Source organism: Musa acuminata, chromosome BXJ1-6 (genome assembly GCF_036884655.1).
Source record: "Musa acuminata AAA Group cultivar baxijiao chromosome BXJ1-6, Cavendish_Baxijiao_AAA, whole genome shotgun sequence".
NCBI lineage: Eukaryota > Viridiplantae > Streptophyta > Magnoliopsida > Zingiberales > Musaceae > Musa > Musa acuminata.
Genome location: NC_088332.1, coordinates 41,249,911 through 41,531,184, shown reverse-complemented (window position 1 = coordinate 41,531,184; position 281,274 = coordinate 41,249,911). Strand labels below are relative to the sequence as shown.

Sequence of the window (281,274 nt, the reverse complement as noted above, 5' to 3'; positions counted from 1 at the left end):
GAGATCGGGGTCGGAGGTGGAGGAGGTTTTGGGGCTGCTAGGGTTTGGACTTGGGAGGGTCGAATTGGACGGCGGGGAAGTATGCTGACCGTGCTGCGGGTTCACCTGCCGTCGGAGATCCCTGTGGTTGGCTGCGAGATTACGCCTTATGTTCTCTTGCGCCGGCCGGACGGCTCCATCTCGACTGACGATGTCCCTGAATCTGCCCCGCTCAATGGCTACTGCATGAGATATAAGTGGTGTGTTGTCGCTTTTTGTCCTTTTTTATAACTATTGCTTTGATCGCTGCTCATTTATAAGTTAGCGTTCGTTCTCCAACGTTTGATTAGTTTTCCAAGACTTGCTATCCTTTCCTATGTTCTTAGTGGCATTTCATTTCCATGTATTTCCTATATGGGTATGTTTCCGGTAATTAGCATCTGGGTGATGATTCGAGTTGGTCTTAGATATATAGCCAATGCTGCTTAATTGTGGTTTTTGTTTATAACTAGTCGTGTTTGATATTCTTTCCCCAGTGGCAGGTATACTACTAGATAAAGCTTTTCTTACGTTGATACCTCGTACTAGTGGTTGCATCTAGTACCTCAGCTAAAAGTTCACCTGATATTAGTTAAGTCAATTATTTTGCAATGAATCATCTAATTCATTTATATTAGAGCCACAAAGTTGTAGCTGGATTCTCCAGTTTCTTTCTTATTATTTTTGCATATGGGAAAGGGGTTTTGTGAGGCACCAAGATCTGTTGAACTTTGTCAAATTATCTTTTTTAACGTGTGCTCATTCCACGATTGCTAGTTGTCACGTTTTCCAATAAAAAAATTTGCTACTTGTTTTCTGGAAGCTGATATTTTGAGGCAGTTTCAGGGAACTCATACTTGATGGCTGTTTATCTGCTTATTTCAATGATATTGTCTGTTTGGTTTAGTAAATGTGGGTCTTTTCACAATATGAAACATATATATGTAAAGTTGTTCTTTCAATTGCTATTTCTAAATTGCAGAATGCTTCTCTCCATTTTCATCTCAGAAAAATACACTGTCAATTAAAGTGCTAATTTTGTTGTTGTTGACACATGTCTCAGTGCATCAGTCTGTTTGAATTGCAGTTTAGTATGATCTTTGTGTATCGGGCTAGTTGGAGATAAACCTGCTATAAACATCCCCAAATATGTTGCCTCTCTGTTCAACGTCCTTCTCTGTAAACTGTAGCACTTGAACAATTATTTCTTACAAACGAAAAAGTTCCATAACATATCCTCAAAATTTTTTATTAAATAGCTTTCTTTATTTTTGCTGGAACACCAGAAGAAAATTTAATGAAGTTCTAGACTTTGTTTATTGTCCATTTTTTAGTATTGGCATATCAGACTTGTAATAATGGTCATTTGAAGAACTTCAACAGTTGTGCTGGGAGACTTCTTGATAAAAACAAATTGACACGACATCATCTCAACTTTATGATCTTTAGATTTTTCTTTCTATATTTTGGTTACAAAGAAAGCATAATCTTGTCATTGCTGAATGGGTAGGTTGATTTCTTTGGGCATCCTTCGATTGTTCCTACCTTTGTTGGTTGATCGTGTAAGTGTGACCTTTCCTGGAGCACCAGAACTGTACTAGGGATTTCTTTTGGTAGGATCCAACAACAAGTTGTTATGTCCCAGTTATTTGGGAGCTGCTACATACCCATCATTGAGCTCTATCTAGGGTTATACCACTTAGCAAACTCAGAGATCTCAGAGCTTCTATTATTGTTTCTAATCAAGCTTCCTTAGGTCTCCTTTTTGCCACTCTTTGCACCACTAATCCTAATTGATTCGTCTCCATGTATAATTGGTGTATCTATACTTCTCCTTGGGGAATATTTATACAATGTCAATTGGTCTTTCCTCATTTTGTCCTTGGTTGTAGCTATACTCAATTGTTTACAATGTGACGATTGCATATTCTATTTTTTTGGAGTAACTCCTAATATCCATCTCAATTCTGCAGTACATGAGGATTCCTAATAGTTCAGTGGTCTAATCCATAAAACAGATGTTAATTTTATATTCAAAAATATTATCCTTCAATCCGAGAGGCCCATGATGATATCACAAAGCTTGTGGTGTTGCTCTCTAATTTAACCATTCCATTTTAATTTTATGAATAATGTCTCCGGCAATCTAGTTTTTGCTGAATTATAGATCTGTGATACCTAAAACTTCTATTTCTAGAATATTTTATCCATTTTAATTTGCACACTCAAATCTTCTCTTAGCATTAATATACCGACATTTCTGTGCGCATCCAAATTTCTAATTCAATCAGTCAAACCATCATGATGTTGTCCATTTCTCTATATATGAAATGGGAAACTAAGTACATATGGAGTGTAGAGTAAAACACAGGCATTTGATCTGCATAAAATATGCTAAGAAAACAGAAGCTTTTGTCTTTCTACTTCTCATTCTGCTTCATGATGTTTGCTAGCAGTTGTCGTTCTTCTGCAATTTAGGTGAACTGGAACATGGATAATTTTTATACTTAGAATTATAATGAAGACTCATAAGACAGCTTACTTGAAGTATAATTTATACATAGCGATATGGCATAACCAGGTAAAGAATACATTCCTTACTCTTCACATACACAGAACAACCACCACCATGAGGCAATTGCTTCGCCAGCAAAGGACATTTTTCTTGGTATATCATCATGTTCCATGTCGTTGTTGGCACCTAAAACGATGCCTTGCTTTTGTAAAGTAACCATTTGATGTTTGTTATTTAGGTGTTATTATTAACATTACCTTTAATTGATCTTATGCAATGTGAGAATTTTATGTTATGAATAATAAATTTAAATTTCTTTTATGCAGGTACCGAAATCAAGGTGATCAAAGAGTTGCTGTATGCAGTGTACACCCAACTGAGCAAGCAACCTTACAGTGCCTTGTTTGTCTTAAGGAGAAAGTGCCTATTGCCAAGAGTTACCATTGTACTCCTAGGTGCTTCTCTGATGCTTGGCAGCACCATCGCTCATTGCATGACCGAGCAAAGAAAACAGTAAATGAAAATGGAACTGATGAGGAAGAGGTCTTTGGACGCTTTAATAGTAGTGGATCTGGAAGTTTTAGCACAGGGCTGTCTGGTGTTGCACCTAATTTAGTACAGAGTCCAGGCCTTAATAATGGTCCAATTCCTATATATCCTACAACTGTTGCTGAAAAAAATGGGGAAACCTGGTCTGAAGTAGCCTTTTCTAGGACATATACTCCAACAGCTGATGATATTAATCATGTTCTTAAGTTTGAATGTGTAGCAATAGATGTGGAGACAAGAATACCTGTTGGAAATGTCAATACTGTTTTGACATCACGAGTAATTCCAGCCCCCTCTCCAACTCCTCGCCGCATGGTTCCAGTGAGTGGGGACCTCTTGGGGCAGTTAGATCTAGATGGCCGAACATCTTCTGGGACCTTCTCAGTTCTTTCATACAACATTCTCTCTGATGCATATGCTACAAGCGAGGCTTATAGCTATTGCCCAACCTGGGCCCTTTCGTGGCCCTACCGCAGGCAAAACTTGCTGCGGGAAATTATTGGCTACCATGCTGATATACTTTGTCTTCAAGAGGTACATATTCCATAGTTCCTTTTTTTTCCTTTTGTTGTTGTAAAATACTAAATATTCTCTTGAGCCAAAATTTTAGCTTTTCTCACTCTTTCTGGTCTCACTACAATATTATTGTCTGGTTCTCCTAGATTCTTTCTGTTAAATATTTCATAACAAACAATGTGCCTTTATGGCAGTATTCACATGACATATGCAATGTTCTTTTACATAATCATTTTCCTTGGTTCATACATCTCGTGCAATCTAGTTGGTAAAAGAAAAATGCTTCCTGCTTCTCATTCTATATTTATCACTGGGCTTGTAGTAAATTGCTTTTGCTGTTAACTGTATCTGAGTAGTTATTGCTCATTTGTGTTTTTCAGCATCACATATTAATGCTTTAATGTGGCAGTGGAGGTCATCTCTTTTTTTTCCAATAAAAGATAAATTATATTAGCTCATAAAACTGCACTGCTTATCAGAGTGCAAAAGATTTCTCAACTAAGGCAGATGTTGCCTCTAAACATCTCTTGTTGGGATATGGCTGTGTTATTTTTCTATAAAAATATTGTTTACTTAATTTTGTAACATCACCATATTTTACTATAAGAAATTCTAAATTTGCATCTCTTTCAGGTCCAACATGATCATTTTGAGGAATTCTTTGCTCCAGAATTTGATAAACATGGATATCAAGCATTTTACAAGAAAAAAACTTCAGAGGTTTAATTTCATATTTGCCTCAATTATTTTCAAGAGCCATCACTTTGCTTTCTACACTTGGTGATATTATTGTTGGTTCAGGTTTATGGTGGCAATCCAAATACTGTCGATGGTTGTGCTACGTTCTTCCGCAGAGACAGGTTTTCACATGTTAAAAAATATGAGGTAGCTGCACCGTGCACTTTCTTTCTGCAAGGTGATTGGTAGCATCTGATGCAATGTAGATTGACTTAATATCTGTATGCAGGTTGAATTTAATAAGGCTGCACAGTCTTTGACAGATGTTGCAATGGCAGCTGGTCAGAAGAAAGTTGCTTTGAGTCGTTTGATAAAGGTTGCCAGACAGCCCTGTATCTATAGTTTTCTGCCGTTTTCTGATCGTTGCTGGATTTGTCTCATTCTTATTGATGTTGAATCTATCTATAGGATAATGTAGCCCTCATTGTGGTCTTGGAAGCGAAATTTAGTAATTATGGCACTGATAATCCCGGAAAGAGGCAGCTAATCTGTGTGGTGAGCTGGTTTTGATCTTGCCATTTCTTTTAAAGTTACATACTGCATACAGTAGTTTCCATCTTTTGGTGTATGAATATGCTTCTTGATGTGCTGAAGATGTCCAGCATTTATGGCAAAAAACTGAAGCATATGTTGGTCAAGGTTTTAGGGAAAGGCATGCTCTTTTGCTTCATTGTATACATTTCTTTAATCAAAATTTCTTATGGATCTGCTTATCTTTCCACAGCTGAACATTTTTCATGAAATACAAATACAAGTTGTTTGGATCATAGGGGAAAAAATATGCCATTTTGTTTTTGCCTTCCCTTGAAAATATGAGATTGAAAACAATGGAATGAAGGATTTGATTAATATTTTCTGGATAAAGTTCCTCAAATCTTGAAAGATTAGTTTTTTTTTTTTAAACTGGAGAGCAATTGTCCAGCTGTCTGTCTCTCCCCTTCTTTTTCTTTCTCTCTCTTTGCATATTTGCATGTATATTGTGTGTCTTCCCAAGCAAACTTAAGAGGTATTCCCAAGGAAAGTCATCCTATAAGGAATTTTCCACAGCAAAAATTCAAGATGTGCCTTAAGCTTTAGTTTGGAGGATTTGACACAATGTGAATTGTCCTTTACTATTATGTTTGTAATATTTTCCTTTATGGAGGCATTAGTTTGGAATGATATTTTACTCCAGTGTTTTAATGTTTTTTATTAACTTATTTTGTTATGACATTGAATAATTTTATGGAAGAAGTTGGGGTCAGTTAGATTATTGGCACTTAAAAGCAAGATTAAGGAAACATAATTGTCCCACAAATCCAAGACCTCTTATTGATTTTATTTTGTTGGAAAGAAACAGAGATTAGTAAAGGAGCCTGGTGTTGCATTTTTATTCAGTGGATGAACCATTTAAATTGCTACTATAATTGGAGCTTTCCTGTTGTCTTAAATGGGTTTGTTTTGTTTTGTTTCTTTAACTTGCTTTTGTTTTCCAAAATTGTTAGGAAAGTCTGCAATCTGTTGAAGTTGTTGCCTAAACTCTTCTGCAATTTTTTCTTCATAAAGCTTCAAGGAATAATACTATGTACAGCTTTGAAACTGTACACAGCTTTTTCTTCATAATTTTTTCTATTTATGTGAGATTTTATAACCTTTGAATCATTTGTTTTTGGTCATCCATGCAGGCAAACACCCATGTAAGCGTTCATCATGAGCACAAGGATGTTAAGCTTTGGCAGGTTTTCATTCTATCCTGCTATATTTTTTGGAACTGTTCCTACATATGTTTTTCTTCTACTTCATCATTATGTTGTTGTCAATGCAATCCTCTCAGGTTCATACTCTTTTAAAAGGACTGGAGAAAATTGCTGTTAGTGCTGATATTCCAATGTTGGTCTGTGGAGATTTTGACTCTGTGCCAGGAAGGTCTGCACTTATTCTTGGTCAGTTTTACCATTTTCTTAAACAAAGGGAATCATAGTATCTAAATGAGTGTTGCATATGTAGCGCTCCTCATGCACTTCTTGCAAATGGCAAAGTTGATCCTTTGCATCCAGATCTGGCCGTAGATCCTGTGGGAATTCTGCGCCCTACGAACAAGATAACTCACCAGCTTCCATTGGTAATTCTTCTATTTTCTTCTTTTGATGTTTACTTTTAAGCTTTTCTTGGTGTTAACATGTATGCCCATTCAACAGGTAAGTGTGTACTCGTCATTTGCTAGAATGGCAGGAGTAAGTCCTGGATTAGAGCAACAGAGGAGGAGAATGGATGCATCGACACATGAACCTTTGTTCACAAATTGCACCAGGGATTTTATTGGCACTGTTGATTACATATTCTATACAGGCATACATCTTTTCCATTGATTGCAATTTGTCCAATAAATAGTTTCTTTATTTCCTTTCTCTTTGTTCAAATGTTTTCCAGAATAACTTATGCAAATGTCTTAGAGCCATGTCTCATGTTTGCAGCTGACTCTCTGTCAGTGGAATCTCTGTTGGAGCTCCTAGATGAGGAAAACCTACGCAAGAACACTGCAATTCCTTCTCCTGAATGGTCATCTGATCATATAGCACTCCTGGCACAATTTCGGTGCAAGCCTAGAATTAGACGCTGAAACAAAGTGGTAAGTAGAGAATCCCTTGTTTTTGTAGTCCATTTTTCTCTGTAATTATGACCCATGCGAGTGTTTTAGTTAGCTTATATGCTCTGCATTGTGCTGATAAGGTTTAACCTTTATTTTCGGTCTGAACAAGGACCGGTGCCGAACCGTAGAGCTTGGTACTGGTGTGTATCATTTTTAATTATATTGATACTGATCAATACATGTTGGCATACTGTCCAATATACCAATATGATGATGCCAGTTTATTGAGGTGTTGGAATCAGTATTGGACCGAGACCTTAAAACCTTCATGCTGGCATTAAATGTTATATTAATTACTTTGAATTGCAGCAAAATCCTATGAATATCATGTGGTATGAAATTTCAGATGGCATGAGGATATCTTTGGGAATGTTCAGATAACCAATGGTCTTTCCCAACAGAATTAGTTGTAGATATAGACCATCTTATTTTTAGAGATTTATTTCTTAATATTCTAATTGTAATCTCAGTAAAATGGTAAATATATTGTGACTGAAGGAAAAGAAGAGTTGATTGTTTGATATCTTTTTGTTGTCTTTTAAGGGGCTGTTTGACTGTCTGGCAATACCTTAGCAAAGCAGAAGTTCACCAAATCGTAGTTTGATAGCTTAGATTTTGACCATGGTGTAGTGGACCAAATCATATTTGACTCGATCCAATCTGGTAATTATCTGATCTTTGTGGTAAATGTATAATCTTCACTACACTAATAGTGATCAGATTACAAACTAATTCAGATCGATATCCACAAATTACAAACTTGAAGGGAAGGAGAAACCTTAGTCACTACCCTTCATATAAATTCTCGTGCAGCTACCTAGGCAGTTCTCCCTCTCGACCAATGTTGTCATCCGTTCTACCATCACTGCCTCTCCCCTAGGAGAGTACCTGCTTTTCAACCACATTTCTCTCTCCTTTTATCCCCCTTCGATGGATTGCAGCTACCATCACTGGCTGTCCTCCCCCACCCTCCATGTGTCTCTCTCCCGCCACCACCACCTGCACCTCCTCCAGCCACTCACCTCCCATATATCTTTCCCTATATCTCCTTTCTAGCCCTATTCTTTTCCCTCTTTCTCTTCCCTTATTGATTCAGCATCACCATCAGTGCCATACACTAACTTTCCCTCCTAGTCCCTATGGCTCTTCTTTTCCACTCTCTCTGTGCATTCCCATAGCTGATGCTGCTGTCAAAGCTGATTGTGCTAGATATTCCCTACTCTCTGATTCTTTTTTTATATATGTAGAGATTGGGCCAGAGATCCATAAATGATTTAAAATGGATACAAATCAACTGTAAGTCAATCTATCAAATCTTTGGATCAGATCAGATAGCGCTTGAGGGTTATTTCAGATATGGATTGATCTCAATCTAACATACGTTCTCTCTGTTTACCTTCCCAATTGCACTGGCAAGTTGCATTATTTTGGGGAGTCACATTTGTCACAAATTGGCAAAGTATAGCATGGTATTACCATATTTCATTAATATATGACAAGTATGGTTATTTAGCATGTGGCTAATGTACAGTATGTGATATTTGTAACATAAAGTTTTTGGGAGTATGGTAAAAATTATCTAAAAAAGATTCTAACAATTCTCACATGGAGTTGTGGACATTATTGTGTGATAAAAAATTTCATGATGAGTTTGGAACAAATAACATCTACAGGTGCTAAAATATCATTATCTGCATTTTTTTTATCCACATGGGTGTTGTTTGGATTCATGTGTTTGTATTGCTGTGTAATATTTTGTACACAGTTTTACATGTGAACCACCACTGGCATTTGTTTATATGTGCAATGTGCAATGTGCAATGTGCATGCTTAATAGCATCATGCATTGACAAGTTTGTATGTAATACATGTTCATGTATACATGTGTAATCATGTAATGTACTATGTTGGCAAAAAAATTTGTATGTAATTCTAGATTCATTTAGTAAATTATTTTTGAAAAGTTTTCAATTGTTTTATATTTACAAAAAAATTACGATGTACAATATGAGTAGTTTGGTGAATGGTGCATTCCACTAAATTAGCTCATTATGATTTTACAGATTTGTGTCTGTGCATATCACTGCAAAAGGAAGATTCACATGCATGAAACAACATGCACATGTATGGTTGGACATTTGTGTATGTTATGGTCTTACACACCTACATTGTCTGGCTTGGTATATACTGAACAAAACATATGGTGACTGCTTTAAGAAGTCATATGAAGATGGCACAAACATATTGCTTTAATAGATTAAAAAAATGTGTTAGAAGTATACTCATCAATGTGGAAGTACAGTAGTTGGCAACAGATTATACTCAAAATGATCATTTTAAATAGGTCAAAAATGAAGGTTGCATCATACTTGTCTTTCATCGGATACCTTTTGTTACTGTTGAGATAATTGTCATCATTCTTATCGAGAAATTTTGGTGTACCTGTTGTATTTGGCTTGTGTTAGATATGCTTATTCTCTCTCTCATATGCCAACAGTGTTATGCTAGTTTTTAGAATTAACTCCACTGTTCTTCAGTTAAGCATCCCACTTCATGCAATTAACTGTTCTATTTTCAGAGGTTTTGTAATCTCACATTTGGTTATAGTTGTGGCTATCCATTTATGTTCTGACCATTTGTTTTTTTTTGTTTTTTGAAAAATGTTGTTGGTGCTGGCTTTTAAACAAGTTAAATATTTGTGATTATGCACCTTTTTATTTTACTTGACTGCCCTCTCCTGTTGCTCTGCAGGTACCTCAGCCTGATTTGTTCGTGTTGTATCAAACAACTGAGTTGGTTAACCGTGAAGACCGCCTGGTTAGTCTCTTGGAGGGGGTAGATATTGTTTCTACTGCCCTTTTCACTATGTACCTCTCATGGGCTCATCAGTTATATGTATCATTGTACTGTCTCATAGCTAAGTTATGCGAAATGCGTGCCGTGCCGTGCCGTTTTGCCCTTTTTGTTTTATCTACTAGAGGCTATGTGATTCAGCCATGTTTTGATATAAATCTGGCAGAAGATTTCCCCTTAGAAGTCAAGAATGTAGGCCATGACCCCACAAACTGGGGAAACACATTCCAGCTGAATTCGTTTTTCTTGCTGTAGAGATGCCATTAGGGTTCCAAACAAGTGTATCATCTTTTTTCTAGTTAAGGCAGATTGAGATCCAAATGGAGCCATTTTTAGTTTTGGAACTGAAATCGGAATGATCAAACTCCCAAGAGGTAGCTACTTAAAATGAGCTGTTTCTGATCTCCCCAAGGTTGAAAAGTAACTCTCAGTCTTGTTGATCTCGTTGCTGTCCTTTGTTATTTCGATGAATCCTGGCATTTTATGTTGATTAGAGTGTCTAAAGCACTGCTTTTGAAAGCAAATCACAAACAAAATGTTTTCTTTAATCGTGACATCTCTCTTTCATCAATTGGCATGATTTCCACCAAGATTTATGTAGCCTTTGATTCAAATAATATTTTACTAACATAAAATCTACAAACTATCATAAAATTTAAGAAAAAAACTGACTTTTATGAAATTGGACGATCAAATCGAATGTGACGAGCGAGAGAGTGAATTTTTTGTTAGACGTATTTTCACAACCAAGGAAAAAGAAGGGCACTCTTTTGAGTAAAGACCAAAAGAAAAAATCTAACATAAAATAATTTTTTTTTGTTTGAAAATGGATTCTAATTTTTAAGAAATAAACAATATTTCAAGATCAATTATTCAAGATATAATATTTTCCCACTTAAATGGCTGACCGAGCTCACATTGCGTGATTATTTTTGGTTCTCGGCAATTAATCGGTCAATTTATATAAGGAGCGCCCTAAAAAAAGAGGGAAAAGCTAAGGCGGTCGGAGACATTTCGCTCACGCGTTCTTGAATAAGATTAGGGTTTCTGCTTCTTCCGACGTTCTCGTTTCTTTCTTCCCAACGACGACGTCTCCTCCATCCGTCCCGGGGTTTGAAGTGGTGCTCGTCAGGTATCCTTCTCTTCTAATTCCTTTGTCCTTCCTTTGATCAATGCTTGTTCTTCCTTGGGTGCGAAGATTTGATCTTGATGCTCGTTTTGTGTCGCAAGGGTGCAATCTTCTGGGGTGGGTAGCTGCGTCGATCTGTTTCGTTCTTGAAGACCTAAGTTGAAAAAGGATCCGGATTTGCTTCCCGAATTATGCGATCTTCGTGGGCCGATGCAGTCGCGAACGCCGAGACCTCGGCAGCCGCGGCCAGCGCCTCTCCGAATAACGTTGCCCCCGTCGCCGTAGGCCCCTCCCGCGGTGGTCGCGCTGCCTACGTCCCTCCTCATCTTCGCAACCGTCCGCCGTCCGTTGAGTCTCCGGCGTTGCCCCTTGCCGACGGCCCATCGGGCGCTAGGCAACCACCTGCATCTGGTGCCCTGCCTGCCGGTGGAAACCGATGGGGCGGTGGCCCCATCCGTGATGTTGCTCGCCCTGGCTTTGGTGGCGGCAGAGGTGGAGGCGGTGGTTGGCACTCCCGGAGGGAGCAGGAGGCCAACCCTTTTGCGAACGATGATGAGACCACCGAGGAGGTATTCGATAGCCAGGAGAATTCTGGTATCAACTTTGACGCCTACGAGGACATCCCTGTAGAGACGAGCGGTGACAATGTGCCTCCACCAGTGAATACATTTGCTGAGATTGATCTGGGCGATGCGCTGAATGAGAACATCAGACGGTGCAAGTATGTGAAGCCTACCCCTGTCCAGCGCTACGCAATCCCGATTTCACTCATGGGTCGGGACCTGATGGCCTGTGCTCAGACAGGTTCGGGAAAGACGGCAGCTTTTTGCTTTCCGATCATAAGTGGGATCATGAGAGGACCGCCTGCACAGAGGCAAAGAGGATCGAGGACTGCTTATCCACATGCACTAATTTTATCACCGACCCGTGAACTGTCCATTCAAGTATGATTCCTCCAATCCCTTTTACAGGGAAATGTTTTTTTGGTTGTTTAGTCAGTTATTCTTTCTATTTGCGTCTATGTCACCTTTTATTCTGTTGGTTTTTGTTTTTCCTACCTTAGATACACGAGGAGGCTAGGAAGTTTGCCTATCAGACTGGTGTCAGGGTCGTCGTTGCCTATGGTGGGGCTCCAATCAATCAGCAGGTTCTTATTACATGCTTTTCTTGTTGGCACTTGCTTTGTGGTTCTCTCAGTAGAATCTAAATTGTGGGAGGATGCTGTTCTAATATCTGATCATTGTCATCCACAGATTTATTAACTGTCGATTACAAATGGTTCATAGTCTTTGTCTATCTGTAATTTTGTACTTGATTTACATTTATTTCTAAACTTGAATTAATTGCTGGAGGAATTGAAAAAGAAACTAAAATATATTATTAGATTTGGATAACGTACTGGTTCTTTTGGGGTAATCCATCAGGTCGACAAATTTCTGCTCTTGAGGATTAGCATTAATCGTGATCTGGAAAAGCTTTCTTATTCGAGAAAAGTTAGCAAAAAAGAGAAAGGAAAATGTAGGTTAAAAAGATAGAGATTGTTATTATGTTGTGCAGTTTGTTCTGATTGTTCTCTTCTTTTGTGTTGATCTGGATGTGGATTTCTAATAGAGTAGAAACCTTTGTTGTGAAAGAGGTCGGAGTATGAACAAATAAAGTGAATTCTTTCCTATCTAGGATAAAAATGCTTGTGCATTATGAACTTTTTGGATTTAAAACCCACGTCCCTATTTATCTTCCAAAGCTGCTAAATGTATGCTAATACGCCTTGAAGTTTTAACAAACAATTATAAGTTCTGACCTATCTTGGAGGCTCCTTATTTATTTGCTGAAATATATCTTCTAAAGGCACCACAAAATGACTGAAGGTTATATCCAAACATTGCAATTATTTACAATTTTACCTAAAAAAAATATTAACTGTGAGATAAATAGCTTAAATCTGATGAAACCACTGTGGTATAGCTCTATCATTGAGTGGGTCACATGGATGATTGGTGGCCACAACAAATATATGACAATGAACGTATGCTGTCTCTTGCCTTTTTTTTTCTGCATCTTTGTTAATTTCTGGTGCTGCATTGACTTGCTGTTTTTGGAAAGATGTAATTGATGCTTCTTTGAGACTAGCTGTTGTTACCTTTTCATCTGAATCTTCACCTGCTTGTTGCATGGTTATACTCATGTTTCTGTTTATAGGTGTACCCTCAAGTGACATGTAAATATTTTCCAGATACAGTTCCTTGAACAATACACTGCAAGATTCTTAGTAGCAGCATGCTTGTACTATAAATGAGAAAACTGTTTTGAGGTTGATATTTATTTCTGAAATGGATCAATTTGGTTGTCTTTAACAAAGTTCTGGTAGGCATGATGTCATTCAAATTGTTCCTGGGAAGTGTTTGGTAGGTGTAATCGGTGGAATCAAACCATCTGTTCATGGTGGAACATATCTATATTCATGAGAAGGGGCCCCTTTGTAATTGTTTAACATTTTTGTTGGCCAGACGAGGTCTTTGGTAGGACTATAGGACCCTTAGCAATCTGGATATTGACCTATGGGTGAAACAAAGGTGTGTGGAGAATGACACACCTTCAGAAACAAGACATCATATTTTAAAGTGAAAATCATAGAATAACAAAGAAGGAATGATGGTAAATATGTGACTTTAGAAGATGGTTTTATTTTGTTTTGGACAGTATTATATGTGAAAATGTTGAACAATGAGTAAACAGGAGGAATAGTAACTTGAACGAAAAGTAAATGAAAACTCAAGGATGAATATGAGAAACTGAATACTTGCTTATTATAAGAAGTTGACAAGTACAAGATGAGGGGAACAGAAGAGAAATAAATATGCTGGGAAGAAAAGAGGAAACGAGAGAAAGAACAACCAGAAGAGTGAGGATAAGGAAGAGAGGTAAGAATATGATGGCTGATCCTGTTGATACGATATATTATTGTATTTGCTATTGTAATTGTTGCTTTTTTATTTTTGGATTAATTATCTGATTGAACAAGAAAATATAATTTCCAGTATATTATTGTTAACTGAAGAGTAGTATATTTATGTCATGCAAAAGTTGGCTCTAAGTGCATCTTTTTGTCCATGATTGTAAATTAATGTTGTGGCATTATTGGATGACAACTTCTAAATGGAGCTCCTTTTCCAACTATTTTGTATCTCTAAATTTGACTATCCTTTTCCAATATGATTAGATATTGTAGAGTAACAAGGAAGTAAGATACTGGAATTTTTGTGAGTCTTTTCCCCTCATTTTCTAGAGTTATACTTCTTTTACTGATTATATATATCTGCAGTTGCGAGACTTGGAAAGGGGTGTTGACATTCTTGTGGCAACTCCTGGTCGTCTAGTGGATCTGCTTGAGCGAGCTAGAGTTTCATTGCAACATATTGGATATTTGGCTCTAGATGAGGCTGACAGAATGCTCGATATGGGCTTTGAGCCACAAATTCGAAGAATTGTCGAACAAATGGACATGCCGCCATGTGGTCAAAGGCAGACTATGCTGTTCAGTGCCACATTTCCAAAAGAAATACAGGTTTGTCTACCAGTTTGTTAAAAGAATTTTGTCTGGGCACTTGATCATAATATGTAGCGTTGCTGTTGTAGAATATGTGGCAATCTTCTTCATGTCACTGTGACTTACATAGCATTGTTGTTATAGAATTAGAATATATGGTAATCTTCTACATGTTACTGTGACTGCTTCTAGTAATGATGTGTGATCTTTTTATAGTTTGGGGACTGCTATCTTTTTTTTCAGCATTGTTAAGTATTGGTTCTTGATTCAGATTCTTAGGGGACATGACAGAAACGTGGAGCATTTGCATGGTCGTATAGGATATCTTTACCTGAGAAGTGCTATATATTCTTTTCAGATATCCATTATTGAAATTCTATGCCTTGTATGACTTGTGCAATTAACCTAGAAATTTTTTTTATTATGATTAGGATTTTAGATCTACTTATACAGCATCTAAAGTTATTTTATATCAATTACTATTGTCGGATGCTGTTATAAATGCATTGCTGGTGGTCTTCATTGTCATTGAGATAAGCTAGAGGGAAGTCTCTTTTTTCTTTTCAAATGGTAAGTGTGGTGGTCCATTGTCATTGAGATAAGCTGGAGAGAAGTTTGTTCTTTCCCAAATGGTAAATGGTGTGAGTATGAGATTTGATCTTGGACTTTCCTATCAGTCAGTCAGAGTCTTACCCAGATAGGCTAGCTGTCATTCTCGCTGGAGAAATAAATTGTTTGAATAATAAGGACAAGGAATAATAGGAATTGTTAATGGTTTGATAACTAGGGACAATGCTGAGGGAGAAGTGAATATGCTACTGGCTTAAATGAGAACTGTCAAATTTCTTAATATTAATACCTTTGACTAGGATGTATGTCAGACGGGTAAAGTATATGTAAGCAGTTTCTTGATGGATGAGAGTGGAGGGTAAAGAAGATTCAATATTTGCTGCATTACAGAACTCTCATTTTGAGGTTGAAATGGTTGGAAAGTTGAGCACATTTTTTTGGTGCTTATTTTTGATAATATATGTTTATGGGCCATTGGTTTGTTACCTGACTATTTGCAGCCTTTGATTCTGCTTCTTTAGCAATTATTAAGCCTCAGAAAATGTTTACGCTGACAAGTTCCAATATTTCTCATTGGCCTACATTGTTATATTGTTTTCCCCTTTTCTTTCTTTAATAAATAATTGATCTCTAAGATATGTCAACGTGACAAAGTTAATTCATGCAGAGATTGGCTTCTGATTTCCTTTACAATTACATCTTTCTTGCTGTTGGAAGAGTTGGTTCTAGTACTGATTTGATTGTTCAAAGAGTGGAGTTTGTACTTGACTCGGACAAAAGAAGCCACCTTATGGACCTACTCCATGCCCAAAGAGACAGTGGTGCCCATGGAAAAGTAAGACCAACCTATTTACTGCATCCTTATGTTGGTCTTAAATTTTGTTTGGCTCTGTCCACTCAAAAGTGTTCAGATACTCTAATTTTCTTGTGTTTTTTTCTTGGTAATATTATCTTGTATTAATTGTACTTTTTCTCATTATGACTGATTTTTTGTTACTTTAATTGCTGCAGCAAGCTCTAACTTTGGTCTTTGTTGAGACAAAAAGAGGAGCTGATTCATTGGAACACTGGCTTTGTACTAATGGGTTTCCTGCAACCACTATTCATGGGGACAGGACTCAGCAGGTAATTAAATCTAGTAATGGCTGAATTATCAACGTGACCTGCCTTGTTAGCTTAACAGTACTTCTAGAAGCTTATTTCTTGTACATCTTGGATTCCGTAATATTTATTGCTCGTCTTACTTGGACCTTTTTGTTCTGGACGATACTGCCATGCTGAATGTTATAGAAGGTGATCATTTTTTTCTCTCTTTCTCTGCAGTAAATTCAACAGTATGAAAAAGTGTGATTTTTATTTAATCTTTTTGAAAAAAAATCTATTGGATCTTGATAGTTCCATTTGAAGGTTTCACTCCAATGGCAATGTTAGATTTCGTCTATCTGTCTCCTAATCATTTGGAAACTAAACTGTGGGTTCATTATTTTTTAGTTCTTTTCTCTTCTCACTCATATTTATTATATCATGTAATCATGGTCACATGTAATAAACTGAAATGCAGTGTTTCAGGAAACCATGGTGGAGCTTGTTGTAACATAATTGAAACTCTGCATCTGCCACAAGGTGTTCTTTCTTCTTCTTTCATGTGAGACATTAAGAGTTTAGAAGCTGATACGCGAGTCTAGCACTAGCTGACACATTTTCGATCAATTATGTAAAAGCAACTTGAGGAAATAAATAGAAGACTATAAGTGAAACAAGTGGAGTTCACGTATGTTTAAAATAACACAAATGGTCATTGGTGAGAGTGGAAATCTGTAGAAGGTTAGATTAGAAATGAAATAGTACTAGAGAACAAATTTTCAATCAATTATGTAAAACCAACTTGTGGAAGTCAACAGAAGATTAGAAGTGAATTAAGCGAAGTTTCCTTATGTGCAAAATAACACAATTGGTTGTTGGTGAGAGTGGTTAGCTGGTGTATGCTCATACATATAAATGTATGTTGAGTTCTCTCTATTAACTTAAAAAGATTTCTTGTTAATCAGGGAGCACTTCAATCAGGGAGGCTATTAACTTAAATGTGTATAAATATACACTTACCCAAGTTGCAGCACTTTGATTTTTCTTCAAAGGAGCCCAAAGAGATGGCAATAAGACAGCAAAGATACATTGCAGAATGTTTGTCCAACAGAATAACTTCTGTTATCCAAGCACCTATCTCCCACTGAGAGAAAAAGAAAACTGAAAATGTAAAGAGGCTTGCATTAAATTTCAGTATGAGAGAGCATAGCAGGATTGAAAGAATAGGTGGTGAATGAAATCTGTGGATGCAAACTGAACAATTTAAACTAGGACAAAAATAAATCTGCATTATAAGAAAAAAAATCTTCCACTTGCTGTTGATGCGTTTAATCAAATTCAAGATGCAAGGTACAGACAAGGTCGAATAAAGATTGTAGTTGATGAGATTGAAGAATGCTATATAGCCCAGGTGGTGACTTGTGACACTGATTTTAAGGTTGCTGAACATTTAGACACGGTCAATATTTTTTCAAACATTGAATAGCCATGGCTTATTTCTAATGATAAGGACATTAACAACATCCAACTAATGAAGAAGACCTTGGTGAAAGTACAATATATTATCTATTTTATCTGTAATCCTAGGTGTATGCCTTGATGAAGTGATTTAGAAATTCATATTATTTGACATCACTCAATTAGCTAGTAACTTCATCTCCTTGAGGTCCAATTAATGGCGATGTGACTCAATGTTGTATTTACATTTGAGTAACTAGTTTAGCTATCATTTTGCAAGCTCATTCTAATAGATCATGAAAAAGCATGTTTTGTTATCGAGATTCTGGAATGCAGTGATGGAGACTATAATTTTTGTTGAGTCATTTTACTTAGTCCTAGGTTAGGTTTACACGGAAAAGAGATTGCAAATGGACTACACTTATATTTGATGAGAAGATCATGAAGAAGCATATTTTGTCCTCTAAATTTTGTGATGTAGTGTTTGATATCATTGTAACCGTTGAACGTCTGTCTTAGTCGTGCGCAAGGTTTACATGGAAATCAAATCCTGGATGGGCTACATTAACCGCCATGAATGCATACTGTTAGGGAGGTGATTATGAAGATTCTTCTTGATCGTGAGAGATCTAAGCCCTTATTTTGTATCATTGATCGAAGATGAGATAGATGTTTAGGTAAAAGAGAATTTTTAATTTTCTTAATTTTATACCTCATAAATTATGATATGCATATTTTAATAAAGATCAAAATGTTGGATTGTTGTAATCCACACTAGTACCGATATAATCTATTCACTGAAGTTGACCTGTTATTTACCCTTTTTATAATCATCATTGGGTTGGAACTAGATATCACTAATACGACCTATGCTATTATAAAGGATTTCGTTAGGTAGTCTTTTGACATGTGAAATTAATATAATTCCTTATGATCTTTAAGGGATGCTTGTCTTGAGAGTGGCTCAGTCATCTAGCATACTGAGGTATGATGCCAATATAATGTGTCATGGTAACACAATTCTCAAATAAAATTCATGTATGTTGCAATCAATTAAACATTATTAAATTTTAATTGTTTGATTGTAATTTTGTAGATTAGTGTTGCCTTCAATGTGGAGGATCCACACATTACTACAGAAAATATGGTGTGAATCCTATCACAAATTGCACCAACGGTTGAAAGTGTAATTAGTCTACCTTGTCCTTGATACACAAAAATTCACAGTCAGCTTTCATATAGATGCTTGGAGAAATTGGTTTACATTCGCAAAATACCAGGACCCTTCACCTGTCGATGATACATTAGATTCACCACATCTAGGTTCATTTTGGATCAGATTGTAAACAATGACCAATAGGGTGAAGCTCCTCAGCATTAGGACTAACTTCTTTTCAAGGTTAACTTTTGTTCCCTTGTCAAACTCAAAAGACTGGAAGAAGCTAATAGATGAGATGGTGATGTCTTAGATACACCCGGCTCATTTTTGTATCAGAGTCTGACTTCTTGACCCTGTAGCCCAATTTTGGTTAGAATTAACTGGAGTTGGCCAACTATGGCCAATAATAGCTAATTTGACATATTCAACAGAAAAAAGTAGGGAGGAGTGGGCGAAGAAATAGAGGGAAGTAATCAAATTTGGAGAGTTTGAAGAAACTAGCTGTTGAATATGGTGATGGTCTTAGATGCACCCAACTCATATTGGTTCATCAAAGGCTGGTTTATTAAGGCTGATTTCTTGACCTCAACCAAAATTTGCCAACTTTGGTTAACTCCAGCTAGCTTTACATATTAAAGAATCAAAAGAGTGGGTGGGAGAAGAAAAATAGGGAAGCTAAAATGGAGGAAAGGAGATGGAGCTGCTGACTCAAACTTGAGATAGATGCACAACTGCTATAATATTTGATATTTGATGCAATTATTGCATTTGTCGTCTATACCATTATTGAAATGTTCATCATCCATCACCAAGAAACCCAGAGGAAAGAGCATTAGAAGATGAAAGGGGAAGTCAAGAGTAATTCTTAATCTCTTATGTAAATAGAAATGCCAACCCGAAGATGTCAGGAGACTCATAATTAATTTCAAGTCTCATTAACATTCCGAATGAAGTTTGGTTTTTTTTTTTTACGACAGCTCATTCGATTGTTTTTTTCTTTCAAAGGCATCGCCCTCTTTGCATTGCCCATGAATCACGAGCTCCATCTCTCTCCGCATTGTCCAATCACCATTGCTAGACTATTATTGCAGTGTCCACTCCTTGGCTGCCTCATTACCAAGATGACTTCTTTCTTCTTCTTCTTCTTCTTCTTCTTCTTCTTCTAATTACCATGATACATGCCAATGTACCATGTATCAGAATGCTGGCATTGGACTGGATGCTTACAGGTTCGGTCATCGGTACAAGCCTGATATCTGAAATTGCATTCGTTGAATTAACCTAATAGAGAAGTATTAAGGATACAAGTTTCATCATTATCTTCAAGATCAACAGAAAATTGTTTTTTTTTTTGTGTGATTTGATTAATATTTTAATAAAAAGAATCATAATCGCTTTTAATGAATTTTTCTCTATTATTTGGTAATTTTAATTTAAATTATTTTCTCATCTATTCTCAACTTAACCAATGTGATTTTACTGGTTCATCTGTGCTGATTTTTGTCTGTCTTTAGTCGATCTTGATACTGATCTTATGAACTATGGTTATGATGGACCATAATATTAGTTCTCATGGTATTGTGTGTATTTTGGACTTTGAAATTCTATACGAATCTCTGACAATGGAGTAATAATGCAAAAAAATATATATATCAAACTGAAGATCCTCACTGTACTCATGTATATTTGTTTGAGGTCACTAGATTTGCAATTCCTGATAAATCTGCCAGTGCAGTGAGTGATGCAGATAAATCCAAATCAAATTTCTTCCTTTGTGAAATTAATGCTGAAATTAACTGAGGGCCATGCAAGTTGAAGATTTGCATCTTTTTAATGTTATATGAAAACATATGTATCTTCTATGTCACTGTAACTCTTTCAGTTTTAATTTAGCTAATTTTGCTGGTGGGTTGATGGATGATATGACCTTCAAGTTTGAAAATACAGACTACTGTCCATAAAATCATCAAGTTAAAAATATCTAAAACTTGAGAACTATCAAATTGTCAGGAGCCTTCTCACGTCAGATGACTGAGTTCTCTGTGTTGAGTTTTATTTGATGTTTTTTTCCAGATCTTTAGAATGCTGTCCCCTTGAGAATACTTGCTTAAAAGAAGTTCTCTATTGACATATCATCTATTCATTTTCAGGAAAGAGAACAGGCTCTGAGATCTTTTAAGAGCGGTGCAACTCCAATTCTTGTTGCAACAGATGTTGCAGCCCGTGGGTTGGACATTCCCCACGTGGCACATGTTATCAATTTTGACCTCCCCAATGACATTGATGATTATGTGCACCGTATTGGAAGGACTGGCAGAGCTGGAAAGACTGGTCTGGCCACTGCCTTCTTCAATGAGAGTAACTCATCCTTGGCGAGGTCATTATCTGAGCTCATGCAAGAAGCAAACCAGGAGGTGCCACAGTGGCTCTCCCGCTTTGCTGCAACCCGTTCTTATGGTGGTGGTGGTGGTGGTAGAAACCGGAGATCTGGTGGAGCCCGCTTTGGTGGTCGTGACTTCAGGAGAGAACCCTCTAGCAAGGGCGGGGGAGGAGATTATTATGGTGGAGGCAGCAGTGGATATGGAGGAGGATCATATGGGGCGTCTTCAGGTTACGGGGGTGGATATGGCAGTTCAGGGGTGACAAGTGCTTGGGATTAGTATGGTCCATGTTCACCCTTTTTCCATGAATACAATTTTAATAGGTTTCCATACTTGTAGGATTAATTTAGTAACTATTCCATTGGTGTTTTCTGCTCATTCAATATTCTCTCTTCTACTAATTGGTTCCCCGCTGCAGGAAGGGATGTGTGGTTGCCGTTTGGATGTTGAGTTCTAATTTTGGGTCTCTTTTTTTTATTTTCTTTTTTTCTTTTTTCCATCCTCGTTGAATCAGTGGGAAGGTGTATCATGTTTGGGGCTGCTATTTTCATCTAAAAAAAACATGGTGTTTTTGGCTGTTTAAGCAGTGGGGAATCAAACAAGAGCAAAGAGTTTGGCTTTTCTACAGTCATTATTACCTGTCAGAGTTCTCGTTGTAAATTATCTGAACATCGAATAAGCGTGGAGGGAGAAGAGAGATCTCGGAGGCTGTCATGTGCGCATCATGATGCCTGTATTATTATTATTATTATTATGATTTGAAGAACCTGTGTATGTCGTACTCTCCAAGAATTTAGGGTTTCGAGATTAATTATTTGGTAGCGTTGTCTGCATCTTAATTGGTGGTAATCAGTTGATGTAAAATAACTGTATGAGATGATGAATTGCTTCACAGCAGAATCGGTAGCAGATTCCAAAATAGTTGGAACATGATGGGTTCTTTGTTAATGTGGGCAGCACCACCCCCACCGACTTTTTGTTTACTGATGTTTGCTTGAGCTGCACCGGATTCTCATATGAACATCCCCACTTGGATCAATTGGATGGATTAAAGATTGGCAGTCTTCTCTCCTACCGTGTGATACAAATCCAAGAACTTGCACCGGATGCTTCCTCCCTCTGATTCCTCATCCTTCTTCCTCCCAACCTTTTTATGTTTAGGTGTACCGACATATGATATGTTAGAATGGATCTTGGATCTGGTTTGGTTTGGTTACCGAGGTAGTGGAATTCGGATCATTGACAATGGTGGTGACTTTGGCATCACACTCGAAGAACAACGGTGAACATCTTTTTTAACTAACTAATTCCATAGAGGTAGAGGAATTCGGATCATTGACAATGGTGACGACTTTGGCATCACACTCAAGAACAACGGTGAACATCTTTTTTAACTAACTGATTCCAACGGCGATGAAATGTTCATACAAAAAAAATTTGTCATCTTTTATACATCAATTTTACCATACGTCGTATCCTTAATGTATTTACTATAACAAAATATATCGCCTTGTACGAGTAGTATTTTTTAAACTTCTTTCGAACAATATCATGTTTGCTACATCCGACAACATTAGTTTGAGCTTTGACCTATAATACACTTTCACTATACAAAATTAAGAATCTTATATAAAGAATATCCGCCGCTTTTGACTGTTTCAACGAGTCAATCAACCATAAAAAAACATTTCTCTACTAATTTCTTAGCATTCATTTTTTAATCAAAAATTCTAAGAATAACCTATACAATGGATTGAGTGACTTTGGGTTCCTTATAATTCTTAAACAGTCTCCTATATTCAAAGTGTCAGCAAACTTGAACTAAACAAACCCTAATTGGTGAACAGTATGTGAATGGGAGAAGTGACTGAATATTTACGGACACACAATCTTCAGAGAGTGTGGCTTTAGTTAATCTTCTTCACTATTGGTCATATCGTAAAGCAATCCTTGTGGGTCTGCTTACAGAGATAGAGCAGAATTGCGGAGGAGTGTCTGGATCCGATCATATGTTTTTTGAAGTCATTAAGTTCATTGAGGGAAAACTTTAAACACCATGGAGCTTGCGAGTTTATATATAATGCAAGCATGATCAATTTAAAGAACATTAAGTAAAAGAGTTTCAACTATGAATGATCAGAGAAAAACCAACTGAAGCACCTACAAACATTATATTTCTAGCAAGTGGCAAAACTGTAAGTTGCAGATTCACTAGCAATGCCAAGATCAGCAATTAGACGCAGCGAAAAAAAGTATACCATGCCTCAAATTTAAACAGATAGGATGAACAGTTTGGTTTAGGACATGCAATTGGACTCAACAGCTCACCCTCAGCTGGCTATCGCAATCCTTCACTTTCTTTACCACACTGAACTGATGATCATATGTATTTTTACATGTCAAAATAGAAGAAGCAACATAGAAGCGATGATAAATGCAAATGAGATAACTTGCAGATTTGAAGCCTCACTGAGAGCGCCTACTGGTCCAAAGGCTGAACCGATTGTGGTGCTGCCGGTTGTGCTGGTGCTCGACCCTGAGCTGCAATTGAAATCAAATAGTCATAAGACACCAGAAGGGTATCGAGTCTTTAAACAGCACAGACTAAAAAATTCTCTGCCATCACTCACCTTCCAGAAAAGATGCATGAACCATGGCCTGTGAAGTGTACCGAATTAGGTAGAAGAAATGCCAACATTAGGGTTTCCGACAGAAAAAAAAAACAACGTTAAACTGATACCGTAACAATGAAAGATACCACTACATCCAGTCAAATATTTACATGTATATGTGGACCAATAAAAGGCACTGTGTTTACATCATGATAATATATAGTAACAGCAGCTACAAAATTTACGTGTAATAGTAGGAAACTTATAACAGGTGTCAATCACTAAAACTAACTGTCGGCAGTATGAGCTCTTGTTTTACCTCCTTTTGCTATTGGGTTAACGGAATCCAGCCACCAAAATACAAGGGAGTAAGAAATGAGATAATAAAATTGAGAACACGAAACATACTATATTGGCACAACCTGAGTTCCCAAATTCAATTTTATCTGGAAAGAGAAAATAAATCAAGCACTGTTCAAAAGCAGCTAGAAAATTTTGGCAATTTTCCAATTACTCACCAGAAAGGGAAAAATTAGTTACAATATTCATCATAAGGCACTATTAATTTCCTAAAGATTGTCTTACCATATGAAATAGATCAAGGCAAAAACAGCATATAATTACTCAAAAAACGAAAATGCATCTATGTGAAGTACATCATTACCTTTATGACAGCCAACATGTAATTTGACATTTTCAATATTGACTAGTTTTCTTAACTTCTTTTCCCCAAATTTCGCAATAGAACACAATGGCATAACACTAGTAATGATAATGCAAATAATGATGATGGGTTATGATCAGGAATAGTCCAAAATAATTGACTAAGCATCTCATTGTAAGACCCAAGTAACATATAAGGCGAGTTGAAAAAAACAAATGTCAAATGGTAGGATAATTAAATTTCTAGAATAATGATGTAATGCAGAGTTAATAAAAAAAGCACAGTTTTCTGCATCCTAGAAGATATTCATGTTGATTAAAAGAATAACCCTCCAATTTTTTGGGAGATAGAAAACAAGCACAAATATGTCTTTCACAGGACAATAGAATGATTTATTGAGAATTCTGTTTTCCAAGACACCAAATTGGGATTACCACAAAACAAAAAGTTAGTGGACTTAGCCATCAGTTCATTCTGAATGACGAAAGAAAAATAAGTGCTGGAAACATATAGCCAACGACAAATGTCTTTGTTGGTGAAAGTAAGATCAGTGTAATTTCAGGGTTCCGAAGTTATTCTTATGAATTCTACTGTAAAACTTGTGAATTATTTATGCCATATAGAACTAAGTTCAAGATCACAAATGGAGCCACCACCATCAACATATTTAATCAATGGCAGAAGACAACCATCTAAATATAAAAAAATAAATGGTCGAAGAGGCATACCAGAAGGGTGGAAATGGAAGACGACAAAAAGCATGTTGAACATCAATGCATGATAAATTAACAGTGTAAGAATGAGATTTATGGTACTTAGTTACCAAGACAGAAGATGGTAGCAAAGAACAGTGGTGGGGACAGAGGTCCATCCGTGTGTATGTAGGTAATAACAAGATATTGATGGTAATTCGATAGAAGACAGGCTAGTGATAAATGACATAAGGAGCATTGTGAAGAAGAGAAAAAGATGAGAGTGGAAACATAATAAAAGCAAAAGTTAAAAGTAGGATGTGTTCAGGTGTTTTAATAGGGACCAGGGATTAGAGACCGCTTTTATCGATTTTCTAATAAAAAAGTAGTGAGGAAATGTATTACAAACACAAAAGAGAAGGCACAAGGGAGCAGCCATGTGGTATCCAATCTTAAAAAACAGTTATATCCATTTTGAGTGAAAGCAGCTTACTGGGATCAGTAGTGGTAATCATGGCTGTATTACCAAAGTTGCAGGTACCACCAGTTGCTTGAGTTCGGTGATAGTAATCATTGAATGCATAGGAGGTGAGGGCTACAAGATTGTCAGCTTCATAGCATGCTTGTCCTGGCTGGATAGCAGTGCAGTTAGCTGAACCAGGTCCGCAAGCCCAATCTAAACCTTTCTTCAGTGCATTGGAGTCCACACTAGAATTTGCCACACAGAAAACTCCGACCAAACCTGTTGAATCAGCATTCGACTCAGCAATACGTCCAAAAGTCAAAGAATACAGTGCAGTCCCATTTGGAACATATATCCCCCAGTTTTTCTCAGAAACAGGTCCAGGTCGAAGATCCTCATTGAACAACTCAAGGACATATGTGCTAACTGATATCGTCGGTTGACTTGGTGTACCAGAACCATTCAGCACATGATGTATAAGATTGCTGTTGTAGGTCAATGCATTGTCAATACTAGCATCTGATTCATTGGCTCCACCTAGTGATGGCCAACCAGACTCTGTCACAATCACAGGAATGCCAGAAAAATTGAGTGATCGCATCGAGTAATAAGCAGCATCGATCATTGCATCAAACATGCTTGTGTAGTGGAAATTTGTATTGGGGTCCACAATCTGATTGTTTGGTTTTAGAGGTTGGAACAGGGCATACTCCAGGGGAAAAATACCTTGTCCCTTGGTGTAAACATAATAGGGCTGTGCATTTAGCATGAAAGATGATCCTGTGTTCTTCAAGAACTGAAGATACTGATTCATTATGGAGTTCCATGATGAGTTGAAGGATGCTGTTGATGGAGGAAAATGTTTGGGGATCATGTCCATGGACTGTGGACTTGAAACTTTAACCTGAAAGTTAAGATTTGCGGCTAGAAGAGCAGAATGAAGGAATTGCATAGCTGGAATGAGAACAAGGGCTGCATTTGGGATGGTTGTCAACACCTCATTGCCAACAGCAATATAAGTGATATTAGTTGCAGGAACAAAAGCAGCAATATTTTTGTTGATCCACGCAGCTGCTTCGGATTGAGACTCTCCTATCCGTAGTAGCTGATCATTGGGAACCCCCACTAGAACCTCTATCCCGGTGTTTGCCAGGGCATTCAGCATTTGGTGGTCAGCATCAAATAAACGTACATGTTTGATCCGCTGAGTTTTCAGAATTGACACAATTTCTGCTGCTGATGGCAAGCTGGACATCTGAGTACCAATATTAATCCCAATAAATGCACCTAAAAAGTTTGCACCATCATCAATTCAAAGTATATTCAGAGAGAAAAAGAAAACGCAGCAAACTATGAAAAGATAAGAGTAAAAAGCTAGCTTGTACTAGTTTAAAAACAATGGAGTGGTTCCAGAAGGTTGAAGATTCTAAAGAAAACTTGAATACTACCTAAACAAACTGAATAGACAGAGGAGGCATTCCATGACTTTGTTTTTTGTTCACACTTCCCAATGTACAAAGGATTTTTATGACTTCCGCCAAAATAAAATCAGAATAATAACAGAGAAAAGCCAAAGGCTAAGCTTTTTCCTTTTTTTCTTTCTAAAAAATGATTTACCTAAGTTTTAGGGGAGAATAATCAATAAAAACTAAGGTAAGTTTTAGGGAAATAATCAAGAGATCCTCTAGTCGAACAGTTTAATTGGGCTTGTCCGATCATCACAACTCAAACTCCATAAGAAAAAAAAATCCAGAAAATAAGAAATGAATAACAGGAAATTCTCACCAGAGTAACACTTATAATCTACTAACAAAAGGGGAAATGGCAAGAACACATTATTCCATATGGATCAAGCTTCAACAAAATCAAGAGAAACGAAAAACTACTCCTGGTTCTTGAAATGATCTTGGTCTAATACTAGTGTAGATGGAATAGGATCTAATATGAAGGATTTAAAAGTACATAAGACAAATTTTCCTATCCCAAATTGAAAACTAAAATTAATGGCAATAAACATACCTGAAGCACTTGAGAAGATAAAGATAAGTAAAAATATAATTTTCTCCCATTTTCTCGGCAGCATCTGGCTTAACAACTTCACAGTAAATACTTCAAAGATGCTTGCAACCTCAACTACCAAATTTAAGAATTCAGGAAAGTTCAATAAATGAAATAACAAGTAACTGCGAAATAATTTAAGATAAAAAAAGCATACCAAAATATTGTGATAGATAAGCCACAAGTTCTCTTTCTTAAATTGTAACAGCTCAGAAAAAACTCGGAATATAAGATTGTGTCAATAACTCACGTATGACAACCAAGGGAGAAATAATTTAAAAGTTTGTGGGGAGATTTTAGCAACAAAGTAGAAATTGAAAAAAGGACATATTAGTGACTAGCAAAAGCTGCAACCAAGTGAGCAGTAGTATCTATGACCAGGTGATCATAATAATCAGTTTAACTAAAGACAAATTCAAGGTTGATAACTGAAAAAAAAGATATAAGCCATAAATTATACAGGCCACATAGCCATGAATTTCCATTAATAAGGGGAGCCAAATTTAACAAAATCTGTATTTTTTAAGTTTGGAGACTGTATACAAGATATAGTGTCGTAAAACAAATATCTAATTCGATATAGTGCAAGGTCAATCTCTCTCAGTCAAGTAATGATTTAAGAGGGAAAAAAACTTCTGGATGTGATCATGAAGATGAAGCAAATTGAAAGATTCGCTACTGTATCTCTGTTTCTTGCATACAGTAAAAAATATGAGAGAAATCCTAGTTAAAACAAGGTGTCAATTGTTGCTTCTTTGCTGAAATCTGAAACCAATAGGAAAGGTGAGAAAAAGGTTCCTGAGATAAGATTATCGATTATCTATTGTCCTTGTCAAGTGGAAAAGAAATAAAGGGCTATAAGCTAAATAGAACAATTAAAAAGGTGTTAGACGTAGCAACCATTTTGAAGCTAGTGGATAGAGGATAAAATAGAAAAAGAGGCTAAGAGAAAGGATAAAAGAAAATAGAGTTGAGAGGAGGGATTTATCTCTGCAAATATGTATTTAGCCTCTCTTCATCTTCTCTCAACATTTTCCAATGTCCAAGTAAGTGATTGTCTTGCCTAATCTAGAAATAAAGTCTTTAATCTCAATTCCATGTGGTTGTCATGAAGTTAAAAATCAACAGATGCAGAACTTTTCCCTATCTGGTTATGGTAATCCAAATATTAGATGAGCCACCACAACCTTTAGTTTTGCCTTGGCAGCAAACATGTGCTAGTAAAGTAACACACTGAAAACTGGCTAACACAACACATAATTGGAAAAGAACATGCTTATAACAGACATCAATATCTATGATCGACAAATCATCAGTCATAGAATAGTTGAATTTGAACGGAAATAATTTATTGTGTGGGAAAGCCAAACTGAAACATCATCTGAAGGTTCTGAACCGTAAGAGATGAAAAACTAGTGGTTGAGCAGAATCAACCTATATGATGTTTTATGCAGGGTATCAAATATTAGAATAAACTATATTTAAAACCTCTTGGCTAGCACAAGGGAAGTAAATGTGTCTTATAAGCTCTGTATGCCTCAAGTTTGCCAAGAGTCCCAAAGTTCTTATGAGAATAGCATGGAAGAATGTAGTGAAGCTACCACTACAATTGCAACCACGTTAAACTTAGATGATGGTGCAATATATTTCATAATCAGATCATGCATAACAATACAAAGTTCAACTACAAGGGAACTGGTAAACTTGGAATTTGTTAGAAATGAGCTAGCTTTCTGATGAGATAATGTTCTCACACAGCATAAGAGCTAAAACCCATTAACAAGAGAGATGCTCTCCCAATTTTAGGGAATAAACGATTGGACAACCATAATTGGAACTTTTTTTATTATTCTTCTATCACGTCTTTCTCCATTGCTCATCTCTTCATCTAATAAAAATGTAAATTGATTAAGTTACAAGATGGACAAGGAAATGTTAAATTAAAGTAGATAATTAAAAAATAAACTAAAGTTTACAAAAACAGGATAAGATTCGGAATCAGCCATGGAATTTGTACTCGAAATCATACATCTGGCTGGACTGGGGAGATGCAGATATTTTAGATATGACCAAGATCACCCAGACAGCCATAAATATGGAGTAGGATCAGTTCAGGACCAGCTGGGACTGTGTAGAACTCCAGTGGAACCAATCAGAACCAGTTAGTGCTAAAACTGGTTGCATCCATCCTAAATCAATTAAAACCAATCAAATTGACTGCAGATGAGCTAGGTGCCACCAAAATTGAAGAATGATCATGCTGAGAGAGCATCTAGTTATGCATGGTTAGCTAGAAGGAAGAAGGAATTTTGTCAATATTTTCGTCGATTCTTGCACATTTTATGGTTCAAAAGCTAGCTTTGAATATAGTCCGATAGAGGTAGTTGTCCAAAAATATATGCTTAACGTAAAGAAGCAAAAGAAATGGTTACACTAGGAGATATTACCAAATGACTAGAGATAATAAAGTGAGTTGGGACATCATGGGTTGTAGTTGTTGTATTAAAGATAATAAAGTATAAGGAGCACATAGAAAAATAATTCAATTTGGATGTTTTTACCAAAGTCCTTCAGGTCCATTTCATTCACACTGGGGTAGGAAAAGAAAATATATTAACTTTTACTTGGACAATTACTTAGATCCAGTTCTCAGATATGACCAGAACCCAACAGCACATGAATCTAGTAAGGCTCTAACATGAGAACCATGGAAATATCAGTTTGGGCTGGTAGATCACAAATCCATTGATTTCAACCATATACAACTATTATTGGACAACATCAATGACCTGGTTGTTATGTTGTCCTTGCCTTTGTAGTAAAGCATATGATTAGATGTTTGTATTTTGATGAAAAAGGAAATTGGGGATGTTGGATCCATCCCTCGTGAGTTAGCACTCCAGCCAATATCTGGAAGGGAAGTTTTTATAAACTTTGTGTACCAACACCTAGCAAACTTCAAGCTTGTTGTTTCCAGAAACTCCCTCTTTCAAGACAAGCATGTTTCCATTAGACTTGAGGAAAACCATTATTGTCACAACAGAGCTTTTTTATGTGATTGTCATTTGCTTAAAAGGGTTAAGAAAGGCACCCGGAACAAAAATAACATATACTAAGTAATCATAGAAGTAGCTTATAAGCCTTCTGTGTTTCAACAAGATACTTCTAAGGTTGGATTAGTTAGCCAGTCAAGCTTACAAGAGAAGAAATTATTGCAATAAATATATTTTGCTTAGTAAATAAATAAAGAATTTAAGCAAAGAATTCCAAGTTTCTCTTTTGTTTCTTGAAGTTAACTATATTTTGAGCTAAAAGTTTTCTGGCTTTTTATCATTTAGCTAAAGATTTCCTCCCTTATATATAAACCATGTGTATCTTGATGATTCATTTGCTTTTATGCCCTTATAAATAACATGGTTTTTCATAGTACCGAAAGAAAAAGATAGTGCAGCAGGAATTCAAAGGCCCAAGTGATCACAATAAAAATCAACAAGAAAGGTTGACTCTTTTGAGTATGTAGCTACAAGAAAGCATAATCTCAGAAAGTACATGCTCTCGTTATCCTGCCAGGGACAAAAACAAGTAGTGAGGCAATCATATGCTCTCAGACAAGATAGGAGACTTGTGTTCAGAGTCGAAGAAAATTTTCTATTTCAATGGTTCTTGAATGTTAACAGTTTCCAAGACAAACTCCGCATTACATTGTCATAATCCGGACCAATGTTTCTTAATGCACTACAAGAACACACATACCTAATCGAGTCACAGATATCTCAGAAACACAAATCGTTTGCTAACTACAACATTGGTTTATAATTTCCCGTTGCTTGTATATACAAATATGAGTCAATAAAACCAATCATATAATTCTGAATTGCAAGTAGTAAATTTACAATTTTTCCCCCAACTGCTCAATTATAAGAACGACAAACTTAAAAGCACCAGAAGACAAACACAACTAGCACCTCCCAGTTCACCAACTGACAGCGTTATCCTCATGAGAATAGGATGATCTTCCTGACCGATGAATCTTAAGAATTGATCCAGCAGCTACTTCAGTTCAAGTGGCACAAACATGGAAACCAATCAGTCCACCCAAGAATTCTCTTCTATTGGGTGACTCGAGGAAATAAGCTAGATAAATTATGGAGCACAACAACATTCGATCGACAGCCAGCTTTAAGTTGATCTCCAAATTCCAACAGACCACAAGCCAGAGCAAAAATCTAAAGTCACCACAACAAAGATCCCATTTTTCCAGACCTCAAGAGGCAGTAAAACCCAGCAGGTGTTTCAGAAGCCCAGAGAAATCTCGAAAGCATATAACCAAAAGAAAACTGCAAGGAAGAAAGAAAAACAAGAAACAGAGTCAGAGAAAAGTAGCACCTCTTCCGACCACTCCACCCACAGTCGAAGACCAATCCTATCGACAAGAAAAGCAAGGACAAGAAAAAAAATATGGTTTTTAGTCCTCATTACCAAGATGAAGAGAAGAAACAGTATTTTAGAGACAGAGTGGAAACAGGAAGACAAAAAGGCAATGAGTGTGCTACAGCCCAGCAGCGAGCGGAGAGAGAGAGAGAGAGGGAGAGAGAGAGAAGCAGAATCCAAAGAGGGTTTTGGTTTTCATTTGCTCGAGCAAAATTACATATATATCCAAGCAGACAAAAACCTGACAAACTCAGCGCCCCACTGACAGAATCTATTTGTACGGCACCCCCTCTGTTACATCTTCACAAAACTTGAACAACCTGATTCAATCCTTCTCTCTTTGAAGGATTAAGCGACTTATCCGCAACACATTATTTTCCTTCTCAACTAGTTTTACCCCCTAAGTTGGATGAGAACGGAATTGGCTGTAATCGTTTTGCTTATCAAAGATCAGTTTTTTTCTTATTGCAAGAGAAAAAATATGCTTCGACTGTCATAACAACTGAATGTGATAAGATATTCCTTATTTTTTACCACAACGATCCAATATTAAGAATAAGTGATGGAGATCAATTTTGATCCTAAAATCTTAGGATGGTATGTTCTGAATCCTCGTTCACGAGATGCTTCTCCTTCTGACATTATGTGGCACATGCAAAAACAAACAAACAAAAAACAATGTTACTATTACAATAATGTGAGAGAAAACATCATTCAAAAACATTGCTTTGAGCTAATGTGTGAGCAATTATGAGAGAGAGAGAGAGAGAGAGCAATAGTGTTACATAATAATAAGAGAGAGAGAATGCATCATTCAAGAAGATTGCCTTCAACTATGTATTCACGGGTAAGCTGGAGCGAGAGATACAGCACAATAAGGAGAGAGAATAATCTTTCAGGACTATGTATTCACTTGTAAGCTGCGGTAAAAAAAGGAGGAGCTAATTATATGATTAGTTAATTTTAATATCTCGATCTTTATAATTATAAAAATAAAATATTTAATCTTATTATTTCAATAAAAATATTTTTTTTAATTTTTAATCTTATAAAATCATCTTTTTAGTCATGAGAATATTAATGTTTCACTTTCATAGTAAAAATATGTGATTTATATTCTTGTTATTACTTAACATGCAAAGTATATTTACGATTGTTATATCCGTCGCTTATTTTTTAAAGTTAATTAACTTTCTTTATAAGTCAAAAGAAAATTTCTATAATGAAGAAACTTTTTCAAACAATATTTTAGCAACTGACTGGAATCCATATTATATTTTTTTTCAAAAATAGAAAATCGAAGTAGTGATTATATTTGATAAAAAAATGCAATGGGGTCGATGCGCCGAAGAACTGAAAATGATAGTCTGAGAATAGACCGTAAATAATCCCAATAAGAGTGTACATTGATGAGTCGGTATCAAGACGACAAACAGAAACGAAGAAGAAAATGACATTTGAGAGCTAATGAAAGGTGAAGAGACGATTCTAAAGAAGTTTCCTAAGTGAATATTTGACTTCTACCATTCACATCAAAACAAGAAGCTCACTGTCTAAATGTCATGACTGATCTCTTTAATGAGTGCATCTGATGATTGCATGAACTGTGGGCTCGACAAGGTCGCAACGCAGCAATAGAAGCTGGTCCCAGGTCAGGAAAGTCGAGTGAAAAATACATTGGATTGGACCCAGCCTTTGTTCTGCTGCTGATCTCAATTATGTGGAGAGTGTCCTGATGATGTGACCTTGAAGTTCTGAAAGGATTCCAGCAACTGATTGCCTTCCTGTTTTACCTGTGAAGAGCCAAAGATATCAAATTAGAAAGATTTAGAACTGGTACTTACTAATATGTAGTTTCATATAATCATTGAAACCGATGTCGGATCGAGGTTCAAAATATTGTCCAAGTGTTCAAGTAAAATTGTCAAAACTGTTGCAGTTCATCAAGCTTTACCATCGATGTTTTAGGCACTCCAAAGTACCATAACAAAGTAAACAACTAGTCTAGCAAAAAAATCGATATGATAGGATCTTCAAAACCTTGTCTACAAGTACAAAAGATATGAGAGCTGTTGCAGTCCATCAAGATTTGCTACGGTAACAGTACATACCAGATGTTTTAATCACTCCAAAATGACAGCATTGCAAATAACTAGTCTTCCAAAAATTATTGAGAAATCGGTATCAGGTTGATATTTAAAATCCTGTTGAATATTTCAAGACAATGGTTGTCGCAGTTCATCAAACTTTGCCATGATATAATCACATTCAAGATGTCCTAGGCACCCCAAAATGTCAAACTAACATCTTAAGAACCCGACATCGAACCAACATTTAAATACTCGTTCAAGAGTTCAAGAGTTCAAGAAATATGATAGCTGCTGTAATTCATCAAACTTTTCCATGGTATCAGCACATGCAAGATGTTTTAGGCACCCCAAAATGTCATAACAATGAAAATAACTAGTCTTCCAAAAATTGTAAGAAACCAATGCCATGCTGATATTTAAAACCTCATCCAAGAATTCAAGAACTATGATATCTGTTGCAGCTCATCAAACTCTGCCATGGTATCAGTACATACCAAATGTTTTAGGCACTCCAAATTGCCATGATGATGTAAAATAACTGGTCTTCCAAGAAAATCTCGAAAAATTAGTATCAAACTGATATTTAGAACCTTGTCCAAAGCTCAAGAAAAATGATAGCTGTTGCAGTTCATCGAGCTTTGCCATGGCATCATCACACACCCGATGTTTTAGGCACACAAAAATACCATAACAATGCAAATAATCACTCTTCCAAAAAATCCCAAGAACACCCAAATTGAATAAGGCACAAATACTGCAACACCACAAATAGCTGGAACATCACGGCTTGTTGTGTTGTTGTTGTACAAAGACTTACATGTTCACGCCCATATCTAGGCAGGATTCACCCAAGTGAGTATGATCGCTGCAGCCCCCTGGGCTTTTCACATCCTCATGGTTGGTCATCTGAAAAAACTTGAGTAACTTGATCTCTTGATCCAGTCTGGCCCCTGTCACCATAATGCAACTAAGCTCAGGTATCCATGCTGAACAGAGAAAGTCACAAGCAAACATGATCAGGTGAAGTACTGGTGGGTCGTGCTTACTGAATGAAATAAAAGCAACTAACAGAATAGAAACTAACGGAGAGGAGAGGACGGAGAGGAGATGAAACATAGTAACCACAGCCTATATAAAGGATAAGCCATCATGTAAGTCAAAGTTCTGTATCAGGATGTAACCATGTCTCCACTGCTAGTGGAGCTCCATCACATTATTTTTCTCTGTTAATTTCCTTGATCCCCTTTCTCCAACTTCACTGCTACAATTCTAGTTTTATACCCTTAAAGAATGGATCTGAACTTGGATAATAATAGGAAAAGGTTTGAGGGTCGCTTACAGAGTATAGTTGTTGTTGGGTCAGGTTAAGGAGGAACATGGACAGAATTGATGTTGGATTATGCTGCAGTTGATGGTAATGAGAGCTGGTGCAGGCCTCGCTTGATGGTTCACATGGCCTGGGAGAGGTTGGTGAAGATTGAGGTCAGCATATCATTAGAAGCAGTAATCATGTCCCTGTAAAACAAAATAATATCAGAGAAAAGTTGTTATCATCTGCTGGACAAAACTTACTCTTTATGATAAATAAAACATATTCCAAACCAATGGAGTTCTGTTGTACTCTTACCCACAATACAACAGATAAGATGCCTGATCCCTAGGAAAAAAAAGCCATTGATGTATATATAACATTTATTCTTATCAAAGAGGACATGACCTAGAAATGGAACCATAAAGAAACTCTTCAAACACAAATATAAAATTATATCTGAAAGCTCCCTGAATATGCCTAAGAGAGAAAGACAAGAGAAAGACAAAAGGAAACAAGTACCTTAAACTAGTTTTTATAATATGCATCAAGAAGGCAAGGTTACAAAAAATCAGAAATTTTAAGAAATACCCATGAACAACTTTAAATGAAGAAAGAAAATATTAAAAATATTTGACATTCAAATGAACAAGTCTGATCTTCGAAACAGTGTAAAACAAGAGTACGAAATTTGTCACTCGTACAAATACACACAAAATTTTGTTACAAGTCAAAGCCTAATCTCTGGAAGAGATATGCACTTATAAAAACATATAAACAGGACATACATGTATTTTGTGTGATTATATACCCACAAAAACATATATGCAAACATGGATTTCAACAAAAGGAAATCACAAGAGTTAAGAGCAACAAAGAAATTATTAATAACAATAAGAAAAAGCCCTTTGCTTCTGTGCAATAAACTGCATCAGTATACACTAGACAGCATGTTCTTTCTTTGATCAATTCCTGTACTGAAATAATGGCAAGCCAAACTCTGTCAAAAGGATCACTGGAAATGGAATGACTTTGAAAAGATATAGAAAAATATATTTATAGTTCTTCATGAGCATAAATTAAAACAAGGTATAATTTGGTGGAGAGATCCTGAGATCAAGGATTCATGTTGCTCTAGTACTTTGCTATCTATCCTCTCTCCCAAAGACATTGCTAGAAACATATCTAAATCAAGCAAAATGCTGAGGCAACCAAATGAAGAATTATGGACAAGGACATTCTATTTGAAGGCTAATTAGAACCTAATCCATAAGCCACTTGGCACACTAGATCATCCACAAGGAAAAAAAAAATGGACAGCAATGATTAAAAAAAGATATTGACAGTGGAAGCAGAATCTTACAAACAAACTTCTTCCTAATATTGTCCTGACGGCCCTTAATACCAGGACATCATATCATTCCTTCATATTTAAACCATATCCACAATCTATACAGTCTTCCTTCATTCCCCTCAATTCCATATCATATAAATTGTAATAAGATTCTATGGCCCTTCATCACAATTGTTCATTCTACTGAATGTGACAAAACAAAACTTTTCCAAACTGATAAAGTTGTAGTATTAGCAACCATGATTTAAAATCAATAACAAGTGCAATACAGAATACAAATGCATGCCACCTTAGGACTAATACAAACAAGGAGATACATAAGAATGCACAATAACAGGACACAAGCAATCACTAGGAAGCAACAAAAAACATCTAATAGTCTTCTGGTTCATCTTCATCATCTGCACCCTCTGCTCCGACCTCCTCGTAGTCCTTTTCAAGAGCAGCCAAGTCCTCCCGAGCCTCTGAGAACTCACCTTCTTCCATCCCCTCACCAACATACCAATGGACGAATGCACGCTTTGCATACATCAGATCGAATTTATGGTCGATTCGTGAGAACACCTCAGCAACAGCAGTATTGTTGCTGATCATGCATACAGCACGCTGCACCTTGGCCAAATCACCACCAGGGACCACTGTAGGTGGCTGATAGTTGATTCCGCACTTGAAACCAGTAGGGCACCTTCAGAAAGTACCAATGTAGTCAATACCGACAGATAGCTTTATTAAACCCTGCAAATTGTACTAGTTACCTGATAAGAAAGAAATTCCTACAGTAGAAGCTTACCAGTCAACAAATTGCACAGTTCTCTTTGTTTTGATGGTTGCAACAGCAGCATTCACATCCTTGGGAACAACATCCCCACGGTACATCAAACAACAAGCCATATATTTCCCATGCCTCGGGTCACATTTTGCCATCATGCTTGATGGCTCAAAAACGGCATTTGTAATTTCAGGTACAGAGAGCTGCTCATGGTATGCTTTCTCAGCAGAAATAACAGGTGCATAAGAGGAGAGCATAAAATGAATTCTAGGATAAGGTACTAGATTGGTCTGGAACTCAGTAACATCTACGTTGATAGCTCCATCAAATCTCAGAGAAGTGGTTAAAGAGGATATGATTTGAGATATCAACCGGTTCAAGTTGGTATAGGTTGGCCTTTCAATATCTAAAGATCTCCTGCAGATATCATAAATGGCTTCATTGTCTAAAAGAACTGCAACATCTGTGTGTTCCAACAACGAATGGGTGGAAAGCACACTGTTATATGGCTCCACAACTGCTGTAGAGACCTACAATAAGAAATATCATCAGGTAAGTCCAATTTATGAGACAAACAGAAGGACAAGGTGCATGCAGTTGCTGCCTTGCAGACCCCACCTATCAAACAACAAACACCCACATATAATTTGATGTAAGCCCCTTGAAGATAAGGTGCATTATTGCAGATGGGCACATGCCAATGGGGACCATTTGTTCACAGGTATCATATTGTTCTTATTCAATGGTCAATTTATTCCATTGTCGTCATAAGAATTTTGATTTTAACAGAACTTATAGAGCCTAAGCTGTGGTAAAAGCTCTATTTAGTGTGCTTCTAATAACCAGTTAAACTTATAGCATCATCTTTTCAGACTGCTATAAGTTGTGATTTATAACCTCAGATTTATACATCTTAAAATGCATCATTTCGATTATAGTAAAATTTGGCAAATTTTTCCAAAACATATCTTCCATATTGCAGATATGACTAAGTACTAAGTGTGTCCAATATTGTGCTTTTTAGAATAGGTCGACCACATGAAAAGAAACATGCACATACATGCCTTAACAGCCAAAACTTGAAGCATCTCAAAGATCCACGACAGATAAAAAGCATCAAATCGAACATACAAGTTCCATCAAGTAGTTCAGCATGAAATGAAAGCGAGCTGCACTTTGCACAACATATTGGTACCTGAGGTGAAGGATATATGGTGAACCCTAGCTTTGACTTCTTTCCATAATCCACAGACAACCGTTCTAGCAGCAAGGAACCCAAACCAGATCCAGTTCCACCACCAACAGCACTGAAAACCAAAAACCCTTGCAAGCCAGTGCAGTTGTCTGCCAGTTTCCTAACCCGATCAAGGCAGAGATCAACAATTTCCTTCCCGACTGCCGTTCATGAACACAGATCAAAGATTAGTGTGCAAACTTGGTACCAGAACCAGAACAAGACAATCTACCATGAGAAAAGAAAAGTGCTGCTACCTGTATAGTGTCCCCGAGCAAAGTTATTCGCGGCATCCTCCTTCCCAGAGATGAGCTGCTCTGGGTGGAAGAGCTGGCGATAAGTCCCAGTTCTCACTTCATCAATGACGGTGGGCTCCAGATCCACAAAGATAGCTCTTGGGACATGCTTGCCGGCACTGGTCTCACTGAAGAAGGTATTGAAAGCATCTTGTGCAACTCCTACCGAAGTATCACTACGAGAAGTAGAAGTACATATCAGCAGACCCAAACAGATCATGGATCATAACAAGGATCTACGGTTTTGATAGATTGATGAGGCAAAAAATCAATTCCCATTGATTCAATTATGGAAATATATATGTACTCGAAAAAAGGACATCGATTAACTCATTAGATCTTGAAGAATACAAGTACTAGTTCACCAAATATCATGAAAGCTACGCATTGGAAAAGAAGGTAGACCATCGATGAGAACAAGTAACAGCAGTTATTGGAGATTCATATGGAGAAATAAATGCCCTCCGCTACAATTATAGAAAGAGTACTATAAGCGGCCACAACTTTACTCCTCAGCACTACAATATTTAGTCTCATCAGGTGTCATAAAAGCTGCAGACTACCTCGAAACTCATGATCTCTGAACTGCGCACTTACTATGTCCAGATCTAAACTCTGAAAAAAAGAGATTATTGACCATTGCTCTCGATATCATCTTCTCTTAAAAAAAGATGCATCGATCCAGTTCTGGTATCAGAGTTCCTTTTTTTTCTTATGAAAGAAAATAACATTAATTGCAAAACATAAAAAGGAACGATCTTTGGCTTAGAGTTCATTCTTCCTGTTCTCCTGTTGACATGAAAGAATCTCCAAACAGCCAACACGATCCAAACGACTAGTGACCTTATACTAGAGAGCGGCTTGAGGTCATCTACGAAGTAGAGAAACAAAAATCGATTCGTCCCCAAACAAATGGTAGCGAGCCGAAACAAATATTACTATCAAAAGGGGAAATTTTTAGGAGAGCAAAGGTGAAGTAAACAAGTACCCAGCAAACGATGAAACAAAAAAGGTAGAACTTTTCGATGTTATCAACGAAAATAAGAAACAAAAATTAGCAACAAAAGAGGAACTCTAGAAGAGGGTCGAAGAGGGAGAATCGATGTGAAACCGAAGCGAGGGACAGACCTAGGCATGATGCCATCGGGCTGGATGCCGTGCTCGAGGCAGTAGAGCTCCCAGCAGGCGTTGCCCACCTGGATGCCGGCCTGCCCGATGTGGATGCTTATGATCTCCCTCATCTTCCCCTCTCTATCCCCTCCTCCTTTTGAGATCTCCCTCTCTTTCAATTCGCTGGCTTACGACGGCCGAGCTTTCCTTGCAGCGGCGGAGGAGGAGACCTCGGATTAAAAGGAAAGGAATCGATCAGGTCGGCGAGCCCCTTCAAGACCACGACTTCCGTGACGACGTACGTCGCTACAGCAGCTCACGCATCACTCTCGCCTGCTTCGTGTACGTCGCCACTTGAGCCGTGCCTTTAAAGGTTGTGACGCGAGGCAAGCGGGCCCCGCCGTTTGGACGTCTGTCCTACTGGAATCACTTCAGGGCACGTTTTTTCTTTCTAGTCCCTGTAAGTTTTGAATTTTATATTAAAGTACCATTGTTCACTCTTTCGGAAAAATTACATATACATTCTAATAAATAAATGATTTGCTCATATATCCACTTAAATTACATATTAAAGTACCAGTGATTAATTTGTGAATAATAAAAATATATATTCTATATTAAAATATTTATGGGCAAATATGCTATTTTTAGATATTTCTTATTGTTTTAAGTACAGTACAAACAGATCCAGAATTGTTTCTTCCACGTAATTCCAGATGATTAGAGGGGGCAGAACGCAAGAAGCGACTGTTTGCTACGCTGGCTTCGTAACCCATGTGGAGGTGGGACCCAATCTGAGCTGTGATGTTGCTCTCCAGCCTTTTAAAGATCCCCGCCCCACTCCTCCATCATTGCAGATCCACCGTACGGTAGCAAGTGACGTCTACCTGTCGTGATCGCTGCGCCCGGTAGTTCCCCCCCGGTCGCCCACAATCCATCTGAGCCGTCCATCTCCGAATATTATAAACTAATTATTATAAATCTCATCCTCTTAAATAATTATCCAAATATATGAGAAATCCAAACCGAACCCAATTAATTGTCACGTATCCAACCAAGCACTCGACTTAGAACCCGGTTCAAGTGCATCATACAGACCTAAATGTCAGCTTTTGCTTTTGCTCGACCATCATATGGTCAACCACAGTACAGTAAATAAACTCGTTAAAGAACTAACAATTTCTTCTTCGACGTTTTACTTTCTTGCGTAAGCCACCAAAACTCCCTGTGCTCGATTTTTGCTTTTAGATACTGTTCATCCTACTGTCCTGTCCTTCATAATAAGATTGATGAAAGCATTTTACACGTCATTATCCAGAATTTCTGGTGCAATATCTTGTCAAGAATGATGGCAACAACAACTGCAGGTTCCCAACAATTTCTTGACGTGACCGAATCCTATCTATTGACAATGAATAATTATAGATGCTATAATTGCTTGACTGATATTTTGATGCATATGGCTTCCAGTAACAAAATCTTCTTTAGTGTTTCTTTAATGTCGATCATACTTCCCGAGAGTCATGTAGTTCATCGTACTCTCGTCATCTTACTTTCTCTATAGATAATATCAGCAAATCATGGCTCAGTGTGGCTGCACTGTTAGCAAAAGTGCAGTGTCGCAGTATATGTTTCATGTCTGATACCTTTTAATCATGAGTTCCCAGTTGTTGCTTAGACTTCACTTCTCATCCTAAATATCTTGCTGAAACATCTTCGGAGATCATGTTCTTCATAATCTCGAGGAATATTCATTTGTTTATGCGATTGGTGGGATCATCTCATGATCGAGAGCCCATGTGACACTTCTCCGACTTCCACCAATGGATTCTTTGTCTCCATTCACCAAATGGTTTCAGCAAGCTCGAAGAAAGTGCAATGCCTTCAAGAACTGTTTCTTGTTGCAGACCTGCAATGCTAAGTTCTTTGCTGATACTCTTTTTCTTATCTCCGTAAAGCTCACAAACCTCATTTAGAATTGCAGACGAGTTTATCCACTTAATGTTGCTTAAAATTATTCTGTTAATTGATTCCTTTCTCTTGAATGACAGGCATTAGGTTGGCTATGACACCCATCTTTCACTTCTCGGTGTGTGATCCAGTTTCACAGTGAATATTGACCTGCACTTTTCTGAGATTCTTCAGATCTCAGTTTCCAGCAAGAATATGCATCCAAACAAAGTTTTTGCAGATATATGATGAGTGTTGGTATGACACAATCTGTTTATTTTCTCCAATAAAAATGAATCACAACATAATAGACACCATGGAAGTGATAAAGATCCACAGCCATACATGAAGTACACTCTCCCCCCCCCACCTCCATCATACGTATACACAAACAGATACACACACATCAGTCAAATCCACCCATGGCAATAGAAGAACGAAAGGAGAAGAAAATGCTACGACAGAGAGGACAGGTAAACATGTTGCTCAGCAGAAGAGAGAGCCGAAGGCGAGGGCGAGCAAAGAAGCAGCAGCTAAGGCAGTGGCGGACGAGGCCGAGGCTCCGGAGGTGGGGCTGGGAGCAGGAGCTTCGGCGGCGGCGGCCTTCTCGACCACGGAAGAGGCCATCGCGATGGTGATCACGGCGATGAAGAAGAGCCTGAGCTTGAGGGATGCCTCCATTGCTACAATGAGATGGAGGAGTAGGAGGAGGGAAGTACAGAGAGGATGGGAGTGCAAGTAGTGTTGTGGGAGGAGGAGGGATTTATAAGGGGATGGCTAAGTAGAGTTTTGGAGAGTACAGGCTGGCTTCACTTGTGCCTTCTGCTTTTGCCATGGACTTGGTTGGTTGACAGGTCTAATTATAAGCAAGCTAGGGTTTTTTTCCTTGGCTTGTGGAGGAGGATGATGATGATGATGATGTGTGTTCACAGGTTGGTGCAACAGTTGCATGGGCCATGTTCTATCTGTCCCTCATCTGCCAGGAGAAGCATCCACCAATGTTGCATATGTTAGAACAAAAAATTCAATTAAACCAATATTTTGATGAAAAAATCATAATAAAATTACTTTTAAAATGGGGAAAAAAAAAGGCAAAAAAGATCCACTCCCAGAGGATATAGAGGGAGAAAGAAATTAGGGAAATTATGAGCTTTTGCTCTCACATATTCCAACATGACATTTGCTTCATCAGTTTTGCATTCTTCAAAGAATGCCATGAGATTTTGCAGCAAGACTTTGCCAATGGAACACAACTCTTTCTGGTCTACCTTCGAGTATCTTGTTGGAAACAATTCACTGAAAAGCCTTTTGGCCTCCTTTTCTGATACATGATATTTGTGCTTGTTAATCTGCCATGTGAAAATGGCTAAAAGAAACATTGAAGTCTTGTGGGATTATGTTTCCATCTCAAGTGTTGTGCTGACATAAATCATTACCAATTCAATATGAAGTCTTTATTCATATCCCCAAGAAGGCAGAAACACTTTCAAAGATGCTAGTAATATGATCAAAAACCAGCTATTCATGAAGTGTGACAAAAGAAGTAGTAGGTTTTTGTCTATTCTTGAACTATTGTGGTTGAGCCTTCAGCTTCCTTAACTTATTTTCTAGTTGTCCTTTAGATACCATCTCATAAAGAGGAATAGTAGGAAGTATTCTGGTTGAGCATTCATTTAAAATGTTGTTTCTTATTGTAAATTGTTATTATAAGAAGAAGGTTATGAAAGATAAAACATTCATTTAGCAGGTTGGATTTTCTTTTTTTGCTCAACTTGTTTAAGCAGGATTAGGGTACCAATTAATCATATTTGGAATTGATATAAATAGGAAAAGATATGCATTTGAGTAAAGTTTGAGATGGCTTCCATCTCTTCTACAAAGTTGATCGCATGTGAAGGGGTAGTAAGTCTGCATATAAGAGGCTTCTCTTATCTCAAACTTGAGGTTTCATAGAAGATAGATTCATAGAGATCCAACAGTAGTGTGGTCAGTATTTTTCTGCTCAACTACTAGTGCTGTGATTCATGTGCAGTTGCATGTGGCAGAAGTTTTAGGAAGTTGACAGCAACATTCTCAAAGGTAAACAGCTCAGCAATGGCACTTTTGTAAAGGTGAGGGGAAATCAATAGCTTTAATCAGCTCATCCATGAATACGAAGACACTGGATTCACTGTTCCCATGCTGTGTGAGAGCTTTAGCTCAATCAATCATCCACATGTGGTGATGGCAAGCAGAAGAACATCATCATTGTTTGTTAACTTTCTGTCCTGTTGCTGTGCCACATGGAGCACATTGATTGATTCTGAGTGTCACTACCTTCTCCCAGTTTTGTAAAGATTCATTCCTATCAAACCATTCTATATAATTGACTTCAAACTTGGGAGTTCAAGAACATATTTCTTTCATTCATCTAGGATTTGTCTCAATTTTTCTTGTAGTTACCTATCCAATGTTTGACCTTTACCATCTCTGAACATAGGGTATTAGAATGAGAACAAGAATTTAAATCAAAGAAAATTCTACATAAATCCTTCAGAATGTGTTGCATGACATCAAAAAGAAGTGGCCATTCTAATCTACATATTTTTTTCTCGTCTTTCTGTCCATGGAATAGGTTCATGAATCTAACATGAATGTAAGAACAAAAAGTGTGCTGAAGGACAAAGCAGAGATGAAGGAAGCCACTAGTGTGACTTCTCAAGCACAAACATCCCCTCTCAAGGTTCTTTATTCCCTGTGCACCTTTTACAACTATTCACCACCAATCTCAATCTTAATCATGTCCCATGCTTATTGTTTGGCAGTAGCCAAAAAAAAAAGAAAAAAATCTGATGTGCTTTAACCAAGCAGACACAAAATCTCATTCACTGTCATGATAAAACAGAACAAAGGACTCCAAAGTTACAAAGACACAAAATGGCTGGAACAAGACAACCACAAGCTTGTTTCTCTTACAGAAGCTTCAGCTTTATCCCTCCACGCTCTTCTATGGAGAGATTATATGGTCAAAGTGACACAGGGAACTAAAACCACTCATTAAGAGAGCCCTACCAGTTAAAAAGGATGATTATATGATGCCAAAGTATACAAAGAAGTGAGGAGTTTAAGTTTCTATGGACAATTAGAGCTTCTACCAGGACCGCCATAGTAGAAGAAGTGCCCCCAGTGATTACTATTGCCTGTCTGCACATCATAGCAGTTGGATTGCTCAGTGAAGGTGCCAACTCCTCTAGGTGCCTTCAAATTGTTGGATTCATCAACTATCTGTATGTTTCTGAAGTAGCTTGATCTGCCGAATCCTTCTTCAGGGAAATGGCCACTGCCCATCGCGGTCGAGGTGTGCTCACCATCTGGTTCTGAGTTCACAACTTCCCCTCCCCATTCCACCATGGAAGCACTGTCCGCCAAGTAAGAGAAAAGGAAAGAAGGCCAGTAACCTAGCACATAGTCATTCCCAAACTGCATCCACCAATGCCCTTCCTTTGGATCCTGATCAAGTAATTCGATCCTTCTTATTACCAATGGTGCGTGCATACCGATCAACTAAGAAGTATAAACAAGATAACTGCAATATTTCACAGCTGCCAACAAGTTTTAGGATTGTTTTCACCTTCCAAACAAGTATACTGATATCATATTGGGAACCACCATATCGAGAGAGTGGATAGATTGCCGCACCCATTGCAATCTCACTGTTGATTTGAATGAATCCAGAGCAGAGTAGGTTGTAGCAGCCTGTTGCTTGATAGGAGTCACTCTAAAATTACACAAGAAAAATGTTAGGATTGATCCAACTGTCTAGTTTGGTTGATTGTATAAACACCAATCTTCCTTTCTACATATTTAGTAAAATGCGAAGAAAGAACTATGAAATAGAACAGAGAGGGATGGAGAGGGAGTCAAAGGATCATGTTAACTCACAGTCCAGTAAGTAAAGAGTCTTGTGTTGTTATCCCCATACAGATCTGGGCTGACCTGAGTATTTTTCATACCAACAGAAATTAATGTTTGAACATAATTCTTTTTCAATTCTACAAAATCAAAATTACTAGATTTTTGTTGCAAGTACAACAAAAGCAACCTGCCAACCAGCTTCAATGCTGTTGAGGTCCTCCCCAAAGGAGCCCCCCAGAATCCAGAGCTGAGACAGACTGAACTCATTAGACTGCTGAATCCTTGGCTCCCACACATTTATGGTGGCCTTGGCTCCATAATATGTATCCCCCTCTACATAAGCAATTGCATGCTACTCAAAAAGACCCAAGAACAGAGCAAATGAGAAAGGGAGTGTGAAAGATATGTAGTAGTAGTAGTAGTAGCAGAACTTTGTCATTCAAAGCCACTTTTGATTATTATCTTTTTTCCTTTGTCTGTACCTGATGGCCACTCTCATTGAGAAGGTCAGGATCAATGGACAATGGGTTTGGGATGCTCCTGTGCTTCTTCTTACCATACCTTTTGACAGAGCTGGCCCTCAGCACATCATCCCTCTTTGTCCTCCTGATGGGGATGGTGCCCTCAGGGCACCTCCCATTTTGATGCCAGAGCTGAGCCATTGAAGGCGTCTTCTTCTGTGATGCAACCTTGCTCTCATCAAACAGTAGGCCTTCTGGGTGGAAAGCTGGCCTCATCTGAAAAGTTCGGCATCAAAAGCATCAGCAAGGAAGAGAAACCACCAACCATGAAAAGAAGAGAAAGTGAGGAGAGAGAGGGGAAGTGGACCTGGATAGTGTGGTTCTTGAGGAAAGGGTGATCAAAGGCTGGCTGGTGGGAGATGTGCACACAGTCTATGATATCTCCATCCGGGCTCTGCATTACTTCAAACAATTAGTTTTATCTTTCAGAAACAGGGATGGGCAGAAAGTGGAGCATCATCAACGATTCATCTTACTGTTTAAGAAACGAAGTTATTGTAAGAACAAGAAGCAGGAATTTGTGTGAGAATTACTTGTAAGACCAACAAGAATTAACTCGAATCAAAGTATAGAACACCCAAGAACGAGCTCTGTTGAGCAACTTCATTCTCGAGGAAGACCTTGATGTCAAAAGAGAGTAAAAGAAGAAGGGGCGAAAAAGCTCAAGAAAGAAGAGAGAAAGGAGCGACCTTTATGCTCTTGACAGCCTGCTTGTTGAGCCTCTTGAGGTGCCGCTGCACCTCCAACCTCTGCCTCGTCGCCGGTGCCCGCCGCACGCTCCCGGCACCGGCGCACGAGAAGCAGGTCGCCGCCGCCGCCACCGCCACCAGTAGCCACACCATCACGTGCCTCGCGCTAACGCGTGCCGCCATCCTCCTCCTTGCTCCCCTTCTCGCTCGCTCTCCAGAGCAACTGCTATTTCCACAGTTCAGTTCCTCTTCGTCTTGATTCTTCCACCCTCGCCGCCATTTTGGCCGCAACGTAAATCCTCTTTTCACCCTTCCTGATCCTCAAGAACCCCAAACACGCACAGACACACACACACTCTCTCTCTCTCTCTCTCTTTCTCTAGTCTATTCTCCGTGCCTCTGACGTGATGTATCTATCCGTTGGACTGTGAAAAATGGGAAGCAAGGCAGGTGAGTAGTCTAAAAAGTACTCTCTCGCTCTATCTCGCTCCGTGAACCCACGCAGCGATTGACCATAAAAGATGCGAATGTGTCACCCCCTCCCTCACCCTCTCGCCTCCCTGTGTGGTACTACTACTGCTAAACGACGTAATGATATTATGATATAGAATGCATTGATATAGCAGTCACTGTCATCTTCCTCGTCCCAGCTGTGGGGTCGAAGCAGCTGATGTCTCTTATCTCTCTCACACTCTGCTTCGCTTTTCCCCTCCCAAGCAGACCTTTTTACTGTTCCCGAAGCACTTGCTTCTTCTCCCCTCCTTTAACGCCTCGTCTCCCACGCACCACCCATGGTTGGTACCCGGCAGCTGCGACCACCGCACATCTCACGTGCGTCCACGGTGGTGCAACAAGACCCGCCAGTCCTCGGTGCGCCGAGGCGGAGCGTTCTGGTGGAGATCAATTGGCGTTTCCCCTCGTATATTAATTGCATGGTTGTGCGGAACCTGACACGCACAACTATTGATGCAGCTGGTGACCAGACTTCCAAGAAATAAAGAACACAACTTTGACTCCTGTTGGGAAGGACTGATCTAACCGATGACCAGTAAACACAACGTGATGGTGGTGGTGGTGAAAGCTGAAGAGAAGAGGATCTTCTAAACATCATGTTTTGATGCTATTGTTCCTTCTGCTGCTACATGTGTGTTCTTTGAATAATGATGTAAGAACAGAGCATGTCATTTGTGGAACTAAATAATAGAGAGTTCTGACAGAGGAAGCAGAGATGAACACTATAAAATCTTACACATGGTTCCTCTGCAGCCAGTGTGGTATGTCTGCACCATTCATGGCTGTTCTGGAGGTGCTTTGACCATGAGATGCCAGTAGCAATGGCTCTGCATCATTGATGTAGATTTCACCTTCTCCATGATTTGTCTTCAAGCATGAACTGCCACACAAATTAATAATAGCATTGCATGTTATCCTGGAACCAGAATATTCAGAGTTTCTTCCAATATTTCCAATTTTTGTTTTCTGAAGCATGAGCTGCAACATGGATCAATGATAGCATGCATGCTGTACTGAAACCAAGAAAAATAAAAGAGAATCTTAGAGGAAAAAAAGAAGCTGGAGAAAAATTGCAAATTTTCATAAGACAGGCAGAATATGCAGAAAATTTCAATTTTTTTCCCACTATATTCATGGAAATCAATGGAATTATCCAAAAACCTGGAAAGTTGTTTACATTTTATAGCTTTCATAAAGGCATGCTCAATCTACTGAGTCCCAAGTTAAAACAGAAGAAAGAAAAAAGAAAGAACACCTCATGTCCACTGTCTTCTCCTTGCAACATAGTTGGGCCACTATCCATTTTTCTTGCTTTCCATTGAGCCACATAAAAGAATGAAGAATCTCAACTTTAGTCACCTGCAACCTTTCTTTGCCCTTTCCATTTTATCTAAAGATATGCTTCATAGATGATGCTTTCTTTTAGCTACAAGCCACTCAAGCTTGGGCACTAACAATCCCCCACCTATATTCTATTGCAATGGATAGCTGGGGAAGTTTTGAAAGGAACTGAGAAATCTCATCACATTTCAGCCATTCTTAAAGCCATAGTCCCTGTTCTCTTTCTCCTTTACTTTTCATAGTGCATTCTAACACATCCACTCCTGATATAAAGGCCAGTCTTCAGCCCACTTAATTTCCCTTCATGTACATGAACAGCTGCAAGCACACATGGTTGTGCTTGTAGATAACCAGTCACAAAATGACACTAAAATCCCAAAAAATTATGCATGTTATAAATGCTGAAATTGTTTAATAATACCCTCTTCTGAATCAAATGGAACAAACTTTACAATTGTCCTCATTGCACAATGGAAAGCATCTTCTTGGCCACAGAAAGGTCACCAGTTGGGGGGACCTTCCTTAAAGCTCTCTGTATTTGAATGGGTGGGTTGCCTCTGGGCCAGCCTGGGGAGAGAAATTTTAGTTGATGGGACAAACACGTCTTCTTCTTGTGTATCCATTACACTCCAAATCAAAGGCTTGGCTTTTCTCATGGGAATCAGGAATCAGCATACTTTCAAGGCCAAAAGCAGCTTAAAATTAAAGTTCATGTGTGGTTGAACAAAGTTGTAGATCAGCAACTGATCCTTCTTCCACTTTAAATTGGACAAGTGAGAAAGTTCCCTATGTAAAGAAAGATAAAAAGATACCCACCTAAAGAATTCAATGAAGAAAAGTGCAATCTCTTGCCTTTTTGGAAGGCAATGCATGCTAATTCAATGTGAAGAACTTTAAATATGCTTTTACAAGCACTTATAAGCTATCAAAAGGAAGCTAAAACATTTTATTTTCCATATCCACTTTGAAGTGGTGGCATTTAGTAGTGTTTCCTAGAAATGCAGTTCCACCAGCTACATTATGAATCCACCACAATCCTCTGTTTTCTTTGTCTAGACAATTAAAATTGATTATCTGATAAATAGAAAACATAGTATGTCCTTGATTCCCTATGTAAAGAAAGGAAAAGAGATGTCCATCTAAAGAATTCAATGAGGAAAGTGTGATATCATGCCCCTTTGGATGGCAATGCATGTTAATCCATGTGAAGAACTTTTACCATGTTTTTAACAGCATTTATAAGCCACCAAAAGGAAGGTAAAACATTTTTCTTTACCAAAGCACTTTGGAATGGTGCCATTTTGTAGTGTTTTATTGAAAAGCAGCTCCACCAGGAGCATGATGAACCCACAACAGTGTTCTTATTTTCTCTTTTTTGCCTTATATAATGAAAATTAATCGTTTGATGAATCGAAAAACAAACATGTTCTTGATTTTCCAGCATTATTACTAAGGTGTGCCCTTTATGAATGTTAACCATGATGATATTGGTGAACAAAATGTGCCTAGGCACATAATAAGATTCCTCTTGCATGAACTACATTCAAGAAGAATATTTTCTCAGGTTGCTGCATTTTGCTACAACCAATGTTAGCCAACATTACCAACATTTATTTTTTAATTTGATATTACGTCTGGATAAAAGTGCATTATGTATCTTATTCTAATTGCTCCAATTTTTTAACTTGACAGATTTTAATTTTTAGCATCAGAAGAGTATCTGTCGGAGTCATTCTCAACAATCCCTTTTTCCAAATTAATCAGTACTTGAAGATTTTCTTAGAAAATGATGTGTGTTTTGGGGAAAAGGTTTCAAGTCAGCCATACAATTCAACTGAGGAAAACCAAATCCAACCTCATCACTGCATGTACCATCATGCCATCAAAGGAAGCAACCAAAAGAACAAAAAGCAATTGCTGGTTTCCAGTTGATATCACACCAAGCATGAATGCAGATTTGGAGATGCAATGGATAACCAGTTTCATCTCAAAAAGGCTTCCTTTATATATATAAAAAATACAAACTCTTTTCAAAGCAGGTAATCCCTCTCTAGGTTAGAATAATTTGTGTTTTATTTTTCTTCCCATACTATTTTTTATTTTCCTATTTTTATTTTGATTTTTGTTCAGTACTTTTAACATAAATTTTCAAATATAACAGAAAATGATTTGGGATATTAATTTAGAAATTAGAAAAATCATTTGTTGAGAAAGTCTTACTTCTAATATCATGTTTTAACCATGAATCATATGTTTTTATTTTTTTTACTTTGACAACCTCTTTCAGAAAGCTTTACTTTTTTTTCTCTGTGTGCATGGCAAATACATACTGTATATTGCAATATAGATTTCAAATAAATTTAAACTTATTTAAGCTAGTGTTCCCCTGATCTTGAATTTGACAAGAACTCCAATAAAACCAGTTTCAGGTTTCCTCTCAGTTTATTCATGTAGCATTTCTGACAGTTTTCTTAATTCATACAGACTCATTAGCATAAATGCTTCAGCAATGAAGGAGATGATTTATATTTGACTCTCATTCTTGCAGTAGATTACTCATGAACTTTGGTTCAATGGACATCCTTACAGAAATACCATGATCACTAATTGGAATCCTGAACTCAATTCCATTATGAAAGCTCAATCAGTCACAAAGAACTTCTTCAAACATAATCCTACTATGCCACAAAGTAATTCTAAGAAATGGAAGTCAATAAGGACATCAATTCAGAAAGCATAGAAATAACAAAGTAGAATATTTACATTAACACTATATTATTGCAATATACAATTTACAACATACATATGGTAATTGAAAATTATTCCTTCATGTATAGTTATGTTCTTATGTGGCTATAATTTCAACCTTATATACATGATATCAACTTTCCGATATTTCCAAATAATCAATATTATGTTACTGATTAGCATGCTGTACTGCTTAGAGACTTGCAAGGTACCAAAAAAGTCAAAAACTAAAAAGAGAATAGAAAAGGACAATACTTTATTGACAGCAATTTAATCTATCTCCAATATGATGTGATCCAATAAGCATATGTGCTGTGACAGAAGTGACAGATGAATACAGAGGCAACTATATAATTAGTGAAGGGATATTAAAACACATATGATAATATAAATTTGATCCCTCTTGTATACCAATGTTCTTATGAGAATGCAATCACAAATTTACATGCATGATATCAACTTTCTGAATTCCTTCTTGTACTACTGTTTAGAGGCTTGCAGAGATACTAGACAAATCTATAACAAAGAGAAGAGTAAAGAATGGCTCATTCAAGCTAATGTTTAGGTGATCAGGTGAGTAAATCCCCAAGTTGAATACTTATAAGATATTAAAAATGATCCAAATCAGCAAAATAAATACAAATTTAGTGGCAGATAAACTTTGAAGGAAAGGACTCACTTCAGTGAAATTAGAGTATGGAAGAATTGTGGGATGAGTCTCTCCGTCTTTCCTGTATGGCTCTGTCAAACTTGGAGTACAGATCAAACCTGTATACCTATGTTCTTATGAGAATGCAATCACAAATTTACATGCATGATATCAACTTTCTGAATTCCTTCTTGTACTACTGTTTAGAGGCTTGCAGAGATACTAGACAAATCTATAACAAAGAGAAGAGTAAAGAATGGCTCATTCAAGCTAATGTTTAGGTGATCAGGTGAGTAAATCCCCAAGTTGAATACTTATAAGATATTAAAAATGATCCAAATCAGCAAAATAAATACAAATTTAGTGGCAGATTAACTTTGAAGGAAAGGACTCACTTCAGTGAAATTAGAGTATGGCAGAATTGTGGGACGAGTCTCTCCATCTTTCCTGTATGGCTCTGTCAAACTTGGAGTACAGAACAAATCTGCATCTGCAAGAGTTTTGCCACTTCACCTGAAAGAGTACATGTTAAATTTCAACCAACAGAATTATTGGCATTTATTTCACTAATGCTATGGCAAAAAAATGAAGCCTGTCCCACATTATTAATAACAGGAGTATGCCTTAATTTTACCATCAAGTACATAAGCAGGTTTTCCTCTGGAATGCAGATCTCAACTCAATGTACATGTTAAAGGGCTTTTCCTTGGATAGATCAAATTCTTGATAATTTAAAAACAAACATTGGAAGCACTAACTAGTTAATTTTGGGTGCATTATATGAATCCTAATATCAAGTTTTTGCATGCCAAGAAACTTCAAGACACGAAATTATGAGAACAAAAATGTCTGTCTATTAGTGTTTGCCGCAATTCACTATCTGATCCATCTTTAACTCTCTTCAACTCCAGGAAGTTAGTATCAGATCTTAAGTAACTAAAAGAATAGATTGTCTCGAGGGTGAGCACAGAACCACAGTAATAAAGAAAACAATTCCATCTTACTTATATAGTTTCAAAGACAACTTGTATCAATGTTCGACATTTGTTATAGATATTTTCCCATCACCGAGTTTAGTTTCAGAACAAAATGGATAATGTAGCAAGAATCAGCATTCAACAGATGGAGGAAATGTGACACAGCCTAGATTTAGCAAAGATTTAAAGGGCATGAAATCCATAGACAAATCAGACCTCGATAATCTTAGGACAATCAATTATGTCACCAAACTCTACTGGTCACATTTCATAGTCCAGTATAAAATTTGATGTTTCTTAGGTCACGATTTGGTGTGAAGCTGTTGGTGATACCAGAGATCAATTTCTTCCATCACCTGGTGGATATTTGGAAAACCACATCTGTGAGAGTTCAATCATATTTAAGCTGTCAGTAGAGGAAGCATTGTAGGTGATAATTGATTCACAAAATGTTGTGATATTATGGTGTACTTGAGCTAGTCCATCTTTGTGTTTTTTTCCACCTTTTACTACAACCATGCTTACACAGTTACCGTTTTCTTCCTTTACAGACTATCTTATGCTATGTTTGGCGTAATATTATCGAAATACAAACCAAAACTTCTTAATTACTTTAGTTAGTTGCACAAGTTTGAATCCATCCTTCCCAAGAATATTTGTTCTTTCATACATGTATGACACTCTGCCATATAGTAATGAGGATTAAAGCATGCATCTGACCATATCTAAGGTTGATTATACTAAGGCAACTAGATGTTGGATTTTGGAACCTGATTTCTTATGAGATGATCTGTAATAACAGTTGTTGTTTTCCAATGCAAATGAAAGATTATTGAATATTGGTGCTTCCCCGCTTCAAGAGCACATCTTTCATTTGCACATCAAAATTTCAGGAGTTGAGGTTGGCGAAGAACAGAAAAGGTTGAAAAAAAATGAATTAGAAGAAAAGGAATAAGAAAAATAAGAAGATTAAAAGAAGAAGAAAATGATGATGATAAGAAAGAAGAAGAAGAAGAAGAATAAGGAGATGAGGATTGGAAGAAGAAGAATTACGTTAATTAGAGAAATAAGAAGAGTAAAACGAAGAAGAGGAGCCAACTTTATACAAGTAATACAGCCAGGAAGTACTCATTGGCTTCTGTTTGAGTGACAGTTCCTAATTCACTTCGATTATGCAACTAGTGGTTGTCTTCATCCAATGCAGTATGATGCCAAAACTATCAGCCGAGCTCACTGTCAAACTAAAGGCCTCCTCTTCCTAAAACAAAAGAACCTCCCTTTTAGTCCTTTTTCTTCGAGCATTTGATGGGAACTGTGCCTTTTGTCAAGGAAGGTGTCCTCGAAAATAGAATTGAAGGATAAAGAGAAGAGGCTAGAAGAAAAAGAAGAGATCAGAGGAGAAATAAAAATATAGAGAAAGTCTAGAATAAAGAATATAATTAACTAATACTTGATCAAGTCATAAATTGTAAAGAAGACAAAAACACCATCTATGCAGCTAAAGCTCCAACCTACCTAACAGAAAGTAAGTTTTGGTATCTAAACGCATGATCTCGTCATTCTTGCCTGTGTGCAGAGAAGACAAAGTTGCTTTAAAGCTTAAGGTTTAAACCTTCTATCAAATTTGAGTATAAACTTGCATGAACTAATTCATAGTGATTTTCCAATAAGATAAATTCAAAAAAGATGCAAAAGAGATCTTGGTGTTGATGCAGGCACTTTCATGCCGTAGATCTTGAAGAGGTGGTGACATCAAAGGAACTAAAGATACTTTTGGAAGATAACATAATATATGTGCCTACAGATATCACGGCATGTGATAAACATACAAGAAGGATTTGCTATTGAGCAATGTGCCTCTGTGGAATACATGTTGTGAATGTAAACAAGCAGGCAAGAAGAAGTGCTCTTTGTTCGCTTCCAATAATAATAAAGATTCAATATATGACCTACCTTTTTTCTCTACCATTCACCAAAATTTAAGTTGATGCTTATCACCAAATTATATAGCTGACTTTTAACATTTCTTGTCACTTTGTCTCATTCGATGGTTGATCATTTCAACTATCGCTTTCCATCCATTGCCTTATCTCGATACACTATTATTTTTCTTTGTGGCTTTGTTCAACACCTTGGTTGCTGAATAGCTGTAGATTAAGACTTGCAGGCCTGAAACTGAGTTCATTAAATTGGAAAGAAGAAAGAATGTGGTGGAAGCCACTGTAGACATACCAGAAAAGAAGGAAAGGTTGATTGGGAGATCCATAGAATTCTAAATTATTTCGGCTTCTTCATTTAGCACTCTTTTTCTGACTTGTGCCAGTCAAAGAATATCAACACCAGCTTCAATATCCTAAGAATGAACACTAAATGCTTCTATTTCATAAACAGTTTGCAGTTCATGGTTTGACCTAATATTTTCAAACGTATGACCAGTTTCAGCAAAAGACTAATGATCCAGAAAATGAAAATTATCATGCTGAATAAACTCATCAAATCATGTTAAATGCTTCATGCCCTTGGACAAATCTTAATATGCGGCTTTAGTATCTATTGCAGTATATGCATACAGATAACAATCCTTGTCTATCCTAATAATAAACTGTTTTACATGGATTAATGAAAGAATACATAAAGAACAATACACAAATATGGCAGGTGAAGGACTATAACTTCTGATGCAAAATATTTGGAATGAAGTCATATACAGTGGCAGTGTGGATCTGAAAGAGCCTTGCAGGCAGGAAAAATCTTGGTTGTGGCATGTGCACTTGCGATAACGACTTCAGGATACAAGGTCTTTGACATGAACATTAACACAGGACCGCCTGCAGACTTCACCTAATTCAAATCATCAGGGGCCGTCCTGATCGTAGAGGCATGATTTGTGTCAATTTGAAGGATATGGAATGAGTAATGTTTCCCCAGTGAAAATGGACTCCACCAGTCTTCTTTCATTGGAAACTAGTGCAGATTTAAGAAGTGAAGAACGTGATTTTCGCCAAAGTCTGGGATGGGTGCAACATTCCTTTTTATCCTCCTAGCTGTTGATTGCTTTGTTCTTGTAGTTCCATCTGATACCTTGAGTGATGCAGCTCATGAATATTTCCGGAACATTTCCGTAATATGAGTAAGTTGTGATAAATGAAGACAGTGTCGCTGGTGAGATCCCAAGCACAACTGGTGCAGAGATATTCTCAAGTCGTTTTTTATGCAGTCATCCATGTGTATAACCTTTTCATCTCTTATCGATAGGTCAAGTTATTCACATTCTTCATTCGAGTGATTAAACCTCAATTTCAAGTAGCTACCATCAGGCCCATCAGGTTGACTTACCAATAGCAACCCGCACGAAGATTGGATCATTTGACTTTGTATGCTATCTCTTCAAATTAACCACGTGTTTCGTCGCATTCAATTTGGCAGCAGTGAACTGATTTTATTTTAGTGTAGATTGATATTTCAATGAGAGGGATTCCAGAAGAGAACCGCATGATGAAACATTGCAGGCATAATTCTGGCAGAAGGCTGGTGAAGGAAGTCCTGGAATTCCTTCTACTGCTGGACCTGGCTTCCACTGTGGTACAAGTGAAGCAACCTCTCCATCAATCATATCTGCTATTATAGTCACATCATACTCTGTAATATCTAACTCTGCTACCATCTCGGTGGCGACACTCATTGAAGTATCAGCTTCAATGTCAAAGAGGAAATAAACGTTTCGTACATGACCTGCAAAACAAATCGTAAGACTTGGTTTCCTCAAATCTTTTATATCAAAGAATCAATACAAGAAAAATTACACTATTACCATATTTGTCTGAAATCCTTAGCCTCAAGAAGATGATCCCGTCTTCTCTTCTATTTCCTTCGATTGTAATGTCCACATTAGCAGGACTCGCATCTTCATGACTGTGGAAGATGTCTGCTCTCTGCACTCTAACATTGGTGGCATCATAGCCCCAGCTATTCTCCAATTCCATCTCATGGAAAAGACTGTCTGCATGCTCATTAGTGGTCAAGGAGCATTTAACTTGAATAAATTCAAGGGAAGGTTTCCTCAGAATATGACCGATACTGCTGACGTTTCCTTCAACATAATGAAAACCAAAATCATCGACTTGAAGAAAAGGATCATTAAGCAGATCCCTGGCAGAAAACCTTTCAGATGCTGCGGCAAGACATTTTTCAACAAATTGCCTTACCCCAGGGTCTTTCACTCTATACAAAGCTTCAGGTTTGGTCCTCTAGAGGTAAAATGAAGGCTATCCTTACTGATACAATAAACATAACAAGAAAGCATTACAATTAGTCTTGAATATTGAGATTTCTTACAGAGATAACTTTCTTGTATATCTGCACAGGGTGGGTGCATTCGCTGTAAGGGTACTCGAAAGTGACCATTTCCAAGACACACATCCCAAACGAGTATATGTCCACTAGTTCATTGTATTCCTCCTCATATACCTCTGGAGCCATGAACTCTGGTGTTCCTGCCAACAATTCAAATTACCAGTAAGAAATGGATGCTCATCATGATAGAACAGGCAGAAGATCGATGGGCGAAATCTGCAAAACTCTTTGAAGTTTATAATTGGCGTCTGCGGCGACCATACCAACACAATGGACAGCAGGTGAATTCTGGAGTATAACAGCTAGGCCGAGATCACCGATCTTGACCTCACCTTGGTTCCCATTAATGAAGATGTTGTCACACTTGATGTCCCTGTGGATGATAGGGGGGTCATGGCTGTGGAGGTAGCGAAGGCCACTAAGGATCTGCCTACACCAATGCTTTATTGCCCTGATATTAACCCTTCTGTGCTTTTGCCTATACCTATATATCCACACATTTCTTACATGATTACAAGAAAATGTACAACAGTCCATGAAAAAGTTCACAGGAGTTCTTTCATCAAACATCTTGCTGAAATAAAATAGCAGAAGGAACATATCAGCTTACTGCCTGAGAGTGCCAGAGGAGAACAACTCAGTAACAAAATTGATGTTCGAGTGGCAGGTGTCCAACCAAGAGGCATAAAACCTCATAATGTTCTGGTGCTTCAAAGTCTTGAGAAGGTGGATCTCACAATAAAGCCTCTCCAGGTAGTCAGGGCTCTGCAGGAAATCATGGAGCTGCACTTGGTTCCAGGCAACCTCAGTACCTTCATACTCATCAAAAGCCCTATAACTGGCATCACATTACATGAAATCAAAGAAGGAAAAAAATAGTAATTAACTCCATAAATGAACAAAGAAATTCAATATAGTGTGCATGTGGAGCAACAGGTGAAAGTGTTCATACACTGTCTTTGAAGCTCCCCTGCCAAGGATGTCATTGTACTACAGAGAAGAAGAGAAAGAAACCAAACAAAAAGATGAGCACTGCTCCAATAAGCATTAACTGAAAACTGAAGGAGTTGGAAGTGCAAGTACTCTGCCATATCTTCCAGTGGGATCAACCTCCACAAATTCTGAGTGATGTGGTTCTTGGACTTCAACACCCATCATTCTGTGGAGGACCATGAAGGGGAGCAAGAAGGCAAGTGTAGCCAGGCACAGATGGAAACACTTGGTCTTTGGCACCTAGAAGGAGATTGGAGGGGAGAAGTGGGAATTATAGGCAGAGTAGTTGAAGGATGATGGGAGATTGGAACCATGAAATCCAACTTCTAGACACAGCCATGCTTACTAAATAAAGATTTGGATTGAAGGGATGGATGGGGGATTTTGGGAATAGCTTTGGGGAGTTTCACATAAACAATAATATTAATTTTTTTGTAGCTGAACAACAAAGCTGTTTCATAATATCATCTCAATGGGGAGTGAGTGATGCCTTCCCACTGGTGAATAAGAACAGATGAAGAGTCCAACCTTTAAATCACATCATTCTTATATTATATATTTTTTATATTAAATTATAAAAATATAAATTTTGATTAATATATTAATTAGATTAATTTTATCATCCAATTTATGAGATTGGATTCTTCCACATTGTTATTATATAGTTAAGAATTTTAAGCTTTCAATTTTGAACTATTTAAATATGATTTTAAAAAATAAATAAAGAAAGAAATTAACTAATTCAAGCCTTCAATTTTATGTTTTTGAAGGCTTCCTCAAGGAGTTTATCTCCACCATGATAGAAAGAGATGACCAGAACAAATCATGTAATGAACAAGCTATCTTGATGAAGATTAATGGTATACTCCCCAACATGTGGCAACCTTGGCTCTTGAGATAGCTTTGTCAGACATTTCTCTCACTACCATAAATATGTTTGTGTTGTTATGGAAATTTGGGTACATGTAAATCTCAATGCCACAAAGCATCATAAAGTGGGTTGAAAGAGTGAAGTCTCTCCCAATGAGTCTCCAAAGTACTGTATTATATATCATGTTCTTTTTGTGTGCATCAATCTCTTTGACAAGTGCAGGTGGTGCAAGTTTTCCACTCATGCAAGGTGTTCTCTTTTGTAGATAGACTATCCAAACTTATCAGCTCAATTTTATTGGTTTCACATGGACCCAAGTAATTTTTTTCATTTTATTTTTATGTTAATTCACATCCAATGTTCTTCCTCAATTCAACAACAATTTATTTCCCAAATAATATAATAATGAATGAAAATTCGAAATCGGACCGACGACAATGAAGACGATGAAAGAAAAGAAAATTCGATATTACTTTTTTTTCGTCCATTATATCATATCATGAAAAAAATAATATAAATATCATGTAAATAATATTTTTAGTATTTTAGTGACATAACAACTAAAGTGGATGCTAACTATATTAAGATGGGAAAAAACGAATTTTTTTTTGTTTTCTTGGGATAATTAACTTGAGTTGGATGAAGCTGAGATATGAAGGGGTGGAAGAGGAAGAGTGAGGGGGATTGTTGGAGTGAGACAGAATGGCACATTGTGTGCATGCTTTGATCACCCAAAAGCAATGGAAACACCACTACAATTTTGCCTTCTTCCTTCCCTACCAATTTGCCGGTGTTGATTGACATATCTTTATTGGTGTCTGACAGAGAGAGAGAGAGAGACAGATTCTGATCATTGGATTCTTGTGTTCCACATTCTATTTCCTTTCTCTTCTGGTAGACACCCATAAGTTACATGCTTCCTTCGAACCTCATCACTATTCTAAAAATACCAAGGAAAAAAAGGTCAACAAGGTGTAGGTCATGCCACCTTCTTAGAAGTCAAAGAAAACATGGCATTGAACTTCCTCTATATGAGATGGTGCCAATTGATTGTAGTCATCAGCAACATGTCAATTTCGCCAGCAGCGTTTGACTTTGCACAGTATGTTTAGTACTGGCATTAATTAGGCCTAACCAATTTGATTAATCACCTTCTTCTCGACTAACAATAGGGTCATGTTTGAGTTTTCAAGCTTATTTATTAATGCTTTCGGAGATAACAGGATGAAACAATATAAACCATAGATCCTAAATCTGATATAATCATATTTGGTCACATGTATATTGTTAGCGAATTAGAAGGATGACATGTGCATATGATATCGATTCAACGCATCATCAACATGATTTAAAACTATTTTACAAAATTTATGAATGTAGTATATAGTTGGATGATACGAAAAATGAAATCTCCTCCCCATTTAAAAGGTTTTTTTAACTTTCATTGTATCATATCATTTTTGAGCTTTGTGCTTTCTAATTCTCTATTTTCAATTATTTTCTCATCTCGAGTTTTTTTTATCCTGTTTTTGGAGTATGTGCTATATTGAATCTAACCTCGCATTAGAAGTTCTTTCGATATTGAAAAAGAATAACTTTTCCCTCTTCAACCTTCGTAAATTTACAAAAGAAATACTCAGAAATTTTCATACCACATAGCAAGATCTTAGAAAGCATAACCTATTTACGATGCAATCAATTCTTAATTTTCAAGGTTCCTTCTTTTTCAACAGCATTTGAAGTTACTTCTCATGTTCATATGAAATTGATCAGATCTTCAGAAACTAGAAGTGTTAGAGAGAGAGAGAGAGAATGGTTATCATATAATGTAAGAAAACTAATGCAAGAAACGAGATATGTTATCTGATACCTTTGTTGCTTTTATTTGGCATCTAAGTTAAATTTATAATCTTATGTTCCTATGAGATTGATCAGATCTTCATGAACTGGAAAAGAGAGAGAGAGAGAGAGAGAGAGAGAGAGAGAGAGAGGTCATCACATAATGGAAATAACTATAAGATGTGAGATATGTTATTTAACGCCATTTTTCTTTAAAGTTGGCATTTTATGTAGCTGAAGTTTAGTTTATATTTCTATGATATATTAGATAGTAGAAACTGGAAATGTGTGTGTATGAGAGAGAGAGAGAGAGAGAGAGTTCATACTGTTGCTGTCAAGCTAAACTCAGTGCAAATGGATCCATATGTTACTCTTGAGATGGATATGGATCACATTGCATTGTTGTAGCTGAGCTGCATCTTGAATTGGGCCTGCAATTCTGATCTATTCTTTTACCAGTCCACTGTGTCCAAGAAAAATGAAGCATTATTGTTGAAATGATAGAAAGATATTTCTATCAGAGTCTCTAATTCAATAGCATTCCATTAAAAATTTAAGAAGCAAAATCGGAAGGAACGGTTTAAGACGATCAAATGTGGTAACCTATAATTACATCAAAATCTTTCTACAACAGCTATATGAAAAGAATTATAGAGAAACAATATAAACAAAGGAAATATTGATAGATAGACTATATTACCTCTTCGCATTAGTAAAATGTAGGAGAGAAATAAGGAGAAGAAAATTAAAAAAAATATTAAATAACATGTAAATATAAAACTTGTTTTTGGCATTTTCTATTTATTTCCGACAATCGTCTTGTGTGACAAGTTAATAAAGAAGATACAAATATGAAACATAAAAAAGAAAAGGTCATAAAGGAATGTCCAAGAAAACCATTACATGAAATCTTCTACATCTCTCAGAGATATTTTAAGTGTTTTTTTTTTTTACCTCAAAACCATTATACCCACTTCATATATGCACAGTTCTGATAATATTTTATATTAATTATTAGTGATGAGAGAAAAAAATAGATAAGTAATATAAAAATTCAAATTTCATAGTGATGAAAATAGGGGGACAAAATTTTCTTTTCTTATTTTTTGACAATATCAGTGACACTGACAGTGTTTATGTGTCACCAAAAATCCAGGATTGGTCTATTTCTCTATAGTGTTTGCCCTAATTCAGCTGAAACTTAACAGTGATGGCCAAAGTAGAACTAAGTGGCCAATAGCTGGAGTCATTCCAAAGCTGAAATCACATCCACAATGGCATACTCACAAAGAAATAAAGCAGCTAATGTTCTTTAGTCCACAGCCTCTTCACATGTGCTTGGAGGTCCCATAATGCTGTCAGATCCAACGTTGTTTTTGGTGTGTGTCTCAACACCAAAGAACATGCAGTGGGTCTATAGGTACTTTGCTACAAAGACAAGGAGACTTTGGATCGAGAAGAAGGCCGATGAAGAATTTAGGTTGATAGATCAAAGAATTCTTCTGCTTAAGATGAGAGATTGTGACTCTCTCTTCTTTTCACTCTCTTTCCAATCACAAAGGAATTGATCCACTCATGATTCTTCAAAACCATATGTATATATTCCTTCATTTTTTTTTTTATATAGGCTCTACTCTATATTAATACCCTTTCCAAAAAGCTTTTCACAGTACTAGTAAAGAAAAAAGAGGAGACTATGAGCTGCCCATTGGCTTGTGTAAACTATATAGCTCTTGCAGTAATTGGTTGGCATTTAATGGCACAAAATATTTGGTCATTTTTAGCTTTTATTATTAGTTATACTTTGATCGAATTTTCAACCAAGATCCTAACTTTTGAGTTTTTACTGATAAATCTCTTGATAGAAGATATATTATCGGTTAATCATCTAATATATTATCATCCATGCCCAATGAAAAAAGATGAGATGAATCATATCATTCTCATCATTTATAATGAGAAAGATAATCACATATTTTTTTCAAGTATAAAAGCTTCTCTTTAATATAGAAAAAATGAAAGACTTCTCTTAGCTATTTATATATGCACTTACATACCTTAAGTTATTTAAATATCAAAGAGTCTAGGTCCGAAAATCTTTTTCTAATCTTGATCTTCTAGTATCTAAGTAGTTCGTCACTTCTATCTTTCGGATATATAGAATAATTATATATATACAGGTCTAAATCATATCGGGTTGATTAAGAAGTCAATGATATTTTCCTCCAATATCACTCGATCCACAAATATCTTCATTTTTAATATGATAAAAATATTATTATTGATGGTCGAAAGCCTTAATTTTTTAGTTTATGTGAAATCAGTTCAATCAATTCGATCTTAAATTAGTTTGATTTAAACTGATTTGGTATTAAGCGGGATTTATATAATATTTTTGAATAGGATTATAATATTTTAGATTCAATCAATCAATTAAATTAGTTTTAAATATAACTATAGTATTCTTTTACTAACCTCATTCAAAAATCCTATTAACTATTAATTCAAATTCTTATAAATATTAATTATTAATTTTATTATATTTATTAAAGTTTCGTAAAATATTTTATTTAAGAGTTCTCAAATGGTTTTGAATGAAAATTTTAAATATTTTGACAGATTTCAAAATAAAAATAACCTTAAATTCAAACATATTAAAAGGACCAGTTAAAATATTTCTTAATTTTACAATGATTTCATTGTTCAATCAAAGCACTATAACATTAGTAAAGTTTGGAGGCTTAGTAATACGAGAATTTAAATGATTTTGTATGAAAATTATGAAGGTCTTGACATATTTTAAAATAAATAGTATTAAAATTTCTATTCCCTCCCCCCCCCCCCCCCCCCCCCCACTTTCTCTCTCTTATATTTAGATTTAAATATTTTTTGAAAAAAGTATTATTATATTTATAATAATTTATTATGAAGGAATTATAACAAAAATAACAAGATATCATCCAATTATAATATTTTTATATAATTATAATGTTTTTTATTCAGTAATTAAAGGCATTGTAGCTCCATTGAAAAACTATAAATCAAAATCACTATGACTCCTTATAAAAATACTATAAACAAAAAAAATACTATAATATAGATCGGTTTAATTCAAATTAGATTTTTGGTGTGAAACTATTTTTTAAGGGTATTTTGATTTTTTTTTTTAAAGGAAAAAGGGTTTTTTTGTTTTGAAAATATAGAAATGGGAGGCTTCTTATGGAAAACACTTAAAATATGAGGCTTCTATGAAATAGCCCTTATACTATTATTATATTTAAGATGGTATAATAAAACCATATGGGGAGGCTATTTATTATTTATGAAGCCTTACAAAGTGCCACTGCCTTTTACTACTAGAAGAGTAGTCACACTACGGAGGAGCATCCCGTGTGCCCCGTTCTTCTCCCTCTCTCTCTCTCTCTCTCTCTCTCTCTCTCTCTCTGTCTCTGTTTCTCTCTCTGGTTCGGCCATGGTGAAGGTCATGGCAACGGCAATGGCGTTGGTGTTGGCGTTCCTTCTCGCCGCCGGCGTAGGGCTGTCGGAGGGTGCTGTCTACAAGGTTGGGGATGCCACCGGATGGACCATCATGGGGAGCCCGAACTACACCGCCTGGGCGTTTTCCAAGAAATTCCAAGTGGGAGACACCGTTGGTGAGTCCTCTTCTTTCTTTCTCCTTCCTGCCAAGTGGATTGCATGATAACCTGCAAACCTTTTATTGTTCCTGAGTTTTCTCTGGCTCAAGATGTCATTTTTCTTCGAGATTTAGTTTCGATTTAACAATCTTTTTGAAGTATCAGCTGGGAGACAACATTGTAAGATAACCTACAAAGCTTCTCTTTTCCTTCTTTCCTGGTCCCTTTTTATTCTTTATGTTTTTAACTCAAGATTCCATGCATTTCTTTCCTCTTTCTTGTAGCTTTTTGATCTAAGGTTGGGTTAGCCAATGTTTGTGTTTGTTGTTGTCAAGTAGAAACTCATAAATACTTCTAAAATTTTGTTGGTTGATATATTATTACCATTTACTATGCTTAAAAGACAATAAGACCAACTAAATCGTGCATTTTTGGGAAATGCAGAGTCTTGTCTTGCACTATTTCTCTCGTTACCTTTCTCATACACCAAATTGGTACTAAAGAATGTGTTGGCAGCCTTCCAACCTTTTTTGTTTTCTGATTTTCTCTACCTGAGTTCTCCAATTTTTTTATTTGCCTCCTCAAGATATTATGTTTTCTTTGTTTTTGGTTGATTCTTGGCATTGTAGAAATGTTTGGAAGAGTTCTTTGTGATCTACCTAAGGATTAATAGAGAATGGAGTCAAAGTAGGAATGAGAGATCAATAGCTTTGGGATTCTTCTATGTAGTCACATGCAGGCCAATTATGAAAGCGGAATGTGCGGCACCGCAGTTAATGGAGCACACTACTCTTGTTTGCTGTCCTCCCTTCTCTTGTCCGTGAACTGAGGTGCTGTCAACTATAATTTTTCTTTGTTTCCCCCTCCTGTTTGCACAGATGTTGCAAGTGCAGTTTCATTCCACACTGAGATTGGTATCTTCTCCAACATGTTTACTGGAGAGAAAATTTCCTGATTTAAAGTACAATTTTTGAGGATTAACAAATCTCACGGAGTTATTCTAGGAAGATGCACTGCTCATGATAAATCGAGTGTAGATCTAAAACTCATATGTTTACCACACGCCACCAAAAGGATGTGTTGTTGATTGTTGGACAAGAAATGTTTCTCGGGTCAATCAACCACGTTTGACCTCAAGTGTTCATATGTGTTGGCAGTGTTTGAGTACAACAAAAGCTTCCACAACGTGCTTGAGGTGAGCAAGGCCGACTACCACTCCTGCAATGCAGCATCGCCCATGGCCACATTTGCCACCGGTAATGACACCATCACGATCAAGACCAAGGGCCACCGCTACTTCATCTGTGGCATCCCTGGACACTGCAGCGGTGGCCAGAAGGTGGACATCAAGATCTCCAAGTCTACCTCCTCTGCTGCCCCTTCCACCTCGCCCACCGCCTCTCCTTCCCCCTCCCCTGCTGCCTCCACTCCCGGTGGTGGTCGTGGAGGCATCTCCACTCCGGCAGCTGGCCCTGGAGCTAACAGCGGCACAAGAGCTCTTCCAGGATTGATTGCTCTTGCTCTTTCTGTGTTTGCATCTGCTGCTGTCTCGAGTGGCCTTGCCATGAATTATTAGTCGTGAGACTGTGAGAGATAATAAGATTTGATTAGTTTGGTATTGAACCGTATGGCAGGAGTTGTTCTTTCTTATGACCATGGCTAGTTTCTTTGAGAACTTGTTGAAGGATCTATTGGATTTATTTGCATGGTTCCTAATATTATCAATGTCTGGCTACATGTTTTATTTGCATATATTTCCTCAGGTTGGCATTTGTGTGTCATGGCCAGTTAGAATTTATGACTGGGTGATGAGGATGACCCCAAGAAAAGCTTAGTCTTGGTGATCCAAAAACTATTTCTCATCTTCATGGTACTTAATTTGGTGGTGGGTTGGTGAGATCTTTAATTTGCTATATCTCATCTATTGATTTCTGCACTGTTCCTTTTCATGTCCTGTCCACCCATAGTAGTTCCAGTGAACTCTCTTCACTCATTTCCTGTCTCCTCATGTTGTGATGATTCAAGTGCCAACACTTCATGCCTGGTGTAACGCAAGATTTCATGTTCAGTTCCTTGCTGTTCATCTTTGGCATGCTGATCTATATTTTTCTGTGTACTGTTAGTGCCTGAATCTGTCAGTCATGTGGTAAATGTTGGATATATCTTGCAGCATTTATGACATTGTTGGCTGGAATGGTCCTGTGCTTGTGTTCTTGAACTTTCTTTGGTTTGGACATTCTAACTGCCTACAATCTGATGCAATTCACTGAAATATGAGATTAAATTAACAATTCATAAATCAAAACAAATACATGCTACATTCATAGTTAATCTTTCTAGTTGAACATCTAATGATAAAATCCTAAAGTAAATTTTTATCGTAAAAGAAATGAAAAAAATGATAAGATTCTAATACCAAATGATAAGATTCTAAAGTCTTATCGTATACCAAATGATAATACCTTAAAGTCTTATCGTAAAAGAAATGAAAAAAATGATAAGGTTTTGATAAAAGAAATGAAAGAAATGATAAGGTTATGATATCAAATGATAAGTAAATTCTTATCATCGCTCTGATACCAATTGATAATACTAAGGTCTTATCATGGAAGAAAGGGGAAAAAAGGGAATGATAATAATCGCTTCGAGGGGATTTGTTAGAATATGTGGCCTTTTATTGAATAAGATATATAATAGAATTGGGTTCCGTTGCGATATTTTAGCCAAGACTAAGTCCACTACGGAACGATTCCTCGGAGATATCGTTGATGGGAGGAAATCTTCTGAGATCTCATCATGATTATAATTTTTTGATTATTTGATTGGATTTAATTTTGATTAAAAAAAAAACTATAAATTATGGTTTATTTTATGGTTTTCTCATATGAATTATTCATTATATATGTGGTAAATAAAATTAAAAATCCAATTATTGTTTTTGGAATTTTTATTTATTTATTCACATGTATATGCTTGAAATTATCATATGAGTTTTATTAATGTTCAATAATTATCATTGCTATTTTATTATTGAATTGTTTTACACTATTGTTCAATAATTATTATGGTTATTTATTATTGAACTGTTTTGCATTAAATTTCAATAATTATTATTGTTATTTATTATTGAATTGCTTTACATAAATGTTCAATAATTATTATTATTATTTTATTATTGAACTATTTAGCAAAATTAAAGAATTATTGATGAATATTATTTGTAATTTATTTCCTTAAGTTTTATCTGACTAGTAGCTGCCAAAGTGGCCTAGGATGATAGGCTTTTGTGATATGAATTACAATAAAAGTTTTATCATTTATAGGACATTTTATTTTATATCATGGCATTAGTCTTGTAGCCACCAAAGTGACCTAGACTAATTACTTATAAAATAATATTAAAGAATTAGTCCTAAATGATATTAAAGAAATAATATTCATAATGGCACATATAATTATGAGATTTAGATAATCCCAAAGGAGAATCTAATTCAAATAATTATGTGATGGGGTAGGATGATACTATTTTAGATATCCTTGCAGTTTAGGGTTGTATACCCAAAGGTAACAATACCTATTCCTCAAGGATGGTATCAGTCCTCCAAAAATATTCTTGAGTGAACACTAGATATGTCAATATTTCACCCAAAGGTGTAATATAGATGATATCAATAGTTCATCAATTTTTTGACAAACTCAAAGCATTAATGTTGTTATATATCTTTTTGCAGTGGTACTTCCGCATATACATTCATATGCTTCAAGTGTCCTTGTACTTTCTGGATCAAATTATTCAGAATGGTTAGAGCATGTGCAATTTACACTGGGTGTGTTAGATCTTGATCTAGCATTACTTGTTGAAAAGCCTGCAGACTTGACTGATGAAAGTACTGCAGAACAAGTTAATGAAATGAAGGCTTGGGAAAGATCTGATAGGCTTAGTTTAATGTTCATAAGAATGACAATTGCAAATAACATAAAGACTTCATTACCGATTGTAACTAGCGCAAAGGAATATTTAAAGGTTATTGAAGACAGATTTAAATCTGCTGATAAGTCATTAGCTGGCACATTGATGAAAGAACTGACTACAGCTCAGTATGATGGTACTCGAGGAATTCAGGATCATATCCTCAATATGGCTGACAAAGCTGCAAAACTTAAAACATTAGGCATGAATGTTGATGAATCTTTTCTCGTGCAATTTATTCTTAATTCTCTTCCTTCTCAGTTTGGCCCATTCAAGATTCACTACAATACAAATAAGGATAAGTGGGACTTGAATGAGTTGACTAGCATGTGTGTTCAGGAAGAATTGAGATTAAGGCAGGAAAATTCATATAATGTCATGACGACTACTCAAGGAGGTGGTAACAAGAAAAGAAAGTTGAAGCATCATCCATCAAAGAGATTTGCTAAGTCTGGAAATGTTAAACAGACTAATGAAAAGAAAGCCTTTACTGTAAAGTGCTTCTTTTGTGGCAAGAAAGGACATGTGAAGAAGGATTGCATTAAACGCAAGACTTGGTTCGAAAAGAAAGGTATTAACTCGACCTTTGTATGTTTCGAATCAAACATTACAGAAGTTCCTTCTAACACTTGGTGGATAGATTCCGGTGCTTCAACTCATGTTACAAATAATATGCAGGGATTCCTTTCAATTCGGAAACCAAAAGAACATGAAAGATTCATTATTATGGGAAATCGTCTTAAAGCGAAAGTGATATCAATGGGAACTTATCGTCTACGCTTAGAGACGGGTCACTTGATGGATCTTGTTGACACATGTTATGTCCCTACAATTTCTAGAAATTTGATTTCTCTTTCTAGAATTGATGAGTTGGGATATTGTATTTCTTTTGGTAGTGGCAAACTCAGCATATTTTACGATTCAATTAAAGTTGGTTCTGGAATTCTGTGTGATGGTTTGTACAGAATTAATTTGGATCTTGAGTTTGCAAAGACACTAATGACCCTGCAATCAAATGTTGGATTGAAACGTAGTTTCAATAATGAAAGATCTTCCATATTGTGGCATAGACGATTGGGACATATCTCCAAGGAAAGAATTGAAAGATTAGTGAAGGATAATATTTTGGAACATTTAGACTTCACTGATTTTGATATTTGTATAGATTGCATTAAGGGAAAGCAAACTAAACAAATAAAGAAAAATGCCACAAGAAGCAAAGAACTCCTTGAGATTATTCATACTGATATCTGCGGACCACTTCACATTCCTTGTTTTAGTGGAGAAAAATATTTCATCACATTTATAGATGATCTGTCCAGATATGGCAAAGTTTATCTAATACATGAAAAGTCTCAAGCCGTTGATACTCTTGAAGTATACATAAATGAGGTTGAGAGACAATTAGATAGAAAAGTTAAAATTGTCAGATCTGACAGAGGTGGTGAATTTTATGGCAGATATGATGGATCTAGTCAGAATATTGGTCCTTTTGCTAGATTCCTAGAACAACGGGGTATTTGTGCTCAATATGCATTACCAGGTGTGCCACAGCAGAACGGTGTTGCTGAAAGGCGAAATCGTACTCTGATGGATATGGTTAGGAGCATGATGAGTTATTCCTCTGTACCTGAGTCGATGTGGGGTGAAGCTCTTAGGACAGCTATGTACATCTTGAACAGGGTTCCTAGCAAGTCAATTTCATCGACTCCATTTGAGTTATGGACTGGTAGGAAGCCCAGTCTGAGACATTTACATATTTGGGGATGTCCTGCAGAGATAAGAGTATTCAATCCACATGAAAAGAAATTGGAGCCAAGAACTATTTCACGATATTTTATTGGTTATCCAGAAAAATCCAAGGGATACAGATTTTATTGCCCTAATCATAGTATGAGAATAGTAGAATCTGGTAATGCAAAATTCCTAGAAAATGGCGAAATCAGTGGGAGTGAAAAATCTCGAAGGATTAATTTTGATATTGAGGAGATTCAGGTTAATTCTCCCATATCATCTCCTGTCCGAGAGATTGTTGTTCCTCAAATCAATGAGAGTATTGATGAGGGTGAACAACAAAATAACATCCAAGAACTCTCACATGATGTTGATGTCGCCGCTGATGATCTTGTAGAACAATCACAATTGGCAGATTTGAGAAGATCTCAAAGGAAAAGGAAACATGCCATTTCTGATGATTATGTTGTATATCTACAAGAATCAGATTATGATATAGGAATAAAAAGAGACCCCTTATCGTTTTCACAAGCCATAGAAAGTAACGATTCTGAAAAATGGTATGATGCAATGAAAGAAGAGTTAAAATCAATGGTACAGAATGATGTCTGGGATCTCGTTGAATTGCCCAATGATTGTAAAAGAGTCGGTTGTAAATGGGTCTTTAAGACAAAACGTGACTCAACGGGCAATATCGAACGATATAAAGCCAGACTTGTGGCCAAAGGTTTTTCTCAGAAGGAAGGCATCGACTATAATGAGACTTTTTCTCCTGTTTCTAAAAAGGACTCATTGAGAATCGTTATGGCATTAGTAGCTCATTATGATCTTGAGTTGCATCAGATGGATGTGAAAACAGCATTTCTGAATGGGGATCTGGATGAGGAAATCTATATGGAACAACCTGAAGGATTCATAGAAAAGGGAAAAGAAAGTTGGGCTTGTAAACTTAAGAAATCCACTTATGGCCTTAAACAAGCTTCCAGACAATGGTATATAAAGTTTCATAATACCATTACTTCCTTCGGATTTAAGGAAAACACTATTGATCAGTGTATATACCTGAAGGTAAGTGGGAGCAAGTTTATTATATTGGTCTTATATGTGGATGATATTTTACTTGCCAGCAGTGATCTTGGTTTATTGCACGAAACCAAGATGTTTCTCAACAAGAACTTTAAGATGGTTGATATGAATGAGGCATCCTATGTCATTGGCATTGAGATATTCAGGGATAGATCTCAAGGATTATTAGGATTGTCTCAGAAAGGATATATTGATCGTATCTTGGAGAAATTTAATATGCAGCTTTGCTCAACAAATGATGTACCTATTACTAAAGGTGAAAAATTCAGTCAAAACCAGTGCCCAAGAAATGACTTAGAAAAGAATCAAATGAAGAATATTCCTTATGGATGCGCAGTTGGAAGTCTATTATATGCTCAAACCTGTACAAGACCAGATATCAGTTTTGCAGTTGCAATGCTGGGAAGATATCAAAGCAACCCAGGAATGGAACATTGGAAAGCTGCAAAGAAAGTAATGAGATATCTACAAGGGACAAAAGATTATATGCTCACATACAGGAGATCTGATCAGCTTGAAGTAACTGGATATTCAGATGCTGATTTTGCAAATTGCCTCGATAGTAGGAAGTCCACTTCAGGATTTGTATTTATGTTAGCTGGTGGGGCAATTTCTTGGAAAAGTGCAAAGCAATCGCTTATTGCATCATCAACAATGGAAGCTGAATTTGTGGCATGCTTTGAGGCCACAAATCAAGCTTTATGGCTGCGAAATTTTATCTCAGGACTTGTGTGGTCGACTCAATTGCCAAGCCGCTGAAGATATTTTGTGATAACACCGCAGCAGTTTTCTTCTCTAAGAATGGCAAGTACTCTAGTGGTTCCAAGCACATTGAGTTAAAGTACTTGGTGGTTAGAGAAAGAGTCCAGAAACAGCAAGTGTCTATTGAGAACTTGAGCACCACTATGATGATTGCTGATCCATTGACAAAAGCCTTACAGTGCAAAATATTCAAAGAACATGTTCTTAGAATGGGGCTTGTGAGCAAGTCATAAAGGATATGGTGATGCATGTTTATGTGGATGCTATTATTGACATTTATTTAATTAAAGTTATCTGTTTCTGCTATCTTGTTTACATTTATGTTTATGCATATTATGGTTGAATGTAATAACAGGATTGTCTTGACAAGACAAATTACAGGGGTCATTATGGACTATGTTAGGAAAGACTAACAATGTTGTGGTACATAGAAGGGAGTATGACATTGATGAAATACAACCGCTATGACTCGCATTGATAGTTGGACTTAATATAGTATTATTGTATTTATTGGACTTATTGGCTTATTTTTAAAAACATGGCCATGTATAAAATTTTTTTTTTTTTTCAAAATATTTGGAATCCAATTAGGTAAAATTGTTTTCAAACAAATTTTGTTTTGTTTGTTTTGATTTTGTATCTCTTTTATATCTTATCAATTAATGGGCCAAGTGGGAGAATGTTAGAATATGTGGCCTTTTATTGAATAAGATATATAATAGAATTGGGTTCCGTTGCGATATTTTAGCCAAGACTAAGTCCACTACGGAACGATTCCTCGGAGATATCCTTGATGGGAGGAAATCTTCTGAGATCTCATCTCATCGTAGACCCTCTGCTCTCGCCTATAAACGGACAGGATCTCTAGTGGTTGAGTGGGTGGTTAGTGCGTTATAACGTCGCATCTCTCCGTTGAGGAATTGAGTTATTCTCCTCGACTCTCTCCCCAAAACCCTCTCCCCAAATCCATCAATCTGAGTGATCCTGTGAAAGGATAGGAAGAGAGGAGAAAGGGTCTACTCTTCGCACTCCCTGCAGATTCCGCAGCGCGATCGGATTAAAGACGGAGCCTGCAGCAATCTTGGATCACGGTGCTGAGCAGATCAAACAAGATCTCTGAACGGATGGCTTCAAAAGGTACGCATCGTATAATTTGATCTATGTATTGATTTCAAATCCTGGCATATAGGTTAATTCCGCATAATTGATTTAGCATAATTATAGATTTTTATGCTAACAGGATTAACCTCCTTGATCGCTTCAAGGGGATCAGTCTCCTTGATCGCTTCGAGGGGATCGGTTTCCTAGAGTTTGTTCACATAGTGAAATAATATTTCATTGATTGATTTATTTAAAGAAATGGTTACATCATTATTTATAGAGTTTCACCTAAAATCTACCAAGAGGACTCTTAATAATAAATAAATATTTAATAAATCTCTACCCAATTGTAACCGGGCTAAACAGACTCAATAAACAACTGGATTAAATCGACTCAATAAACATATAAAAATATAAATTATATATATATATAACAGGACCACTATGGATAATAGCAATGCTATCTAACAAACAAAACACAACAAAATCAAGCTAAGTGATACATACATATAGAGAGAGAAAATAGGACCACAGTGGCTAACAACAATGCTATCAAACAAGCCACACCCATCCAAATTAAGAGAGGGACAAACATACATGCATACAGAGAGCGAGAAAGACTTGTAACAGGACTATGTACTGTGGCTAACAATGATGTTTACCAAACAAACCACGTACAGCCAAAGCAAAGAAAAAGGCCAGCAGAACGCATCGACTTACATGTGAAAAGTCGTTGAGGTGGGGAATAAGTGTTGTGTGTTATATCATCATATTTAGAATAATGTAGGCAGATAACTTGTCTCTGGATATCTTTGTGTCACATCTCCTGTAATCATAATGTATGAGAGAGTATTTTTGCCATAGTGGAAATGTTTATCTTTTTTATAATTTATTATTGTTATAACATAATTAACTATCTTTAATATTTTGATCATTATATTTTAAAAAAATTATATTAATATTTTTGTATTTATGAGAATGAAATACTTAAGTCTATTTAAATAAAAATAATAATAAATTTTTTTTAATGTTTTAATTAGTGACGACGAATATCGTCTGTAGTAACAGATGATGATATCATTGGGAGTCATGAATAGTTGTGATCGACCCATGAATGAATGATGTACTCGTGGTGCCAAATGCGATCTCATCTTCTCATCCTTCACATATAAATTTGAAGGAGAATTCATTTAACCTCAATTATCCATCCATTTTAAATAAATAATAAATATCGAAAGTTGATTTGATCGAATCAAACAGAGCGAAGCGAGCATTTATGATCAAATCAAATGATCCATCAGCAAAATATGATGGATGTCTACCATCAATATCTTATCATCAAAACCTTGGATTGATGATGCTAATTTTTATTCGCGTGAATACATTTAATTGATGTATTTACGGCACCGCCACCACGTGCGCGCTGCTCGGTAGCGACGCCGTCTCCGTCGCGGAGGCGAGGGAGATGGTATTCAGCTATTCCTCTCCTCTGTTCTCATCTCCTCCCAGAAATGCCTTTCTTTTACTGTGGATCTCTGTGTCCACTCCGGCCCGATCCGATCTGCAGTCAAAGGATTCCTCGTCCTCTGTGATCAGTGAACAGTAAGCCGGAGGATCAAGAACAGTTAAAGAGGGAAAACGTAGTGTACACAAGGTCAGAACCATCCAATGTTGGAGATGGCAACACTGACATCGCACTCTTCTAATTCTTTTGGAAGCTGAGCACCATAGATTAAGCTGAGCACCAAAGTCCTCTCCCAGCACGTGATTAAGAATCTATAACCTTCTCCTCGCCATGTGAGACAGGGTTGTGAAGTGGGACAGGCATGCGGAATCGCCGCATGGAACTCATGATCGCAGGCTTTTCCTATCCGCTTGTTCATGTTCTTTCTCTCGGAGTTGATGACGAGCCGGGTGGTCTCCCTGCGTCCATGGTGAAAGCTACGTGATTCTGACACGGCACCTGTTGTTTTGAAGCCGACCCATGCATGCATAGTGGCACTGCGGAGTCTGCTTGGAATCACTTGAGCTGTTTCTGCCATCCTTTTAAGGAAGCAAGCTGTAATGACCACTGCAGCAATCCGGCAGGCTTCTGCCATCACACATATATGTAGATCAGATCACAAAGCCATGGAGGTGGCCTGGATTTTGTGCTGTGGATATATATACAGCTCTCACAGTCCCTGAGCTCAGTCTCATCTCTGCTTGCTTCACTTAGAACAGAGATGGGTGCTCTGCATCTTTTTCTTGTGCTCCTTTCCTGCTACATCAGTGTTCTCAAGGCTCAGTTTCTTGATGGTAACCAGCTTAACAAAATCTCCTTTGTGGATATATATATGGCGAAGCTTTTCTATATTCTCTTGATTGCTTCATGATTGAGATGGATTGTTGGCTTCCTTCCATTAACTTGCAGGATTCCTTGCCAATGGCAACTTCGAGACCGGCCCGAGGGAAGACGAGCTCAACAAGACTGTCATCATGGGGAAGAAATCCCTCCCCAGATGGACCATCCGGGGCCATGTCGAGTACGTCTCCGGCGGCCCGCAGCCAGGCGGCATGTACTTCACCGTGCCCCACGGCGTCCATGCCGTTCGACTCGGCAACGACGCCTCCGTCTCCCAGGACATCACCGTCAAGCCAGGCACCCTCTACTCCCTCACTTTCAGCGCCACCAGGACCTGCGCCCAGGATGAGGTGCTGAGGGTTTCGGTGCCGCCGCTCTCCGGAGGCCTCCCGATTCAGACTCTTTACAGCAGCACCGGTGGCGATACCTACGCCTGGGGCTTCATACCGACCAAGACAACGGTGCAGGTGATCTTCCACAACGTCGGGATTGAGGAAGACCCAGCGTGTGGACCGCTCTTGGACGCTGTGGCCATCAAGGAGCTCTTCCCTCCGATGCCTACGAGAGGTGAAAGCTCAACCATTACAAGTCTGCGAGATCAGCATGGAGCTGATAGCGCAGAAGAGGTGCGATCTAATACGATCCTTTAACTGCAGACAACCTGGTTAAGAATGGCGGCTTCGAAGAAGGGCCTCATGTCTTCCAAAACTCCACAACCGGCGTCCTCCTTCCTCCCAAGCAGGAAGACCGCACATCTCCCCTCCCTGGCTGGATCATCGAATCCCTCAAGGCCGTCAGGTTCATCGACGCAGAGCATCACGCCGTCCCGTTCGGGCAGTTCGCGGTGGAGCTCATCGCAGGAAGGGAAAGCGCCATCGCGCAGGTTATCAGGACCATCAGCAACAGGGTCTACGAACTCAGCTTTGTGGTGGGCGATGCGAAGAACGGTTGCCATGGTTCGATGATGGTGGAAGCTTTCGCAGGCAATGGGACGGTGAAGGCGCGATTCCACTCTCAGGGAAAAGGTGGACACCAAGCTGCAAGCTTGAGGTTTATGGCACTGGCGAACAGGACTCGGATCACATTCTACGCTGCGTACTACCACATCAGCGTCAGCAATCCCGGATCTCTCTGCGGGCCTGTGTTGGATCAAGTTAGGGTTTACCCTATCAAGGCCTGAGCCATACGGATGTTGAGGGGAAACAGCAAAGGCTGCAGGTTACTTGCATGTAGCTTCTGGCTTCTACGTCCTCAATGATGGTTTGGCCACATCATTGGAGTATCAGCTTAAATCTTCTAGTTAGATGTGTGACAACGGAGGATGAGGCTAGTTAATGATATACTGAAATCTAAATCATGTATCTTTGATTTCTTCCTGGTAACTTTCACATTATGATCTCAATTATGTACATTTACATTATCTTGCAGTAGTGTTTCAAAGTATAAGGATCATCACTGATGTTAATTCACTATTGCATCCTACTGCTGCTGCTGCTGCCTAATTTGCAGCTGCAGCACAAGCAGATGAGCAAGTGGAAGCTCCTAAAATTGCTTACTAGGCTTCATCTCTTGATCAAGCATATTAAGTGATCCCTTGGATTTGGAAGAAGATTTTTACCATCATAAACAGAGATTGCTACATTCTTTTGTGGAGGCTGCTGACGGATCTTGCGGAGACAGTGCGTCTACCATATACTCACCTCCATGAATCCATCCTCCGTTGCACATCCCCTGAACATCCCTATAGTGTTGAACCCATACGCAACCTCACCATTTCTGGACACGGCGATGAGCCCTGCCATGCCCTCGTCTAACCTCTCCTTGATGGCGTAGTCCACGGCCTCCTGCAGGCTGAGCCCCTTGTACTCCACCAGCGCTGCCACGTCCCTCGCCAGTGTGCTGCGGATGATGGCCTCACCCTCCCCGGTGCACGAGACGGCGCAGTCACCGCAGGCGTAGGTGCCGGAGCCGATCAGGGGTGAGTCGCCGATGCGACCGCTCATCTTGTTCATGAGCCCCCCGGTGGACGTTGCGGCAGCACACCACCCGTTGCTGTCGACCACCACACACCCCACGGTCTCCGGCGCGTAGACGCTGATGCGGAGGCCGTTCATCAGCAGACCCACTTTCGCACCCTCTAGTCCGGCACTGGCGCTATCCACACCCGGCGCTGGAACTCTATAATCATACTACGTTGCTCACCAAGAATAAGAAGCAGATCAATATAATTAACAGCTTTCCCAGTCTCTCTTCTTCTTCTATGTTTAGGAAGGAAATGATGCACGAGAGGCCAAAGTCACAAACCATGATGCTGTTAGCCTCCTTTGCCCGTTTCAGCATGCTCATGTTCTCTTCCGTGATAAAATAGCTATTGTCCACCACTTCAACACCCTACGACGGGAAGAGCACACAATGTTAACCACCTGTGAGACTTGGGTAAAGAAGCTCCAAGAAGACGACGCATCACCGTTAACGTCAGCCTCCCCCCATTAGCTAGCATGTTCGATGAAATGACAAAGAGACAAAAGGTTTCGGGACAAGTGTTTTCTGATCTATCTTATTGTGTGGCAGCGCATCTCAACTTACACGATGGATTGAGGTTGGCACGTGCCACCTTACGTCTGCGTGCCCTGTCCTCGTGCCTGCTTTACGGTCAACTATGTTTTGACCACGGTTTACGTGGTGCTTTACATGAATGATGGTGTGTGCTGTGTTCTTCTTGGAAGTGACGGCGAAAGTGAGACCATTTGGCACGCGAGTGCAGTTTGGTTTTGGCGATATATAGTGGATGGTTCTGCGACGTGTGTTTGGTGTGCAACAATCGAGAATATTGATATGCTAATGCACCCAAAACCCACTGCAGCGCCTTTTAGCACCGTATGCTGGTGACCCTCTGCACTGTGAGATCAGCAAGATCGTACTACGCGCTTGCACTCGATGAAACAGCAGATGTGTGTGTTAGAGAGAGAGAGAGAGGAAGAGAGGAGAGGAGGAAGGGGAGGACCTGTTCGCGGGCGAATTCCTCGGCGCCGTCGAAAGCGAGGTAGGAATGAGGGGATCTGTCCATGACGAGGCGAGCAAGGGAGACGGGGTTCTTGACGGTGGTGAGACCGGATACGGCGCCGCAGCGGCGGCCGTGGCCGTCCATGATGCTGGCCTCCATCTCAACGGTACCCTTCCGCGTCAGCGCAGACCCGCGCCCGGAGTTGAACACAGGATCGGTCTCCAGTTCCCGGACCACCATCTCCACTACGTCCACGGCGGGGAGCCCAGCGCGGAGCCCGGCGGCGCCCACCCGGAGACACCGCTCTAGCACCCGCCGCGCCTCCTCCTGTCTCTCCACCGGCAGTCCTGGGTCGACGCCGGCTCCACCATGAACGGCAATGGCCCAACCCACCATCTTCTCTCTCTTCTTTCTCCTGTTCTCTGCGACCTCACTGATGCGTCGCCCGAGAAACCCCGAGTGTCTTAAAAGAGAAGGCGGACCTGAAATGAGCCCAGAGGTGGATCGAGGAGAGCAGGATGGAATCCGGTGCCGCCCCCAAGTTGTGGGAAAAGGTCAAGTGCGTTTCCCACAACACCGCAGCGGAGGGAATCCGAGTCACGTCCCGCTCGAATCTTAATCCAAATCTGAAGGATACACTCATCTCTAGATTCCCCAGCCGACACTGTTCTCAGCCATAAGACATGGAAATGCTTCATCACACATACGTTAAAAGCCAATATATGTTAGATTATAATGTTCTTTCTCACACATAAGTTGGATCAGATTTGACACATGAATCAAATCCAAATATGTAGTTCAATCTAATAAAGTAGGAAGTGGAAGAAAAAGATGTAGATATAGAATTTAAAGTTACAACCCACAATGATAGTAAGATATAATATTAGGCCTCAACATTAAATATGAACTCAGTGTATCATTAGATACAAGTTTTGAGTTGGTAAGTTGAAGATGTACTGTCGAAAGAGCACTGGTACTCTGAGAGGTCGTGATGCATGCATGCTGCGTTGGGTGTTATGTCATGATGCACTCCCCCCATCCCATTCATTCCTTGAAGAACAGAGAAAAAGAAGAACCCATGAGATGAAAAGCTTGAAGTGGCGTTCGATGGCAAGTGAACAGTAGGAATTCATAGTGGTTTCTTCCTGCGTGACCATCGTGGACACTCGGATGAATCCTATTCTTGCTGCTTTCCACAGTTTTTTGAGTGAGCATTGCATCATGATTTGATGTGCCCAGAGATGTCATCTCAGATTGTTATATCATATTAATTATTTTTCATCATAGTGGAGAATGATCGTGATTAAAAAAGATGTCTTTCAATCAAACATCTACTGTTAATTTAGAAGCCAAATAAAGATAATTTAAATCATATTCAAATTTGCTAAGAAAAAATATCACCCTTTTATATATATATATATATATATATATATATGTGTGTGTGCGCGCAGAGTCATTTACGATGCAAAACGTCTCTCCTAAAAATATTACTTGTATAAAGATCGAAATCGAGAGAGATTTTTTAAGACAATCCCTTCAATACTCAAATTAATCTCGATATCAATTTTTATAAGTCTATATTCTCGATTTTAACACCCTATATCTAGAATTGAGAGTATGTTTTTATATCCGATCTTAAAGAGATATAATATTTCTATGAAAATTTTATAAGGGGGGAGATTTATAATCGCTCCAAGCTACCCCTTAGACTCTTATCTGTACGAGCAAACAAGTGGTTGGTCATTTGGGCTTTTTTCTCCCAGAGACCTTATGTCTCGTTTGCTTGACAAGCGATGATTAATTAATTATATATTTTCTATTAAAATTTAAATTGGAGGAGTTTGGACAGATAAATTTGGGCGTGTGTATTTCCTATCAAAGTTTAAATTGGAGGAGTTTGGAAAGATAAATTTATTTTAAAAGCTTGCTCTATGCTCTAATATCATGTATATTATGCTCTAAGTCATGTATCATAACCATTTTAATTGGATAATCGATCAACTAATTTGATAAACTTAAACCATTAACCCAAAATATATTAGTCCAAATTAATAATAATAAACTCATTTAGTCTTCCAAACCGGCTCAAATTTTCTCCCACATTAAATGTGAGTGTTACCAATCAAGTTATTCATGCTTTCTTTATGCCCATACTTGAAATCCTTTATTTTCCTTGAATCTTATGAGTTTATCTTTACACTAATAGCTAGGGTTGGGTGCAAGTTTCCTACAAAAATTTTAGGGGCAGATGATGAAGGAAAAAATATCTGTTCTTCTACTAGTTGATTAAATATTGTTTTCTATGCTATTTATTTGGTTTCTATTTTGGTGTAGAAGATTATTTATGAGGTTCCTTCATAATAGACTGAACTTGAAATACCAATACATTTTTGATAGAAAATAAAAACTTTCTCACTAACAACTCTTCCTCTTGCCATTCTGGAGCTAAGAATTACTAAGGTTTTTATGTTTTTTAATCTCAAATTTTTATTTTTATTATATTTTTTCTTATTTATTCATCTATTTCTTTATCATTTTATTATATTTTAACCCTTTGTTCCAAATGATTACATATCACTTTAGGAATCACTCCTTATTTTAGATGGTGAAAAATACCTAACCAAGATTTTTTTATCAAGATTTTTAATATATTTTTCTTAATTTATCGAGTTGGAAAGATTGGATCCAGAAGAGAAATAGTTGATTGGATCCATCCATGGAGATTGAATTCAATTATAGCTTTCAAATGATTTTTAAATCTTATTTTTTTATTAACTTTAATCAAAATTAGATTTATTTATTTATTTATTTATTTATTTATTTATTTAACCTAACAATCAAAGGAATGATTTATGTTTGCATGAAAGAACAATACGAATAGGGGATCTCAGTGCAACCTTCCTATCGGTAACACGTCACCTTGTTCATCCATCAACCTCTTGCCACGTGGTGGGTTCCTGATGGGACACGTTTATCCATTCCCTTTTTATTTTACCTTCCATCTTAATTTAATGGCCGTTTTAAGTAGAGAGGTTTAATTCTTTGACCGTTTTCATCATTTAATGTCTCTTGAAGGGGTAAAAGAAGACCCGAAAGATCAAATCTCTCGAATTTTCAGGATTATTATTATTTTTTTTTAGTTGATCGCTTGATTACTATGAGAGTTGGAAGCAACCCAAATAAATGCTTTAAATTATTTTTAGACAATTGTTTGTTCATATCGACAAGATTTACTGTCTTTAGGCAATTGTTCCAACAGATTCGACATGCAGAGATCTCGCAATATGATAAGAAATGATGAGCGAGTTGTCATTGCAATCTGATGTGTTCTTCCTGAGACGAAAGAGTTGCACCCGTGTAGTGTTATCAGCTTTGATGTCCATTCCTCTTCACATCAGCATGTCATCAAGAAAGCACTATCTTTTGCTCTACCAAGCAAAGGAAAAGGGAGAACGAGTGTTCATTGTCTTTTCCTCAGGACGGTTGGCCTGTCCATGGCGAAGCAGAAGCCAAACTACGAGCTGGAAGTCGCAGCGCCGTAGGCCGTGGTGGTCCTGCTGGTGCAGAACTCGTTGGTGGGGCCGACGCTGCTGCGGATGAGGAAGTGGGCCAGACGGGAGGAGGTGGCGACGAGGTTCTCCGAGCAGAGGAACTCTGCGCTGCACAACCTCTCCACCGCCCGGTCGTAGTCGTGCACGAGCACGTCCACGGGCCCCCGGCCGCGGTACCTGGCCATGACGGCGGCCGTGAAGATGGCCGACATCCGGCCCGGCGCTGCCGCCTCGTGCCCCTTGGGCCCGTCGATCAGGATGACGTCCCAGGCCACGTCGTAGAGCTGGTTGGGGAGGTCGTTGATGGCGAGCCGGCAGTCGGAGAAGAGCAGGTTCTGCACCGGCCTGCACTCGCCGCGGCGCTGCCGGCGGGATTCGGCGAGGAGCTCCGGCATCTCCCGGACCTTGGTGGTGTAGGCCACGTCGTAGGCCTCCAGCCCGGGGTTGCGCGCCTCCATGTGGGCGACGTAGTACTCGTTCTCGTCCACGAAAACGGTGCGCCCGCCTTGGTTGAGCGCTCGCCACAGCGGCGTCTCGTGCCCGATCCCGAACACGAGCAGGTTGCAGGGCCCCCGCCGCCGGAGCACGCCCGCGATCGCCCGGAGGCCGTCCTCCTCCATCTTCCACGTGTAGTTGGAGGCCACGGCGTAGTGGACGAGCGCGTCGAACACCAGAGCCGGCAGCGGCGTCGGCCACGAAGTGGCCGCGGCGGCGGACCCCACAGCAGCATGCGAGGAGGCAGAAGAGGAGGGGAGGCCACTCGGATCTCTCGCCCCGTTGGGGTTGTGGAGAGTGAGGATCGTGACGAAAGCGAAGAAGAAGAGGAACGCGACGAGCCAAATGCGGCGACGGTAGGAGACCGAGTTGGAGATCCCATTTCCACCATGCTTGTGGTTGGACGATGGCTGCGGATACATCAGCTTCGTGCTGCTCACTCCCTTCATCTCCAACTTCAGCTCGCTCAAAGAACAGAGGAAGAAGAACAAAATTTAATGACTTTACCGCTGCTATTATACTTTCTCTCTCTTCCCTTCTCTTCTTCGCCTTAGAATAGGATGGGGAGGAGGAAGAAGAGAAGAAGAGGATATGGTGACTCGGCCGTCATCATTCCAACATTGTTGTCTTCCTTAGTCACCGGTTAACATGCGTTACATGAACAGGAGACCAAACTTTTGGGATTGACTTTGGTAGCTTAGATACTAAATGGGAGAAGATGGACTTTCTGCTGCTGCTGCTGTTGTTGGAATGACAGGAATTGGAATGTGGACTGTGACCAGCTGTGGATTTTGTTTTAAGGGAAGGAGGGGAAACAATTGTGGAAAATAAATTTAATTTAATTTTTCTCTTACATTAGAAAAAGGATGAAAAGATATCCTAAATATTTACATGACAGTGAACATAATCTTTCAAGATATATTGCCTAAACCCTATAAAAGAAAATGGGTTATTCATGGCATATGATGATATATGGGAGGATTTGTTATCCTAAGAAAGTACCAAACAAAAGTTTAGCTTTGTCTCACCATTCTTCCCCCTCTCTTTATCAACCTTTGGAAGGCAAGCAAGCAACAATTCCTTCCTTGTCTGCTGCCAAATAACTCGACAAAAAGAAGTTGCTGTCAGGAATGCAGACAGTACTGCTCAATGGAGCTGATTCACATATATCTGTGGGAATCTATAATTGTCTCTAGTCACAGGCTTCACATGGATTAGTTGAATCCATGGATTCCTGCTGTCCAGTATGCAGGAAGCAATGTGTTGGAAACTAGTAAGCCTATGGGATGAACAAAGCATAGTTCCTTTTTCTTGGTGGTTGACTCATTTCAAGATGGTTTTTAGCATGATTAATTTGCCAATCATCATAATGTTTACTGATTCATGACAGTTCAATCAGAACAATTAGCACAAAAAAAAAAGAAAATGCAGTTAAAAAGTATTTGTCTATGATATGTTCTTCCAAGCTCAATGAATCATAGATTCTTGGTTGATAGAAAGGTGGACTTGGTCACTGGCAAGTCCAATTCCTTGGTGTGCTACAAGTAGTCCCCCTTTCCAAGTTAATGGTAGATGCATATACTGCTCAGCATATATATATATACTTCACATTTGGTGTGGCTCATCAAGTGATTCTTCAAATGCCTAAACAAAACCCTTGATGAAATTGGACTTAAAGATTCCTATAATAATAAAAAAAATAAATTGGATGGGATTTACAGTATTACACTTGTAAATGAATTATACTCGAATGTATAATGGTGTGTCGAATTGAACTGTAGAAGCATCTAAATTCAACAAAAAAAAAAATTAAAAATCCAGTGGAGTAATTATCTATGAAACTGAGGATATATGATTTAACTTTTAAAAAAAAATCCTCAATATAGTTAAATTTTTGAACATTCCATATTTATACAGAAGGAAATAAGACGGTCAATTGGCAAGATAAATATGCTAAAACCAATAAAAACTAATATAATTTAGAGACATGATTAACCTCATGATTTACAATCTATTCTATGCTCTAAGGAGCATCATGAATATTGCACAAGATCTTTAAATTAATATTTTTTTTGGAAAAAAAATCCTCAATTGTTATATTTTTGTGAAAATAATAATTGTGAAATCAATTTATACATAGGAGGAAATTTTGAATTAACTAGAAAATGTGCTTTTTTTCACCTAAAGAATATGGTAGGCAATCATTTTTTTATCACTCAACTAAAGAAAATTTCCTTTCTTCCTTATAAACTTGCATGTGATCTAACATTTTGCAAGGCACTTCAAGGTAAGTTAGGGTGTCATCCAATTGCCAGATATTTCCAACACTGCAATTGCCATTTGGACACCAATAATTGTAGGAGGAAGGTAGGATGACTTAATTGTAGTTTTTATCTATCTAGTTTATGATGTAGAAATCAATGGTGCAAACTTCCTTGCAGGTTTTGCTACTTTGGTGGATTGCCCAACAACAGCCCTCAAAGCTTTTGATGTTGTTCATACTCCTGTAGTGCAAATAGGTGCAACCACAGCTCTCTTTTTCCATATCAAATTTGGTACAACAGCTCTAATGGAGAACTTTTTCTTGAGAGTTCTGTGGATCAAGATTTCAAGTTAGATCATCAAGGATACAGCTTTTGCAAAAGTCCTCCACTTGCAGCATTCAATCATGAGACTTTGACCCTTTGTTCTCCAAAGGGATTCAGTCTTAGCCTTTTGCAGACCTTAAGGATTGATTCATCAGTTGGCTTTCCAGAGTTGGATTGAGGCATACAATCTGACAGATCATCTACCTTTTGGCTTCTTGTTAGGTTCCAAACTCATAATACAAGGCAAAGAATGTACCCATTCAGACATAATGCTGCCAATCTCAGGTGGTGGCAAACAGTAGAACTCACTTCTGTGTTTGGGGAAACTGAAACTTTATTCTCATGCCCAAAAAAAAGAAAAAGTTTGGCCTGAGTATTTCACTGAAATATGTCAAGTCTTCCTCATTTAGATGCATCCAAATAATTGTTATATTTCACTGAAATTGACAAAAAGCAATAGTTCAATTTCACTGACTTGTGGATGCATCAAAAAATGAGGAAGACTTGAGAACACAAAACTTCTGTATGCTCAACTTGTACAACTATTTGACAGTGTAGTGCATGCATAGTAGATGAAAAATCTGGTGTCTCTTCCTCAGATGGATGGAATGAAAAAAGAAGCTTGTGAAGAATGATTCTCACATTTCAAGATTTTATTTGAGCATGATGGAGTTATTTTGAGATGTGAGATAGATCCAGATCAGCCTTTACTAAGAGCAAGTGTGAGAATCAAATATCACATTCCACAGTAGCCAGGGTTTTTTGAATGATCTTTGATATGATTCATCATGTAGGACTTGGCAAACAAAAAGATCAAAATAGATCTAAAGGTTCAATAATCTTGCACCTCATCATGGTGTGTGGCACAACATGGAAGTTTAGTTGAGACACTGCCTGGTGGAGAGCATCACCATTCAAGAATGCTAACTTAAAGCAAAGGCTTCTTCTTACCTCAATAATTATGTCCCCTGCACCATTGAACAGTTCAAGTTAATCAAATTATGGTCTCCTTGTTCTTCTTTTCACAGAAGAAATCCATTGGGTCATTATTTTCATCAGTTCTCAAGCTCACTCTCAGAGGTCACTTGCAAGATAGGAAACAGCATAAGGATGGAAAAAATATATTTAAAATATAATTTCAGAATAAAAAAGTATTTATCAATTACAGAACCAATAAACTATAATGCCCTAATTATTTAGAATCGGTTATATTTTTTTTTTCCGCCATTAATTCTGTAGAAATATAGTCTCCAACTAAATTGAGAGTATATAAGTATTTTCTATAGCTCCGACAATCATATATTTTATGTCATATATTTATTTTTTCCTCCTACCATAAGGCTAATGTCTAACTTCATCTTATTATAACATTTGTGTATCTCAGTGGGAGATGAGCCTTCAACAATTTTTAGTGGCAAATATTAAAAGGACAAATATGTAAACTATCGCACTTGAAATAAAAAAATACTATTTGCAGCCTCTTTGTTACTATTTATAATTTTATTTTATTTTATTTATATTTTTAGATTATTCATTCGTAAATGATGATAAATATTTTAATAATATCGAGGGGCAATGAGCTAAGTCGGACGACATCGAACAATATTAATAATGAGTAACGAGACATTTCTCCCAATTACATTTGTGATGAGCGTTGAGGGATTTTCGTACGAAGTGTCGATGGTATCAATAACAAGCAAAAAAAACATCGAATATATAGTAAACAATGTTCGAGCAAGATGATGGCATTGACAGCAAAAATTTAATAATAGATTATGAAAAAAAAAAGTAAAATCGATAATATTGGGTTATGCATAATAAAGAAATATTTTTATTTTTAAAATAATTATCAATAATAAGGGATTATCAATAGTAAAAAAGATATAAATAGTAAGTTTGTTAAAAAGTTTAGCTAATCTTCTAAGGAATGTAAAATCTTTGATAAAATCCTTGAAAGAGACTAAGATACTTCGTATATAAATGTATAGACTGAGTCGTTCAACGTGTGGAGTCAATGAAAACTTTCTTTTTTTTGAAAAGGTTATTAGTCGAATCATTTTTCAAATATTTTGAGTACTTATCTTTTAATAATATTAGATCTATTTTGGAAAGGTTATATTAAATCTATTTTAATAATTTGTTTTTATTTTTCCTGATGTCGGATCCGGTTCAGATCCGAATCCGATATCAGGGCCGAAGCCGAATACCATCTCCGACAGACTCCCACCGCCTTTCTCCTGTTTCCGGGTCGGATCAAGTGCACGACAAATAAGAGGCGGCAAATAAATCTCGCGGCGGCCGAACCCGAACCCAGTCGTTAGCGCCGCCGCGTCCTTCTCCTGAGTTCGCCTTGTGACAGTACTGCGGGCAATGGCCTCGTCGTCGTGGTGCCTCTACGCCGCCGCCGCCTCTCTCGCCTGCTGCTCCCCCTTGCCATCGCCGACGAGACCGCCGGGCGTCTGCCGATGCATCTGTATCCTCTTGCCTCGTGCGACGCTCCCCCGACGGAGCCGCGTGAGACGGAACGCCGTCGTCTGCATGGCCCCAGAGGAAGAGAAGATGACCCGCCGCTCCCCTCTCGATTTCCCCATCGTACGACCCTCATCCATCCATTTCTTGATGTTGTTTTTGTTGGCTTTGATTATGATTTTTCTTGTCTTACTCGTTTGTAGATCTTGGTTTGCAATTTCCCCAAAACTCCAAACTTTTCTACAGTTTTGCGATAATGTGGTGTTTTTATCTATGTTTAGGATCTTCAATAAGAACTTATAGACGTTGGTTTGGAGATTATCGTCAAAATTTAGCATTTTTTTCTGTGTGTTTTTTCGATCAAACGAAATCAATGTCTTTTAAACGTGTTCAAGGACAATTTCGTTGATTGTTCATTGTGCTGCAAAGGGCTCGTTCCCATACATGTGGCCTGAGAAGCTTGCTCGAGAATGGTGGTTATTGGTGGAAGAAGAACGCTGCAAAGGTCTGGTTGGTAGGGTATACATGATGTTGGGTTTGTTTATTGGATACAGGTGAAAGGTTTCTTATTTGACTTAAAACTTCGAACATCAAAGAACATTGGGATGAAAAGGCAAGCTGCAGGAACTTTTTGAAGAAGAATTGGATCAACAAAAACAACTTGTTTAATCCCCTCGTTTTCACAAGAAATATTCTCACTTCATGTGGTCAGTCCATTTCAATGGATATTGAGATCATTTTGGGCTTTCAAATGTTAAATGTTATTTCCCTTTGTATATGCTTAGCCATGGACAATCTACATTATACAATCTAGCAAAATTGAAAATCAGGGGCTCTTTTGGTTCCTTCTATTCCCTTAACTTTTGTTATGGGCATCATCGATTGAACCTCTGATCTTGGTTTAGTGGTCCTCTTCAAATTTTTTGAGAATTAGGGTTCACCATATCAGTCCTTTTTCATAGTTATTTTTCTTAAACCAAAGAATTCAGAAGACGCTGAATTTTTACATAAGTATTTTGAGGCTTGCCAATATGCCAGTTTCATTGACTTGGATAGTGAACCTGCTTCTTATGGATGCTCACAACCCTTTCTCATAAATTTGGGTAAGCCTGTGATTGCATGTAATGCTGTTTTTTGTTGGACATTGAAATCAATTGTTGCTTGTTTATTAACTTTGAGAATTCTGCATCTTTTTATGACACAGAGAAAATGTTGGTACTTCCTTATGAAGCCCATTTTCTAATCTGAATCAAGTATTTAAGTTCGAGTTGATACATGCTGGTGTCGAAAGATATAGCTCTAAACAAGTAATTTAATTGTGCTTATAAGGTTACATGGGTGATCATAAGGTTCTAGTCTCATCAAGCTAGTGGGTCATTTCTCACATCAGTTTTGAGTCATGACAACTGTAATTTAAATTTTGACTCGACTCTTGGGCTGTTCAAATCACATTATTATTCTAGCTTAACACCAATATCCACATGGCTGATATGGATTTGCTTCCAGCTTCTTCTGCATCTAATCATGCCTTCACAATCTTGCAATGGATGTTGATTTCAATTGGCATGACCAAATTGCAAGAAAATATTGAAGTCCTTGTTTCATCAGAAGTGGAATGTCCACAACATAAAATCTTGTGCCCTGAGATTGACTCAGTTGAGCGATGACATCCTTTGTAGAGTGTGAGCATTGTCCTTTTGGAACTCTCCTTATATTGACAAGACCTAGCTGCTGTTTATGAGCTTACTTCATTGTTGCATGTACTGCACAGCTAGCACAGTAGGTCCCCGTTAATACAGGGTCCGGAGAGGGTCAATGTATATAGTCTTATCTTTAAAAACTCAAATTCTGGTCTCAGATCGGAAATATGCAATTTTACTATTGTATCAATGCACTCAACTCATTTTCCCAAAGCCACAAAAAATAAAAGTTCGACTTAGTTTGTATTATTTGCAGAGGCCTCTTGTATTAAAACAGAATTTTAACAGAAGAAAAGAATTAAGTTAATCATATCCAATATATCTATCCAACAGAACCTTTTGTAAGATTTACAAGGTATGAGTGTTTTTTTGCTTTTCAATAATATGAAGTATCTAACAGGTGTGTGCAAATTAGTTTTCTAATATACTTTTGAGTCTATTTTGTCTTGGTCTTTGAAGGATCAGTTCTTCTATAATGATGTTTATTCAACTTTTGATGATTTTGTGCTGATGAACTGAATTGATGCTGAAGAAAGCAAATGAGTTGATTAATGAGAATTCTGTCCTAGCATATTGAATTTGAGATATGTCGTTAGACTATATTCTATTAATTTTTGTTTTGTAATTGGATACTTTGTGGACTTTTGGTATGGTCAGTCACATATATGTTAACATGTAGGATGTAGGATGTAGGAGTGGGAGAGGCCCAAGCCTGGCAGGAGACCCGATATATTCTCACAATTTAGTCCAATGAAAACTCCATTGCCAACTTCACTGCCAGAAGACCCCCCTGAAGTGGACGAGGAAGAGGAGGAAGAAAAGAAAGAGGAGGAAGAAGTAGATCCAGATAAAGAAGATCCAGAGAAGCCAGAGATGTCCAGGATGCAACGTGGAGGATAGTCTTGAGCAATGGTAACCATAATTTGCCGCAGAGAGAACCTACTAAAATTGCTGCTCGACCGGACACTACTGTTGTTACAGCCATTTCTAGTTGTTCATGAACAATGGCTGTAAGTGTGCAGGCATTTCTTAGCTTCTTACTTCTGATGTTATATGACAAGATAAAGTAGAATAAATGTATTTTTGTCATAGACATCCATACACACTGTTGCAAATTGCATCCCTCTCTGTCCTTGCTCATCTACAGAATTTTGGCTGTGGAAAGAAACCCTTGTACACTTCTTCATTGTGGCATGTCTCCATTTGATCAGGATGATTACACTGTGCAGTTAATCTAGTTAATCCTTTACCATCGAGAACTTGTGTGTTTTGTTTGATGATGGAGTTTAATTTGCAAAATCTTGGATATTTTCTTCTAGGTCTTGTATTGATTTGTTTGTATAGGTTCATTTGCCTTTGTATGTGTTAGGAGTTACTACTAGAAAATTTACCAAAAGGTAATTTGAGAACCCAAAAAAGATAATAAAATAGAAAAAATAAAAGCAACATGAACATCAGATTTACGTGATTCGATCAATTGACCTACATCAGACGAATAAGGAGTAAATCACTATTATAAAAAATAGACTATTACAAATGCCTTAGGAAGATGTTCTTATGCTATAAAATTAGGAAGATGTTCTTATGCTATAAAATATAGAAAATTACTGAACAAGAAAATATAGTAATTGACAACTACATTTTCTTGCCATGGCACCAATACTCTTAAGTGTGAGACATATGGATATCTTGTACAATACTCGGCTTAAACTGTGAATACATGATGATCTAACAGGTGGAAGAACTCTTCCAACCTTGCTGGACTTCTGTTTCTGTTGAAATCTCATAAACAGAAGCAAGATGGAACTTTCCACTAATATATCCATGAAGAAGAAAGAGACGGGAATCAGGACAGGAAAGATTTGCAGATTGCATCAACGATCTGTAATCCATCAGCAGAGGTGCTCACTGCATGGAGGTGAAAGAAATGGAGCAGAATGCAGGAAGAGCACTTCTTAGTATTTCTCAGGTCCTCTTCAAAGCAGCAAACCTTGCCGCCAACTGATCGTAATCCGGCAGACTCGGATGCACTCGGCCTCCATTAGCATCCACAGGATCAGGCCGCATCGACGTAGCTCCAGGAGTCGCCGGGTTTACCGATTCCGACGGCACCGGAGGAGGCGGTGCTCCTCTCGGCAACGGGTGAACCTTTCCGCCATTGCCGAAATGCTCAGCTCCGACCCTTCTTCTTCCTTCGCTTCCTTCTTCAGCTGTCCCTTTCCTGCTGTAGTGCAGCAAGAGCTTGTCCAAGACCATCTCTTCCTCGTCCTCGTACTGCCCACCGGACGCAGCATTGTGATCTGCTTCGTCATACGCTGGTCGTCGTCTTCCCTCTCCATCTGCACTCTTCTCTTTGACGTAGTTTTCGCCGTCGTCTGTCTCGCCAACCCGTGGCTTTCGGAGTTTTCGCCTCACGGAAACGGGCCTAGGCTTCTCGCCGCCGCGAAGAACTGCTTCCTCGCCGCCCTCGTTCGTGTCATGACCTGCAGCAGCAACAGGATCGCCATGGATCTTTGGCTTGACATACGGCGGGATCAAATAGCCTGCTCTCCCGTACTCTTCCACATGGCGCCCGTTGACCGAAACCACCCCTTTCTTCTCCGGACTCCCTCGAACACCACACTCGAGCTCGTCAGCTTCACAGCTTCCGCCATGATCTCTCCTCGGCTTGACACGTGCTTGACGAGTTCCCAAGCTCGCTGAGATCACATGAATGTCCGCCGCCTCCTCCGTCTCTGCTTGTTCTCCCCGCACAGCGCTTGCAGAATTGGACCCATGTTTTCCCCTGATCGCATCCTGCGCTGGTGAATTGCTTCATCAGAACTCGCTCAATCTAAAACGCACCACACACCATCGAATGGGACTTACTGATGTAGTTTGATGATCGAATGCTTTTGCATCGCATCGCACAGAATACTCTTCGGCAATATCTTGCATCAGCTGCAGTTTCTTCTCCCTCGTAAATGACTTCTTCCCAACTTTCTCAACGAACTGAAGAGAGATCACACTCGTCAGAAGATCGAATTCAATCGAAACAGTGGTTTTGATGAGAAGTCGATAAGAGGATGAGCACCTCGGCGTTCACAAACGATTCCATGAAGCTCCCATATCGTTCCGCGAACACATGCCTGAGAACACACAACTCCGGCAGATCAGGGAATCTTGCTGCAGCATAAATTAGAGTCGATACTGCTTCCACGGCTTCTTGAGGACATCCCCTGTTACATCATCATGTGCATGTTTTACGATCTTATTCAGATGTAAATCCGAAAGAATTCAGTTGATACTTCTGATTTTGTAAGGTCGGAAGCTGAGTCGAGATGATTTCACAGCACTGCGCGATAATGTCGTAGCAAGTTGCGCGGTTTATCTCAACGATGAGTGCATCAATCTGTTTCAGAGAAAGCAGAAGAAAGAAAACGGTGTGCATGATTTAGAACCATTGTTTGAGCATAAGAACACATTGAAGCTGAAACCACAATGAAGGATCGCGAAGAAACCGGTAAAATTGCCTACGAAAGTTCACTGATGCAAGCAAGAAATGAACTTTAGCAGAAAGAGGTCAGCATCTGTGGATTCCAGCAGGTACAATCGTGCATAATCTTTCAAGAAATCACCAAGAAGAAAAGAGAGAGAGAGAGAGAGAGAGAGAGAGAGAGAGAGAGAGAGAGAGAGAGAGTGGATGAGAACAAACAATTTACAACAGCAACACAAAATTAGGAAACCTGAAGAATCTACAATTGCAATCCACAAAGTAGAATCATGGCAGAAACTTTCGATTGAAGAAACACCAACAGATGAGAAGAGTTTAAAGAAGTCTTCTTCTTATTCCCCTTCTGGTTTACTGGAACAAGCAATCCAACAAGCAACAGAGACGAGAGAAAGAGAGAGAGGGAGAAGGGTACCCGTCGGAAGGCGTTGGCTTCATGGCCGGCGGCGATGAGGTCGGCGACGTCCTTCCTGAGGAACCGCAGCACGGCCTGCTTCTTGTTCCAGATGGGCACCATCCGCACCTTTATGCACTTCACGGCGTGCTTGCTGCACACCGTTCGACACCGCCAAGAACAATAATAAGCATAGCTCACGCACAGACATCGGCAAGGAACAGAGACAGACGATTACCATTTGTTGGAGAACTTCCCACCCAGCAAGCTATCAAACATCTCTGCTTTCCCTCCGTTCTACTCTCCTTCTGGAGCCTCTGTTGGATGGAGTGCAACAGGGAGTCGACGGATCAAAGGAACACGAGAAGAACTCGCCAACAGCCAAATGTAGCTCAAAACATTAAATGGCTTCTTTATGTACAAAGGTGGTGAGAAGGCAGAAGAAAAAGAACACAAGGCAACGAGCAAATCCACCACAAAATCTTAATTGGATTCTCTACATACAGGTCATCACAAAGAGACGCTTGCCGAACCAATTATCTTTCTCTCCTCATTGCTATCAAAACAAAAAGAAAGAAGAGGAAACACATGAAGGAATCGGAGCAGAGAAATCCTACTCTTCCAACAAATTCCTTTACTGCTAACAAAAAGCCACCGTAATTATATACAGAAAGAACGAACTAATCGATCAAGAAACCAAAAAGAAAGAGAGAGGAAGAGCACGGAAATCGTGGATTGCGGGAAGTAGGCGGTTTACCTCCTCACGTTTGACACAGCCTTTACCAAACCAAATCAATCAGCAGTTTCTTTGGGATTTACTAATAATAAGCTGCACACTATGTATAAATGGAGACGTTGCCGATGCTAATCTTATTCTCCTCGTAAGCCGGCGGCCTGATCGAGGCTTTTTTACTGGCCATTATGAGGTTTGAGTTTGAACGTTGTCTGCTCTCTTTCTCTCTCTTTCTTTCTTCCATTACAAATCGGCATAGGATCAGGAAATGAATTCGGCAGTGACAAAGGATTACCAGACTTGAGCAACAGAAAACTTGTGCAAATGGTAGAGCCATGGATGGTGACAAGCAATGCAAAAGTGGGATTCACTTGCAGCTGAAAGCAACAGCTTTGTTGCTGTATAATTGAGGACAGCTATGGGAAAGGTAATGGTGTTGGATTCTTGACTGAATCAGACAGACAGGTTGAATCAGGTCAAACCACTTGGCAACGTGGCTAAAAGGATTTTTTTTATACGAAAATATTAAAAAAATATTAGTAATCTCAGTATCATGGAACTGTAGGATAATAATATTATACTCCTGGTATTATTGTATAGGGTTTAGTTCTTCACTTACATGGATGCTTATATATTAGTCATATTTATCTTTGAAAGTATAATCTTGAGTTTATATTTTGGGAGTGATAATGATAGTTCGTCAAGTCATTATCCGTCACTAAGCTATCAATAACTCGATTCATCATTTTAAAGAATATATTCTTTCATTCTCTCTTTACTAGTTATTGGTTAGGACGATCTTATCGAATTTGTCACATCATTTCAAATTACAAACAAAAATAATTCTCCAAACAATATTTCCTTGATAGAGAATTCTTTTTGGGCTTCGACTAACTTTGAATGATAAAGGAGTGGAAATCAAAATTTCATCATAGATTGTCTTTCAAATTCACTCAATAGGATGTCTTAACACATCCATCAATCCTCTCTCTCTCTCTCTCTCTCTTCAATGGCAAAAGAGGAGGCGTGTGAGGTTGGGGTGCTTTTTGGAGTGGAAGGTACAGAGCCGAATCCACTCGAGCCTTCCATGCTCACTTGTTGCTTGCCGTGCCACCCTATCACTTCACGGGAAAGCAATCTCCCTTGTGGAATTGGCCCGTCAAGCCATCAAAACTACTCGCACTAAATGCATGCACAGCATATCAGCATCTGAGCAAGTTGTATCAACCAGCAGGACTCAGGAATACACTTCTAACATGGATTCACCGGAATCTGAGTGCTGCATTCAACTTCACCACAATTATTTCTGGCTATCTTTGTCCTCTGTTAGATTCTTGGCATAATTGAAATCAACATGTCAATGATGTGATCACAACTGAAGACCATATTAAACAGTTTGCAGATGGACAAACTTGCCAAATCCAGCTCATGGTTTATTCATGTCTATCTTCTATCTATCTCCTGTGTTTTGATGATATCAATAAAGCATGATAACTCAACAAAAATGAAATAAAAGAGAACACAAGTGATTTTGACGTGTTTGTCTTCTTTACAGGCTTCTCCATTTCCAACATGGAATCAGATTCTTGTTGCAAGTCTTTGTTCATGAAATAAGGACTATATGAAAACTCAGCAAAATAAAAAGATAAATCCAGTACATCAGATTCTCGTTAAAAAAAGATTTAGAGAGAATCAATATATGCAGTCTTTGTAAAAAAAAATATATATATAAGTACCATAAAACTTAGCAAAATGAATCATAATAAAAGAAAAAATATAGCATATTGTGCTATGCATGAGAGACCTCAGTGGATGGTAGTGGCATTAAGAGACACTAAACACAGTTGTTTTTTGTCCTACTTTTATGGGCATTATGGCCTATGTTTGGCCATCCACAAAGAATATATCCAGCACAAGTATTTGCTTGCCAATCAACTTTACTGAGCCACTATCATTAGTCAAATTTAGGAATCATTAATTTCTAAAGATATGTTTTCTAATGAAGTTTTCAAATTATTTTGATTTATTACATCACTAAAAACTTAGTTGACTCACATCCAATAGTTCTAATCTATCGTAAAAGAAATCACCAAAGTTGCGTGTGCAATTAATACACCCTTTTAGAAAAGGTTACTTTGACACTGCAAGAGTGTGTCTGCTCTTCCAAGCGCTCTTTACGTTGCTGTCACCAAGACGATTCTTCCTTATCCTCATGATGTATGCACTCAGGCAGAGTGGCGAAAGCACAGAGCACTTTGTGCAGATGATTCTTATCCTCATGCAATATGCATAGTGAAAGATTGTACCTATGTTCTTAGTTTTCTCTTTCCTATGCACATCATTATGGTACCTCGAGGAGAAACAGGAACATATATATATGTAGAGAGAGAGGCTAAACTGAACAGCAAAGCAGCCTGATGTCCAGTTTCCTATGAACACACTTGGGATTGCATGACTCTGAATCTCATCACCCTGCTCACAAAGAAACAATCTTTGAGATCGAGTTAGCCATGCTGAACGACGCCTTCTAGCTCCTGTTCAGCTCGCAGAACGGCGTCCCTCACCACCCGCACCATGTCGGTGAGGGAGACGACCCCCTGGAGTAGCCCCTCACCGTCGACGACCCACAGTCTGTGAACATGGTTCGACACCGCCGACTCGATGACATCCGACAGGCTCGTCTCCGGGGAGCATGTGATGAGTCTTCTTGTTTCAGGGCTGGGATCATCTCCAGCCATGGGTGGTGCGATGCTTGCGTTGCTGCCCCTCATCGATACCCTTTCTTTGAATTCCGTGACGCTCAACGACAGCCATGACTGCAGTAGAACGACGGGGCAACCCCTCAAATCTGTTGCTGAGAATGTCTCTATCAGCCTCTTTCCTTTTCCCTGCGACTCAAACAGCAGTACCGGTCACTGAACATTGCATTACATGATAACATGAGAATGCGATAACAAGCTATAAAGGTCCTGTGTTAGAATTGAGAATGAACCAAATAATATATCATGGACATCAAATCTGACAACAAGGTTGTGTTGCACCGTTGCATTTATTACATCTTGTAGGATTTGATCATCTGAGGGAGCTTCGACAACAGGAACAGCACCTAAGCCGGCCGCTCTCATGGATCTGATGGTGTCCATCACTTTTGTATGCTTACTTACAGAAAAGATAACTTCACTGATTGCTCCAAGCTCCAGGACACTGTGTGATAAGACACCCTTCAGTTCTTGGTTTTGCTCCCTTAGGAAACTTATAACGTCCATTTGTGTGAGCATTCTGTAGCCAGGTGATGCCTCCGCCAGCTCCACTGCAATTGCATGATTGGTTTGGCTTTCAAGAGGAATCAAAGCTCGATGGACCCCCTTGCTGAACGTTTCCATGCAATCTAGTATGCTGCAAGTGATAGGAAGATGCAGCTCTTAATCGACCATAACATCTATAAAGGAAGATTGACAAGCTTCTGTTGGCTTAAGACAGTGGCAGAGCATCTGTGGGGCTATCAAGGGTTATGGCAAGAAGAAGCAGGAAACAAAAGAGTGATGCTAATGGCGGAAAAGAAGGCAAACCTGATGGCGGGGTTCAAAGTCCACAAGCTTAGCCCCTCGAGCGAGTGCCCGATGATCGAGGAGACCGGGACCGACATTCGCCTCTCGAGATCCCTCTCCGGGCCGGCGGACGACTCGTCGCCAGCGCCGTGATTCTGGTCGCCCTCCTCGGCGATGTGGGCGAGCAAGTCGAGCATGGTGACCATGCCGATGTAGTGCTTTCGGACGGCGCCGGTGGCCCGGTCGGACTCCAGGATCATGGACCCGCCGGCGCCGATCCACTGGCCGGGCGGGGCCGCGACCGGCACCGCGGAGACGCGGTTGGCGACGAGGGCGTTGACGGTGTGAGCGAGGGTGGCGGTGTAGGGGACCTCGACGAGGCGGCGCTTGTCGCGGACGAGATCCCTCACCTTGCGCTCCCGCAGCCAGCCGCAGGCGCCTCGCCTCATCTTCTTGTTGCCCTGTAATGCTTCTTCCACCACCTCCGCCTCCCTCCCTTGGGCCGCTTCCTTCTTCTTCGGCTCTTCCTTCCTCTCCTCCATGTTCATTCACAATGGCGTCACTCGCGGAGGGATAGGTACGACGTTTTCGGGTAACGAGAAGAGGGTTCTGTCGGTGTGCAGGTGGTGGAAGTGAGTACGTGGCGGAAGGAGGACATTCATGGTCGAACTGTGCTGGCGTAAGATAATTGGTCCACGACACAGCGGCGGCGGCGGCTGCATTATCCCATTTTAATGCATCAAATTACTGCAGAATTTATCCCAAAAAACGCTACTAATAAATAATATTTTTAATTCCGATGCTTTAATTCCAAACGATTCAAAACAAAAATCATAAACCCCTATGTTCTTCTCTCCTCATTCGTTCCTCTTCCATCCTTCTCTTTCTCCTCCTCCTCTTCTATTTTGTAGATTGGTATCGAACTCTCAAACTCATAAGAACATGTTGTTCATTGATATCAGAAAAGAAGAAGAAGAAGAATAAGTATAATGGTAGTTCTCTAGAAAAAGAATTATGGCTGGATCCACAAGAACCAGTTTGGAACCACCAGTTACACTTGATGTGCACAAGCTCGAGATAGATATAGCCCAAGTGCTGAGCCAACTGATGGCCTCATCAGGATTTGTACTGCATGGTGGTATCAAAGTGGAGATCGCTTTTGTACTGCAAAGGCAACATGGCACGCTCTTATTTAGGTGCTTCAGCCGCCCAATCTCCTGATCGCGGTGTGGAAACTGACAAGGAGAGCATGTGTTGCGCCCACCCGACCTTCTTCGCCGGCTGCAACAGCATGGAGGTCGTCTTCCCCGGCATGCACGCACTGGCCCTCGCCGCCGTCTTCTCCGCCTCCGTCCTCGTCGAGTGGTGCGACCACCGCCTCGTCATCGCCGCTGCAGCGGCGTCGGGGCTGACGCAGACCGCCATGCACGCCGCTCGCGTCGGGCTCGGCTACGTGCTGATGCTGGCCGTGATGTCCGACGCGGCCGCGATGGCCGCGGCTGTTTTGGGCCACGCCTTGGGGTTTGTGGCCTTCGTCCACGCTGCTTCGAGGCCGTTGACCCCCGACACGAAGGCTCGTCTCCATCACATCGTCTGTTGACTCCTTTCGGTGTTAATGGTTATTCGGCGATTAAGCTAAATACGTATGATTAGAAGAACAGTGGTTTGTTTCCTCCCACAAAGTTACTAACGATTAATCTCAAGTCAGGGGAATGCATCCAATTAAATCCAAACTATTTTTGCCTACTTTATGCATTCATTATTCATTTTCAGGACTTTCAAATTATCATATCAATAATTGCTCAATTAAGTTGAGAACACACTCAAATTCGGATTAATATATAGCAAATATTCCATTTTAAATAACATTGAAAATTAATTAATTAATGGTTAAATGGATTTTGGATATTAAAACAACAGCTCTAAAAAGCAACAAAATTGATATAAGTGTTAAATTAAATTATAAAGATTTCGAGTTCTGATATATGCATGCATTTTTTATTTTATGTAAATATTAAAATCACGTCGACACATAATCTCAAGTTCTTTATGCTTATATCATCTATTCAGTATTCACAAATTATCACCGTCATTTTTCCCTCAATTTTATTAAAAAATAAATCATAATTTTCATGCTCACACCTTTTGAATTATGTGTCAGTCATGCAAATTGCATTTTCTTGAATTTAAAATTATATTTTTCCCATATAAATCTAAAGCATCTTTTTGTTATAATATTAAAAGAGTACAAAAGGATGAAGATCAAATCTGTCTCATGTTGTTATAAGCATCTTCTAACATTCCCTTTCATCTCTCTCAACCTATGAACCGGCAAAAACAAAAGAAATAATATATAAAAAGGAAAGAATAAAACAAGAAACATCAAAGAGGGTGAAAAGAACGAGATTCAACTCTCAAGAAGCACCATCTCATTCAAATTTACTACCCAAGAATATATATATATATATATATATATATATATATGTATATATATATATATATGTATATACGTATATGCGTACGTATATGAAGAAACAGAGGGATTGAATAGAGAAACACAGACACGAAGCCTCCATATATAAATAGATGGATAAAAGAGGGAGAGAAAGAGGAAAAGAGAAAACACGCGAAGCCACCATTTTGGTCTCCGTTCTCGTCCACGGAGGCGGCGACTTCCGCCGTGCGGCGCCTGGCCGGCTATACCGCCGGTACCGGCGGTGACGCGCTGCGATCGACGCTTCCCTCCCTCTCTAGCGCGGGTCCGTGCACGTGTCCGAAGCTGATTGGTCCCTGGTGGGCTGACGCACGGTCGCGGCCGTAGATAGAGGGGGGGGACGATATGATGTTCCTCCAGAGTCCTCGAGAGTCGGTGTGAGCATCTTTTTCCTCTTTCAGATTCCCGTACAATATAAGCCCCGAGCCTTTGGGTTTCCTCTCTTTTTCCTTCTTGTCACGGTCCTCGCTTGCGACCATCGCCAGCGAAGAGGAGCGAAGCACGGGTTGGGGGAGGAATTAGGGGAGAGATCTCGATCGGGAGGCGGCGCCTGTCGGCCAGACCTGGCGGCTGGGATCGGTTTCGGTCGCTGTTCCACCAGCTCACGGCCGATTTGTGGTTAATGGTTGGGGTGTTGGTCACACGCTTTTGTCGCTGACCGCAGGTGGCTCTCCGATCTCCTCATTTTGTTCATTCGTTTTCATTTATTCTCTCCGACCCAGTGCTCTTGATCATTCTTATCCCACCGCTAGAGATTTGTTTGCCGGTGAATGGTTCGTTCTTGGGCTTGGATACTTTTTCCATTTTGGGAAAAAGTTCCCGTTTTAACTTCTTGGTTCTTCCATCGTTGAACCTCCTCTGGGTTTTGCGGCACTCATCTTGGATGTGTGAAGAAACCGCCCCAGTCTGCTGCGTTTGTTACCATTTCTGGAAATCTGTTTTGCAAAAAGATGGGATTTTCGGCCAAGTATAGATGTTTGCGGGCACTGATAAAAGAAGTAGCAGGCGATTAAAGTGAAAATGTGGACATCCAGGAGAACTAAGAAAGATTAGACTCTTTGGAGGGTTAACTTCTTGTTGCATGGTACCATGAGATATCTTGGAAAGTTCCCCATGAGCAGTTATAGTTGTTTCCAAAAACATTGAGCTGCTTCCATATGCCTTTCATTTTCTTTTGGAAGGGATCATATTCTTTTTGCACATGTGACTGTGAAAGTTTTAGTTGCTGATAGGAAGATCTTGATCCTGTTTTACTATTGTGTTATCGCTTTTGTTGCTTGAGTTGAATGCTGATAGAATCCCGGCACACATTTATGTACAAACTTGAATACATATCCCTATATATTTAGATCTTCTTGCTTTTCTATTTCACAGTCTTTGTGATTTGTGTGTTGTGCCATGAATTATTGTTGATGCTGAGCTGATCAAGCAACTAGTTGCCTGTTGTCAGGTGTCTTTACATGGGACTTTGATGCATGACAACGATAGGCGCCGATTATGAGGGAAGAAAGCTCTTCGCGTGATAACATGATAGATAGGAATTGGCTCTTGAAGCGCAAGAGGAAAAGGATAACGTCTGGGCTGGGTCTTTCAAATGGAAAGGAGAGTACTTCCCGATCTTCAGAATCCCTGTTGAACAATGCCGCTAAGAGGAAGAAAGGTGACATTCACGTTTCTAGACTTGCTCGTAAGATCAAAGGACAGGATGGGGTAAGATATCTCTATTTGCTAAATATTTATTTTGTTCTGGCACTTATTTATGCACAGTCAGTAATTACCTGCTTATTCTGCTTTATTAATTGTATGTCTTGGTCTTGTAGATAGATATTATGCTGCTATTAAATCGCTGCCTGAGCTTTTTTCTGAAACAGTAGATTTCTTAATCTTTTCTTTAATGAAGTGTATCAGGACATGTAAAGTAGTTATTGTCTGAGTGTTGAATGGAACAATATGTAAGCGATTCATATTATGCATGAGTTTAATGTAACTATAAAAATCAATCTCAGATTCGTTCAGAAAGGATTTGACTAACGTACATGAAATATATAGTTACTGAGAATGCTTTTTTAGGCATGACATTTTATATTTTTTAGTGAGTGTTCATAGTTTTATTGTGATTTCCCTTAGAACTAAACAAGATTTTTTCTCTCCTTTTTTTAGCTTTATCTTGCTGGAGACGCATGACATTTTCTCACCATCTGACATGTGTTTGTAGCATATTGTTTAATTATAAGTAGAATTAGATGTGCTACGGTTCTGGATCTACTAACAAATATTGTTAATCTATATTAAACAAGGTGGCCTAGCGGACAAGCCGTACCGACACAGAGTGTGGGGAGGGTCAACATTATGTAGCCTCACCCGTATGAGCAAATACGCCATTTCTGTAACCCAAATCTTGGTCACATGGGTTGCGAAATAGCAACTAATGACAGCAATGCTCACCTTCTATTTGTGAGTTGATGGTATAGATGGAAGGCTTCATACATCTTTCATTGGGTTTAGAAGTTTGCCCTGTTATGGACCTGTGGCTCTGTTGACATGAGACTCCTGTGTTTCTATAACTATCATAGTTATCATTAGTGGATTTTTAATTACATACCAATATTAGAATTGGATATCTTTATGATTCTAAGGCTTCTTACTTATTTCCTATTTTTAACTTTGGCTCAACATCATGGTGCTACTCTGAGATTGCTTACCTTTTGTCATATCGCTCTTTTACTACGTGTTCCCATATCTTTTTATGTTTACTCGCCAGATTAGACACTTGGCTATGCTTCCATATGAGGTTCTCATATATTAGGCAACTTTAAAAACAAGACAGAAAATCTTAGCTGAATGGATTTTACGAGCATATGACTAATACGTCAAAATCAAATGACACTTCCATCTTACTAACACGAGAACTTCATCTGCATCGATGTCTTTAGCTTTTGAGTACCAGCTTACATTAGGTGACACTTCCATTTTACTAAAAGAAGAACTTGTCTGAATGGATGTCATGAAGTTTTTGAGTACCAGCTTTTAGCCAAACTGATTATTCCATCTTACAAAATCATTATTGAATGGGAAACCATCATAACAAGCAGCACATCTCTTTTGAGGAGTATTGACGGCTGATACAAAGATACAAAACCTATTCAGACACTAAATAGAGTAGACCTTAAAGTATCTAGCTGGTGTCTTAGTAAAATCCTAAGATACAAGTTCACATAAAAATAATTGGATTTCATTATTTTCAAACATTTTTGAGACATTCTTCTCCATCACACCATCTAATTCATTTTTCTTTTACTCTTGTAGCATTATTTTGAGTGTGTTGTATGTGATCTTGGTGGCAATTTGCTTTGTTGTGATAGCTGTCCTCGAACTTACCACCTTGAATGTCTCACTCCCCCACTTAAGGTATTTCATGTAGTTCCTTGTGATGTGATTGCTTGATCCTTGTTTGTTTAAAGAAGTACTCATTTCGATTCCTGTATTTTTTCTCCCCTTCCGAAGCGTATCCCATCTGGGAAGTGGCATTGCCGAAACTGCTCTGAGCAGAAGGCTAACATAAAAACATCAGATAATTCAGAGCCTTATTTAAGACGTGCAAGAATGAAGAGCATGTTTGGAAAGCCCACAATTTTATACAAACAACCAGTCCATGACAAGGCAACACTTCCAGTGAGAAACTCTGTTCCAAGAACTAATAATGGAAAAGCTACATTTTCTCGTAGAACTCCAAATCAGAAGTCTGATTCATCTAGACATGATAAATCAGTCAGCCCAAAATCAAGCCACTTGTGTGAAGGTGGGCCCCAAGATGGCATTTTAGCAGCAACAGATAATAAAACTAAGAAGTCAGATTCATCATTTCGACGGAAAACAAGCTCTCATGAGGTAGCACATTTTCTTGTTAAAACTCTGAAATAATATCATAGTGAAGGTTTTTCTGAAGAAAAGTCTGATGTGTATAAGAGGGACATGCAAAAAGAAAAACTTATCGTTCCATTTGTTCTCTCCACTCAGAAATCCAGGAAAAAGAAGCAAAAGCCTAGTATGATAGATAAGAAGAAGAAACCTATAGCCAAAAAAGGAAAGGATGCTTCAACAGCTGTCAGTAATGAGCCATCTATGGAAACATGTCTTAGTACTGGTGGGTCACTTCAAAACTGCAAGTCTCTTGATCAGCAGAACTCTGCATCTAAGGAAGAAGCCAGCAGTTCTGCCGGTGAAGAGCAGTATGAGGTATTTTTTATGTTTCTATGTTTATGATGGATAACCAATAGCATTTTTAAAAAGTTTGGTAACTGATCCTTTTTATTTAAAGTTCAACTACCTCTTGCATGGATATTTCTATATCTAGGCTATCTGCAAATGTATTTACATATATGTAATGTTTTCCTGCATTGGAAATTGACCTTTTATTGAGGATGATTGTGTTTTCAATTTCCTGCATTTCAATGCAGGTATATCTGTAACATTATCCTGCATTTGAAATTTACCATGTGTAGGATGATCATGGTTTGCAATACCGTACCGTACCGCTCAGTACGGACGGTATGTACTGGCCCGATAAAGGATCGATATGGGCAGTGCATTGGTATACTTTAGTGTACTATGTGTCGGTACGCTTGGTACAATTTGGTACGTATCGTTTCGATAGCTGATCGGTACACTGGTATGGTATAGTATTCAGAACCTTGAGAATGATCATATTTTTTATGTTATGAATCTTGAATGCAAATCAATAAACCTTGCATTTGAAATTGATAAATATGAGGTATATCTGAGATCACATGAATAGATTATGCTCTTGATATTGATGGTATGTTGATTTTTTTTGTAGGGTATTCAGGATGATTTTACATTTTTTATCACTAGGGTAATGTTGTTAGGATCACATACCGAAAGATATTTCTATTCAACCTCGTTCAAATTCTAAAATTTATTATTGGAAAGGTAAACTGTTCCTAAGTGGTTCCATATTTTATTTTTTATTGGTTATATCAAATGATGCTTAAACTGCAACCATTATTACCTCCCCCCTCCTTCCTCCTATATTTCTGTTAGCTGGATGTTGTGTCTCCTTATAAATTTGAAGCCATCACAAGAATTTAGAGATAGTAATCTTGTTCATCCAGCTACTCTCTCTCTCTCTCTCTCTCTCTCTCTCTCTCTCTCTCTCTCCCCCTCTCTCTCTCGTGGGCACATTGTCATGGACCATGGACATACCTTGAAAATCTGGTGTCCACCTTTTGTTACAACTTTTTAAGTGGCTATCTTCATATTAAAAATGTTTAATAAATTGTATGATAAGATATAAAGAATAGCTTTCCAAAACAAAAGTCAATTGTGGTTTCTACAATACCACATATTACAAATTGTACATTTTGTACTAAACCATATAGTATTATGTACTAACTACTAAGTACCCTAGAATGTATCTTCTTAAAGATTTGTGATTGGATCTTTTAAAATAGAAGAACTGTCACTATTTTGAACTTCAAGATTCTGACATTCCACCAGCGACCAGAATAATTTAACCATATTTGCAGACTATACATTGAAGTTATAATTTCTAACTATTAGTCAAGGACTTGATATGATAACCAGCGCCTGAAGTCCCTCTGTCCTTTGCATTCTTTTTTTTTAGTAGTTATTACTTTCTCTTGCCATGACAGACTAGTACCTCTTCGGTGATAAGATGCTTCTTTAGATTTACACAACAAGATCACCTGCATAGGTTTATCCTTGTTTGGTTTTTTGGATAGTTTGAACAAATTAAGCTGGGGTCTGCATTGATAATGGTATAAGTTGGACTTGGTTTATATCTATTGTTAGTATTGTAAGGGCTATGAAAGTACTAATTTGACATAATTAGCAATCAACCATCCACAAGTACCATCGAGTGCAGTTGACTTTCACATTTAAGGACAATCACCGAAGAGGTGTCAAAGTAGATGATCTGTTAGACTTCTATATTTTAAGCCTCGGAGGAGGAGACAATCCACTAGTTGTTGTATGATCTGGTAGTCTATAGTGCAAGCCTCAAAGGGAACACACTAATCACTGTAGTAACGATGCACACAACTGATTTATTATTGAAGGCAGGAAAGTTGGTATCAGGATGGCCCGTTTTAATTATTTCTTCATCATTTTTTTATGCTCCCTCATTTTCTCAATTCTTGCTTATTTGTATATCCGTTCTCTTATCTCAGAAGCTGTGAATACTATGTTTGCTCTAAGGTACTCTCTTTTTTCAGTTTTAGTAGTCTTAACTCTTACATTCATTTAGATTGGTATCTGTGCTTGACGTAGCCTCCTGATGAAGTGTTGAATCGATATAAAAATTACTAATATTGTGTTTTAGTTTGTGATGAATTAATCATGAAATGGGATATCAGGGCAAGGAAAAAAAATATCCATTGAATTGTCAATCAAGAAATTGAAGATGTTAGGCTGGAGCTCAATATTCATATAATGAAGGTTCAGAATTCGAAGATTGTTTAGAAGTGACTAATGGAACAAAGATTGATTTGAGTTTTGCAAATTGGTCATGCTGTGACACTTGGAGAAGCATTGATGTTGGGAGGGTCCATTTTTTGAGGCAAAGGGTAGGCAAACCTATATGAATCTCACTTCATGAGGAAATGAAAGGGTGCAAAGGCAAGAAGAGAAAAAGACAAAGGAAAAGAGATGAAAAGGAAAGGAACAGTGACATTATACTCAGTTAAAAGAAAAGTCTTTGGGCAGAAAAGTGAAAACAAGATATGAGAAAGTCAGTATTTTCCTCTTGTTCACACCCATCTTACACAAAGAAAACCAATAGAAATATTCCTAGACAAAGCCCTTAACATTTAAATCAAATCTTTCAAAGATTTTGGAGTTCATGAATTTCCATATTGTCCACTGCTGAAGATTTTTATGAGTGTCCTACAGAAATCTCCATGATGGAGGATTGAACCTATGTTTCCACTATCCTCATAAGCTTTTAAAGATATAAGAAATTTTGAATTCTTTAGCATAGTTAGAATTTAAAGCCCAAAGCTTGGTAGGCCAATTGATATTTAAAATAGATTCACTCATTTTCTTTTTGGTACCTTATTCATTCTTACAGAAGGCTTTTGTGCTAGGTAGTCAAATATCATTTCGTGCAGTCATTGTTCTATTTAATATGCAGATATCAACTGAAAAAGCGAGTCGCTCATCACAAGAATTAGATGAACGAAGCATGCAAGCACATAAGATAACAAAACATCATGGGAATCATTGGGATGGAGTTCAACAGGTACTATGTATCCTTCATGATTGTGGACAACAATAACAATTGCTAAAATTTTTCCGACATTCAGGTTGTCCTTAGGTTTGATTACGAAGGATTATAATTTTTAAGCTTCTTTAATTCCTTATTTAGTAAAATCTTGATTTTGTTGTTTCAATTTCCATTCTTCTCCTTGATAGGTTGATCGCATTCTGGGTTGTCGTCTCCAAGCTAGCACCAAGATGTCTAGCCAAACAATAAGGTCTCCTACTTCTTCGGAACTTGCTGATTGTGAGAACAATCCAGGGAGCCCAGCTAGTAGACAACCGCCTTATGGTTTGAATGGTCCCAGAAACAATGACAAGTTGCTGATAGAGTGTCAAAATCAATGTGAAGTTGAAATAAAGGACACAAAACGTGTTCTAAATGAGGCTTATAATGACAAATCATGTGAATTTAAAGGATCTTTGAATAATATTCCAACAAGTGAATGTTTGCAGGATGAGCACATCACAAAGGAAAATTTTGTGGTTCTGAAGGATTCTCCATTAGATAAAGCAAATATTGCTCTAGAAGTTTGTATGGAAAATTCAAAAGATTCAGATCTTATCAGTGCACACAAGCAGAGTAATTCATATACAGAGACTGGACCTTCTCAATTAGCTGTTTCCTGTGTTTCAAATGGCGATGATGGATCGGTTCTTGACACACAGCCAAGCAATAATGATAAAAGTAGAATCACTGTAGAAATGGTGCAGGACTCAGGAAATGAGAACAATGATGACATTATCTATGAATTTCTTGTTAAATGGGTGGGGCAATCAAACACTCATAATACCTGGGTTCTTGAATCCCAATTGAAAATTTTGGCCAAAAGAAAATTGGAGAATTATAAAGCTAAATATGGGACTGCTATCATTAATATTTGTGAGGAACAGTGGAAGATACCACAGCGTGTTATTTCCCTTCGAACTTGTAAGGATGGTATAAATGAAGCTTTGGTTAAATGGTGTGGCCTTCCATATGATGAATGCACTTGGGAAAGATTAGATGAACCTGTAATGAAGGAATCAGCCCATCGGGTAGATGAACTGAAACGGTTAGAATCCCAGACTTTTGAGAAGGATATTAATGATGATTCTCGGCAAAGAAAAGGTGACTGCCAAGATCTTCTTCCTCTTGTTGAGCAGCCAAATGTGCTAAAAGGCGGATTGCTTTTTCCACATCAGCTAGAAGCTCTTAATTGGCTACGCAAATGCTGGTTTAAGAATAAAAATGTGATTCTTGCTGATGAGATGGGGCTTGGAAAAACCATATCTGCATGTGCTTTTATCTCATCTTTGTACTTTGAGTTTAAGGCTAAACTACCCAGTTTGATATTAGTACCTCTTTCCACTATGCCTAACTGGTTGGCTGAGTTTGCACTGTGGGCCCCACATTTGAATGTTGTGGAGTATCATGGCTGTGCAAAGGCGAGATCCATAATACGTCAATATGAATGGCATGCCAATAATCCTAAAAAATCACATAAGCTATCCAAGTCATACAAGTTCAATGTTTTGTTGACTACTTATGAGATGGTACTTGCTGATTTCTCTTATCTACGTGGAGTCCCTTGGGAAGTTCTTATAGTTGATGAGGGGCATCGTTTGAAAAACTCAAGTAGTAAACTTTTTGGTTTGCTTAATACATTTTCTTTTCGACACCGTGTGTTATTGACTGGAACTCCTTTGCAGAATAACATAGGCGAGTTGTATAACTTACTCAACTTTTTGCAACCCGTTGCATTCCCCTCTTTAGCAGCATTTGAAGAGAAGTTTGATGATCTTACAACAGCAGAAAAGGTGGAGGAGTTGAAAAAACTTGTTGCACCACATATGCTTCGAAGGCTCAAGAAAGATGCTATGCAAAATATTCCTCCTAAGACTGAGCGGTTAATTCCTGTTGAATTGACTTCCATCCAGGCTGAATATTATCGCGCAATGTTGACAAAAAATTATCAGATATTGCGGAACATAGGAAAAGGTGGCGCACAGCAATCATTGCTAAATATAGTGATGCAACTCCGGAAGGTATGTAATCATCCATATCTTATTCCAGGAACTGAACCTGAATCTGGTTCCATGGAGTTCCTTCATGAAATGCGGATAAAGGCATCAGCAAAGCTGACTTTATTGCATTTCATGCTCAAGATTTTACATAAGGAAGGACACAGAGTCCTTATATTTTCTCAGATGTCTAAGTTGCTTGATATTCTTGAGGATTACCTAACTATAGAGTTTGGCCCTAAAACATATGAAAGGGTGGATGGTTCAGTACCTGTGGCAGACCGTCAAGCAGCTATTGCTCGTTTCAATCAAGATAAAACACGATTTGTGTTCTTGTTGTCCACACGTTCTTGTGGCCTTGGGATCAATCTGGCGACTGCTGACACTGTTATCATATATGATTCAGATTTCAATCCACATGCAGATATACAAGCTATGAATAGAGCACACAGAATAGGGCAATCAAAGAGACTTCTGGTTTACAGGCTTGTAGTACGTGCTAGTGTTGAGGAGCGCATCTTACATCTTGCTAAAAAGAAATTGATGCTAGATCAACTATTTGTGAATAAGTCAGAATCTCAGAAGGAAGTGGAGGACATTCTTCGATGGGGAGCCGGAGAGCTTTTCAGTGATTCTGATGCTGTGAATGGGCAAGATGCAAAAGAAGCCCCTACCAGCAAACTTGATGCTGTTCCTGATAATGAGCATAAACATAGGAGGAGGACTGGAGGTTTGGGGGATGTGTACAAAGATAAATGTACCGAGGGTTGTACAAAGATTGTTTGGGATGAAGGTGCTATTCTAAAACTTCTTGATCGTTCTGATCTACAATCAGTTTCTGAAAGCACTGATGTGGATCTTGAAAACAATATGCTTGGCTCAGTGAAGGTAAGTCTAACTTTCTGGGTGACACTGTTTTGTCTTTGGAATGTTTGTGTGCTATATGTGTTTCTCTCTGTAGTAGTCTTCAATAGCTCTTTTGTCATTTGTTATTGCCTTTTCACCATGAAAGCTGTCTGTTTCTAAGTAAATATTACCCTCATCTGTGCTTAGTACCATAGACAATTGGTCCTTGAACGGACTGGTATATATCCATCAGCATGGGCCCCAACCAATGACAAGCTAATCATATGACCAAGGCTTTGTTGGTCTACTCTTGGGACAGCATGTTACCACATACAACAGACTGATACAGAACACTCAATATTGGGTGGTATGCCTAGATATGGAAATCCATGATCAGAAGCAAATTTGATACTAAACTTTTGGTTTCTCTATTGCATAAGAAGGTTCATACTGATTAGTAATTACCGATCTAACAAAGGACTGACATCAGACCATATGATCCATCAAGAATTGATGTTATTTTTATTTACTGTTTATTTTCTCTGGTAGTTGACTGTCTGTGTCCGTATACCTTCCTGTACATCAGTACCATACCAGTCTAGTAGATTATTGAAACTGGTGTCGGTCTGAGATTTAAACCCTCATCTGATGCTACTCTAGAGTATCTTCTTAGATATCTGTTCTGAAGGCAGTGCCTCACCACCTTTTGAAACTTCTGATATGTACTTGGGTTTGTGTATGTGAATTTTTTGAGATATCCATCGGTGTATGTTTGTGATATGGTCTGGGGTTGGTATATGTGTATGTTTTGAGATATCTGTAGGTGTATATTTATGGTTATTTATACATGGAAAAATACAGATACTATGTCCAAATGTGTACAATATGTTGTGATTCAAACAAGGTGGAAAAGGCAGGTTTCCACATAAAACTTCTGCTAATTCATTTGCTCTTGTTTGTTTTGCTGTGGACTGCATTAATAAATAAGAAATGTTTCATGAACTCTTTCTTTTTGGTTATTGCTTTTTTCCTTCTCATTATTTTGTTCTCCCTCTGCATTGGTAAATAAGAAAATTTGAATACTCTTTGCATTTGATTTGTTACAATTACTTTCTGATGCATGTTAGTAGGAAGAGCTTCCAGTAACAAGCAAAATTAAATTTTCTCACTTCAATTTTTTATTTTAAACACTGAATTTTTTAAAATTTATAGGGGGATTAATTTAACCCTTTTGAATTATGACTTTTTAGATATGAACTATTTTCTGGTTTCCAACTCGGTAAAAGATCAAATAATGGCAAGTAACCTTGTAGAAGATATTGCTGCACCCAAGTTGCTAATTGTTCAATTGCACATCATACAATCAAAAGCTCAAGTAGTGGTCGTTAGGTTGCTGAGAAGTGTGATGTTTGATTGCTGAGCATACTTGTCCTGGAGTTTAGCATCATAAATTTGCACCAAGCCACTTACCATCACCTTGTTTATCTGTTTTGATGCATGAGTCTTCTTGCAAACGTTATGTTACTCGGAGGCAACAAATTTTGGCACGTGCTTGACATATGTATGCAAGTATTGTGAATTAACCTTTGTTTTATAGTTTCAACTTTCAAGTATAGTTCAAAATCTTGAACTTGTGTCCAAGGTTTGCTGTTTCCGGTACTGGATCCGTTTCAATGATTTGTCGAGTGAGTGTACTGACACACGGTACATCAGTATGTAATGGTGTTTCGCAGAGGAAGAAAAAGAGGGAGAAGAGGAAGGGGTGGTGGAAGAATAGAGGAGGAAAAGGAGTAAGGAGGAAGGAAGAAGGAAGAAGAGGAAGTGGTGGAGGAGGAAGAAGAAGTGGTGGAGGAGAAGGAAGAAGGAAGAAGAGGAGGGGAAGAAGAGGTGGGAGCGTACTTGGGAAGATGAAGGAACAATGACAATGGCGAAGTAGCGGCAGGGGCAGGGGCAGTGGTGACGGCAGCAGCGTCCTACATGGGAAGAGGGCTCATGTTCGTGAGCCCTAATTTTTTTTCATTTTTAATGCCAAGTTAGATGGACCCCACCACTTCTTTTTTTCTATTTTCTATTATTTTAACCTGGCCACTCGAAACGACGAGGGTACATGTACTGGCCCATGTTCGGACCAGTACATACCGATAGTTTCGTATCGTTTTGGATGGTACAATAGTCCTTGCTTGTGTCCTTATTGGGTAGTGGTCAGACTGGTTTGGTATCAACTTCATACAGTAAACCAAATGTCGGCATGGATTGATACTAAACCAGCTGGATTAGCAAAGAGGCGGCGGAGGTGGAGGCAAGAGAGAGAGAGAGATGAGGAGGTGTAGGCAAAAGAGGAGGCACAGAGAGAGAGAGAGAGAGAGAGAGAGAGAGAGAGAGAGATAAGTGTGGAGGAGAAAGAGACAGAGGGGTAGATAGGTGGTAGGTAAGTTAAATGGAAAAACAAAAAACATCGTCTATTTGAGTATCGGATGGTAGGTTTTGCTGCTCACTGTGGTTCGGCACCAATAAACTCACTCATCGATAAGTCCAAAACAATAAGCTTAAGCACTATTCTGAATCAGATGAGACAAAATCACTTGGTCCATGTACCAGTTGGTCAATTAACTGAAAAATACCCATTCATATTAAATGGTATGATTGAAATTTAAATCCATGGATCTACGACTGTCTCGTAAAAAGATTGTAATAATGTTGGATTATAGATCCATTGCTGGAAGGAAATTGAGGATCTTTTTACATGGTTCTTGTTTTCTTAATTTATTATCCAACTTTGTTGTTTTTTTCTTAGCATTCATCTTATCTTCAATTTCCTTTTATCATTGGAGGATCTTGATTTTTGACAAATAGAATAAGACACCCTTAAAGAAGGGAACTTCTCATGCTTTTATCATGGTGCTTTTTGATGCCCCTTCAGATCTGTCAAAACAATGGTGTTAAACCTTATTGTGTTTCTTTAGAGTTCCAAGTGCATAATATTCTGGGCCTACTTTTAGAAGAAACTCCATTGATTTTCTTGCTGGAGGAGCAATTTAGTACGCATTATATATTATTTTGAGAGGAAAGAAAATTGAACTATGCTTACTTTGAAACAACCTGATTCTGTTGGTATGATTTTAGTATGCCTTAAAATATGTAAAGAGAAAATTTAGCAACTAATTAGGAAAATTAGTTTTTTTGAAGTTCAATTTATAAGCTTTGAAAGGAGTAATGTTGGCTTCAATGAGTTTGGTTTTTTTTCTTTCACATTAATATACTTCTTGGTTTGACTTTGATATACATCATTTGTGATTTCACTTGAGGACACCTTGTCTTTCTGTATGTACACTTTTCTATAACTAACTTATAGACCAACTACTTTGTTCTTTACTTGGCATCATAATCTGTAAAAATATTTTCTTTTAATTCCTTTGGCCTTAATGTATGGTACCCCCTTTTGAGAATCTTATATGTTAATTTAGTGCTATTATGTTCTAATGCTATTTCCGTGTGATAAAGTATTGGCTACTATCTGCTTTATCAGTCGGTGGATTGGAATGATGATACAAATGAAGAACCAGATGGGTCACAATTGCTACCTGGTGTAGCTGTTGATGGTTGTGAGAAAATATCTGAAGCAAAGGAAGATACTGCAGTTGGTGGCTCTGAGGAAAATGAATGGGATAGGCTTTTACGTGTTAGGTCAGTATACTGTAAATAATATACCTTTTTTAATTCTGAGCATTTTCCTGGCTATTGTATAGTGATTTTGATATGATTTTAGCCATGTTGTCAAGAAACAATAGATATGTACCTGGGAGTTTGACAGGATGAATTTTCTATGTATAAGATAAGAGATACATCTTCTTTTTGATCCAACCTTCACCATTCTAAAAATTTTTTGGGGCAATATTTTACAAAGATGATAAAATTGTGATATACTAAATGACAATGCTAATTTTACAAAAAAGTAGTCTCATTTTTGTGTCAATTGTCTCTTCTGCTCTTGGTTGCAGATGTGAAATGATGTTCGCAGGTATAAATTGGATAATGGAAACATTGCATTTAGATCTTTATAATACCAAAGATGCAGAAATTTCATTATTTGAATTTGGTGCCTCTGTAATATTGGCATTTTACTTTAGAAATGTATTCAAAAGCTATTAATATGGTTGTGATGGTCAATATTTATCTGGAATATGCTTAGCATCCTTTTTGTGTAATTGCTTGCTAGTCTTGGTCCAAGGTTTCTCTTACGGACCCTTATGGTTTTCACCAGAAAAACAGCTTCTCATATACCTGGAACATCTCTAGGTCTTGTGGGATGCAGACAGGTTATGTGGCAAGCTTGGCAGTACTTGAGTTCTCCAATTCTGGGACACTGATAAGTTAGCTACTTAATCTGATTGTTCTGAAGTTTCCTTAAAAAATTTACCATGTCAATGTTTCTTGTTTTGTCAATGATAATGGTCTCAATGCATGTGCACTGTCAATTCACTTACCAAAACCCCTTCATGATTGCTTGAGGGCAAATGGTAGTGCAAATGACATTTGGTTTAGGCTTAATATGAAGACCTGTGAATTCAGAAATATTTAGTTTAAGAAAATTATGACATCTATATTTTTAATCAATTTGATTAACTGATAGGATATGCCTCTTCTAACAAGAGTTTTTCTATATTGGAGGAAAACAAGACTCCAAACTACCAACCGAGAAAATGAAAGTAAATTAAATTTAATCTATATAAGCAATGAAAGGGATAATATTTGGACTCCTATTTAAGAGGCTAGCCCTACATGACTCTGTATCTTGTGACCTTGTAAAATTCTTGAAAAGGAGACTTCTAAAATTTCCTAGTAGCTAGGTAACTTTTCTCACCTTAGAAAACAACAATTTAACCTGTAATAGGACTGAAAACAAAAAATAGTGGCAAAAAATCCATTTGAAAACTGTTGCAAAATGAAAAAAAAAATCTATTAGACACCACTAGGATTATATGAGGCGGCTTAATCAGCTCTCTCCTTTTAACTTGAACTAGGAATACTTCGGAAAGATGTTTTTTTCTTCACTCTTACTGATATAGGACGAGTAACAAGGAATCTTTTCTTGATAATAGAGGAACCAGAAAGAGAGGAATAGAAAGATAGTAATCGAAAATGATTGGAAAATAAAGGGATAAGAACTGGAAGATAACTGGAAAAAAAAAGAAAACTATTGGACTCGCTTTAGCTTAAGAAGCGAACTCCGAAGATGAAAGCCTCGCATCTCTACAAGTCTCGTATATGGACAATGGAATCTATCCATCAAAAAAGTAACTTGTGGCCTTGCACCACTAACACACAAGGTGAGAAAAGAACTCAATTCATTTATCTATTTCTCATTGATGTATTACGATGTTCAAGCATCTTTTCATAGTCTCAAGTACAAGAATAAAAAAATTACAATCACATCAAATCAAATATATGATCTTCGTTCCTTTGAAGAAAATAATATTCTTGACTTGATTTGAAAAATAATCTTTCTTTTCTTGATAATATTATTGATTGATAAACTTCTATCTTTGAGTAGATGAATCCTTGAGATCTTCAATCAAGATTTGCAATCTTCAATCAAAAAAGAAATTGATTTCTTTCACTCTTTTCTGCAGTTGTTTCCTTTTCCTTCACCTTGAGTAGATGCCATGTGACAACTTAAGACATGCAAAATATCTCCACTAATAAAATTTATTCAGATAACATATATACTAAATTACTCTTGCATCGTATGCTTCTGCATACAAACTTGTTGCGAGTTCATATAATTGAGATATGGATCAACCTTGATGATAGAATATTTTGTCTAAACCAAAAGTTTTGATACCAATATGCTGTAGGACGAGTAACTACGAATTTTTTTCTTAATAATAGAGGAACTAGAAAGAGAGTAATAGAAAGATAGTAACTGAAAAATAATAGGAAAATAAAGGGATAATAACTATAAGATAATAGAAAGAAAAAAAGATAACTATCAAACTCACTCTAGCTTAAGGAGCGAACTCTCAGGATGAAGGCCTTGCGCCTTTACATGTCTCACACGTGGATGATGGAATCATTCCATCGAAAAAGTAACTTGTGGCCTCGCATCACTAGGACATAAGGTGGGAAAAGAACTCAATTTATTGAATCCATTTCTCATTGATGTATTGCAATGGCCTGGCTTCTTTTTATATGCTCACATGAAATTAGAGAAATAAGTAAACTTACAATTACATGAAATCAAATATATGATCTGTTCCTTCCTTTCAAGAAGATAATATTCTTGACTTGATTTGAAGGATAATCTTCCTTTTGTTGATAATATTATTGATTGATAGACTTCCATCTTTGTAAAGTTGAATCTTTAAGATCTTCAATCAAGATTTGCAATTTTCAATCAATAATGAACTTGATTTCTTCCACTCTTTTCTGTAGTGTTTTATTTTTGCCTTGAGTAGATGTTGTCATTTGTCAACTTATGACATATGCACAATATCTCTAAACTAATAAAATTTATTCAGTTAACACAAACTAAATTGCTCTTACATCACTAACTCTAAGTAGGCCTGTATGAACTTTTCCTTCTAGAACCAAACAGGCCTTTTGTTCTTTTCCCACCCGATGTAGGTGTCTCCTAAGAGCAGGACTGGGGCCCAACATGTTTGGCAATTGTTGAGCTGGGCCACTACAAGCTCTTTGTTGCTGGAATATGATATTGGGCTCCTGGGCCATTTAAGTCTTACCAGAAAGCTGTACCATGCTGGTCTGGCTCTTCTTTTGGCCTCTTTGGTGGCCCAAAGATCTGATCTAGGGTCAAACAGGTTCTGACTATGCCCCATGCTGATGGGAGAGGTTCCAAAGTTTACAATGAGCATCAAATCAGTAGTAAGAAACTGGTAGCGAGCTTGATATTTGAATGCTTGCTTTCGTGCATTGTAACATTTAAATTTAAACATGATAGAAATTTGCTTTGTGGTGATTGATTGTTGTTGACCCTTCTTCAACCAGCAGTCTGTGTTGTACTTTGGAAGCCTCATAAGTTTTTTAGAATTTCAGGGCACAGTCATGGACATTTTGGTTTTCAACTATTATATTTTTTATAAAGTTAAATGTATAGATGCTATAGATTGTGTTCACATAAAACTGAGTATGTATTTCATCAACCATGCATGCTTTAGAAATTCTATTGAACTATAAAATATACTGTGAACTGTAAAATATTCTGTAAAATCTGGAGTGTCATCCTTCCCTTGAGAGCCGAACAACATAGAACGCCAGGATTAGAAATTCAGGCATAATTAGTTAAGGTTGTAATTTCGGGTAAGAAATAACTTTCTCAGTTTGCATTGCTCTTTGTGGTTGACACACAATGATGACTAGTAGACAAATTGAGGAAGATGAGAGTGCATTTTGATTTAAGTCTGAGGCTGTAGGCTATGATAATTGGCAAATAATTTATGCTAGTACTGCCAAGAGAAGCTCACATGTTTTTAGAAAAACACAGTATGTTATATAAGCTCAAAGTCTGTTTGCCCGTTACTAAGGTTCAACTGACCTAGTTATTCAAAAACGAAGGTCGTAGTTAAGGGCTTCAATTAAAATATGAATCAGACCCTTAAGCTTGTCGAACCCCATGTCAAGGCTTTAAACACTGATGCCAATTCCCATGCTAGAATTTTACTGGACAAGCATGCAGCAATAGGTACATTTTGATATGCCTTAATACATCAATTCACCAATTTGGAAGTACTAAAAACCTTCTTAATATGTCAATAACAATGGTGTGGTTTGTGCACTGGCACACCGTTGGATTGGTATGGTACCGTCTGGTTACTACTGTTGCCCTATTCCATATATGAAGCCGTACCATGTCTATGGTCTAATTATCCTTGGTAGAACTAGAAATTAAAACCTCTATGGCTGTAGTAGACATTTCAATTGCATTTAAATTGCTGTCATAAATGAAATTAATGCACTTCCAAAACTGCTGCTTTCCATTGTACATCTGCACTACATATTACTTGATGCAAATTTGTAAAGACCATGAATGAAAAATGTTTTTCATTTACTGCTGGGGTTTGATTCATTATTGAGGAATGAGTTCTCTTTTCATTGGTCATTAGAGTTACATCTTAATGTGAACGAAGGGAATATGTAGCTCTGGTCTGAAAGAACTTGAGAAATTGAACTGGGCTTTATTATCTCATCTTAACTGTCATAAGAATCACCTTTGAGCTTAGTGTTATTATTATTCCTGTCTCTGTCAATGGTTTTAGGAATAACTCAGCTATCTTCTTCTGTAAATTTATGCTTGGAATGTTGTTCTATGGTTAGGCATTTTATTTGATGAAGTAATATGTCTGTTTTCCTTTATAATCAGACACATGCTCTGTTCATTTTGGGATTTTTACTCTCGTTGCCCTTATACTTAAGTATCTTGGACCTTTCTGGGTTGTTGGTTCAAGTTGCTGCTAGGTACCAATCAAGAGCATTGATATACCTTTATCAGCTTTGATATTGTTAAGAAAAACAGACCGGAAAAGATTGCGCTTTTAGAGAATTATTTTGTCAGGCTGCATTCTTTAATCTATATCCAAAGGGCCAATGCAGTTTGCGTTTAATTTACAGTTAAATGAGTAAACAAATCCTAGACATTTAGCATAGGCCTATGCAAGCATTCCTTTTCCTACAAGAACAAGGGAATTTTTTCAAAATAATTTAATGAACATATTGAAGTCTTAGTTTCATTGACTTTATGAAGGATAAATAATTCTTTGACTTGTATAACCTATTTATGGGGTTGGTTTAGCCCCCTATGGAAAGTCCGAATGGACTCAAATATGGTTAATCCTTTGCAAGAATAAAAGGACTTTTCTATGAATCATTGTTGTAGCCAAGTGAACCCATGGGTTACATTTTGAGATGCCCAAGTAATCATTCTTGATCTTCACGTTTTTGGCAAAAATTTGCAGTTAACAACTTATATACGTAATAAGTTATTTGAGATGATTTACTTCTTTCATTTCCTTGAGTTGATGATTTTTAATTCCAAAACTTGGTGTGATATTTGTTACTTGAAATATGAGATGGGTGCATGTAGTGATAGTAGTTCATTTAGGGTTTTTCAAATGTCAATTTGCTGGTGAATTAAGGTATTAAATTTCATTTTGTGCTGCTATGCTGGTCAGTGGTTGACATTTGTACATGCCATGAGGATAAACCTATATGTCACCTTGCCAACACTCGCGTGCTGGGGGAACAGATTATGATAAAAAAAAAAGAGGAGGCTCAGTTGTATTGTTTTAACCCAGTTGGCAGCTGACAGACAATCTGTTGACATTTGTTTCATACAATGAAAATAAGGATAATCTGTTAACAGACAATCCGTTAATCTCATGGCCATATAATTTGTCTCTTTATTTTCAATTTGGGGTTTATCCAATCGTCACATCAAGTAACGGACACGCAGCTGTATTGCTAACACTTGTGGGATATCTGTGAAAGAAACTATTCAAATTGTGCTGCTCTATCCTGAATATTTACAATACTTATCAGCTCATTGTTAATTTGTTTTCATCATATTCAACTTGACTAGATGCTTTGACCTAGTACTCAAAATATGACAACCAGACCTTGTATCTTTATGTGGTTCATAGGTGGGAAAAATATCAGCTTGAGGAGGAAGCAGTTCTTGGTCGAGGAAAACGCTTGAGAAAAGCAGTATCTTACAAGGAAAGCTTTGCTTCAATACCAAGTGAAACTATTAGTGAGGTAATTTGTTTCATTTAAAATGTTCCATTTGGATAATTTTATGGTTGATACTTGTTTTGCTCTGGTGATGACCATTTTGAGTAGACTTCTTATTTTTTATGGTAAAACATAACCATGAAATTGAAGTATCCTGTCAATTTCCTGAAACCAGACCTGGTCATATTTTCCAAATTTCTCCCCTTTTTTCCTTGTGTTCTAGTAACAATCCAGAGAAGACTTGGTTGAGATCTTAATATTTAGTATCAGCTCCCTGGTTTAGCTACTTCTGATAGGACAATCGACTGCATGAAGGAAAATTTTTCTACTCTTGAAGGCTGCCTATGTAACTAGTTTATTATGCATAACTTACAATATTACTTATATATTTTTATGCCATTTATTTATTATCTATTTGCTATTTTTAGTAACAATGCTGCAAGATAGAAGTGAGACATGACACCACAGCTAATGTTAGCTTTACGATAGTGTTAAAATACTTCCATCATTTCTATAGTTACTAAAACAATGAGGTCATCACTGTACACTGGAGGCTTTATTTTCCTGTTGCACACTTCCATGTGCTTTATTTTTCGTAGTTTTTAGGTTTGTGTGTCTATGTACATATATATTCAAGCTAAGAATATCTATATGACTTTCTTACTCATACTTTGTCCAAATGACAAATATCAGAGTGGTAACGAAGAGGAGGAGCCAGAACATGAATATACACATGCAGGACGTGCTTTGAAGGAGAAGTTGTAAGTTTCAAGTCTACTATGCATTTGTTTCTAGCCAGTTTAATATGAAAACATGGTTAATAATTTCCCCAAACAGTGCTAGGCTCCGTGCCCGACAAAAGGAACGTATTGCCCAGAGGCAGACTGCTGATTTTTCTCATTCAACAGACAGAACTGAATTGCTGACTCAGTCAATGGTTCAATCTGTCCATGAAGCCGAAGGCTTAGAAAAGAAGATCCAAGATGACAATAATGAGCAGGTTGTTACCATCGACCAGGAGGATGATACATCAACCCAACCATTAGATGATAAAAGAACTGAATCTCCTGCAAGATTGGGAAAGTTCTCAAAGCATGGATATAAAAGATTTCATAGTGATCATTTGGATCTTTCTGTTAGACCTCCTGGAAGTCTTTCTGCAGACTTTTTTTTGCCTAGAAATCAGTTGCAAAGCACAAACAATGCAGTTTCATTGCCTTCTAACAACCTTCTACCCGTTCTAGGACTATGTGCTCCTAATGCTAGTCAGGCTGGTTCATCATCCCGTAACTTCCGTTCCCCTCTGAGGCTATCAACATCAAGCAACGGGCAAAGACGAATAAGTAGCAGAAATGTAGAATGTCCCTTGCCTGCTGCTTCCTGTTCTAGACCTCCAAATGACATGAACATTGAGCTCAAAGAAAAATCTGCCAGCACATCTATATTGCCTGAAGCATCTGGAGACTCCTTGCATCACAAACTGAAGAATATGATACCTGATGGCTATTTTCCATTTTATCCTGTATGGTCCTTTATTTTGTTTCCAAAATTGGTGTTCTCTTGCAGACTAGTTAAATTTTATTTCTATATATTAGGATAGACAACTTATAACTACTATGAATCTAATAGGATGATGCTTTTATATGCAGCCTGCTTCTACATCTGGAAGACCCCCTCTCGACATTTTCGAAACTTCAAGTTCATCATTCACCTCATTCCAAGAGAAGCTGGGCCTTCCAAACTTAACTTTTGATGTTAATATGGCACCAAAGTTCTCAATACCACCAAAGAATTTGATGAAGCCACATTCAGATCTCTTGCCTAGCTTGTCATTAACCATGGAATACATAAATAGTTCTTTCCAGGAATTGCCAAATATGCCAGTGTTACCCAATTTCAGGCAACAGCTGAGTGATTCCCTGAAGCAAAAACAGCAGATGACAGAGTTAAAATCAAGGCTCGATATAGGTCCAATGCCAGGCACGCGTTCATCATTACCAGAAAACCATCAGAAAGTTCTTGACAACATAATGATGCGAACCCAGTCTGCAACAAATAAGTTGTTCAAGAAGAGATTAAAAGCAGATGCATGGTCAGAAGATGAACTTGATGCTCTTTGGATTGGTGTTCGTAGGCATGGAAGGGGTAATTGGGATGCCATGCTCAGGGATCCCAAATTGAGATTCTCAAAATATAGAACTATTGAAGATTTATTTTTACGATGGACAGAAGAGCAGCAAAAGATAATTGATACACCAGCATTTTCAGCACCAAAATCATCAAAGCCTCTATCTTTTCCTGAAATCTCTGATGGCATGATGACTCGGGCTCTGCTTGGAGGCCAGTTACCTGGTCTTGGGAGTGCATGGCCGAAATCATTCTCGGACCTGACGGACATTCAATTGGGCTGTGGTGATTTTAAGTCTAGCTTTTCATGCACTGATCCATTCAGTCACAATAGTAGAATTGATGAGAATTGTCCACAAGTCGCAGCATGGAAAAACGACAGACCTAGATCAGGTTTTCATGGGGGCTTTTATCCTGGAGTTAGTTTGCCCTTTGATATGCCCTGTTCGGATAACTTGGTTACGAGTCTCAGTATGAATCACCCTAGCAGTTCTGCTTTACAACAGAATGAAGATGAAAATTGTGCTATGAAGAATTTTCCCTTGCCAGGTGTTTCAGAAAAATTGCAGAATCTGTTACATGATTCCATTAGTAAAGTTCATTCTAATGAATCCAACGTGGGCATGACCCTTGATCCCCACAAGCAGCAGACCTTCCTCGACTCTTCTTCCAATAATGCTATTGCTGTTGGTAGCTCAAATACAAACAAGCTGCCTCATTGGCTTCGAGAGGCTGTCAATATCCCACCATCCAGGCCACCAGAACCTGAGTTATGCTCGACACTGCCCCCAACTGTTTCAGCAATTGCTCAATCTGTTCGTCTACTTTATGGTGAAGAGAAAACATTCCCACCATTTGCTATCCCAGACCTTCCGCCAATACAGCCACAAGATCCAAGAAAAAGTCTGAAAAGGAAAAGGAAGTTGGATAGGCTTCAGCAGCTGACCCCTGATATTGATGGATTTATAGAGAAATTTGATCACAGTTCTCCAGGCACAATTCCTCCAGTTTCACAAATAATGGAATCTGCACCTGATCTTGGGAGGTCTGACCTAAATGAAGATTTCACTTCGCAGAACCTAAATCTAAATTCACCATCCTTGTCATCATTTGCTACACAAGAAAAAAGTTCAGGCTCAGCACTGGCAGCATGTCCTGAAGTCTTGGAACAAGTAAAATCTTGTATGTCTTGTGGACCTTGTGGATTGTCAGTAACCGAGATGCCTGGCCCTAGCTGTCAAAGAACGGAAATGTCCAAGTCGAAAGATCTTGAAATATTCAAGCATGACCGTAAGGGACTAAATGAAGATTTAGAAGACAGTCATGGGAAACATAAGACAGCTAGGAATTCACTATTGGGTTGTTGGGATAAGATGCTAAGCACCGAGCAGACTAGTCAGGCAGATAATCGAGACTCGAGTAAAACTCAGTCTGATACAAGTAGGCCTAACCAGATGAATCTTAAGGAAATGTCATCTGAAGAAACTGTCTCGGATAATAATAAAAGTGAACATGAACAGTAAACATTCTGGTTCCTTGTTGGCATCCTCTTTTGCCCTCACGCTTGTGGAGCCAGATCCATTAACCTGCCATCATTGTATTAAGTCTTAGCAAGAGTGTTATCCAAGAGAAAGCAGTGAGACATCATTCGAATCTTTATACAAGAAATACAGTCTTGCCAACCTCATTGTTTCTTATATTCTTGTTTATGCTACATTTTTTTTTTCTCTCAAATATATGCTGTACAAGGGTTCTTTTGTTGCATAGTGATCATTTTTTTTTCATCTACTTCAAATATTTGGTATTAAGTAAAATTTTTTCAGTGGTGTCTTCTATATGGCACATTATTCACATTCAAGCAACTGGATTTATGAGATAAGAGGAGAAATCCATCCAATTCTTCAGTATCTGGTCTTTCCAATTCCTTTATATCCTTTATATTAATTATTTTCCCTTTCATGGTGCAGACTGGCTTCAAATTGTGTTTCTTGGGGCAGCTATAACTGCATCAGAAACCTAGTTCTTTTTTGTTTTATTTGGTTCTGGAAACTTGTCGATTAGCAAAAATAGCAGTGTTATTAATATATTTTCACTGCCCCTATAGTCCGAGATATCTGATGAAAAATACTATTCTAATTTTCATCGTTTCTGCTAACAATGATGTCGGGGCTACTGTTTTACTGTTGATTTTAAATACTTGAGAGAATGCATCCTTTAGCTTTGTTGCTATTGTGTCCAAATTATATGAGTTTTACCTTCATATTTACCACTCTATTTCAGGTCCGAAGGTGGTTTGAGTGTCATGGCAAAACCAGTTTGTCGAAGCCTGGTTTCGTGTGCAGCAACATCACAGTGGTAGAATGGTGACCTTCATCTTCTCCTCCTCTTCTGGATACTATGTAGCGATTACATGTCGAACGATAATTAACCGATAGTATATTTTTTATTAGTTGTCCCCCTTGAAGATGTATTTCGGGGCCCTTACGAGAGAAGTTTAAAGTGCGATATTTAGTTTATCTTATACGAGAGCATTTAGGATCTCCTCTTGTGGGTCATGTTTTCCTGACTCATATGCCTTGGGCATATTTTACCTTGCACTTCCGGCGTGGTAAATTTCTCTTCATGGAAGTCAAGTTTACCAAACTCACGTGCCTCGTACACATTTGGCCTTATGCCTCCATTCTGGTGGATTTCTCGTTATGCGTTCTCGACTCATGCATCTTAAGCACATTTGACATTGTGCCTCTGCTATAGTAATTTCTCGTCACGCAGATCGATTTTTCCCGACTCACATACCTTGGGCACATTTGGTTTTGCACCTCCATTGTGACAGTTAAGTCGATGATTGCAACCCAGGTGGTGGCGCTACCTATTGGGCTAACTATGGTAAGAGTTGAGCGACGACTTGTATCATGTTCGTTAGCGTATGCATTTATTATGTAAGATTCAAGAACACCTCAGTGGGGTTGGGCAAGTGGCTCAGGGTTACCCCTAAGAGTGAGAGGCCTGGGTTATTGAATAGATGCCAATATCGCATTTGTGTTTACATCAAGGTGGATGCATCTATATGAGGAATGGGTGTCTACTACCCCTCTTAAGTGAAAGTGCTATGGGTCAAGGGCAAAGCCTCCTCGCTCAAGCATTCACTTAGAGGGTCAACAGGTGGGCGTTCCTATGACATCAGACCTTTCTTCTAGCATCAAAATATTAAGAAAAAATATCATTGACATCTTGGTTAGCTTAACGTGGTCCAGACTCATATGTATAGGAACGTCCGAGATGCCTCCAAGATGAAAACACTAAGCTCTTAAGGTGTCACCTACATGAAGATCAAGGTCGAGAAAGGTTTTTTGATCTGGTTGCTTCGACGTTCAAGTTAGTAACCCAACATCTTCGAGTATGGATGCCAAAGTCCTTTTTATCTTCTCAAGAAAGTTAAGTTTGTCTCCTTTTATAATATTTAAGATGAGCTTTCATACCTGGTTAGAAAGACCAAGAAAAAAGGCGATTACCTTTCTAGTCCACAAGGGCAAGAAGAAAGCATGTGGTTTCTTGCTTTGGACCTTCATCCATATGGGCAAACGGGGTGGAGGGGTAACCTTGGTCTTCTCCTCCCTCTTTGGATATTATGGGGCGATTACGTGTCGAATGAAGTGCAACGTTTAGCTTATCTAATACAAGAGTGTTTAGAATCTCCTTTCGTGGGTCGGGTTTTCTCGACTTGTATGCCTCGAGCACATTTTACCTTATACCTCTATCATGGTGAATTTCTCTTCAAACAGGTCAAGTTTTTTCGACTCATACGTCTTATATATATTTGGCCTTATGCCTTTGCTATGATGGATTTCTTATCATGTGAGTCAGGTTTTCTTAACTCACGCACTTCGGACAATTTGGTCTTATGCCTCCACCGTGATGGATTTTTTTTGTCACGCAGGTTGGGTTTTCTCGATTCACATGTTTCGGACACATTTGGCCTTGTGCCTCCACCATTACGAATTTCTTATCAAATAGGTCATTTTTTTCTAATTCATACGCCTTAGGCACATTTAGCCTTGTGTCTATATTGTGGCGGATTTCTCATCATGCATGTTGGGTTTTCTTATCTTTTGTGTTTACTAGCAACTGTTAGGAACGAGTCGGTACTAAGGGGGGTGGGGGAGTGAATTAGTGTAGTGGTAAAAATATCGGTTTTGAAAAATTCTTCGTTTCGTATCATAAAAATCGATTTTCGAAATGTTTAACTTTGAAAGCGTATTCGTAAACGTATTGAAAGTAGTAAGCAAGTAAGGAGGTTTGTAGTAAGATAAATTACACAGAAGAAAGGCAAACCGATTTTTATAGTGGTTCGATCATCGTAACCTACATCCACTCCACCGATTCCTCTTCCATCGAAGCCACCGACATCCACTATCGATCTTCCTTTAATAGGCAAAGATCAACCTCCTTCTTACACCCCTCTTCTCCTTTACATAGGTTTAGGAGACAACCTTTATAAGCACACACTCCTCTCTAAACAGAATTTTAAGTTTAAGCTAGAGGAGGGGATTTCTCAAGAGATTTCTATAGCGTTTTCTCACTTTTAAACTCTATATGCTTGTGTTAGTTAACTAGAGATGAGAGGGATATTTATAGGCTTCAAGTTGATTCAAACTTAGAGCCTAAAAATGCCCCATCCTAGGTTTCCTAGGTACTAGCGGTACCACTGTCGTTCCTAGGTGACACTACCGCCGCTAGATTTGCCACTGGGCGGTACCACCGCTAGCAGCATTCACTGTCGGCGGTACCACTGCCCAGATAACCTGGGGTGTTGTTTCCCAGGCAGTGCCATCGCCGACCCTGGCGGTGCCATTGCCAACTGGGCTTTCAGCATCCTGGTTGGGCCTTGAATCCAACTCAAACCAACCTAACTTCGGGCCCAATTGACCCCTAACAGAGTTGATGAGATTACCTCCCAATCCCAACTCCAATTATGTGCTAACTACGATTCCTAAGACATATTCTAAGCAAAATAAGTTTGGTTTCTTCCGACGATCTTCCGGCGAACTTCCTACGATCTCTCGGCAATGTTCCGGCGGACTCCCGGCAAGCTCCTAGACATCACGACGATCTTCTTGGCGAGTTCCGACGAGCTTCTTTGGCAAGCTTATGAACTTCTCGGTTGGTTTCGGTAAAACTTCCGACGAACGTTTGGACTTCCGACGAACTCTCGAACTCCCAACGAAATCGCGTTCTTGACTCTGAAACTTCATTTTACTTTATGCCTTGCTATCGTAGTTAATCCTGCACACATAAAAACACACTTCGATCTAGACAATTATTACTAAACATGAATCATGTTGTCCGACATGTCATTGGTCCATCGACGCTTCGTCCGATTCTTCTACGCATCGTCCTCTCTTACGGCCTATTGCCCAATCGACCAATTGACATCCGCAACTCCGATATCCTTGGCACAATATTTGCTCTTCTTGGTCCGATGCCCGAATCCATGGCCCGAAGCCTTCTGTCGATACGTCAACCGATCCTCCGGCCCGACGTCCAATCTTCTGACACGTTTTCCTCTGATCAAACATGGTTCTTCCTGCTTTAATTGTCTCTCCCTGATCGAAGCATCCTGCGTCACTCAAAACGCAAATCAAATCATAAATACTATCAATTAGTTTTATCATCAAAATCCGAGATTCAACATAAACCACGTACGATAATTCCTCCACATTGTACAATTACAAGCAAAAGGAAGTTTGTGATGCCATCTTAGAAAAAGCCATTAAGGATATGAAGCAAACACAACAATATAATGTAGTAGTGTTAGATCAAATCTAATCTGCATACAGATTAGACCAAAACAACCATTCAAAACAGTGTTCCTTGTATCAAAATTTGGTCCTGGGAAGGATTCAGGGTTTGATGTTTGCAGATTGAGTGCCGAACCACAATCCTTTTATCTACTTGTTTGCTTTGCAGGCATCTTTTCTGGTTTCTTCATTGTTTTCCTTTTGCAGTGGTTGAATCCTAACATAGGGCTTCCTAGTCAGGGTCTCCCCTCTCAGAGCAGCTACATACCGGTCACTGGTATCCTCCTTACGCTGCAGCTCTCCCAGAAACTCAGCCAGCCTCTCGGTTAACTTGCCCCATCATCTATATGAAAATACCTTCACTGAATTAGAGACAAAAAAATTACAGAACTGATAAACAATCCAGAATGATAAAGCACAATAACCTCTAAACAAACACAACCATGCTAGCACAGATGACAGAACAGTCATACTAGAATAACAGCCACAGAGAAAACAGAAACTGGATTGAACTGGAGTTAATTGATAACTCTAATAATTTGATTACAATTCAAAGAACCTCACTTAATGTGTTGAATAACAGTCATACTATCACAACCACATATGCACCAAACTTTTACACTTCGATTCAAGCAAAGAAAAACATACCCGGAGTTAACATTATTTTAGTTTCAAGCATGGTTTATCGTACCGAAGCGTACCGCCCGTACCGGGCTGTCACGAACTTAGCTGGTTTTGCCTAAGTCGTGCGGCACCCTTGCGTGTCCGTCCGCAAAGGTCAGCCTCCCTGAAGCCTCCCATTGTCCCTTAGGACCAACAAAAGAGAGAACGGGCTAGAGAGAGCGCCTCAATCGGGATCCACAAGCAAACATCTCCGAAAAACACTTCATAGACAATGCAAATTACAAACAGACTTTACAAGCTCTGAACAGTGGCACAACAAAGGGTAAAATGGTCCATTACAGATCGAAAATCTCTTGCACGTGTCCACATGACACCACTTTTATTTACAAGCCTAAAGAGGCCACCAACCCAACTAAAATGAGACTATTAAGCCTTCGGCCGCCCCTTTACATGCTGTACAAGGCATGAACATCCCAAAAGACACGGACATACATAAGCATTACATCAAACACCTTGTTTAGAAGTTTGTCCGTGACATTCTCCCCCACTTATTCCTTCGACGTCCTCGTTGAAGCCTTTGTCGACACTGCAACTCCTCGCCTTTTCTGAGTCTTCAATCTTTTGCTCCAGCTACAATGCGCCTCTTAGCACCTTGCTGCTCTCCGCTGCTGTTTTTGAGTAGTCGAACCTTTGATCCGCCATGCTGCTTCAACTCACCAATGACTCTGACTCTGGTATGGGGTTGGCTGAGTTGTGTTGATCCTCGTTGATTCCTGCAGATCCACCAAATGAAGGAAAAGACCATCCTTACTACGCTAGTCTCTCAAAAATTCCACATGCTGCTTGAACTGGGTGGATGCTTGTTGGAGCTTTAACGAGCATCGCCTCACAAACTTCTGAAGTTTTGGGTCCTTCCTCCACAAAATCTGCTCATTGACTCTTCTTTCAGTTAGTTGTCACATCCAAGTAGGTTCGCATTACTTCCGCTTTCGATTGGCATTTCGTTGGGAAATGAAGCGGACAATCTACTCTCAGTAGCACTGATCACCGTTGGTGAGGATTTGACAGCTATTGTCTTCCATTATCTTCGAAGGGTCTTTGAACTTGTGCAGAGCTCCTCTGCTGGATAGATAAGAGAATTGAGGTACTCGGTTTCGCCCATTCTCTTAAGAGTTGAGAAGGCAAAGGTTACTTGACTTCGCCCGCCTCCTCGAGGTTGTACTTCATCTATCGAGTTGGTTACTGGCCTTCGCCTGCTCTTTGCTCACACTTCTGAAGCACTTGAAGTGTTTGCACTCCTTGCGTTGAGTTAGCTACTGTGATTCACCTTCTCAATGCCATCGAACTTCTGGAATGCGGGAAGTTTTCACCCCAACTTGGAGTAATTCTCTGATAGATGAGGTCGCCTCTGGGATTGTACCATCTTCTCCATCAACCCTGCCGCCTACTCCACTGAGTAGCAAAGGTACAGCACCGCGTACTGCCTACTTCGTTCCTTGGTTATGCACTCTTGCATGACCCGAAGTCCTTCACTTTCGGCTATCTTGATGAGAAACTTGTTGACACCGGTCTTATGAAGTTTCTTGGCCTCTGCCCTTCCTTGTCTCGGTACTTGGAGAATGCCTCTGCATGCTCAACCTCCTCGGCCCCTTTCACGACCAAGCGCTCTCCTTCCATGAGAGCAAGGGATCAATGACTTTCACGGAAGTCCCGCCTCTACGGTACCATGGCGTTGCCATGCCCATGGCCCTACTATCCGTTGCCTCGCATCTACATCCCTTTTCTTCACGATCAGTAGATATGTCTCCGTGGCACTCCTCTGAGCCCACTTACATTCTGATTGATGCTTGGTTTTGGGTAGCTAAGTCCCTCTAGACTTGTCATCGCTTCCTCGCCCCTTTCGACCCCCTGCTTCAACACCTCTGTGTTCTCCAAGCAGTCCGTTTGGTCGATGGAAAGACAGACTGCAACTCCCATGCATGGCCTCTGCCATCACGTTGTAGGATTTGCACCGATTCTGTTCTCCCTAGCTTCCTTGGTAGCAACGTTCGCTTACTCGACCTTGTCCTCTGACTTGCCGGGCTCCCTTAAGCGAATATGAGCTCTGGAGCAGTCCAACTCTCCAGCTGCTTCGATCATACCTCTGTATGATCAAGTCCCTCTCATGGGACTCACTGGTACTTGCATTCGAACTTTTTCCTTGGTGGAACCCAACCCCCATATGCTGATGACCAAGGTTTTCATCCGATTCAAAATTCGATGCACGCACGGAAGACCCGCCTCTGCGGTACCATGGCCTTCACTCCTTGAATCCATAGCCCTTCTTGCCGTCGTGTTATTCACCGAAGTGGAGCTCCCAGTAGCTCCCGATCATACCTCCATATGATCTAGTCCCTCCCGGGACTGAGACGTGTGTATCGCATTGCCACGAACTGTTCCACCACGATCCGCTGCACCATGTCGTCTCCTGGTGACATCTCCATTGCATTTTGATCCTTGTGGAATAAACTCGAATTGTGAACCCTCCATATGTGTGGCCTCTGCCAATACATCGTAGGGACTCCTCCACCTTCGATTTTGTTCGCTCCTTTGGCAATCGACCTTCATCCACCCACTCTTGGGTCACACCTAGATGAAGCACCGCTCTAGGACAGTCCGTCGCCTAGTAGCTCCCGAAGTCCACCGACTTTACTGTAATTTGTGCACCATTGTCTGGATCCTGGGCCTCTGCCCCTACCAGCACAATCTCCGCTGCGCACTGCTTCCTTCATAGCAACTCAAATGGCAACACTGTGGCATATTCTTCAAGAGTACCCGCCTCTGCGTCCTCTTGCCCCGTGCTAAGGCCTTCTGTACCCAACTTTGCCTCCGCAAATTGAGTCACCTTAGTTCCTCCATCAAATGCTTCTCCGAGATAAGGTGCATGTGCCCCGAAGCTCCCTTCGTCTTTGGCACCATGCAAGATGAGTCCGCTCCGTCAGAATGAAGGACCCATAGAACAACATGATCCTACTCTTGCCTCTGCAAGAGTTCATGTCCTTGACATCTGTCTAAGGAAAGCACTGTGCCTCTGCTCCACATTCCAACTTCTATGCTGGCTCCCTTCATGCGGCTTGAGTACTTCGCCAAGTTACACCCAAGTTGCTCCGCTCCTCGTTTTTGCATTGAGTCAATGGTGGCCCTCGCGCCCACCATTCCACGGGTCAGCTCTCTTTTGAGTCCGATCTCCACATCGACTCCAAGTGTGCCTTCATTTAAGTTGCTTTGGGTCGCTCCCCCACTTGATCTCGCAATGCATCCACTAATGCATTCTCTCAAGCGAGATCATGCGACGACTCCTCGCCGCTTGCTCAGTCCATCGAGCTTCGTGGAGTTGTTGTTTGTTGAGGTACTCCTCCTCAACATGTGAGGTCCGTCTCACATGATTCTCCCTCTGGAGAGCCGAGACTTATCCCTCCTGGATAACTATCCCGTTGGAGCAACATCTCTCTTCGTTTGGGAGACCACCATCCCCTTGGACTACTCCGATCTGCTGAACAGACTGTGCATTGTTCTGCCTTCTGCAAACACACTTGCTAGATTGCGACTCCCCGTCAATACAGCCCCTGCTGCACCCCTCAAGGCCTAGCAACATGCTGAACTCATTGCACACTTCAGCCTCCTACGGACGTATCCTTCACATGCCGAAAAGAAAGTTTCAATGCTCCATGGCACCGAATTTCGGTCGCCTTGGGATGGCCACGAACATTCCATCGTCCGCATACAAGCCCATGCATGAGTACCAAATTCTTCGAGTTAGCAATTCCCCTCACCTCTGTGAGCTTTGCATAACTCTTTTGGTCGTTGAGCAACTCATTCCACCTTGCATGGTCTCATCCTTTACCAAGCGCCTCGCTTGGCTTGAGCACCATCAAGTATGGTTGTCAACGTTGAGCCGTAGCTCAAACTCAGCCATCCCAACCTTTGTGCGCACCACATTCTTCCAAGCTTGTCTGTTCTCGTAGTGCCTCTTGCGCGAAGGGTTGGCCATTCATCTGAATGCCAATCTCATATGCCCGCTCCTCCGAGCGACTCCTTTTCCCTACATCTCCATGCCCGTTTTCCCCCAAACGGTCGCGCGTGTGCTGACTGCCCTCAACGCAGCCCCGCTAGGTACCCCACGTTTGTATGCTAAGTGTTTCTATGAGTGCTTGTCCCGCTCTGATACCATCTGTCACGAACTTAGCTGGTTTTGCCTAAGTCGTGCGGCACCCTTGCGTGTCCGTCCGCAAAGGTCAACCTCCCCGAAGCCTCCCATTGTCCCTTAGGACCAACAAAAGAGAGAACAGGCTAGAGAGAGCGCCTCAATCGGGATCCACAAGCAAACATCTCCGAAAAACACTTCATAGACAATGCAAATTATAAACAGATTTTACAAGCTCTGAACAGTGGCACAACAAAGGGTAAAATGATCCATTACAGACCGAAAATCTCTCGCACGTGTCCACATGACACCACTTTTATTTATAAGCCTAAAGAGGCCACCAACCCAACTAAAATGAGACTATTAAGCCTTCGACCGCCCCTTTACATGCTGTACAAGGCATGAACATGCCAAAAGACACGGACATACATAAGCATTACATCAAACACCTTGTTTAGAAGTTTGTCCATGACAGGGCGGTACGTACCAGGCCGACAGGTTCTCGGTACGCGGGCCGCTCGGTACCGCTACAGTGCTACAATACTATACTATAGCACTGCTACAGTGCTACAGTACTATACTATACTGTAGCACTGATACAATATAAAAATAATATAAAATTATCGGTACACTAGGGTGTACCGCTCAGTATGCCCTGATGTACCTCCCGGTACACTGGTACTGTACCGTACCGAGCCCGAGTCTAAATTCCGGTACGATACGATATGACGGACCTTGGTTTCAAGTACTTCAAGTGAATCTCTAATATTCTTCCTATTTTATCTAAAAAGATTAAAGCTTCAATTTCCAATAGGATGATAGGCAAATAGCTCAACTCACTGATGATGCAATAATACAATGGAAGATTTATTCCTGATAAATTAACCATTGTCAGATTTATTCAGTTCCGTAACACCAAAAGATAAGAAAGTACATAAAATAGAAGATATCTACAGAAGTAAACCCCAAATTGACATTTTGACTCAACTGACATTTAGAGTTACACTTAAAAGAATGGAAATACAGCTTTTTCTGTTAGAAATGTGCTCAGACAGTGAACAGATTTTCTTGGAATACTAATATTGTATTGAAGAATAATGTCCTAAGAAAAGATCCAAAATTCTTGATCTTCTCATTGTAATTAAAGATCAACAAAGATCACATCTATGAAGATATTTACCCTGCTTAACTGCCTGCAATGAGGAATGTGCATGAATGCAAATGCAGTTTAAATGCAGATGTTTAGCATTTTAATATGCAATTTTATTGCTTGATTGCTTGCATTTGTAAGAACAATATGGAGCTCATTATTGTTTTGTTGCCTGCATTTGCAATGGCAATTTATTTGTCTAGATGACATCAAGAGGATCAATCATAATCAAGAGGGATTATGAAAGCATGGTCACAAGGGCCATGATTAGAACAGGTAGCAGGTGGTACAATAGGTGTGAATAGGGTAGTGGAAAGGACCACGATCATACAAATGGGTACCAAGCGATGCGGAAATGACGACCAAGTGAAGAGAGATTCAGAAACATATCAGTCAGTTTTCTCTTTTGAAGTCTTGAAGGAGATTATAAGATAAATATCAACACATTAATCTCTAGAAAAAGACCAGTCAATAACCTAATTGGTTGAGGTTTTTCAAACAACATGTATATTACTTATGAACAATTAAGCTGTATTAGTAACCTAGGAATACAAAGGTCCATCCTAGATAACTAATAACTGTCATGGTGTGTTTACACAGTCTTCCTAGATTACTACTATTCAGCATATGATCATATGTAGGTTTGGAAGACTGTTTAAACAAACCAGAACAGGTATTGCCAGAATTTGACACCCAAGGGTATTTTGCAAAAATTCTCTTTCATGGCTTGCTTGGCTTCAAGCATTTAGGGTAGCTACTCCCCAAATGAGGCATATTCTTGAGGTTTTATAATTAAGGTATCATAAGAAGCTCTTTTCTTTTTTTTGTGAAAAAGTAAGTTATGAAGGTGGGATTTCATAATAAGCAATTCATGTGATTCCTACATTTGATGTCTTTGTACTACAATTTGTGCAGTAAAAAAGGCCTATTTAAGCCCTTTACAAGTCACAAATTTGGATAAACAGCAAAAATGGTACTCTAACCATTTTGCTGTGCATGCTAAATGCACTGCAAGATAACTGTAGCAAAAAAAAATGTTATTACAGTCTGACTACTAATTCCACTAGAGTGAACAACAGAGCACTTTCTACAGTAGGGAAGAACAGAAAGAGCAACAGAAACAATATAAATATATGTCAAGCACAAAAGATGAGTTGTTTCATTGAAAGAACTACATGCAATACATTATGATTTTTACACAACAGTGACACCCATACCTACATATAATAACTGAAAGTGGATGCATATTTCATCAAAATCAATCTCCCAACTTATATCCTTGGCTGGTAGTGGTAGAGTTACTCCCATAGCGCAGTTGTCCAGAATGAATTCTTCCTATAACAAAAATTGTTGTGGCAGCTTTATTTTTTTTTTCTACTAAGCCACATATTGATTCCATTGAGATATTATATTCTACCTTAGGGCTCCTCTGAAAAAAGCATGTTTAGTTGCAAAAATTACCCAAGAATATTACTTTGTCAGTTTTCCAATTTTATATAGATTTTGGTTTTCCAATGTTTTCAAATATCCTCTTACAAAGATTTGCCTTGTCATAGACACAACCTTTATACAAATAGCACGATCATTATCACCATGACTACTATTACTGTAGTCACTGCTACTACCACAATACTGCCACCACAGTCATCATTCCCATTGTCACAGCTATCATGCCTTCTACACCCCACTGCTGTTGTAATCGGCTGCGACCACCACAAGCATCATGATACCAGTTATAATCAATGTATCATCATAGTTCCCATCATTGTCACCACTGGAACAAAGAGTTAAAATGAAAATTGAACATCTCCAAATCTCCTCAGTTCTACTTCATTGTGAATCCTGAGTGGAATCGAGTATCTAAGGTGCCTTAGTGGAAAAATGGGGTAACTGTCTGATGAGGCATATCATAAGAATGATGTTTTTTTTTTTTCATTTTGTGAAGCCTGCATGAACTCACAGTGAATCCTAAAAAGATGAGACCTCCCAAGAACTCAATCTAGACTCAAACTGGCCCCATTCTCATAGGTCATTTGATGACTAAAAAGAAGAAATTCAGCACAAATTCAATAATGTTATCAATTCTACTACAAGTACCACGTTTCTCACCACTCCTACACTCAAAGGCTGCTTCTGAAGGAATCCTGCTGCAGTACTGCTAAAAAATATGATTAATTCCATGACGTGTGCATGTTACTCTCAGACTAAGCAATGTAGAAACTTGGGTATGAATTTCTGTTAGAAGACCAAACATGAAGACCATGTATCTAATTTCCACTACAGACTTGTAGCCACTAGGTGCAGATGGCGATGAGATTCTTTTAATGATCTCGCAGTAAAACAATCTCAATCGCCTCCATCTTTAACCAAAAACCTAACAAGCACAAGCCTTTTTGTTATTTCCAATAATCTGAAGTGTATTTCTTAGGGAATTAGAGGAATCATCCAAAGTATTAGACTCCCTTCCTATCCATAATCACATACCGAGCACCGAAGATCCATGAATTTTCTCGAAGAACCCTAGAGATCTGGGTCGAACATGACAAATTAACAAAGGAGAAATTGAAGTAACGGTTAACCAGGTTACGGTGGATTCTAGGCGGGCGGTCTGGTGGAGGTGGGCCTCGAGCTGCTCGTTGCGGGTGTTAGTGAGCTGCATGACACAGTAGCCGATGCCACCGGGGACGACGCCACACACCGTGGCGAAGGCAAAGAAGATGCGTTTCGAGTCACGGGTCTTCCGCACCAGCCACCGCCACGTCTCGCTCTTCTCCCACAGCATCGACATCCCTCACTCCTCTCCGCCCCTCCCGCCGCCGTCGTCCTCCGCAACGCTGCGGCCGCTCCGCTTCATGAACGAGGAGCGAGTCAACAAACGACGCACGGCCGTTTTTACATTAAACTCCTTACATTAACCCTATATGTATTTAATTCCTCCACAAAAATATACGTATATATCTTTGCCTTTGTAAGTTCTCTTTTACGTATAGATCTTTACCTTTTCTATATTCACATTCCGATCCTTTCTCCCAAATCACACAGAGGGTTTTTGTTTTACATGTAAATCTGTCCGCTGTTCTCTATTTACATTTCGATCCATTGTTACAGCTAATTTACAATACAACACCAACATGTTGATCCATTGCAATATTTGAAGGACTAATCTATAATGTACAAGGCTTTAATTGTAATAGTTTGAGGACCTTATTATCATTTCTAGGGATCAGATTGTAATTTCATCATATTATTTGAATTTATATTTTATTTGAATGAGGGCTAATTATAAATTGCTCCTGTAATTAACTATCTTTAGTATTTCAATCTTTATATTTTTAAAAATTATATTATGATGTTATACTTATGAAACTCTAATGATCATTTAGTAAACTAAAGTGAGACAGAGTCCGCATATATTAAGAAGAATCGAGATTAAATATTTTTATTTTTTAAAATATAATTTTTAAAAATATAATGATAAACTTATAATATAAGGATAATCTATAATTAACTTTTTTGAATGATTTTCTGATATTTGGATTTCTATTGACTACTAAATTGACTATTGAAATACATTGAAAATTTAACAGCAATCTAATTTCATATGCCACTGTGTCATTTATTTTTTTACCATTTTACATAGTCAGATGAAAATTACTCATTCCATATATCTCTTTTAGACAAAATAATATTAATTGGACTAAAGAGAAAGAATTATTGTGACCAGAAAAAAAAAAGAAAGATGGAGAATATTGAAGCCACATTTATAACTTTCCTATGCAAAGATACACTGTATGAAATACATGTTCAAAGATGCCAATACAAAAGTCACATCATAGAATACAAATTGTATATATAATTTTTATTGTCCAAGTTCATTCATCTCAAATATTTTTTATAATAATTAAAATTTGTATTTAAAGGAAATGACTCCAAGCCGAAAGTAGAGACCGCCACCTGTTCTTCTTCTTTCCTCCATCGACCCTTTCAACCTCTATCTTTCCTTTGAACTTTGACTCAATAATTCTTTTAAGAAAAGTATAATAATAACAAAGAGAGAACAAAGTCTTTTGTTGCTCCCATACTTCTCTCTTCGCCTGCCTCAATTCCAACCCAAAGCACCGGTAGAATAAAGTGTCTTTTGTCTTTGTTTCTCTTAAAAGCAAAGCATCTAACACACCTTCCCTTCATCATATGCCGTGTCTCCTCTTCCTTCTCGGCAGCTTCACCTGCCTGCCTGCTTCTTCCTCGTCCACCTCCTCCTCCTCCCTTGATTCTGGTGCCAGCCGAGTTTGCTGGTCTCAGAATGGCCAAGGAAAAGCCCAAGGATGAGAAGAGTTCCTTCGATGCTGTCCCATGGAGTTGTACTGACATGAAGCTTCTCCTTATCTCACTCTTTTCCCTCTGCTCTTTGGCCACCATGTTCCAGTTCTTCCCTTCGACGTCAGGCTTCTCCACCACGGCCATCACCTCCTGCTTTTCTAAGCTCGCGTCAGTCTCGTCCAACATCTCCTCTTCCCCTCCCGAAGTCCATCCACTCAGAGAAGAGCAGCTCGGCTCTGATTCTGTGGTGAGGAGAGCCTTCAACCCTGTCGGCTCCGCCGCCTACCTCTTCGTACAGATGGGAGCCTACCGCGGCGGCTCCAACAACTTCGCCATCGTCGGGCTCTCCTCGAAGCCTCTCCACGTCTTCGCCAAGCCTCAGTTCTGGTGCGAGTGGCAGCCGCACGGCGGCCCAGGTGGCGACTCCAATTCGACCTTTGCCTCCGGGTACAGGATTCTTCCCGACTGGGGCTACGGCCGCGTCTACACCGTCGTCGTAGTCAACTGCACGTTCCCGGTCGACGTCGGCCTCGACGGCTCCGGTGGACAGCTCGTGGTCCACGCGACCACGGGCGGCGGCGGCGACCGGGCGGTGCAGACGGAGGAGCGGTTCGTGGCCGTAGAGGAGGCGCCTGGGAGCGTCAACGCGTCCGCGTTCTCGGCGCGGCCCAAGTTTGACTACCTCTACTGCGGTTCTTCTCTGCACGGCGACCTCAGCCCGCAGAGGATCCGGGAATGGATGGCCTACCACGCGAGGCTCTTCGGCGAGAGGTCCCACTTCGTCTTCCACGACGCCGGCGGCGTCCACCCGGGTGTGATGGAGGTGCTGCGGCCGTGGGTGGAGAAGGGGATAGTGACGGTGCAGGACATCAGGGAGCAGGAGAGGTTCGACGGCTACTACCACAACCAGTTCCTGGTGGTGAACGACTGCTTGCACAGGTACAAGTTCATGGCCAAGTGGATCTTCTTCTTCGACGTCGACGAGTTCATCTACTTGGCCCCGAAAACCAACCTCGACTCCTTGCTCGCCTCCCTCTCACCCTACACGCAGTTCACCATCGAACAGATGCCCATGTCCGGCAAGCTCTGCCGATCAATCGACCACGGCAAGACCACAAGGTACACAAACCAAACACTGCCTATAGGAATTCGAACTGCTGAAATCTGCAGCATCTGAATTGGTTGCTGATTCCATTTGTTTATGATAAGCCAGAATGTGGGGCATCGAGAAGCTGGTTTACAGGGACGTGAAGAGAGGCGTAAGGAGGGACCGCAAGTACGCGATCCAGCCGCGGAGCGCCTTCGCAACGGGAGTGCATATGTCGCAGAACGTGGCCGGGCGGAGCCTCCACAAGACGGACGGCAGGATCAAGTACTACCACTACCACGGCACCATCGCCGCTCGCCGTGACCCCTGCGAGGAGTTCGTCAACGCCACCGCGGTCACCTACGACGGGACTCCCTACGTTCTCGACGAGACCCTCCGCCGCGTCGCCGGCGCGGTGAGGAGGTTCGAGCACAAGATGATCGGCTCGAGGCTGGCGCGCACCAGACAGTAATTCCGCCCACAGTTCACGCTCAGATCACCATTTTTTTTCCGATTCTTTTCTTCTTCCTCAATAAGCGCACACGCACCATTTTCGAGGGCAATAAACGCAGTACACAGATTTAGCAGAGTTCATGCGTTCGTATGTAGAATGACAGCATTCCTGATAGCAGAAAATTGTTAGCTAAACTGATCTAGAATTCATGTGTTCTTCCTTTTGTGTCTGCAATTGCTGCACGATAAGGGAGTGTTGGTGATGGTCTCAATAGGGAACACTGATATAGAATTCCAAGTACATTCTATTGCTACAAATCTGCACATGTTGGGTGGCCCAACGTCTCTCTTGTACCCTTCTCTGTTCTTCCCTCCCGTGACGACGACGGTAATATCCATACGTACACTGCCATTCTGTGTGCGATGCATTGCGGTGCAGCTCCTATGGCTGAACTGAGTGGCCAAACGTAGAAAGCAGCGGGTCCCGCATTGAACTCTCGTGGAACCCATGTGAACGGACCAACTGGATTCACTTCTATTATGTTTGGTGGGTTGGAAAGCCAGCATCGTACAAGAAGATCACTGGGAAAAGAAAGCTGACACGTCGTTACCACCGTCAGATGTTGATCAGATCGACGACATCAATACCTTTCGGATCCGGGAAGTCCACCGACAGGATTGCGTGCCAAGAATGAGGGGAAGTTGGCAACCAAATCATGGCGCACCTTCCGCTCTCTTTTTGATTGGAACAGTTCCGCAACAGCTGCCGGGCCCCATCCATCGTCGTGTGATGGAAGGTAAAAGAATAGGTTGAGTACAGAATTCCTCCGACTGTTACGGCTACTATTGCTGCTTTGGTGGTTATATTGCTGGTTTTTTTTTTTTTTTAATTTTTTCGAAAAAACGTAAATATAAATTTTTTTGGTAAAACATCTTAATTATTAAAATTTTCATAAAACACTTTTGACGGAATGAAAAAATCATTTTATCCATATCTCTTCGATCACTATCGGTTTCTGTAATGCACTATTCACTCTTCTCTGTGTTATCTTCACCATCGCTCATGTATCCTCTTTGGACCTAGGAGCATTGTGAGCATAATCATGGGTTAACTCATATGCAAAGAGAGGTGGTCGATATGACTAGCCTACCCACAGAGGTATAGGTCAAGGAAGGGGAGAAAGGTAGCTAGCAAGGCTAACTTGCACGAGGAGATGTAAGCACGACCAATGAAATCAACCCATACACAGAGGAGAGCAACTGCAAGGATCAACTCACTTGCGAAGGCACGGACGATTTCTAAACCAAAAGGGGGTGACAAATGGGGCGAAGTGCGATGACCGATATGGATAACATGATATTTTGAAAAAAAAAATACAGTTTATATATATTTTTTAAATTAAGAGTTTTTTCAAATTTGAGAGTTTTTTCAAAAAATTCACCCTTAGATTTTTATGTTATAATACATAAAAGGTAAAATTATATGATACTCTCTCCAAAGTTAATAATTTTGTATTGATCTAAAATCCATTTATTTTCTTAACAAAAGTAGAAAAAAACTTGTTCATCTTGAAGCAAATCTCCATCAGTTGATCGACATTCCAAAACACTGGCTAACACATTCCAAAGAAACTATTGATAACATTCAATATGAGAGGCCACTACCAACCGCAGGAACATCTCAGGTCACCATCACCCTCTAGTTGGGATTGCAGAAACATCTTAGTTCATCATTTCAGAAAGACCAATCTTGATGCTCTGCCCATATGATTCACAGGAGAAGTAGAAGGATCCAAGGACTCCTAACTCAAAGAACTCATGATGTTTGCATCAATAGCTTTATTCTGCTGCTACAAAATCAAATCCAAGAAAGTCTTCTCTCTCTCTCTCCACAGCAAAAAGGAAAGATGTTGGCCATTAAAAGGACAGAGACCTAAAATGGTATGTTCACTGTTACTTGGTTCATGTTTCCACTTTTTGATGCTCGTATTCAATCAATTCAACAAAAACTGGGTTCTTGACTGGCCAATTTTTAATCCCAAGCTGACAGCATTATTCTTATTAAGCTTGTTCTTTTCACTTCCCCTGTGCATTTGCTAGCCGTGTCTTGGATGCCGAGGGTTCTTCTTCCGAATATTAACAAGATTTCTAAGAATTTTTTGTGACAGAAAGATCCTAATGCTACAGGTCTCATGAGGGTGGCCTTGTTTCCAGACCCTTAACCTCACTGCTACTGCTCTTCACTCCAAAAGAATCCTAAATTATCTGTCCAGATCAGATGGGATTTGATTTAAAGTTGTCAGTTCTTCATAGCTAACAACAAACAATGCTGATTTTATCTGCCAAATCTAGCTTTCATGGCAACTTAAATAAACAAAAGCAGAAAAGAGTTTCCAATCAGTGACACTGTTCAAAAGAAAACCTGCCTTTTTAAAAGGAATGGTATCTTTTATAAATTATATATGTATAAATGTACAATTCATGTTCATGGAGCAGAGGGGAACTGTTAAAATGAAGTTAGCGACTTATCAATCACTGCTAATGCCAGCAATGACTTCAAGGTTTGGTAAAACACAAATGGTTAGGGTCTAGGACAGATGGCAGTCATAGTTCATATCAAACATCACACAAAAATTCTACCTCATAGATCACTTACAAAACCATCTGCAAAGATTTTCATCTTTGCAAAAATAAAACTCACAAGTAACTTCAAATATAGTTCGATTATACGTTGATAATCTGCAAAGGGTATTAAAGTAGTAAGTAAAACATGATGCAGATATCACACCATCCTAAGGTAATAAGATTTGATCTATAGCAATGGCAAAGCTGAGCTAGTTCTGCCTTTCCAGCTGAATCAAATGGCAAAAAGCAGTTGCTATTGGTTAGCATCAGCTTTCTTCATAGTTTCAGAACTGGTAGAATTGTCTTCTTAAATGAAAGCCAACCAGACAAGGAAACTATTATCTTGAAACCATAAATGGAACCCCTACAAACCAAATTTATGAAGCATTCGTCGAGACACTGCAGTAAGCCTCAGGGAGCAAATGATGCAAATCAATAATAGAATAAGCCCAATTAGTGACTAATTAAAAGTATCATGCGCTTTTCTTGAGCTGATTCTTACTGAATCGATTACATAAAATGGAACTTCTTATATGATTTTTCTTTACAAACAATTAAGTAGTGGTTGATTGAAGGTTCGAAATGATTGACTAGCAGAGCAACTACCTTGACCAGAGAGAAATCTTCCTTTTGCCTGCACCTTTGATATGCTTTAGCTTCCATTTACTAGATCTACATTCTGGAGTAACCTCTGTAATCTTCATATTCTTCCATAAACTCGTCATTGAACTTCTTGAAACTAGTCATGATTGCTGGCATGTCTTCTTCTGCTGGCAAGATGGTTGTCCTTAGATGGAAAACCCTGTCAAGAAGGAAAGATTTGTTGACTAATTCTTGTGTGACCTTTATTCTGTGCTCTCAAATGAAGTAAATTTGGAGGTGTACTTACAAATAATAAAAAAAAAGATCTATCATATCACAAAGGTTGGTAAAAGTTCATAAATTCATTGAGGAGAATTTGTCTAGATTGATAGAAATGCAAAAATGTTTAACTAAGCTTGATTGAAGAAATTGTAGGGATATAGTAGCAGAAGAAACTTCTGAACAAGAACCCAAAGCTTTGTCAACCAGCATCAATTGATGACTTGCCTCCCTCTTCTCTAGAGTTGTCATGTAAGCCAGAGAAAAAGATTAAAAAGGGTTCGATATTTTTCCATAAACAATAATTGAACTCTATAACCTCAGGTTTTTAATCCCTTCTTTTTATTGGACAGATATCAGTCCTTGGCAATCATGCCTCCATATGAACTTTCTAGTTCAGAATTACATGACTCAGTATTGCTTGAATGATTAAATTACCATTACATAATCAGGACAACAGAACTTTATAGGTGTAGCCTCAAGCACCGCACAGGTAGCTTATAATCTAATCACCTTGCCTTTCTGCGCTAAAACACCAGATTTTCATGGATCTACTTAGATTGTTGTATATTCATTTATGGGAACTATAATTCATTGGATATCAAATTAGAGAACTAGAATTATTTTGCAAGAATAATTATGATGATTAATATGTTCAAAATAACTCAAGCAACTGAGTAAGTACCCTTCTTTTTGGCCAAATCCTGAGCCTGGAACTGTGGAAATTCCTGTAGCTTCCAAAAGCTTAAGGCAATAGAAAACATCAGGAGCCTTGCCAGCACTTTTTGCAGCTTCAATTGCTCTTGGCGGTAAGCGTATTTGTGGAAATGAATACATGGCTCCTACAGTTAGCTTCAAAATTAGTGGCAATGTTCCATGTTGACATAAATTTAATAGAACTCAGACGATACAGTGTACATCAGTATTACCTTCTGTAAAGTTGCACACAACATTTCTGCAACTATTAAACCCATCAGTCATTATATGAGCTCTTCTTTTCAGAGACTCGAGGATTGCCGTACTGTACCATAATAAACAACACGTTGTATTAAGTATATTAACTGTGCTCAGTCATATAACAAAGAGCTACATTCAGTATTGGCAGTACAAAAACATACAAACATTTAAGCATATCAATAACTTCTATTTTCTTAGCAAAAACTAAGTAAAGTTGGTCTTTCCATTTTCTGTTTATCTAAATTTTCTGCAATAAGATGCAACACAAAAAAAATTCTCTCCAAATCAATGGGTAAATTATTGCCAACCGATTAGATGGTTAACGGATTAAATGAGTTGAGCATTAAATTTTTATCAAAGCAAATGATACCTATGAGAGCTTCATGTAACTTAGATACCCATCACAAAACCTTATTTGACATGAGAATATAAAGCTACCTGACACATTTAAACCCAGAATCATTCCAGTCATGCCCATTGATTACCCTAAAATGTCATTATCTCAATCAATGTTTAGGCAATTAATCTAGAATCATAATTTTTATGTTTAAAAACTACTTTCCTTCTGGGAAATCATAGATAGCTAGGTTTAGGAGTAGACATAGCATAGTAAATCTGAGGACCTTCGGTAGATAGTGCAATTGTCCATGTTGCCATGTTGAAGGTGCTACTAGTACGCAGTATAGCATAGTCATAGGGCAATTGCACCAAATAATTTGCATAAGCAAGATTCAAAATAATGATAGTGTAGATAAATTGATAGATAGGAAAAGTTGCTAAAAATTTTATTCTACAATGTGCAGCTGATTTTTCTTGAATGGCTCTCAACAACCTTGAACATGACGCAGAGTAGCAAAGTTTCTATCAACATTTTTCCAGCATTTATATAAATGATCAGCTGTTTCTATAGGAGTGTTTGTAGTTTGTACCATTTTACCAAGATAAATTACACAAAATTATTTAACAAAAGCTTAATATTATTGGTTTAGGGTTACACTTCAAAGACTTCAATCACACAAGCAATTTAGTCAACTAAAGCCATTGGGTTTATTGTTGTCTATACTCTATAGGCTACACTTTGAAGCATCAAGCACAAATGACTAAAACCAAATACACAATGATGCTGCATACATTTTAAGCAGACAAATTATATATATAAAGCAGTGTAGCCAACGTTTGTTTGTAATGGACGGAAACATCATCGATTTTTAATTTTTGTAATGTTGATGCATTTAGAAACAAAAAATTTTTGAATGCTAGAAGCAAAAACTTTCATCCTAGAAGTTGCTTATCATACCTCTCTGCAACAAACCTCAAGTAAGAAATATCTCCTGGTTTGAGGGGGTTAACCATCAGCCCCATCTGAAAAGTAAACAAATTTCTTATCTCATAATATAACAAGTGTTGTACAAGGAAAAATCAAGCTTTAAACTAAACCAAGTTGACAAGAAAAATTAAACTTACGAAGATCTGTCCAGGAACATTTGGACTGAGCGAAACTGATGCAACCTTGTAGATCTCATCTACAGTCTGTGACAAATTTAAATCATACAGAATATTTGAATTATAGAATTGAGAGCAATCGACTATCCTTAGCATAAGTCATCTGGTTATGGTAGCAAAAGTGTAGACGGTGATTCACACAATGTATCCTTTAGCATATGTAATTCACAGAAAAAAGCATGCATCAGCAAAGAACAAAATTACCTTAGCAGGAATGTTAGTCATTTCAAAGTATCCTCCACGCTGACCACACTCTCCCCAGTATCCCTTCGATACAGTGTGAAAGGACACAAGTTGGACCTCTTTACTCATAGGTGGGCCCATGTCCAACAATATCTGCAGTATTGAATAGTTTTTAGGTCAAAGTAGAACCCATTATATATAGTGCTTACAATAATTTATAAGATATGAACATGCAATTTGGCATCCATACTTTTCTTGCACTTATGAAAGGTCTCTCGTCTTGGTATATGTTCTGTTGATAAACTTCATCAGCAAGCAGGACTAGGTTCTCTTGGAAGCAAAATTTTAACAATCCGTTTAAATTGGCTTCACTTAGACATTGGCCAGTGGGGTTTCCTGGGTTGATAATAACCATAGCTCGAACCTGTACCCACAGCAGCATCATTTACAATTCTGAATAAAGTTCAAAAAGCATTCATTACATATGAAGAATATGGAATTCTATAAGCACATTTCTATACCATGAAAATAAATGAGAACTACTATATGATTAAGCCACTGAGAACAGTATTGGTAACAGGTCTAAATTATATGTTAATAGAACTGAATATTTGCTGCTTTCTGGTTCTTTACTTAAACATTCAGGTGGAAGCGACTTATTATGTATAATTGAGAAAATAATCTATCATGATGAGATGAACTCAAACCCATTCAATCGAAAAGAAACATAGAGGTTGGTCTTAATACCTAGTGTGCTAGAAAAATGTTCTCATGGCATGCATGCAATTCTGGTACTAAATTATTTCAGCCAAATATAGCTTGATAAGTTGTCATGTCTTTATCTTCTTTATGAAGTCATACTTTTAAGATAGAATGGAGCTAAAAAGTTTACGTGTTATATTTCATTATGACGATCCATAAGTTCCCTCATTTGAAAGAGTATCTAAGAATGAGTTAACTAAATATAGGTATCGTATTTGCAGATGATGCTTAGCAACCAATCAAGATTCATGTGAAACAAATAATTTCAACCAAAACTAAATTACTGACAAGTTGAACTGAGATGGAGGGTTGGATTATTAAAAAATACTATAATAAATATAATTCTTCATGTTAATAGTTACAGATGTATAATGAGAAGTTCTATGAATTTGATTAGACAGTCACCAACATCAACAATAATATTTTTTTAATCACTTTAAGAAGAACATAAAGCTATGCAAATTTATGTAAATTGGAAGTATTACTAGCTTACAGTAATTCCTTTCATCCGAGCAGCTGCTACAGATTGGCGAAGATGGTTAATGTCAAGACCCCAATTGGCCTCCTCTTCTAAATAATACGGAACAAGAGACCCACCAAACAAGGATATTGCAGCTGAATAAAGAGGGTATTGTGGAACTGGAACCAAAATCTGCCAATATATAGTTGTTTAATCTCTACATCTTATTAGCAAAAAACTACTGATGCAATTGAATAGCAGCCAAGAGACAAGTATCAAGTTTTCTCTTCTTGAGCTTTCTATAAGAACATGGTAATAGACTCTTGAGGAATCTTACACCATCTTTCTCATTTCTGATTACAGTATTTAAGATCTGCATGACACCTTTGCTAGCTCCATCGGTGAGATATATTAGCTCAGGATCACTGCAATTAGTGAATTGCATAAGAAGTTAGCAGCCTGGTTACTTTGTGAGAATGTACTCAGCTTGGTCGTCATCTTGTTACCTAGGATACCCATCACGCCTTTCAATAAACTCAGCAACTTCTTTCCTGATTCCGGGAAGACCTCGAGAATCACTATATGCACCTGATTGCTCGAAGAAAATTGTAAATCTTATCAAAATTCTCAGAGCTAAAATTCTCGGAACAATATGTCTTTCATGTTTTGCATGACAATTGCCGATAAAAAACAATAGGAAGCTAAAATATGAGACTGAAAATTAAGAACACCAATAAACATTTCGCATGAAAATTAAACACCCTAAATTGTAGCTAATGTGGTAGAAAAAAGCTAAGCTATGTATTGCAGTATGGCAAAATACAAAGAAAAAAGAAAAATCTAGGATACCAACATGCAAGTTTCGGACCTCAATGATACCGATTAGTGCATATTGGTATTTACCAGTTCGAACAAATATTTATATCGAAGCATTACTCAATTGGTACAATAATATTGATTTTTATTTATTATTTTATCTAATGATATGGAGTGACACAAGTCAGTGTACTGCCCAGTATACTGACATCACATAAGTCTGGTAGATTATCAAACCGGTGTCAGACCGACATTTGCTGGGAAGAGAACTCCTTATGTATATATTGGTATTTCCTTGAGCATAGAAAAGGTTGCAATAGAGTACCTAAACCACCCGAAGTCAGTGACAGATAATGCTTAGCTCTTGCGATGGCATCTGCTGGGAAGAGAATTCCAACATGAGGATCATCCAACAGAAATGGAGCTTGGCAAAGGGCTACGACCTGCAAAAGAGTTTAATTTACAAAAAAAGAAGAGAAATCTAAGCCAAAGATCTTCATGAAAACAAAGCAGGTAAAATTGCTTCATTTAGAGAAAAAAAATGTCACCTAATGGACTCTTTTAAGTTTACGATTGCCGATAAGTTTCTCAAGCAAACACAGAAGTATGATAAAGACATTCATACTTGTAAAGAAGGAAAAATAAATGTATTTGAACAGTTATGCATCAACTAGTTTGTTAAAAGGATAAAAAGGACCTGGCGGGGGAATGTTAGTGGCTTCTGTCCCAGGGCATGAGGATTCCCCACATTTGTGAAGATAATCTGCAAATGACAGAAAAATTCAAATCGATAAAAAGATGTAACAATGATTCTCATGCAAATCATTTTTCCATGTCATGTCAACTTAAAACACTTCTCATGAAAATTGAAGTCCAAATTGCAACCTGAACTTGTATCTCAAAGAGAACAAATTTTAAACAAGCGAAAAGAAATAGAAAATTAACTCAAAACTCGATCATTCCAACAAAGATCATTGTTTTCTCTCTCATACTTTGCTAATTAGCAACGTTCGTGAGCCTGAATCCTGACACGACGAAACCAAAGATAGCAAGTGAGAGAGCGTAACAAAACCTTCTTCCCTTCCTTCTGCAGCTCCGAAGCCCGAAGGTAAAGCTCGCCTCTGACAGCATATGCCACCTTCTTCACATTCTCGTTCAGCGACTCGTAGTCCAGCGGCTTCGGCGACATTCTTGACATACGAAACCAAGAAATCCATCAGTCTAAACTTCTAAACCCCATCAAAATGACAAAATTTTCACCCAAAAACAGATATTTTGATTCAATTAGCCATCCAAATACGATTAAAACCAAAGGTTCCGTCTTTTCCATGCCACAACAACACTCGTCATAAACGAACTTTTCCATCCAAAAGATGAAACTTTGAGGCAATTAATCATCCAATTGCAATCAAAAGGTTCGATTGCACGCGATCGGATGAGATTACCTCTATGAAATCTCGAGGACCGATGGATGAGAGAGAGAGGGCAGACTGTTTGACTAGGCCGGGGTAGCAAGAGTTCAAAGCCGCCACTGCTCCAACAAGAATATAAACCAAAAGAGGGCCTGAAATAAATATCTGTTGGGTGTCCTTCAGGGCAAAAAAAGTATACAAGGGATGTGTTTTATGTGGATCATTCACCAGAGGATAATGTGGAACACAGTGGCCTCACCTTTCTTTTTAGTTCTACTAGTTGTTTCCATCTGTGGAGCAGAACATGTCTTCATCTATCATTTTATAATGTGTGTGGATTATGAGTCACAAGGTGAGAGAAAAAAGAGGATAACGCAACTGAACTGGAATTGAATCAAAGCCACAGGAGATAAAGAGGGATAGGCTATGAACTCAAGAGTGTGGTGGAGGATGCAAACAGGGAATTCCTGGTAGAGAAAGAGGGAGAAAGAAGAGGGCTTCTTTGAAATTGCAAGAGAGGAATTTAATTATATATCTTTAAAAATAGTTTTTGTATTATGTTAAACTGCTTATAAGATATTTTTACACAGATTTGAATGACCTATTATTTCCGCTAATCACCAGAATTTTACACTGCTTATAAGATATATAAAAGATGCACACAGTTTGTGTGTGTGTGTATGTGAGAGAGAGAGAGAGAGAGAGAGAGAGAGAGAGAGAGAGAGAGAGAGATCAACATAAAGAGTTTGGTGGAGGCTGTAAAGAGGGATTTGCTGGTGGAGAAACTTACAAGATTTGAGAGGGAGAAAGAAGGGTTTTAAAGTCCATTAAATTGAATTGATCAGACTCTTGTGGAGAAAAGTAAAGGACAAAGCTTAGATGTCATTTGGTTTGAGGAAACAATTCACCAAGCGTGTAGAACTCCTGCATAATTATTGATAAATATGGTCTGCTATTGTTCACATTTCCAAGCATTGATTAGTATGATTTTATGTGCATGAAATTGCATTCACAATTAAGCTGAAGTTTGAGAAACAACTAATTGTAATTAGCTATGGGTGGCATCATGCTGACAGAGACCAGCAAAGTCAACGCAAGAAGGTGCACTTCATCAAGAGTCGGATAACATATCGTTGGAAAATAGTAATATGCTTAAAGGGTAAGCATTTCCAGATCAACAAGCAAAACATTCTTTTATGGGACAATTTTAAAAGCCTTCGGACTTAAATCAGTATGACAAGGGAGTATGGTAAAAGCCTTCTGATGCAACCTTTCTGTTGACTCTGGATTCTTTGGAGTTTATTGGGACAGCCATGTCATTGAAGTGTTGTAATATACATCCTCCAGAAATGGAACACTAGCCTGGAAAATATTGCACATCATGAGACAAAGGAAAAATCTAATGCCGAATGTCTTTCTCTTGCATTTTCGGCCAGTAGGCCAAAGCCTGAAAGCCACACAAGATGGAGGAGAAGCAGAACCATAGCATTGAGTCATCAACTATACTTATTTGGATAGCTCACCAGCTCCTGTCGATCACTAGCAAGAGAAGAATTTGGAGTCCCAAGAGATTCTTGTTATTTCAATATCAGTATGTCCATAAAAGGATCGGTGTTAGTAATATAAGTTAAGCTCAAAGTCCTGATGAGGTTCCACTTTGACGCATCCTTGCAGATCTGAACTTTAGTTGATGAAGATGTCTGAATAGCAATATGCCAGAGACAAGGATCCACAAAGACATGTCAGCTTAAAACAAATCATATATTGCAACCCATGTATCATGGAAGTCACAAGAACATGTCAGCTTCATATCAGATCTGCACATAATCATGTGAGTATGCATTAAGCACTCGATGAACCTAAAGCTGTATAGAGTCACAAAGACAATAGTGTAACCAAGACAGGTGCCAAACATTATGAGATGGCAAACTGAGATAGCCTTGTTTACTGGGCCATAATTGGAATACTCTGATATCATAGTATATATACTATGCAGCCATCCTGAGTTTGCCAGTTCTTTCATATAGACCAATTGCCTCAACAAAATCGGAATCTTGATTACACTGCTATCAGAAAGTTAGCAGCAAAACTCATCGTAAGTGAAATCTCTTTCGATTACAATTTTGTGAATGTAGTTTCTTTCACCCTCATAGCCTCACTAAGCAATCCCAGTGGATGTGGCATCTTCTGCTCTTGCATAAATAACTTTCAAATGGATTCACCATACTTCATCATAAAACATTTGCAATACAAGCGAAGCAGAGAAATTTCCAACATAAAAATCCATTTGAAATCCCAAATTAACCGAATGCACATGGATAGCCTGTCCATCATCAACGACTCTTCCCCAGATTTCATATATGTTGATGGTGTTTCCTTGAGGGTGACAAGGCCCAGAAGGTGGTCCTCCGTCAACAAATTACATCGATTACAAATCTCTCCAACCAAAACTGCATTGAACAGACCCAGAATCATAGCATTCCATGACACTATAACCCTTAGTTGGAAACATATTAATAATAGGTCACAAATGTGATAGCCCCTATGATAAAAATAAATACACCTTAATTGCAGTTGCAAAACAATTATCAATATAAGTGTAAACTTTTTAAACATCAATATCGGCTGTATCTTTTCATCGAATGGAAAAGGTTTTGATACCTGTACTTCTTGCATTCTTGATCCACATTGATCATCACTGATAGGAATATAGAAGTTACAAGCAGAAGTTCATAGGAAAAACAAGAAGGGATTGAACTGGAAATGGACCAAGTGAGCAATTAGAGTACTAGAGAATCACATACCTTTTCAATTTGAGGAAATGCTTGCTGTATGCAGTAGGAAATTCTTCAATTTTCATAAGCCACGATGCCACATGAACATCACATATATTTCATTCCATTTCCTTTTAATTTTAATATAGAATCATTCACTCTGAAATGCAACTTGTTGCTTCTAGAATAGAGAATCACTATCCAGTTTAAAATGCAATCTCACAAGGCTGGTATCCAAAATCACAAAAAACCCTCAACCATGCTCCAGCCAGAAGCTTTGTTGAGCCCCGTTTTGTCAACTCTTTTTCTGATCTTAGATGCAACAATCCATCTTCCAGCCTCCGCATGCATGTTTGACAAAAGCAAATTGTATCCATGGTGGATGGGATCCAATTCAAGTACATTGTTAGCTGCTATCATTCCTATTTCTAAGTTACCTTGAATCCGACAAGCTCCTAATAGTGCACCCCAAGCATCCAATCCTGGATCCAAGGGGCCTTTCTCCAACACTTCATGTGCCTCCTTAAGCCTTCCACTACGGCCAAGGAGGTCAGCAAGGGAGGAAAGGAGCTCCCTGTTTGGTATGACTGAGTGGACACGTGTCATAACATCATAATAGTGCTTCCCCTTCTCTACATCTCCCACATGGCTACAAGCTGATATAATATTGAGAAAAGTAACTACAGTAGGAACTTTGCCAGATTGCTGCATCTCAGAGAAGAGTTCATGAACTGCCTCTGCATTTCCATGGACACCATAACCCTGAATCATAGAATTCCAAGATACTGTTGATTTAGATTCCAATCCATCAAAGATCAACCGGGCCATGCTTAAATCACCACATTTTGCATATCCATATACTAGGGAAGTCCCAACGAACATGTCAGATTCATAACCAGCTTTGCATATAACTGTGTGGATCTGCATTAAGCAATTCAAAGAAGATGAAGTTGTACAGGCACGAAGAAGACATAAAAATGTAACCAAGTCTGGTGCAACATTCTGTAACTTCATGAGATGGTAAACTGGCATAGCCTTGTTTGCTAGACCATAGTTGGAATACCCTGATATCATAGTATTCCATGTAACTGTGCTGAGTTTGCTAGTTCTTTCAAAGACACTGATTGCCTTGTCAAAATCATGGAATCTTGCATGCATTGAAATAAGTGAATTAGCAACAAACTCATCATCAGTAAAACCTCTTTCAGTTACATATTTGTGAATGTAGTTTTTTTCTTCTTCATATCCTCTCTGAGCAATTGCCTTTATAACTCCCACAACGGATGTTGCATCAGGCATAAAACCATCCTGCTCTTGCATAAGATAGAAAAGCTTCACTGATGTCCTAGGAAAGCCATTATGGACACAGCAGTGAACCATCGTGTTCCATGTTACTCTATTCCGAACTGGAATCTCCAGGAACAAGTAACAAGCTTCGGTTACAGCACCACATTTAGCATAGTGTTCTAGCAATGCTGTGATAGCAAAAACATTGTGATCATGTTTATTTCTGAGCATAAATCCATGAATAACCTTGCCTGATCTCAAATTTAGTGTCCCAGTACAAAGAGAAAGCATGTTTACGATAGTGACAGCATCTAAACTACATGCGTTGATATGCATGCTTCTGAGATGTTCAAGTGCTTCTAAGAAACACATATTACGAACGTATACAGAAAGCAATGCATTCCAACAGACAGTGTCATTTCTTGTTTTAGATACTAGATGCTCGAAGCTTTTGTGAGCTAAATCAATTTCTCCATTGTCACCATATGCAGAAATAAGCGAACTACTGACGTAAGTATCAGAATGAAATCCCATCACCATAACAATGCAATGTATGCACATGATATGCTTTCTGCCTCCTCCTAATAGACTAACAGCTTGCAGACTGCTCACCAAGAGATCAGAACTAACTCCTAGCTCACTAAAGCTCATGCACCTAACCAAATTAAGAATTTTATCAAGGTACCTCATCTGAACATAACCATTAATTAGAATATTCCAAGAGACAATATTTCTTGCTGCCATCTTATCAAAAATGGATTGGGCAGATTCCATCATTCCACATTTGCAATAAAATAGAAGCAGAGAATTTTGCTCATAAACCTCCATTTGAAATCCCAACTTAACCAAAAGCCCATGGGTAGCCTGCCCATCATCAATGGCGTCTTCCCCAATTTGTGCACATACTTGTAGGACTGTCTCTAAGCTGAAAAGATCCGGATGGTGCTCCTCCCTCATCAAATTAAACAATTCCAAAGCTCTCCAACGAAAACCGCATTGAGCTCGTCCTGTTATCATGGCATTCCATGACACGATATCTCTTCGCAACATCCTCTCAAATATTCTCTCCGAGATATGAGAATCGCCAGCCCTGTTATAGTATACAACAAGAGAATTACCCAAGAAGGTGTCCACAAGTTGAAGATGCCGAACAGCATAAGCATGTACAGATTGCCCGAGCCTCTTGTCTTCAACACCACCACAAACCTGAAGCAAAACAGAGAGCGTGACCGTATTGGGCCTCACACCGCAGGCCGCCATTTCACAGGCCATAGACAGCGCTTGCTGTGCATCCCCGTTACGAGCGCAGCCAGAGAGCATCGCGTTCCATGCTGCTGCGTCTCTCTCCAGCATTTCGTCGAACAACCTACGAGCAGTTGCGGAATCGGAGCACCTGGAGAACGCATGGACCAATGCGGTGGCGACGACGACATCGCGTTGGTAGCCCGACTTGGCGATGTGGGCGTGGAGGGAAAGGGCCGTGTAACGGGAGGAGACAGCGGCCGCAGCCTTGAGGAGGGCGAGGTAGATTGGCCGGTCCGGCCTCACGGGCTGCGCTCTGGAGGAGTGAAAGAAGAGGGAGAGAAGGCCGCAGTGATCTCCTGCATGAGCGAGGGCTCCGAGTCCCGAGGCGAGCGTGTATTGAGCACGAGAGCATCCGCTCATGGCTTCAGCGTTTCTCTATATACACCAAATATATCTCTACTGCTTTACCCAAATGCGCCTTAGTGTTGACGCTGATCACAGCCGTCCACTGTGAATCTGACCCCACATCACCCCATAATAGTTTACTCCATCAACTATATATATATATAATATAACATAATTTTGACTGCATCAATTCGATCTCATTTTTTATTTTTCTTCGAATAAAAATTTGCCTTGTTTTTATCACATCGATATTTGAAAGCAGTAATAAGCATTCACCAAATATGTCACTACTACTATTTTGGTACCATTGCTTGATTAATATTTAACCTACAATAAGTAGCAATCTTGATGCTAACAAAGCTTGGATTCATTTTTGCAAGTTGATATTTATGGCTTTGAACAACTTAAATGAGGGAAGAGTTGTGATCCACATCAAAAGGATTTGATGACAGAGAATACAAACTTGCTACATAGGTCCATATTCAGATTATGAATTCTCTTCCTTACAACTCAAGAGTGTTGCATACTGTACAAATGGACTGGTTAAATCATCTCATGTAAAGTGCTGTCTCCATGATACATAAAGCTTAGATTCATTTTTGAGAGTTCAATATTTATGGCTTTGAACAACATAGACGTGGTAAGGTTTTGGAGTGTTGGCCTCCAGACTACACAGCTACGTAGAATACAAACAAGTTCAACTGACCCACATCAAAAGGATTTGATGATAATACAAACAACTTGCCATATTGTCCACATTCAGATTGTGAATTTTCTTCCTTTCAACATAAATATGTTGCACACTGTGCTGCTCTGGTTCATTCGGTCTTGAGCAGCTGCAGAACTCATCATCGCATATGAAGTGCACGCCTCTCGACTCGGTGGTTCACATGCAAATCTGGTGACCTTGGCTTTGTTCCTTGCTTCATTGATCTGTATATATTCTAGTCAGTAAACAGAAAGAGGAAAAAACCTGAGTTTGGCTAATTGCTTCATTGCTCACTTTTGAGGGATGAATGGATTGTTGAATTTTGGAAGAGGCCTTGCGTGAGGCACCATTGTCCTCCTCATCTGCTTCACTGCCTTCTCTTCTTCAATCTATATCAGTACAAAATTTAAACAAGAAGAAATTCTACCATTATAACCAACCTGTAATGTGATATGAAGAAGTACAAGTTGCAAAATAAGTTCAGTGATCACCATCTTTGCAGATTCCTGCTCCTCTCTTAATCTCTTACATCTCAATTCTTTCTCCTTAATCTGCAATGTGTATCAACATATTTCTGGGTGAGGTTTAACATAAAATATGTTACTTTAAGGTTTCTGCAATCTGACATAAAAACAGGTGACAGAAGCAGAAATAACTTCATTTTTGTAGGTTCCAGCATTCGAAACTTGTTCTCTTTTACATTCTCTAGGTTTCTACAGTCTCACATCCATTTGTCAGTAGGTGAACAGTGAAGAGAAAGTAATATTTTTAGACTGACGCAGATGGAAGTGGACAATATAGAGTGTGATGCGCAACTATGTCAAGAAACAGTAAGAAAAAGTAGTACTTGGAATTGAGATGGAAGGGAGTGAGTCAACATAGACTAGGTTAGTTATTAGTGGGTAAAAATAATCAGACACGCACAAAGAGATGCATAAAACATTGATATTGATGATATTAATTCAGTAGATCGTGCAAACCTTTCTATCAAACTCCGTTCTCTGTACAGATCTATGATCCACATGCAATACAAACTTCTGGACTTCAGTGAGAGGCTTTCTCTCTCTTTCTGGAAGTGGTAAATGGTCACTGCCATAACATCACAACATACTTTCAGTATTTCTACAAATAAAGAGAAAAAATTAAGAACTTATCAACATTGAGAATAGGGTGCTGGTACTTACAAATTCTTTATGGCTTGTGCTCTAAAGATTCTTTGTTGTGCCTCCTCTCTTTCCGTTCTTTCTTTCTCTTCCAACTTTCTCAGCATCTCTTCTTCATGCCTTACCAGGCTCTCTAATTGGAAGGCTTCAGGCTTTGTGCACTGCTTTGGCTCAGGTTTGGGTGGTATCTGCATATACATGAAAAAGTTAAATGTATGAAAACGTGGAGGCATCGCATTTAGTTGTCATCACATGAGTAAAAAGTTAAATGCATGAATAATAATGCTCCTTACCACTGGATAATCAATGGTATATGGATAGGGGGTTGCCTTTGGAATCCTAGCCCACTCTTCTTCCAACTCTTTCTGCAAAAGCTGTTCTGCAAGTTGACTCTCTTTCTCAAGTCCTCGCTCCTGTAAGAAGGGGAAAATCATAAGAATCTTCCTTTATTACTAAAAATGGAAAGCCAGCATTAGCAAACAGTGTTCACACACCTCAGTATGAAGATGAAAAGGATTTGGAATAGTGATTCTGGGAACTTCTTTCTTCTCATGATTAGACGATTCAGAATGCAGTGAAAGCTAAAAAAATGCCAGAACATATGTGTCAGTAATTAGCTTACACTAACTTCATCTCAACCAAATTAAGAGGGGTGACCCAAGGCTCCTGCTAATGTGGGGTCTGGGAGGGTCACTGAACAGCCTTCTTGCAAGCAGACAGACTGTTTTCGTGAATTCAAATCCTAAACTCACACCAATTGTGGTGGTGTCAAGGCTTGCCCTCTACATGATAAATACTAAAAAATCATTCTGATGTCCACCTTATCAAAGATCTCCACGACTATTGCAGGAGGACCCAGCCTATCTTCTGTTGCAAAGTGAAACTCCTGAGGAATAGTTTTCTGGGGCTTTGGATTACAAAACATGCCTATTTCCCTTTTGCTCTCAAGAATCTGGATATGTTACATTGGTAAACACATCAATCTATAAATAAGAAAAAGGCAAAAATCATGGTACAACAGATGACTAACCTTCTTGTTAAGAGGTCTAGCCTTAAACTTTGGTATCTTTTCAAGTTCCTCCAACTCGGATTCCTGAGAACTTTTATTCCTGTAAATTCAGACAATCCTGTGAGCTTGCAGTGCAATATAAAAAAGAGAGATGTTTGGATGAACTATATAAGGCAAGAGATTCACATACTTCGAAGGTCGAGCTCTGAATGATGTTTCAAGATGAGGAGGTCTTGGTTCAGTAAGTCGAATGGGCTTGACCTGATTCTGCCATATTGTGACATTTATTTACATCAAGTAACACTATACAAGTAACACCATCAACAAATAACAAAGAAGAAACAAAGAGATCTACCTGAACCACACCATCCAGAGAGGAGACAGCTGATGATGTTTCAGCATGTTGATTTGCTCTTTCCATTGTCTTGAGACGAAACTCCTAGGCAAGTTGATAAAAGAGTAAATCATGACTGTTAATTCCTCCACAGCTAATTGTAATTCAAGAAATCCTACCTGAAAAACAGGTGGTTGTGGAATACTTCTGGGCAATGCAGGGAATGTAGGGGCTTCAAGAATCTTCAAAACAAAAGAAAACCTAAGTACAAGTTTGAAGCTTATGACTAAAAATAAAGTTTCTTGAGGAAAACAGGATACCTTCTTATTCAAAGGTCGAGCTTTGAACTTTGGGATCTTTGACAGCATCTCTTCTTCTAGTTCAGCAGAGCTCTTTATCCGCACTGCACGAGCCCGGTGGGCTGTTCCTAGTTCTGGATCCTTTGGCCTCGTCAAGGTAAGTTTAGACCTTCTATGTACCGCTGAAGCTGTATCACTCTGAATGACATATTGTATGAGAAATTGGAGAGCTAAGCTTCATATCAGTGTGCAACTATCAGATTTAATCAGAAATTAGCAGCAAAAAGCAAAAGAACTTGCAAGACATCAACAAGTAAAACACTCAGAAGTATGGATCAAGAACTATGTAAATAGAAGCAAGGTCTATTGAAGTTCAGAAGATAGTTAAACATAGTTACAAAATAGAGACTTATTTATTCAAGCAAGTTATGACCATAGAACCTTATTTAACCAGTAAAAGAAAGTTGCCAATTATAGAGATATCAACTTGGCAAGCTTATTAATTGGGATTATAAAGCTTGCCTACAATTATAAATTATCACTGGCATGAACAGTATGGATCAAGAACTATGTAAATAGAAGCAAGGTCTATTGAAGTTCAGAAGATAGTTAAACATAGTTACAAAATAGAGACTAATTTATTCAAGCAAGTTATGACCATAGAACCTTATTTGACCAGTAAAAGAAAGTTGCCAATTATAGAGATATCAACTTAGCAAGCTTATTAATTGGGATTATAAAGCTTGCCTACAATTATAAATTATCACTGGCATGAACAGTATGGATCAAGAACTATGTAAATAGAAGCAAGGTCTATTGAAGTTCAGAAGATAGTTAAACATAGTTACAAAATAGAGACTAATTTATTCAAGCAAGTTATGATCATAGGACCTTATTTGACCAGTAAAAGAAAGTTGCCAATTATAGAGATATCAACTTGGTGAGCTTATTAATTGGGATTATAAAGTTTGCCTACAATTATAAATTATCATTGGCATTAACAGTGTGTAACTTGGCGAGCTTATTAATTGGGATTATAAAGCTTGCCTATAATTCTAAACAATCATTGGCATGAACCAAGGTTTGAAATATCGTACCGTACCGGCATTTCGACATTCGCTCGGTACGGTACGATACAGTATACCGAGCGATATACTGTTCGGTATACCGCTCGGTATATACATATATACATACATATACATATATACATACATAAACATATATACATACATATACATATATACATACATATACATATATACATACATATACATATATACATACATATACATATATACATACATATACATATATACATACATATATATATATATATATATATATATATATACCGTCCGATAACGGGCGGTCCGTGTATTGGTCAGCTGACGGACCGGTACGTATAGCCCGGTACATGCGGTATTATTCGAAACTGCATACCTTGGCATGAACATTGTGTAACTTATCTACTGTAATTTTCTCTATTTGGTCTTGATATCAATACATTTTTTTTACTCTGAAGGTTTTTTCTAAATAAACCATAATGATGCATCATATTTTTTATTGAAAGATATTGTAGAAGACTCTATATCAATCTTAGATTTACGTGGCCAAGGATGTTATAGCAGATTCCTAGAGACTTTAATAGGCAACAACCAGATCTACATACCTAGTAAGATCATATTTTGTACGATCTGCACATACAACACAGTCAAGTTCCATCTAGTGCTCACACCCACTACTAGAAAGTCACGTGTCTACCATATAACATAGTGTAAATATAAATATATACAAGCCCTTGGATCTACTCAAAGTTCTTTAGAAACTATTTTCCAGGTTTTCAAGCAAAGTAACTGACAAACAATATACCCATGTTGAAGCTCAGACTAAGCTCAAGCTGATTCAAACAATCACTATGTATGTCATTTCAATTCTGCCATGAAACTCATAAACGTCTCATTTTAAAGAAGAACAAATTAATGTACTTCATTAAGCCTATAGTTGCAGTAGCTCATTTACTTGTAAAATATAGGTAGTGCAAGTTCACACTTAACAGTGAAAGAAATTCTTGGATTCTGTAACTTACATGTGAAAGTGATCTATTCTGAAAGATATCCAAGTCTCTAGTCCTAGACTGAAACTTATTAACCATCTCTGCAGCAGATACATATGGTGAAACTTCCTGTTTCAGCACGCATGTAACACAGGTTAAGAGCAAAAAGCAGTTGCTATATCACAGGTTACAAACAGTTCGCAAATTACTAGCTTTAATTAAGAAATGCCATTTATACCTTACGGAGTGATTTCTCTACATTTGTTAACATATCAGTGCCACCAGTTAAACCTAATCTTGACTTGTGATATAGCACTCCATTTTTAACATTGTGTATCTGCAGATAGTCATGTCAAAGGAAATGTGTATCAAAATAAATTAAAGCGAAAATTCCAAATTTCACATAAAGATACTACCAAGATAACCTGTCTAAATCTTCCATCATGCAGTTTTTGCCTTTTCACAGCTTGATTTTCTTGTGCAATGTCATTACCCATGGAATTCTTTGCAGCAATATTACTAGGGCACCTAGGATAAACAAATATGACGGTTACAGGGATCCATGATCTGAATATCTTCTAAACGATATCATTGTCAACACAACACACTTACTTAATTACATTCTTTCTTTTGGTGCTTTTTAAAGATTGGGTAGGAGACTTGGATTTTTGCTTTAGAGTCGATGGCTGTCTAATCAGATTTGCAATTCTTTTAGCGGCTAAAGTCTTTGCACTACTTGGTCCTTTCACTGGACTTCTCTGTGTTCTAGGAGTGCAAGCTTCAACTATTTCATTGTTGTTCATGATGCTGGGTGGCATCGCTTTCAAGGAACTTGCCTGTGCTATGTATGTGAAAGCTGCTGATGCTGTCAATTCAGTCAAGTAAGATAATCAATGTGAGTAATTTAACCAAATTACTGGCAGCACAATGTTCCCATGTATCTAATTGATCATACCTGCTGCCAGAGCACCACCTGAAAGAGCAATAGGGAGCTCCAAAGGAACTTCTTTGTGGCTCAGAGTACCAGTTATTGCCACGGATGTTGAACTGTTACATGGCAAACAGCAATCAAATAGCGAAAATTAAATCAGTTCGGTTATGCGTCAAGTGAGTGCGTAGGTGAGTGAGGACAAGTAGAATCGACAAGTCTCTGAAGAGAAAACCTTGTCTCCTGCTGAGGAACAATATTAGTCTGGCAACACTCAACTTCAGAAACCTGGACAAACAGATAAAACCCTTTAAAACTTGAGGACTAAGTGAAGTGAACAAATGAAGAGAATGGTTATTAATAAACCAGATTTTTTTTTTTTAACTTAGGAGCTCAAGAATATTATTTCTGACCTCTATTTCGGTGTCTTTTTTGGCTTTGACCTCCATGTCAGTTGCAAGCTTGTGCTGATAATTTCTGAATGCATGAGTAGAAGAAAAGTTCCAGTTTAGGTCTCAGCCAGTTAGCATATTTTGGGAGTCAATGGAGAGGAGAAGCAGAATTTATTTATCAGCATCGAAAGCAAGGAAGTCTACTAGAGTGACGAATTTTCAACCTTGCTGTGTTATCTACTTCAGGTGCTGGATCCGTTTGATGACTATCTTTGGATGATACCTCAACCTGATATTAATTGAGACAAACGAGTAGACAGTGAACAAATTATCTAAAAGGGCACCTTTACGCTCGACAAAATACAACAAAAGCAGGAACAAAAGGTCACCTTTTGTTCTTTTTCAACGTTTCCAAAATCACAGAGACTGTCGATTTGGATAGATCTACCCTCCTTGATCCTTGGCACGAAAGCTAAAGCACGCAAAGAAACATGTTTAAGCCCTAATTTCGACTCAAATATATAAAAACCTCCATAAAAGGGAAAAATATACACAGAAGAGAACCCTTTGATCCCCACATTATACCGACGGGAAAGATGTAAATTTTGGAACCAAAAAACCGTGATTCGATACTTAACAGAAACACGCCTAAAGCCCCAAATTCCAGTTCAAACAACGACAATTCGAGACAAAACCCTAAACTCAACGTCAACACCTAATACCAGCAAACAAAACCCTAACCGAACCATTAACGACATTAAGAAACTGTCAGAATTCTTATTCATAACAAAACACTACGACGGAAGCAACAAGGATAAATCCAGATCGAAGGAACGTACGAGAAGGAGCGTAGCTGAGAGAGGTCTCGAACCAGAGCTCAGCCCTCTTGACGTACTCCTCGGTCTCCCCGTTGATGAAATCAAAGAACCTCGGTGCGCTGAACTCGTATGCCTCGTCCATCAGTAGGACGTCCACGCCTCCGCCGCCGGCATCGCCAGACGCCATCGTTACCTTCCAAAATACCTCCTTTCGCTCTTTTCCCTTTTCGCAAATATCAGATGCGACCGGCAAGAAGCCAAATTTGGGTCATTTTGGGATGTAAACGCCGCAAAAGAGAAGAATCGGAGGAGGAAGGGAAGAAGGAGGGACGGAAGTGGATGGTCGGGTTTACTCTCTCTCTCTCTCTCTCTCTCTCTCTCTCGGTGTTCGTTTACGAGAGGAGAAAGGTAACGTTAGGAATTGCAACGGTCGAGAATTTGAACCGGTGACGTCGGGGGCCCAGCCTGAGCAACGGCTATTCTCCGGAGGAAGGTGGTTCGTGGGTTTGTGTTAGTGGACCCGAATCCGGTTCTTGCGGCTGAGCCCGACCCATTAAGAACGATAACCCCAACCAAAACAGCCAGGGGATGCCTACCACGTGGCAGGAGAGGAACCCCAACCCCAGTTACCACCGGAACAGATCCACGCCGTCGATCCTATTCCGACGCGAATCACAACGACCACATGAAGGTCTCGTGCGTGTACTTTGAAATTTGTGCGGCTTGATGAGCGGAGATTACGGATGGAAGTCCAGCCGTCCGCAAGCGCGTGAATCTTAACGACATCGTTGAACAAAACGGCAAGAAGAGAGTGATGGATTGTCGATAGATCTGTAAACATTCTAAGTTAAGCACAAGCGAGCAAATTCATGCTTAGAAGTTCATCAGAAGGTGATGGATTGTAGATAGATCTGAAACTAAAGATATTTCACAAAGAATAAAGAGAGTAAGAAAAATGATTCAGAGCAACAGTTCAATCCGAGGATAATTTTACAGACCTTACAGCAGTTTGATCGATCAATTTCATGTCTTGCCTGCATCTTCTACCTCATTATCAACCAAACATTACATCAGTTCTTCAAGGAAGACACAGCTGAAGATACCAATTCAAAGAATAGAAGTTTCAATATAAAGGACTTGAATGTGGATTGATACATAAAAGAATAGATAAACACATCTCCTAAATAATGTGCAAGCCATCGCGTTTAACTAAATTTCTACGATGCAATTAAGCTAAGACTTCTGTTGGGGGGGATGTCATCTCGTTTCTCCACATATGCTGATGGAAACCACCCTGCCTTGCCTCTACATTCCCCTTCAGACCACCCTGATGGCGAGACCTGATTTGATGAACACAAAAGACCAGTAAGTACAAATGATGCTGTCCACACAGTGCAAATTGCAGAGTCAGTGATGAGTCCAAGATATCACAACTAGAACAAGTAAACAATGGGAAAGAAAAAGCCAAGGAGTTGGTGAAGATGCATCAGAGAAGAGGATGTGGTGTCTATGAGAACAATGGAGGTCTTTACACAGGTCTCATACAATCACAATGTTTGGTATCAGTAAGGATTCGAGCCTGTCACATTCAGTATGTTGATGAGTTTTGTAAACCCATTCATTCTGTGTTTGGAGGTGAACTGAACTTATTTGGAATAATGCACCTATCCATCCTTCCCAGTATCAACTTTCTGAGCTTTCAAGGGTAAAAGCACATGATGTAAGATCCATCTATGCTAAAGATCTACATAAATTTAAGATCTCATATCAGGAATGAAGAGAACAAAAGAAGTCAAAGCTTAATCTGAGATGTCATTGGTGGAACTGTTGTTTTAGAACCAGCAATGCATGTCAGAATCTCATCAAATACATATAAGATGCACTTGTAGCTTTATTCAAGTAATGATTTGAGCACGATCCATATTTTTTTCTTAATTGGTGCAATAGAGACCTCCATGACTCATGGTTTTCTGTGGTAGTATTTCCAAAGCTGATGCATCATAATTGATGGAGAAGTGAAAGAGGTTAGTCCGACTTGGATGTGAAGGTAGGATACAAAAATTGTCCGAAATAAAAAGACTGGTGGATTACAGTTTGAAATAGCATTTCAGGATAAAACCTGGGAAATAAAGCATAGTATGTAAGCATTTAAATCTTCACAATATGTACTTTAGATCTGATTTGTTTTTGTTTAGACAATGAAAAAAGAGAATGTTTTCATTATTATCTTTGGCTGAAAAGTAAACAAAACATGATCAAGATCACAGAATGTAAATGAAAGATTATCACTCAATTTAAGAGAGTGTTCCTGCCAAAATATCTTCTCCTTTGTATAGTCTAAACTCTAAAGCATCAATTCTAACATAAAGCATCCTGGCAAAATCCCATTATTTATTTATTCCTATTCTTAGTAAAGGAAAAATAGTTCTCGTTGTAGGAAGTCAACCATTGTTTGGTGTTGGAAAACATTTTATAGCTAAATAATTATTTTATATATTTTTAAATATTTTTAAATTAAACATATGGTGCAGTTATTGACCTATGTTCAACCATGATCTAGTAATCCAAGGCTTGGCTAGATTGCTTTTTGATTCGATTTTAACAAATATGATCTTTATTTATCTCTCAGGAAATCAATTGAGGTTGTTTTATGACTCTATATAGAGCCCTAAAAGTATTACTTTGAAAGGGTATTATCTCAAAAGACATATCATTTTATTAAAGTAGTTATATAACCATCCAATTAATTAAAATTTGACATTTAAAAAATAATTCCAACATTTCCCATAAAAATTAAAAATTTTAAATTAATAAATCAATAAAGAAAAGATAGTTAAGTGTTGCTCAATGCATATATTATATGATCAGTATAGTAATTTTGTAAAGTTTAAATTTCACCGTGTAAATATCTTTTATATGAAAGAATAGAGTGAACCAAATCTTAAACTACTATTATTTTAGATCAGACTTATACTATTACACATATAGTACAGATAATTAATCATAAGATTGTACTGGGTGTATGTAAAATCTTATTATTCATAAGAGCTTAAACGGACTACCCAATTCCGTAATATCATTATATATATATACTTTTATATGAAAAAACACTTATAGCAAGAACATATATAGAGTCACATCTTGTACAAAATACCACCCCATATATCTGTTCTATACCCTCTACACGTAGATAATAAACAATTACTGAATAGAGTTTGAAGTTAAAATTCATTCATAAACTAATATTTTTTATATTTTTTAATATACTTATTGATAAATTAATAAATTTGTTATATCATATTGAACCTCCTTCGAGTGATCACTTATAACAAAGGTTGGGATCTAATTACATACTAACCTATCATCTAAATGATATAATAGGCCTTTTATTATATGTTTACTAAGGTATTATGATAAATTATATAATCATAACAATTTTTATGATGGTTTTTATGAAAAGAATAAATGTGTAATTCATTTCATGTTTCATATAATAATTGACATACATTGGCAAATGTCAATATAAAAATTCCAATGAACACTAATTCCATTACATATAATCAAAAGGCTCCTACATTTCCAAGATAATTTAGTATCTATAAATTAACATTAAAAAAAAACTTTTTGGAAATTCAAGCATGTATAGCATTTTTTCCATGATTTTACATGTCCATAACTTTTTAATAGAATTTTGGTAAGCATATATACTAACATATACTAAATCTCCCACAATACATACAATTATTCTTCAATATTTTTTTAATAATTTCAAGCCCCACTTCTCAAAGCAGAATTACAATATTTCGTTTAACTATTATGGAAATAATTTAATTATCATAGAGATGATAAGATAAATTCATCCAAGCATCTTTTAGCTTTGGCATCAATTTATAACTACAAAAGATTCAAGCATAAACACAAATTAAAAGCAATAAACAAAACAATAATATCATATTAACTTTATTTAGATGATGTTATATAATTATCAAACAAAGATATGAAACATATTTTAGGCACTTGAAAATCAATTACATCCAAGGATACTTACTAATCATCCTTATCGATAATAAAATTGATACAAAACAAGCCACTTCATGGAGTATTCATTAAGCTCAAAACATCACTATGTTATACCAAGGAACAACTAAATATCAATGTCCATTACATTTCATATGAGTTCTAGAGATATCAACTAGTAACTACCACATAGACAAAATCTTAGGAAATAGAACTTTCATGTATACCCAAAAAAATAGTTCTTGAATTTTAGAGATCTAAAAAAATTGTTTCCAGATTTGCAAAGTATATGAATGTGCAGTTCCATATTAAGCTCGAGAAATATGATCAAATAAGACTAGTAGAATGCAACACAAATATGTACTTTTAACCTTAGAAGCTTTGTTTGGAATACATTAGACCTCCAACGTTCTACTGATGCAAGAAATTGTTGTACAACAAAGACAAGTTATTTCAATAATCGTTAGACTAATTTCCATAGAATTATATGACCATGGGCTTATCTCATGATTGTTTTGCTAAATGCACAACATTTCTACAGTAAAACAAATCATAAATAATCAAAGATAATCACTGCATATTTTGGAACATTCAGTTGATTATAATGTGAAGTCTTCATGATGTTGTGCACTTTATCAGACTCGAATGTGCCAAGATAACAAGTCAGTAAAGACAAAAAAAAAAAGCATGGATGAGAAATTTTTGTGTTACATTATACAACATGAGTATCGAATGATGATAAATAAATATTTAATACTTTTAACTTAAATAAAAATATGACTTTATATATCTTAATGGTGATAAAGAATCTATATAACTAACCAAAAATTCCAAATAGTTAGGATTTTATGACATTATTATTGTTATAAAAAAATGCTGATATTATTTTAAAAACCTTAAAAGTTATTTTATTAATTGGATAATTATAATAACTACCTTAATAAAAGGATATGTGTTCATTTCTGCACGAGGATGAAATTATGCCTTCAACTATTGAAGTAAAAAAGTAAGATATATGGATTTCAATTAAGACAACTGATAAACATTAAAATAATCATTAAGTGATAACGTTTAAGGATTTGGAAGCACGTAAACGCCATCTTAAGGTAAAGTATCATCCCTCGTGCATGAACGATCAAAATTTTCATCTCAGTATTTAACCAGTATTATCTCTCCTACGATCATATTGTGAAGTAATTTGACTTATCGTCTTTCAACTAACCAAGTAGCAAAGTAAAGTTAAAACATAATTGAAAAGGAAAATAAAATGTCGAAATGCTCTAATATTTCAATATTAAAAATTCAAAACTTTTGTGATCTAATCTGTGAAATAGTTCTCTGGTTTTAGTTTGAACCATCAGAAATCTATATGGTTTAAAAATCAAAATAGAACAAAAATAAATATATTTTTGGGTATTCCTCTCTAAAATGCACTTTCCTTTTAATTCACTGCCCCTTCTAAGTGACAATTGCATTGTGATATAGAGGTCTATTGGACAACAATCTGGTCTAAAGCCAGTTTTGTGTGACTAACATCTTTTGCATGCTTTAGATCCAATCCCATCTTCCTAGAAGCTAGGAATTATTTTTTGACAAGCTGCTGGCACACAGTCCATTGAGCATATAGTTTGAATTACACATAATTTTATATTTCCAGAGAAATCTCAGCTTCAAAAGTTGACATTAAAAAACTAACCTGTCGAACAACAACATAGTCACCAACTTCCAAACTCAGCTCCTTCTCAGAAGTGGCACTGAACTGATAGATAGCCTGAAACATGTTCCATTTTATGAATAGAAATTTTATCTTCCAAAAGATCCCCACCAATCTTCTATTTAACTTACCTCAGCAAGAAAGTATAAGGTTTTCTCAGAGCATTTATGGAATGGAGCAGAAGGAAGAGCAGACACTTTTCTCTGCTTTTCAGTGATCATCTGGACAAATTTTTAGGCAGGATTACAGTTTAATCTCCCATAAAATGGATATTTCAGTCTACAATGTGCAATAAATAAGGATACCTCAGCTTCAACATCATCAAGTATAGCAGCTAGTCTTAAATGGAACAATTTTTCTGCCTCCACCTTCAACAAAATTCATGATAAGAAGAAGAAGAAAAAAAGGGGTAAAGAATGTTCCCCAATTGGTAACCTAAAGAGAGGGATCCACATGTTCATACCAAACTAGCAAGGCGCTGAGTTGACTGTCTTTGTTGTTGTGATTCAACAGCAACTAGAACAGTGGCAGCTTCCTTTCCTAGCAGTGTCATGTTTGCTTTGAGTTCATACATTTTAGCTTCAGATGATTGAACTTTTGCAGTGTTTTCAAGAATGGAAGTTCCTCTTACTCGAGATTGCCTTTTTGAAACTTCTGCTGCCTGCTTAAGATTTGGTGTCAAAGGAAGCCATGGCAATCAATTAAGTCAATAAATGTAGTATGTAAAACAGACAAATTTTACCAGGGTCTCAGCTTCATGTCTCACGCGGTTGTACTGTTGAGCAAGATTTTGTGCATTTTCCAGAGTGCCATCAGTAACCATTGTTCTCAATGGGTCCATAATCTGAGACAAGAAAGATTAATTCACAGAGAAAAGTAAATTTTAGAGGCAAGATCACATAATACACTGTTCACAGTAAAGAAAGATCAATTCCATGTGTGAAGGATTTAACAAAAGATCATTAAAAAGTTCCAAACACTAGTACATGCAATGGAAAAGATTTTTGCATGGATCAGATTTTATAGATCTAATTCACCAATGCATGTATAAGAAAAGGGACAGATAGCTGATTAACTTGCATATATTTTGTGAATGTCGACAGGGATAAATTGTTTGGAGAAAAAGATAATAATGAAGGGAGAATGGAAAAGAAATAGCTAGTGAAATATTAGCTTCCATATCTCAGATGGAATGATAGTGCTAGTCAAGACAAGAAAAAAGATAAATGGTAAAGATCAGTGTCAACAGTAGTGACCATCATGGACAATGAGTAATACTTAAGGAAGTGACTTCTTAGATATAAAGGAATCTCATAAATGGAATTGCCACAGTAAGATATATAAGGTTGTTTTGTGAGCACAAGTACACAAAATTATGTATAAACCTGTGAAGATAAAAATGTGTTGAAATCTTCATGCTCTTTCTCAACATCTTTTAGTGCACCACCATATAAAGCTGCTGCTTTGGCTAGAATTGTCTCGCTAGCTTGGTTCTCTCCTCCATATTTGTAACAATCCTCAGACAGTGTTGTCCCTTATTGAGAAAAAAAAAATGACATAATTGCAACTATACAACATTGTTTCTGCAGTTCATAAACCGGACAAACAATTACAATGATAAATTTCCAGATGAAAATTGTGTTAATGAGAAAAAATGGCATTACAGAATCACCTATCTCAACATGTTTGTGCCCTACGGTTGCAAAGGCTTCAGCAGCTCGGATAATGTCCTTTTGCAAATCCTGAAATCAGAAAAGACCAGTAAGACCATAAACTCAGTATGTCATATCATATTTCACATAGCCCACCACCTTTACAATCTTCAGATATGAATCTGTGAATGAAACTGGTAATCTATGGAAGGGAATTGCTTTTGTAGCAATTTCATAGATTCACATACACTGCATGAAACTTTATAATAAATAATAATGATCGATTTCATAAGGAATAGACTTTATAAGAAAATAACAATGATTAATTCAAGCTACACTCTGTGAAATTTTGGCAGAAAGCAAGCAATGGGACAGACAATAAATTCTGAGAGAAAATTGATGAGAAGCAACATAGAAAAGCCACATTATTTGTTACCCTTCCTGCACGAGTTGATGGGATTCGATTTCATCTACAACCATTGCATCAGAACTCTGATAACCAAGTGCCCTAAACTGCTTTATCACTACCTGAAGTTAATTAAGATGGAAATATGAGAAACTTCCAACCTAATCTATGTAAATTACACAGGACTAACGTGAACATAAAATACAGCAAACTCTGTAACTGAGTACAGTACTATCTAAAAAGTTCAAATTTAAAGCATGTCAATAGATCACCAGTGTTCATATACACATCTTGGAATTCACCATCTTTGGAATTTGCATGAAATAGTTATGATTCTAAATGGACAGAACTTTTTGGAACATCAATGGAACACATAAAGGAAATATACTTCACCAAGCATTGAAGTAAGTAAAACTCGATATGCAGTGATGATTTTATTATGTAATCATGTGATCTGCTGCAAGGATGGACTTAAGGTTTCATTTGGTAAATCAATGGTCCAAAATATATGTTACCATGGCTTTAAGTTTTGTTGAAAACAGGAGGCACAAATTGCCATTCTGAGAAGAAAAATGAGTCAAAAAGTGAGGATCTCTTGATATATAAAAGAAACACTCGAACACACTCTAAAATTGTGTTAAATGCACCCTTCCGAACGGATTTCTTCAGCTTTCCTGCAACACGTACATAACACTGCAAATCGCAAGTACGACTGAAGACTTGATTTCGCCAGAACATGTTGCGTTTAATGCCTTCTTCATCCAACTGGAGAACGTATTGCTTGGTGTTAACCGGAACTTCATCATCCTCATCTCCCAAGGCATTCACGAATGTATTCCACATGCATACTTTTGCAATGGCAAACGCAACCAAAGTCATTAATTTCTAAACACACACAAGAAAAGGCGCATCTTTTCAATCCCATTTCAGGTACTCATGCACTGGAGGGCGAATGGGGAGAGGAAAGAGCGCATTTCCTCCCCCTATCCATTCCATGTGAATCATCAGATCTGAAACGCTTTCTAGAATCAAGAAAATGGAAACGTAATGGATCATTTACCTGCTGCTGCTTGGCGACCTGATCCCTCCACTTGCTTGCTTGTCTCTTCAGCAACTCCATTGCCCCCCTCCCAATCGAAAACCCTCAAGGCAACGCCTCGACTTAATACGGGTTTAACCACAAAAATCGCTGCTTGGAAACAGGAGGATTTGGAAAGGTTAGAATCCCAGAGACAGATGACAGGGCGAGAACAGGAACGGTCTCCTGTGGAGTCGCCGCGTACGCCGTGAAATGGTTTCATGGAATCTTCGGACGGATCTCGGCCGCGTGATACTTGAATTGGATTCCTCCCCGCATGGGTCCCAGTAGTTGGTCAATTGATTCCACGACAAGTGGCCGATTCAGCTCATCCGAAATCACAGAAACAAGCGGTGGGCCCCCAACGACCGAAGGCCAGTTATGGACCAAAGACCAAAGGGGCCCACTATTATACGATAGGGATCCCCTGTTGCCTGCTTTCATCAAGACAGGCGAACTTCTCAATGCATATGATAAATTAATAATAAATAATTTTTGTGTAAGCTTGCAAGTATTAGAAGCATTTGGCGATAGTATTTATAGTTTAGATCAAATATGGATCGACATCTATAAACAATATATATCTTAATTTAGAAATACTAATATTTCCATAATATCTAATAATTTCAAACTTAATCTAACCTAAAATTCAGTTCAATTTGAATCGACTATAAATTATATATATATATATATATATATATATATATATATATATAAGAGAGAGAGAGAGAGAGAGAGAGAGAGAGAGAGAACACAGGATTAGCTCTCTCTCTCTCTCTCTCTCTCTCTCTCTCTCTATCTCTCTCTCTCTCGCTCTCGAGTGGGCTTAATTTTGTCTCCTTCCACACACCCGCATCCTCCTCACCTCCCACAACTGCTTCCTTTGTCACCTTTTCCCAACAGCTCACCACCACCTCCCTTTCCCCTTTTCCTCCCACCCCTTCCTTCCACCACCACTTCCTCCTCCTCCTCCTGTTGCCATGTCTTCTCAGCAACTGATAGCTGATGCTCGGCCTTGCACACACAGTGAATTCATTACCTACGTTTGTTTGGGTTAATTCTCGGTTGATAGAGGTTGGACACGTTGAGGCAGTCTCCCAGAAGAAGAAACCCTGCCTGCTCATGCCAACCAACAGCATCCGCATGCAGAGCCCAAGCCATGAATCCCCACTTGGAGCCGCTCCTCCCCACCACCCTCAGCCTCTATAAGTAGTCGCCAAAACTTCCGTCCCCCCCCATCTTCTGCTGTCTCTTTGTGCCTTCCATTTGATAGCTAGAAGAGAGAGTGTTTTCGAGGATTAATGGAGCAGCAGCAGCAGCTACAGAAAAGGCAACGCTCGCAGCAGCCGCCGCTAGTGCCGTGCGCGAGGTGCGGTTCCAGCGACACCAAGTTCTGCTACTTCAACAACTACAACACTTCGCAGCCGAGGTACTACTGCAGGACCTGCAAGCGCCACTGGACGCACGGCGGCACCCTCCGCAACGTCCCCGAAGGCGGTAGCTCCAAGAAGAGCAAGCTCAAATCATCGGCGTCGTCGTCGTCATCGCCATCCCTGAAGCTTCCTCAAGCGCAAGCGATGGTCGACCAGATGGCAGCCGTTGCGGTTGGTACCAGCACCAACCCGGACCGTGCTGCCATGCCGCCGCCGTTACTCTACGGCGGCGGAGCGAGAGCAGCCGGGTGGGGAGGTATTTTGGGAGATGAGCCCGCTCTTCCGGCCTTCAATTCCGGCGGCTTGGACGGCGACTTTGGCCCGTCGAATCCTGCGACGACGCCGTCGGGATTCAATCTCTTGCAGCAGCTGGTGCAGCAACCCCGCTTGACTCTGGCTCTGCACCGAAACCTGTTCATGTTCCAACAGCAAATGAATGCTCCCGCGTTTGCCACTGCAGCTCCCGCCATTGTTGCGGCAGATGCGGCTGCTACAACCGAAGAGAGCAATCAGAACTATCACAACAACAGCAGGATGTCCAACATGTCAGGCGCCCCTCACCCTCCTCCATCCTCATCTTCCATGTGAGGAAACCTTGGATTGCTTTCAATACCTAAGCCGACCATTCCAAATGTAGTCCTTTATCTCGACAACGATAACCCATACACGCAGCTGAAAGATGGAGAATGTACCAACAAAAAAGCCAGAAGAGACCAGAAGACATGGTCCTTAAATCTTTGTAAGTGATTCTAATCAAGCTTTCGATCTTAACGCATGGTACCGGCTTCTCTCTGTGAGAGATGAGAGAGCATATAGTGAATGCATGCCTACTTCTTCTTCTTCTTCTTCTTCTTCTTCTTCTTCTTCTTCTTCTTCTTCAATCATCGATCTCTTTCCTTTTGGTGCGTCCAAAGGAGCTGCTTTCTCTGAAAGATTGCCTCTTGTCAGCTAACTTCTGCATGAACTTTTGGACATGGTACGTGGAATGTTGTGATGGGATGGCCATGCACACAAAACAAAGGACAGTGAAAGCATGAGAATTCTGATGTAAGGTGGAAGCCGAGTAAGAGTGATTCACGAAACCACACAAGAAAAAGAAGCAGATGAGTGATAGGATCCACTGCCAATTGCCTTCATTGCTTGTTTAATCATTCCACTTCGTTGGGTTAGGTGCAAGGATGAGTGCTTATGACGTGTAATGGAAGACTAATTTGACCAACTCAATAGTTGCTTGCAGGAGAAGGCTATATAAGATACTATACAGTGGTTAAAGACGATGTGAACTAGAAATCATTGTCGGAAGTTGTCATCATACCTTTATTATTCTAACCAGATATATTCCTTGTGGACATGACACTTCGATCATAGATACTGCTTGTAAGTGTTAGTGTTGGATAACCTTGCAAGAAACATGGCTTTATGTTCTTGATTCTTATTTATTCCTCCGTCACAGAGAAGGGGAATTATTATTCCATGCTTTTGCTTTTCCACAAATAATACAAATATGGTTTGAATACAATTTTCTTTACATCAATGCATTAGGTGGGGAATAGAAGTGCATGCTAAGAGACACAACCACAAGAGGAATAGGAAATATTATGACTAGTTTTACTTGGACGGTGGCAAGGACTATCTTATACTGCATAGCATGAGCAGCTTTTTTCCAGTTAGATTGTGGCCTGCAATCATACCACATGCATGGGGGTCAGTTCATCCACCGTATTGCAAGTTCATTGATGACGGATGGTAGTACTAAAGCTGCAACCGGGAAGGAGATGAGAAACTGGCAATTGAATGTGCCGGAAGGGCGCAAAAAGAGAGAGAGAGAGAGAGAGAGAGAGAGCAAAGGTTGTGGACAGAGAGTGAATGGTGTATATTCATGGAGGATAATGCTCGCGCAACTTTCAAGGACTTGACTGAAACAACAATAAGAAATCTTAATGCTCTTAAGATATTATAAATGATTTCTCTTTATTATATCCTTTGCAAAGTCAGATGTATTGGAAAGAATAGAATCTAGCAAATTTAGCATGAAATTTATGTGAGGATTCCTCTGAAGCTATAGAAGAAAAATTGTCACAGGAACAGTATAACTCATGAAGAACCTGTTTTTGCTTAGAAATGTGTATCTTGTTCCAGATATTGTATTTAAAGGGAAAAAGAAAGGAAGAATTGGTGCTCAGTTTCCTCGTATAGTCAGTCTGCAAACAAAGCAAGATCGAGATCGGTGTAGTAAGCCAGCCTTCAATGAGGTTTTTCATATATCAATAATCTATTTTTTTATGGATTAAGAGACTCAGATTACTTTATGAGGATCTGATAAGTTTTCATAGTCCCTCGAAAAGTGTAAGTGGTGAAGGGAGTCTTTTTTGCTTCCTTTGAAAGTAGGTGAGGAGGAGTCCTCGACAGCCCTTGGTGGGTGGGTGGGGACCCAAAACATTCCCCCGACCTGGTTTAATAGTTGCTATATTTCGGAGTCATGAATCGTACCTGATGCTAGATGACTGACTGTGTTCGATCATGATTGTCCAAATTGTACCATCAGAATAATTGGATGTTAGTGGCGATTCAAATAAACACTCAACATGTTCTTGAAGCAGGAAAAATGTTGTGTCTACTCTCCTTCCCTACTTGCTATGTGATTTTTAATCTCAATCAAAGATTTAAGGATCAAATGGTATAACACAACTCGAACCATCCATTAGTGTCTAAAGAAATAAATATTGACAAGTAACTACTAATTTGTAATCAACTGATACGATCAAAATTTAATATGAAATTATAGGATCGGAAGAAGCAAGGGACACAATTTGATGCAAAATTATTTTTTATTTCGTGTGTGGAATCATCGAGATGCTTAGCAGCCCTTTTTCATTGTGGATAAGCAGAGTACGGAACAATCGTGCATCAACTTAATGTTATTAAATAGCTTTAAAGTGAGGAAGACATAATTCCATATCAGTACAGGCATGTTTCAGACACAGATCTTGTAGCGACCAAGGACATCTCTGTTTGGCATGTCTGAATGAAATATGGAAGATATCAGTGGGAAATAATATTTCATAGCTAGTATAAATAAGCATCTGAAGTCAAACAAACTAATTCTTTTTTGCCACAAGTTATTTGGCCAAGGACTAAAAGGTTGGTTTCTGATTGGAGAACAAAGGAAGTTCATCAAAGATAAAAGGTCCTTCGAAAGACCTCCTTCACAGATGACTCACTCTATATCAGAACTGTAACTAAATAGTTGGTGTCAGAGCTCTGCTGGAAAAGAATCATTAGGCCAACTATTTCTTGGTCAGGAAAAGGAGGATGGGAAGCTAGCTTACAGGCTATGTCAGTCCAAGGTGGGTTGTCACTGTTAGGATGCAGATAGTTGTAGCTCTGCACAACTTTCTGGTGTCCTGGTGCACCCTTAGATGACCATAAGAAACAAACAAATTCAAGGAGTGTACTTAAACTGGCTTTTCTCATCAACAGCATCTCCATCATGAATTTTAGATATGATATTGTTTATCTGATGGAGTGTAGGATTTTCTTGAAATGTGGACTGAGTTGATTCTGAAGTGGTGGTGTGTGTTGAATGAAGGGATTAAGTATATTCTGCATATTACAATTTCGGTCAGAAAATAAAAATTTAACTCAGAAAAGAAGAAAAAAGGCAGATAAAACGCCTACGATTTGCTGTAGCAGAGCAGTTGAAAATGTCAACCTTTATCAGACCTTTTGTTGCAGTGTTTACCATCTCCATGTTAATGTGCACGGTTCAAGCATGCTGCAGAGCTTCATGATATATACACTTCAAAGCACTTTCTCGAAAAATGCCAGCTGATCAATCAACTTGGCCCAGCCCTCGGTAAAAGTGCAAGCAAGAACAAGGAACGAGTGCAACATCAACAACTGGAGAAGATTTCAACACAAGAATTTCATTTTCAGAGGAAAAGAAAACAATCACGAGTTCTTCCTATGCAAAGGTCAGGAACACTATATTTTCAATCAGATACACATTTAGTTGTTTGTAGTACTAAAACTCCTTTTTGCTGAATAAGACTATGATTCTGAAGGGAAGATATCGTGGAAGAATGTCTTTAGATCACCTCTGTAAGTATCAAAAGCCAACAATTTTGCAACCGCATCCTGCAAACAATTCAGAAAAGTTAATATTAGGTACAACCCTTGGTAGACAACTTGCAGAGATCTATTTCATCTTAGAATCCTACAGAAAAGGATCACCAAGACAAAAAAAAAAACCCTTCTACCACCTCAGGTAATAAAGTCTCACAACATTCTCTCATAAAACATCCAGTTAATGGTTACTAGGACATCGCACATGTCATCACTTTAACAAAATATGACCTGGTATTGGCGGTCTTTAGCTGATAATGTCTGGTTCAAGAAACGGTAAATTGGCCTTCTAGTCTTGACCATCTCCAAAATATCAGCTGCTCTTTCAACAACCTCTTCCGGGACCCCTAAATGGAATTAGCATCATGTACATTCATAAATGAGATCCGAATTAGAAAAATATGACCTTTTTATTTTTTATTTTAAAATACATCATACTAAATTATCTTCAAGTTTCACAAATGAATAACTTAAACCAAATGAAACTTGGTCATATTAAGTTACTTGCTGTGGTAGTATGTTGGACCTAGTATAATCTAGAAGAATACTATTTATTCATCATTTTACACTAATATCCTGCATGAAAATATTAATACACGTTTATGCATGTGTACAACAGAAAGTGAGTCATTCATCTGTTGGTATTGGATCAAGACAAAGAAATATTCCTTAGGTGTTAGTTCAGACAAAGGTTCTATTTGTGTGCAACTTGAAAAGGTGCTGATCTTGAAGAATCCTCTTTGAAGTAAAGGTCCATCAGACTGAGTGATGGGCAGTGAAAATCCATCTTAAAATGTACAGTTCCATGCTAGAGTGCAAGGATTTTAGGTACCATAATTGAATTTTCAAGGACTTTGTTACCATCAGCATCTGATGTCCATCATATTGAATTCAATTTACATCAAACAGTATGTGTGAGCAATTTTTGTGTATGCCTAATGCCAGACCTGTGATCAATCAACTTGAGTTCAATAACATTTATCACACACAGCATATGCATGTTCATCAATTGTGTGTGTGCCAGTGCTAGCCTATAAGGTAAAATCTGATACAGATTGTTAGAAAGAACACATGGTATTCACTTTAAATTAGAGGATACTAATCCAACATGATTTTGATGGATAAATATTTAGTATACATATTTGCTCGGTATGGATATGAATCAAAAGTATGATGGATTCAGATCTGTATCAGATTAAATATAGATGTAAGATGTGAATGTAAATTTTGCATGAATCATAATACTGTTATTATTTTGATAATATTGCTCACGATTCCATATACTAAGGGACCCATATGTACCACCTAATACATAGCAGCCTACCAGTGGTCCAATATGTACCACCCAGTATATATCGGTCTGCTAGTGGACTGCCCTAAACCGGGTGGGCCACTTCCAAAATATGGTTTACCTATCGGTTTAGGCCCTGTAATAGGCTTGCACCGAGCAGTAATCCAGATTTTTTTTAATTAATATTTTTTATAAAAAATTAATAACCCAACCTGTGCACGTCTCTCTCTCTCTCTCTCTCTCTCTCTCTCTCTCTCTTCAACTCATGCAATCTGCTCGTGCCGCCAACACCCTTGGGCCCCCATCCACCACCATCACCTACACTGAACCAATACTCTCCTCCCTCATCCTCCACCTATTGCTGCCTCGCCTCCTTTTCTTTGCCATCTCCTCACCTCCAATTTCTTTTTTCCACCGTGTTGTCACGGACAAACTTCTAAACAAGGTGTTTGATGTAATGCTTATGTATGTCCGTGTCTTTTGGCATGTTCATGCCAAAACAGAATGTAAAGGGGCGGCCGAAGGCTTAATAGTCCCATTTTAGTTGGGTTGGTGGCCTCTTTAGGCTTGTAAATAAAGATTGTGTCATGTGGACACGCTCGAGAGCTTTTCGGTCTGTAATGGACCATTTTACCCTTTGTTGTGCCACTGTTCAGAGCTTGTAAAGTCTGTTTGTAATTTGCTTTGTCTATGAAGTGTTTTTCGGACATGTTTGCTTGTGGATCCCGTTTGAGGCGTTCTCTTTAACCCGTTCTCTCTTTTGTTGGTCCTAAGGGACAATGGGAGGCTTCGGGGAGGCTGACCTTTGCGGACGGACGCGCAAGGGTGCCGCACGACTTAGGCAAAACCAGCTAAGTCCGTGTCATATGGTATCAGAGCGGGACAAGCACTCATAGAAACACTTGACATGCAAACGTGGGGGACCTAGCGGGGCTGCGTTGAGGGCAGTCAGCACATGCGCGACCGTTTGAGGGAAAACGGGCATGGAGATGTAGGGAAAAGAGTCGCTCAGAGGAGCGGGCATCTGAGATTGGCATTCAGAGGAATGGCCAACCCTTCGCGCAAGAGGCACCACGAGAACAGGCAAGCTTGGAAGAATCTGGAGCGCACAAAGGTTGGGATGGCTGAGTTTGAGCTACGGCTCAACGTTGACAACTTTACTTGATGGTGCTCAAGGCAAGCGAGGCGCTTGGCAAAAGGACGAGACCATGCAAAGTGGAATGAGTTGCTCAGCGACCGAAAGAGTTGTGCAAAGCTCACAGAGGTGAGGGGAATTGCTAACTCGAAGAATTCGGTACTCGTGCATGGGCTTGTATGCGGACGATGGATTGTTCGTGGCCATCCCAAGGCGACCGAGACTCGGCGCCATGGAGCATTGAAACTTTCTCTTCGGCATGCGAAGGATACGTCCGGAGGAGGCTGAAGTGTGCAACGAGTTCAGCATGTTGCTAGGCCTGGAGGGGTGCAGCGGTGGCTGTATTGACGTGGAGGCGCAATCTAGCAAGTGCGTTTGCAAGAGGCAGAACAATGCACAGTTTGTTCAGCAGATCGGAGTAGTCCAAGGGGATGGTGGTCTCCGAAACGAAGAGAGATGTTGCTCCAACGGGACAGTTATCCAGGAGGGATAAGTCTCGGCTCTCCAGAGGGAGAATCATGTGAGACGGACTTCACATGTTGAGGAGGAGTACCTCACAAACAACAACTCCACGAAGCTCAATGGACCGAGCAAGCAGCGAGGAGTTGTCACATGATCTCGCTCGAGAGAATGCATGGGTGGATGCATTGCGAGATCAAGTGGGGGAGCGACCTGAAGCAACTTAAATGAAGGCACACTTAGAGTCGATATGGAGATCGGACTCAAGGGAGGGCTGACCCGTGGAATGGTGGGCGTGAGGGCCACCATCAACTCAACGCAAAAAAAAAAAAAAAACGAGGAGCGGAGCAACTTGGGGGTAACTTGGCGAAGTACTCAAGCCGCTTGAAGGGAGCCAGCATAGAAGTTGGAACATGGAGCAGAGGCACAGTGCTTTCCTTAGACAGAGGTCAAGGACATGAACTCTTGCAGAGGCAAGAGTAAGATCATGTTGTTCCATGGGTCCTTCATTCTGACGGAGCAGACTCATCTTGCATGGTGCCAAAGACGAAGGGAGCTTCGGGGCACATGCACCTTATCTCGGAGGAGCATTTGATGGAGGAACTAAGGCGACTCAATTTGCGGAGGCGAAATTGAGTTCAGAAGGCCTTAGCACGGGGCAAGAGGATGCAGAGGCGGGTACTCTTGAAGAATATGCCATAGTGTTGCCATTCGAGTTGCTATGAAGGAAGCGGTGCGCAGCGGAGATTGTGCTGGTAGGGGCAGAGGCCCAGGATCCAGGCAATGGTGCACAATTTACAGCGAAGTCGGTGGACTTCGGGAGCTTCTAGGCGACGGACTGTCCTAGAGCGGTGCTTCATCTAGGTGTGACCCAAGAGTGGGTGGATGAAGGTCGATTGCCAAAGGAGCGAACAAAATCGAAGGTGGAGGAGACCCTGCGATGTATTGGCAGAGGCCACACATGGAGGGTTCACAATTCGAGTTTATTCCACAAGGATCAGAATGCAATGGAGATGTCACCAGGAGGCGACATGGTGCAGCGGATCGTGGTGGGACAGTTCGTGGCAATGCGATACACACGACAGTGTCCCGGGAGGGACTAGATCATATGGAGGTATGATCGGGAGCTACTGGGAGCTCCGCTTTGGTGAACCACACGACGGCAAGAAGGGCTATGGATTCAAGGAGTGAAGGCCATGGTACCGCAGAGGCGGGTCTTCCGGGCGTGCACCGAATTTTGCATCGGATGAAAACCTTGGTCATCAGCATATGGGGGCTGGGTTCCACCAAGGGAAAAGTTCGAATGCAAGTACCAGTGAGTCCCATGAGAGGGACTTGATCATGCAGAGGTATGATCGAAGCAGCTGGAGAGTTGGACTGCTCCAGAGCTCATATTCGCTTAAGGGAGCCTGACAAGTCAGAGGACAAGGTCGAGTAAGCGAACGTTGCTACCAAGGAAGCTAAGGAGAACAGAATCGGTGCAAACCCTACAATGTGATGGCAGAGGCCATGCATGGGAGTTGCAGTCTGTCTTTCCATCGACCAAACAGACTGCTTGGAGAACACAGAGGTGTTGAAGCAGGAGGTCGAAAGGGGCGAGGAAGCGACGACAAGTCCTGAGGGACTTAGCTACCCAAAATCAAGCAATCAGTGAGAATGGAGGTGGACTCAGAGGAGTGTCACGAAGGCATATCTACTGATTGTGAAGAAAAGGGATGTAGATGCGAGGCGACGGATAGTAGGGCCATGGGCATGGCAGCGCCATGGTACCGCAGAGGCGGGACTTCCGTCAAAGTCATTGATCCCTTGCTCTCACGGAGGGAGAGCGCTTGGTCGTGAAAGGGGCCGAGGAGGTGGAGCATGCAGAGGCAATCTCCAAGTACCGAGACAAGGCTGAAGGGCAGAGGCCAAGAAACTTCGTAAGACCGGTGTCAACAAGTTTCTCATCAAGATAGCCGTAAGTGAAGGACTTCGGGTCATGCAAGAGTGCACGACCAAGGAACGAAGCAGGCAGTACGTGGTGCTGTACCTTTGCTACTCAGTGGAGTAGGCGGCAGGGTTGATGGAGAAGACGGTACAATCTTAGAGGCGACCTCATCTATCAGAGAATTACTCCAAGTTGGGGTGAAAACTTCCTGCATTCCAGAAGTTCAATGGCATTGAGAAGGTGAATCACAGTAGCTAACTCAACGCAAGGAGTGCAAACACTTCAAGTGCTTCAGAAGTGTGAGCAAAGAGCAGGCGAAGGCCAGTAACCAGCTCGATGCATGAAGTACAACCTCGAGGAGGCGGGCGAAGTCAAGTAACCTTTGCCTTCTCAACTCTTAAGAGAATGGGCGAAACCGAGTACCCCAGTTCTCTTATCTATCCAGCAGAGGAGCTCTGCACAAGTTCAAAGACCCTTCGACGATAATGGAAGACAATAGTTGTCAAATCCTCACCAACGGTGATCAGTGCTACTGAGAGTAGATTGTCCGCTTCATTTCCCAACGAAATGCCAATCGAAAGCGGAAGTGATGCGAACCTACTTGGATGTGACAACTAACTGAAAGAAGAGTCAATGAGCAGATTTTGTGGAGGAAGGACCCAAAACTTCAGAAGTTTGCGAGGCGATGCTCGTTAAAGCTCCAACAAGCATCCACCCAGTTCAAGCAGCATGTGAAAATTTTGAGAAACTGGCGCAGTAAGAATGGTCTTTTCCTTCATTTGGTGGATCCGCAGGAATCAACGAGGATCAACACAACTCAGCCAACCCCACACTAGAGTCAGAGTCATTGGCGAGTTGAAGCAGCATGGCGGATCAAAGGTTCGACTACTCAAAAATAGCAGCGGAGAGCAGCTGGGAGCCAGGAGGCGCATTGCAGCTGGAGCAGAAGATTGAAGACTCAGCAAAGGCGAAGAGTTGCAGTGTTCACAAAGGCTTCGACGAGGACGTCGAAGGGATAAGTGGGGGAGAATGTCACGGACAAACTTCTAAACAAGGTGTTTGATGTAATGCTTATGTATGTCCGTGTCTTTTGGCATGTTCATGCCAAAACAGAATGTAAAGGGGCGGCCGAAGGCTTAATAGTCCCATTTTAGTTGGGTTGGTGGCCTCTTTAGGCTTGTAAATAAAGATTGTGTCATGTGGACACGCTCGAGAGCTTTTCGGTCTGTAATGGACCATTTTACCCTTTGTTGTGCCACTGTTCAGAGCTTGTAAAGTCTGTTTGTAATTTGCTTTGTCTATGAAGTGTTTTTCGGACATGTTTGCTTGTGGATCCCGTTTGAGGCGTTCTCTTTAACCCGTTCTCTCTTTTGTTGGTCCTAAGGGACAATGGGAGGCTTCGGGGAGGCTGACCTTTGCGGACGGACGCGCAAGGGTGCCGCACGACTTAGGCAAAACCAGCTAAGTCCGTGTCAGTGTGCTCTTTTTATTCGCCTCCTTCTTCTCTTCCTCCTTGCACTCCCCTTTCATTGTACTATGGCAAGGACCATCGTGCCATGCCAACCGATGGTATTGATCCCTGGGCAGATCGGTATATACCAATCGATTTCGTATGTCGGTAAATTGGTACGTAGCGGCCTTCGGACAAGGGCCAAAAAATGGCTAAAAAATAGAAAAAAATATTTTAAGGATTTTTTCCTAACATATTGGTATATAAATTATATATAAATTGTATTTAGATAAGCATAAAGTGTATCTAACCAATAAATGAATAGGCTATAAGGAGGAAAGTTGAATTTATCATCTCGGATCCATCGAGGAACAACTTTGTTGCACGAGAGGGAGTGATTCGTTGATCTTGAATTAGCATGTTAGGAACTTAATTAAAAATAAGAGTGAGAAAATTTGAGAATGAGAGAGTAAATAAGAGTGAAAGGAGGGACAGGAATTTATTAAGCCCTAAAAGAGGGCCAAACGATTAATTTGATCATTAAACTCAATTTGGGTTGGTATGGTTCAAATTTCAATTGACACTGACCTGTATTGATCAAGGCAGGACAAGTCTTAATCGTATCAGCCAATACATACCATGTCAACTGATTCAGGGCTATATTTCAGCATATTACCTGAAATGGGCAGGTCCATGTACCGGTCAACTAGTGGACCCATACATACCACCCATTTCATACTGTTTGGGGCATCAAACATTGTATCATGGTATGTGCAAATCTTGTATCCAAAATTGAAAAACTTGATACAAATTCCTTGTTATTTTGACCACGGCATGTTTGGATGATTTTGTATTTGGAAGATATAGTCTCAAAAAAGAACGAAGCTTGTAGAGCAAGCCAAGCAAGTTGATCTAATCTGCCAGGATATCTGATCTAAAAGTAATGAAAACAAAGATTCCCATCTTTCATAGGAACAGGAATTCAAAGCTCACTTCTAAAGATAAACTCACTTGAACCACAGTCAATTCAACCTATATTCAATTTCTTCCTCAAATTCCAAATATTCAGATTTACGATCTTCTGCCATGCACACTTCTTTTGATCTTGCCATACCTTCTGTTGATTTTTCTTGATTTATTTGCACTCTTCAGTTGCATTCAGTATTGTTATGATTGATTTTCATCATTTTTACTTCAACTTTTCCTCAATTAATAGAAACTTTTCAAAGAATTGTCTTTCAGATATCTTCAAACATAATGGTCCACCATGCCCATCCAGACATAGTATTTGTTCTGTTGTTGTTATCTGACATAAGATTCCACATAGGGCTGGGGTTCTGAAAAATTTTGAGCAAAACATGAAGTCTAACGGCACTCACATTAGACAGACAAACCTGAACTTCATCGTTCAGTCAACCAGTAGAGGTCACAAGTCCAAGAATTTATTTTTGCAAGCACATCCTATATGTGCAGATCATATGGTACAGAAAATCTCATTCCAATATCCATGTTTGCAAAAAAATGATCCATGGTAACAAGTCCTTCACTTGCATCCAGGATGGAAACCTAAAGAGTAATATGATCAATTTACCATGAATCTTCTGATGTTTGGTTTAGCAACATTGTTCTTCATATGTGAAATCCTACTAGAAGAATAGCTAAGGAATGGCTAGCATTATTCTATTAAATTTTAATGATTTTAGCAATTTTCTTACTTTCATTGAACTTGGTTTTTCATGTTTTCCATCTTAATGCAGAATACTTGTCTTAAGACCATTGGAGTTGATACTCTATAGTCTCTACCAAGCATATCCAGGCAAAATTTCCCTAGAAACAAGCTAAACAGTTCCCATTCAGCACTAATTGGTACCATTAGCAAAACATGCCTCAGAAATAATTGACAAAAATATGTCACAAGATATGCAAGGTTCCCTGAAGCATACCAGCAAGCCTAGCACAATGAAGTCCTGCAACATCAGATGAATCTCATCACTTGGGGGAAAAAGGAAAATTGTGTCCCAAAAGAATCGACATTGTCCACAACTCCACATGATAAGTAAAATCAAATAACTTGACCTACCATAGCTTAAGGGTGCTTGTCCAGGTACAAGCCTTCACAGGAAATACCCAAATTAGCAACAAAAGACAAAAAATTGTCAGGTAGAATAGCCAAAGAGCCGAAGAAAAACCAGCAATATACCTATATAGAAAAATGATGTCTTCAGTGCTCGTGCAATTGTTATCAGTTTTCAGAACACTCATCGTGTAAAATTTGATATTTTCAGACTATGAAAGTGTGTAAACAAGTCACTTCTTGAAAGGAGAGGATGATATTAATAAGATGGTTTCACAAAATCATTTAAACCTGTGGTAAGCAATCCTTGTCAAATATCTCTGTCAAATGTGTACACAACAGTACCTGAAGGAATAGAGACAATGAATTAATAATTAGATAAAATAACTCATACCAGCTGGTGATGGTGGGCAGTAAAGTAAAAAAATATGTAGTACACAACATAGAGATACTTGTTGTTAATCTCTAAGAATTTTGGGGAAAAAATTGTCTCCTAGTCGCATTAACATGCTTTGACCTATTAGCAGTGCACTCCTAGTTGCATTAACATGCTCTGACCAACTAGCAGTGCAGCAGAATATTACAACCAACATTTTGAACATCCTTGGATGTGATATGATGCTGATCAATGAAAGAAGCTACGGTGTAAGATTTTTTATATATTCACATTAAAAAGACAGACATAATAGAGAACTTAAAACATAAAGGGTATAAGTACCTTGGAACCTGAAATTATGAAATATCAACCTGATGCTAAAACTAGAATTTTTTATAGAAATATTTTTTATTCTTCAAAATAATATGTAATCACAACCTAGAAGCCATATCCCTTGACAAGCTGAACAATCAGGGATATATTTGACTGCTGATTGCACATTATCTTCATGCCACTAGGGATGTCAAACTGGCATGTACCAACCGAGAGACATGCATCCAGACCAGTTGACAAATGAGAAGCACAGATGTAAGATGCCTGTAAAGGACAGAGAGATAATACTGTGTGCACATGATGGACATGGGAATGACATGTCAACCATACAGCAGATTGTGTACCATCATGGACTATTGTGGCATGGTACTGTTGCTAAATGACCTTGGAAATCTTGAAATACATCATATTCTTATGTAAGATTACCCCACCAGTTACAGATCATCCACAGTGAAGTTTAGATGTTGTGAAAAGCCTATAGAATTAAGACCACAGAACAAATAGTCCACTTGAAGTCTAGATTCTTTAATTTCATCATGCATGTAGCTAAGAACATTAATATCAAGATCAAAAGTTTTGGAACCTCAATTAGAAGTCTAGAAAATACTTAAAATCTTGGAATGTGTATTGATTTTGTCATTGAAACAATTAAAATCTTGAACCTTCCAATAGAACAGTAGATCATCTTTACACATCCACATGATTGTTTTTGTTCATTACAACACACAAGATATATGTGCACTCGAGGCTTACTTATCATTGCTGATGTACATATTCTTAAGGCCTTGTGGCCGTTGCTGATGTTTTTCCTTTAAAGATGCATATAAAAGAGCACACACGCACGCACACACAAACAGATTGAACGTGTTAGTATCTAAGATGACATGTATGTTTGTCATCATGTATCCATATATTCATAACAACAGAAATGACTAATATAAACCTTCATTAGATAAATTATGCATATTTTAGTACTATGCTTAATTATATACAATTGTCAATTTTACCTTGCTTGGCCACTAGGTCTTTATTGAACATCAATTCCACTCTTTCAACCCTCAAGCAATGTGTAAGCTCATAATGACAGGGTTGACGGATAACTGATGGCAACTGATGAAATTAAGTGAAGTATAATGGAAATCCACTATTTTTGAACATCTCAATAATATTGATTAATCTGGAAAGTTCAAACAGCAGAGCTGCTCTAGGCCATTTTCAGGCCTGAGCTCAATTTAACACAGAGAATCCTCTTTAAGGAATCTTAGCAATTATAGAAAAGCCATATTCATTATTTTAAATATGCTGGATAAATATGGATTACAATGGTCTTTTAATCATTAATATTTCTTTCTATGAGATTCTTTAGGAGGTTTTCCTACTTCTAGCAAGATTTCTCATAGAAGCAGCACCATGTTCTTGCAGAGATAAACTTCTTATCAATAAAATTCATTTAGGGGATAAAACTTTCTTATTTAATTATTTATTATCCTTTTATTTCTTTCTTTGTTGAACATGGGTTGGCATCATACATGTTGATTAATACACAACATACATTCTACACAAGAAAGTTATTATCATATGGAATGAAAACCATGTCAATAGAGTGCAGAATTCACCTTAAACTTCACGTTGACTTATCATAAGTGGCTTTCAAATTCATAAATTTACTTATAATCAAGGTATAAAAAGTCGTTTAACCTTTGGGGGATGCTCATAGTTTGCAAAATGATTAATAGCTCCACCGAGCAACCCAATGCCATCTAAGAAAATATTTATGAGCAAACAAGCAAAAGTGTGTAAGCTTTTGTTGTTTAGCATGCCTAAAATTTAGCAATTGGGCAAAATATTCAACACAGAATATTGTTTTGAGTGCCTAACCTTCTGTGAGAGTTCCCTTACCAAACTCATCCATCAAACACAAGGAGTGAGATGTCGCTTGCCTGAAAGTTCAGCAGTTATACATTAGATTGCTGCAAGCCAGATGATGGAAATGAATACTGAGTTTACCTAAGCATCATGCCGACTTGATGAAGGTCAATCATGAAAGTAGATTGTTCAGTGGTCATAGGCTTATTTCCCATAGCACAGAATATCCTATAAAAGGAAAACCATTACTTTAATTAACCAAAAAAGTTTAAAGATGAATGAAGTTATACGTCATGGGCTTGTTTCGCATAAAACCTATCAGTGATCCCAATAGTTGCAGAATCAGCTGGTATAAAACTTCCAATATGAGAAAGATAAACCACCAAAGCCACCTGAAATTGAAGTTGCCTTTTCAGGTACAATATGAGCATATTGACATACAGCAACATAAGTGTTCTACCACTGTAATATGTATGTCATACTATTGTACAAACAAGTTACAGATGCAGACTAATTGGATGTAATGAGATTAACAACCAAAATAGACATTGTTTAAATTACAGTGTAAAAGTTTTCTTCTGAATGGATAGCATTTCATTCACTAATCAGGATAAAAAAAAGAAAGTAACAATGAACTGGTCTAGTCTTTGCTTATCTCAGTTGCTTGTCTTTCTGGAGGCTTTGACTAGCTTCTTCTAGCAGCTGTTCGGATTTATAAAGATGTTCCTGATCTTCTAGAACTTGGTCAAAATTAGTCAATATGTCAAAGAGTTGAAGAATCATAATTGCATCGGTTTGAGGATTGATAACTTGATAAGAAAATATGTCACATGCATAGATGGTAGACCAATCTACAGATTGAAAGTAGGATGCATCATTCCATATATTTGTAAATGATGATGGGCTTAGATGGCAGGCCAATCAACAGATTGAAAGGATGATGGCCACTCAGGAATATCATCATTCTGCCAGCATAAACTGCCACAAAGTGTGATGGAAGCAGTAGCATGTAAAAATAGTCTTCAACTTTGATTAATGACTGCTTTACTATAAGTCATCAAAATTTTCTTATCTTTTCTTGTCTCCCTAGCAATGCTGACCTGCCTATTCATATTCAACCATTCATGTGGCTACTCTGTACATGCTGTCAGCAGAGTATGGTGAGCTGGTGCTGATGGAGACATCGCATGAGAGAGAGAGAGAGAGAGAGAGATGGGATAGGAAGAGATACTTGCCTATATAGAATGCATGAGGACTCACAGGTATGAAGATGCATAAATCTGAATCTAACACTCTAAGCATAAATATGTATTAAGGCCAGTTCATTTCCCTAATTTGAGATGTTCAACAGTTAAGCAGAGAGAGGCAGATGCAGAAACCCAACTGGTAAATAACTTGACTTTTACAACAGTTAAAAAGAATACAAGAACAACTCTGTCTCGTACTTACAGATGTTACTTCTTACCATAAGTGAAAATAATTTTGACTAAGATGAGAACATAGTTTCACCTGCTTGACATATATGCTTTTTCCTGAATAATTAGGACCAGTAATGATATTTATCCTTCCTGAGAAACAGGAAAAAATTACATTTATATTTTACTATGGTGCATGTACAAATTTAAACAGCTATTACCATCATCAAGTATTTTTGTGTCGTTGGGGACAAAAGTATCAACAGTCATCTCCTGCAAAGCATGTCTGATATATCGAGGGAATAAATAGGCAGTAGCATTGGAAACTATATCACTGTTGCTTTCCTCAATAAGATAGACTCTTATTAAGGTAAACTACCTAGATTCCAAAAATCCTTTACTAAGTGGAAAAAGGTACCTGCCATTCTTTATATCAAGAAACGTATCCTCAGTCAAGATGGGCCGCACGTAATTGTTTTGATGAGCAATCAATGCCAATGATAAAATGCTAATGAAAATTTTAGAGGAAGTATATATTAAACATTGTAGAAAGGAAAATGAGTGTGGAAAATAAATCGACTGATAAATGGGCTTAGCCGAAATGATGTTGAAGAAAGACATTCAATTCCAAGAAGGATTACCAATCAAGTTCTGCTGCGAAGTTCACTGCCTTGATTAGCTGGGGAACAAAATTAAGTACTCTAGTGATCAAATCCCTAATAATTGCTCTCTCCATATCTGCACAAAATTCGAGGATATCATTTCACGGTACAAGGTCAGCTGTAGTAAAAGTGTAAAACAACCATACTTTATTAATAATTCAATGATATGAAACATAGAAAGACATTGATATAGATTAAGGATGAGGACTGACAATTGCTATTACTGTATCCACATCTAAAAATTGAATCTAGGGGAACTCGTTCACTAAAACGAGATGATCAAATCTCATGATATATTTTGTATTGCTTCAATTATGAACCAAAAGGGTAGAGGTGATAGTTGGTGTCACAGTAAGGTTGCCCGGACACGACCTGGGTGACTATGGTTTGTCGTGAAAATAGTTTCTCTCCTTGCAGGGTAAGACTGCATACTTCGACTCTCTTGAGACAACTGTTGGAGGGAACCTAGTGCATTTGGCAACTCTTTATAGATCAATGGGGTGGATAATATTCAAAATTCACAAGATGATAATCTAAAATGATTTAATATGAGCTTAAAAAACAAAATGTAAAGAAGAAAAGAACTGATGCAATATAGAAGAACCTTTTCTCATCTCCAAGAAGGTATTAACACTCTTTCTTTGAGTGAAGTATCCATACCGAGAATTTTGTGATAAATATCTCCAAGAAGGTTGTCCAATTCTCTTGTCTTTGGAGTATGATAAAAGAACCTTTTCTCATCTCCATCTTCTGAAAACTGATAGTCTTTCATGTTAATTTACAGTTATATAGAAACAAATCAAGAATCAGTAAGTACTTACAGCCAATTCAAAATCATGAAGTTTTCCCAATGTTTCATCGCTAAGCTTCTCATCAAAAATGCACATCAAGTATCCTAATGAAAGAAAAATAAATGGACAGAGGATAAACAAATGATAGAACTGCAAGTATTCTAACTTTAGAAGAAGTACCATGTAACAAATACAAGCCTTCCCTTGTCCAAAGCCAAAATACCATGTATAAAATCATATTGTACCATAAAAGTGATGAACATTCTGATTCCATTCATTCAGTCTCAAGCTAAATCTGAATTTGACAGTCAATTTGATATCTAACAAACAAACAAAGTGAAAACTAACTTATAGGTATCAAACAATTCTACAAAACATTTACTCAAAATAGAAAAATATAACAAACAATTCACTATAAAAATATTTTGTATGCCAAAGATATTTTCTCATATTATCCAATTCAAGTTTTAAAGTTCTGGTCAAATGCTGATATCAATCAGTGGCTGGACGGGTACATTTCCATATGGACTAGCATACTGACAGGGGACGACTTGGGATCCTTGGGACCAAGAGAAAGGAGGAGAGAAGGGGTGAGGAGGAGGAGGGAGGAGAAAGAGGAGGATCAACAAAGAGGAGAGAGGAGAGCAGGATGAGAAGAAGGAGAAGGAGGAAGAGGACGACTGGTAGAGGGGAGTTGAAGGCAGCACAGGAGCAGAGAAAGAAGAGAAGAAAATGAGGCAGAGGAAGAGACAAGAAGAGGAGGTGGAGGCAGTGGCGGAGAAGGCAAACTGAAGCCGAGTGAACCGGCATTGGGGCTGGCAAGGGGGCAGAGTAATGGCAGCAAGATGGCAAAGAGACCATGGTGAGGCGACAGAGAGGAGGGGAGATAAAGATAAACATAGGAAGAAAGGGTGGAAGAGAGAGAGAGAGAGAGAGAGATGAGCATGGGAGGAAAGATTGAAAAAAACAAAAAAAGGGAGATAGTTGTCAAAAAAGTAAAAGGAAGTTCCTTTAAGGCATGGTATGCAGTACCGAATGGTACCGCCCAGTACGGGCGGTATGTACCGGTCCGATGACATACTGGTACACGGACCGTCCGGTACCGTTACATTGCTACAGTATTATACTGTAGCAGTGCTGCAATGCTGTGCTGTAGTAGTGCTACAATGCTACAGTATGAAAAAAAATATATATAAAATTGTTCGGTACAACAGGGTGTATCGCTCGGTATGCCCTAATGTACCGCTTGGTACGCCCTAGTATACCACTCGATACACCGGTACCATACCATACCGAGCCAACCTCAAAACACCGGTACGGTACGGTATTGCATATCTTGCTTTAAGGAACAATAGAGGTGTTGAGTAATAGGCTTACCATCCAGTACGTTAAACCAGGCAGTAAGCCTGATTCTGAATCAAACAGGCAAAATCATCTAATGTGTCATGTTTTCTAGCCAGGCCAATAAATACAGATCGGTATGGAGTGGTCCAACCAGTTTTTAAGTCCTTGATCAAATCATTTTGACCATGACAATCTCAAGTACAATTTAAGGCTTAATGACATCAAAAAAGGTTGAGCTAGTAAATGAGATTGCTCCTGTCTACAAAGAAGAGTGTAATACCTAATTAGTGAGTCTACCAGCTAGCTAGGAGTGATGAAAACGCTATTGCAGCAAACCTGACGTTACGTTTTTGTCCTCTTCATAGATCATTCCAAATTTTCCACAGATTTCTTTACAACTTCATTTCCCACCCTTTTAGGTATGAATCGTCAGACTTACCAATGGTAAATTGTGATGACAGTCCAACAAAATAGTTCAATAGAAAAGAAAGAAGAATCATATATTATCACACAAATTGTCCCCTGATATAGACTTGATTGCCTCACTTAACCGAGTTAAACATAACTGGCATTGATTTAAATAAATCAATAGAATGGACTGACCAATCATGACAGCCTAATGGACCTTCTAGACTCAAATCTAACCCTAACTGTTCAGCCTTCTTCTGACTCAATTGAGGATAACATTTTCCTCCAATCGAGAACTAAAACCTGGAGCAACCTATGCCATCATTTGGAGATATGATAGATTGTCACAGAAAACAGTTTCATTCTTCTCTAGAAATTTTGCAGTTAATTTATTCGCAACGAAGAAAATATGTCAAAGCCAATTCATATAAAAACAAAACTAACAATGACCAACCTATTTGATGTACATAAACAATAGATGAAGCTTTTTTCCACGCATGCTGAACTGGAACAGAAGCATTCTCATAAGCTGATACCTGAAAAGCATATTTTTAACTGTAACCAAAACCAGAACTAAGAAATTGAAGATTTTTGTTGCCTGATATTAAACAAAAAAAAATTATTACCTGCTCTAGAAAGTCTGGCAGTCGTTCATAAACCATTCTCAGCTCATCCAACTACAGTTGAAAAGATCAAATTAAATACTACAATTCGTGATACAAAGATGATATAGTAAATAAAATGTTAAAAGAAATTATTTCCTCGGCCATACTGCTGTGAAATGCAAGTTTCCCATCTTAATAAAAAATATGGAAATAAGACAAAAAGAGATCGATTTCTTATATCCCAGATAGAACTTTCTGTATCCATTAATACACTGATGAATGACATTAAGAAACACTTCTGAACATGCAGATAATTTGAAACATAAATATTTAATATGGCATCATTCATCTTTCATAACATTGTTCATCTCAATGTTACGCCAACACCACATCAGTAGAAAAATGCTATCCAAGACTGGCTGTCATGTTGCTACAGTTTCACAAAATCAGCTCTAACTGTGCATCACATGCCTGAAAAACATGGTTGAATATGGATTGGATACAGATCAGACATTGGAAAAACCATATTATTAGTCAATTTTAATCAGTTAATCCACTATCAATTCTTGTTATATTTGTTCAATATGGATATGGAAAGGAAATAGGTATAAAATGGATACTGATTTGGATTAAACTTTAGGCAAGAAATAGATGGAAATTGTGAAATTCTAGTCCTCTTGTATCAGGAATTGATAGTGGATTATGTAGGGATCAAGATAGGCCCACTTCTAGTAACTTTAGCTTAAGTATTTTAATCAACATGATTCTAGACGATATATCTAATTTTGATAGTGGATTATGTAGGGATCAAGATAGGCCCACTTCTAGTAATTTTAGCTTAAGTATTTTAATCAACATGATTCTAGACGATATATCCAATTTTGTAGGTCAGAATTTCTATTAAAATAGGTCATGATAATTGGCACAGAAGTGGACCTAGGGTGATACTTGTTTTATAAGTGCGCCCTCATGGGAAAGGTAAACTGTGGATACTGCATGAGACACAACACAATGTAGAGCCCCACTAGATCATGAGCTCATATTCCTACCTAATAGCAATAACTCTAGACTATGCATTAGGTTGTGGAAAAGATGTTGTTGAGCCTTTTGTGTGGAAGCACTAATCAGAATGATGCACTCTAAATATCTCCATAAAATGAAACAAGAAGTGTTGGTTGTTCTAGTTTACAGCCTCATAAATGAGACTAGAAGAATGATACTCTAATCATTTTATGTCAAAAAATAGCAATGACTTTTGTGACTGCAACAAAGCAGATTCCAAAATAAATTTTTTAGCTTCACTTAATATAAAATGAATTTGGAAGTATTCAACTTAACTAACTGGCAAACAGCAGTGAGTTTGAGATCACATTAAAAGAAATGCAGCCAATAACATAATATAAGATGTTTATTCTTAGGATAATATTATTTCTGAAATGAACCGATATAGCTCATTGAGAATACGATGTTAAGGGCCCACAGAAAAGATGGAAGAAATTAATTTTTAAGAGAATGTATGATGTCAGCCAAAAGTTGTATCTGCAAACTTAGCAAAGATACAAAATAAATGGCAAATGGGTGAGACTCCAAATGAGTTTTACATCAACCTGGAGAAAAACACAATAATAATGAGAGATCTCACTATTCTACTAAGAAAATAAAATAAATAGAATCCTAACTTCATCACATAGTCCTTCCTTTACTAGCGTCTCATATCCCTTCTCCTTGCTTCGCTTAACATCAATAACACCCATTACCTGCACAGTAATGATGATGCAACACTAGGTACAGATTAGGACAAAAAATGAAACATATTGTGATAAAATGTTTATTAGAGATCAGCTTTTTGAAGAAATCAATCAGAAAGTTTAGATTTCCTACACCATTTCAGTTCTTATGGAAACAAACATGGTTTCTACATGCACAAAACTTAATGTTATGAAGTTCAATGCAACTGAAGTATGATGCAAATAAATGCAAAATTCGCATAACAAGTAACATTTTAATTTTTGACAATGACAATGTTACCAATATAATTCTTTTTACCTTTGGGAACATGTCAAAGAAAATGGCATTTCACATAGAAAGATGAGCTTAGAGATTATGATAAGATATAAGCTCCGACAAGTACAATGTAAGATTAAGGTTCCAACTTTCTGTCCAAGATCCATACCGGTCTCTGGCCTCACTGGTATGGTGCGATATATACTGGGAGCCAAAGAGAAAGGAGAGAAGATGGGAGGGGGAGCAGAGAAGGAGGAGAGGAGGAAAAGAAGAGGATTAGGAGAGGTCCAGAGAGGAAGAGCTGTTATTGACAATCAATAGTTGTTGACAAGCTGTAAAAATTAAAAAAATCATTTTCAAATCTGACCAAGCAAAATTGTCAGTTCGGATGTCGGTTCCTGCTTGGACTGGTAAACACTGATTGGTACATACCAGTGTAACTAGTTTTTCGAAATTTGATTGAGGTTTATGCCATGAAGAAATCTAACTAATAAGCTCATAACAACTTAATCATTGTTGATAAACTACAAATTGCACTCACTGCAATTTTCATACAAAAATTTTAAAAATAAAATATAATAAAGCAACATAAATCATTTGAATTAGTTATTTTGTTAAATAGCCTGCCTACTAAAAAAGTTATTTAAAACACCAAGTCTGAAATTTTTTTATGGGAGAAGTAGGTTAATGTTAATAAATTGTATACCACTTTTCGCATTATTATCTCACATTGAAACGAAGTTGCCAAATGTTTTGTATAAATTAAAAACTGCAGAAAAATACATTAATAACATGCAACCAATATCTGCTTACTAAGATGAAAACACAATGGTTTATAGATATGTTCAACAAGAACAAGCATACTAGGAGATGATGAGTATGAGAATAGTTCCAACTTCCAAACTTCCAACTGTGTTACATACAGAAGAAGAAAATGGACACACTTTTGCTGACTTATAATAGTAAGGTAAGGACTTCACAAAAACCCACCAAAGAAAACTAAGGAGAAAAGTATTAAAGGAAATTTATGCACACCAGATCATAGACATAAACCAACTCCATTGTAATGCAGGAACTTGCCTAAAAGAAATCAAAACCAAAGTCAAGCCATAATTTTTAATCATCAATATAATAAAAAGATGCTATTTACATGAACTTTATCTCCATTAACATATTCATACCTTCTCCACTAAGTCTAATTTCAGGTATTCTAATTTTTCCTGTAGGTATTCTGAAATACCTACTTCAAAGATCTTGTTTATGTGCAACAGAGAACAAATGCACTGCAAAATGAATGGGCACCAATCTGATCATATAGATTGCAATCACGAAGCAATCATGCAAAATAACATAATAAAAGGTAAAGTGCATAAAATATGGTGAGACTTGGAAAAGGGTCCTAACCATGCACTGCTAGATCAGATTTTAGACACAAGCATAAGTATGAAAACAATAGATCATTAGATACATGCAGTTTATATACACTGATTAATATTCTATATGGTCCACACAAAATTCCTGATTTTGCCTTGGAAGTTCTTTTCCTTCTTCCACTCTGTTTGATTTTTTTTTTTTTTTTGTTAAACATGTCAAAAGTTTCTTTCTACTAAGCCTTCAATAGCTGCACCTTTTCTGGTTCTCCTTGGAGTCTCCAGCCAATCCCAGAGACTAGAATATCAACAGGGTTTGGTAACAGGCAAACCCTGCCTCAGTGTTAGTTTCTCCCTCTCCTAAACACAGCTACCAGACGTAGCAGCACACCACTTCATTACCAAGACCCAAGGGGTTAACCACTTACAATCTTACAAGTCCTCGTATCTGAAACCTCATCTGCAATATAATTATGAAGGACCAGGAAGTACAAAACCTCCCAATTTCAACTGAACAGCCACATGATCATAGCTAAACAGTTATATGAAATACAGAAATAGGTAGTACAAAGGTGATGATAAACAGAGGATCATGGCATCTCTTGTGATGCTGCATGAAACTCTTTCTCGTTGCTCCAATCTTTTGCTGCCACTAACATCTCAATATTTAAATGACAAGTCCACCTTTTGGTTGTCTATTGGCAATTGACAGTCACCAAAATTTTTACTTAGCTGTAAATATGATATTGCTTCTATTAACACCTCCTTGAAAATTTAATACACCTTTTTTTAATAGTGGCAATTGTCAGACACCAAATTTTACTTTGTCACAAATATAGTACAGGCTTCTTTTTGTTTCCCATGTCCAGCTTCAACTGCTCCTACATTGGTTTGGGTAAAGATCAAGGAAACCCACAGCACTCCTAACTTCAAATTAGTTGGTCACCTTCACTGCATCTTTAAGAAAGAGTTTCCACTACCTCACATTTCTAGTTAGGACTTACGACAACACTACTGTCATGGACTTAGCTGGTTAAGATGAATCACAGTAGCTAACTCAACGCAAGGAGTGCAAACACTTCAAATGCTTCGGAAGTATGAGCAAAGAGTAAGTGAAGGCCAGTAACCAGTTCGATGCATTGAGTACAACCCTTGAGGAGGCAGGCGAAGTCAAGTAACCATTGCCTTCTCAACTCTTAAGAGAATGAGCAAAACTAAATACTCTAATTCTCTTATCTATCCAACAGAGGAGCTCTGCATAGGTTCAAAGACCCTTCGAAGATAATGGAAGATAATAGTTATCAAATCCTCACCAATGGTGATCAGTGACACTACGTCATGTCAGTCGGCAACCCTTAAGGCCAAGACCGACAAAAGGTTAGCCTACTCATTGTCAGCATCTCAAACTTATCCTCCCTTCCTTCAATTCTATTTATGTAGTTTTTATTAACATCCAAAAAAATGTCACAGATAAGTTATCAAAACTTTTATATAATAGTAGGAGACAAAGGCTTGCAGTTATTTCTAAATGGTAATTAGAAAATTATTTCCATACACATTTAGGAACTTGAGTGTTGAGCAGTTAAAAAATATATACAAAAAATTTGTGTTGCCGAGATGAGAATGTCGAGATGAATATATAGAGTTACTAGGAAAGATAGGAAAAGAAATACTTTTATTCGTGAACAACTAGGTATCACTTTGATATAGAGGATAAGATAAGAGAATTATTTAAGATGATATGAGTACGTGCTGAGGAGACCTCCAGATGCGATAGTCAGAATAGATGAAATAATTAATATTAGTAGTACGAGGAGAGGTAGAAGAAGACCTAAAAAGGCCTTAATAGAAACTATAAATAAAAATTTAAGTACTTTGAGTTTAACTAAACATGTGGCTTTTTACGTATCTTAATTGGCGACAAAAGATCTATGTAGCTGACCCCAAATAGTTGGGACTTACGACTTTATTGTTGTTGTTGTTGCTGTTGTTGTCTTTAGGAACTTGCATATTCTCAAGCTGCCAAGCATAGATTGCATATAGGCCTACCGATGGCATCTACTGCATGTCGTCAATCCATGAAACCCAAAAACCGCAATTATGAATATTTACTAGAAACATAATGATGCTTGCTCTTATCCTACGTACAAGAATATAAGTGGAAATAATGTGAGAAATGCAACTAAAGAGACTATTTTCTGATAATGCAGCTGGTTCTGGAATAACCAAGCTAACAGATGAAGCGTTTCCCTAAGGTAAACTTGGTGCCAAATACAAATTCAATAAAATAGTAAACAAGAAAATTTTGTTGCATAACTCAGAAGAAAAAAAATCATGTCACCTTCAAAAATGCATTCCAATCGCTGGTTGTGCATAAAGAGCTAGGTGAGTTGAATTTCTACAACAAAAAAGGAATCATCAGTTTTCGCAAAATTAAATATAGTCATTTGCACTAAACATCTAGAAAATTATAAATAAAAACAACAAACAGTTATAATATGTCATAGAAATGTGTACTATCACTTGGAGAAAATGTAGCATTTACTAGATAAACTAACTAAAAGAAAATGGCATATTTTAGATCTGAGGCAGTGATTCAAAGCATTCATAAATCTGCTGCAAAATTCGATGGATTGCAAATGATCAACATGATGATAAGTTTCACTCTTTACATCAGCAGGTGAATAAGTTGAAATAAAGCAGGATAACATAAACCATAAATTAGCATTAGATCTGTGAGTTAACTCTCAAACAAGAGAGATCTATGTTGCCATGTGGAGTTGTGGGGCTCACGAATGTGCTATTCAAATGTCATGTACATCCTTTTTCACAAGAAAGAGACATATCTCAATCTTCTTGCAGGGTTTATTAGTTAATCTGGCCATTTATCCCACTATAACCTTTTGTACGACCAAGAGACATGTCATAATTCTTCCAAGATTCTATGAGCTGACTAGGCAACGCCATACTCATCAAGAGGACTTGGTGTTCATGATCTACAACTTATCAACCATTTGCACAGTCATCATATAGAAGGGAACAATGAAATAAAAGAAACACGTGAAAAAATATAACTTACAATCCAATAATAGTATTTCACCTCATCAGCAAATTTATTGACAACCAATAAAATTAGTTTCACTTCTGTTCTTTTGACATAGAATCAAGCTCTTCTAGTTTTAAGATTGTAATAATAGAATAATTCTCCTGGATTAATTTAAAATATCCAACAAATAATGAAAATAAGCTCTAGATACAAATATGGTCACCCTGGTAGAGCATACAACAAAAAAAAATGGCCATGTAGTCACCTTGAGCATGTGGGGAACATCTCTTACAGTCTTTAACGTCTCACGTAAAGCAGACATCACTTCTTCACAGCAAAGGAAAAATGATATCTGTCCATTTTGTTGAAGTACTACAACTCTGTTTTAGATGCTCAGTTGTTTACTAAGAAGTTTTATGGGAAAACCAAATCATGCTATAAGAAGGATACTGTATTCAGACGGTTGTTTAACATGTCAAGGTCAAGTATAGGCCTCAAGAACCAAGCCCTGATTCAAACATAAGAGAACTTCGAATCTCTTGGATGTGATACCAATAAAAGTGTATCTTGATAGGCTTGATGGGTTTACCTCAAAAGCCTCCTTCCCATTGGTGTAACACACTAAATGGTAAAAGATTATTAGTTCCAAGTTTCTGCAACTATACAAAATTGAACTTCTCATACCTTATTAAACATTCCAAAAACTGAGAACCTGCACTAAGAGAAGTAGAATTATTATTTTTATAAAAATATCCCAGTATATATCAGATTAGCCTCGTCTTTACCCTTCCTTTGCTCTGCCTATTCCCATGTCACTAGGATGCTTATCAACTTGAAAAATCTGTAATGCCTCATGAGCAGCTGCATCAAGTTTGAGAAACTTGTCTCTGTGTCTTGATGTAAGAAATAAATTGCACTTTCTATCGCTAAATTATGCACTTGAGCACTAAAAAAGGATGACTGCTTGTCTCAGAGCAAAAAATGACCAGATAACAAACTACGATTACAATTTAAACAAGAAGGATAAAATGAGATTTGTGACATGCAATCAATTGTTATTGATGAATAGCCACATTCATTTTGTTGAAATGTATCTACGAGCCTCTCGTTCTCTAGTATAGCAAGAAGACCACCAGCAGCACGAACTTGAACTTCACTTCCTAGGTCCATCATGGAGTTAAGCTGCATGTAATAAGCAGGTTGCTTCAAATGATCAACTAAGTATATAGGAAGTTTGTGAAGAAATTAATATATATACAAAGCTGTGAGTCTATAAAAGACTTATATAGCAAAAATAATAGAACGTTATTTATAATATTACATTGATATAGAGTAGAAACATTGTCTTCCATTTAAAAGAACCAAAATAAAATGCAGAAATATTGAATCAAATGGTATCTCTAAGGTGTTTCTGGATGATTGGGATAAAATAATTGAAGGAAAGGTTTGGATCCTTCATGAAGCCTGCATTAACATTCGCGGATGCAAGAATCCAAATGCAAATGTTGTTGGGTGATGGGATCCATGCATCTCTTTAATAGCCTGCAACAGCCACTGCAGAATGAGCTTAAAAAATGCACTTCTAGTCACCGTAAACATGACATAATACAGGTGTCTATGGAATCTATAATACATCGCTCCTTGTATTATTAGACCTTTATGAAGTCCGGACTCCTGAGACCCTTGTACCTATCTAGATGCCCTATGTATGTTGCTTGATCTGTTTCTTGAACAATTATCTTGTGTGATGCTTGCAAATGCAGGCTGGCATATACTAAAGGCTCCATATTGCAGAAATCTAAACAAAACTTATAACGAGAAACTGCTGGTATTTGTAGATAAAAAGAACCAATTTAGATGAACCTGCATCAACAATACTAATAAATATCGGCATTTATCAGTGTACAAACGAGCTTATTGAGCATCTGTATGTAGGAAACTAAACACCCCCATAGTGAATCATTTGATGCCTGATTGTTTCTCTGTCTAAATAACAATCATGTGGACTCAAGTAGGATCCATGTCAATTAAGTGCTTACAAAGCATATTCTCTCTTTGATGCTAAGTCCATCATCCATTCCAGCAACCCTTAGGTAAACTAATCTGCAGTTCAAAAAAATTTAAGAATTATGTATGAACCCTGACACTCCAAGCAGATTAGGGAAACAAGAAAATTGCCCAGGAAGTGCTAAAATTAAAATGCTGAGGCAAGATCTGATAATATCCAGAAAATGCAACACACAAGGACGACTTAGCCATTAGGTCTCAGCTTTGCTATCTAAAATCAACAAGATGAAGAACAAAGCAGCAAGAATGAACCAATATATGTTATCTTCACAAGTCAATTGATTAAGCTTTCTAAGATGACCATGAAAGTGAAGATATTTCAAGGTAAGATTTAACTTCAATATTTCAACATTGGAAAATGCATCCCATCTAGCTAAAAAGTTTTGGAGTGAAGACTAAACTCTAGAATGGCAAAAAAGCAATTTTTATATATTGACCAAACAAAAGATTTCAATATTGTGGCATGGGAGGATATCCGATCGTATGAGAGCTAAATCAAGCATATGTCAGTCATATGCCAATCACAATTCCCCAGTAGAAACGTGGATTCAAGCTCCACATTGCACAAAACCTTTTTTGCATGGCATGGTTGGCTACGGACAATAAGAGTTGCACATGCAATCCATGAATTCAATTAAATCAAAACCCAAGGAAAACAAAAGTTCTGTCTTCCTGACTTCTCAGAATCATACATACCTGTGCCATGCTTGTTCATAGCTGAAAATTGAACTTCGTATAAGCTTCACTTCAAAGGTTTCAATAGAAACTGTTCAATAATGAAAAATTAGAGGAAAAGAGAACGGGGACAATGAACTTTGGTAGGGAAATTTTGAAGTTACAAACCATTTCGCTGTAGAGCAGCTAAGAATAATTCATCTGTTTTAGTGCTGGCATATATGACCAATGGTTTCACCTGATACTTCACTAATTCAGCAAAAAACCAGAGAAACTCTTAGTAGAAAGAATTGTCATATATTCTTAAGAGATGCTGCAGCTAGCATCGGAGTCGACTTGCTATAAAATAGACCAACTTAAGGATACAGACTAAAAGAAATAAATCCATAAGGACAGACTAAAGACTTTGCATATGAAGATTATCAGCATTTACCTAGATCAATCAGAGGAAGTTCTCCATTTCCATCTTCCCAAAATTCAATGACAAAAAGTTGATGTGTATTTGCATCATAGTATGCTACTCCAACTCTACATTGACAAAATGTGAGTCATCTAAAATGAAATGGAAATCACACGAGATACAAAATTATCTAGTATGCTACTCCAACTCTATATTTGCAAAATTAATGCAAATGCCAAATCATCTAGCCTCTAGGACTGTTAGAAAAATCAGCAATAACTGCATTCAATGAGGTAGAGCTTGGCAAACGGCATCCTTCATAAAAGTGCAGAAAAAAAATTTTGATCTTATGAGGCACATCCATCTTCCAAGTATTCTTATTTGAGTCATCATGTAGGCCCCTTATCAATTAGAAAAATGTACAAGGATTTGAACAAGAATCTTCTATATGCATTCCAACATCTATCAAATGTATAGAAGATGATAGTGTCATTCTTGCCTATAATTTCACTTTGTTGTAGTGCCTCTAAAAATATTTAACTTGTAGTATGTTACAAAAAAAAAGAAATTTCGATGAAGGTTTTTATTGTCTCAGCATAAGGGTGTTTCAACACTCAAAAAGCAGTCTGACGCAATTGTTAAAACTTGTATACCAGCATGCCACAAGAAGCATTGGCATAGTAGCCTTTTTTTTCGAAAGATTTTAATAGATTATCTCTGATATGATTTTTCATTGAGGGCAGGCCTTGGCATCACAATAAGGCTACCGCTTTCGTTATCTACATGAAGAAAGAAGACCAAGGAATTAAATACCAGCCAGGCTGGTGTGGACCAGTAGTTACCGTTCCAAACAATGATGGGTGCTAAACCTGTTAGTCAGTACCAGTTTCTGGAACAAGCTGGCATGTCCTTTTTCATATTTTTCTCGGTATACCAAGTGGTCTAGGTCAGTAAATCACCTAAAATACCAGTATCGTATCGGTCCGACTAGCTACCAAAACTAGCATAGAATTAAGACTTAAATCCTTGTCTAACACTACATATAATGAAATTCTTTTCAAACCTCTATTGAAGGGAACCTCATGTCATCCATTTTTTTCAATATGATTTTACACTAAATTTAGAATAATTGATCAGTATCATGTTCAACTATTTAGTATGTTATTTGCTTGGAATCAGAACATGAAACATTACATGAATTTTAAGCCACAAACATGAACACGATATAATAAAGAACAATGAACATAATTTGTTTGCATATACTTGATTTGGGGTTTGATCACATAAGAATCCATATTAGTATCTTCAAGTTAAGTGACTAATAAATAAAGGTTCCTTCTCTTTCCACTTAAGTTGATATTGCACATGGGAAATAAAAACCAGCTCATGTACTGTAGATAGTCTACATGGTAGTGCCTCAATAGAGTACTAGAACATGATCAAGTTTCAAGTGATGAGATCTAGTCCCTTGATGCAAATTTAGCATTCTCTACCTTCCCATGAATCATACCCATTTGCATATCAAAAACAATGAGAAATACGAGGACATAATAGAAGAATAGCCCCCCAGTTGTGTACTTCTTCAAAGCAAGGACCAAGGCAGACAGCAGATATAGTAAAAACAGGTACAGAAGAATAGAAAGGAGATAAAGGAGCAGACAAACAGACACTGGGAAGGTCCCAACATTTTGATAAGGGGAAGGAGGGACCTACTATTACTTCAGGTAGACAATCTGGATGGAAAGGGATGATAGTGATCGTCCATCCACCATCCACACCTCAGGCTACATTGGTCAGTGCTGGCACATGAACGTGTGTGGATAAGAAACCCTCATGCATGATAAAAAAAACTGATTCAATTTCAAATGAAATGATCAGAAACAAACCAAGACTCCCAAACTCAGCCTGATAGAACTGCATCAAACTGCACAAACTATATACCACCAATATACATCAGCACTAAAATCTTACTAGCTCCGGTGCATGAAGCCCAATACAGGGTGTTACATGTCCTGGACCTTCTAACGTTGATCATTCTAAATTCCACTATTCATAATGATGAATTATAATGCCTATGTAAACAAAGAGATTGATGGGAACCGTATGGAGAAAATGACTTGTTTGGGGTAGTCTTTACAGAAGACTAATTAAAGCAACTGTGAATTAGATGATCCACGTTAATTAAAACTAACCAATTCCTTCCAAATGAATGATCTAAACGTAAAAATTAACAAAATAAAATGATGCAAAAGTAGTCATTCTAGCATAAAGAGAAAAAAAAAAAATGGACACGGCAATTGCTTACCTGTGACCATGTATAATGCAAGCCATGTACACCTACAAAATATATTGCACGATAAGTGCATACAACAGAACAAAAGTAATCCGAGATTCCTGATAATCGGCATGCTAATACAATAGTAATAATGACTGAATTGGTAAAATAGTGCAATGCTACAAGTAGAAAATGTGTTTGTAGAAACACTATCATGACATATGTTTCACATGTATAAGGTAAGTTGTAGTTAAAGATCGAGTTATGGCAACCTACATCCCTCGAGAACAAGAAGGTTGCTAGGTGGACGGAAGTGGTAGGTGTCGGGGAAAGGAAGAGGTGGAACAAGTGAAGAATCAAAAACTACCATACGACATAAACACAATATTTTCGGAATAGACCTCGTAACAACAACCAGTTCAGTTTCCCCAAACAAAAACAGGAAAATATTAGGGTTTTAGCTGCTATTCCAGCACAACTCAACAGGGGAATCGGGAGTAGTTGCGAGCCAGAGAAAGATTCAAGGATGGAATGCGCAAGAAATCAAAGAATGGATTCACCTGCGACTCCTCCACCGTCTCGGCGACTTCCTCCTCCATCTCCATTCGCCGATCGGTCCGTCGATCGAATGAAGGCGCGAACGAGGAAGCCGCTTTTATAGTAAGCTTTCGCACGTGCAAGACTAATCGCTCCATCACGATTCACAATACCACTTGATGAACACATTTTTATTATCATTATATTATCTTCACGGGTATATTCCACATCACTCCATGCGTGTCACAATGTCTCCTTCCACAAACAATAAATAAGATAATAAGCATATTTCCTTTTCCCAAAAAAAAAACAAGTAAATGGAGATGATATTTAGTGTCACAATCTTGCAACAAAAAATACGATGATGTTTTTTTCACATTGCATCATCTGACATTCTTTATTCATGATTGTATTCATTAATAGAGGGACATGAATGGCAAACAAAGAAGAAAAATTGAGGGTTGATTAGTAAACTCCTCTTAAGTAGAGATTTGGCATGTAATGTAATGGGTGAGCGTGCTACTTAAGCTTAGAATAGAGGATGGTGAAAAGATAGTGCTTCACAGATCAAATAGATATATCTTTTTAGATAGCATCAAAATGTATGTATCATTAAATCAGATCTAATTATTTAATTTTAATTTAAGTTTAAAAAATCATTTTTATATTTAATACAGTATATTACATATTTTATGCTTACAAAGACTAGGTAGAATAATAAAGTGAAAAGATAAGTGCCTCCCTCTCCTTTCTCTCAAATGGAAATCTTTTTTTTACGTAGATTATCTAAATATAAAATTAAAAGGTACACATGTATATTCTTTTATTGTTAAAATTAATAATATTATTATAGCACTAGGGCAAGCCTTATTATAACTAAAAAATATACTCTCTTGTGTACTAAAGCTTTTTATATTGATATTATCGACATCGATAAAGCTTCTTTGGATTGATCCTGTGAAAAATTAATTTCAACCATCAACTTATATTTTATGATCAAATTTAATTACAGGATAAATCTTAAGCGGTGCAGTCTCACCGCGTGAAACCCGTACCTCAGGTCAATGCTGGATCCGAAGCCTGCAATAGATCCATATTCAGCATCTAACAAGTCCGAATCCGATATTTTGCATAATGGGTTCGGGTTGGACATGAGTCGATGTAAACACCACCCGACCCGATTTAAAGGCCTTAAAAGAGGCATCAGTAGACCCAACAAGAACAATAACAAGGATGGAGTTCGAGAAGCGGAAGGCGGCGGTCATGGCGACGCTAGCGGCGCAGGCGCCGGACAAATCGCCGAAGGGGGCGGTGGACGCGCCCATCGTCCCCGTCCTCGACGCCCTCAACCGCCACCACTCATACTTCACTACAAGCTCTTGCTCCGGCCGCATCTCCATCCTCGCCCACGGCCGTCGCCCGGCCCCCGACGCCGGAGCCGTTGAAGGCGACGGAAATAAGACTGCGTCTAAGAAGAAGGCCGCCGGCGGCAGTTGGCTCTTCGTCAGCCACGACCCTGCCGACCCGGCCGCCGTCGTCGACCTTCTCTTCGGCGGCCCTGAGAAGTCCGTAGAGGGGGATCTGGTGTTCCGTTTTGAGCCTCTAATCATCGCGGTCGAGTGCCGGGATGTCGCTGCGGCGCAGGTGCTCGTTTCCACCGCGATTTCTTGTGGGTTTAGAGAGTCGGGTAAGTGAATGATCTTTTTTTCTTTATGAAAGAACTGTTACAGATTAGATTAAACAAAAAGATCTAGTGTTGATTTCTGGTTTGAATTGAAAGAATGTCTTTGAGTCATTTGAAGCAGGATGAGGTGCTCTTCATTAGGATATATAAAGTGAAGAAAAACATAGGTCTTGACCTTCATGATTTAGAAAATTTCAGGTCGGATATATTAATATTAAAAGAAGGATAAATTCTACTTAACTTGTTTCTTGTTGATTTAACAACTCAAGAGTTTGAAAGTATGCTTTAGGTTGGACTTGTAGGTATCAATTTTGCTTAAGATGTGAAATGCCAACTTTAAACTAAGATGTCTTTTTTCTATAGCTATAGGTAACGATTAGTTGAACCTAGGGTTTGACTTACTGATCCGAGCCAGCGTACCAACCGGTCGGCGACACAGCACGTGCCACCCCGTACCGGTGTGCCGAGTGTCGGCATGGTGGGGCGTGCCGATGGCACAAAAAAAGGCCCAAAAACACCTCTAAAAATACCTAAAAAATAAAAAAAAACTTTTATTAGGGCTTTTAATTTTGAACTAAATATAAGTTTAGTATAATTTCATCAAAAATATTATAAATTAAGAAGGAATAGCGACAAATATCTTTTTTGAGCTTTGAGCAGTGTTGTGGCACGTTTTGAATCGTCCATCCATTGATATTGAATTATCTACAAAAATTTGACTTGAATTGTTAGATTACGAGTTAAATTTTAAGATTCAAATGAATTAAGTAATAAAAGGATCGATTGACGGATATACATGATTCTATCACCAAAAAGAACAAGGAGACTCCACGGGCGATGGATTAGGATTCTCGATTCTATGTATTTGTATATCGATATGTTATTTTTGTTAGATCCAATCCTGAAATTGATCCTACGATGTAGTTTATTGATACACCGTATGTCATTAGTGCACAAATGTGATAATGGTTGTAGTCTGATCATCATGAACGACACGTGTCCGAGGCGACTCCTGAGGCAAGTATAATTGTGGCATGTATTGGTGTGAAGGTTGGAGAACGTTGGGACATGTATTCAATGATCTGTTGCTCCGTATCATAAGATCAATCACCGTGCTATTGCTTGGAAAGGAATGACCAACTATCATCATGCTATTGTTGGCCATAAGGTCTTTCATGATACGATGGTTGGGAATACAGCGAGCCCGACCCTGTGTTTACGTCGTATAAGCTTTGTTGCATTTGTTTAAAATCATCGACTACCTTTCCCTTCCCTTCTGTTTCTGTGTATAAATCTGATTAATATCTTGTCGAGCTCCATGATTTGAATCTTGGGTGACATGTATAAAAAATGTTAAAAGAGGGGGGAGAAAAGGGTTTGAAAACCCTTTGAACTAGTTCCAACGGTCAATTATACATGTAAACCTCATCTCTTGATCGATATTGATTAAAATTGGATCATTATCGACTGGTACAAGTTGGTAACGATCGAGTTTTAATCATTCTGCTAGGTATAGATCCTGTATCGATCGATACAAGGTCCGTAATATATAATCGCTCGGTATAGGACAGTCTGCATGCTGGTCACCTATCGGACCGGTATGTGCCGCTTGTACCTTATCGTTTTGGGTCGCACGATGAACCTTGGTCGAACCCAAATTGAACCAACTAGTTAGGTTATATGTACTAATTTGTGTTTTCTTAAAACATTTTTCTTGTAACATGTAAACATATTCTTGTCTCCTCATTAAGCTTCTTACAGAGTTATCTTCATATTTTACAAAATATTTTAAAGCCGTTTTATTTTAACAATACCTCGTCTTTCTTGTATCATACCTCTCTAATTTGTGGGAAACCATTTCGTCTATGTTTGAATATAAAGCCTGACTATTTGAGGGTTGTAACTCCTTGCACATCCTTATTGACTCCTTCAATTGTACATCACTTTCTTCATGCACCATATTCTTAAATAATTTGGAGAACCTCTAAATGCTTATGTTTTGGTTTTGTCTTTTGTCTTTTGTCTTTTGTCTTTTGTCTTGAACCTTGTCTTCCTGTACCATTTGTAATAATTTATTTTGAATTTTAATGCCAACTGTTGTCGTTTTATACAGGAATAACAAACACTCAAAAGCGTATTATGGTTGCTATAAGATGTTCTATTCGTTTGGAGGTGCCACTGGGACAAATGGATCATATTCTGGTGACAGCACAGTATGTCCATTACCTTGTTTCTATTGCTAATGATAAGATGGAAGTAAATAGAAAAAGAACAGAAAGCTTTCTCCACGTTTTGCAATGCAAGGTGAGACTACATTGCATTTTTCTTGTAAAAATTAGATTTATTCCCTTCATTTGCAGTATTATTTTAGCAAGTTGGTTTAAAATCAAATCTACACATGGAGGCACATTTGGTACTATCTCATTTTCTGTGTGGTTCTTTCTAGGATCAGTTAACTATATGCTCTCTAGATTTTCCTGACTTCAGATAACGGTAAGATTCAGTATTTTTTTTAAAGACCAGTTGAATTGTATGTTACAGAGATGCCTACTATAAGCTGTAATGATTGGTGTTTATTAGATATCATTGAATCCACACATGGTTTAGAATCTAGATGACCAATTATTGCATACTGCAACAATTTTTGTCATTGTTACCTGTTTTTCCTGTGATATACTAGAATAACTGTTTTCCCTATTATACCCTGGAATTTGGCTATTAAATATATTGTTGAGAGGGAAAATAAAAAAAACAGATACAATAAGTTGGTAGTAATCTTATTTTTCTATAACTTCTGGTCCTTCTTGTATGGGGGTTCACTTATGCATCCTTTTTTACCAAAATGGGCTTTAATTTAATGTGCAGGGCCTCTCAGGATCATCAAAGGAAATTATCGATTGTAGCCAAGAGGATTGCAATCAGAAGGTTGGCAAAGGGAATTCATTAGATATTGAAGCCAAGACAAATGTCTCTCGGGCTACTACAACACTAAATAGGAATAAAGCTGTAACACCTGGTGAGGATATTGGAGGGGGAAGCAGATTCAAGTCTGCTGGGCATTTGGAAGAGAAAGGCATTGATGCTACTCCTAAGGAATTGTTAGAAGAATCAGTCCATTATCATGAAGTGGAAACTGGATACTCTGAAATGGCTACTGGCACCGATTATAATTTAGGTAAACTAACAGATGCATACTTGTTCCCATTTTCTATTACATTTTTTTCTATTTTCCAAAAACTGTTCCTATTATCTTTTATCTTTTTACAAAGAAAAAGGAGCTAACAGATTTTTGTAGATGACGCACTTACAGTTCATTTCCATGATTTAAAAGCTTTGAAATTTTGGTTGCAATAGCCATGCTCTGATAACCTGTGTTATTATTCCCGCGTTGGCACTTGGCTCTACAATATTTTGGGAGTTACATTGAAATGAACTGGGATCTTAGTTACTTGGTGAGTTAGTGATCAACAAATTGACTTTGGAGAAGTTTACTATTTTGTATGGGAGGAGAGCTGTTCAAAGCATGGACAGTTTGGGATTAATATAAATATATAATTATACCAGTTGCTATCATTGTATTTTGGAGCTTCTCTTTTGGTTTGTTGCTAGTGGAAATTAATATTTGCTAGAACCACTGTGGTAAACTGCTCAGTATAGGATCAAAAGTAGGCAGCTAGAATAAATAGATGTACTTAGAGACTGGGAGGAGAAATACAATTGTTGGGAAAGGTTTGAGATCTATAATGCCAGATCAAGAAAAGGTCTTTGCCAGCTAGAAGCTGACCAATAACAAGCAATCAAATCACCTTTTAGTTTCAAATGCTGAACTTTAAGTACTGAGATGTTTGGCTTTAGATGAGATTAGATGCGGGTAGTTTAGTTGCGACCAGATATCTGAAGAATAATTTACATTTCCTTCTTTCCTTTCCACTAATAGCAATTATTGATCAATGTGCCATTTGGCTAGCAATTCTGCAGACAAGCAGGAGGTATATGCAAGCTCAAAGGCAACCATGCTCTACTTGCATATTTGCGTATTTGTTTGAATTATATGTTTAGCTTCAATAGCCACCCATGCTTAAAGGTCAAAGGTCTAACACTAGATGTCTAGGAACTTTCTTGTGTAGACTAGGTAACCAAAGAAGTTCTTATGATTCTTATGAATTTATGATGGCCCGTTAGCTAGAGCCGAATTTGCTTTAGACTTTGCTTAAAGTATAATGGTCCAGCACTTTCTTGTGTAGACTAGGTATAACTGAAGAAGTCCTTATGATTATTTTGCACTTATGATCAGACCCATTTGCTAGAGCTGAATTTGTTTTAGACTTTATTATTTAAGTTCTCTATTTTTCTTTTTTTTGGTTATTTTATAATGCTTGTTAGTAAGGAATTTCTTTGAAATTTTTAGGTTGGCATATGGAAATTAAAGGTTGGGACATGTATTGTGTTGTTTATTAGAAGAAAAATTATAGGAGGTGAGGAATCTTCATGGAGATTTGAGTTTGTGTATAGTAAAAAATAACTGACAAGAGGGGAACCAATCTTCATTCAAGGATCATGGCAAGTAAGAAAGTTTACCTTTGATTAAGATTTGATTATATTTGAAGAGTATTTTCACCAGATATAGAATATTGGATATGATTCAAATCATTGAGGAATGAGGAATAAACAGATGAAGTATGGATTCAAGTAGAAATTCTGATATTCCTTATTTGTTTTAATTTCATTTGTGGTTTGATTTGGATTTAGAAAGATACGAGTTATTCTTAAACGTTGATGCCCTTTTCACACAATTGAGTACATATACCACCATATCAGGTGCTAGTGTTGGGAACTAGCATTTTATGTGGGCTGGTTCAGTTTGGTGTTAAGAGAATATCCATGAGTCTGTTCCATTTTCAGAATTGAGACTGAACTGAACCACAGGAGAGCAAATGGAACTGAATCAAAATTGTTCAGGTTGATTTTTATGTTGGCTTTCCGAATTGTATTACTGTTACATATGCTTTCAAATTGGTCGATACAATGTGTAGCAATCAATATTTATCAACCTGTCGAATTACCTTTTATTATTATTTTTTGATGATACCGGGTGGTAAAGGTCTATGCTGCTCAATATATTGGTACCATACTGGTCTAGTAATTACCGAAAGCAGTATTGCATCAAGATATAAATCTTTGATATCATATTACTTTGTTATATGTAATTGTAGTTTACTTGATGTACTACATAATACATATAAGTGTAAAATATGCTCTTCTACATTTTTTTTTACTTTTTTTTCTTTGTTTGGCTAGTCCATTTTTACGTTCCTATTGCCAGGTTCAATATCTTCCACTAGCTGCTAGTTTTATGTCTTCAACTTTTCAAAAATGGAACAATCCTTATCGAGTTCTAGGGTTTTGAGTAGTATTATATTGAAGTTGCGGGGCATGAGTATATCTCGAGAGTCTTCTCCAACTATGACTATGGGATACTGTGGATATGTGCAACCCAAAACAAATGTGCTGGTCATGGACATAGGACTTAACATGTGAAGAATGGAGTCTGGAGTAGACCTTTTGCATAACCGAAGTATTAAAAACTGGTTGGATTGGTCCATATCAACTGGCATTTACTACTTTAACCAGATAACGGGATGTAGATTGGGCAATTTTATCCAGTCTCATCTGGAACATGGTTTGCTGTCCGGTAATTCTACAAACTGAGCATACCTCCTGGTTTTAATGAATAAAACCGGGGTACCTGCTGCTCGACGCCCATATATTTTTTTTAATTTTTTACAACTGATAGTTGTATTCTTTTTGCCTCCCTTGCTTCTCTTTATATCACATTCTCTCTTGTTGCTCTTTCCTCCCTTTCTTTCTATTGCTCCAGCGCCTCCCTGCCATTGTGTTGTTATTGTGGCCGTGCTGCATCGCTTTGCTGCCTCCCTGTCCATCTCGTCTATGGTTGCTTCTGGTACATTTCCTCCTCTTCCTCCTCTTCCAACTCCACCTCACCTTCACTTCATCCTCCGTTTCTCCTCTGTGTTTTCTTCCTCCTCCTCCCCCCTGCTTCTCCCTCTCCTCCACCTCTGCTCTTTTCTCTCTCTTTCTGATTGGTCCATGCCAACTGGTATGGTGGTGTACCACACGTTGGTACATTGGTGCTCTACTACGGTTCAGTCAATGGCTAATATGGGCTTAGTTTCGAGATTTAGATCTTGTGCTTCAACACAATTTCACTCTCTGGATAATGGTCCAAAGAATTTAGTTCACAAGAAACTTGCTATATTGAATCGTCATTGTTTTTTCATCAAAAGTTACATTTTCTGATTGATGATTCTGGAGATATGGAACTCAACTTTTAATGTAAACTTTATGCCACTTTCAGATGATTTAAAGCACACCACTGTTTCTGCTATAGATTAAGTTACAATTTGTCAACAGAGATATCAGGAACTTCCAGGAGCTCTCTTTCAGTTGTCATGTTAAAGATTGTTGGTGAACCAATTGAAAAGCTCTCCCTATGGGGTCAGTCAGCTTGTGCTTTAAATATCAAAGGAAAGGAACAGGTAATTGTCTTTGGTGGTTTCGGAGGTTTGGGACGTCATGCACGAAGTAATTATTCACTTTTGCTGGATCCTCAATCTGGACTGTTGAGAAAAATTGAAGTTGCAAGTTCACCACCTCCACGTATGGGTCATACGTCTTCACTTGTGGGGAGCAGTATTTTTGTTATTGGAGGAAGGGCTGGTCCCTTGGAGATTCTTAATGATGTGTGGGTTCTTGAAACTACTGAAAATCGATGGTCTTTACTAGATTGTAGTGGCCAAGTCTTTAATCCAAGGTAACCTCCCTTAGTGATGCTTAAGTTACTTTGTTATTATTTTTCACAAGCTTTTTATGGGGAGAATGACTTAACAGATATAACAGTTTATGGTTAGCTTTTAGTGAAACCTCACTCAATCGTGACTAATAGAGTTTTACTGTTTAATTTTTCTTCAACATGTAACATTCTTGTTTTTATTATCTGTTCTGCCAGAAAAGTTGACTTTAAAAATGTAGCTTTATCATTTTTAAGACTAGTATTTTATTTAAGTTGGTGAATAGTTTCTATGCTTGAGAACCATCATTATATTACATATGGAATGTTATCTCATGATAAAGTGAGAAAGTGTTGTATTCCATATGTACTTCTTGATTAGAATATTCCTCTTCAAAACTTTAGGTAATTTCTGACACGTCGGTTTCAAATTGCTTGCCATATTCTTATTTTGTGCATGCCGTATACAACACTTGTAGGATACTTATTATAATGTGTTGAAATATCAAATCTTTTGAATTACTATAAAAATATCCTATACTTTTAGGATGTTCATAAGATAGTTTGTGGAAGTTCTAGAGAATTTTGTTTGTTAACTATTAGTTGTTGATTTTAGTTGCGATGGGTATGTGATTGAATATGTCAATTTTTATTTTTTTTATTAAGAATTAACCTGCAATAATTGAAATCAGAATACTGATCTTGATGTATCAGAAGTTTATGGTATCTTATGTACATTCTTTAACTAAAAGCAATTCCTTTCTGTTGTAAACAAATCAGGGATGCTAGTCAATTATTGTTATGTGCAACATATGTTTACTAATGCTTTTAAGTACAAGTCAAACATTGTCATATATATTGTATTAAAAATATATTCTTTTGTCATATTTTTGCCATATAATATATTTTTTTTTAGGATTTACTCTATCTTCTTGATAACCCATATTCATTTGCATATCCATCTCCATGCTTTATGGTAGCTGATCTATGCTAGCATTTGTTTGAACTGTACAACTGTTTTCTATAGCTTTTAAATATAGCAAAGATAACTTTAATTGATGTTTGGACTTTGGAGTTTGGAGTTTGGAGTTTGTTTGCCATCATATGAGTACCTATTGCTATACAAGGTTTCCACTTAACCATATTCCTTATCAATTTTGAAGTTGTAAATCCATCATCTTTTTTTACTTATATTTCCATTGCAGGCACCGCCATGCAGCTGTGACTATGGACTCAAAAATATATGTCTTTGGTGGACTTAATAACGAAGTGATCTACTCCTGCATGAATGTTCTAGACACTCAAACCATGAAGTGGAGTGAGGTTAACATCTCTGGAGAATGGCCTTGTGCTCGTCATTCACATTCTATGGTTGCAATTGGCTCTCAGTTGTTCATGTTTGGGGGTTATGATGGTGAGAAGGCACTAGGTGATCTCTACAGTTTTGATGTCAAAACTTTACGGTGGAAAAGGGAAAAGACAACAGGAAGAGCTCCTTTTCCTAGATTTTCACATTCAATGTTTGTGTACAAAACTTATCTTGGCATTATAGGCGGCTGTCCTGTGAGGCAACACTATCAAGAGTTGAGTTTGCTGAACCTGACTTGTCATGTTTGGGTGCATGTGACCATTGACTCTTTTGGTAGAGAACTTTGGGTTCGAAGCTCCACCTGTGTAGTCGATGATGAACTTGTTATTATTGGTGGTGGAGCATCATGCTATGCATTTGGGACAAAGTTTAACCAGCCAATGAAAATAAACTTACAATTGTTAGAATCTACTGGTTACCTCTGCCCTGAAACAGAATATCAGTCGGTTATACAATATAACAAGACAAACATGCTCGGGAGTTCACTCTGCAACAATTATCCACGTGGAGCCTCTTGTGATTCCGAACCAAACAAATTGGTTGATAGGTCTTGTAATGGAAATGGGCATGATGCTAAAGAGTATGTTCTACAAATCAAGAAAAATTGTGCTAAATTTGCCAAGGATGTAATCAAGAAGTTTGGATATCTGGATCTCTCAAGAAATGTTCAACCAAGTCCACATGGCTTCTATATTTGTTTACCAATCACTCGGGAATTTTATGGTTTAGTACAGGAAAAGCAACTGACTCAACTAAATGACACTAATGACTATTCTGATAACTTCCATGCATATCTGAAGGACCTTTCTGTAAATGAGGTCTCTCTGTCAACAGCATTGAGCATCTTGTTATCATGTGGAGGTTCTTTACTAATAGACAATGTAGCCTGCAGCAAGAAGTTTCACAAATCTCCACAAAAGACACTGAGAGAATCTGTGTGCTCTTTGTTAACTGAAAAAGGGATGCCTTTACAACTGTTGGAGCAGATACCTGCAAGGTTTGATTCATTGGCTTCATGTTTATCTTTATTATTTCTTTAGTAAACAGAAAATTCCTATATATTTAAGTCGTTATCACAATGAAAGTTTGGTCTTTTTTTGGTTTTTGTTTTCGAGGTATGAGTTTAAGGTAATCATCATTACAATGTACAAAGGCTTCAAACATTATATTACATCTTGACAAAATGATATGTGCCACTTAGGTGGGAGCATCTAGGGGACATTATTGTTCTTCCAAAAACTGCTTTTATGGATCCTAGATGGGATTCTGTTGGAGAAGAACTTTGGCCTATTGTTGCTAAATCTCTTGGTGCCCAGCGGTTAGCACGTCAAGTAAGTTACTATCAAGTTGCTTTAGTTTTTCCAATTTTCTAGTGTCATTTGTCACATTATTTTTCTTCCTTATTTTCTCCACGGATTATTTTTTAATGCAAGCTTATATGATTATGAAACATGCTATGAACTTATCATGCTTGTTTGTAACTCATGCAGTATGAGGTTAGTAATAGAATTAATTTCATGGCTAGAAATTATGATTCCTGTTTGGTATATTTAAATGTTAAAACTTTATAGTTCTCACATGTGCCATAAGTTTTCATGGTTAACATTCCCTGATTGTTCCTTGGGAAACAAATTATAAAGACAGCCAAAGAAAGAATGGATGTTCATGAGGTCCAGCACAAGAATTTCACATTTTCCGTGATGATTGAATTTTGCATTTTCTGTGATGATTGAATCTGGCATTTTCCTTGATGATTTTCGCTGTGCCAAAGCTGCGCAAATATTTTACCTTTCTGCATCACACATTTGTGGACGTATAAAGAGCCTCATACTCGGAAAACTCTTGAGTTTTGCACTTGATCTTTATTGCTCAACAACTTAATTTTTTTGTGGTTTGATTCTGTTGCACCATGCATACCATTTTCATGTTCTGGATGCATGAAGGTAATGCACACAAAAAAAAAAGAAAAAAAGAAAAAGTGGAAGACTGGATGCTCCCTTTTTATACAATGTGATGCTTATTTGTGTTCTATACAGGTATTTTTGGATGCTATGCCTTTTTATGCAATTATGTTGATGTTGTATCAGGGTCGAATTTTGCCGACTGGGACAAGGGACAGCACATTAGAAATTCTTCTAGGAGAGAATGGCTGGGTGACACATCACGAAAATGGAATCATCTACTCCTTTGATGCAACAAAATGCATGTTTTCTTCAGGGAACCTCTCTGAAAAGTGTCGCATTGCTCAATTGGATTGTGCAGATGAAATTATTGTGGATTTGTTTGCTGGAATTGGATATTTTGTTCTTCCATTTCTTGTTAAGTATGGCCAGTTCCTTTGGTTAGATTATATTCATTTACTAGAATCTTTAAAGAGTTTTATACTTTTATGATGATTTTGTATTGAACATAAAGTTATGCGCAGAGCTAGGGCAAAGCTGGCTTATGCATGCGAGTGGAATCCTCATGCCATAGAGGCTCTTCAGCAAAATGTTCATATCAATTCTGTGGCCGACCGATGCATCATACTTGAGGGAGATAATCGCATTACAGCTCCTAGAGTATGTCATTGTTTGCACTTTTTTCACTTTAAATATTTCAAAGATGATTCCCTAATGATGATGTGTCTGTTAATATTGGTTCATGTTTTATGGAAGTTAATATCTTTTGTTTTTGAGATGGCATGTAGTTTTACATTGCATATTGTCCCATCACCTGATAAAATTTTATTTACCTCTCACTAATAAGATGGAAGCACCATCATTTTCATCTCAGTTCTGTTGTATTGACTTCAAAACTTCTGAAAATGGTCACATTTTATTTTGGTGATCAAAATGTTTTTATATTGTTGCAATGCTATCATCCATCAGCAATTTGTGGCATTCAGGGATTAGTTTCGAGTGAAAAACATTCGATGGAGTCAACAAGCTGTTTGTACCTGTTGCTTCTTAATCTTTTTTTTGTTTTAAATTCCTAGCTGAATTTATTTGTTAATAAGCATAGATTCTGTATCTTTTGGTTCTAAAAGTTTTCATTTTAGAGTACTAGCGAGCAATATGGATTGGAACAGAAACTATAGAATAGCTGAGATGAGGCATGTTGAGTCATATGACTGGTGCTTTAACAGTTGACAAGGGAATAACCACAGTCAATTTAAGGAGTTGTATGCCTATCAATATTGTCGTGTCTCTATGATGATTAAATAGTGGGAAAGCGTCACCATTCAGCATAGCCATTTCCAAACAACGAAAGGCTTTTGTTATGTGGTATGCTGATTTAGACGAAGGAAATTGCAAACTTGGCATGTTTAAGATGATGATTCTTCAGATATTTAGATGGTTGAAAACTAGATAGACGAGATTTAGCTCCGTCTGATGGCTTGCTCAGTTCATCACAATGGTTTTGAGTACCAAGGTTTGGGTATTCAGATGCTATGCTAAATGGTCTGAGGTTCAATTAGTTAGGGGGACAGTTCTATGGCATAGGTAGACTATTGCCAATTTGTTTCTTTTGCACTGTACGGAGAAGAGAGAATAATATTGAAAGAAAAATAAAGGAGAGATAAGGTCATTTGTTTCAGAGAAAAAAAGTATTTTTCAATAGGAAAAAAAAAGATGCATGTATCTTTACACCGCAACAATCCGAACCTTATTAAGTGTTGATAGTTTGATATCATCCTTTTTTAGGACTCTGGAACAAGAAATAAAAGTTATATAACTAGGGATATCCAATGCAAGGATTTAACACCTGTCTGATACTAGTTTCAGTAACCAATCAGACCAATATGATATCGGTATATCCACTTTGATTATACCATTCAATAAAGTTTAAAAAATGGAATCATATGTGCACCTATGTTAGTTATATGTTTCCATTTTGATACTAGTTGGACTGGTAAATAATAGTTGGCGTGTATTGGTACATTTGGTATTCAAAACCTTTATTAAATGTAAAAGTAAAATTTTTTTGATTGAACAGGCAGCAAGGCTTTTCAAAGTTTCTACTGACCTTTGGAATTCTGTGTAGAAAACTGAACTTACTTGGAGAATGAAGTAGGACAAAGAAATGTTCATTTAATAAAAGCATTAAGAATAGACAATGTATTCTTGTCATTCACCACTCTCCGAAGGCTCTCATATAACTCGCAACTGATCTATCGGCTGGAGTTATTGCAGGACATTGAAAAATCATATTCTTAATCTTCACTACATTATAGAAGTGCAAATGTATACAATCAGTTGCAAGACTTAATTTGCAGAGGTAACTGTGGATAGTTTCAACAAAATCCTTTGCGGAATGGTATGGCTGGAGTTTGGGTCATGCAGCTTTGTGTTATATACTAGCCTCACTGACTTGTCTTTTTCTAGCTTGGCATCCTGAAGAGTTTGTTATTGTAAGAACTCATCTTTTCTGATTGCCTGGCTCCAATTTGTTCATTGATCATTTTGTCAGATTATTTATATTCTGTACTCATAGAAAACCATATCAATGATGAAACTTGTTTCTTTCCAAATAAATGCAATTTTTGGTGGGTAAATTTTTTGCAAGTACATTGTTCTAGGTTGCATTTTTTTGCATTCCACCATTGTCTATATGATAAAATTGGTTTTTTATGGGATAAAAGATCTGCTCTTTACCACTTCTCCTTTGGCCTAGCATTCATTGAATAAGTAAACGCATCTGTGTTCTAGTTAGCAACTAATAAGTGGTGATCCATTCAATTTGGTTGTCAGGGGGTTGCTAATCGTGTCTGCCTTGGTCTCCTACCTTCAAGTGAGTGCAGCTGGAATGTTGCTGTAAGGGCTTTGAGGTAGATGAGCTATTCCAATAATGTAATTGGCTTGATTTTGATATTGTGCATTTCTTATAATGTTGCTTTGTACTGTTTATCCTCGTGGCTATTCAAAGATTATACAAGGAGCATCATGTACATGACAATTCTTTTTAGAGTTATCATTAATTTTCTATAGTTTAGCAACTTGTGCATAATGCTTATGATTAGTATGGAAGTAGAAAAGTTGTATTATATTTTTCACAAACAACAATTAGTAATTGGCATTATCTCTGGCCTAAATTTTGTTATTTGAGCCTAAAATTTAGTCAATATTACAATATTTCTATCTTTTACAACCAAATCATATGTTCAGGGCTGAAGGCGGCATCCTTCATGTGCATGGAAATGTCAATGACTCCGAAGAGTCCTCATGGTTGGATTATGTCGTAAAATCCATAAGCAACATCGCCTGTTCTGAAGGTAAATAAACATATAAGATGAGAATTGTGGACATGCAGTTCTCCGGTTCTTAAACCATATTTTCTCAGTAAAAAAATGTGAGGTTATGTTTTCTCCCTGTACAGGTTTACTTTGGGATGTCTCAATACACCACCTGGAGCGAGTAAAGTGGTATGGACCTCACATACGGCATCTTGTTGCCGACATAAGATGCAAACAATTGTAGATTAGATGTGCGCAAACAAATTTCAAATTTTGGAAGTGAAGCAGATGTAGTGAGTGTCTTACAACATCAGAGTTGCCCGGTACTGTACTGAACGATCTTTTGTATGATGTTGTGTTGAATTATATTCAATCTTGTTTGCGTCCATTCTGTTACTCATTGCTTCAGAAATCTTACTTTTGAAGACGATGACTTGATGATTTTTTCGGCAATTCTAACTGTTAAAGCTGCTACGGTTGGTCATCCATCTCTGTCTCCATTTCTTGTCTGTCCTTGCTTGGTGGTATTAGATTCATGCAGCCAACCCCAATTAGGTTTGTTTACTGACCTGAAGTCTCATCTCATTAGTGATTGATGGTAGTTAGGAAGACAAAGACCCCTATTAGGTTTATCAAGCACTCAGTTCTTAGGTGTCAAAGGGTAGGCCAAGGAACATTTGAATCACACACTTGTGTCATTAGATTGATATTATCATCATGTGTTATTAGCTTAGGACAATTAAGAATCAATGTTTTATCATGCTGTGTTTGCTTTAAGAAACATGGTCGTTGCATAGTCTTGTTAATTGTGTTGCATAATATTGACCTGTTTTAATCCATTGAAAACTCAAATGACAACATTTCACAGGAGGAAGAACAATTCTCTGAACCACTTTGATAAGATCAAACTCAGCCAGCTTTGGCTTCAGCTACTTGTAGATTTTGAAGAGCTACTGCTCGTGGATTCATTAAACCTTATTTAAGAGCTCTGAATACAACATGGTCCAACATGGCTTATGTTGTTCCTCATATCCTTGTTCGAGCAGATGATCAACCAAGCCCATATTGACAGAACAATTGTGAAGAATAGAACAGGATGATTGATTGCAAGCTACACATCTACAGCTAGATTTCTGCACCACTTGATTCATTCGTACCGGAAGAAGCTACTACACCAGCTGCACTGGCTGCTGCATCCCACTCCTCATCATCGAGCAAAACTCCTCATAGTTGATCCTTCCATCCTGCAGTCAATGAATGGGGGGAGATCAGCAGAAGAAGAAGACATGAATCTTGTGCGAGACCATCCACAGGTCAAACTAGAAGAGTGAATGTTTGTTTCTACATGATCTGCGTCGACTTCCGATATGATTTCCTTGATCGTGTCTGCATCACCCACTCCATGTTGCTTCATGGCTGATTCCAGTTCTTCTCTGGTGATGAACCTGGCAAAGAAGAGTTTAGACGAATCGAATGCTCGAGAAAATTCACTCGAGCTCTAAGTAGAACTCACCCGCTGCGGTCCTTATCGAAGTACTGAAACGCTCGATACAGATGCTCCTCCCTCTCCAGTTTGTGCCGATGCATCGTGGCGGTGATGAACTCGATGTAATCGATGCTTCCATTCCCATCCACGTCGGCCTGAGCAGAGACCCGATCTATGTTAGCTTTCGGTGAAGTCAAGCCGGGAAAGAGCATGAGAGATTAGCATCTTACAGCATCCATGAGCTGCTTTATCTCAGCCTCTGATAGCTTCGAGCCGAGGCGAGCCAATCCTGTCTTCAGCTCATCGTATGTGATCGTGCCACTCTTGTCCGTGTCCATGTTGGTGAACATCTGCTTCAGCCCTTTGATCTCTTCTTCCGAAAGGTTCTCAGCAATGACCTGGACGGGAGACACTGTGAGCACAAGGGAATCTGATGCGATCGATACCATCTTGTGCTGATCGCTAACCTTGAGCGCCATCTTCTTCATCTTGTTCATGGCCCTGAACTGCTTCATCCTCGAGAGCACTGCGCTGTCTATAGGATTGTCTGATGCCTCTCCACCTTCTACCATCCATGGGTGCTCTGAAAAGCCAATCCCACCATTAGCAGCGAGCAAGACTAAAGGAGTTAAATGGGTGGAGAATTCAACTAGACACGGACGAAGAACTTGAGCCGCAGTGATTCTTTTCTTTGGGTCCTGTTTCAGCATCTTCATGACCAGGTCTTTGGCGCTGCTCGATATAGATGGCCATGGCGCACTCTCAAAGTCGATCTCTCCCTTCAAAATAGCATCAAAGATTCCTCTTTCGGTTTCTGGGGGAGCAGCGTGCAACAGAAGAAACCATGACATCAGCCATGAAGAGACCAAAGACCGAAGGATTGAGAGGGTCTCATCTTGATACTTACCAGCCCAAAATGGAGGCACGCCACTGAGAAGAATGTAGAGGATAACACCTGCACTCCAAATGTCTATCTCCTTCCCATAACGTTGCTTTAGGACCTCAGGAGCAATGTAGTAAGCACTTCCCACGATATCTTTGTACACTTTGCCTGCAGTGAGATCAGTTGATGATGGTCGATGCCACTAGGGAGCTTCAAGAGATCGATCGACATGAATGCGCAAAGAATCATAGCAGATCCTGTGATCATGGAAGCGGCTGACCTTCTTCGATGAAGACCGAGAGGCCGAAGTCGGTGGCCTTGAGCATGGCGTCCTCCTCGTTGGTGGCGAGCAGGAAGTTCTCTGGCTTCAGATCTCGATGCATCACCCCCATGAAGTGGCTGATGTTGACCACGTTCACTATGGCGCGGCAAATGGCCGCCGCCGCGCGCTCCGAGTAGTGCCCCTTGGCGATGATGCGGTCGAACAGCTCGCCGCCGGCGCACAGCTCCATGACCAGGTTCACCGAGTTCCGGTCCTCGTAAGCCCCCTTGAACTCCACTATGTTGGCCTGCCCGGTGAGGTGCTGCATGATCTGGATCTCCCTCTTGATGTCCTCGCGGTCGCTCTTGGTGGCCAGCTTCCGCTTGGAGACGGACTTGCACGCGTACTGGGCGCCCGTGGCGGTTTCGGTGCAGAGGTAGGTGACGCCGAACTGGCCACGGCCGAGCTCCTTCCCGAGGCTGTACAAGGACCTCACGTCCGCGAAGGGCTTCCCGAGGATGGCGTTGGGAGCGACCACGCCCTTGGAGGCCGGTGGTGGCTGCGCCTGCGGTTGGGCCTGCGGAGGAGGAGGAGGCTGGTACTGTGGCGGCGACGGCGCTGGCTCCTGGTAGGAGTAGCCATTGATTTCTCTTGTTGCCACCGAGTGTTTGCTTTTGCTGAAGCACGCTCCCATCTGAATTCAACGAAACAAGGCAAAATTCTGCTCAGGAATGCAAATCAAGAGAGCAGCAAACCAGATCTGACCACGATTCATCCACTCAAAAGGACAGACATGCCACACTGTGTGATACAACATGCAGGTTTTTCAAGATCAAACTATGATTTAGCAGCTCCAAAAGGAAATATATCAGTAGAACATAGAGAATTCACTGCACCTGTGAACAGATGAAGCTGGCTGAGCTGAAGAACTCAGACTAGACGATCGTGGACTCCAAATGCTGCAAGTTTGGGATAAAAGTGAGATGAGAGCATGGAGAGGTTGCAGATGGTGGCAGGGCTGTAGTGTAAGGGGGGGGAGGGGAAGAAGAAGACTTCGATACCAAAATAATCAACATTAAAACTCCAAATCCTAAATAAACAACACAAGATTTACTGAGAATTTACTTAACAGATGAAGCTGGTTGAGTTGAAGAATTCAGACTGGAGGATTGCGGACTCAGATTCTGCAAGTTTGGTCTGAAGCTGAGATGATCATGGAGAAGTCGCAGAGTTTGGGAAGGCTTCAAATTAAAGGAAAGCAGTCTTATTTTAGAGAGCAACCAATTGAGAAGGTCGTTTTACATGTCCCCATCTGACAATACAGTGCTGTCATCATATCTTTTTCTTGCTGCATGATCGAGTGTTGGAAGACAGTGGGAAGACAGAGAAATATCTATATCTATATATATATATATATATATATATTCGAATACTCCTAAAAATTATCTATCCTATTAGTTGGCAGCATGTTATGTTAAATTTAAACTTCAAAGATACCAAGATGGATTTTTCATGTTGCCTAGAGAGAGAGATAGAGAGAGATGTATGTCATTGTGTCTCTCTTCAGTGAAAGTGGATAGTAGATAGATGTCGCTCGTCATCATCGAACTGTAAAAGACTTTGTCCTTCTCTCTCTTTGGCAGTAGTCGGAGAGAAGGACATTCCTTGTCAGCTTCCTGTGTTTGCTGTTCATCTTGCTCTATTATGGTTCCACCTTATGTCGGACGGCAACATCGGATGAAAATATCTGCAACCATCCACGACTCATGTCCCGACTCGGTGTACAACAGCCTCAGTTCAGCCTGTGGTAACTTACATCGTGTCGTCACTCGTGGCCAGAAGAAGTCACTTCAATTACCTTAGTGTATAAAGGATGGACACCAACACTTGGCATCAATCCCACTCTTTATGTAAGATTGTGATGTCAAAGATTTATATCTCATCTTTTGTTTTCTTATGTTGTAGTTTATGGGAGTTGTAGGGAATCTCAAACCATATTCTCTCTCTCTCTTTTAAATTATGATAAAAATATGATATTTCTCTGTCTATAGTATAGAGATGGAATGATAAAATAAAATAATTAAAAAAAATCAAGAACATGAAACTTGCAAGATATTTTGTTATTAAATAAATATTTCATCTTTTTTTTAAGGAGTCCAACATCTCTAATTTGTCAAAGTCTTTATCAATTAAACTAACTAATACTATTTGAATTATGTCACTTATCCTTAAGAAAAAAATCATCTTTCATTTTAAAGTACTCCCACCATTCTTTACAGTCAAAAGAAATTTTGGGAACAAACTCTGGATTTTTGTGCTTCAAATGCAGGATAATATTGGACAACAAAATGAAGAATAAAAAAGGGTGGTTGTAACCAACAACTTGGCTTCTAAAATCCACATGATAATTTTAATATGTTTGAGCTTCTAATGGATGTGATGAACAAATAGGCTTTATTATATGTTATATTGTGAAATGGCATGTGGAAGGTAGGAAAGGAGACAAGTAGTAGTAGTTGAAATGTGTTAGCAAATATGCTTGATTGATAGCTAATGATATGCTCTACAATCTTTTGCTTTCTCTAAACCACCATCCAATTGTTCTGTATCTTTGTGCCCAAGTGTGCTGTTTGTTTTCAGTACAAGTGTGTATGAGGACCACAGCAATTGATGCTGTTTAGTGGGGTTTGACCTACCAAAGTCATGTAGTGGGGAATTACTTTTCTGATTTAGGAAATTAAGAAAAATAAAATCACATACATATACATAGACAAAATAAAAGATTTTGATATTTATGACTTTAAATAAGTTGAGTTTAACAATATATATATATATATATATATATATATATATTCTTCTAAAATGGAAAGAAATTGCCACTATTGTGGTTGGTTTGTTTTCTTTAGTTAATACTATCATTTATCTATTAAAATAGTATTAATATCTTTTGAATTTAATATTATAATATAGATATTTACATTTCTTTAATTCAAACTTACTAGTATTAGCTATAACTAACTTATCACGATTAAGCTAGATTTTTATGGCAAATGTTGATAAGATGAATATATGTGAAAAATCTTTTTCTTCCCAAAATATTATTACCAATATATATAGATAGATATTTATTTATTTATAGATATGTGCCCACAATGTGACTGTGGGTAAGGTGTCCTTTTAAACTTTTCTGTGGGCCTGTAAATTATTTGTTTCTTTCTCTCTCTCTCTCTCTCTCTCTCTCTCTTATCAGTGATGCACAAGTTGGTGCTGAGTAGTTGTCTTTTGAAATGAAAGCGAAAAAAACATTGAAAACATGCTCACCGACTTGGAAGATCTCAGAGGTGTGACCCAAAACCTAAATCAATGAAATATTAGCTTAATGTGAATCCAGGCAGAATTAGGACTAAATTTTCCTTCTGTCTACTTGTAATATTACTTCATTTCAGGACAAATTTTAGCTCAGTGCAATCCAATCCCAAGTTGAAGCTTGGCTTTGTGAGGTTGGTTTGGACTCCATGGAGCATTTCTCCACAGCCATTTGGAAGGACCAGCTACATCTGAGCTTTAGATTTAGCTAGTTGTCTTTAAATTTAATTTTCAGGTCTCGGACATGTTTTGATTGATTGAAAATGAATGTTAGAGAGATTCATCTTCATTTGATCAAATCATAACTCCAATGATGTAATAATGCTTGTATTCTAACTTATTATTATTTTTAAATAAAAAAGAAATTATATTGACCTGTTAAAAAGTATATTATATGACCTTTGAAATAAAGGAACATAAAGGAAGGTTGGAAATCATTAAAATTTAAAATTATGTATAAATAATGAGTGGACTCTTAAATATATAAATATGAGACTGATATCTATTATCTTATCTTATATAAGAGACCTTTTTCAAATATTATGTCCACTATAACTATTTCTTTTTCACTTGGCTGATTTCAGACCTACCAATCAACAAGTGAACAATTAATGTTCTTTATGATGAGATCATCCTCAATAACTTTAACAATGGGCAGTAGCACTATCTACAGAGGAGAAGAAAGATGTTTGATCATTGATGTTAAATCATGAAATTTGTAGAAAGCTGAATCAGAGGTCAAATCTAAAAATAAACTTCTGTACACTTTATTTTTCATCATAGAAAAAAATGAGACTCTGTCAAATAGTTTGATCCCAATGGAAACTTGAATACACTGCTGCAAGTAGAGAGATGTTTGATCAGGTTTAGCTTGAATGGGTCCTTTACTACTTGAAGTAAGCTATATACATTTAGTTTGATTTTTCTATGTTCCTATATTCCTTTTACTCATAGAAGAATTTTATATCAAATTTCACTGTGTTAGTAATAGAAGGTGAGAAAATTTTATATTTGAAGGTATGGATATACAACTGATAGGAGATTCTACGCATGAAAATCTTTTTTATCGAAATCCTTTTGGATAACCCATGTAATCGCTCCCGACATTAGTTCTGATCACCTTGACTCGTTATAAAAAGCTTGCATTCTTAACTCTATCTAAGAAATAGTTTTTTTATTATTTTTCAAGTCGTTCCGTTCCTTAGTATCAAAGAACTTCTATCAATACATCCTCCTCACTTGTCTCTCGACATCCTATCTTTTATAATTCCAAAGTTAGATTCCGATTCTCTCCGAGTCCTCTCAGATATTCAACACACACAATTTGACTTATCCAAATGAAACACTTACTCTTAAACCATCGTTACAACAACATAGGCTGAGGCATATTTACGGCAGTAACTTCATGTGAGTAAAAATGCACCACTTGACTTGCAATTTCGCGTGTGCCGATCGTGTTTCGTTTGTATTTGACTACGCCTAATCGATGAATCAAGAGACTCGATTGGTCAACCCAGTTTGATCATTTTTATTACATATAAGAAAAATATCATCTACCAAAAATTAAGGAAATAATTCCACGCATCTTTTTCTCTTTCTAATCAATATCATCATGATTGAAGTGCAAACATCAAAGTTGATTCGCATGAACTCGATCCAGCCCAACTCGGCCCAACTACTTCCCAACAGAGGCCTTAACGCAGATAGTGTGTCGGCCCACATCAATGACACACCGAATAGAGATGCTGTCACCGTCTCTGGGCGGTAACCCAAACTTTTGTTCCGGTGTGGTGTCACAGATGGAGCTTTGGCCGTTAGATGACGGGGTAACGCAAGACTTTCGTCGGGTGAAGAGGTGACCGGATCCGGCCATGTTGGTTTTGTGCTTCTGTGCCCTGTCCCCCCTTTCGCTCGCTCCCGAAAAAACCAGCTTTTGGGCCTCTCCGGAGTCGAAGTTTTGGAGACTTCTCACCGCAATCTCAGCCCCAACGATCGATCCAAAGGGTACAATTTATTGTTGTTTGGCGAAGAATTTGATCGCATTCCGTTGCCCTTTCTTCATTTTGTTTTCTGATTTTTATGTTTCTTCGGACATAGTGATCTGATTTTGGGATCACCGGAATCGGAGGCTTCGTCTCGACCCGTTTCTCATTTGCATTTGTGTCTGGATTGCTGGATTATCATAAGGGATTTACTTTATTTTTATGGGTCGGTTACGTTCTTGCATTCTTTGCCGGTTAGGGTTCTAATTTGGGCCTACTAGACGGAATTCTCGAAGTTGTTGCAATTTGAGGAAATGGATAGACTATATTCGATCTCGTTGTCGGTATTACAAGTGTTTGCGTTGGATTTTGGTCGATTGATCTGTCTGTGTTTGTAGTTCTGTTTGATATCAATGCTTCCTGTATGTTGATTAGAGTTAGATGGATTGCCCTAAGTTGCGATCGGTTTTATGCTTGTATCCGTTTTGTCACTAGGAATTCTAATGGGTTCTTTTTCGTTGATTAGGTTTTTCCCTAGCGGTAATAAAATGTTTAGTGTAAAAAAATCTGTGCTTTAGTATATGGTGTTTTTGTACTTAGTACCATCAGCGAAAATTGGTGTGTTTTCCGTGACTTGTTTTTGGTACGATTGGTTCTGAAGGTGTCTTTTTGCCGCTCTTTCTTCTCAAAGATGTAATTATTCTCTTGGGAACACTATTATTAGACACTACTTCTTTTGGCTTGGGAAAATAGAAATGCATGATTTTTTTTTTCCTTTCTCCGTGAATGGAAACAACTCATTGGTAATTCACTGCATTTATGACGAGGTTCGATGCAGAGTTGTGTAGTCAGTAACTGTTACTGGCTACACTAATTCAAAGAATACGGAGCTTAATGCATAATCAAAATTTTCCATTTGAAATATTCGAAATAATTTTGTTCAAATATGTAACTAAATGGCTTCTACCTAATTGTTTAAATATGTATAATCAAGTGTTTTCTTCTTTCTTTCAGCTCAGAGTAATGGAGTTGGGTTCTCCCAACATGGAGGATGGGACTCCATTTAAGTCAGAATTGGACGTTAACTCACATGGAAATAATGATGGAGAGGGAACAGAAAATTTTCAGAATGGTAACAAGGAACCTGAAGGGATGCAAGTTTGTGTGAATCAGGAGAGACCTGAATCACCTGTGCTTCCTGTTGATGCTGTCAGTGAAGGACTTCAATCACCTGTCTTAAATTCTACTGCTTCACCATCTCCCATAAACAAAGTGCAAGATGAAGATTTACCAATTGAGTCAGAATATGATGATGATGTTGAAAATAGAAGTGTAGTTCACAGCATTGAGGAATTGAGATCAAATGTTAAGTATCATGAATACCAGGAGGAGAAACAGAGATCAAGTTATAACATTCAGTCTGGTGATCTTCTTGATATGTGCACTGATCAAACAGCAGAAGATGAAAAGAAATTAGGAGATTCAGATCCATACCTCCATCGAGTTACGTTGTCAGTTGACAACAATTCAAACTCTCAATTGGAAAAGACTGATTTTGATAATGATGGAATGGAAGATGGAAACTTTAGTCGAGCTGATAACAATTTGAATTCTCAACCAGAAAAGCCTGATTCTGGTAATGATGGATTAGAAGATGGAAACTTTAGTCAAGTTGATAACAATTTGAACTCTCGACCAGAAAAGCCTGATTTTGGTAACGATGGAATAGAAGATGAAAACTTTAGTCAAGTTGATAACAATTTGAATTGTCAATCAGAAAAGCCTGATTTTGGTAATGATGGAGTAGATGAAAACTGTACTCATAATATAGAAATGAAGGACAAAGATGATCATATGATGAGTGTGGCACATTCGGATAATGTAGAAATGATTAAAGAGTGTTCTGCTGGGCACTCTCCTCGTCCAACTCGAAAAGGTACACCGTCATCACCAGAGAGGGAGTTGTCTGTTCCTATGGCGAGATCTCCCGACAACAAACCATCAGCAGCAGAAGACCAGTTACCTACTGAAATCAGTGATAGAAAAACAACTCGTTCTCCCAAGCACACACCTTCTCCTGAAAAACGTGCAGTGGGCCGCAAGAGAACTCGTGACAGTTTTTCTCCACCTGCAAGACGCAAATCTCCTCCAGGAAGAATGGCACATCGGGATGCTCATCGCAGAGACTCTTCTCCCAGAAAGAACCTGCCAGCTTCACCTCGAAAACGAGAGTCACCACGAAGGAGAGATAGGTCAAGATCACGCTCACCTGTGAGGCGGAAGGATCCTTCTGGACACAGAAGAGATCACCGTGGTAGATCTCGGTCCAGGTCTCCCTACTCGAGGGATCACCATAGAAGGTCTCCAAGGTGATTTCATTTCTTATGTTTTACTATTATAAGGATTTAAGTATCTGCCTGTAGCTTTTAGTGGTACAGAATCAGAGCAGAACTGTACTGTCTATTTCTGGGAAGCCATATAAGAAAAAATGGTTGATGTATCAATTTACTTTGGCAGAGTTGGTATACTACAATCAGTACAGGGTCAGAGTGGTGCAAACTAGTAATTAAATACATGATTAATTCTTTTTCTGGTAGCTTTTATATGCTCTTAACTTTCTTGGACATTAATTTTTGGGAACCAGAAAACATGGTTATTTTGAGGTAGGTTATTATCCCACTTGTTGAATATTCAAGGTGTCTCATGTCTCAGTCAATTTTTTCTAGCAAAATTAAGGGTTTATTAGCTACCATTCAATTGTGACAAGTTATCTATTCATGTGTTAGGCGAAGGCATTCTCCAGGTCGTAGATCTCCTCCAGCAAGTTATCATTCACGTCACCGCTCTCCAAGGAGGCCTTGGTCACCACCAACTAACCGCAACACTGGTGTGGGTAGGCCTGGAAGGAATTTATTTGTTGCAGGTTTTAGCTATGTTACTACTGAAAGAGATTTGGAAAAGAAGTTCTCTAGGTTTGGGCGTGTGACAGATGTTCGGATTGTTCGTGATAGAAGGTGATTTTTTTCCCCCTCCAGTGAACTCTAACTTGCACTCATTTGAATTTAGTTACTCTTGTATTCTTAATTTGGCAATTTTATTATGATGTTAACAGACAGCATGAATTGTCTCGTTATGGTTTCTTATTTATTTATTTATTTATTTATTTCTCATTGACTGAGTAATAACTTGACATCAGCAGTGCATTAATTCAATATCTCTAATAAAATTGTGCATGAAGTAGATGCATCATCTTGGATGTCTTTGTGTTGGCAAGTAGAATAGTGACCTTTTTGTTTGGACTTTGGAGTATAGATACTATTGACTGCTACATCAAATTGGGGTTGGACAGAACTGATTGTTAGAAAAACTACAGTTCTTGTTGCTTTATGTTAGAGTCCATCATGGAAGATCATTTTCTGTTACTTTAGTTTAAATTGATTATGAAGACTGATATGTAGTTATGTACTATTGTAAATGAGACATGCAGGTCATTCTTTACTGATATTTCGCATGGTTATTGCTTATCTCTTTCTCTATTTGAGGTCATATGCTTGAATTTTGAGTCGTTTCCCTCAGTAGTATTAACTGTTAAAGCACCCAAGTGGAGGACCACGTTTTAGGTTTCTTTATGTAAGGAAATGATCTGATTGACATTCTTTGAGACCATGTATCTTGTGTAGTAGAGCTATAAAATGATTTGGCCATACATACTGTAATTCAGATTTAATGGTACCAACATGGTGATGACATTTTTGTCCATAATCTCACTTTTACAAGTCTTGTGCAATGTGCATCCTCTAAACATAGATAGTGACATTCTGTCCCATTTTTAAAATTTTAAAAGAAAATTTTCCAATTTCATTTGGTAAAAGGGGACGGTTCAATTATTTAGCTTTACTTTGAGAAATGTACTTTCAGAACAGAATTAAGATAAAAATGACTTGTCAGTAAAACAATGAAGTGAAGTTTGAATGTCTGGGCAGTTGGTCCATATTATCATTTTGTTATACAGAACATCCAAGTTTTCGTATTATAGTTTTTGTAAAGATGACAACAATCATCTCAAAAATACTATATCCAAAAGTTTGTTATACTCCAATTTTGTTGGAGAATATAGTTATGTTGCCTCTGGTTTCTGATGTACACTTTTATTTGAGCACATAATCATTTGTAACAATGCCTTGATGAGCCATTCGAATTCAATCTGAGAAATAATTTATAAAAGAAAAGAACAATGCATTGGCATTGTATGCCTTGATCTGTCATTTTGAGCCATCCACAGTTCCACACAGATAATCATGATCCTATCCTGAGGCAAATGCCAAAGTAGCCCCTTTTTATATTATTCTTGACATAGCATTCAAGGATTTACCAATTCTTTTTCTTTATGTAAACTGACACACTCGTGTTTGCCTGCAGGAACTTGGTTATATCTACAAAAGAATTATAAAACAGTAGGAAAATAAAAATTATCTGCTAAATTTATTAATAAGATCAGCTCATTGGAAACCAGTTGAAAGGTGCTTGAACTTGCTAAGAGTACAAGCTTCATTTTGAATTCCATACTTCATTCTTCTTGGGATAATTTGTTGATATTACTAGGCTTCCAGAAGAGGACACAAAAGACATTGTAATTACTACTTTAGTTTTGAGCATCATTGCTTCACGGTTGCATTATGTTATATCTATGTGAATGCCTTTTGAAACATACTGAATGGTAGTCTGTCCAATCAATTATGAGTGACACATTGCTTCTTGCTTTACACTTCAAACATTCTGGCACATAGCAGTGGGAAAAGATACACGTGTCAAGAAATTTAAAAGTTAAATGAATCTACCACCACGGTTGTTGAAAAATTTCAGATTGCAATTGGGCAAATAAATTTTTCTTGCTACCATTCCTATTTCTTTCAGTGAAGGTCTGCTCTGGCTAAAAAATAGCATATGTTAAATGTAGAAGAGTATGCTTTGGTTTTTCTTTCTTCTATAAGTTTAGAGCTTAAGTTCTACTAGCTGTTACTGTAGTTTGTACTATATGGTCTAACTGCGTTTTTAACCTCCAAATATCTTTACTTTTTTCTTGCAACTTCAGTTTTGGAGTTTAATTTGTATTTTTTATTTAAAAAATTAGTTTTCTTTTATTTGCATTAAATGATGTATAAAACACTCTCACATGGATTCAAATCCGAGACCCATTAATTGGTCAATAATACACTAACCACTAAAAAGTCTCAATCAATTTGAACTTGAGACCTGCAATAAATTAATTGTGTAATAAACCAAGATGTCTCAACAGAGGCAATCTGCATCTTAATGTTACATTGGTTTGTTTGTGCAGCTATTTTTCTTTTGATGTCCTATCTTTCATGGGTTTATTTTACCTTTCTGTTCTGAAAGTTCACATACTTATATAGTTATATATATATAGGTCAGGCGATTCTCGTGGCTTTGGATTTTTATCCTTAGAAAGGGATGAAGATGCTGATGCTGCCATACGTGCTCTTGATCAGACTGAATGGAATGGCAGGATTGTTCTGGTGGAGAAATCTAAGACTTCTGCTCGCTGAATGATCTCCTTTTGTGTTGTCATAATTGGAGAGATAGGGGAACTTTTCAGTTTTATCAGTTTTATTTCGTACCAAAATCCTTCCAACCATATGACATAGGTCATGCTATACGGCAAGTATTACTTAGGACCAAACTCTTGATGCTGTAGTATGTCTACTTTTTCTTCTCATCATAGAATTATGTCTTCATTAGAAGTGTTATAAACTTGAAATATTTTGGATCATGAGAATACAGCTGAAACTAAAGTGATTCAAATTTTCAATTGATGACTGGTCTATATGAAATATTCTTTCAGGGTTTAGCAGCAGATACGAATTAATGTAATTGTACCTTATCTTTCTTTCTGGGAAACTCCACCTTTAAGAGCACTGTTCATTACACTATCCGAGGCCTGAATCTACTATTTCCAAGTTGATTATTTGCAAGTCCTCTTTGTCCTGCTACATTATCTAAGGTCTGGTGCTTTTCAATGCTAATGTGAATAGGCTTAAATCCTATTAATGAAGACATTCTTTTGTGGTATGATTTCTTTAATTAATACATAGTTACTCATTTTATAATTCTCTAGATACTTTTCGTCTGCAGGACATGTTTTAACTGCATCAAATCGACATGGATGTCTCATGCTTAGTTTGTTTTGGTGCACAAATTGTAGCCAGAATAGTTAGCTTGCAATGACGGTAGATATCATGCTTGTGAGCTTGGTTTCATTTCTTGGAAAGTGAAGCCACATGGTTGTAATTGTATGGTCAATTGCTTCCCTACATCTCCATTATTTTATTCTGTTGGTCACTTTGACTGCATTATACATTTTTTTTGGATTTTCTTTAGCTGCAGGCTATGACTCAGCAACTTTGTAAATATGAGATTGATGAACTGAACCATATGTTACTCAAGCACCTTTTCTTTTTGAAAACAATTACATATTAGTTGTACATGATGTAAGAACACAGCCATTGGAGTTCCCGTACCATTTTTATTTGACAGTTCGCCTGGTAGACTGGATTAAGAAAAATGCAGGGACCTAGCTGGAGAAATGGATGATCATGATGAATGCATTTGGGAGTACTGACTACCCTTGGTATATGTATACTGGCCATACTCATTTTGGTTTGTGTTGTTATCCTGGCAAATTTTCATCTGAAAGTATTATAGATTTCTTGTACAGCTGTTGACCTGGGCTCTTAGGAACTTGAATATTTAGTACATAGCAAACAAACAAACTTGCCCAAGTTTCTCTTTTCTAGAGAGATGATAGGATGCATTACTAGGCAGCTGAAGATGTGCTGATAGTGGCATGTCAAGTTTGGCCAAGAGACCTTTTAGAACATGAATGCTGCATTTATTTTGGTTCTATTTAAAAGACTCGGAATGTATTTAGAGTGGTTCATGCATTTATTGTGGTTGTTTGTGTTGTTAAGTGCACATGCGAGTGTATGATTGGAACTGGCTGTTGTCAGTTCCATTGGAAGATAGCTAAGCATAATTTAAAGCTTGAAGGCAATTTTATGCTAAATTAATAGGACAAATTTTGTATTATTATTAGATACGTAGCTGTTTTGATATATTCTTTTAGTTCTAAAGTTGCTATTATTCTCTTTTAATTTATGTTCCTTAGTCCTCCTGCAAGACTAACATGATAAATTATCATGATGTTATTAATGTATATGAAATATTTGTTATTAGATAAGTAGCTGTTTCAAAGTTAATTTAGTTTTCATGAGGATATGATAATAACTTGAATGTTTGGTGTATCCTCCCCTCTCAAGATTGTTTACAAATGACAGCAAGTCTGACTGGTGTTGAATTATTAGATTAAGCAATGATATCTTGGGGTGTAGGGAGGGAGCAATCTGTTAGCTTGTGTATTACTGAATGGAAAAAAAAACATTGAAGCTTTAATATAATTGTTTTTACAGCTCTAATATTCTTTTGTGATTATGAATTTAAGTATCCAATAAATGGCATTGTCATATAATTATAATATTATTTTGTTGTATTTATTTATTTTTTTGACAAGTTTGGGAAAAACAAGAACCATAAATGCAGTTTTGCTGACAAATACTGTTAAGACTTGATTTGGTGTCATGATTGTTCTGTTAAAAATTATCTTGTCTTAAATTTACAAGTTAGAAAACATGAAATCATTAGTTTTTTTGTTTCACATGCAACTTCTTCAGAAATCATTCTCACGGTTTCCTTTGTGGCCTTTTTCAGAGTTGAATCACACTGCGTTCTAAATTGTGTTCTGTTATGTGTTTGATCATTTGACTGGTGGAGTGATTCAAAATTTTATCAATTTGTTCTTCCTTTTTTTTTTTGTATCAAAAGAGAGTTATCAAAGAACACTCAGGTGAGTCTGCATCAGTGTTGTTTAAGTTGAAATTTTGACATGCATCTTTGTTTCTCATGGTTGTATTAATATGGTTCAAGAGATGAATATGAGATAAACTGAGGCTGGTGAAGCCAGTCTGCTCTCCCTCTCTCCTTCTTACCCACACATTCAGTCACTCATTCACAATACGAGTGAATTCTAACATTTTAATAGCATAGGCTACATTCTGATATGTAATAGAATATGATCATGAATTAGACATCTATAAGTCGCTTGTTCTTCAACTAGTGGACGCATTGATCAGAACAATCCAACTCAATGTGGGTCAAAATAATATTTTTTAAGTAGTTCTAACCATGATTAGATTTGAATCAGAATTAGCTCAATAGTTTCAAACCAACTTGAAATCAATCCTAGATGGTTCGGTTCTAATTTTAAACTGGCTAAATGTGATAAAAAAAGATGTAGGCATAATGCTTAAATATTTAGATTTAAAATCTATAAATTTGGTTTGAATCTTGATGGAGTATTTAGCTTTATTAAAATTTTTTATAATTTTACTTTGTTATGTCATTTTTTTTAATATCATTACACTTATTATAGTTATAATCTATTTTTTATTTTAAAAATAAAATTATATTTTTATATTTTAAATTGTTTTTAAAAAATAAAAAATTAGTGATCTGAACTGAAATCAAAATTGACTGTTCTAATTCTTAGTTTCGAAAAATCAAAATCGACTATGGCTACTCTAAAGTTCTTCATATATATATATATATATATATATATCTCAAAACTATCGTGCTGTGTGGCCATTCATGGTGTATATTGGTGGGGAGGGATGAGTCAGGCCTGAAACATTTCACGGTAAGACTGTTAGTTCGTGGTTGGTGACTCGGCTGAACGGGTGAGGTGAGTCGCCCCTGGGCTGGTTTCACCCTACCAACGCTGTAACTGTGTTATTGGACTGAGCAAGGAGAGAGATATGGCGTGGAGCGCTGCGTGGTCCGCGGGAGTGCTGACGATCGACCTCCGGGTGCTGCGAGCGCGGGGGCCTCTCGCCGCTGGCCTCTGCTGCGCCTCCGTAGCCGCCTCCCGCCTCTGGTCCTCTACCCCCTTCAGGCCCATCTTCGCCTCCATCTCCGCCTCCGCCTCCCCCACCGCCGGTAGCGTCCTCCCCCACCCTTCCTCTAATAGCTTTTTTCTTGGTCTTCATCTGGGTATGTTTATGAATTTCAAGACTGTCTTTGGATTCTGTCGCCTACATATGATTTATTGGAATCGGGCTCCTAGTTTTTCTCTAGAGTGAAGATAAGATAATTATGAGTCATTTATTATTGGTTTTGTTTATGATGCCGCCGAAATGTATGTTTCCACATCACATGTTTGCTTGAATGTGCAAAAAATAAATTGATAAATATAAACAAAAATAATGTCTTCGTTCTTTCAGACTCTTTTCTTGCGATTGACCCATATACTCGAATTTCATCAAGTCATTTTGACATAAAAGGTTTCTTGATAGTAAAAGTTCATTTAAGATGTTGATTATTGTATGTCTCTATTTGGCAATGATCATTCACATTTCTGTAAATGAAGAAACGTACCAAGACCTTGTCAAATATGTAAAGTTAAATAGAGAGAGTTTCTTTATGTGATACTTTGGAGTGAAAGCCAACCGTACAAAATTGGATAAAATGATTCCAAGTAGCATTTGGTAAAAACTGCAATTATTTGAGTCATGATGTTAATTTTTGTTTTGAATAACATGATTTTAACCTAATAATTTTTTACAAGAAATATTTAAAATAATAAATTGTAGAGTAATAACCTATGAAACTGACAAAAACTTGATAATCGAGAAAGTAATATCAACTATGTACGTGTTATCTAACTTTTAGAGCTGAGAATCAAAATTTTGACTTTGTTTATCATTTTGAACATCATAAATTCAGTTGTATTTTTGTGGAAAAACCAAGAGAAATAATTCATATTTAACAAGGATTTAAATATTGAGTGGTCCAGTTCTTATCAACCATTATTTCCTGATCCAATCAAACATTTGTATCAAAACATTATAACTCCATATCGTAAATGTATGTTCATTTTTATTTCTTTATTATTTTATTTTATGATAATGATCAGTATAGGTTGGTTGCTGATAGGATAACGAACCAGATATTGGACCAGCATTTAAATCCTTGCTGATTTACCATAATTTTGTTGCATTCATTGCACTACATGTTTTACTTTCATGTTACTGAAATAAATATTTTGATGATTTGAACTTTTTTCTTTTAATGTTTTACATCTATTTTATGAAATGCATGATTAATTTTGAGTAGCACTAAATATGATTTATTTCTTTCACATTAGTTAAAAAGGAGGCTGTTCAGACAGAAAAGGCACCGGCAGCATTGGGGCCATATTCTCAAGCTATCAAAGTCAACAACCTTGTTTTTGTTTCTGGTGTTCTCGGTCTTGTTCCTGAGGTTTGTTGTAATTTTCTCATTTCTTTCCCCTTTGGTTTTGCTTCATATTGACTATCTTGCAACACTCTCTTTACTTTTCCACATCATTATTATTTGGCCATCTTTTCGCAGACAGGAAAATTTGTCTCCAACAACATTGAGGAGCAAACAGAGCAGGTAGTTTAATTTGTTAACAATTTGGAGGCTAGTTGCAGCAATTTTCCAAAGCTGCTAATATTTCATGTGCACTGTTGGAAATATTTTCCTAATATAATTTCAGTAAATTGTCTTGCTGATTGATACATTTAATTGCATATATTCATTTTGTGCTTATTTTCAGAATACGAACTACATTTCATGCCTGTTTTGTGAATCTGATGTGTTTATGAAATTTTCAACCAAGAATAGATGATACAAACATCCAATATGTATACACCAGTGACATGTGTTAATGGTACAACAGTCCTAATATATTTTGAATTGTCTGGCATGCATTAGGAAATATCCAACAGCATATCCAGTGCACAAGGCTCCTGCTACTGTGGAGTCTGGGGAGGATCATTGTACACAGTTTTATCTTTAAATATTTAAATATTAAGAAACATCCAACAAGAGTGAAAATCTGATTTGGACACGAGTTTCTAGAAGTGTCATGCTTTGTAGCTTTCTAATGAATCACCCAATTACTGTTTTCTTTCATCTGAAATGTTCCTTTAATAATGGCACGAATTCACAGATTCATATTTATAGGTAGTGCACTGATTTACTTAACTCTGTTCCATCCTATTGAATCCTTCCACACTTGTCATCTGATTAATTCTATAGTGCCCACAAGTTACCCTTAAAAAGTGCCTAGAACTGGAAGATGGGTCTTCTCAGATTCATTATGATTTTAGTGATGTCACAGATCTTCATGGAGTGTCCACCTTGTCTTCTCCAAAAAGGAAGTATATCCATCAGCTTGCTTGTATGTGCTTATCAATGGAATCTCTGGAGATCAGGGAACAATAGGGCAATTCTGAAGTTAGACATGTTGACAAATAATGCTTGTCGGTTCAGATTTTGGTTTACTTCTTAATACTGAGAGAACAATGATAGCTGGCGAGAAAACAAAAATTATAGGAGAGATGGCTTTCTGACTAACCTTTTACCTGCAAAACTGGTCTTCAAAAGTTAACGATCTCTGCTAAGTCGATGGTTAAATAGCTTTTCATTCCTCTGCAGCTCCTATAGTTGGTTTCATAATCATTTGTACCATTCAGAGATCATGAATACATCCCCTCAATCTTTAGCATGAATTATATGGCTCTTTTATGTAACTGAACTGTTCTATTTTTTTCTTTTTTGTAAAAACATCTTTGCATTTTGCATGACAGTTTGGATAAGTTGTTATAGTTGTATGGAGGATGAGCCTTCTTATAATGAGGTTCCTCAGTCACAACTTGGATGTCCAAGCTCAAGTTACAAAAATAATCTATCGACTTGTAGGGGTAAGGTTGCTTGCATTGTTCTTCTATGGACCCTACACTAGCAATAGTCTCTCGAATTGAGCCATCTTTTTTCAGTATGGTTGTCGAATATACATGTCCTGTATTATGCTATACCTACATTCTTTAGATTCCAATAAAATAAACCAGCCATTTTATGCACCTTATGTTATGCTTTTGTGGCTCTACTTTAAATTGATTTCATCTCATCTTTGGTATGTTTTGGAGTTTCAAATTGCAGGTTCTAAAGAACATGGGAGAGATATTAAAAGCAAGTGGTGCAACCTATGCTTCTGTTGTTAAGACAACAATCATGTACCAAATGGATTTGTTTCATCAACTTGATTTGTGAAACTTCATTATATTATCTATTAACCTTGTCATCTTTATGCTTGCAGGTTGGCAGACCTACAGGATTTCAAAAAAGTAAATGAGATATATGCAAAATGTGAGTTTCTGATGACCTATCTCTGTCTTTTGACATGGATTATTTTTCGTCAAATTTAAAGGTCTTGGTTCCAGACTTCCTTATCGTACAGTCCATTTCAAATTGTTCTGCATTATTTGTTTCTTCACTGATTATCATGGTTACAATAGCAACAATCTCTTGTTACTGGATTAAGTAACTAGCCTGGTTTTTTGCTAAAACATATGCTTTTTTCATGAAATTCATTTCCAGTTTACACTAATGAATTGGAGTAACTACGGTGGTATTTCTGTTAGACATTTGTTTTCTTGACAATCATATGGTTTTTTGCAAGTTAAGAATTTTTCATCAAAATGTATGTAGATTGGAGGATCAATTTTCTTGTGTTTTGGCTTCCATGTTCTCAAACAAAATCCTGTACTAGGTAGTTTCAAGCCTTTCTGATGTCGTTGCCTAATAAATTATAGTACATCTTCTGAAAAGGTCAATAAAGTTTAATCATGTATTTCTCTGGTAATGATCAAATATGCATTTAGAATTTTCTTTTCCCTTATCTTCAATTTCTTGTATATTGTCATAAGGCTAGGGTGTACTTGTATCTTTCGTTTGGATAGAGAGAAGCTTGCTCAATATGTACTTCTGCTGCAGATTTCCCATCTCCTGCACCTGCACGCTCCACTTACCAAGTAGCAGCGTTACCTATGAATGCTAGGATTGAGATCGAGTGCATTGCTGCCCTCTAATGCTGCTAGAATCATGCCTCGCATGCCAAAACTCTAATATGACCATGAATGTTGGTCGATATTTCTGAATACTTTGATGCTACTAATAAGAAAGGTGTACGGTCAACTTTTCTTGGATGAAGTCAAACTTTTACTTTTGAGACAGACAACAAATAGAATTCAATTTCTCATGCACCTTTCTTTTTTGGCTGTTACATGTTAAGCTGGTGTATCTCCTAAGAAACATACGATGTGTGTAAAAATGATAATTTGGTTGGTTGAAGGAGACTGGATGTTTTGTTTCCTCAATGGACTGGTAAACTCATGTCATTAAGCAGGTCAGCTGATGCTAAGGATAAATGCAATACTGGACACATCCGTAGTTACAGCATTATCAGAATACTTACTCAATTGCTGGAATCATGGAAGACATCGACAAGATTTCAGGTGCCAACAGTGCCTTGTGTTTAGTGTCGAAGAATGCATCTTAAGGACTCCAGAACTGTGCTCCAAAGAAATGGTGTTATACATTGTGTTTTGCTCTTCCTCTCCTCTTTTTCCCTTCCCATATACTATGTGTTAGTTTATCGGTAAATACTGATCCATACAAGTCTGGTCCAGGGAATAGTATGGCAGGTTATCAGATTTAAAACCATGGCATATATTACTTAAACTGATATGATCATAAACAGATACAGTTGAGGTATTAATGGATTAAGACACCTACCGATATCTGAAACTTTGGATATCGATCGGCTTATTCGATATCTTGACAGACCTACTCCAACTTCATCGCTGAAATTTGCTACCTTCTTTTTCTTTTCCCTCCAAGAAGATAATAAACCACAAAATATTTATTGAGATCTTATACTTCATGTTTCCTTGATACCAAAAATTGGATATTGTCTGAAGCAGTAATTTGGTTCCAAGAGCAGTAAGCCTCTGGGATTATAAGATAACTTTGTTTTAGGGCTAATTAATCTGTACTGTTACAATATGAAAAATCAGAGGCCCTCATCCATTTTTATCTTCATTGTCTAATTATCATTGCTTGAGAGTTATCCAATATCATACACTTGCATAAACATATAATGTAACAACAAGAAAGTCCATATGACATCTACTACTGATCAAGCCCATATCAGACTCTGGATTCTGATACCAAATATTAAGGTGAGAATTTTGGAGGGAGTGTCTGCTCAACAGTCCAAAGCATAATTAAGAGTACTTGGATGCTACTGCAGTCCAATACCTTAAGCATCTCCAGTTCATCCTTTCCTTTTTTATTCTGTGAAACCATTTTTCTCAAGTGATTTTAGCAGAATGTGAGAACCATACAACTGTATCTAAATCATTGAAGTTTGAGAGAGAGAGAGAGTTTGGTCCGGATCAACTAATCATCACAAGGTTGAGGTCTGTCTCCAGCAAAGCCATGCAGTTCCATGGAAAATATTCAAAGGACCTGTAAAGTCTTCTTTGCTGGAGTTACTTAAAATAGAAGTAGAAAGTTCCTGCATGGACTGCTCATGGTCAACCTTGTTCTTCAGATTACATGCCATTGCTGACTGTTCAGCTTACCTTTCCACCACTTTGGAGAGGACAACACAACTCCTTTTGATGCATCCTGACATGGATAAGAAGAGAGTTTACTGATAGGTTGCCAACTTAGACTTGGAGTATACCCAACATTGATGAGCTATATTTGATCTCTTATAATATTAAGAGAGTAGGTGAGCATGGTATTGAATGTATCACTTGGACTAGCACAAGACTGGGGATAGATTCTGAGTAACAGAGCTTTTCACACTAGTTTAGATGACCAGATTCCTTTCTGAAGCTATTTCTACACTGAACAAACCCCCTTCTTTTCTGATTCCTGTAGGTCCCCTTTTGAATTGGTCTTGTCTTAGCATGTATTATTGTCTGAGTTGAGACTTAGAATGGGTCAGATTCTTCAAAGACCTGGTCAATTTGTTTTAATCTGTGTGACCTAATTACTGGCATAATTAGGTGTCATCATTATCTGATACACTGCTAATTAATATGCACTGAATCAGTTGAAAAAAATTTACCTCATCATGCATTGACACAATCTGAAATCTAGATTATAGTTGTTCTTAAGTAGCTTAATTTCAGAGTAGAGCAACACTGTCCTTGATAAAATACCAGACTTACAAATCATAATTTAGACTTGCTTAATCTTTGTAGGTACAATGTCACTTAATGCTTAAATATGGATTCTGGTACTTGCTTCTGCAGTAAGATGAGAAACCTATGAGAGAGAACACAGGAACTAACACAATAACATAGCTAAGTCAGCCATAGATATAGAAGATGATTGTGAGTTTGTCATTTGGGATGCATAGATTTTGTTAATGGAAAGGGAGCAACTCATTAGTTGATGCTAAGATTTATCTCATAATTTCTCTATCAGCTATTTCTGTGTCACCAACCACTATCCTTATTGTTTTATGATATATGACACTTTTTTTTGGTGGCAGATTTTGTTGGTCAGCAAAATACATGTGCTTTAAGCCTTTGCTTCTTGACCTCTTCCAAGTAGCAATTACCATTTTTTTCCAAAGCAATATTATGTTCATGTTGTTACCAAATACATCAGATACATCTTTGTAAGGAGTCCACATCAACCAGCATACAATTCCAAGCTATGCATATATTTTGGACTCATCAATCTCCAGGACAACTACTGAGCTTTTTAAGAAAGCCATTCTTTTGCTTCTCCTCCCAACTTGTTTATTAATCAGCATGCATACATATCATGCAGATTTGGTAACCACTGAACATAAAAGATAGAGAAAAGAAAAAGAATATCTAACAACTTCACACTCATTTGTCAATGGACATTACTCATGTTTTAGATCTCAGCTACCAAATCCTGTTCCACTTTGATAGGACTGCACATCGAATCCATTGAAACTGTTGCCTATTGGGTAACATTCTTCCGGGTTTTCAATTGGAGTATTAATCATCGGTTATATAATGATCAGACACACTTGTCATGCATTCTCATGCTTTGCCTCCTTATTTAAATGCTTCGATTTGCTCAGAGATTTGGTGAAGGATCCATGGAAAAACATCAAAGGTTAGCCAAGGGAGCTTTGTCAAGAAATGAAGATTTTCTCATCTGTCTTTTGCCACCCTAATCTACCATGATGATGGCAGATGCTTGGAAGTTAGAACACTATTGACTTGGTAATGATCTGTGGTAAAAGTACATGAACAGTACGAATCGATGAAGGATTCTAAAGGCATGCTATGCTCATACTTAACCAGAAGGAAGACACCTTCCATTGAGGTTGTACAGTGAGCATTTGCTCGAATCAATTGAAGAATCATGCATGCAGCAAACCAAGAAGAAAAAAAGAAGAGTAATCTTTGTCCTATCTATTTAAATGTTTTGGCAAGCTCTCCTTTCAAATGGGGTGATTTAAATGCAGTGCTGACTGCTGACAATACATCAAATATGCATTAAATTCAGATGAATGAAAGAGTCAAAGTTATAGAAAGAATCAGAATTACTATTTCTAGTCTGGTCAAAGAAGGCATAACAATGAACTTTCTTTTCTATGACACAAGTGCTGATATAGTTCTTGATCATCAAGATTGCCACTCCAGGTGGCATGCACACACCTACTTGTTATACTCTTCTTCCTCTTGCAATAAAGGAAAAGGGATAAAAGAAAAGAATTATGGATAAGCTAAATAGTAGTATATTACAACTAATCAAGATGTCAATGTCTTATGACTTGGCACTTTGCTGTTTTTACAGCAAATGTTCAGCAACTTATGGAGCTCAACATAGGCAATATGTGTCAATATCTATGTCATCTCCACCAAAGGCTTACATGGTTGATGCCAATCCTGATCAAGAAGTCACTTCAATCCATATAAATTCCTGGACAACATTACTGTCAGTGGTGGCCATTCTGCACACACCATCTCCAACTTGACCTTTTCTTTATGATGGACATGGTTTTGCAAAAGCTCACCTTGAATGAGACTTGCCTTCTGCTATTTTCAGTTGGTACAACATACAGGTGGGTGCTATCATCGCAGAGAGCATTCAGAAAGACAAAGCAAGTGCAACGAAGCTTCTGAGTGTCAATCACATTGCTCATGTCATCGAGATACATGCATCATTTAGTTGTAGCAATCCTGATGAGGTTTCAAGTTATGTTCCCCTCCTAATTCCCTCTAGGTGATATGGTCATAGCTTCCCAGGAATCAGAATGAAAACTTTCTCCCAGTAAATGTGTAGGCCACTAAGAAGATAATAAGCTGTTCTGATGACAACTCAAGCAGACAAACAATGGCTGCATCTTAGAATCAATGCCACATTCTACTATAGAAGGATCAAACTCGGTAAGCAACATCTTTTGCTTGGTAATGTTCTTTTGTGCACTGTGCATTGCTGATGATCTGGATGACATGCAAGATTGACTTAAGAAGTTGACATTCAGGAAAACAATAACTGCGTTAGATATCTAAGTGCTAAAATTTATCTGCATTTAAAGATGAACTATCGGAAAACCTGAAATTACAGACGTTTTTTGTCCTATCGTTCATCAGTGGGGTGGAGTGCTTTCGATCTCGAGACACGTGCGAGGCACGTGAGAGGACGGGGTAGATTTGTCCTAATGGTTAGATTCCGCGAAAAGTCGCGTTCACACGAGCGATTACGAGATCCAACAAGAAGATTCCCGGCCGCGGCCCGTTCACACCGTATCGGTCTCTGTTGTCTGGGCCCCGCCGCCATCGACGCGGCACAACAGGTGGGCCCGCGCTGACCTGACTCCCCGCTCGGCGTAGCAGAGTGGGACTTCGCGTGACGTCTGTAGGTGTCATTTCCGTCTCTGGGCTGGATTTGTGCCTGCGATCCTTCCTTCCCCCTTCCGCTTTCATCCACCATCAAAAATGAGATCTCGACCCTCTCCGCGTCTATAAATATGTATCCGTTCGGCTGTTCTTATCCTTCCAAACACTATTCTACCATCGACATCAATTCCAACACAAGAAAACGCGATCAAGAATAAGGAGAAAAGAAGGAAGAGCATTCAATCTCGTTCTGCGACGAGAGCGAGGGGAGAGAGAGAGAGATGGGGAACTGTATCAAGTTGCAGAAGCCGGTTACATGGGTCGACGACGACGATGACTTCTGGGAATCCATGGAGCATAACAAGAAGGATCATGGCGAAGTTTTCGTGGCGCCTGTCAAGGAGAAAGGAGGCTGCGGGCGTTCGACCGAGGTGAGGATCAAGATCAGCAAGAAGCAGCTGGAGGAGCTGCTGCGACAGGACGACGGCAATGGCTTGCCGCTTCGACAAGTTCTTGCGGGCCTCGTAAGTATGCACGAGCCTGGGAAGCTCCATGACCAAGAGACGCATTGGAGGCCGAGGCTACAGAGCATACCTGAGATGCCCGAGTGATGTATGATGGTGATGATCATGTGTTTGTTTGTATTACAACAGATGAGATGCTATCCCTTTATCCCTATTTATCCATTTCAGACTTGTTTGTAGGATTTGTAGATTGGGATGATGTAAAATAGGAGAAGAAAGGGTGGTAGAAGGATTTTTGTTTCTTTGGGAGTTCTGCTGTGTTCATATCAGTTGTATATATCTGCACTTTGCTACATGTTTTACTTCTCTCTGTTTCTGATCTCTGTGCATCAAATTAGAGATAGATAGTATTAAGTAGCAAAACGAGTGATACGCTGCCAGATCCTGACATCATGTAATCTAATTTCCAAGTGCAACTATATAGAATTTGGTTGAATTTTACGACCAGGAAGAGTTGTTGGCTGAAGCCAACTGAAGCTTCTTTGGAAGCTGGAGATGTGCCCTTTAAGCTGGTACAGTTTGCAGCTAAGATGAACATGACAACTTAATTGGCTTTCTCCTCACCAGCTTTTGCTTGGCAGTCCAAATCCAAATAGTGAATTTAACTGAGAAAATTTATCTAGTTGGGTTTTGATTTGATCGAGTTCAATGTGAAGTACTAGGATTTGTTGATCAGTTGTGCCTTGGATTTCTTCTTTTCCTTTCAACTTCAGGAGGAGATGAAGGACTTGGCATTTATGTGGTACCAATGCTCTTTGATTCAGTAAACTACATTAAATATTCAATGTGGATCTTCTACCCACATACACAGGATTGAGCTGAATGAGCGGACCATATTAAATGCAGACTGGAGAGCAGAATGAACTAAAATGACAGTTTGATTAATTTACTGAATATTGTAAGAAAAGAAAGGAATGGTCATGTACATCATATAGTTAATTAAATTCCATGCCACAACATTAATTTGAGTTAAATATGAATGTCATATTTAGGCTGTTTGACTCAGTTGAGCTACTGTCTGATCAAGTTTAATATGTGAACTACTACAACCAGCAGATCTCTGACTTGAATTATTTTTTATTATTATTAACTTTAGGAGACAAAAGACTTGGTACTCATCTATTTTTCAACAACTTTCTCCAATGAAAATTGGAGTGTTACAGACATCCTTATTCTTCATCAAATTTTGTAAGCTACAAAAATTTCTTGCTAGAGTTGACCACCGGGAATTTGAACAAGAAATATATATGCAGTCACTTAATCTTCTTTGGAAGGTACAAAAAGTGGAACTCAAGTTACTCAACAGATCTACATAAACTTTTGTTTGTATGAACATTTTTTATGATGTGATTTGAATCCCAGCTCCCACAAGGTTAGATCTAATATAACATAGTCAACCACTGCAAATTTATGGTTGAAATAGTTGGAACTAATGCTACAAAATAGTTGTAGGTTTGTGTGGGGGGGAGGAAGTGGCCTCTTTTGCTACTCACAGAAGTCAACAAGATGTGGGGACTGTGAATATTTTGGCCACAAGCAACAAGATGGCATTACTATAGTGGCTCCATTTTGTCATTTGTGGGTACAGCTATGTTATAGAGAGGGGGAATGGGGAGTTAGTGCTCCACCTCTAATGGATATAGGCATTTTGTATGAGACTCAGTCTTCTTACTCATGGCACCCACTTTGAACAGATTATAATACCCTGATAGGCTGAAGAAGAAAAAGCAAAGGTTGGAACATTAGGAGGCTTACTTAATAAACAAAACATGATGTGTAGCATCCACAAATGATGAGAAATCCCTAGAAAAAAAAATTCAAGAACATCAGGTTTTGTTTATTAAGCAAGCCTCCTAAAAAGTTCAAGAATATTTAATGTAGTTTTTCAGGATGATTCATCCCTCCTAATTTGAATATATACATACCTTTGGGGAGGGTATATGATTTAATGGGGTCATAACAAGTCTGTCTCATTGCTTATATTTTGTAGTGTCATGAATGGCACTTACAAGAAGCCTTTTTCATTACTACATTCATAGTTCTGAAGAGAAGAAGGCAATTAATACATACTGAAAATGAAAATACAGTTTTGTTTTGTCTCTCAGAACACCACCAGGAGACAATTACAGCTACTACATTTCACAGGTTTGTGCAAATCCAAAGTTACTGAGTGAGGTAAAATGGTGACTTGTTGACTCTGGCTGTTTCAAATACAGGATCAACAGAGAATTTATATATGCACTCTTAGGATAATATATAGAAAGCTGCAAACTATAGAAATATATATAGAAAGAAGCAATGTACATACAAATGACCGAGCTTTGTTTAGATGTCCTTGTTATGGAATAGCTGAAGATTTCGTCAAAAAGAATATTAGAAGAATTCACTTTAGTGATCGATTTAATTACTAGCTGTTGCTACTGCATCAAATTCTTCCAAGTCTTCTATCACAAGTAAAATAAAACTTCAGAAATGCACAATCTAGCTGTGTGCCAAACTTGGTTAACTGCTTATATATAATAAAGACACACAATGCTACAATTTATTATGAACAATTCTACCAAATCTGCTCTGTTTAAGACCATGATTTCTTACCAAAACCTGAGAAAACTGTATGCCTCATATTGAATTTGATGAGATATGTTTGACTTGCATAAGACAACAAATTAACTTGTGAAACTCTCACTAGAATACCATGTAAAAGAATTCAAGTCAGGTTTAGAGTTACAGTAGCAGTAAAAAGCTGAGGTAGCACTTCCTATCATGTCTGTATTCATGTATTTTACCAGAACTAGTTAACTTCTTACAGAATGGTCTTTCAGAGCAGTAGAAAGACACTCATAACTTTCTTATATTCAATAAAATCATGCATTTACATTGCTGGTTCGAATTTCTTTATACAAGAACTTATAAAAGCATGTAGACGCATAATAGATGATCAATTTGCAATCTGAGCAAGAGATAATAAACAAAAGACCTGATGAAAGCAATGAACCATTTCATACAATTTTTGTGAATATCTTTACTTGTATTCATAATCATAGATTATTGCATGAGAGTATCTGTTAGAAAGAACAGTCGCAACAATTTCAAGAACCACAAATCTGATGCATTGCATCCACTGATACAAAGAATTATTATCTAAACCTTGTGGCTCAGATAATCATATTTAGTGTATGGGCTGAAAAGGTATCATCCTATGTGTCAATGCTGAACAACACCATAGTAGATATGAATAAACTTGGTTATGTCCACATCATCAGATGTTGGCAAGTAATATGGTCCATAAGCCATACATCCATATCTTTTCGAAAGAAGATAAGCATGGATTTCTTGGTGACTAGTTCTCCAAGCATACATCAACACTATCCCAAAGTCAAAAGGTTTTAAAATCCACCTTTGCTAATTGATTGATGAAAACAATGTACCAATAGGCAAGAATGCTATCTACAAGGCAGGATCTTACTAGAATTAATCATATGAGGATGTACATGATGCAAACTAGTTTACAGAATCAGGTTCCGAAGTAGGAAACTTGTCCTAAAATCCAAACTTACCTCTCTGGAAATCCTTAAGGTAAGAGTTCAGTCCCTCCTTCTGAAAACTTTTAAAGCCTATGGAATTAAGATTATCTGATATCAAGCGTATCCAGAGTTAGTGATTAATTCTTTTTAGCTTTTAGTCAATCAAATCAATATTCTATCCATCTAACATGAGATCATAAAAATGAATCCACAAATACCTTTATTTCAAATATTTGGTTTCATCTGCAAGAGCAAAATAAGCAGAATCAATAAGCATGAATTTGTATAAGATATGAGAAACTAGAATCCTTCTCAGACGAAGAAACTAACAGAATTTAGCTGGGTGGTAAAATATTTCTCTTCCTTTGTCATTTTTTAAGAGATCTCATTTCTGATGACACTGTCTTTTACCTATTCCAGATGTTCCTTCTTTAATCTGTAGTATTGCCACTTGCCTGCACTCTGGCTCCAGCATTTGCTTTTATTTCCATGAATTATGCCAAGAAAATAAGTTCAGAAAATTCTCTGTCACCTGAACATTCTTCAAGTCAAGCATCGATTTTTTTTATATACTTTTGTTCCACTTCAAAAATAATAGATAACGCTTCTTTTCGCAGAGTAGGATTTTGAACTATCATCAGATCAGCAGATTTTTCAAAGTACCTGGTGGACCGTGACTTCGTTGCAAGTAAATCGCTTTCTTCAATACTTGAGTCTTTATATTTGATATGTCATCTTTTATATTGTTTGGAACTTGAACATTGATATGTGACCTAGATATTTTAGTGCCACGAGAATTGCCAGCCCATAAGCTATAGTGATGATCTGTGGAATCCTTATACATTCTACCAAACCAGCCTTGTATATGAGGCTGTGCAATGTAAATGAACTTGAAAGTAGGTTGTTCAAATCCTCTCAGCCTACGCACATCGATGTCTTATTTGATGGACTGCACTTCCATATTTGGCCTCATTCAAAAGGGGAAGATGGTTTTCAGTCACATAAGAGACATTACTATGAGAAAAAAGGATGAAATGAAGCTGCCAATTGATGAAGTTGCAGAGAACTTTTACAACTTTAGATGTAGAGGATATCTGGCATGAGAGAAAATCCACATAATTTGTCTTGCTCTTCATCACAAAGAATAAATTCAATTCTCTATTCAGTGTGGGAATTATGGGCAATGCTAACAGAAAACTATCATGCAGCAATGAGTAAGCCATTATACAGAATCATATGATAAGCATATCAGGTAATTATTGAATATAATGAACTTCTCCAAGATATACTCGTGTCATTATTACTCATTTAATTATCTGACACACTAAATCTTCTACAATATTCTGGAGAAACAGGATATCTGATTAGGAGTTTAGGCTTATAGTGCAACATGCTAGTGTTTAGTAGCTCAGAGAAAATATAGCATTTCGTGATACTTGAAACTAGAAATGTTTATTTCTTCTCAGTTCAATAATCATCATCAAGAAAAACAAAGAGAACATGTGTCCAGTTCCAGTGGTAGGTGAAGGAGAAGAGCAGAAGACAAAGGAAAAGTATGAAGCAGCTCCTTCAACTAAACACAGGAATGAGAGCCACTGCCTGCTTCCAATGCTTGAGTTGCTTCATGAACTTCTCATTAACACAAACTCCACTCCTTCGCAGCTTCTTCAGCCGAGGCCCAACCTTGATCTTAAACCTGGAGATCACCATTCTTGGAAGTGATTGCCTCCTCCGGCATTCCGCTTGCTTCAAGACCTTGTAGATCAAGAACTGTGCCCTCCTGTGCTGCCTCTCACCAGGGTCTTCCTTCTCCAACCTTGTGTAGGAATAGCTTCTGAAAAGATTCATCTCTTTCTGACTCTATAGAAAGAGTTGCAACCTTCTGAAGATTTTGAGTTCAGTAGGAGGAAATGAGGAGGCTGAACAATCCATATGTAGAGCATCTCTTTGAAAGTGTTTGGTTAAGATGTACTCTTGGAACATTTGGGTTAAGCATTCATAACAAATAATGTGGAGAATCATACAAAAGAATGATTACTATACCTTCTTAAATTATCTGTGTGGCAGTTTCTTTAAGAGCTTGTTGAGAGATACGTTTAGCTAGAATGGTGCAAGAGAGACACTAAAAAAACATTGTCTAAAACAAGAGGAGGTGGCAGGTGTGGAAATGAGGTCAGATTGGAGTCAAAGTTGTTGGATGTTGACTTAAGGTGGAAATGGAGTCAGAGGTGATGGCTGCAGAGACAAGAGACAGGTCCACAATTTAGTCTTCCATCAATCATCAAGGAAGAAGAGACTATGAGCTGAGAAGAAGATTAGGCACATTTTGTCACATTACATGTAATAAATTATATGTTTGTGGGCACACAACTAGTATTTCAAAGCATTACATGCAGTCATATAAATACAGTGCAAGTAGTTTCTTGTTACTAGCATGTGATCCATACCATAGAACAGTAGAGGCATCCAAGACTGGAAAACATCTCAACCTAAGAAAGTGAATCCTCCAATCAAAGACAAACACCTTTTTGGATTGGGTGAGATCTTGTTGTTTATCAACTTATATCTAGGACTTGATGACATTTGAATTGCCTAATTTTGGCAAGCCCAAGCTTCAACTTGGGCTGATCCAAACTAGGTTTTCCCCTCCTGATGAGAATGAAACCAGGAGGAGGATAATGATAATAACTTTATTTTCTCTTCTCATAAAAAAACTTCCCTAAATATTAAATGCAGCTTGCTCTCTTCATTAACAATAAAGTTGATCTGCCTACATTAGGTACAAATAAAAAAAAGAAACTATGTGCATCAGTTGAACATGTCATAAAAGTTGAATAGAGGGCTTTATAATCCAAATTCATTAGTGAGTTTTCTTCTTCTTTTTCTTCTCATTATCACCTATCTGGTGAATCATTCACATGCTTTTCCAAGCTTAAAATCTGATAGGACAGACAATGAATTTGGAACCTACAACTTCTTCAACCTTAGATCTCTCTTTCTAAGTTTTCATGCTGTGCACTGCACACATATGTGGTTATTCTTCTGCTTTTTATCTTAATCAAAATGTGAAAGAAAAGGTTTGGCAGATTACTCAGATCATATTAACATTTGTGTCAGATGGTTTTATACTTTGAACAAAACGCATGTCATATTTCTGAATTTGCATTTCTTTATTTTTTTTCTCCTAAATTTACTGAACAGTCACCCAGTTTTAATATGGTATCAATAGAATTTGATCTCCAAATTCAACCCTAATAAACAAATTGACCTAATCCATATTTCTACAAAACCACAAGTGAAGCTAATTTATAAGATGTGGAAACAACGAATCATATGATGAGAAGAGAGCAGATCAGATCAGATCAGATTGGATTGCTGAGGAAAACAACAGGGGATGATGACACTGTGAATGCTTCTCTTGTTTGGGGCCTTTTTGTGAGGGTCCAAATCGCATTAATTACCGTGCACCGGAACATCCAGCCCAGCCCACAACCCGACCATCTCCTCCTTCAATCCTTTACATTACAGGTGGGCCCTACCTGACTCTCCTATCATGAGGCTGGTAAGCCGAGAATGATAGGGACGGTATTTACATATTTTATATATTTTTTAATCGGTATCCTATTTTTTAAAATAATATTTCTGATTTAAAAAATATAGAAATTATCTTTTAAAAAGATTGTCACTTGTTATAATGTTTTATCTAAGTCTAAAAATATAATATTGTAATAACGTATAACCAATAACAATCAATGAGATGATATGATATTATTTATAATATTATTTAATATATTAATAAAATACTATAAAACTATTAAAGAATCATAAATGAGCTAAATAAAAATATTATAACAGTTAAAATAGTAAAAAATAAGAAAAAAATCGACAACAAAACTTTTGAGGTATATTTTAGATATTTTTTAAATTAGAGATATTGTTTGGAAAAAAAATAAAAGAGGATATACTTTTGGAAAATACTCAAAATATAAATAATTTTAAAAAAAAATCGTCGTGTATATATATATATATATATATATATATATATATACACCTGCCCTCCTTTTATCCTTTCTTTTTGGGTCAGGGTTTTCTCCGACCCCGTTTCTGCCCGTACCCTATTCCGTTTCCTCCCATTTCTAGGGTTAGGGTTCTATCCAAATCTTAAATCTTCAGTGGCTCGATCTCCTTCGGTCGCTGTTTATCCTATGATATCAGAGACAGGATTCGGGAAAAATTGACCTTTTGTTTGTTTTCGTTCCAAGATGATGCAGCCTGCCGGCGGGATGGTGCAACCCTCTCCGATGGACCAGCAGCCGCAGCAGCAGCAGTGGATGATGATGCCACCGCCGCCCCCGCAACCACAGTACTACCAGGCTGCCCCGGCTCCGCCGATGTGGAACCAGCAGCCCTCCCAGGTTCCCCCCCCGGTCTCCCAGACGATGCCGCAGCCCCAGCAGCAGTACCAGGCTCCGAATCTGATGCCACCCCCCCAGATGCAATACCAGGCGGCGCCAGCGCCGGCCGCAGCCCAGCCTTTGGTGCCGCAACCAGCGTCGGCAGATGAAATTCGCACGCTCTGGATCGGGGGACTGCAGTTCTGGATGGATGAGAACTATCTTTACAGCTGCTTTGCTCATACTGGAGAGGTATCTATCTTTATCTTTTTTACATATGAGTTTTTTTTCTCGATTTCTCCGGGTTTTTTTAATTTTCAACAGTGTTATGTGGGTTTCTTAGATCTTAATAGCCAGATTAATGGCATGTTGATGAATTGCTTTTATGAAAAGAGAAGGGAGCAAGTTCCCTTCCCTCGCTGATAAAACATTCGTTCTTTGTTTTATTTTTGTTTTGAAGTAGTTACTACTTTGTGGATAACTGAGATCAGCTTGACTATGTCCAAGTGTTCCAACTTAAAATGGTAGGCTAATGTCTGGAGTCCTTTTCTTCTAGTTGACAGTGGGTTCCGTTAGCAGGGTAAGTGGAAGCTTCTTTTTTAAGTAACTACATCATGAGGTTCCTCTTTGGAGCGTGCAAGTCTTATCAATGATTTACTTATGCAGCAACGTTTAGAAAATTAATATGGTCTCTTGTCTATTCCCTAACTTAATAATGAACGAATTGCATTTCTATAGTTGCTTTAAGCATTCTGATCACTAACTAAAGCACTGAAAAGGACACAAAGCACTGGATTAACTTTATGCATTTACTGAACACTACATAGATACCAATGTCCAGTGTTGCATCAGTATTTAGATCAAATTTAAAGTGTTGGTGACTCAAAAATGAAGCTATAGGAAGGACATAGAAACCCAAATCAACATTAATGAAATTAGGGATTGTATGCCATATGCACTGAGTTGGCACTGGTTGAATCTTGCCTAGGGCCTTAGGCCAACAAGCTTAGGTTTGACACTTGAATTATGATTGTGGACAATAGCATGTACATAGTTATCACTTTACCTAGTTTGCTCAGACATAGGTTTGAACGAAAATCTAAGTGCTACTTCAACTATCAAAATGTTGTAGAACTTTTAATATTAAATGCTGTAACAAGATTACTAATCCTCTTTTGTTCAGGCAGTTCAAGTGCATATTTTCTAATATTTATGTTTTGGCAACAATAGACTTTTTTCCTGTGAGATATTAGTTTGGTCTTTGTTTAATATGTTGTGAGTTAGGCACTCTGATATACCTCCAATTCTTATTCTTGTCTGGGTCTGTGCCACACTATTAGTTTCTGCTTAATGCTTTGGTCTTTCTGATTCATGTAATTAATGATGCAGGTGGTTTCAGTTAAAATTATCCGCAATAAGCAGAGTGGGCAATCGGAGGGTTATGGTTTTCTTGAGTTTGTATCTCATGCTGGTGCAGATCGAATTCTTCAAACTTATAACGGTCAAGTGATGCCTAATACAGAACAAGCTTTCAGACTGAATTGGGCAACATGTGGAGCAGGTGAGAGACGTGGCGATGGTGTCGATTATACAATTTTTGTTGGGGACTTGGCTGCAGATGTCACTGACTATTTGTTGCAAGAGACATTCAAGAATCATTACTCATCTGTTAAGGGTGCCAAAGTTGTCACTGACAGACTGACTGGGCGCTCCAAAGGTTATGGCTTTGTTAAATTTGGAGATCCGAATGAACAAACAAGAGCCATGACTGAAATGAATGGAGTTTACTGTTCAACAAGACCCATGCGGATTGGTCCAGCTGCCGATAAGAAGTCTTTGGGTACACAACAACAGTATCCTTCAAATGGTATGCCTCTATGCAATGTTCCTGTAATTTTGATATCATATGTGCTTTTTTTTATGTGCTGCTTATATGGAGTTCTGCAGGTATCTTATATCTAAGTTTCCTCTTGTTCAGTTGGTTGCATATAGAGCTAATTTGTTGTTAATTGTATCAGTTGAATGATCGGTGTGATAGTGGAATCAGATAAATTAAATATTAAGTTTTTTTTATTTTTCAATCATAGTTTTCAAGATGAGGGTGTTGCTTTGGCCGATGTTTCCTTTGTCAAATTGGGCTCGTTGAAACATGGTTATTAGTGAAGAACACTTATAGAAACCTCATGTGGTCTCTAAGCAGGATTTCATTCTTATATTCATTTAGGGCTTGGAACTGACTTCAGCTGAGATGCATATCTCCTGTAGTGGTGGCCCCAGTTAGGTCAGTGCTTTGATTATGTTGTTATTTGGTTCGTCCTTTTCTTGTGGCATAGTTTGCTACATTTATTTTATTTTTTAATTACTTTACAGAAGCTCTCTTTAATCTCATTTTTCAACCTCCCACTTATTTTTCCATTGTGGTTCCTTCATTTTCTTGCATTTGTACCTATCAGTCAAGTTATATTACCATCAGTTTTGATTTCCTTTTATCATTTGGTTGAAACCTTCATCCGGTTACAGCTATAAGCATCTTGTAGATCAAAACTTGCCTTTCTGTTCTTTTCGCTGAAATTTGCATGATTCTATTCCTATACTATCTTCAGATTTTTAATTGGTATTCACATTCCTTTCTATTCTGCCGTAAGAAGAAATATCAACCTCTTTTAGTTGGTTTTCTTCTTCTAAGTTCCAGAGCTTACGATGCTGATTATAGTTCTGTTGCCTGGATGTGGTCTCCTTGGTTGTATCTGGGTTAGGGTTGTTACCATGTGATGGTTGTTTTTTTTCCCCTCTCTCAAAATAGTGCTTGTGTTGATGCGTTTAATGCAAGATCAGCTTGGTAAACGATGTTTATCCAATGTTAACAAGTTCCTTGGAGCCTATGCTGAGATTTGAATTGCTAGCATCCATATTCCATATGAAGCTATGTTTGATTGTTGGCTTACTGTTGAAATATTGATAGTTATTGTGTTGTCTTTCACTTGGTAGCAGTGGTTTTTACTTTTTAGTTAGAATGATGACTACTTTTAGGGACGGTAGCAAATGCCATAATCATTAGTTCAACAGCTTGTATATACTGTTCTCTATTAGTCAAATTCGTGATTCATATTTTTCATTCTTTTAGCTAAAATGACTTGGTGTTATGCCAAGGATTGTAACTAATAATTGTTGTGTTATCTTGTACACTTCTTTTTTAGGTCAAGAAAGATCTTCCTTTGATCTTGAAATCTGTGTTTTAGCTATCAATAATGGGGAAATCATACATTGGAGGTGGTCTAAACTCTAAAACATGTTCGATAGTCATACTCTACAACAGCCTTATCAAAGGATCTAGGCGCAAAAAGGCTCCAAGGTTCCAAAATGCCTTGGCACTAAGCACTCACCAATATAAAAAATAATAAAAATATTATTAAGAAGAAAGTAAGACAATATATGAGTTCCATGTAATTTCATATTCAAATTATAACCATTAAATACTGAATGACATTTATTTAACCATCTACAAAACATTAAAGTACTGAATTGTTTGAGTCTAATAACAAAATAACAAAACAAAAGAAGATTAACATCAAAATCAACATGTTTCAAAATTATAGCAAAAATTAACATTAAAATTAGCAAGTACAAATACTAATTGAGGGTGATGAAAGGGCTTGGGCTAACAGTGGGCAACAGGAACTGGAGGTGAGGAGGGATCGCCGAAAGAAATATAAAGGCAGAGAGGGTCGTTGAAAGTAAAGGGAGAGAGGCAAACCCCGAAAGAAAGAGGGAGGGGATGCCATTAGAAAGGGAGAGGGTTGTCGCCTCCGCCCATGGGTGTGAGTGAGGGCTATGTGGAAGCACATATGTGAGCAGGAGTTGCCTCTCAAGATGGGGGGATGCTGGGATAGAGAAGACAGGGGAAGAGGGAGATAGAAAGCAAGCTAATTTCGGGAGGGTGGGGGCATTGCGAGTGAGAAGAGGGAGGAGGGGGTCTTTGCACCACCAAATAGAGGGAGAGAGAGGGGTCAAGGGAGCAAGAGAGAGAAAGCTAAGACTCGCCATTGTGGGAAGGAGGCATCTTGCTGCACTACCGCCATTGTAGGAGAGTCAATCATTCAAGTCGTCGGTCGAGTTGCTCACAATAGAGAAGAGACTCGGAATGCCTAGGGTTTCTTACGAGAGAGAGAGGGAGAGAGACACACAAAGGGGTTGGGGGTTATATGGTATTAAATCACTTACCTGATTGAATCTATTCGAGCTTTAACTTAGGTGTGATCATACTCGAGCACGTGCTTTAGGCCATCCAGTGATCAAGCTCGGATGCACGCTTAGGTGTTGCCCGAGTAAAAGCCTGCCTATAATATATGAAAGGCACTCGGACCTCGCCTGGGCACCTAGGTGAGCACCCATTGATAACACTGCTTTACAAAGGAGTAATGATTTTATATCGCAAGCATATCCTTGTTGTTATCTTTTCATCAATATAATCTTGTTTGTTTTACTCTCCCGGTAGCACATATTGCCACAACCAAAGCTTGAAGTCAGGTATATTTACTTTTTTAATCTCTTATGCAACCAGTTTTTTGCTAACTCCGTTCTTCTATGGTATACAAAATATAATGACAGCAGTGCAACCATAGAATATTTTTTAGATGTTAGTTATACCCACATTACAAACTTATTTATCGGTCCAATCAATGACACAAATTAGACCATACTTGTCAGTTATTATTATTTATCACTTGTTTACTGTAATATTGTCCAGTACAGGTCTGATTGCTGCTTTTTTTACCAGTACTTTACTGGTCAATCAAATACCAAAACCAATATTGACTCTTTGAAAATTTTAAAGTATATTTTAATTTCGCCATTGCCACTTCCCCTTTGCAAAAAAAAATTTCTTGCAAAATAATTAGTTATATATTCATAACATTATTTCATAAATATTCTAAAAGTTCATTAATCTTCTGTGCTTGGCTGTATTCACCGTATTTTATAGAAGAGAAAACTAGGGTATTGTTGTATACTTGTATATCAACCTGGATGTCCAATTGAGTCTATTTAAGATCATCTAGCAAGGTTTTCATAATATTTTCTTATAAATGCTTCATTCTTTTTCCTCTTATCTTTTACAATTGGACAATTTGATTGCATTTCTAGATAGGTTATAATCTTGGTATAATAAGGTCAAAACTATGATGTGATTGTCAAAAGATGCACAATTGTAAAAGTAAAATTAAATACCTCATCTAGGAGGGGAATACAATTGTAATATTAATCTATTCATTCTTTTCAATTAAACTTTTTTACTTTTTCCAAACAGGTGCAAAATTTATGTTTTCTGGTCTGTCCTGATTGTTATAGCTTAAATTGAGCAACCTTTGGAGATATGCAACTTTGTGGTACTATGAGTCTATATAAGGCATATCCTTGTGTACACATTAACCTTTTTAATGTACATGCATAATATTTGAATGTACATCCTTATTTTGTTTACCTATTGAAATTTTGGCATGCATAATATTTGAATGTTTTTTCTAGTTGGTACTTATTGGACATGGTATGAATGAGATTCATATGTTATATTCTGTTAAATTTATCTCTGGCTTAGTGTCAATTCAATTCTATGATGTCAGTTCCATGAGTATCACTTATTATAAACCAATTGTCTGATAAAAGACTATGCAAGTCTAAGAATCATAAATACTGAACTGAAGGGATAGCTTTTTCCACCCAAGCCTTATGTTTATCTCCATCAGAAGGTCACTCTGAATAAAATAAAATGTAATTTAGCAATTATGTTGAGTAGGGATCTAGGCCATATAATCTTCAAAATCAAGGTATACACCTTTATAAATCTTTTTTTCAGTGACAAATAAGGAATCACAATAGGACAAATACATAACCATGTAATATAGCTTATACAATAATTAGATGCTAGTCACATGCATCTGATTATTATATAAGCGTACCGAGCTCTGTTCGGTACGGTATGTACCGGTATATACCGTCGGTACGCTAGGGCGTATCAATGGTACACCCTAGAACCTTAAAAATACCTTCACCTACCATGCCAGGGCGTATTGATCGGTATGCCCCGGTAACGGTCGAAATCCGAGACGATACTGGTCGGTACTCCTCGATACCAGTCGATATGCCTTGGTACCAGTCAAAACATTGGTACTGCCCAGTAGAGGATGGTCCGCGTACCGGTATCCTCTCGAACTAGTACATATTGCCCGTACCGGACGGTACACATCGAAATTGAGAACCCTGCCATCATGTACATCCAACATCACTAAATAATATAGGCATAAAGGTCGAGCATCTGATGGTGCACTTGGATTATATTTTATAAAAAAGTATAATTGTTTGTTATTTGCTCTAGCTAATTGCTGTTAAGGTAATGACATTCTGAACATTTATCATGTATCTTCGTCCTCGGGGATTTGACAATTTCAAGTAAGTTGCAACAACGTTCTCAATATTGAGTTAATGCTGATCCCTGTTCTCAAGCTTGTCAAGAACTATTTTATGCACGATATTTTACTGGAAAACACTTTTTGTGTGCTTTTTTGAATTTTTATTTGAAATGAATTTTGACCTAATATGAGTTCTAAATTTCTAAGAAAATCTTTGAGGATCAATCTGCCAGGACAAAGTTACAACTTAGGATTTTGTTTGGGCCAGATTGGATCAGATTGCTGAATCTTTTCGGTTTATAGTCGGGCTGGGATTGGTCAGTATCAATGGTCACTGATTTCCAATGCGATTCTGACTTGACAGATACTTTATCAGGGCTTTTTGTGATTTACCTGGTTAAGATTAGCTAACCATATTAGGAGATGCTGAGTGCTGATCCTCAAGACCATGATAAGAATATCATTAACCAAGCTTTTTATAAATGAGCCAAACTAGACATTCATCTATGAGTACATGTGAATACTAAAGCGGATTGGTTGTGGTGTTTGCATTCCGAATCATAAGTTGTGTTGGGTAGATTAGCTTTCCTTCAAACTTTTTTTTTCTTTCCTTTTGTTTTTCATCAATAAAACTTTTCATGACTAGAATCAATTTACAAAGTTATTTATGCTGTTTTTGCAGCTTCCTACCAGACCACACAAGGTGCTGAATCTGAGAATGATCCAAATAATACCACTGTGGGTACTTAGTTTAGCTTTCTACATATATGTAGTGATGGTATTGTGATTTTGCAATTTGCTATCTGGCTCACAGATATTTGTTGGCGGACTGGATCCAAATGTTACGGATGAACATTTGCGGCAGGTTTTTAGCCCATATGGAGAAATAGTGTACATAAAAATACCTGTAGGCAAGCGATGTGGGTTTGTTCAGTTTGGTAACAGGTTGGTTCATGAATTAAAAACACTGACGGGATGGATAGCTCTGTAAGTTTTGATGATTCTTTTGAATATTCTTAATTGATTTTTTCAGGGCCAATGCTGAGGAGGCTTTGCAGATGCTGAATGGGACCTTGTTGGGTGGACAAAATGTTCGGCTCTCATGGGGACGTAGTCCTACAAATAAACAGGTTAGCTATGCTTACCTTCTTAACAGATCTTATTTTTTCTCTCTCAAAGCTGAGCATTCATTAAACTTAATTCTCTTTTGTTATCAGCCACAGCAGGATCCCAACCAGTGGAATGGGAACTACTATGGGTACACCCAAAGCTATGATGCCTATGGATATGCCCCACCTCAAGATCCTAATATGTATGCTTATGCAACATATCCAGGATATGGAAACTATCAGCAGCAGCAGCCGCCACAGCAGCCACCTCAGGTAACAGACTGTTGATGACATTAGTTTTGCTGAAAATAGGAATTGAAAATATAATTCATATTATATGGTATGACTGTTGATGAACCTAATATAATTTTCTTTTAATTTTCGTAGCATTATTGAAAATAGGAACTTCTGATGTTAGAACTGTTGTGTTGTGCACAAACTAGACATAATCCTGGGTAATGAACTTTGGTATGACGAGTCAACATTGAGTTTGCTGATCAGCTTGTGCTAAAAATGGCAACAGTTGCTTTCCCTTTTTTGCTTGCCAACTTGAGGTGCAAGGTATTCTCAGCCATATATGGGACTCTTCATAATTGTGGTTCTCGGCCATCTAGATCAAGTTGCATGCTGCAGATCCTATCTGTTTTTTCTCCTTGGACTCAACCTATTAGGTCAATCTGCTAATTTGAATAATCTGTTATGAAAACATGCTGTTACTTTTTTCTCCTCTCTCTTTCTCGCCCACTCTAATTGGAATTCTACTTTTCCCACCTCTATTATGCATAGTAATTTCAGATTCACAAGCCAATCTTTGTTTGCATATGGTTGCTGATCTGATATCATCTTCACCAGCGTGCTATAATACTAGTATCTTGTTTGCTGCCTCCATTCATTCTCTCAAGGAAAACATCTTGAAATAGACAAATTGAATAATCAAACTGCCTTTTTTTGGGCTTGATTTAGTTCAGTTTCGTACTGTTCGACTTCATTTTCTGCTGAGATCAGAAACACTGAGCAGTTTTGCCTTTTTATTGTTAAAAATTCAATTGTGCCAAATCGATTAGTAGTAGACAATGTTCTACAGGGTGGTAGTTGCATGTGGACGGTCAAATGTATCACATATTGAACATCAATGTGATATGTAATCAAGACTAAATAAAATTATAATAATCAAGATTCATTAATTAATTGATAAATAAGTGAAATTTCTAAATCATGTCCACAATGGCATGATCACTCTTGATCACCCTCATCGATTTAAAGGTTAAAACTTGTTGTAGGGAAATTGCATATCCTTAGGACAAAGCCATGATGGGTATTGGCTTATATACGGTGGCATCACCTTAAAATCAAAAGAACAAGTTGTAGTTTAGCAATAGGCCTTTTCAATTACTCTGTATCTTGATCTCCGTGTGGCATTTTCCTTGCTTGTTATGTTCCCAAGTATACTGAGTAACATTTCAATATTACTGTGCAGTGAGTTGGTAGAGACCTGAAGAGGTGCGCAGTATGTGGTAATGGCAAGCAGTTTCCACAGCTCCTGAACATGAAAGATTTAACCGTGCATCCGTTGAAAAAGCTCGTTGGTGATGTCCATTACTCCGTAGGTTTCTCTTCCGAAAGAGCAGCAGTTGTTTGTTTGAGTTACGTTACTTCGTCCCAGGCGTTTGATATCTGTAGTGTTGAGACTATGTTGCTTGCTTTGCTGCCATTTTTCATGACATTTTAAGTAGTCTTTCCAAATCTGAACTAATATTTGTTATGTCGTGGACCATCTAGTAATGATATGATTGCTTTGTTTGATCATAATTTGCCCATGTATTATATAACTGTGATATTGAGCAGAAACAGGCTTTGTTTCCCGCGGGTGAAATCTGCGGTGAGCTTGATGTCTTCTGCAGAGAGGGCATCATCGTTTGTTCAGGATTGATTTGACACCACGAAAATTGGATAGGTATTATTACAGCATCCATCTCAATTCTCTCTAGGAATTCCTCGTGAATCTAAGACATTGTTGCAAGTACGTCTTAAAATATTATTATGTTCGAGTACAATGTATCTTAGAATGAAATAAAACTGATAACAGTGCAGGTTTTAATTAGTTTAATTTAAACATGGAATATAATGAAAACTATGGATTAACACTTTTAATTTATAAATTTATGGAATTCATTTCAGCCTAATAATTTATGTTTGTTATTTTAATAATTCAGAAAATTTTAATTCATTCAAAAACAGCTTTCGGAAAGGATTTGACATGTCCTGTCGCTTCTCCTCAGAGAAGCACGTGCATAGTGCGTGCACTAGCTCATAAGGGTCCGGTGGAAGGATGTGCACGTGCATTGCACCTGCACTACTTCGCTACTGGCCTGGCCGGTACTCGTCGCTCCAAAAGATGGAATTTAAATTGTTTTATTAGCGATACGCATTTATTATAAAGGAGAAGAGAGAGACGCGAGGAGGAGAAGACAAAGGAGAGGATCAGATGGGGCTGAGAGCGACACGGGCTACGATTCTTCTCTTCCTCTTCTTCCTCTCTTCCCCTCTTCCATCATCGACGGTGATCGCAGGCGGGAGCGGGGAGGACTACGTCCGGCCGTTGCCTCGGAAAACCCTAAGTCTCCCGTCGAGGCCCAAGCGTTCTTCCGATCCACAGCAGGTGATCGTGTCAACTACCCCTCTCTCTCTCTCTCTCTCTCTCTCTCTCTCTTCTGGTTGAGCTATTGGGATTATGATTTTTAGCTGTTCGGATCTGCTGCTGCTGTTGCCTGGCCTCCTTGTCTCTTTCTTTCTCCTTCTGGATCGGGATTCTTACTGAAGATTCTGTTATATTCTTCTGAAGTAGAATTCGATTCTTGCATTGTTCGGGTTCTCAGAGATATGATATCGAAGGGAAACTTACTCGAGAACTGCTTAAAAAGTCAAAGACGGAGTCTTTTTATGTCTATTGAATTATAGGATTGGGATGGCCGAGCGGAGGGAGGGAAAACCGATTCAAGAGCTGCTTAAGAATTGAAGGACCGAAATTTTTCTGGTGAATTGTGCAAATTGAAACTGCAAGGGTCTGAGAAATACATGCGTGTACAAAGTTGATTTTAAATTGCAATGTCTACATGCTCTAGGCATTAATAAAATAGATATGATGTTTTCTTATGCACACGTTAATGCATCACTCGTATGTTATTGCGCGCACTAAAGTGGTATTAGATATTCCGTAAATATGCAAACAAAATTGATCAGAAAACATAGAGTAAAACCTTGAAGTTAATGGTTTGACCAAAAGTTGAATAATTCCATCCAAAAATACTTAGTTTCCATAAATCAAAAGTTGAATAATTTCAACTAAGAATCAATCACAGATTTGAATAGCTGATCTGATGGCGTGATTTGAGTGGTTGATCCAGGGAAATCTCTCCCTCAAAACCTGGATAAATATTCATCACCTCAGTGAATAAAAATCATCCTTTTTACAACATATTCTTCAATTCTACATGTTATATGTAGTTGTATGTTAGCAACATCCTCTTTGAAACAATAGAGTATAATTTTAATAACAAATGACATTATATTTTCTGAGGCAAAGGCATTTAGCTGGCAATCGATTTGTCTTTTTCAGGTTCACATTTCTTTGGCAGGAACACAGCACATGCGAATAACATGGGTGAGTGATGATGAATTTTCTCGTTCAATAGTTGAATATGGAACTTCACCAGGAGAATACACTTCATCGTCTCAAGGAGAGAGTGCATTTTACAAATATTTACTGTATTCTTCTGGGAAGATAAATCATGTTGTTATTGGGCCCCTTGAAAGTAGCACCACTTACTTCTACCGGTGCGGTGGACAAGGTCCTGAGTTCCAGTTTATGACCCCACCTTCAGAATTTCCAGTAACATTTTCTGTAGTTGGTGATCTTGGGCAAACAGGCTGGACAAAATCAACTCTAGATCACATAAGTCAATGCAAATATGATGTGCATCTTCTCCCTGGAGATCTCTCCTATGCTGATTACCAGCAGCATTTATGGGATTCTTTTGGTGCACTGGTGCAGCCACTTGCCAGCTCTAGACCATGGATGGTAACAGAAGGAAACCATGAAAAGGAGAGTATAGTATTTTTTAAATCTGGATTTCAAGCATATAATGCAAGATGGAAGATGCCATATGAAGAGTGTGGGTCTACATCCAATCTGTATTACTCATTTGAGGTTGCAGGTGTTCACATTATCATGCTTGGGTCATATTCCGATTATGATGAGAACTCAGATCAATATGCTTGGTTAAAGGTCAGTTAATCTGTTCCTTCCCTCTTCATGGTTCAATGGTTTTCATGCTCAACTCTTCTTCTTTTTCTTTCCTCATCAATTGTTGCAAGTTACAAATTATTTGTTAATTATTTTGAATGATTTTTTGAAACCTGAATAAGATAAAATGAATTAGTTGCCTGATTTTTTCAATTTGTATCATGATGATTCCTCCTCTCAATGTGTCATGTCCATGAAATATCTCAGGTTTGGTTCCACCAATTGTGTCTTCTATTCTGTTCAGACAGTGATAATACTAACTTTTTAAGAGACATATACTTAAATTTTGGATGGGTAATTCGGTATGTTTAAATTAATATTTCTACTCTCCCAGATTGGTTATTGTATTTTCCTGGTAGTCCTAGTCTTTCCTGCCTATACTTCTTTATAATTTGCATACTTCTGTTAAATTCTAACTAAAGAGGTATATTCATTTCTGATCCATAGGGTCTATTCTCTTTGGTTTGATTTTACAGACTGATCTTGCTAGACTAGACAGGGAAAGGACACCGTGGCTGCTAGTTCTATTGCACGTACCATGGTATAATAGCAACTGGGCTCATCAAGGTGAAGGGAAAAGCATGATGGCTGCAATGGAGCCATTGCTTTATGCTGCTGGTGTCGATATATTTATTGCTGGCCATGTGCATGCTTATGAAAGAATGGTAAGCCAGCACCTCCTGAAATCCTATGTTACATCCACTGCCGTAACTTTGTTATATGCTTCATTTGATCTACTTATACAAACCACAGGACCGGGTCTACAATGGTGGTTTAGATCCTTGTGGTCCTCTGCACATAACCATTGGAGACGGAGGCAACAGGGAAGGTTTGGCTCATAGGTAAACAAGATCTTTCTGAATCCTGCTACTAGATAGTGTGAATTAATTTCTTGGGTTTGTGTTTACCTGTGTCCACAAATGCATCTTCTGTTTTATCTTTGCATCCAAATCTGCAGATTTAATCACCCAAAGCCAGAGTGGTCAGTTTACAGAGAAGCAAGCTTTGGCCATGGTGAACTGAAGATCGTGAACTCGACACATGCAATTTGGAGTTGGCACAGGAATGATGATGATGAATCAGTAAAATCAGATGAGGTTTGGATCAACTCTTTAGCTAGCACTGGATGCATCCATGAGAATAGGCCCGAGTACAGGAAAATTCTGATGTCTCCTTAACATTTACACCCTGAAGCATTTACAACCAAAAGACATCTTGTTGCTAATGTACATATGTATCATAAAACCTATGTAGACTAAGCTCACTGCTGTGAAATTTGATGCTTGTAGAACAATACCCTTGTCGACATCTACATGTAAAAGGCTACAGTCTGGTTTTGCTGGTACCGAGGATGATAATTTCGGTTGTAAAAATGCTATATTTGGTTTAGCACGTCGCATGGTATAGTGGCCTTGTTCTGGGCTCTGCTGCTGCTACGATGCATACTTCAGTGATTTTAAGAGTGTTAGGCATCAAAAGCGTCAATGTCTTAAAATGCTCTAAAATATTAAAATATAAAAAATATATCATATAATTAATAAATATAATTATATAAATAAAAATATAATATTAAATTAAATAAATAAAGATTAATAGTATTAAAATTAAAAAATATATATATATATATTATCAATCTAGTAAATAGAGATTACTTTGTGTTGTACGTATAAATAGAGATTACTTAGTTAACAATCTAGTGTTAATAGTATATTATTTACTATTAATGATGGTCAGAGAGGAGAAAAGAACTATTAATAATAGAAGAGAAGGATAAATGTGTCAGCGACGAGAACTATTAATAATAGAAGAGAAGGATAAATGTGTCAGCGACAGTGGAAAGTGGGGAAGGAGAAGACAACGATAACGAAGGAAGTTGCGGATGGCAGCAGCATCAGCGAAGGGTTCAATTTAAGATAGTTGCTCGGTAGTGGAAGAAGTTACAAGCTATCACGAAAGTTGGTTTTGCCTAAGTCGTGTGGCATCCTTGTGTGTCCGTCTACAAAGGGTTATGTCTCCTCGAAACCTCTTAAAATCCTTAAAGAAAAGATGTATTAGAGAAAACGTTTAACTCGGGATCCACAAGCAACCATTTCAACAAACACACTGCAAGTATCCACATGACACTACTCCAGAACAACGCAACGAACCAACTCTATATACTATCTCAAAGGCCTATCCAACTATGTGCCACCAGGGTAGCTTCTAGGTGCTACACTAGCTGACCCTCCACACTACTCTACGGAGCTAGAAAACCCTCAAAATGACTGGTTGGATGTTCTATTTATAGATAGTTTTGCCTTTGCATGATGACTGCACACAACCTACGTTTATAAGCCCGAAATGACCAAAAAAGCTAACCAAACTCAAGTTGTCAAACTTTCTACAAGCCTTCTACATGTTATGCAAAGCATGAATATAAATTGAAAGACACGAATATACGTGAGCATTACATCAAATACCCCGTTTATGGTTTTGTCCATGATATTCTCCCCCGCTTATTCATTTGGCATCCTCGTTGAAGCCTTTGCAGATGCTGTATCTCTTCGCTTTTGCTAAATCTTATTTTTTCTGCTCCGGCTGTAATACGCCTCTTGGCTCTTAGCTTGACTTCACTACTATTATTGAGTAGTCAAAGTTTGATCTAACATGTTGTTTTAATTCACTAATGACTCTCACTCCAGTGTGGGGTCAGTCGAGTTGTGCTTATCTTTATTAGTTCCTATAGATCATTCAGATAAAGGAAAAGACCTTCCTTGTTATGTGCTAGTCTCTCAAATATCTTATGTAGCTTGAATTAGGTAGATGTCTATTGGAGCTTTAACGAATATCTCCTCGTAGACTTTAAAGGTTTTGGGGTCTTTCCTCTACAAAATTTGCTCATTTGATTCCTCTTCTACTTAGTTGTCGCCTCCAAGTAAGTTCACATCACTTCCACTTTAGGCTAGCATTCTGTTATAAAATATTAAGTTTAGGTTAGCACCAATCACTATTGGTGAGAATTTGACAACTATTATCTTTCATTAAGTTTTGTTGAAGGGTCATTAAACCTATGCAGATTTCCTTTGTTGAATAAATAAGAGAACTAGTATACTCGATTTTGCCATTTTCGTAAGAATTGAGAAGACAAAAGCAACTCGACTTCGCCTACCTACTTGAGGGTTATACTCCATGCATCAAGTTGGTTGCTAACCTTGACTTGCTCTTTTCTCACACTTCCGAAGCATCCGAAGTGTTTTCACTCCTTGTGTTGAGTTAGATACTACGATTCACCTCCTCGTTGCCATTGAATTTTTGAAATACAATAAGTTTTACTCGAAAATGCTAGTCATAGGTGCCCAGCAAGCCAATCACATGAGTGATGGCACGTGTGACTTGATACAGAATCTTTTTGCTTATTATATTTTGGCGTATATCACTTTATAACTATTGCATAAATGCATACATATATTGTGATGTCCTTGGATTTATGCAATGGGAATCGGATCGTGATGAGATCACGATAATGAGATCGATTCACCTTTAAACACATATCCTAAATAATCCCGGTCATAGGTTACTCGAGAGGGACATCGTGATAACCGGATAGACTGGTGTGTTGTATACCCGTCCATATGATGGATGCAGCTGGTCTCATAGCTGCTCGTGTAGGGACACTAGGGATACAGTACAGGTGCTCATTGGAGAATGAGTTCACTGATTGATCCGCTTACGGAATGCTGGATGGTTGATGATGCCTTATTGTCAGACAGCGATTCCGTAGTCCTAGTGGTGTATCTGGTCCTTAGACTTGAGACACCAAGGATGTCCTGTATGAGTGCTCCACTCTTTGATACCAGACTTATAGGTTTGACTGTCCCAGATCTAGTACAGCTGGTCATTGGGAGTGGTAGTCGACCTTACGAGGGCTATTAAGTGTCGATAGAGGATCATCCACTCTCGGTGTCATGAGAGGAATATCCCATGTGTTCTTACTCAGACAAATCCCTGACCAGGGTCATTCGGGTTGAGAGAGAAGAGTTCTCCGAGAGAATCCGATTAGAGCGAGACTCGAGTAGAAACCGTATGGGTCTGACAACACCATGCTCGATATACGGTCTCTGGGATATTAGATGGACGAGGGATTATAGGTACATGGTAACTGAGGACAGACAGGTCCAATGGATTGGATTCCCCTGTATCGTCTGGGGACTACGGCGTAGTGGCCTAGTACTTCCGTAGTCGATGAGTCAAGTGAATTATTACAGAGATAATAATTCACTGAGTTAGAAGGAGTTCTGACAGGTATGACTCACGGCCAGCTCGATATTGGGCCTAGAGGGTCACACACATATGGTAGGCATTGCGATGAGTAGAGGTTCGGATATGAGATATCCGACGGAGCCCTTGTCTTATTGGATGCAGATCCAATACCCACTAGGGGAGGACCCATTAGGGTTTGACAGGGGACCTCTATAAATAGGAGGGATTCAGAGCCTCATAGGCTAGAGCCTTTGCTTGCCTTTCCTATTCTCCCCTTCCTCTCCACCTCAGAGCAGGCCTGGAGTCTTGAGGAGCGTCGTCGCAACCCTGCTGTGTGGATCACCACTAGAGAGGAGGACGCTTGACCTCCTTCACCCTCTCCTAAGGATCTGCAAGGAAACAGGGATATACGATCTCCCTAGGTAACACAATCTACTCTATACGCAGTTTTATGTTTTGCGGATTTTTCGCACCAATCTTCGCACGACGATGAACATATTTTTGGAAATCGGAGATTTTGTTTTCTTGTTTTTCCGCTGCGCATGTGATGTCGCCCCCAAGATTTCCCAACAGAAAAGAATAAAATTTTACCTCGACTTAGACCAAGTCTCCAGTAGTTTTGATCGCATATGGGATTATAGCGTCTTCTCCATCATCTCTACCACCTACTCTTTTGAATAGAAAAGGTATATTATCACGTATTCTGTGTCCATATCCTTAACCTCTATCCAAGGAAAGCTTCATGCCTCTACTTCATGTTTCATTTTCTATGTCGACTCCCTTCGTGCAACTTAGGCACCTCACCAAGTCTCACCCAAGTTACTCTGCCCTTCAATTTGCATTGAGTTGATGGTAGCCCTCACGCCCACCATTCTACGGATGAGCTCTCCGTTGAGTCTGATTTTCATATCAGCTCAAAGTGTACCTTAAGTCACTCCCCCCACTTGATCTCACAATATGTCCACCAACGCATCACCTTATGTGAGATTATGTGACGATTCCTCATCACTCGCTTGATTCATTGAGCTTTATGGAGTTATTGTCTTGAAGTATCCCGCCTTAACATGTGCAATCAACTGCACATGATTCTCGAAACTTATCCCTCCTAAATGTCTACCCTATTTGAGCAACTTTCCTCTTTGCATCCTTCCCTCTATAAGTTTTTGAGACCACCATATCCTTGGACTACTCTGTCTTATTGAACAAACTGTTCATTGTTCTGCCCTCGTGAATGCATTTGCTAGATTGTGAATCTTCATTAATACAATCCCACTATACCTCTCAAGGTCTAACAATATGCTGAACCTATTGTACACTTCAGCCTCCTATAGACGTATTATTCCTATGCCAAATATAAAGTTTCACTGCTCCAAGGTACTAAGTTTTGGTCGCGTTAGGATGGCCATGGACAATCCATCGTCCGCTTACAAGCCCTTCCTAAATTTTTTGAGTTAGCAATTATCATCACCTTTATGACCTTTACACAACTTTTTCGATTGTTAAGCAACTCATCCCACCTTGCACGATCTCATCTTTTGTCAAGCACTCCGCTTGCCTTGAGCACCATTAAGTTTGGTTGTTAATATCGAGCTATAGCTCGAACTTAGCCATCCTAACCTTTATACGCTACGTGTTCTTCCCAACTCGCTTGTTCTCGTGGTGTCTCTCACATGAATGGTTGGCTATTCCTCCGAATGTCAATCTCAGATTCCGCTTCTCTAAGCAACTCCTTTTTTTACACCTCAATGGCAGTTTCCCCCAAACGGTTGTGCATGTAGGCTATCCTCAACGCAGCCCACTAGGTCCCTCACATTTGCATGTCAAGTGTTTATTTATCCCGCTTTGATATCATCTATCACGGACTTAGTTAGTTTTATCTAAGTCATATGCAACCCTTACATGTCCAGCCGTAAAGGGTTAGCCTCATCGAAACCTCTTATGGTCCTTTAAAGACTTACAAAAGAGAAAATAAGCTAGAGAAAGCGTTTAACTCGAGATCCACAAGCAACCATTTCAGCAAACACATGATAGACAATATAAGTTACAAATATAGAATTCACAAGATTTGAACGATCGTGCGACAAAGGATTCAAGGTGATCCACCGAGGCTCAAATTCCTCATAAGTGTCCACATAATCCCTAAACACTACCCCAAAAGCCCATTGAGTTATGTGTTACCTAGGTAGCTTCTAGGTGCTATAGTGGCTAATATTCTGCACCATTATGGAGCTAGAAAACTCCCAAAATGGCTGCTTAGATGGCCTATTTCTGGATAATTTTGCTTCTATATGACGACTACACACAACCTGCGTTTACAAGCCCGAAATAACCATAAAAGCTAACCAAATAATGGTTGTCAAACCTCTACAAGCCCTCTATATGTTATGTAAAGTATGAACTCAAACCGAAAGACACAAACATACGTGAGTATTACATTAAATAACTCATTTACAACTTTGCCCGTGATAGAGCGACGAAATGTACGGACAGCAACGGTGGCAATGGCGGAAGATCCAGAATGTGTCTGTCGGTGGTGAAGTAACATGTGATCCTCTCCCTCGACAATAGAAGAACTACATATAAAATAACGATGATAGAAAGCTATGGCTCTTACTAGGTCATCAAACTCGTCTGTCGTGACAGAGGAAGGCTTGGTCCGTTACGTTTGTGACGAAGGCAATTGTAGAAAGAGTCGACGGCGAAGGCAACAACAAAATACGTCGATAGCAGAGGTAGAAGCAACTCTAAGGTTGGCTTGAGATTACACGAGCATGCATGGGTGGTTTTTATGGGTAAGAAACTGATTAGTTAGTTTAATCGAACCAACTAACTACTGTTAAACCAAACTAAACATAAAAATCTCTATTCCATTACTTTATTTGGACCGAGCACCCAAGACGCCCAACACCTAGGTTTGAGTGCCCATATGGCACCTCATTGAAGCATGTCGTCACCTAGGTTTGAGTGCCCAGATGGTATCTCATTGAAGCATGCCGCCTAATCCACCCATGAGGTGCTCGGGCCGCATCTCGTCTAGCTTGAGCACCTAGACAAGCACCATAACACTTATTTAAATCACTGATATAATTTTATGTACAAACTTCCAATTAATACAAAGCATCAGCCGATTTTGTGGAACCGCCTTGTGCAGATGGTGCATTCATTAGAGAGCCAATCGATGGATTGCCAACATGCATCCACCGCAGCTGATCATAGATTTCCTTGGCCTTCAATTTGAGCACGACACCAATCAAATTAGTCCATTATGGTCCAAAGCTTTCAGCGTCAACAAAGATTTTACACATAAATCAAAACATGAATTATAGTTTGATGGAGCAGTACAAAAGCTAAAATATGAGGTAATTAGTTGGCATCATAAACACGCTTTCAAGAGAGAAAGAAAAGGAAATTGCAACGCAAACTTTAATTTTCCATCTAATGTAATACCAGTATTCACACTTACGCATTAATCCGACACTGAAGTAACAGAGATACACTTCCAGGATATTACATGATTTGGTACAACTTACTGATCACTGCACACAAATGCGATTTGTATAGATTCAGAATACAGCAGGCTGTTAAATCATGAGAATCAATTTTCCTCGAACGCAACATAAGATTTTGTCAACTACGTTTATCCAAAATTAACTGTAAAAGGTGAACGGCCTCCCTCAGTCTGCGGAGTGTGATGTCACTCCTGCCAGCCTGACCAACCCTCCTAAAATAATTTGAGATACCAAGTTAACGGGAGGATCGGCCCCCCTAAAGTATAAAGAGATGCACAAATAGATTAAAGAAAAAAAAAGAAAGAGAACGAAGACGAAAGGAATCATTTCATCGAACCTTTTCTGCAGATCAGCTTTCCTTTGAAGATCCTGGGCAAGAACGTGTAACCTCCGTACATGGCCATGTAATTTATGGATGCTTTCGTGGCCTTCTTGTGTTGAACACAGCCTCTTAAGAAGATCACAAGCAACAAAATATCCTTCATTTTTGCTCCTGTAGAAGAACACCAAGAGGAATCAAAAGCAAGATCAATATGCACGGACAACAATAAAAGGAAATCCCTAAATCACTTGTAAGTTCATTATATTGATTTACGTGCAAAACGATTATGCATTCGTGTGCACAGAATAACAGGGATGCAAGTCACCAGTGAAAGATTTTATGGCCACATAATAAACATAGAGACGGATAGTATGTCTTTGAATAGAAGAAGACAAGAAAAGGACACAAATATTCTGAAGAAAGAGTTTTCAAGTGGCCAAACCTGAGCACCTCTTGAAAAATTATTTCTCCAGAATGAGCTGTATCTATAAACACTTGCAACAGCAGTGGATGGCGAACAATGTTCCTCAGAGTTGATAGCACATGCTTTATAACTTCCTGATCAGGAATGCCACGATTGAGCATACGAACTTGCTTGAGTAAAATGTCTATCGCACCAGCATTAACCATTGTTTCACAACATTTCTCAGAATGCTCTGTCGCATTACCTGAAAGGGAATAATAACATAAAACATGTTAAGTTAAACTCTCACAGCTGCTATGAAACTGATTATCCTGTGTCAAAAGAATTCATGAATGTATTTTCAGGTGTTGATATAGAGTCAGAAATTTCTCTATATCCTAGATTGCTGGTTTATATTGATACCAAAACTAAAACAAATGACCCAAAACTGATCCAATGGCTAAAAGAATGGTTAAAATCTAACAAAGATCATGGATGTATCAAATAAAGCATATAAAAATGTGTCTAGACATCTGAGTGAATTGTGCAACTCAAGTTAGGGAAAAGCATAAAACATGTTAAAAGATGGAACCTAACTGATAAAGCTGGTTAATGATCATCACAATAAGAAACACACACACTGGCAATCTGTGAGAATTACTAGAAAAGGAAAAGTCTTACTCAATGTTGCACAGGTATGGCGGAGATATCTAATGCTTTTACAGCAAAAGAGTTCTGAAAGTGCTGCAACAAGCCTGTTAATCAGTTGCACATCATCTTCAACATTTGCAGTGGAAACTTTCAACTTGCATCGTAGGTCAAATAGTTGCTGTCTTGAATGTTTCCTTACTAGATAGCCCCTCCAGTAAGACTGAACAACATGCAAAATCAAATGATTACTAAAGAATGAAAGAAATTGAAACAAGAAACCCTTAGTAATATAACTGTTCCATTACAAGTCTGGGAAAGCAATATTTTAGTAGAGGCTACTAAAATGCATGCATAGAAAATATGTAGGCACTTTAATCTCCCGCTATGCAGAACCAATGTAAGATAAGGCTTCACTAATTAGGAACAGAACAATAACCTGATTCTAGGCAACATACAAGTAAAGCTCAATCAGTTGCATGTTCATATATGTATGTTCACAAAGACAGATGGCATAAGCATAAAAATCCCAAAATGTCTTTTGAGACTTCAAAATTTGTCCTACCTAGGCTACAAAGCAGTAGCCTTATGCCTGAGCAGTAAAAACATGTATATGACTTCTATATATGAACACACATGTATGAGTATATGGAATAGATCTATGCATGCAATGCATGCATTTATCAGTAAGTTGACTTGAAAATTGAGATAATAATGACATACAATACTTGGTATTTAATTTATGTTTACAGTTTTTGCAAATTTTATTTATCTTTTATGCACTCATGGATATCAAATGTACTTCTATAAGAGTTAAAAACTAAAATGATAATTCTCAGAAAACAGTACATAATTCTCATGACATTGTCTACAACTCAAAGCAAAATTTTAATTGATAAAAATCCATATTACAAGATCCCACAGAAAAGATCAACAACTTTTTGTAACTTAACAACAACAATTAAACTTTAAAAGGCCAAAAAAGGTTGATTAGCAACCAATTGCAGTGATATCTAATCTAATCAATCTACTCATGTGCTAGGACCAATAACTATTATCATCATATGCAACGATCATTAGGAGTTTGGATCACTAAACAAATCTTGCTCTTATTATATCAAATCAAGAAAGTTCTGATGAATATCTTATCTAATCAAAACTCCAAAATGAGGATTTATTTTCATCAAATTGCCCATTAACATGCCAGTGCTTGCTATCCAAAACAGAACAAAGAATAAGAAAAACCAAGAATATAAAAAAGAAAACATTTTGACAAAGTAACTTGAACTGAATTAAACTATATTTTATTTATAAACCCAATAGGGATCATCAAACTGAATCATGCACCATGTCAGACAATGGTGTTTGACTGGGTTATATTGGCTTATGGCTACAGAAACAATACCATTTCCTTCGAACAATCCAACTTATACTGTTTATCTGATGTGCCATTAGTATATCAAATGTTTTGATATGTAGTTCTAGACAATATTTATTTACATATTAATTCCTTTTATAATGATGACATTGCAAAGTGTCAGTCTGTCTCACTGATATCTAGAGTCACATAGTCTACACATAATTCCTTCAATAATACCAATAGCAAGGAGAATTCCATGATATTCCAGTAATAAGCCATCTGATAATCATATTATGTTTACTAGAATATCGATAGTATTTTCATGGTGGTGGTCAAACTGTAGTGTTGATGGAGGTGGTTTGGGCAGTGATATCCTAGATGTCCTGCAATGGTATGTCATTAAGATGTTAATGCAGAGAATTCTTGGAATGTGGTGTGGACATGATAACAATGTTGGTGGCAATAACGGTGGCATAATGATGGAAATGGTTGTGATTGTTAGTGGGGTAGCTAACTTTGCAGAAGGTGGTGTCAGAAATAGTTGCAGAAGTAATTGTGGACATCATTTCAAGATGGTAATGATCAAGTTGGCACTGTCAGAAGTGTGTTGATGGAGGCAAAGATGGTGTTGATATTGGTAATGACAGCAGTGTCGCCGGTAGGCATAGTGATAGATTTTGAGAAATGGTGGCACTGGAGATAATTATAGTAGTGATGGATGCAATAATTTTAGTGGTGATGAAGATGGAGATGGCAAGGTTGGTAGAAGTGATGATGGTGAAAATGATGGTGGAGATGATATTTGGGTGACAAGATCATATGTACTGATAATGAGATAGAGATGCTTATAGTGGTGATGTCTGAGCTAATGGAATTGCTAAGCAATTGGTGTTAGCAAAGAAGAAGCAATAGTAATGGAAGTTAAGATGGTGAAGGTGGATGATGGAGAAGAAAAGGAATAAGATGAGGATTTTAATTATATAAATTTAATGATCTAAATAAAGTGTGATTGCAAAAGGCGCTCGGGCGCTCGCCTAGGCGCTCGGGCGAGGCGAGGCGAGGCCCGAGCGCCTCGCTAATGTCCCAGGTGGCGCGCTTCAAACAGGCGCCGCCTGGGCGCTCGCCCGAGCCCAGGCGCTGGGCGCTTCGGGCGAGCGCCTGGGTAAACCAAGGCGACCGAACCAGAATTTTAGGTCTGGTTCGGTCCTGGTTCGGTTGTTAGTTGGTTCAATCGAACCAACTAAACCGATATAACCCCAACCCTAACCCAACACTAACCTGCTGCCGCTGCCGCTCTCGATCCCGATCCCGATCTCGTCGCTCGCTGCCACTGCTCCCGCTGCCGCTGCTCGCCGCTGTCGCTGCTCGCGCCTCCCGCGAGCCGTCTCGCTGCTCGCGTCTCCTGCGAGCCTTCCCGCTGCTTGCGCCTCCCTCGAGCCCTCCCGCTGCTCACGCCTCCCGCTGCTCGTGCCTCCCGCGAGCCCTCTCGCCTCCTGCGAGCCTTCCCGCTGCTCGCGCCTCCCTCGAGGCCTCCCGCTGCTCGCGCCTTCCGCTCCCTTTCCCTTTCCCGCTGCCGCTGCCGCCGCTCGTCGCCGCTGCTTCCTCGTTTCTCCGTCAGCAGGTTTATACTGTTAATGTGATTATATTTATTAATTATATTATATATTTTTATATTTTTTATTTAAATTTTTAAATAATTATATTTATTAATTATATTTTATATTTTTATATTTTAGCGCCTCGCTTCGCTCGGGCGAGCGCCTGGGCGAGCGCCTAGCGCCTCGGGCGTTTTTGGACCTTGGCGCCTTTTGGCGCCTAGCGCTTTTTAAATCACTGAAATAAACATAGATATTCATGATTCTTCTGACATTTATAAATTTTATTGTTGATAAGAATGATGCAAAATAAACTTTTCCTGTTTTATCTCAACCTTTTTTCTACTAGAAAACATAAATCAATCAAACTATCATTTGATCTTCATACCTCAACAGAGAAAATTTACAAATTTATTAGGCATGACCTATTCAAAGCCAGAATAAATAATTGTATTCAACCGTCAGTTATGAACAACTATTGATTAGTATGTAGATCTACATTTAACCAAGCCAAGAGAGGCCTCTTTGTTGGCCCAACAAAAGAAAATTACACTTCCTGGTTTAGCTATCTCACTTTTGCAATGTGAAGAATGAAGTATGAAGTATGAACAATAAGTTGTTTATAATACCTTCATACTTTTTCTGCACATACAATTATTCTCTCAAACAAAATTCATTATGATTCAAGCATAAAACGTATATACTTTGTCTATTTTTCACATATAATCACAATTGAAACAAATTTCAACGATAATGTCAGAGAAACTATCAAAAAAACCTATGACATACTTGTATTAAAACAATGCAGTGTTTCTCTCTACTAGTTGCTTGCCGAGCAATCCAACCACGAACGTGAGCCTGAACAATGTGAGCTGACTTTTTCCTCAATTCATGAAATAAAATATTTCTCCACCACCTCTGCAGTTAAAAAGAAAAATTCCTTCTAAAAAGAATCGACCAGAAAACTGAAATGTATTAACCAAAGAACAAAATTTGACGTACCTGAATTGTGATGATGCTGTAACGCAGTTTGTTGGTTGCTTTCCTGGCATTCCACCCACGGATAAAAGATTGAAGAAGGATTACTGCTATAGTTTGTGATCTACACATTATAACTTGCCTCCACCATCTCTGTATCCTTACTACTGCACATAGTACTATTTTCAGTTCAAGATGCTTTATCTTGCTGAGCTTGGTCACATTGGATGATCCAAAATGCAGTTTGCTGGATTGAAGTGAAGAAGCACCTGTGTGCATCAAAATGTAATGATTGGGATTTGGAACATTACAGAACTGATTGCATAAAACAATTGATGCATGGTGTAATTGTCAGAACATACGATTCAATTTAGCCACCAAGGCTTGGACAAAAGACGTACCTAAAAGCCTATTGCGAGCAAGCTGCCCCCTGGTGTCTTGTTGAATTACAATAGCAGCAAATTTGAAGCGATTAAAGGACTTCATGCATAACATGCCACGGATACCAACCTGGATTTTTGTGACAGATTTAACCATACTCATGAAGTTCGTCCTTGTGTACCAAGCACGCCAATGGCTCTGGATTTTAATTGTAGCAGATCTTTTCATCAAAAGATGCTTCCGCAAACTAAATCCTCTCCAAGCACTCTGTATCTGAACAACTGCCATTGTTTGCTGCTGAAAATATTCCAATTCTGCACAGGTGGGCTCTCTCTGCAATGAATAAGGTACTAATATTATGACTCAAATCATGCTGTTGATATTTGATTGCAGAGAAGTGGATGAAATTACATTGAAGGAGAATTTTCTGCTTTCTAAAGGAGCAATTTCTGCCCTAT

The 281,274-nt window shown here is 38.1% G+C and overlaps 29 protein-coding genes, 1 long non-coding RNA gene and 1 pseudogene across 59 annotated transcripts in view; 16 read left to right on the top strand and 15 right to left on the bottom strand.

Moving 5' to 3' along the window:
- LOC135677040 (carbon catabolite repressor protein 4 homolog 1-like) overlaps positions 1-9,923 on the top strand; it is a 10,386-nt gene extending 463 nt beyond the window's left edge. The window contains exons 2-13 of the mRNA XM_065188904.1: positions 1-239; positions 2,860-3,616; positions 4,232-4,318; positions 4,400-4,483; positions 4,566-4,652; positions 4,745-4,831; positions 6,001-6,054; positions 6,150-6,241; positions 6,323-6,437; positions 6,514-6,664; positions 6,790-6,944; positions 9,717-9,923. The exon at positions 1-239 is cut by the window's left edge and continues 89 nt beyond it. Coding sequence (XP_065044976.1) covers positions 82-239; positions 2,860-3,616; positions 4,232-4,318; positions 4,400-4,483; positions 4,566-4,652; positions 4,745-4,831; positions 6,001-6,054; positions 6,150-6,241; positions 6,323-6,437; positions 6,514-6,664; positions 6,790-6,935 — 1,818 coding nt within the window. The 5' untranslated portion in view covers positions 1-81 and the 3' untranslated portion in view covers positions 6,936-6,944; positions 9,717-9,923. The remainder of the gene's footprint in view (positions 240-2,859; positions 3,617-4,231; positions 4,319-4,399; positions 4,484-4,565; positions 4,653-4,744; positions 4,832-6,000; positions 6,055-6,149; positions 6,242-6,322; positions 6,438-6,513; positions 6,665-6,789; positions 6,945-9,716) is intronic.
- Positions 9,924-10,776: 853 nt separating this feature from the next.
- On the top strand, positions 10,777-21,772 carry LOC103989424 (DEAD-box ATP-dependent RNA helicase 37). The gene is made up of 7 exons (XM_009408263.3): positions 10,777-10,950; positions 11,049-11,891; positions 12,011-12,094; positions 14,270-14,512; positions 15,732-15,899; positions 16,076-16,189; positions 20,915-21,772. Exons 2-7 carry the CDS (start codon positions 11,139-11,141, stop codon positions 21,422-21,424), a joined length of 1,872 nt encoding a protein of 623 aa, XP_009406538.2. The 5' UTR covers positions 10,777-10,950; positions 11,049-11,138; the 3' UTR covers positions 21,425-21,772.
- A 1,606-nt stretch (positions 21,773-23,378) lies between these two features.
- On the bottom strand, positions 23,379-32,258 carry LOC135586679 (glucan endo-1,3-beta-glucosidase 4-like). 6 transcript variants are annotated; one of them, XM_065188899.1, is made up of 6 exons: positions 32,114-32,258; positions 31,600-31,971; positions 27,596-27,709; positions 25,607-26,863; positions 23,776-23,803; positions 23,379-23,686 (listed from the first exon to the last, which is right to left on the bottom strand). In XM_065188899.1, exons 2-6 carry the CDS (start codon positions 31,631-31,633, stop codon positions 23,545-23,547), a joined length of 1,575 nt encoding a protein of 524 aa, XP_065044971.1. In that variant the 5' UTR covers positions 31,634-31,971; positions 32,114-32,258; the 3' UTR covers positions 23,379-23,544. The 6 variants fall into 6 exon arrangements, with proteins under 6 accessions (XP_065044971.1, XP_065044975.1, XP_065044974.1 ...); XM_065188903.1 differs by having other exon boundaries at positions 27,596-27,704; XM_065188902.1 differs by lacking the exon at positions 31,600-31,971 and having other exon boundaries at positions 32,021-32,171.
- Positions 32,259-37,022: 4,764 nt separating this feature from the next.
- Positions 37,023-40,570, bottom strand: LOC135677039 (tubulin alpha-3 chain-like). The gene is made up of 5 exons (XM_065188897.1): positions 40,246-40,570; positions 39,079-39,293; positions 38,783-38,982; positions 37,609-38,117; positions 37,023-37,503 (listed from the first exon to the last, which is right to left on the bottom strand). Exons 1-5 carry the CDS (start codon positions 40,356-40,358, stop codon positions 37,191-37,193), a joined length of 1,350 nt encoding a protein of 449 aa, XP_065044969.1. The 5' UTR covers positions 40,359-40,570; the 3' UTR covers positions 37,023-37,190.
- A 4,441-nt stretch (positions 40,571-45,011) lies between these two features.
- LOC103989421 (protein neprosin) lies at positions 45,012-48,506 on the bottom strand. Its single transcript, XM_009408254.3, has 7 exons — positions 47,282-48,506; positions 46,900-46,986; positions 46,554-46,808; positions 46,259-46,423; positions 46,099-46,152; positions 45,788-45,934; positions 45,012-45,666 (listed from the first exon to the last, which is right to left on the bottom strand). The coding sequence occupies exons 1-7, from the start codon at positions 47,462-47,464 to the stop codon at positions 45,289-45,291; spliced, it is 1,269 nt and encodes a 422-aa protein (XP_009406529.2). The 5' UTR covers positions 47,465-48,506; the 3' UTR covers positions 45,012-45,288.
- On the bottom strand, positions 46,900-59,339 carry LOC135677038 (probable serine/threonine-protein kinase WNK1; annotated as a pseudogene).
- Positions 59,340-64,910: 5,571 nt separating this feature from the next.
- Positions 64,911-66,950, top strand: LOC135677037 (mavicyanin-like). The gene is made up of 2 exons (XM_065188895.1): positions 64,911-65,218; positions 66,358-66,950. The coding sequence occupies exons 1-2, from the start codon at positions 65,038-65,040 to the stop codon at positions 66,774-66,776; spliced, it is 600 nt and encodes a 199-aa protein (XP_065044967.1). The 5' UTR covers positions 64,911-65,037; the 3' UTR covers positions 66,777-66,950.
- An 8,913-nt stretch (positions 66,951-75,863) lies between these two features.
- LOC103989417 (protein TEEBE-like) lies at positions 75,864-77,662 on the top strand. Its single transcript, XM_065188894.1, has 3 exons — positions 75,864-76,151; positions 76,267-76,764; positions 76,854-77,662. The coding sequence occupies exons 1-3, from the start codon at positions 76,079-76,081 to the stop codon at positions 77,375-77,377; spliced, it is 1,095 nt and encodes a 364-aa protein (XP_065044966.1). The 5' UTR covers positions 75,864-76,078; the 3' UTR covers positions 77,378-77,662.
- A 92-nt stretch (positions 77,663-77,754) lies between these two features.
- LOC135585813 (probable isoaspartyl peptidase/L-asparaginase 2) lies at positions 77,755-79,831 on the bottom strand. Its single transcript, XM_009408251.3, has 3 exons — positions 79,202-79,831; positions 78,502-78,588; positions 77,755-78,386 (listed from the first exon to the last, which is right to left on the bottom strand). Exons 1-3 carry the CDS (start codon positions 79,595-79,597, stop codon positions 77,883-77,885), a joined length of 987 nt encoding a protein of 328 aa, XP_009406526.2. The 5' UTR covers positions 79,598-79,831; the 3' UTR covers positions 77,755-77,882.
- Positions 79,832-82,486: 2,655 nt separating this feature from the next.
- LOC135677849 (protein IRX15-LIKE-like) lies at positions 82,487-83,760 on the bottom strand. The gene has a single exon (XM_065190258.1). The coding sequence runs from the start codon at positions 83,694-83,696 to the stop codon at positions 82,716-82,718; it is 981 nt and encodes a 326-aa protein (XP_065046330.1). The 5' UTR covers positions 83,697-83,760; the 3' UTR covers positions 82,487-82,715.
- A 4,340-nt stretch (positions 83,761-88,100) lies between these two features.
- LOC103989853 (uncharacterized) lies at positions 88,101-91,190 on the top strand. The gene is made up of 2 exons (XM_065190257.1): positions 88,101-88,427; positions 90,698-91,190. Exons 1-2 carry the CDS (start codon positions 88,206-88,208, stop codon positions 90,902-90,904), a joined length of 429 nt encoding a protein of 142 aa, XP_065046329.1. The 5' UTR covers positions 88,101-88,205; the 3' UTR covers positions 90,905-91,190.
- Positions 91,191-91,491: 301 nt separating this feature from the next.
- On the bottom strand, positions 91,492-94,906 carry LOC135677035 (uncharacterized). Of its 3 annotated transcripts, none has more exons than XM_065188891.1 (7): positions 94,646-94,906; positions 94,127-94,444; positions 93,910-94,042; positions 93,292-93,395; positions 93,078-93,222; positions 92,873-92,995; positions 91,492-92,800 (listed from the first exon to the last, which is right to left on the bottom strand). In XM_065188891.1, the coding sequence occupies exons 2-7, from the start codon at positions 94,165-94,167 to the stop codon at positions 91,970-91,972; spliced, it is 1,377 nt and encodes a 458-aa protein (XP_065044963.1). In that variant the 5' UTR covers positions 94,168-94,444; positions 94,646-94,906; the 3' UTR covers positions 91,492-91,969. The 3 variants fall into 3 exon arrangements, with proteins under 3 accessions (XP_065044963.1, XP_065044964.1, XP_065044965.1); XM_065188892.1 differs by having other exon boundaries at positions 94,127-94,205; XM_065188893.1 differs by lacking the exon at positions 94,646-94,906 and having other exon boundaries at positions 94,127-94,205; positions 94,393-94,630.
- Positions 94,907-96,808: 1,902 nt separating this feature from the next.
- Positions 96,809-98,803, bottom strand: LOC135581212 (SNF1-related protein kinase regulatory subunit gamma-like PV42a). 2 transcript variants are annotated; one of them, XM_065190254.1, is made up of 3 exons: positions 98,191-98,803; positions 97,663-98,017; positions 96,809-97,509 (listed from the first exon to the last, which is right to left on the bottom strand). In XM_065190254.1, exons 1-3 carry the CDS (start codon positions 98,715-98,717, stop codon positions 97,126-97,128), a joined length of 1,266 nt encoding a protein of 421 aa, XP_065046326.1. In that variant the 5' UTR covers positions 98,718-98,803; the 3' UTR covers positions 96,809-97,125. The 2 variants fall into 2 exon arrangements, with proteins under 2 accessions (XP_065046326.1, XP_065046328.1); XM_065190256.1 differs by having other exon boundaries at positions 96,811-97,509; positions 97,678-98,017; positions 98,191-98,802.
- A 543-nt stretch (positions 98,804-99,346) lies between these two features.
- LOC135677548 (copper transporter 1-like) lies at positions 99,347-99,769 on the top strand. The gene has a single exon (XM_065189911.1). The coding sequence runs from the start codon at positions 99,347-99,349 to the stop codon at positions 99,767-99,769; it is 423 nt and encodes a 140-aa protein (XP_065045983.1).
- A 1,005-nt stretch (positions 99,770-100,774) lies between these two features.
- Positions 100,775-124,584, top strand: LOC103989414 (protein CHROMATIN REMODELING 4). 3 transcript variants are annotated; one of them, XM_009408245.3, is made up of 13 exons: positions 100,775-101,040; positions 101,149-101,327; positions 102,114-102,373; positions 103,970-104,071; positions 104,168-104,551; positions 104,681-104,899; positions 107,835-107,942; positions 108,116-110,851; positions 114,336-114,493; positions 120,463-120,577; positions 121,247-121,314; positions 121,391-122,075; positions 122,203-124,584. In XM_009408245.3, exons 3-13 carry the CDS (start codon positions 102,161-102,163, stop codon positions 124,201-124,203), a joined length of 6,789 nt encoding a protein of 2,262 aa, XP_009406520.2. In that variant the 5' UTR covers positions 100,775-101,040; positions 101,149-101,327; positions 102,114-102,160; the 3' UTR covers positions 124,204-124,584. The 3 variants fall into 3 exon arrangements, with proteins under 3 accessions (XP_009406520.2, XP_065044961.1, XP_065044962.1); XM_065188889.1 differs by lacking the exon at positions 103,970-104,071; XM_065188890.1 differs by lacking the exons at positions 103,970-104,071; positions 104,168-104,551.
- A 13,988-nt stretch (positions 124,585-138,572) lies between these two features.
- Positions 138,573-140,596, top strand: LOC135677034 (galactan beta-1,4-galactosyltransferase GALS2-like). Its single transcript, XM_065188888.1, has 2 exons — positions 138,573-139,874; positions 139,969-140,596. The coding sequence occupies exons 1-2, from the start codon at positions 138,739-138,741 to the stop codon at positions 140,312-140,314; spliced, it is 1,482 nt and encodes a 493-aa protein (XP_065044960.1). The 5' UTR covers positions 138,573-138,738; the 3' UTR covers positions 140,315-140,596.
- A 2,760-nt stretch (positions 140,597-143,356) lies between these two features.
- LOC103989410 (glutamate--glyoxylate aminotransferase 2) lies at positions 143,357-150,351 on the bottom strand. Of its 3 annotated transcripts, XM_009408241.3 has the most exons (15): positions 150,134-150,351; positions 149,908-150,026; positions 149,535-149,652; positions 149,160-149,225; positions 148,788-148,905; positions 148,153-148,234; positions 147,984-148,071; positions 147,680-147,838; positions 146,675-146,848; positions 146,446-146,577; positions 146,203-146,268; positions 146,036-146,100; positions 144,711-144,802; positions 144,467-144,623; positions 143,357-143,722 (listed from the first exon to the last, which is right to left on the bottom strand). In XM_009408241.3, exons 3-15 carry the CDS (start codon positions 149,649-149,651, stop codon positions 143,593-143,595), a joined length of 1,446 nt encoding a protein of 481 aa, XP_009406516.2. In that variant the 5' UTR covers position 149,652; positions 149,908-150,026; positions 150,134-150,351; the 3' UTR covers positions 143,357-143,592. The 3 variants fall into 3 exon arrangements, with proteins under 3 accessions (XP_009406516.2, XP_009406515.2, XP_018683101.2); XM_009408240.3 differs by lacking the exon at positions 150,134-150,351 and having other exon boundaries at positions 149,908-150,049; XM_018827556.2 differs by lacking the exons at positions 149,908-150,026; positions 150,134-150,351 and having other exon boundaries at positions 149,535-149,660.
- A 611-nt stretch (positions 150,352-150,962) lies between these two features.
- On the bottom strand, positions 150,963-155,685 carry LOC135677033 (pentatricopeptide repeat-containing protein At1g06140, mitochondrial-like). 4 transcript variants are annotated; one of them, XM_065188886.1, is made up of 3 exons: positions 152,679-155,685; positions 152,536-152,572; positions 150,963-152,416 (listed from the first exon to the last, which is right to left on the bottom strand). In XM_065188886.1, exon 1 carries the CDS (start codon positions 155,598-155,600, stop codon positions 152,889-152,891), a length of 2,712 nt encoding a protein of 903 aa, XP_065044958.1. In that variant the 5' UTR covers positions 155,601-155,685; the 3' UTR covers positions 150,963-152,416; positions 152,536-152,572; positions 152,679-152,888. The 4 variants fall into 4 exon arrangements, with proteins under 4 accessions (XP_065044958.1, XP_065044957.1, XP_065044956.1 ...); XM_065188885.1 differs by having other exon boundaries at positions 152,536-155,685; XM_065188884.1 differs by having other exon boundaries at positions 150,963-152,572.
- A 471-nt stretch (positions 155,686-156,156) lies between these two features.
- LOC135677032 (protein TPX2-like) lies at positions 156,157-163,657 on the bottom strand. Its single transcript, XM_065188883.1, has 23 exons — positions 163,312-163,657; positions 162,862-162,944; positions 162,697-162,761; positions 162,494-162,557; positions 162,316-162,368; positions 162,108-162,199; positions 161,765-162,017; positions 161,578-161,680; positions 161,391-161,489; positions 161,186-161,281; positions 159,121-159,297; positions 158,980-159,042; positions 158,822-158,905; positions 158,657-158,733; positions 158,488-158,566; positions 158,278-158,409; positions 157,952-158,038; positions 157,751-157,870; positions 157,479-157,645; positions 157,275-157,383; positions 156,786-156,845; positions 156,589-156,683; positions 156,157-156,518 (listed from the first exon to the last, which is right to left on the bottom strand). The coding sequence occupies exons 1-23, from the start codon at positions 163,475-163,477 to the stop codon at positions 156,434-156,436; spliced, it is 2,409 nt and encodes an 802-aa protein (XP_065044955.1). The 5' UTR covers positions 163,478-163,657; the 3' UTR covers positions 156,157-156,433.
- Positions 163,658-169,074: 5,417 nt separating this feature from the next.
- On the bottom strand, positions 169,075-170,760 carry LOC135677848 (SH3 domain-containing protein 3-like). The gene is made up of 5 exons (XM_065190253.1): positions 170,407-170,760; positions 169,764-169,865; positions 169,485-169,682; positions 169,327-169,389; positions 169,075-169,242 (listed from the first exon to the last, which is right to left on the bottom strand). The coding sequence occupies exons 2-5, from the start codon at positions 169,860-169,862 to the stop codon at positions 169,144-169,146; spliced, it is 459 nt and encodes a 152-aa protein (XP_065046325.1). The 5' UTR covers positions 169,863-169,865; positions 170,407-170,760; the 3' UTR covers positions 169,075-169,143.
- A 2,698-nt stretch (positions 170,761-173,458) lies between these two features.
- Positions 173,459-174,178, top strand: LOC135677547 (dof zinc finger protein 1-like). The gene has a single exon (XM_065189910.1). It carries the CDS (start codon positions 173,459-173,461, stop codon positions 174,176-174,178), a length of 720 nt encoding a protein of 239 aa, XP_065045982.1.
- A 3,313-nt stretch (positions 174,179-177,491) lies between these two features.
- Positions 177,492-206,361, bottom strand: LOC135586604 (DNA mismatch repair protein MSH5-like). Of its 7 annotated transcripts, XM_065188878.1 has the most exons (35): positions 206,249-206,361; positions 205,719-205,750; positions 203,447-203,541; positions 203,182-203,262; positions 203,035-203,104; positions 202,311-202,374; positions 201,299-201,453; positions 201,057-201,158; positions 200,956-200,983; positions 200,861-200,892; positions 200,722-200,779; positions 200,537-200,623; positions 199,567-199,623; positions 199,188-199,283; positions 197,037-197,138; positions 196,891-196,935; positions 195,531-195,608; positions 193,873-193,923; positions 193,701-193,782; positions 191,525-191,598; positions 191,364-191,460; positions 190,683-190,779; positions 190,460-190,549; positions 190,263-190,327; positions 190,136-190,194; positions 188,942-189,018; positions 188,768-188,854; positions 188,639-188,700; positions 188,459-188,520; positions 186,343-186,396; positions 186,178-186,263; positions 186,058-186,089; positions 185,921-185,944; positions 177,947-178,062; positions 177,492-177,727 (listed from the first exon to the last, which is right to left on the bottom strand). In XM_065188878.1, exons 1-35 carry the CDS (start codon positions 206,291-206,293, stop codon positions 177,641-177,643), a joined length of 2,529 nt encoding a protein of 842 aa, XP_065044950.1. In that variant the 5' UTR covers positions 206,294-206,361; the 3' UTR covers positions 177,492-177,640. The 7 variants fall into 7 exon arrangements, 4 of the variants coding, with proteins under 4 accessions (XP_065044950.1, XP_065044951.1, XP_065044952.1 ...); XM_065188879.1 differs by lacking the exon at positions 199,188-199,283; XR_010514522.1 differs by lacking the exon at positions 186,178-186,263 and having other exon boundaries at positions 177,704-177,727.
- A 1,094-nt stretch (positions 206,362-207,455) lies between these two features.
- On the top strand, positions 207,456-222,307 carry LOC135677030 (tRNA wybutosine-synthesizing protein 2/3/4-like). 4 transcript variants are annotated; one of them, XR_010514521.1, is made up of 12 exons: positions 207,456-207,912; positions 210,023-210,213; positions 210,775-211,084; positions 214,342-214,741; positions 215,923-217,083; positions 217,288-217,417; positions 218,174-218,409; positions 218,512-218,647; positions 220,820-220,896; positions 221,234-221,340; positions 221,445-221,624; positions 222,170-222,307. XR_010514521.1 is itself a non-coding variant. In XM_065188871.1 (11 exons), exons 1-11 carry the CDS (start codon positions 207,459-207,461, stop codon positions 221,543-221,545), a joined length of 3,303 nt encoding a protein of 1,100 aa, XP_065044943.1. In that variant the 5' UTR covers positions 207,456-207,458; the 3' UTR covers positions 221,546-221,701. The 4 variants fall into 4 exon arrangements, 3 of the variants coding, with proteins under 3 accessions (XP_065044943.1, XP_065044944.1, XP_065044945.1); XM_065188871.1 differs by lacking the exon at positions 222,170-222,307 and having other exon boundaries at positions 221,445-221,701; XM_065188872.1 differs by lacking the exons at positions 221,445-221,624; positions 222,170-222,307 and having other exon boundaries at positions 220,820-220,918.
- Positions 222,235-225,293, bottom strand: LOC135677031 (calcium-dependent protein kinase 19-like). 4 transcript variants are annotated; one of them, XM_065188877.1, is made up of 10 exons: positions 225,063-225,293; positions 224,829-224,891; positions 223,951-224,626; positions 223,695-223,838; positions 223,449-223,601; positions 223,255-223,370; positions 223,018-223,185; positions 222,815-222,942; positions 222,647-222,746; positions 222,235-222,545 (listed from the first exon to the last, which is right to left on the bottom strand). In XM_065188877.1, exons 3-10 carry the CDS (start codon positions 224,624-224,626, stop codon positions 222,471-222,473), a joined length of 1,560 nt encoding a protein of 519 aa, XP_065044949.1. In that variant the 5' UTR covers positions 224,829-224,891; positions 225,063-225,293; the 3' UTR covers positions 222,235-222,470. The 4 variants fall into 4 exon arrangements, with proteins under 4 accessions (XP_065044949.1, XP_065044946.1, XP_065044947.1 ...); XM_065188874.1 differs by having other exon boundaries at positions 223,449-223,838; positions 225,063-225,221; XM_065188875.1 differs by having other exon boundaries at positions 223,449-223,838; positions 225,058-225,218.
- A 3,852-nt stretch (positions 225,294-229,145) lies between these two features.
- Positions 229,146-235,114, top strand: LOC103989405 (uncharacterized). 2 transcript variants are annotated; one of them, XM_009408233.3, is made up of 4 exons: positions 229,146-229,302; positions 230,295-231,649; positions 232,067-232,294; positions 234,714-235,114. In XM_009408233.3, the coding sequence occupies exons 2-4, from the start codon at positions 230,304-230,306 to the stop codon at positions 234,754-234,756; spliced, it is 1,617 nt and encodes a 538-aa protein (XP_009406508.2). In that variant the 5' UTR covers positions 229,146-229,302; positions 230,295-230,303; the 3' UTR covers positions 234,757-235,114. The 2 variants fall into 2 exon arrangements, with proteins under 2 accessions (XP_009406508.2, XP_009406507.2); XM_009408232.3 differs by having other exon boundaries at positions 234,709-235,114.
- Positions 235,115-238,027: 2,913 nt separating this feature from the next.
- Positions 238,028-242,596, top strand: LOC103989404 (reactive Intermediate Deaminase A, chloroplastic). Its single transcript, XM_009408231.3, has 6 exons — positions 238,028-238,349; positions 239,557-239,672; positions 239,784-239,828; positions 241,380-241,453; positions 241,537-241,586; positions 242,214-242,596. Exons 1-6 carry the CDS (start codon positions 238,169-238,171, stop codon positions 242,306-242,308), a joined length of 561 nt encoding a protein of 186 aa, XP_009406506.2. The 5' UTR covers positions 238,028-238,168; the 3' UTR covers positions 242,309-242,596.
- Positions 242,597-247,404: 4,808 nt separating this feature from the next.
- LOC135677546 (uncharacterized) lies at positions 247,405-247,734 on the top strand. Its single transcript, XM_065189908.1, has one exon. It carries the CDS (start codon positions 247,405-247,407, stop codon positions 247,732-247,734), a length of 330 nt encoding a protein of 109 aa, XP_065045980.1.
- A 3,356-nt stretch (positions 247,735-251,090) lies between these two features.
- On the top strand, positions 251,091-252,841 carry LOC135677847 (uncharacterized). Its single transcript, XR_010514759.1, has 3 exons — positions 251,091-251,223; positions 251,789-251,859; positions 252,638-252,841. It is a non-coding gene; the product is annotated as an uncharacterized LOC135677847 (long non-coding RNA).
- A 2,384-nt stretch (positions 252,842-255,225) lies between these two features.
- On the top strand, positions 255,226-264,887 carry LOC103989400 (polyadenylate-binding protein RBP45). Of its 2 annotated transcripts, none has more exons than XM_009408227.3 (8): positions 255,226-255,312; positions 255,434-255,817; positions 256,955-257,432; positions 262,652-262,707; positions 262,784-262,914; positions 263,003-263,099; positions 263,187-263,351; positions 264,556-264,887. In XM_009408227.3, the coding sequence occupies exons 2-8, from the start codon at positions 255,434-255,436 to the stop codon at positions 264,556-264,558; spliced, it is 1,314 nt and encodes a 437-aa protein (XP_009406502.1). In that variant the 5' UTR covers positions 255,226-255,312; the 3' UTR covers positions 264,559-264,887. The 2 variants fall into 2 exon arrangements, with proteins under 2 accessions (XP_009406502.1, XP_009406503.1); XM_009408228.3 differs by having other exon boundaries at positions 255,237-255,312; positions 255,443-255,817.
- A 627-nt stretch (positions 264,888-265,514) lies between these two features.
- On the top strand, positions 265,515-268,773 carry LOC135677028 (purple acid phosphatase 18-like). The gene is made up of 5 exons (XM_065188869.1): positions 265,515-265,737; positions 266,695-267,363; positions 267,858-268,046; positions 268,135-268,223; positions 268,340-268,773. The coding sequence occupies exons 1-5, from the start codon at positions 265,564-265,566 to the stop codon at positions 268,557-268,559; spliced, it is 1,341 nt and encodes a 446-aa protein (XP_065044941.1). The 5' UTR covers positions 265,515-265,563; the 3' UTR covers positions 268,560-268,773.
- A 6,240-nt stretch (positions 268,774-275,013) lies between these two features.
- The window catches only part of LOC103989847 (uncharacterized), a 13,582-nt gene continuing 7,321 nt past the window's right edge, over positions 275,014-281,274 (bottom strand). The window contains exons 13-20 of the mRNA XM_009408793.3: positions 281,228-281,274; positions 280,837-281,149; positions 280,460-280,704; positions 280,247-280,375; positions 276,536-276,725; positions 275,894-276,119; positions 275,467-275,622; positions 275,014-275,341 (exon numbers count right to left, since the gene is read on the bottom strand). The exon at positions 281,228-281,274 is cut by the window's right edge and continues 114 nt beyond it. Of these exons, the coding sequence (XP_009407068.2) occupies positions 275,248-275,341; positions 275,467-275,622; positions 275,894-276,119; positions 276,536-276,725; positions 280,247-280,375; positions 280,460-280,704; positions 280,837-281,149; positions 281,228-281,274 (1,400 nt within the window). The 3' untranslated portion in view covers positions 275,014-275,247. The remainder of the gene's footprint in view (positions 275,342-275,466; positions 275,623-275,893; positions 276,120-276,535; positions 276,726-280,246; positions 280,376-280,459; positions 280,705-280,836; positions 281,150-281,227) is intronic.

What these genes read in the sequence shown, in the direction of transcription:
- LOC135677033 (XM_065188885.1), bottom strand. Translation starts at nt 155,600, where the DNA reads ATGAGCGGATGCTCTCGTGCTCAATACACGCTCGCCTCGGGACTCGGA.
- LOC135677034 (XM_065188888.1), top strand. Translation starts at nt 138,739, where the DNA reads ATGGCCAAGGAAAAGCCCAAGGATGAGAAGAGTTCCTTCGATGCTGTC. An exon ending in GACCACGGCAAGACCACAAG is followed by an intron (nt 139,875 to 139,968) that starts GTACACAAACCA and finishes ATGATAAGCCAG; the next exon opens with AATGTGGGGCATCGAGAAGC.
- LOC135677547 (XM_065189910.1), top strand. Translation starts at nt 173,459, where the DNA reads ATGGAGCAGCAGCAGCAGCTACAGAAAAGGCAACGCTCGCAGCAGCCG.
- LOC135677030 (XM_065188871.1), top strand. Translation starts at nt 207,459, where the DNA reads ATGGAGTTCGAGAAGCGGAAGGCGGCGGTCATGGCGACGCTAGCGGCG. An exon ending in TTGTGGGTTTAGAGAGTCGG is followed by an intron (nt 207,913 to 210,022) that starts GTAAGTGAATGA and finishes CGTTTTATACAG; the next exon opens with GAATAACAAACACTCAAAAG. An exon ending in GGCCAAGTCTTTAATCCAAG is followed by an intron (nt 214,742 to 215,922) that starts GTAACCTCCCTT and finishes TTTCCATTGCAG; the next exon opens with GCACCGCCATGCAGCTGTGA.
- LOC135677032 (XM_065188883.1), bottom strand. Translation starts at nt 163,477, where the DNA reads ATGGCGTCTGGCGATGCCGGCGGCGGAGGCGTGGACGTCCTACTGATG. An exon ending in AGAATAGATCACTTTCACAT is followed by an intron (nt 159,298 to 161,185) that starts GTAAGTTACAGA and finishes TATGTCATTCAG; the next exon opens with AGTGATACAGCTTCAGCGGT. An exon ending in CTCTGGATGGTGTGGTTCAG is followed by an intron (nt 158,734 to 158,821) that starts GTAGATCTCTTT and finishes ACAATATGGCAG; the next exon opens with AATCAGGTCAAGCCCATTCG.
- LOC135677848 (XM_065190253.1), bottom strand. Translation starts at nt 169,862, where the DNA reads ATGGACCCATTGAGAACAATGGTTACTGATGGCACTCTGGAAAATGCA. An exon ending in GACATGAAGCTGAGACCCTG is followed by an intron (nt 169,683 to 169,763) that starts GTAAAATTTGTC and finishes AATCTTAAGCAG; the next exon opens with GCAGCAGAAGTTTCAAAAAG. An exon ending in TTGATGATGTTGAAGCTGAG is followed by an intron (nt 169,243 to 169,326) that starts GTATCCTTATTT and finishes AAATTTGTCCAG; the next exon opens with ATGATCACTGAAAAGCAGAG.
- LOC103989417 (XM_065188894.1), top strand. Translation starts at nt 76,079, where the DNA reads ATGGGTGCTCTGCATCTTTTTCTTGTGCTCCTTTCCTGCTACATCAGT. An exon ending in CAAGGCTCAGTTTCTTGATG is followed by an intron (nt 76,152 to 76,266) that starts GTAACCAGCTTA and finishes ATTAACTTGCAG; the next exon opens with GATTCCTTGCCAATGGCAAC. An exon ending in CCCTCCGATGCCTACGAGAG is followed by an intron (nt 76,765 to 76,853) that starts GTGAAAGCTCAA and finishes CTTTAACTGCAG; the next exon opens with ACAACCTGGTTAAGAATGGC.
- LOC103989400 (XM_009408227.3), top strand. Translation starts at nt 255,434, where the DNA reads ATGATGCAGCCTGCCGGCGGGATGGTGCAACCCTCTCCGATGGACCAG. An exon ending in GCTTTGCTCATACTGGAGAG is followed by an intron (nt 255,818 to 256,954) that starts GTATCTATCTTT and finishes TTAATGATGCAG; the next exon opens with GTGGTTTCAGTTAAAATTAT. An exon ending in ATGATCCAAATAATACCACT is followed by an intron (nt 262,708 to 262,783) that starts GTGGGTACTTAG and finishes TCTGGCTCACAG; the next exon opens with ATATTTGTTGGCGGACTGGA.
- LOC135581212 (XM_065190254.1), bottom strand. Translation starts at nt 98,717, where the DNA reads ATGAACATGGAGGAGAGGAAGGAAGAGCCGAAGAAGAAGGAAGCGGCC. An exon ending in ACTTTGAACCCCGCCATCAG is followed by an intron (nt 98,018 to 98,190) that starts GTTTGCCTTCTT and finishes TATCACTTGCAG; the next exon opens with CATACTAGATTGCATGGAAA. An exon ending in AAGATGTAATAAATGCAACG is followed by an intron (nt 97,510 to 97,662) that starts GTGCAACACAAC and finishes TTTGAGTCGCAG; the next exon opens with GGAAAAGGAAAGAGGCTGAT.
- LOC135586679 (XM_065188898.1), bottom strand. Translation starts at nt 32,110, where the DNA reads ATGAGGACTAAAAACCATATTTTTTTTCTTGTCCTTGCTTTTCTTGTC. An exon ending in TATCTTCTCAAGTGCTTCAG is followed by an intron (nt 26,864 to 27,595) that starts GTATGTTTATTG and finishes CAAACTTTTTAG; the next exon opens with GTGCATTTATTGGGATTAAT. An exon ending in GATTACCACTACTGATCCCA is followed by an intron (nt 23,804 to 25,606) that starts GTAAGCTGCTTT and finishes TACACTTCACAG; the next exon opens with GCCATGGTTCATGCATCTTT.
- LOC103989424 (XM_009408263.3), top strand. Translation starts at nt 11,139, where the DNA reads ATGCGATCTTCGTGGGCCGATGCAGTCGCGAACGCCGAGACCTCGGCA. An exon ending in GGGCTCCAATCAATCAGCAG is followed by an intron (nt 12,095 to 14,269) that starts GTTCTTATTACA and finishes ATATATCTGCAG; the next exon opens with TTGCGAGACTTGGAAAGGGG. An exon ending in ATGGGGACAGGACTCAGCAG is followed by an intron (nt 16,190 to 20,914) that starts GTAATTAAATCT and finishes ATTCATTTTCAG; the next exon opens with GAAAGAGAACAGGCTCTGAG.
- LOC135677037 (XM_065188895.1), top strand. Translation starts at nt 65,038, where the DNA reads ATGGTGAAGGTCATGGCAACGGCAATGGCGTTGGTGTTGGCGTTCCTT. An exon ending in CCAAGTGGGAGACACCGTTG is followed by an intron (nt 65,219 to 66,357) that starts GTGAGTCCTCTT and finishes ATGTGTTGGCAG; the next exon opens with TGTTTGAGTACAACAAAAGC.
- LOC135677028 (XM_065188869.1), top strand. Translation starts at nt 265,564, where the DNA reads ATGGGGCTGAGAGCGACACGGGCTACGATTCTTCTCTTCCTCTTCTTC. An exon ending in GTTCTTCCGATCCACAGCAG is followed by an intron (nt 265,738 to 266,694) that starts GTGATCGTGTCA and finishes TGTCTTTTTCAG; the next exon opens with GTTCACATTTCTTTGGCAGG. An exon ending in TGCATGCTTATGAAAGAATG is followed by an intron (nt 268,047 to 268,134) that starts GTAAGCCAGCAC and finishes TACAAACCACAG; the next exon opens with GACCGGGTCTACAATGGTGG.
- LOC103989410 (XM_018827556.2), bottom strand. Translation starts at nt 149,660, where the DNA reads ATGTCAAGAATGTCGCCGAAGCCGCTGGACTACGAGTCGCTGAACGAG. An exon ending in TGCAGAAGGAAGGGAAGAAG is followed by an intron (nt 149,226 to 149,534) that starts GTTTTGTTACGC and finishes TGTCATTTGCAG; the next exon opens with ATTATCTTCACAAATGTGGG. An exon ending in TCAGAAATGAGAAAGATGGT is followed by an intron (nt 147,839 to 147,983) that starts GTAAGATTCCTC and finishes ATATATTGGCAG; the next exon opens with ATTTTGGTTCCAGTTCCACA.
- LOC135677548 (XM_065189911.1), top strand. Translation starts at nt 99,347, where the DNA reads ATGGCACGCTCTTATTTAGGTGCTTCAGCCGCCCAATCTCCTGATCGC.
- LOC103989405 (XM_009408232.3), top strand. Translation starts at nt 230,304, where the DNA reads ATGGAGTTGGGTTCTCCCAACATGGAGGATGGGACTCCATTTAAGTCA. An exon ending in CACCATAGAAGGTCTCCAAG is followed by an intron (nt 231,650 to 232,066) that starts GTGATTTCATTT and finishes TTCATGTGTTAG; the next exon opens with GCGAAGGCATTCTCCAGGTC. An exon ending in CGGATTGTTCGTGATAGAAG is followed by an intron (nt 232,295 to 234,708) that starts GTGATTTTTTTC and finishes ATATATATATAG; the next exon opens with GTCAGGCGATTCTCGTGGCT.
- LOC135677546 (XM_065189908.1), top strand. Translation starts at nt 247,405, where the DNA reads ATGGGGAACTGTATCAAGTTGCAGAAGCCGGTTACATGGGTCGACGAC.
- LOC135677031 (XM_065188874.1), bottom strand. Translation starts at nt 224,626, where the DNA reads ATGGGAGCGTGCTTCAGCAAAAGCAAACACTCGGTGGCAACAAGAGAA. An exon ending in TGAAGAAGATGGCGCTCAAG is followed by an intron (nt 223,186 to 223,254) that starts GTTAGCGATCAG and finishes TCTCCCGTCCAG; the next exon opens with GTCATTGCTGAGAACCTTTC. An exon ending in TAAAGCAGCTCATGGATGCT is followed by an intron (nt 222,943 to 223,017) that starts GTAAGATGCTAA and finishes GTCTCTGCTCAG; the next exon opens with GCCGACGTGGATGGGAATGG.
- LOC103989404 (XM_009408231.3), top strand. Translation starts at nt 238,169, where the DNA reads ATGGCGTGGAGCGCTGCGTGGTCCGCGGGAGTGCTGACGATCGACCTC. An exon ending in TTGAGGAGCAAACAGAGCAG is followed by an intron (nt 239,829 to 241,379) that starts GTAGTTTAATTT and finishes TTCAAATTGCAG; the next exon opens with GTTCTAAAGAACATGGGAGA. An exon ending in GTTGTTAAGACAACAATCAT is followed by an intron (nt 241,454 to 241,536) that starts GTACCAAATGGA and finishes TTATGCTTGCAG; the next exon opens with GTTGGCAGACCTACAGGATT.
- LOC135677035 (XM_065188891.1), bottom strand. Translation starts at nt 94,167, where the DNA reads ATGTTTGATAGCTTGCTGGGTGGGAAGTTCTCCAACAAATG. An exon ending in AAGCCAACGCCTTCCGACGG is followed by an intron (nt 93,396 to 93,909) that starts GTACCCTTCTCC and finishes TCTCTGAAACAG; the next exon opens with ATTGATGCACTCATCGTTGA. An exon ending in AATCGTTTGTGAACGCCGAG is followed by an intron (nt 92,996 to 93,077) that starts GTGCTCATCCTC and finishes ATCTCTCTTCAG; the next exon opens with TTCGTTGAGAAAGTTGGGAA.
- LOC135677849 (XM_065190258.1), bottom strand. Translation starts at nt 83,696, where the DNA reads ATGAAGGGAGTGAGCAGCACGAAGCTGATGTATCCGCAGCCATCGTCC.
- LOC135585813 (XM_009408251.3), bottom strand. Translation starts at nt 79,597, where the DNA reads ATGGTGGGTTGGGCCATTGCCGTTCATGGTGGAGCCGGCGTCGACCCA. An exon ending in AGGAATTCGCCCGCGAACAG is followed by an intron (nt 78,589 to 79,201) that starts GTCCTCCCCTTC and finishes TTCCCGTCGTAG; the next exon opens with GGTGTTGAAGTGGTGGACAA. An exon ending in AGGAGGCTAACAGCATCATG is followed by an intron (nt 78,387 to 78,501) that starts GTTTGTGACTTT and finishes TGAGCAACGTAG; the next exon opens with TATGATTATAGAGTTCCAGC.
- LOC103989853 (XM_065190257.1), top strand. Translation starts at nt 88,206, where the DNA reads ATGGCCTCGTCGTCGTGGTGCCTCTACGCCGCCGCCGCCTCTCTCGCC. An exon ending in CCCCTCTCGATTTCCCCATC is followed by an intron (nt 88,428 to 90,697) that starts GTACGACCCTCA and finishes TGTAGGATGTAG; the next exon opens with GAGTGGGAGAGGCCCAAGCC.
- LOC135586604 (XM_065188878.1), bottom strand. Translation starts at nt 206,293, where the DNA reads ATGGAGATGGAGGAGGAAGTCGCCGAGACGGTGGAGGAGTCGCAG. An exon ending in ATGTTCCCCACATGCTCAAG is followed by an intron (nt 199,624 to 200,536) that starts GTGACTACATGG and finishes TTTTTGTTGTAG; the next exon opens with AAATTCAACTCACCTAGCTC. An exon ending in CTAAAGACCGCCAATACCAG is followed by an intron (nt 177,728 to 177,946) that starts GTCATATTTTGT and finishes AATTGTTTGCAG; the next exon opens with GATGCGGTTGCAAAATTGTT.
- LOC135677039 (XM_065188897.1), bottom strand. Translation starts at nt 40,358, where the DNA reads ATGAGGGAGATCATAAGCATCCACATCGGGCAGGCCGGCATCCAGGTG. An exon ending in CCCGATGGCATCATGCCTAG is followed by an intron (nt 39,294 to 40,245) that starts GTCTGTCCCTCG and finishes TACTTCTCGTAG; the next exon opens with TGATACTTCGGTAGGAGTTG. An exon ending in CCATATATCCTTCACCTCAG is followed by an intron (nt 38,118 to 38,782) that starts GTACCAATATGT and finishes TTCTTATTGTAG; the next exon opens with GTCTCTACAGCAGTTGTGGA.
- LOC103989421 (XM_009408254.3), bottom strand. Translation starts at nt 47,464, where the DNA reads ATGGCGGCACGCGTTAGCGCGAGGCACGTGATGGTGTGGCTACTGGTG. An exon ending in TCAATGAGAGTGGCCATCAG is followed by an intron (nt 46,424 to 46,553) that starts GTACAGACAAAG and finishes CTTTTTGAGTAG; the next exon opens with CATGCAATTGCTTATGTAGA. An exon ending in TCAGTATACTTGTTTGGAAG is followed by an intron (nt 45,667 to 45,787) that starts GTGAAAACAATC and finishes TTACTTGATCAG; the next exon opens with GATCCAAAGGAAGGGCATTG.
- LOC103989414 (XM_009408245.3), top strand. Translation starts at nt 102,161, where the DNA reads ATGAGGGAAGAAAGCTCTTCGCGTGATAACATGATAGATAGGAATTGG. An exon ending in ATTGGGATGGAGTTCAACAG is followed by an intron (nt 107,943 to 108,115) that starts GTACTATGTATC and finishes TCTCCTTGATAG; the next exon opens with GTTGATCGCATTCTGGGTTG. An exon ending in GCTATTTTCCATTTTATCCT is followed by an intron (nt 122,076 to 122,202) that starts GTATGGTCCTTT and finishes TTTTATATGCAG; the next exon opens with CCTGCTTCTACATCTGGAAG.